This window comes from Hippopotamus amphibius, chromosome 2 (genome assembly GCF_030028045.1).
Source record: "Hippopotamus amphibius kiboko isolate mHipAmp2 chromosome 2, mHipAmp2.hap2, whole genome shotgun sequence".
Lineage (NCBI taxonomy): Eukaryota > Metazoa > Chordata > Mammalia > Artiodactyla > Hippopotamidae > Hippopotamus > Hippopotamus amphibius.
Window position 1 is genome coordinate 51,474,132 of NC_080187.1, and position 288,358 is coordinate 51,762,489.

The window sequence follows — 288,358 nt, forward strand, 5'->3', positions numbered from 1 at the left end:
TCTAAGCTTAAAGACTACTTTATCTAAGATGCATATTATATGTTGTTTTATTGTTTTTAAATACATGGAATGTATTCTCCTTTCTAATTTAAGTCTTTTCTTTTACCTGTATATTGTGAAAAAAAATTTAGTTGTACATAATGTAAAAAAAAATTACACTTTAATAGGACATATTGGTCCATTTACATTTATTATAGTTCTGAAAAGAGTTAGGTTTACGTTTACCATGTTGTTATGTGCTCTTTTTTAAACCTAGCCTATTTTCATTATTTTCTATCTTAACTATCCTGTATTAATAAAAAAAAACCTCCTTTCTACCCCTCCTCTTTGAGGATTATATATGAAGAAGTATATTTTATTTATTAATCTCAAATTTTCAGCTTACATTTAAAAACTAATCACAATGTCAAATATTTAATACCTTTCACTTCCACCTTGAAAAAACAAAGATATTAAAATGCTAATTAATATAATTATCTTCCCTACTCTACATTTTTTACTTCATGTTATGTATAAAAAACAACTAAAAACATGCACAGTTTATAAGAAAATGACAAATTTCAGAAAATTCAGAATCTGAATACACTCTATACATAGCTTCTAGATAAAGACAGAAAATTGCTAGACACTCAGAGGCCCCCTGGTTCCCATTCTAGTGACTCCCCTTAAGGTTTACTATTGTTCTGGTATCTGACAAAAAGATCACTTTACCCGTATTTTGTATTTTATATAAATGATATGACACAGTATAACCACTTCTGGGTTGTGCTTTTTTTAAAAAATAAATTTATTTATTTATTTACTTTATTGGCTGTGTTGGGTCTTTTTTGCTGTGCGCGGGCTTTCTTTAGTTGCGGTGAGTGGGGGCTACTTTTCGTTGTGGTGCGCGGGCTCCTCGTTGTCGTGGCTTCTCTTATTGCGGAGCATGGGCTCTAGCTGCGTGGGCTTCAGTAATTGCAGCACATAGGCTCAATAGTTGTGGCTCACGGGCTCTAAAGTGCAGGCTCAATAGTTGTGGCACACCGGCTTAGTTGCTCCAAAGAAAGTGGGATCTTCCTGGAGCAGGGATCGAACCCGTGTCCCCTGCATTGGCAGGTGGATTCTTAACCACTGCACCACCTAGGAAGCCCTGGGTTGTGCTTTTTTATTCCTTATGTTGCTTGTGAATATACCTATATATTTCCTGTTGCTGTGATCCTGCATTGCCACTGTTGCATATGATTCCATAGTGTAAATATTTAACTATTAATTAATTTATTGCAATGTGTATTACAATGTGAGTGATTTTCGGTTATATCTATTGAGAATAGCACTGTTTCGTAAATTCCAGAACTTATGCTTTGGGGGTATGTGTATAAATTACTCTTCAGTATGTAGGTAGTAGTAAAATTTTTGAGTCATAGGTTTCATATGTTTATCTTTTTAGATACTTCTAAATATTTTCAAAACATTTGTATGACTTTTCATCCTCAGCAGCAGTGAATGAGATTCAAGGATTATACCCATTCTTGCCAAACCTGATAATACCTGTCATTTTCATTTGAGCTTTCTGGTTGGTGAGTGATAATTCCAGGTATTGGTTTTGTTGCATTTCATTGATTGCTAAGAAGCCAAGCATCTTTTGATATGTTTACTTAACATTCTGTATTCTCTTTTTTGAAATTTGTTTTGGTATATTTTCCCCATTTTTGCTGTTGCATTATCTTCTTATTGAAGGACTTCTTTAGGAGTTTTTTATATATGCTTGATATGAGTTCTTCTCTCTTTCTGTCTCTCCTCTGTCTTTAGATGATTGTCAGCTTTTAATGTTAATAACATTTAATTTGTTATTTCCCTCTTTATTTATTTGCTTTAGTCTTATTCCTATTTATATATGTAGTCTTATTGGTAGCAGAATTCATCATTTATTCTAAACCACAGAGAAGTTTTCTTTTCTTCAATAAATCTTATTATTAAGTTTTAAATTTAAATTAACTTTTCAAACAAAATAAATATGTTGCATCATAGTGAAAATTAATTTTTTCTATGACAGCTGAAAGATTACATTTATTCAGAAAATGTTGTATTCAGTTTTCTTTTCATTTGCTCCTACCTCTCATTGATTCACAGAAGTAAACATCACTTCATCCCTGGATCTGACTTTTCTCTGACGTCTCATGGTCATTCTCACCTATTCTTCTTGCCTTCTGAAATCTTTAGCAATCCCATCCTACCACAAAAGCAAAAACCTTCCTTGGGCCTTTTTCCTCAGGAGATTGATTATTCCCATATTTTAAATGAGAGATTGCAATAGGTTAGGAGAAAATTCCCCAAGGGTCTTTTTTTTTTTTCATATCTTGTATCAGCCTCTGCTTGAACTCTCTGTTCACAGATTTTTGCACAACATATTGATGGAAGATGCCAGTTGTTTCTCTCCTTGGGGCGAAAGACAGATTAGTTACCTGAAAAATAAAATAAAGATGGTATCTTTCTCTGTTCAAATGTTGGATAGGATTGCTTGCATCCTAATTTAAAAGTTTCAAGCGACTGAAGCTTAAGATTCCTAAGCTTTAATCTCTACCTACACCATGCACAGCATCCAACTGGACTACTTTACATCACCCCATGAGACTTTTGTGTTCAAGTGGAACAGAAAAAAATATAAAACTATTGCTGCCTGTTTGTGTCATAAAAATAATTTTTTTGTCTCATTTAAAATATTTTTTTTTTCTAAAATCCAATAACATGTGGGGCTAAAATACTGGAATTTCAAATATGATGAAGTCTAAGACCCTTCAAATATCTTTCCAGTTTGGTGATGATGTGATGCTATGAGAGATATGACTTCATTGAACAGAATAGAGAAGATTCCTTCATAGGCCTGGTTGGGGAGTATGAAAATATTCCCTGGAAAAAGTTGGACATTCTCTGGTTTTCAAGTATTGAGTAAGATGGTAGTAAGGGTCCTTCATTGTCCTATATGTGAATCCAGATAATTGTGAGAGGTGGGGATAAAACAAGCAGCCTAAATATCCTTTATATTTGTTTGTTGTACTGCTAGTAGAAAGAGGAAGGGTCAACCTGTCACCATGGTTGATATAGCCAATAAGCTGCTTGAAACTACACAGAAATACACCTGCTTGTATTTTCTGGGCAGTTACTCTCTCTTTCGGTGTACCCTGATACCTCACTCAACTTATATACCAACTCCTGCAATATTAAGCAGAAATGCAAAGAACTCTATTCTTTGGAATTATGAGGAGGGGAAGAGTTGAAAATTTATAGCATGTTTTATACAGATATACACGTCACCATCCTTTTCTATGTGATGTCATTCATGGAGGGTCAGTGGGTTCAGCGGATTCTGGAAGCACCAAGGTCTGTGGGGTTAATCATGGCTGCATTCATGGGCAGAAAAAGAGAAGGGCCTTATCTTGGTCACTTTCTCGATGCTTGTAGCTACAAAAAAGAAGGCAGCAGAGATCTTAGAGAGACGAGCCAACATTAAATGAAATGTTCTAATTATTCTAGGCAACCTCTCATGATAACCTCCCATAGTTCCTTGAATCGCCACATACTTGCACTAGGGATAGTATAATATTACCAGAGCATGTGACTCTTTCAGATTAACATTATTGTTGTTGGAAAAAATAAAAACAGGTTCAAGTGATAGGGTTTGAAAAGGGTTCACAGTGGGAGGGAAATTATTGGAACAATGTCGACAGAACCCTTTGGATGGATTCATCATGTTGGGTTTTTTTTTGCTGTTTCAGAATCTGTAGTAGAGAGTGGTGTGCTCCATGATGTAGGCTCATGTCTTATAAGTTTGAGGTGGAGTACCCCATCAGGAAGAAGTGCACATAAGGAAGATTAGTGAGTCAAACTCCCCTGCCCTCCATCAGCAGTGGGTGCAAAAGGATTTAGCCCAAGTACCTTCATCGTTTGATGTCCTAAAGTTTTCACTATATGAATGATGTTTTGTTTGTTTGCAGGTCAGGAGCCTTGGTCTCAATATCCCTGTTTAAAAAGTGTTATCACATGTCTGCCAGAAAGAATAGCTGACAATACTGGAAAAAAGTGAGAGTTATCCTTAACAATTAAGGGATTTGCAGCAACATAGATGGACCTATGTCTCAGACCCATAGATGGACTGAGTGCAGTAAGTCAGACACAGAATGACAAATACCATATGATATTACTTATATGTGGAATCTGAAAAAAAAAGTACAAATGAACTTATTTACAAAAGAGAAGTAGAGTCATGGATGTAGAAAACAAACACGTTTACCAGGGGCTAAGTGGGGGAGGGATGAATTGGGAGATTGGGACTGACAAATACACACTGCTATATGTAATATAGGTAACTGTTGATGATAAGGACCTGCTGTATGGCACAGGGAACAGTACTCAATGCTCTGTAATGGCCTATATGGGAAAAGAATCTTAAAAAAAACAATTAAGGAATTGGGCATTATATAATAAATATGTATGTGCCAAACCTTTAACATCAAAGGAAAAATCTATTAACTCTGTGGTCCCTGTTATGGTGTAAACATTTTGTACTCAAACTTTCAAACTTTGAAACCCCTCTCTCATGTTGATGGTATTAGGAGGTGCGGCGTTTGGGAGGCGATTAGGTCATGAGGCTAGAGACCTCAAACATGGGATTAGTGACCTAATAAATGTAGCCCACAGACGCTCTTATGCCCAGTCCATCATTTTATTGCAGAGCCAGAAGACCTACATTATGAACTAGAAACTTGTCCCTCACCAGACACTAAGTCAGCTAGTAACTTGTTCTTGAACTTTTCAGCCTCAGCCATTATGAGAAAAAAAATTCTGTTCTGTATAAAATACCACCTCTCTCATATTTTGTTCTAGCAGCCAAAGAGCTGACTGAGGAGAAATATCAGTGAGCTCGAAGACATATCAAGAGAAACCTTCAAATCTCAAAAGAAAAGAGAAAATGGGCAGGAAAGAAATCAACAGAACGGAGTAATCAATAATTGTGGAACAACAACAAAAATGCTATAACATATACGTAATGGGTACAGCAGGAGGAGAATAAAGATAACAGAGAACAGAAAATATTTAAAAAATGACTGAGAATTTCCCCAAATGAATGGCTGACACCAAAACCGCAGCATCCAATCTCAGAGGAAAATATGAATAGTAAAGAAAACTACTGACCAATAACTTTCAGGAACATTGATGTAAAAACCCTCAATAAAACATTAACAAATTGAATCCAACAATGTTTTGAGAAAATTTTATATCATAAATGAGAGGGATTAATCCCAGGTATGCACAGCTGGTTCAACATTCTAAGATCAAATAATTATATCCATCGTATCAACAACCTAAAGAAGACAATCATTAGCATATCAATAGATTCAGAAGACCTTTGAAAAAATCCAACACCCATTCTTCATAAAAACTCTCAGTTAAAGAAGTAGACTGGACTTTCTCAAGTTGATAACAAAAATCTACAACAAAGCTTTATCTTACCTCATGATTAACGGTAAAAAACATGAAGCTTTTCCACTAAGTTCAGGTAAAAAGCAAGGATGTCCCCTTTCATCACTCCTTTTCAGTATTTTACTCCAAGTCCTTGCTAAAGCAATAAGGCACAAAAAGAATAAAGTAAATACAGATTGGGTAGAAAAAAAAAAGCAACCTAAACAAAAAGTGGACTAACAAACTTTACGGACACCTCACCAAAGAAAATAGATACTTTGCATGTAAGTATATGGAAGAATAATCCAGATTCCATGCTGCCATTAAAAACCAAATTAAAAATGCACTTATATACCACTGTATAACACTAAGAATGGCCAACATGTGACCAATGACAAGAACAAATGCTGTGGAGGATGTGGAACAAGAGGAAATCTCATTTGATATTGGTGGAAATGAAAACGAATAAAGCTACTTTGGTAGTCAGATTGACACGTGCTATGATATTGAACAGTCTCCTACCATACAATCCCGCAAGTGTTCTCGTGCCTATATAGTGAAAGTAGCTTAAAACATATGTCCAGACAAAAAAACCTGCAAACGGATATTTATAGCAGCTTATTCAATATTGCCAAAATGTGAATGGACCTAAGGTGTCCTCAAATAGATGAATGAAACAACATACGATTAAGAGATTCTGGGGATGGAATAACGTTGAGCACTAAAAAAGTAAGCTATCAGGCCATAAAAACATATGCAAATTCTTTTTTTAAAAATTAATTAATTTATTGGCTGCGTTGGGTCTTCGCTGTTGTGCAGGCAGCAAGCAGGGGCTACTCTTCATTGCAATGTGTGTACTTCTCATTGTGGTGGCTTCTCTTGTCAGGGAGCACAGGCTCTAGGCACACAGGCTTCAGTAGTTGTGGCACGTGGACTCAATAGTTGTAGCTCATGGGCTCTAGAGCACAGGCTCAGTAGTTGTGGCGCACAGGCTTTGTTGCTCCGCAACATGTGAGATCTTCCCAGACCAAGGCTCTAACCCGTGTCCCCTGCATTGGCAGGTAGATTCTTAACCACTGCGCCACCAGGGAAGCCTGGAATTCTTTTTTTACTTTTGAAGTATAGGTGATTTTCTTTATTTTTTAATTTAAATTTTATTGGAGTAGAGTTGATTTACAATGTTGTATTAGTTTCAGATGCAAAGCAAGTGATTCAGTTACATATATGCATATATTCATTCTTTTTCAGATTCTTCTCTCATAAACGTATTCCCAGAGTAGCGATTAGAGTTCCCTGTGCTATGCAGTAGGTCCTTGTTGCTTAGCTATCTTACATATATTACTGTTTGTCTGCTTACCCCTAGCTGCTTATGTATACCTACCACCCAACTTTCCCCTTTGGTAACCATCAGATTGTTCTTTAAGTCTGAGAGTCTGTTTCTGTTTTCTAAGTTAGTTCATTTGAATCACCTTTTAGATTCCACCTATAAGTGATATCATATGATATTTGTCTTCCTCTGTCAGACTAACTTCACTTAGTATGATCATCTCTAGGTCCATCCATGTTACTGCGAATGGCATTATTTTATTCTATTTTATGGCTGAACCATATTTCATTGTATATATGTGCCACATATTCTTTACCCATTCATCTCTCAATGGACATTTTGGTTGCTTCCGTGTCTTGGCTATTGTAAGTAGTGCTGCAGTGAATATTGGGGAAGATGTGTCTTTTGGATTTATGTTTTTCTCCAGAAACGCCCACAAGAGTGAACTTGTTGGATAATCTGGTAGCTCTATATTATTTTATTTCATCCTTTTCATTTATTTCATTTCATTTCAATTTTTTTGGGAGTACAGTTGATTTATAGCATTATACGGTCTTAGACTTTTATGGTGACCATTCTGCCTGTTGCCAGGGGATACCTCTTTGTGGTGTTGATTTGCATTTCCCAGATACTTGGTTGAATAAAAAGGGCATTCCAGTTTTTCCATAAGATATTAGGGCTGCACTAATATCTTATGGAAAAACCCCAGTGCCTTTTTTTGGCCAGCCCAATCATTAGCGATGTCGAGAAGCTTTTCCAGTGCTTTAATGGAGAGTAAAATCTACTTCTTGAAATCAGGTATCTGCATTCTGCATTGTTTTTGAGTGCTTTTTGATCACTTACCCCAAGATATTTTTCCAGGGTAGGTGGCATTTCCAAGCCTGCAGGCTTTGGGAATTGCCGGGCCCCTGAGAGCTGGTTTTCAACTTGCTGTTTTGGGAAGCGGCCACAAGGCAGCAGCATTGCTTCAAGCCCCACTCTGGTTACTGGGGCAACCTGAGCCTCCAGGTAAGTCCTCTGCTTTTGGGGAAGGAGAGTGCCCTCTTCCTGCGCAAAAACACCAGGGATCATGTCTCATTCCTTTCTCCACTTCTTGTTCATCACCCAGAGAATTTCCAAGCCGAGCCAAAATGGCTTTGAGGGAGCTGTCTTCCCCCTGTAAGGAGAATCTAAAAAAAAGAGACTGGAGGGAAGACATATGGTGATTAGGTGACTTTTCCAATCTCTTCCAGCCCAGAGGGTCCACCATCCTTTGGGTGTCCCAGGCATGTTTGAATTGTAGGTTGTCTCCCCTGCACCTGGATATTTGGGACCTACATAGTGAGGATCAGGCAGTCCAACTCTAGGGCCATCCGGGTTGCTGTAACTGGAGTAATTCATTCCTTTCATGGCTGAGTAATATTACATTGGACATACGTAGCTCATCTTCTTTATTGTTTCCTTCAAAGGGCATTTAGGTTGCTTCCAGGTCTAGGCTCTTGTAAACACAGCTGCACCAAACGTTGGGGTGCCTGTGTCTGGTCGACTTATGGTACTGTCAAGATCTCTGCCCAAGAGTGGACGTGCCATATCCTCTGTTGCTCTATCCTTGAGTGTTTCTTAGGAAATCCCTACTGTTCTCCAGAGTGCCTGAGAACTATATATGTTCCGACCATCAGAGTAGCAGGGTTCCCTTTTCTCCAAGCCCTCTACAGCATTTCTTGTTTTGGGACTTTGTGATGATGGCCAGTAGGGTTGGGGGTGACATGATGCCTCCTTGTGATTTGTGTTGCAGACATGTTTGGCTGGCCAAAAAAGACATTCTGGTTTTTCCATACGCCCTTTTTGGCCATACCAGTCGGCATCGTTGAGCAGCTCTTCCTGTGCTTTAGTGGTGAGTCTAGTCTACCTCTTGAAATCTGGTTCCTGCAATTCTGCCTCATTTTCGAGTGCCTTTCGATGACTTACCCCCAAGATATTTTTCAAGGGCAGGTGTCATTTCCAACCCTGCAGGCCTTGAAAATTGCAGTGCCCCTGAGCCCCGGTTCTCAACTTGCTGTTTTGGGAAGTGGCCACAAGGTGGCAGCATTGCTTCGAGCCGCACTCTGGTTACTGGGACGACCTGAGCTTTCAGTTAGTCCTCCAGCTTTTTGGGAAGAAGAGTGGCATTTTCCTGTCCAAACACACCAGGGCTTATGTCTCTTTCCTTCCTCTACTTCCTGTTCATTCCATGGAGAAATTCCAAGCTGTGCAAAACCGGCTTTGAGGGTGCTGTCTTTCGCTTCTGGGGAGACTCTGAAGAAAGAGGCTGGAAGGGGGAGATGCGGAGGCGGGGTGACTTTTCCAAGCTCTTCCTGCCCAGAGTTCCCCCATGTTTTGGGTGTCCCAGGCACCTTTGAGCTGTAAGTGGGCTCCCCTGCACCGGGAGATTTGGGAGCTAGGTATTGGGGATGAGGAAGTCCAACTCTAGGGCCATCCTATTTGCTGCAACTGGCCTGATTTCATTCATTGCACAGCTGGGTAAGATGCCACTGTTCATATACAGCACATCTTTTTGATGTATTTTTTCCCTCCAAGAGCACTGAGTTTGCTGCCTGGTCTAGGCTCTTGTAAACACAGCTGTCCTAAATGTTGCAGTGCCTGTGTATGGTTCTTCCAAGATCTCTGCCCAGGAGTGGACATGCCATATCCTCTGTAGCTTTCTCCTTGAGTCTTTTTTCAGAAATCCCTACTGTTCTCCAGAGTGGCCGTGAACAACGTACATTTTGACCATCAGAGTAGCATGGTTCCATTTTCTCCTGGCCCTCCCCAGCATTTCTTGTTTTTTGACTGTGCCAGTGGCCATTTGGGTTGGGGCGAGGTGGTGCCTCTTTGTTTGTTGATTTGCATTTCAGGCATGTTTGGCTGGTCAAAAAGTGAGTTCAGGTTTTTCCACATACGATTCCTTTACATGTAAGTGGTTGCATCTCACCAGTAATGCTGTTTATCATTTAGTATACTTTTGGGTTTCTCCCCTTTCCCAAATGAATTTGTGATGCTTTATGAATTTGTCTTGGGTAGTACAAGTAATCATTTTGCTATTTATAAGGTGTCTTTCTGGGAACCTCCAAATCAACGCTATTCTTACAGTCTACTTAAAGTTTTCTTACGCACAGATTTTATGTTCTATGTTTACTCTCTCTACTAGATGACTCTCTCATCTCAGCCACAACTAGTGAAACCAGGAGTGGTTACCTAAACCAAATTATGCCTAGATAATAAAATGGCTAACATATACCTTACGGAGATGCAAAACTCTCCACCAGAGCAGACTATTTGGAACGTGAAGGGGTGGACCATTTAAATTCTTGCTTTGGGGGGTTTAAGTAGGGGAACTGCCAAGGAGGTTAGTCATTGGTAATGGTAACTAGGAGACCAAATGAGGAGGTTAGTTTTTGGTCATGGGAGCAGAAGCTGGAAGACACGGTGAAGACATGAGACATGAGAAGTCTGGAGCAGCTATTATACATAGAGAAAAAGCTAGGGGGAGACTCAGTCGTTCTTCATTGGAGCAGCTGAAGTAAAGTAGGAGTACAGTATGTTTGAAACACAGAGCCTTGGAATAAATGAGCCACGGAGAATAGGAAGCACCGTGTGCCTGCCGTGAGGGTGTGACCAGGTACTGACATATTGCCTGTGTTCTGGATGACATCTCAAGGTCTGGGGATACCGGCTTTGCAGGGCTTCCTCCACTATTTAGTCCACTGTACTTATCAATAGCTTCTGTACCAAGTATTCTAAGAGGAGAATTCGTTCATGAACAGGAGTGCTCTCAACCCCATGGAGTTTATATTCCAGCAGCCAAGATTATTTTCATGATTTTCTCCATATCTTGATAATAAAACCTTATCACCTTAATTAATCCAAGTGTGCCTTTTCCTCTTGCAGTCTGAAAGAGTGATAAAAATGTTATCTGTTTCTATTTCATTCTCACATTATTTTAAAGTGTTTTTTATAAATATTAATGCATTAAAATTTCTTGATAATTCTAAAAGTATCTAAATTTTACAGAAGAGGAAATGAAGGGGAAAACAAGGTTTAAAATTTTAGCCTAAAATAGATGGTGCTGGTAGTGCCATCAACTACTAGTAGATACTGCAGCCAAGTTTTTAATCAGGAGGTCAGGTTCCAATGTTCATGATCTTAATCACTTTTCTTTGCTATCTTTTAAAATACTTGTGGTAGCATAGCCTTTGTGTTCTGAGTAATTACATTTATATGGGTATGATCCTTCTCATATAATACCTTGCATCTCCTCATTAATTTTCTTTTTCTGGAGGGCAGGTTTCTATTCAGTCTTTAACATATATCATCACAAGTATCTATAGCTAAGGGACTATAAACATTATGGGAGGATGCAGTGATAATGCTACTAGTCATGTTGGTCACCAGTTATATCAGAAGTTAGTAATTGCTCTTCCCTGAAATCTTCTCAGAACCATCAATCATTATAGAAGCACGTATTAGCACACACAGTAGTATCATGGTGAGTCACAGTAATTTTCAGGGGGATGTGCACATTAGCATATCTTTTATATGCCATTAGCTCTGAGTCACAGGGGTAAACTGACATAACACATCTTGCCTCCAGGTACTATAGTAATTCCTCTGAAAGATGACTTACATTGTTTGTTATATAATACCATACGATTCTCACCTTTGCAATCTCTACTGGCTCAGGTACAATTATTTTTTGCATCTTCTTTGGATTGTTTTATTCTGTGACATTGTGTGAAATGGTTGAAAATATGCAAATGCTTGAAATCCATACACAAAACCAGTTGACCTCACTCTTCCTCCTCAATTTGCAGCAGTGTTGACACAGAACACAGAGTATTATGTTCACACTAAATTACTTACAAACGTATTTTGAATATCATCTATTTTCTCATTTTTCTTTCAACTTATTGAATTTTGATGTAATTCACCACGATACCCAAATCTACCACTGAGGTTTTGGATATATATGTAGGAGCCCCATTGGAGCAACGTCTGTTGAAATTCAAAGTTGAACATATCCCGTTGGAAGTCACTAGTGCAAAAGGATTAAAATGTTTGAAATGCTGCAGGTGGCTTTCAGATTTTTTCCCTGAGATATGAAGCTGTTACCAAGGAAACCTTTTGCAAATGTTAGTAAATGTCTCACAACTTGCTTTTTCACATGTCCCCCTGGACTGTGTATGCCCCAAGTCCATTCTCCTGAGTGCTTCTGACAGGTTCCATCCTGTTATATTTATAAATATATTACAGCCCCCCAAAGAACTATGCAGAATTGTCTGGGAGAAAATTCTCCTGGTTTTATGTTCTGTGAGAAAACAACAAATAGGGGATCACATTGATTAGAAATAGTTTCAATGATTGAAAAAATCTGGAGTGATAGAGTTGGAGGGAATTTGGAGGAAACCAAATAGAAACACAAATTCAGCGATTGTAATGGTAACAATATATAAACTAGATCATACTAAATAATCTGGATAGTTGAAATCTTGATTGTTGATAATTTTGGGAACAGTATGATTAACAGATTAAAGTTTATTATAATAAAGTTGACTTTATTATAATAATATTTTCTGGGACAAATAAAAGAGCATTTTATATTTTAAGTGATCGTCTTAATCACATTGTTTACTATAAAAATTTGTTATTACATTTTGTGATCCAGATTCTCTTTTACTCTCAACTTCTGAAGTTCAAGTTCGTATGAGACCATAAATTCTGAACTCAAGAGATACCTGGCGCACTAAAATGCATTCTTTCATCAGTTTTGAAAAGGTAATTTAACTCTATCTAATACAGAGGGACATAAGCATAGGCAAACTAATATGCCATAGACTGGATTGGTGCTAGTATCTAGTCAGAATATTTATATTTAATTTTTAAAGGAAATTATTAGGGAAGCTAGGCTAGGAGTATTCTGACAATCCATTATATGCCACAATTTCTGCAATAACCAACATTTGGTACTTTGCTATAGTTCATTAATTTATTTATAAAACAATCATATATCGATTTATCACTTACAAGATAAGTGCTTGATGTTGAGGTTACAAAAATAACCTATGGTCCCTACTCTAAAGAATGCAGTTGTAATGGGAACGTGTGAAGAGAGGAGTTACTGTCGTGTGCGACTAGAGGCATGAATTGGGAGAACGTGTGTGTGTTCTGTTGGTCCTGGTCCTCATCAGCAGGCGGTAAAGAACATGAGTCTTGTACACGGGGGACAGCTTGCTTATGGTTTCCTGCACAGAGTGGTACTTACTAGGATTAGGGGAAGGTGTAGGGAAACACACCTAGTACTAGGTAGAAGGCTGTCATTTTCAGCATTTATAACAAAGGCAAATCCACATCGTTCTGGCCTTGAGCACTCTTTTCTCACACCTGTTTTTTTTTTTTTCTCACTAGAGATGACTAGAGAAAATTAATCTGGCCCAGATAAGTGGACTACTGATTGGCCACCCAACAGGTTTAGGTGGCTTTTACGTGGACCAATGATCTCATTAGTGTGGTGCATATTGAGCAGGACCCTGAACCTCCTTACGCTCCCCTAAATTCTAAAACCTGATGCTGACGTAGGCAGGTATAAATTTGGAAGAGGCAGACAACTTATTTATCTTGAAACATTTCAATGAAACTCGACCTGACGTTATTACAGTGGTTTCTAACTTGCCAGAAGGAGTCATATAAAAAATACTTTATTCATTGAAAATTCTTGTGATTCATTTCAACCGTGACTATGGTTTGAATTATGTGCTTGCTTTTCAGGTTTTGAAAATGGCAGTGAAGCAGAGTTTATAAACTGCAGCAATATCTTAAGGAAATTTTTATTAATAAATGTACAGAAAGTGAGAGTAAAATACTTTCAATCTTATACTGACCATTAAACAAGCAATAAAAATGTCATAGATCTATTGATGAACAAATACATACTTAAAGAAAGACATAAGGGTGAATAATAAAAAGCACAGAGGCTCCCAGATTAACTTTTTTTTTTAAAATAAATTTATTTATGTGTGTATGTTTGTATGTATGTATGTATTGGCTGTGTTGGGTCTTCAGTAGTTGTGGCACATGGGCTCAATAGTTGTGGCTCACGGGCTCTAGAGTGCAGGCTCAGTAGCTGTGGCACATGGGCTTAGTTGTTCCGAGGCATGTGGGATCTTCCTGGAGCAGGGATTGAACCCATGTCCCCTGCATTGGCAGGTGAATTCTTAACCACTGCGCCACCTAGGAAGCCCCCAGATTAACTTTAAAACACTAGTTCAATTTAAATAATTTCATGTTTGCTTTTTCCCCCTAATGCATGCTTCTATATATTAATATTACAGTTTTAGCAGACTTAGCATGGTATTTCAAGGCTGCTATCAATTCCTATGTTTTCAAATTATTCTGAAGTTGAAGTAGATTATCTGTAGTTTTTTTCCTTAAATTATAACTTTACCATGTACAATAGTGGTTGATTTACAATAGATTTTATTTTTCTTTGGGATGTCATAGAGCAGAGGTGAATAAAGAGACTTTATCTAAATGCTTTTCAAACCCAGGGATTCGTGCATGAGATGAACATTTTTATAGTCTAATTAAAATAGTTCTCCTTTATTATTAGATAGAAATTGAAATTAGACATGAAATTTATCCATATATTGAAAGCCAGAAAGAAACAGTAAAAGGAAACATCTAAATTAAGAAAGTTTTGTTTTTGTGGTTTAAGGAACATGATTAGGACACTATTGCTATTTTGAAAGTACAGATTTTAAATCATACATTGAATGAAGCAAATAACATGATCAATGGTTGGACTAAAACTTGGTCATCTCAGCAACATTTTAATTTCCCATCAATCGTTTCTTTTAAGTATTCGACATGTGGAGCTACATCTTCTACAGTATGAGTGGCCAGTTCACTCAGTCAAAGAAATTAAGCCAATCACACCAGTGTTTTAAGATGGAGGTTGTTCGTGTCCTGGAATGAAGGAGAGACTAAGAATCTTTGTCTTCTCTCCTTTCCTTTTTTGTCTCCACATGTAGCATCTCCAGCCTTTCGGCATCCAGTCAACTGTGGAAGAGTAAGTTGACAGGAAACGAAGCACAGAGAAGCGGAACGTGAATGTTGTGATGTAAATGATGATGATGACACCCCTGCGTAAGTTTTCTTACTTTCAGAATTAGTATATATCCTCAGCAGTGCCAGCTCTGTATTTATACTTCTTAAATTAGCTCAGGAGTGACTGCACAGCTCCCAGCAAGAATCCCTGATGAAACTGGAACGGAATTGGAAAAGAAAATGGGTACCAGGGCAGGTCTCCCTCTATAACACTGACATTTATCTTCTTTTTCTCTTTTCCTATTTGATACTCAATTTAACTTTATACTTCTTTCATGATATAGTTCTCTCAAACTTGACAGTGAAATTGTCTCTCCAGAAAGATGTTACTATTTATCTTGGAACTTCTGATCCCAGCAAACCAGGGCCCTCATCTCAATGTGAAGATCAAGAACAAGGGCCAAATGAGAGGGTAGCCCTGGCTTCAGTAGTCACTGGAATCCGAAACACAGGGCAAAATTGCCTGTCTTTAGGCTCCATTTCAGCACTTGTAACAGGAGGGTTTTGAGTAGGTTATCCCTCAAAACTCTGTTTAATAAAGTTGTTAAAGAACAGGCTTATACTGACTTGTGTAATTTATTTTCACTTTAATACACTCTTGTATGCCAAAATATTGCCCTAAATCATCACTGACATGACACTTAAAATTCCCAAACCGATGGGAGGGAGCCATCTCGTGGTTTAGGCCCAGTGCGGCTTACATTTAGAAGAGAAAAGAATGTGTAACCTTTGAAAATATAATAAATAACAAATATAATATTATATATAATATAGTAAATATAATAACAATATAATAAATAATAGATACTTTATGAATGTGATCTAAAGTATTAATTTATAGGTAATTAAAAATTCATTTCTGGGTATATAGCACATAGGATGTTGTGATTTATTTTCTTATTGAGTGTAGATGTTTCAGTAGGTACTGAGTTAGTAGTTGTAATGCTTACTGAAGATGTCAAAGGGGTTTGGGCCATCTCACTTAGGAAATAATGCAAAAAACAGAATAATGATATTAAAACAGACAATTGTATATTGCCTTTATATTCTATAATTACATTTCTGAGTCATAAGAATCAAACATGTTGATCAGTTAGAGAGTTAAACATGCTGATAATGGCACGTGAGCTCATCATATTTTGTTGCTTAAGAATACAATGTATAACATACTAAAAGGTATGCATGTTTAGCATAAATAACACCAATGTTAACAGTTAAAATATGCTAATAATATTAAATACTATCACATCAATATTACTATTTAAAGTTTTCTTTTAGAAACTAAGTTGTATTGTCTGTTTAGGTGAATACCTCATATGAACATATTTTCCCTTGGTGTATTTCTTTATATAAATAAAATAACATCTTTTTTCATTTACCCCAATATTTTCATTGTTAACTCTCACAGACAGTATGAAAAAAGATATTTCGAACGTAACCAATTCAGCATCAGTAAATGGGTTGTGATTTTTTTAGATTCAAAGTAAACTATAGAGAATATATTATTTCCATTTATTTCTCATTCTTCCTCTTTCTCATTCAACATGGAAAAAAACTGAATCAATAACCTGAATTGGAGAAATATTTTAATTTACTATATGCAACACATCAATTTAAATTCCATAATGTTAGAAAAAGTTGTCTTGCGTAGAGATTAATGATTGCTCAGAAATGTACTAACATAAAGTGTGCATGAAATAAGGCTCTTGTCGACGACACACGGTTCTTGCAGATATTTTCTTCCTTGCTTTGCTTCTGAACGTGTAGGAAGCTTTCTTGTTTGCCGCCCCTTGAGGTTTCTGTGGCCTAATCAGGAGGGACTTGAAAAGATTTGTTGATGGTCATGATGGGAACAAAAGAAGTGCCCAGAGATCATATTATTGCCAGGTAGACTTCAGGGGCCTATTCTGATATTTATTAAATACAATGTAATAGATTAAAACTATATTTCTTTCAAGGGATTTAATAATCCATCATACACCTTCTGTCAGCAACTTTCTGGTAACTAAAAAAAATATACCTATTCTTTTGGATTTTCTACTCTGTTTCAAATAATTTGGAAATTTGAACAAATGCACTTTGTTTCCTATTTATATTTCATTCCATATTTTTTTGGTTCGTCACTTAGCAACTGCAAGGGTAGACTTTGAATGACCTTGCATACAGCAAGTATTTCAAGCTAGGTCCATCCGTATGAAATTACTTTTTTGCAGAAAATTAACTGTTTCAAAAAAGACCCCATAAGTCTATGAAGACAACTATTTCTGTAACTAGTTATTTAGAAGTCTTTTATTTATTTATTTATTTATTTATTTATTTATTTATTTATTTATTTATTCCAAAGAAAACTGAATCTGACATCATCTCAAAAGATTGAAAGAATGATTTTTTATGGATGACTAAAGCACAGAGACCCATTTGGAAGACCAGGAGCCATTAGGCTACACAAGCGGATGTTGTCATTTGATTTCTAACTAGGATTCATTGTTTGGAGAACAAGTCTTTAGACCTTCATGCCTCATGTCGCAGCAGGGATGGTGACTGAGCCCAACCTGCAGTTCCCAGTGTCCTGAGTGGGCTTTTTAGAGCAGCACACTGTTGGGTAAAGACCACCTACTGAGATAACTTGATAAGACAACACATGGGGTCAAATATAAGGAAACAGAAAAGCAAAATAGCTACATGTTTATTGTATACCATAGTTCAGTAACTATGGTCTCATTCCAATTTAAGTTTTCCACCAATGGGTAATTAACAATGTAAATTGTATAAAATTACAAACAAGGAATATATATGGAAAATAAGTTTATCAAGGGAAAAAGCAACTGTCAGCAAGAGTAAGTTGGGATAAAATACCTAGAGAAAAATAATTAATTTAGCGATACTGAAGATGGTGAATAGAACGAGAATAATGAAAATATTTAAAACCATAAAAATACACATTGATTTTTTAAAATTATAGCTTACCAATAAGCTATGCACTTTATGCTTATTCACATACATTTCAGTTAAGCATCTTTCACCTATTGATACCTCTAGTGCTTGCACTTGTAAATGACCTTGCTTGAATCTAGGGCAGCATTTCAGTCTAGAGTTTCCACTGACATTACGGTATGAACCATTCAAGTGCAACTCAAAAAGTTAGTGAAGGCCAGCTCATCAACGAAAACACAATGACAACTTCGCAAGGAATTTCCGATCTATCAGTTTTCCTTATCCCTGTGCAGCCAATAAATACATAAAGACATATAAATTATAAATACTCCAAAAATGAGAGTCAAGTTATCATAGACCATACTGCAGTAGTTTCTTAAATTTCCTATACATTAATTTTTCTCTTATTTCTTTATCAACTATTATACTATCACTAAACTCCAGCCTAATTGTGTAAAGAAAAAAAGTGCCTAAATTCTAAAAAAAGAAAAAAAAAGACCAATATTCCATTTTGAAGTGGTCTCTACATGAAAGTTAAGTAAAAGTGGTTTATTCAATAAACAGATTTTAAGGAAAAGTCTTTCAAACAAAAATTATAAATACAATAATGTCAAATCATTTTTCTAGATAGTAACACATCTTCTCTCATTCTATTCTGAGTTGAAAAGTTCCATTCACCAGCCTCCTTACTGCACTTTTCCTATAATAAAATGCGTATATTAAGGCTTCTCTGAATGATATATCACTGGGTTTGTAATCTCGACATAATAACTCCCATCAGAACAGAAATGTATCACCTTTGTCAGGAAAACAACATGACCCCCTGATAAAATTTGATAAAATGGGACAAAAGAATTATCCATATTCTTGAAAAGTGTTAATTTTTATTGTTTTTGATCAAATTATCTAGTTACATGATAAATACCATATACTGTACATGAGTTACTGACTCTGATTCGAGAATTTGTTACTTGCAGAACTGAACTAAAGATAATACAAAGAGAAACCAGTTGATAAAACCATGCATACAATTTTAAATATATTTTCAGCATAGTTTCCTGAAAAATATGACATCATCTGGACCGGAAGACGGACATCAGACTCAGGAAGATATGTTTTAAATCTACAGAAAAATAATTAACACCATAGAATAGCAATACTTTTTTTGGTAGTCTTTTAAACACCTTGGCTCACTGATAAAAATCACTATATATGACATTACAATAGTACATTGAAAATATATGGCACATTTTCTTTTCATTTTGTTTTCCACAGCAGGTTATATAATATTCATAGAAGGGCAGCCTACTTCACTCTCTTTTCCCCCAGTATCATCATCGCTCATACATTAAAATATAAATTTAAGGAAAAGCCATTGCATAATTCATAGAGATGAAAGTGAAGGAGTGCAAAATTATTCAAACATGTTCAATACAGTCTCATGCCCGAATCCTTTCCTGGCTTTTGACCCACAGCTCCTTACTCTTTGTTTACATTACAAGCCAGGCTGGAGACAGAATATGTAGAGGGGTTGCCAGAAGACACCTTGGCTAAAACCACCCCAGAGAAAAATCAACTATTAAAATAAAGCAACTTCATTCATTATATTTTTATTATAGCTTTACTTTACAAATATGTTTGGCTGATAGTTTTTTTTAATCCATATTATTTTGCAGGGCTTTTAATAATAGCTTCATATCATGAAATACATTGTTAAATACTTAACTTAAAATTATTGCATCATTATAGAAAGACGTTTAAACTTACTGCAAATGATTTACATAGACATTTTTATCGTTTCTACTTATTGGCATAGGCAATTTTATATTTCATTATTTTATGAACCTGGAATGTAGCAGGAGTGGTGAAGATTCTGACATTGGGAGGGAAGCCGAACTGAAACAGCTGAAAGGTTTATTTTTAATTTTAAGAACATAAATGAGAAATAGCTAAAATGACTTTGAAGAAAGAAAAAATTATAAAGCTTTCAGTGTTAAATCGAGTATTAGAAGAATAGGTTTGTGTATGTTCATGTCAAATGTTCTCACTTGTGGAACTCTGTCAATAGCAGCATTGACGTGTATACACGACCAAATGTAAAATGGATGGCTCGTGGGAATCTGCCGCACAGCACAGGGAGATCAACTCGAGGCTTGGTGATGACCTAGAGGGGTGGGATAGGGAGAGTGGGAGGGAGGCTCAAGAGGGAGGGGTATGGGGATATATGTATACATATAGCCGATTCCCTTTGTTGTACAGTAGAAACTAACACAACATTGTAAAGTAATAAAGATCTGAAAAAAAAAATCAAGCCAAAAAAACAAAACAAAAAATCAAGAATGTCATGCTTACTCTAAACATACTGAATTCAGCACCCAGAACAGTGCCAGGTACCTGAAAGGTGCTTGAGGAATATTTGTTGAATCAATGATTGAATTATAATCTCTTATGCTGAACACCAGCATGTATACATGTTTAAAAACATGTGTAAGGAGTTCTGATGTACAGCGAAGAATCAGAATCACTATTTTTAAAAATAATACTTTACCATCTTTAAAATCCTCTTATTTTGTTTATGTGTGAACCATAAAAAATACTGAGAAAACTGCCGGTTAAGACACCATGAAATCACCCAGTAGTACTAGTTATTACTGATTGTCTTTTTGAAGAACTGTTTTAGTCATTCTTCAAAGACAGTCCGAGCAGTGTCTTAGAATTCTATCATTAATAGTTGGAGAAAAATTTGATCCATAGAGCTTTGTTCATGTGTTGTTGAGGCAAAGTATTCTGGTCTCATACACAAGAAATGGCCAAATCAAATGACTGCACCGCTCATACTTCCCACCAGGAATCACTGATGTTGCAAAACACATCACAGAATTGTGGACATTTGCCCAGAAAAGTTGACTTCCTTTGCATTTCCAATTTGAAGAAATTTACCCCATGAACACCATATAATGATAAGTGTGTGTGCGTGTGTGTGTATGCCTACGTATGGGTGTGTGCGTGTGTGTATGTGTGTGTGTTTAAGAGAGGGAAAAGGAAAGAGATGAGGGCAACATAAAATGGTAGAAGAAAAATATAAGTAAGAGGATCCTGGCAACTGGCTCAGGACTCTGTCTTTTGGGTTGATTTCTGGTAGAAGCTTCTCCATAATACTTTCCCTGCCCTGGTCATTTTCCAAGCTTAGGCGGCTATACTTTACGCATGGGCTTTAAGCATCCTGGTTATCAAAGAATATGCATCACTCTACTTTTTAAGTAATTAGAACAACAATTAAAGTTAATTAAATTAACACGATTCCTATTGTGTGCTACTTGTTTATTCGCAAAGAATTTATATAGCAGTGAGAATAAAATGGGATTGCTATATTTTATCACTCTTTGTAGTACATGAACCAGAGAATAAAAACCAATGCATCTGCTGAGGAAGATTGCTATGGTATTATGAGTGTTTTATTTGTATTCAATCAAGAGGGAACCTGTGTTCATATACGCTGTATTTTCTAAAATGTTTAATGGAAAAGCACCCACAAACTGTAATTCTTCTTATCATTTTTAGCATCCCTTTAAAATGTTAAAGAGATGATAAATTTTAATGTCTAAAATATGTCATGGAAACTAGAGATGGTGACTGCTTAGTTAAAGGTTATTATTCAGTGATCATTGGAATGGACATGATTAGATACAGTAAGTAATTATGGAGGCATTGTGGTTGCCATTGTATTCAAAATTTCAGTCTTTTATAGAATTCTAGTCTTCATGGTCTTACCTACCCACTGTATGTTGTTCAGATAGATTCAGCTAAGGAAAGAGGTCTTGTCAAAAATATTGGAAAAACTACACCAGAAAGTCCTTTAATTTTGTTTAATCGTTAGACAATTCTGCATACAGTTTTAGGAAATCTTGAAATTTGTCACTTTAAAAAATTGTGCAATTTTTGCAACTAAATTCTTCTCTGACCTGCACATGATGCCAGAGAGTTTTCATAATCTGTCAGAGCTGATGGTGCTAAAAGTTCCAATACTCCTGTAATAGCATGTAACTCAGTCCAAAAACCAAGGACAGGCAATAAAATTATCTAGTTCAAAACCTGAATACCCAAATGAACAAGCAAAATGTTGTTATCATAATTGTGCTTAATAGATAAGTATAATTCAAAACAAGCTTGCAATTATAAAGGTACAAAAACTATTCTGTCACTAAGACAATTTCCAACTAATCCCCTCAGTGAACTAAGATAATTATTAGTGCATAGACTATATTTCCATTGATGATATTTGCCTTGGATAGACTGTTAAAATTAAAATGCCTTGAGGTGAAAACTATACTTATTCTCCTAATGTGTTTCAATCAAGTTCATTACTTTGCAGTCTTCACCTTATCAGCATTAATGAATACGGATGGACTATATAAAAGTTAGTGCTATGTCCTTGGAGTGGTTTGCTTTTCTTTCCTAGGTCAGCATCAACTAGATGAGAAATACAGATGGTATATGCTTGTAAATTTTGAAAGCTTTTGCTATTATCTATGTGGCCAGGTCTGTGAAATCTATTTTAGAATCGGATACATGACCTCAAAGATTGTTAATGACTGATTGGTCTAAGAACTGTGGCTTATATTCCGTCTGAGTTTCATTCTGAGAGGCCTCTAAGTGGTTGTCAGGGCACACCTGAAAATGTCAGTATTGCCAACTTCCTACTTTTAATATTGAGAGTATTTTCTACATTTACTATTGGCAAGTCCCATATTTCCTCAAGTCCATTTCATGGAATGTGTACTTTACAGATGAAAGAAAAATTTAGCCAATGTAACATTCAGTCTTCCAAAGTGACTAGCAGGTTGAGGTATATCATGTTAAGAGTAGAAAAGTATAGTTTTTTAAATGGGATGAAACACATTCAGAAAAGGGAATGTATAATATGGAGAATACATGTATTTTTCTTTTAAAATCATAACCACTTAAGTTGCACAGAGTGCTGAAGTAGTTAACAACTTGCTCTCTTCTGTCAAACATGTGGGCTTATTTTTTCACAGTTTTTCCCTAAAATTTCCATTATCTTCCTTAAGATCCTGGGAATTTATAAACCCAGTGTATGTATCCATATTTTAGGGACATACAGATTTAAAGCATTTATAATTCAAAATTAAAGTAAAAGTTGTTAGAATATACCCATAGACTAGGAATTGACTATAGGATAAGATAAATAGTCCTAACAGTCCCCTAAATACAGCAACTGGGAGTTGGATGGGCTCTTCAGGTGAGTAACTTATGGAGAAACATTCAGGAAGTATGGAGCACTTTTAAAGACTTGGCTTTTTTGCTTCTGCAGTAATTTTCTGGAATCTATTTTAAATAGCAAAGAAAGTTCTAGGTCCTTACTATAGTTGAACTCCAATTCTAATAGTTGGGAAAGAAAAAGAAGGATGGCACGTATATACTGAGGTACAAGGTTTCCTAAAAATTCATATGGAACCGTAGATATCAATGGTTGAGATACATAATTGTGAAAAAGTGAAGTAAATGGCATGTAGAAAAGTTACAAACTTTCTAATGTGACTATTTCAAAATGCTTCAGAATATCCACATTAGAATTCCAACTTATGTGTGGTTACTCAGGGTATATGCACACATTTTAATTTTCTTACCATTAATAGATTTCTGGTTGGTTTAATTTGAAATATTAGGGTTTGACACAGGGCTTATTTAGGCAAATACCACCTTGGGATGTTAATTACAATGTAGTTTTCCCATTTTAAAGGGTCCATAAGAGTTCATTAGAGGGAGTAGATTCCTTTAAACATTTTGGATTCAGCTATATTTGTGATGTCACTGTTGGCCATATGAGTGAAATGTCAGAGTATTTTCTTAGTGTAGTGAGACAACGGTAAGTATATATACCTAAGCAAAGTGTCATCATTTTGAGATAGAGAGATTTCTACCATACCAATGCCCCTGCTGAAAAAGTTGTTCCGTAGCTAGTATTTTACATTCCAAGTTCCAGGCTTAAAAAAGAGACATTTTTAATATTCTCAAATATAAAAACAAGTGATGGCCATAAATTTCTTTGGGGGCATAGGTTCATTGTATTTCTGATTGCTTTTGGCAGAATTCACTTAACTTAAGCAATGATGAAGAACTTTAAAAATAAGATGTGTGAAGTATAGAAAAATGTATTCAAGTATTTCAGAGACACATTGAGACAATGCAGTTTATCATTAATTCAAACCAACTAGTTTATCCTCAGAGAACACCAACAACATATCTCGCTCTAATCTATCTTTAATACAAGAATATATTTCCATGGTTTTGGTTCATACAACCCCCAGTGAAGAAGGACATGTTTAACTTTGGGGTGCAGAGTCCTCAAAACAAGCAAAGTACATAGTAATAACTTCTTTCAGTTGTGGCATTTGCATTTAATGCCAAACATTTTTCTTTCCTAATAGTGTTTTAAATTAATTATAAAGGCGGGGAATTTGGTCTTTTACTAACAAAAATTGCTAAACACACATTATTTTTTAAATTTTTTTTTTAAAACTACAATTAGATAGACCAAAGTTCAATAACATTGAGACATTTTAGCTTTAAATGGCAGTTCTTGCTTTTAGTTTGATAATGGTTAAAGGTCAGAAAATAGTACTGTTTGTTTCAAGAACTGGCTTATTTTTCCCTCTTAAATCTGAGTTAATCATTTTCTTAATGGTTAAACCTTTCTCTGTCAGTAATTTGGTACGAGTTTCCGTCTAGCGAATCTAAACAGTAATTAAACATTTCTAAAAAACTACTAGAGCTTTTTAAAAATACAACATTAATGATAAAAATAATGCAAAAATAGCAAAACTGGAAAAGAAGCAGAGTCTGGTCCAATTTAATCTAGAACTCTATCATATATTTGCACTTAATTACGCTGCACAAAATGAGTTAATGCCCCATTGTAGTTGAAATAATTCCATGGGGTTGCTGATAAATTTTAAGTAAAAATTTTATTTAGAATTATTCACATATAGTGGATGGCTTATATATTGAAATAATCAATTCAGAAATACAAAATAATCAATCCTCACTTTGTAGAAATGACTTATTTATATAATTTAGAATTAAAATCTTCCCTCTTTACACTTGGAGCTAGGAGTTGGAATCCATAGAACTTTGATGGGAAATTTGTTCTCATTAAAAAAATCTTTCTAAACCCATTTTTGTTTTCAGGAAATTCATTTGTATGAAAATGTAAATACTTTAATCCCATTGAATTTTAAAGTCTCCTTCTGAGCTGAAATATAAAATTCTTACTGAACTTTGTTCGATTATATCAAAACAGTAAACATAATTACTTACAGACAAGCAACTATTAAAATCTAACAAAACAAAGATGCTGGCTTGAATTTTTCAGTGTTTGGCAATAATTAAAAATACATAGCTATAACACTTTTCAAAAACAATAATGTTTTCAGTATATCTACGTTCATTCATAGAGATATAAAGTCATGAAAAGTAGATTTTGTATATAATATGATCGCTTAGGCCATTAAAAAAATTTCCCAAGAGGGAAATTTAATATTTAAATAATTAAATTTAGTATCTAAATAGTAAAAGTTTTAAATTTCAATCTTCTACTTGAATTTTTAATTACCTAAGTTGGTTCTATAGTATTTGTATGTAAAATCTTCTATCACTCTTGAGTTTCACTCTGAATTATCTGATCATTTTCCTATTTTGTAACTACAGTATAAGAAAATATTTTAAAGCCTCAAGCTATTGATTTTTTATCTTCAACATTTCCCCTTTCTCCTTTTCCAAAGTTTTCTGTGCAAATTTTACTTTTGTGATATTTAATATTGAATTAAAAATCAAAGAATTCCAAAGTAGTTTTCACATGTACTATTATGTGATGTCATATTACATACAAACACATTGACAGTAATACTTCCACTTGCACGATTTACTGTGAAAGAACAGATAAATCTTTAATATGAAATAGAATCCCTATAATGTATATACATGTATATATTTTGTATCTATTAAAATAATCTTAACTGCCTCATGACTTTGCATAGCAAATCATAATAATACCTTTCCATATGCCACTTGCACACAATGGTCATCATTTGTGCACCATACACACACACACACACACACAGCAAAAAACCTTCCTTCTGAGTTGACAGTTTGCACACTTGCACACCCCCAGAGACTTAATCTTGTTGCTGATGAATATCCTCATGCCTAAGAATTTTATAGATAACCCAGTAGAAAATATTAAAAATCAAAAAGGCTAATGGGAAGCAGGCTCGGGAGATGGTGTCAATCTTCTTGGCCCGGTCGATAAAGACCTTCCTCATTTCATCTGGGCTCTTCGGCATTACCTGGACAGGATGGTTTGGGCCCTTTGGGGTCACACCATCTTTTGTTTGCAGACAGGGTCCCATTCCATAGGCTGTGAAGCTGAATCGGCTTTCTCTTACCTCATCATCCTGTCATAAGAAAAACATAAGAAAGCACTTAAGTCATAGAACAGGGCATGTACAACAGGCATTTCAGAACTGTAACTTAAGTTTTATCATAACAAGTAACATTATTACAATGAAAGGATAAAGCATATAAACGTGAGTTGCTTTTCTTTCCTATTCAAGTTTTATTGATTTATCTTGCTGTGTCATACAGATATGTCCATTCATTGAAACTCTCAAGTGTTATGTTTTAATGGAAAAACAATATTCTGGTATTGTCTACATATTGCTAGAATATCTCAATAAATTAAGCAAGAAAAGAATCTATTTGGATATTGTTATATATGTTCATGTACTAGATTTTTTTCACATCATGTGTTTAAATTGGTACATATATAATGTCAAAGGGAAAATACCAGGATCATGGACTGAATTTTTCTCTTCATGGAGACAAATATTTTAATGCTTGTTTCCTACAATTCCATGTTACTTCATTGTGAATACAGTTTAGATTGACAACACTGCTTGGTCATTGCTGTTCTCACTTGACGTTTTATACTAACCCATTTGGAAGACTATCAGATGGTCAGATATTCTAGGTTCATATACTATTACTTTTTAGGTATATTGGTTTAGTTGAAATTATGAAGGAAACGTGGCAGAAGTTTCATGTTAAAGAAAATTATAACTTATCATGTTCTAAAAAGTATTGTTATTTTTCTCTAAAATGTTGCAAACTGAAGAGAATTCTCCACATATGTGTATGAAAAAAACCCCAAAATTTAAAGGAAAAATTACTTAATAAAAATATGATAATGAAATGTGTTTGATAGGAAAATATGGTATTTAATCCTTTATAATGAAATTCATTAATGAATAATTTAATTTAATGTATTTGTTTAGAATGTAACAGTAGATAACTGCCGATTAACTGGATTTTTTTTGCTACTAAAATTGAATATTTAAAAGATGGCATCTTAAAAAGTTGTTCCATGTCAATTCTTATGAAAGTACTTTGTGATGGTAACCTAAGAGTTAAAGGTAACTAATTGGCTCAAACTCTTCCAAATTTATTTTAGGTCTGTGATAGTACAGGCCTAATGAACAGTATATTACAAAATATGAAAGTGAAAAATAGAAATTTAAATGGATTCTAAACTTGAGAAGATGATCAAAGTTGATGTAATAATGTATGAAATAGTTTTTTTGGGAATTATGAAGTAAGGCAATTCCACCTGAAAAACAGAAACATAGAATTATTGGCACAATCTCAACTGTAAAATGTATAAGCAATTGAATTTTGAGGAAACAAGTCTAAAATTAAAACTGATAATCCAAATTACATGTAAACGTTGCAATCTTATAAAAATTGGAAATTGATTTTCTAGTGGTCTTTAATAAGGATGTTCATTTATACTGCCAATGTTTTTAGCTTCTATGGAAATGTTAAGGCTCAATAACTGTTTCCTTTGAATCTTCTTTATCTTTATGGGGGAGAAATTGACACATCACTGTATAAGTTCAAGATACACAGCATGATGGTTTGAGTTACACATATTGTGAAATGATTACCACAATAGGTTTAGTGAACATCTATCATCTCATATAGATACAATAAAAAGAAAAAAATTATCTTTGTGATGAGAGCTCTCAGGATCCACTCTCTTGACAATTTTCCTCTCTATCAAACATGATATATCTTACAGCAGTGCTAACAGTCATTGTATTGTACATTATGTCCCTACAAGTTATTTATTTGTAACTAGAAGTTTGTATCTTTTAGCCATCTTCCTCCACTGACCATCTTCTCTTCCAGAGAACCGAATATTTTCAAACCTTTAGCGAGTCCCCCACATACACACATCTCAAAACAGAGAAAAGCCCCTGACAATTTAACATATGTCATGAACAACTCTCTTTTTCTCAACTGTATCTTTCCAGTGAACTGTGAGTAAAGGGTTAACACCAGGCCTGGCTGCTGAGGACTGCAGAGAAAGACCTGGTTCTTCCAGCATCATTTCCTTGAAAACAATGGCCTTAAGTTAACAGGAATGTGGAGTTTTCTCCCTGTACTGTGGTACCTGTCCTGGGGGAGCTGTTCAGTGGCCTGAAGCTTGGGGCAGGGGGAGCAGGGGTGAGGGGTGGGGGGGTGGGAAAAGATGCTCTTGAGTGGCTGGCGGGCCTCCACAGGAGATGAAGATGCTGTGTCTGGCATGTTGCCTGCCTCACATGCTCCTAGAGGGCCAAGTAAATGCAAAATTAGGTTAAGGCCTATTGTGTGTGGAGGGCCTGATTGATAGTTTGAACCCAAAACCTCAGTGGTGGTGACAGAAGGTGATGTGGCTTTTAGATTCTTTTAGACTCAATGTGTCTGAAGTTTTTGGGAGAGTGTTCTGATGAGAATGTGATCCTGATCCTCCCAGGGTTTGAGGTAGCAAAAGCTCCACTGAAAATACTGGAGATAAATCATACTGTTGGGATATGGATGACACAGACATATGCCCTGTTGAACTGACAGATGGATGATGAGTGAGATAAAACTGAAGGGAAACAGGGTCATAAGACTGAGGGGAAAGTGGCTCAAGATACAATTAATTCCTTATCTCCTATTAATTGATTATCTTTGTTTAACTGAAACCACTTGGGGGAAAGAGAAACCAGAGCAAGTACATCAAGCCCCTTGCCAGCCTGTGCTCACGATGAAAGCACAAGTCCAGTGGGGACTTGGAGGGACACTGCATTTTGTCTTGATGTCACTCCTCTGTCACCCCAGGCAAATGACACTGGAAACTAGTGACTGCAGTGCAGCCCTGTCCAACAGAAATGTAATGTGAGTCACAGACGACAGCCATGTGTGTAATTTTAAATTTAAGCTTTACATTAGCTACATTTAAAAGAAAGAAGCAAAGTTAACTTTAGTAGTACATTTTCCTTAACTCACTGAGACCTACATATTATTCAAACATTGACTAAAGTAAAAATTTTAGGGGAAATTTTGCATTCTTTATTTCCTATTAAGTCCTTGAAATCAGTGTGCATTTTACATTTATAACATCTCTCAATTCAGACTCCATATGTCTAGAGCTCAACAGCCACATGGGGCTAGTAGCTACCATATGGGACAAAGTAATTAGAGTGTAAAGAAGCTGGGCCACTTTGCTGAGAAGGACCAGCAGATATCTGGGCGTTTCATGCTTTTCAGGATCTTTAGGTTAATTGACATAAGAGCTGATATTTTTTCTGCATGCAGCTGAAAAGTAATGTTTGATGTGAACGCGAACTCCTAACTTGCTGCAGTGTTGCTGTTCAGGAAATTGCTGGCAGGTGTATAATCAAGCGCCCTTTTGGAGTGGGTGAAGCCTGGGGTGGTGTGACTCTATGCTGAGAAGGAAAGCAAACTGTTCTCCCTCTACTGTGCAGTGGCTCTGCCCTGTAGAAGATGCAGCTCCCTTAAAGGATGTATCAAACCAAACAGAAATTAATAATAATAATAATAAAAATAAATGAGCCTCCCCAAACCATATGCTCTGACCTAAACTCTGGTAGACACAGTGGTCTGGGGAGTCCCCCAGGCCTGGGTTCCCGGGTGGCTCTCTTTTGGGGAAGGCAGGAGGGTATATACAATTCATGGACCTGTTTACTCTTGCAGCTGACATGCTGGGTTTCACTGAAGTAAAAACAAAATCTGGGCCATTCAGAAGAAAGAACTTGGCCAGAGGAGACTCTATCAGCTCTCTTTAGGTGGCTTTTAAGACACAGAGTGAAAAGAGTGAAAATTGACAGGATTCCTAAGAAAGACTTCCTGACACGCTGTCGCCAGCTAGGAGGAAGGAAATCTGTTGTAGTTGCAGCAGCTGCTTCCCTTAAGGAACCCTGTTAAATCTGCCGCTTTCATCTCAGAAGTTAATCTGGTGGTGCCAATGGGAATGCAAACAAAAGGCTCTGAAGTGGTGGCTGAACTTACTCCACCTGCAAAGACACAAAGAAGCCTGCCCCCGAAGGCCAGTGTCTCCTTGCCAAGTGCTGAGTGGGGTCCCAGGCTGTGCCATGGTTAACGTATTAATAGAATGGCCGGGGGTGGTGAACACAGCTCTCTGGGATTGTGGAAGCCAGTGAACCATCAGCAGTAAGACAAACGAGAAGGCAATATTAAGAAGCTGATGGGGCAGAGGAGGCGGCACAGTGATGCTGTGTTCACAGGTGTCATGATCATAGGGAAAACTTCAGATAGGAAAATAAGGGACTAAGAGATATCCAGTAGGTGGTATCACCTTTGGCTAAATGTATAACTGGAAAGGATGTAACACATGGATGAAGGACCTTGCCATTTCTGGCTTGAGCCTAATCTTGGGCTGCTGTTCCTTAGCCCAGTTGTAGTTGGATGTCCGAAAATGGGAGCCCTTAGAGTTGCCTAAACCTTCCTCTGTAGTAACTATGAAACAGCACAAGATTCCAGGGAGGTAAACAAAACTCAGCTGTGATTAAGGACATGGTGGCAGCAGGGGTGCTGGCCCCTTATTATCTCTGGAATAGTCCTGATTGGACTATGATAAAAAATAAGTGGGTCCTGCAGGCTGACGGCTGACTACTTGGGTTCACTAAGGAAGTACGCCCAACAGCCTCTACCAGGGTGGACGTGGTAAAAACTGTTTAGGAGTTTCAGGACAAAGGAGGCTGGTGCTGAGCTTTGATCCACTTGGCTACATCTTTCCTTTCAATCCCAATCTAAAAATAAACATCAAGCACAGTGTGTCTTCATGTCAGGTAGACCCAATTGTCACCTTACTGTTGTCCCTTAGGGAGATCTGAATTCTCCAACATGTTGTCATAACCTGGTTGAAAACAGTTTGGTCCAGATCATTGTCAAAGTAAGTTGGCTAATGATAAATGAGAATTTTCCTCTTAGAGGAGAAAGTCAGGCAAAGTTTGGAAAGTGTAGTAGCACATGTGACTAGGTAAAGCTTACGATTCAGACTAGATCCAGCCAAGAGTCAGAGCCCAGTGCCATCCATGAAGTTTCTCAAATATCTTGGATAAACCACTAGAGACAAGTCACAAACAATAAAGGGTGCACTGCTGTCTCTCCTGGATCCCGCTGAGAGGAGAACAGCTTGCAGCACTATTTGAAATTTGGCAGATACATTTCGGGTTTCTGTTGGTCACAGTGCGCAGAGTGACAGAAAGAGTGAATTTTTTTTAAAGATTTTTTTTATATGATGTGGACCATTTTTAAAGTCTTTATTGAATGTTTTACAATATTGCTTCTGTTTTATGTTTTGTTTTTTTTGGCTGTGAGGTATGTGGGATCTTACCTCCCCGACCAGGGATCGAACTTGTATCCCTGCACTGGAAGGCAAAGTCTTAACCACTGGACTGCCAGGGAAGTCCCAAGACAGACTGAATTTGAAAGGGGAACAAAGGCCAACTGTGAGACATCGGAGGCAGGCAATAACCAAAGCTGCCTCTCTGAGACCGTAAAAGTCATTGACTGTAGAGGCATCTGCTACTAAAACATGCAGACTGGAGTTTCTGGGAAAAGTTCAATAATAGCACTCTAAGGTGCCTGCTAGGGTTCTACACCAGAAAACTCTCTGATGCTGTGAGCAGAATAATCTATTTGAATGACAGCTCTGGTAGAAACAGTCCCCAGACTGAAGGAATCTGAAGGGCATCAGACTCTATTTAGGTCTAAGATAACTACCATGTCATGTGTGATGTCCAAAAGGCATTCCCATCCAACTTCCTTGATAAAAATGAAAATGGCATATTCAGGAACAAGCTAAGGGGAGTAATTTGGGTGAAGTACATCATATAAAAAGGTAGCCTTTTGGCAATGGACCAGTGATGGAATCTACCCAGAGTGGTACGAACCTCATTTTTCTCTTCCCACTGAGGAAAAACAGGCCCCTTGATTCACCAGTGGAAACTCTCACATGGATGGTCAGGACTCAAAGCATTCCGGCAGTGGAATCAGTAGATAAGTCTACACAATGGGCTGATTTGAGAAGCAGTGAATGTGGCAGCATCACAAGAACCGGTTTCTGATCTCAAAGCTATAGCTGGCTATTCAAAGACCCCTGGGTCCTGGCCAGTGGCCTTGCCTTATGGTCAGGAAAATGGGCCCTTGTTAAATGGGCAATTAAGAACATTCCAAGGTGGCAGATGCAATTCCTTATAGAAATTCCAGGGTAGAATTAAATTAGGTCATGTAGTCCCCATCTAGTTGCTGGCTCAGAAGGGAACTCCAGTGCCAAGGCAGATGTCTTGGATTGGCCTTTGATGTAGTCATGGTGGTGTCCAGGACATGTAGCAATGAACAGAACATGTCCCTCTGTGGCCAAATGAAGCCACTGATGTGGTCAGAGCTTGTCTGGAATATTAACAAGATAAAAAACTGCTTGAAAATTGCCTTTGGGTTGAATCTCCTGAGGACAAGAGCTAACACATAGCTGGCAGATGGGATACTTAGAGTCTTTGCCCAAGGTTCTTGGAGGATTCAATGGATTTTAGCAGAAATAGACAGTCCATATTGGGCTTTATGTACACTGTAAAAGCTGAAAATACTATTAATGACTTGGAACAAGCACTTTTATATCAGTCTGAGCCCTTGGAGAACGTCTTTGGATAAAAGAACACATTTACAAATGGCTAGTGTATACAATGGCCCAAGAGTACAACATAGTAAGGGCATGTCATAACCTATCAACTCACAGAGCAGTGGTTTAAACAGAAATTGGAATAAGCAATTAAAACATTACTACTAAAGACAGGGTGGCCAGGACAGGAAGGGCTGGTTGGTTCACTGGATGAGTGCACAGACCATGTGGGCATGAGTGACAGTAAGGGGAACACCTGTAGAAAGGTTCCAGTTTCTGGTGGTGGAAATGTGGGAGAGTGGGGAGCAAGGCTGTGACTTAACTCTGTCTTTCCCACCACACAGGTGTTTCTTTTGTATTACCTGATATCATGGTTTGGGGTCCACGATTGCATTTGTATTTTCTAGTTGAAGGCATCATTGCTACTTATGATACTGTATCTTTTTCTTTAGACTAGAAAGCCATTCAGGCCCCCTGTGGGTGAGGGAGCTGAAAGTCCTGTGTGCCTGAGTAGCTGTAAGCCCTCCCACTTAGATGAAGACACGTTACCTGCTGTCTCTCCTGCTTTTTATCCTACTGTAAGGCAGAGCAAATGACATATGAGATTAAAACTTATTTCTGTCTTGCAAGTATAACTGCCTCCTCAAACCTGTAATCAGAGCCATGGAGCTGCACTGACAAAACCACTTTACTCTGGATATTGTTTTTGATAGAAAATGACGTCTTTGAACAATTTAAACTTCCTCATCTTCATACAGTATCAGTCCATCAAAAAAGCTGGCAACAACTTGTAAAATGTGCCTGCAGTAATGCCGGTCCAGACGAGGACGGTATTTCTCACACTGTGGTCCACGTTAACAGCTGTCTCAGAATCACTGGGAGGGATGGCTGAGAGCCAGTCTTCCGAATCTCAATCGCAGAGGCTTGTACTCATTAACATTTAGGTTGTCGCAGGAATCTGCCTTTCCCAGCTGTCTAGGTGATCATAATACACAATTTGTAGAAATGGAAACTTCCAAGAGGCACAACACAGCTGTCCTAGTTAGCTTGAATTCATGGTGATGTAACATTTTTTGAATTTCTCTAACACCTTCTAATTTAAATTTTAAGTGGTAGTTTGTGAAAACATGCTCTGTCATGACTTTTGTGGTAGTATTGAGGTATCATTTTATTTTTTTAATAATTCCTGTTTTTAAGTAAGTCTATTCCTAGGAGAGGCTATATGTAAGGCTATTTATATGACCTGTATCTTTATTCATTTTAAAATTTATGGCACACCTAGGAATATTTTAGGAATAGACTTTGGACAACTACATTAGATAATGTGATTTGGTGCAGTATTGTTTTCAAAAGCATGTGGAATGCTATTTCACTAAGAAATATATCACCAGTGGCTTTCCTATTAATTTTGGAGGTGAAGAAATAGAAACTTTCAACTTCAGTAAAAATATTTCCCTTATTAAAATGTCTCATTTAAATATTTTTTTTCTTGGAAATGGTCATAGAAAGCAAGATGTTGAAGGACACTTGTTCTAAAAAATGAAAATAAATTGGGTATCTGCATTATTTTAAGAAAGTATGTGCTATAGGAAATAGTTTTCAAATATTTTATATAGTCACACAAATATATTTTGTGGTCCAATTTAAAATCTGTCTCAAGATTGACATTCACAATGCAAATATTTTATCACAGTTAAGCAATTCCATGGCCTCATCATTTATTTCCAGGAGTCTGGGTGGTCTTAATTAATTAATTAATTCTCAGATTCTTGGTTTCTTATTCTAGGAAAAGAAGACTATAGCACTACATAACAGGTATTTTTACAGCGAGAAAAATACAAACAACCCCTGATAAGGTACTCAAACTGTTGCTATTGTTTCATTAATATTTTGTTTGTTGTAATTGTATTGTCTGCACATCTCATAATACACAATGTGAAAGAAAAATACTATAACAGCTTGAACAATTTTACCATTAGGTGTTGTAAATCCACAGAAACTAAACAAGCACTAAAGGTCTGTGTAAAATAGACCTACCAGTTGCTGACTCCCTAGATGGCCTCGCACTTGTATATGTTTCACTAAAAATCAACCGACAGCAAAAAACTAGGAAGATCACTTGGCCGCCTCACTGTCTTACTGTTGCAATGGATCGGCTTTGCTATTCAACTGCTGGGATTCTTGCAAATCTAATTCCTGCAATCAAGGAGGCTTTAGTGTTATAAGTATGTTCCGTGAAACAGCACAAATATTTGGTGTGAACCCATGAGATGAGGCAGGTGGAGTCATCTCATTTCTTCAGCAATAGGATCTCAGCTCTACTGGACCAGACTCCAGTCTGTACTCCAGGTAGTCAGAGGATGAGTGAAGCAAGGACCCTTGGACTCCAAAAAAGATCTTATGATTTTTTTTAAATGACTGGACTTTGGGGATCTTTTTGAAGGGCTGCATTTAAAATAATAATTTTAAGCATGAAGGGCTGTATAATATTATATGATTCAAACTTTATGACATTTTGATAAAGGCAAAACTATGGCAATAATAAAAAAAATAAGTGGTTGCCAGAGGTTTGGAGGAAGGGAGGGAAGAACAGATAAAAAGAAAAACAGAGGATTTTTAGGGCAGTGAAACTACTCTGTATGATACCATAATGGTGGGCACATATCATTATACATTTGTCCAAACCACAGAATTTATAACATCAAGAATGAACCCGAATGTAACCGGTAGGTCCATCAATTGTAATAAATGTACCACTCTGGGGGGATTTGATAATGGTAGAGGCTACGCATATGTGGGAACAGGGAGCTTATGAAAAATCTTTGTACTTTATGCTCAGTTCTGCTGTGAATCTAAAACTGCCCTAAAAAACAAAGTCTATTTTTGAAAAAGAAAAAAAATATGATTTTAAGCATGAATGAAGTTTTTCTATTATCTTGCCATCAATAATAGATTGCTATACTAGAAGGCGCTTTAAATTATTTTATGACTCAACTAATTTCTCTGCTTTGTAAAACTCGGTCATAAAATTATCCTGTGTTGAGAAGTGCAGTGATATTCTTTATTCCAATTAGCATTCACATATTTTTTTGAGATAATTCAATTTTCTGGTATTATCTTTAGCTTAGGTTTCTAATGGACAAAAGGCCACACAAGCGATGTTTAAACAAACATCTAAAACTTTTGACTCAGACACTGTGGATTAGCCAGTTTAACGTTCATAAAATTTAGCCACTTCACAACTCAAAATATAAACAATAACGAAGATTAAATAGAATGAATTAAAAATGAACTAAAGCACATGGCTGATTAAAAAAGTAAAATTGGAACTTTCATGGTGGCGCAGTGGTTAAGAATCTGCCTGCCAATGAAGGGGACATGGGTTCAATCCCTGGTCCGGGAAGATCCCACATGCCGTGGAGCAACTAAGCCCATGTGCCACAACTACTGAGCCCGCATGCTGCAACTACTGAAAGCTCATGTGCCTAGAGCCCGTGCTCTACAACAAAAGAAGCCGCTGCAATGGGAAGTCCATGCACTGCAAGGAAGAGTAGCCCCCACTCCCACAACTAGAGAAAGCCTGTGAGCAGCATCAAAGACCCAACCCAGCCAAAAATAAATAAATAAGTAATAAATAAACCTTAAAAAAATAAAAAAGTAAAATTGAAGAAATAGCTTAATTTACCCACAAGTCAATCCTCTTAACATGCTTCAAGCAAGTTAGAAGGGTAGGCAATAAAAAATATAAAAAGCCATTTCATTAGTGTATAACTCTTTCTATAGGAGGACCTGTTTTCACTACATATGGAAATGAGAAAAATGTTTGAGTAATTAAGCAACACTACCCTATTGTGAAACATTATAAGGGCTTTTTCACTTTATGTAAAGAATTATGCCAAAGACTGACTCACATAACATGCATATTATAACTAGAATTATTACAAATAGAAAATCCAAGGGTAAATACAGTCATTCAGTTGAATCGCTTCATCTTTATCATTAAACATACGATACTAACATATATATGAGATGAGTTAATTTCCTATCCTCTTCTTAGTTTTCAAAAATAGTAATAACAAAAAAATCTTATATGTTTGCGGGCATGGTGACGGCATGAAGATTGCTAGTGAGTGGTTAAAAATTAATCAGATAAGACAGCATGAGTGATGATAATTATGGGAATTGCTGTGAGATACAACAGCACTAATTATATTATTTTCATCCTAACGTTTTTCGCCTGGTGGATACCTTTGAGATGTTCTCTATACAATCAAGATGATAAGTAAATTATCCCAAAGGTTTTTTTGTTTAAATAATTTTCTGTAATTTTTCATTGCCAAGTAGGTAAATGACAGAGGAAGGAAAGGTGAATTACTATTAATTCCCATTTATATGATTTCAAAGTGTGTAGATTTTGAAAAAACTACTAAAAAAAAACAAAACAATGGCTTGGTTTTGTTGAGAAAAAACTAACATCACTTAGAAAATTCTGAGGTAAGAGGAAGTATGTGGATGAATTAAAAGTTATTTTTCTAAAATAAGTATCAGCCTAAAATATAGCGTCAGTTTAATACATCTATATTCATTTCTATATCACTTAAAAATGGAAGGCTCAAAAAATACAACTATGCATGAGGTTAAAAATACTTTAGACTTACAAGTCAACTGCCAGTATAAAATTCCTTGAAATCTAGCTCCTGGGGGAACCTTGCATTTATCATAGATGACACATGAATTACTTATGAATTAGCCAAGTTTATGCTTGGCATATTGAATTTAGATTCAGAAACAGTGTGGAGATTATTGGATGGTAAAATGTAAGTTTAAAAGGATGAATACTTTAGATGAAATATTACAAAAATATAATACATACATTTTGGAGAATTGAGAAGTCAATGAAATGATATTTTTAAAAAAATCTGTTTATTTCTAACTTAATGTGCTAGATTCTTTCAGTGCCAACTCATAATTATGGGGTGACATAAGATAATATTTTACAGTAGACAGCATATATATAAAAAGTAGTGTATCTATTTTAGTTAACTTTGAGATGGAAGTCACTGTAATTAGTGTGAAATTAGATTAAGTAGAGATTATATTACTTTATTGAATATTATCTTCCTAAACAGATAGTTCAGAGGGGACATAGTTCTAAGAAGTAGTTGTGTTTAACATAAACTCAAAATATTTGCTGGCAGCAAATAATTAAATTTTTACAATTTTTGTTTTACTTGAGAAGATTAAAATTCTAGTTCCTGTGTATCAGAGTCATTCAAATAGAATTTAGTTTGAAATTATTGAGAAACTACTTTTTTCTCTGGTATGTATCAAAGAAATTTGTAGGAAGTACTTACCTACTGAAAGAATATCTTCTACTCTAAAATATTGCATAAACTTACCTCAAATGGAAACTTTATTGACTAATTTAGTGTTTATGGATACCACATTGTCTTCAACCATGGAACCTCATCCCTTCAACCAAAATAGTACACATATATATTTGCATTTCTCCTGACTCTAGAGCTGACAAAATGTACAAGGCAGAAAATCAATGATTTGTTATTCTTAAAAGTAACCTTGAGTTATTTTTGAAGTAAGACAGGATATAAATACAAAAATAAAAGTTTTTGTACAAATTGTCAAAATGCAGTCAATTTTTTTAAAAAGATAACTATCGTGCCTAACAAAATATAAACTTGGTAACTATTTTTTGAATCTAGAACTAGTGGTCCATTCTTATTTCATTTATGTACACAAATAATAATTAATGTACAATAATAAGTAAGAAGATAGATAGAGATACTAGAACACTGTGTGTGTGTGTTTTCGCTCAGCAAACTGTTGCATTACTACATTGCAATGCAGAAGCTGCATGAAATGCATTAAAGCAATCCCATATCATCCATAATTCTCAACAAATAACATACGTTCAGAAATATTTTGGCATGTCTTTATAACCCTCCAGGACTAAAGTAATAATCTCATATGTGGGAAGAGCAACTTCTAACAAAAATACTTTGGTATCATGCATACACCCACACATACACAGCCCGGGGATAAGCATTCATGACAAGCTGCAGTGGTGGGTGATTAGCACACAGCAGGCTATGACAGTGTGGGGTGGGGAAATTTGGATACAAGAGTGAAAATGTATTCTTTCACAGTATATAAAAGGTTCCCTCGTACCTTCCATAGAGGACAAAGTAAGGTGTAAAAGATTGTATGCAATGCCTAAGCCAATGCTGAAACAAGGTAGAACTTTCCTTGGAAAGACATGTACATCAGTGTAAGGCCCTCTTTTGTGACAAGCTTTCTATAATGGGGTGGTTTTATTTATTGCCTTTTCTGCCAAATTAAAGAACTAAGAAAAACATTTAAATCAGTACTCATGAAAAGAAAGTGCGTGGGGTCAACCTTTACACTCATTTTCATTATGTTGATTTAAAAATTTAGATTGCTCAGACTGTTTCTAATCAAAGTACATAGTTTTTTTTTTTAACTGATGAATTTGTTCAGCCCAGAGAGCTATTAGGTTAAGAAAAATCATTTTTAAAAGTGAGAAGATGATCAACCCAAAATCTGCATGATGATTAGAATACTATAAAAATAAATGGGAGGCATATATTTATAATCAATGTATTTGCATTTATTGTGTTTGTAGAATGTATCACATTTTCTTAAACAATATGGTTAATAAACCATACTTTCTTTTTAAAAAAATAATTTATTGACTGTTAGTGAAGGAAATCTGATTTTTTAATCATGGTTCTTTTTGCATTGTTTTGTAAAGCAATATTTAATTAAATATATATATTTTATACTAACGTTCCTATATGTATTAACTGTTTAGTTACTGAAAATTTAAGAAGCCTCCCAAAGAGGCTACTATGTATTACTATGCAAATTCAAGGCAATTAATTTTTTTGTAATTACACTTAGGACAATCAAGTAAAAGTAACTGGGTCATGTGAACTTTTTTCCCCTGGGGGTGAAAATTGAAGAAGTAGCTAGCTATATTGGGAACAACTACACAATTTTAGTAGAAAAGAAAAATAGTTGAGTGATTATTTATTGTAACATAGGAAAACAATAACAGCTTTAAAATAATACTTGGTCTAGATATCTGTTATGAAATTAAGATTACTTCAGTATGCATCTAACAGTATGTCTCTTGTCTGTTCACCTAAAGTTATGTCTATTCTTAACTAAGACGTACAGTAGAATCATCTGGGGAGGTAATTTTAAATACACCTTATCCTAGAAATTTTAGTTTACTAGACTGGATGGTTTGTATACGACTTCTCAAGCTAAATTCTTGGCTTTTGGTAAGTTTACAAGTTAATCACTGAGTGCTATATTATGGATCTTCAAGTCAAGCTACTGCTACGCTCTACTGTAGATGACATTTCTAAATACTTAAGCCATTATAATTGGACAGGGGTCCTGGTGATCTCTTTTGTAATCAAACATTTCCAAAGATGCTGCTATCAAGACAAAATCATTCATTTACTCTAAAGAATCTCAACGTATCAACATTAAGAATGGATTCTAAAGATACATAGGTTGAACAAGCATTTTATTTTTGCCTTATTTTTAGGTCTCTATTTTCTGACAAGAGGGGCTGTTTTTCGAACTTATTTATATTAAAAAATTTCCCACTTATTTTTGAGCTAATTTTGTCAAGGCATGTGATTACTTCTTCTATGGAGACTATTATAAGATATATGTGATACTTCTGTTTAATATACATTAAAAAATCATTTTGACCAAACAAATAGCTTGGTTAATAGATGAAAGATAATATTTCAATATCTTTTTATTGAGTGAGGGAAAACAAAGGGAACTGCTAGAAAAAGAAAGTATCCTTAGCTGAAGAGTACTGGTGGTTGTTCAGCTTTAAGTGTGCAAGGGGCTGTGTTTCCCCACCAAACACTGCCTGAGTGCAGAGTATGCTGTCTGCTTTTTTTTTTTACCGATGACCACATTCCCCTACTTAGAGTTAAGAAAGTGAATTTACCGTGTCTGAGAAACGGTAAAACTTCTCCAATGCAAAAGCTTCTGTCTGTGGGAAGGTAAAGCGGACCAAGAAGGATTGAGAAACCAGAGAATCAAGTCATAGATGATTAAATATAATTGCACAATTGGTTTTAATTGCATAGATCATCATAACATACATATGTATCAATTAATAGATTTTCACATATGCAAGGTATCCACCCCCCAAAGTATGAAGTGAACTAAAAAGAAAATGATTTTTTTCCTGCACTAAATCTTAATTACAATATTTGCTCCCTGAGTGTTTCAAATAGTGATTAGAAAATAATCACGTTACTATTTTTGCATTTCAACAATTTCCTAGAGTGCCAATCACTAAAAAAATTAATCTCACTCTCTTTCTGTGAGCTGAAGAATAAGAGGTGTCAAATATTTTTATCCTGATACACTTCCAGGTGGTAAAACTGGATAAAGAGCTGCTTGGTAAGGATTTTTTTTTTTAAGGAGGAACCAGAATTGAGCATCTAAACTTGTAGTCTATTATGTTATGCATTGGCTACTCTGACTGCTGGATGTTTGGTGGGTGCAGAAAATGTCTGAGCTCTCAGAGCCCCCTTTGGATACCACATGTGTACGACTTCTCATTTCTGGTGTTTGCAGCACGTGGTTGATACATCCTACACTGTAAGAAGGAGAAGAAAGGTAGTGAAATGAAAAACAAATGTAAAAAAGTGAACCAAAATGAGAGGGGGAAATAAGTATTGCTTTACTTCTGATTCATGATGTTAGAAGGAGAAAACTGTCTTGATCACTCATTCATGGGAAAAAAGACAAGGGCTTCACTCCCTGAGACAGAATGCTTTGTCCCGTTACAATGTTTCAGCCTGTACAAGGTGTCATGAGAGGGAGGAGCAAACAGGCAGTAAGGGAGGGAGAAAGAAGGGGAGGAAAGGCAGAGAGGGAGGGTGGGGCAGAAAGAGAAAAGTATCAGGAAAGCAGCAGCCGGGGAGAGGTTGGGGGCAGGAGATAAAAGTTAATCTCTCCACGAAAATACATGTTAATATATGAATGATGCGCTTTAATCTTTATAAAAATTTGATCAAATGCAAGCTCTGGTTGTTTTTCTGACTACTGTGTTACCTAGGGTATTGCAATGCTGAAATTCCTTCCGTGTTACAGTGAATTGGGGTATTTATTGGAGCAGGTGATGATTCTGGGGATTCAATTAGACACGATTGGATAAGTTATTACTTTAGAATATGTTTAATACTGAACAGGCTTAGCACTGGGACATCATGGCTTAGAGCTGTTTAAAAAAGTTTTATAAATATGTAAATCACAGTCAGTCATTCAGAAACCATAAGAAATTCCTTAAAAAATTAAACCCTTAAAAATGCACACTATATATAAACCAGACTATTAATTTTAAGATTTGAGAATGCTTTGACTTAAATATTTCAGTATATTGGATTCTGGCCAATAGACTGTTTCTCCTCTAATATACAACTTTGATATTTCTCTATTGCTTGAGTCCATTTGCTTTTAAAATGTCAGCTGGCACATTTACATTAAAAGTAAACTCAAAGATATGCTGGTTGATAGAAACGCTCCCTTTCAGAAAAGGAAAGCGGTTGATTGAAATTATGTGCATATAAAGAGAGATGGCATTATAAGTCTTAATGGAGAGGAACACGCCATGCTGTACCTCCAAATCCAATTAGGAGATCACGTCTACAATTTCATGTGGTCTCCCAATGATATTCTAGATAAAATTTCTTCTGGGTTTGACTTATCAGTTGATAGCAAGGCAAAAATACACCTTATAGTGTTCCACATGGGGATTCAGAAGAAATGTCTTAAAAACATAAAAGTATGCATAAAAAGGAGACCACGTAGTTTTACATCAACATCATAGTATTAATAAGTAGGTAATATTTGATGGAAACAATTAAAGTAATTAGTTTAAAAAAAGGAACAACTTTAATAGCTATATTTGATGACATGTGAAATAAAACCATCAGAAACACTACAACATTGCAAATAAGGAATGATAGATTTTGTTATTTGAAGCAAAAAGTGGTGTTGTTCCAGGACATAGATTAGAAAGAAGCTGATAAAATTCTCCTGTCACCAGATCTGCTGTGTAAAGTATAGTTCGATGTTAGCATTTTCTCCCCGAGGCTGTTTTTGACACTGTAAGTTTCAGTTGGCCAAAACCAAAGGGACATCATCTCATTTAGTCCCTATCTCCATTTCCTCTCTGTACACCCCTATTAAATGTAACAAATTCACTTTCCAGGGAGAACTGTATCCCAGAGAACTTAATGCATTTAATCGCTTACCTTATTCTTTCTCTTTCGACGAAATCTCAGAAGTTCTTTGTGTTGTCTTGATACAAAATTTACAGCTGCATATTCCAGAAGTGCTGAAAACACAAACAGGAGGCACACTGCCATCCAAATGTCAATAGCTTTGACATACGAAACCTAGCCAGGAAAGGAAGAGAGAGTGAGAGAAAATTGACTTGTTACTTCCATTGAGAACAAGAATGGACGTCTGATTCTAAATTATACCATTTATATACCAGCTTGGAAAAAAAAAAGCAATGACAGCAACAATTTTTTTTTACTTAAAAATTTTTTAGAAATTAATTTTGCAAGTTTTATGTTTTAGTCATATATTAAAATGTGTATTTTTGCTAACAAATTTTTCCAAATGAAGCGCTAGACCAAATTATGATGAAAGAAAATAAGATGAAACGTAATTTTACCTTCAGGATAGGATAGTATCATGCTTGAAAAGTGTGCAGTAACATTGGCATATACCTTCAAGGTAGCAAAATGCTTGAAAAAGTATGAAGTAATGTTGAAATATAGATAATGCTGTTGAACTTGTAGCTCCGTATTTTCTTCACTAAAAAAGTTTTTTTATTTTGAAATAATTTTAACCCTACAGACATGTTGCCAGAACAGTAAAAAGAACTCCCAAGTTCCACAGTTTAGTTACATTTCTCTCCCTTCTTCCTCTCTCTCTCTCATCTCCATCTTTATGTTTTTCTCCCTGAATGTTTTTGTTTGAGCGTAATATGCAGACATGATGCCCTGATACTTGTGTGTTTTTTCTAAAAAAAAAAAAGACATTCTCCTACATACACCCCGTTGACACTTCAGGTCTCAGGCTAGACGTTGCCCAAATCTGGTTCAGAATCCCATGATACCTGTGCTTACCTGAACACGTTGCACTGTAATTGATTGTTCCTTGTTCTCTTTCTGTTTACGGTGTGAAGTCTTTGAGGACAGAGGGCATCTGTTTTGTTCACCACAGTAGTGTTTGACCCATGTGTGCACATTTGCTGAGTGGATGAGCAGATAAATGAGGGCGTAAAATGCTGAAACACTAGGGAAGTGTTGATGATTCATATGGAAATCCACTTTCTGGAGTGACGCTCTGTTAATACCTCGGGTCAAATTGATTTTCTTTTAAAAAGAGGTGTCAACTTACACCACGTCCAATGACGTCAACTTACATGTGAAATATGCCAACAAAGGGACCCTCTGCATCTCCTCCAATGTTTTAAGTGTGACTTCTGCTGATCAGAATGACCTCTACTGAGCAAAGAAATGTGTGCCCTCAATTTACTCCACTGCTAAGTGTCCAGCTGTTTGTAAAGCGTAGGTTTAAATCTCATGAGTTCTGCAATTATGTCAGCAATTTCTGGCTGCTCTCAAATACATACAGTCCTGGAAGACGTAATACAGCTTTTAAAGGCACTGTCTGAAGCTACACCACTCCTGGAAGAATGTAACTTATAACATGTGTGTGCATTTTTTAACAACCTGGATCCATAATGACATGAACCAAAGAGATGAAATTAGAAATTTAAATTCCAAATGAATCTGATGACTGTTTTCAATGACAACAGACCTATGCAAATATCATCTGTGCTGCCAGCATTTCTGCTCCCTGTGATTGGTACCTGAGCCTTGAGCCTGAAAAGTCTACTTTCCTCGTCCTTTCCTCTGACTTCCATCACCAACGTCAATTCTCTTTCTCCTCCATCCTCGCTGCCCCTCTGAGGACAGCAAGCACAGGCCCTGGGAAGTTTGGGACTCTAGGGCTAATAACGTTAAAATAAAGCCACAGTTCCTACGGCAACTCATTTACAACATATTCACGACATACAACACACTCCCTCTGTTATTAAGAATATCATCTTCTTTCCACCTCCTACTGCCTCTGTCCTTTGGGGCAGCTTCATTCTAATGCAACCCATCTCTCTGGACCACCTTGCCATAGACCCATCGTCCACTGTGCTGTTGGAAATTTGATTCTATTTTAAACAACCATCTCTCCTTGGTATGACTCCTTGGATACAGGAGTATGAGAAAATAAAACCTAAATGTTTGATAATTAGATGCACTGGGCAGGAGGACCGTTGTCTTGGAAACCAATCCAAAGCCATGTGTGGAAGACTGCTTCCTTCTGGAAGCATGCTCTTCCCATAGCTCCTTTGAAGAGGAAAGTTAGAAACTTACACTCAGCTAAAAATAACTCCATGCTTGTTTTGCTTTTGTGAAATATGCTTGCTGTGCTAAGAAAAACAGAAAAACAGGATGACCTAACAATCCAATGTAACTTTAAGATGTTTTGCTAAAAAATGGAATGTTCTGCATCTGCTCTTGTAAGTTTCTGTTTGGAAACTTCCATGCTCTGTGAACATGTGCACTATAAAAGTAAAGCTCACCCTGAGCTCAGTGCCCAGAACTTTGGAGCATTAGCTTGTCTGGGGCCGCTGGCTTAATAAACCTGAGTTCTCCAACCCTCCGAGTGTGGTGCTTGGTTTTTCGATGGACCGATTTCTGCAATCCTTGACCCACGTTCTCCGGGTTTCCTCCCTCCACCCCACCCCACTCAGCTCTGCGGGCCTTTCCGCCCTGAGATGCTCAGAGACATGGCCTGTGTCCCTTCTCTTCTCACACTGAAACTTCTCACTTCTAGCCCTCATCTGTTTCCATGGATTCAATTCCTCCTCTGTGCTGAAGACTCCCCAGTCTCCATTTCCTGACTAAACCCCTCTCTAGCCAGGTTCTTACTTGGTAGTACCTTTTGGATGTCACACGCACCTCAGACTTAATCTGACTAAAAAAGAAGCTATGACTCTCTACCAGACCCAAATGAACAGCAAACACACACAACTGCCTCTTCCTCCTGGTTCAAAGGCAGTACTCTGTGGTGGTTCACCTCCAAATCTAGGATTCTCTCCTGTCAAAGACCCAAGCCTGGAAACCCTATCTTTTTGCTATTTCTCAAATGTGTCATTTTCTCTCCTCTCTTACTGCCATTGCATTGATCTCAACCACAATAATTTGTTTCTCAGCTCCTCCTAGTGCTGAAGCTACAGAGATGAGGAAGACAGAAACGACACATCTTTAATGGAACCTGCATTCAAGTGGGGAAAACATTCAATAAAAAATAATCACCTAAATAAAGATAATTTAAGAGAATAGCAATAATGAAACTACCATAGGGTAATGGGAAGAGAGGGACAGTGCGAAGGGGGCTGTGTTCGTTGGGGACGGTCAGTGAAGGCCTCTCTGAGGATGTGACAATTACCATCTCAGGCCACTTTCTTGCTGGCTTCTTGTGCTCTACTTTCCTTCCTCTGGTTCCTGGCACCTGAAAGCGATTGACAAGCTCCATCCTGCCTCAGCAGCTTTGAACTCCCTGTTAATTTCTGTTCGGAACCATCCTTCTTTTGTGTGACTGCTGTTTAATCCTTCAGGTCTCAGCTCAAAAGCTACATTCTCAGGGAAACGGTCTCCAAAGTCCCAGAACAGTACAGCCCTTCCTGCCTTCTTGCCTCCATGTTCCTCCTAGAACCCTTTTCTCAGATCACTCGTTTAGTTGTGCCGATGTTTATCCATGGGTAATGGCCCCCCTTCAGCTAATGACTCTGTTCCGCAATCCCTAAGGGCTATTTTCCCAACAACTTTGGTTAGAGAGATGCAAAAATGAGCGTTCTTGAGGATTTCAAGGTGAAATATCTATACTGGTATTTTAGCAAACCGTGTTGATAGCAAACACCAAATAACTCATCTCATTATGGACCCTGCCCCACTGTACCAACGTTATCATTTATGTATTTCTCCTTTCAGGCTAGTACATCTTGTGAGCTGAAACGAGGACCAGGTCTTATTCACCTTCATATTTCTAGGACTTAACACAGTGCTTATTATACTACAGGCTCTCAGATAACGTTCAATTGATTGAACCATGTGGACTGATTTGCAATCACTGGCCATTTATTATTAGAGAAATAATTATAATAACTGACATGCCAGGAATGTTTTTAGTAGTGTCCATAGAACTACTGAGGGTCTTAGTAGTTGTCCAAAAGTAACACTTTTAACTCCCACAGTGACTGAGGATACTATTCCCATTTTAAAGATGAAGAGACTGAGATGTGTAAGATATAGCTACTGCTAGAGACTGCACATGCCCCTTCAAAATCCCAATTTGAACTATAACCCCCAAGGTGATGGTATTAGGAGGTGGAAGCTCTGGGGAGTGATTAGGTCATGAGGGCCCTCATGAATTGGATTAGGACCCTTCTAAAAAGGACTCCAGAGAACTCCCTGCCCCTTCCACCATGAAAGAACACAGCTAGTAGATCACCATCTATGAACCAGGAAGCAGGCTCTCACCAGACACTGAATCTGCTAGCACCTGGATCTTGAACTTCCCAGCCTTCAGAACTGTGAGGAATAATTTTCTGTTGTCTGTAAACCAGCCCATCTATGGCATTCTGTTATAGCAGCCTGAACAGACTAAGGCAGCTACCAAGTTGCAAACCTAGGATTTGAAGACAGCTAATCTGGCTAAAGAACCCATAAACTCACCTGATTTTTAGGCTGCTTCTATTTAAGCTACCACTGTAAGCTAACAACTGTGAACACACTAAGTAGAAATAACTCTCTATATCTTAGTATTCAGCCTCTTCAACTTTTATCCAATAGTTAAGAGTGAAGTCAGTACATAAAATACATACTGTAAGGTCCTGTATATTTGCTGGTTCTGATCCTAAAATCTGACAATCAGCTTCCTAGTAGACAATGTAGAAAAGGAGTTATGAGCACTGTAATCACCAAATGAAAACAAAATGGTTGCTCTGCCAAAGCAAAACCGAATCAGGGAAACATTCTATCCTCCGAAATACAATGAAAATCTCCCCAATAACATTCTCACATTAATTATACTGAAGCGTTTTTATGAGCTGGGAGACCACTGACTACGTGCCATGGGATAATCTGGGAAGAGATCAGCTTGATAAATTATCATTTGAATGTGCAGCGCTGGGCTACGGCAAGGCTTTGTCTTTTTCATTCTAAAAAAAATAAGTTTTATAACTTAGGGAAAGGAATATGAGCATCATCGGTTCTGTAGACTTCTTATATTATGTGATTTTTTTTCCAGAAAAATTCTGCATTTATTCTACTTTGCAGTGTTATCACTAGAAAACAGAGGATGTCTGCTTCTGGTGTCCCGAATATATGTATATTGGATTTTATCATGATGAATTATCCTGGTTAGAAAGATTGGAAGCCAGTCCCCTTGGCTCTGGGAAGCAGTCGTGTTCGGGGAACTTGCCTAAGCATCACTTTATTCACAAGGAAGTGGGCATGAGGAGGTTTCAAGCTACGATTTGGTAAAGTAACGAACGATCCCTAAACCTCAGTGGCTTGAAACAACAAAGGTCACCCCAGGTCCACTCAAAGTTGAATGGTGACTCAGGACAAGTGTTGTCATTGCCATCCTCACGGTGACTCCAGCTATGGGGTGGTCAGTATCTGGAACACTGATGGTGACCACAGCGGAGGAAGACCAGGGCACAGAGGGGTTTCATACTTGGTTGTAAATACCTCAGGCTAGACGTGGCACAGATCATGTGCTCAAAACTCACTAGCCAGAACTCTTTACAGTCAGCCCAGCAATAACAGACGTGGGAGGCACAGCCCCATCCCGGGCCAGGAAGGGAGAGAAAGCCAGCAGGAGGGGCAGAGGGAGTAGGGATGGGGAAGGGTCTACCCTTTGTGCTTCTGAAACAAAAACAAGAATCCGTACAAGCCCAGGACTGATGACAAGGGTGGATTCTGATCTGATCACTGTGACGTCTTGAAGAGAGAACTAAAGCAGCTTTGTTAAAGCGGAGAACTCACTGCTTTATAGAGAGAGGCTGTTAATTAATGCTAGAGTGACAAAGAAAAAGAAACCGCTACTGATCTTCAACCCCAAATTTGTTCAGACCGTGTCAGGTCAGAGTTCAGTAAATTCAGTTGTAAGCAGGACAGGTAATAGATTATTATTATTATTTTTAAATTTTATTTATTTATTTATTATTTTTTTGGGGGTACACCAAGTTCAATCATCTGTTTTTATACACATATCCCCGTATTCCCTCCCTTCCTTGACTCCCCACCCCCCTCGAGTCCCCCCCACCCTCCCCGCCCCAGTCCTCTAAGGCATCTTCCATCCTTGAGTTGGACTCCCTTTGTTATACAACAACTTCCCACTGACTATCTATTTTACAGTTGGTAGTATATATATGTCTGTGCTACTCTCTCGCTTCGTCTCAGCTTCCCCTTCACCCCCTGCCCCCTCCCAAACCTCGAGTTCTCCAGTCCATTCTATGTATCTGCGTCCTTGTTCTTGTCACTGAGTTCATCAGTACCATTTTTAGATTCCGTATAGCATACAATATTTGTCTTTCTCTTTCTGACTTACTTCACTCTGTATGACAGACTGTAGTTCTATCCACCTCATTACATATAGCTCCATCTCATCCCTTTTTATAGCTGAGTAATATTCCATTGTATATATATGCCACATCTTCTTTATCCACTCATTTGTTGATGGGTAATAGATTATTTAGATTATAAAGATAGGTAGGCCGTTTGCTTGCCTGGGAATGGGTTTGATTGTACCGCACAGGGTCTCAGAAAAGAAAAAGATTGTTCTTCCAAGCATGGACTACACCTTACCTGTTACTACTCATTCCGTCCCTTATTAGTTCCACTAGACCCGACTTTGTTCACTCACTTGTGCATAAGTCCTCTGAAGTCGTTTGATTTTGTGCTCTCTGATTCAGAGAAATAGATGGCTTGCATGTATCTTAGGCAATTCTTCATACATCAATTTAATTTTATGCTAGTTTTTGGTAAGATAATTGAGTAGCAACAATTTTAGATTATATTCCTTTACAAGGTCATTGGGTGAGCTCTACTGTAAGTATGGCACTATTTGCTGCAGTTGAGAGGCTTGTCAAGATACATACCTTTATCTTACTCTATGCAGAGGTGGTCAAAAGGACTGCCTTAGGACGAATACTGTCCTAAACTGCAGCTGGTAGATGACAATGCACTAATGGGTAAATATTTATTAGATTATAACCCAGACTACTAAATTATAGTAAATTACACTTACTGAATTATGTTATAACCCAGACTACTACTACTACTAAGAATTTCTAGAAATAGAAATGTATAATGCATTTATAAGCATTATAAATGTCTCTGACTTTTGCTTCAGTTGTGGGAGTTTTACCGTGGTCTTTTCTATAGGACATGATTCTTGTGTTTTAACACCTAGATGAATGTGTAAAATCTAGATGTCACTGGAAACACTCAGATGCACACTGTTAGTTACCGGCATTTCTTAATACAATATATTATTATTTTTTGACCCACTCAAAGAAAGGTGAATTACAGTTGTGACTTCCCTCTTCTCTGTATTTTTGCACTGGAGGCTTTGTATTGCTGTAAGACCATCTTTATTATACTCATGTATCTTCCCAGTCCCTTTTTTTTTCCAAGATCTGAGACTTCTACTTATAACTTCAAACAGGAATCAGAAAGACAGATAAAGCCTGTAAGGTGTTTCCAGTACTGACTTTGGGACCTAATTCTTTATTCCCCTGGCAAAGGGGGAATTTACATCTGATTTTATCTGTCAGGAGGTTCATGGTATGATTCTAGGATTTATGTGGATATGGTAAAGGGAGTTTAAGACATTAAGTAGGTAAAATTGCTCGAAGTTGCATATACATCTTTTGTTTTTAAATTTAGTTTGATTCCAAAGCCATCGTACTATGTCATTTCAAAAAATTTTAAACTTTGTGATTTGATCATATACTTTCTCCGAATTATGCCATCAGATTTAAGAATTTATGCAGCGGCTCTGTCTCTATGTTAACTATGGAGAACATGCTTGATAATTGTTAAAATCAGCTTAATGAGATTTGGTAAGCCTATTAATCGTAGGCACTAAGATCAAATGTAGAACCAGCGATATCTATCAATTTGTATTATTATAGGGTCCACCCATGTTTAGGAATTATCTATTAATTGGAGACAGAAAAAACACTGATAAAATTGAATAATATTCATATGTACTATATCTTTTGATTTTAAAAGAAAGGGTAAGAATAAATGATTTTTTCATTTCTGTGCCTTTTTTCTTTTTCCCTCTTCTCCCTAAGTGAATATAATACAGAACAAAGTTATTAACAAATTCAGTGAAAATTCTTTTAAAATAAATTAAATATATTATATCAAATATTGCATTATAAAGTTAAATATACTTATTAACTATTTTGTCACATTAATGAATTAAAAATAAGCCCACCTGCATCAGACTTGTACTGAACTCAGTTGAAATATTTTTAGTTAACTGTACTTTGATTAGATATTAGAATCTTGTATTCAAACAGGGAGGATCAAAACCTTATGGACGGTAAAATTATCAATAGGAAAACCTGATTACTATGCAACCCCCTCACCCCATTTAATTACTGCTATTTACAGCTTACTCTCCTTTAACGGGGTTTTTCTTTGTTTGTTTTGTTTTGTTTTAGTTTTTGAGAAGAGTGAGAGCTAATTAGAGAACACAACAGTGAATGCAAATACTTCATTTTCCTTCCCATCCCCTGTCTTTTCAGTGTGATGTCACATAGATCTTTGTGTGCCCACACAAACATGGTATCCAGATATAAATATAGCAGTTAGGTTTGTATTTTCTAACTGCTGTAGTCACTTCCATAGTTGGTGTCTTTGTGAAGAATAAAAACTTAATATGAAAGCTGTTGTTGCTAAGTTTTCTAAGAATCAATGTTTTTATTATACTGTACAGTATATACATGTAATATTTAAATTCTTTTTCATTAATTTGGTGATTCTCAAGGGAATATATGATTCTACACAAGTAAAGAGTAATTAAATTGCATTTTTACATTCCCTTTGAGAGAGATGAAAAAAATGGCATATTCTTGCTTTTCAAGTTAACTACTAAGTAAAGTTTAAAAGCTCTCATTGTCTTTAAATATCTGCATGACATTTACTCAATAGATCCATATTATGTACTGATTTAGGCTCTGAAGAAAAAAATACATAAAAGACAGTTTGTCTTGGACTTTCCTGGTGGCGCAGTGGTTAAGAATCTGCTCGCCAATGCCGAGGGCATGAATTTGATCCCTGGTCCAGGAAGATACCACTTGACTCAGAGCAACTAAGCCCATGTGCCACAAACTACAGAGTCTGTGCTCTAGGGGGCGCGAACCACAACTACTGAGCCCATGTGCTACAACTACTGAAGCACGTGCACCTAGAGCCTGTGCTCCACAACAAGAGAAGGCACTGCAATGAAGAGTAGCTTCCGTTCGCCACAACTAGAGAAAGTCGATGCATAGCAACAAAGACCCAATGCAGCCAAGAAAAAAAAATAGTTTGTATTCTCAAAAAAGCTACTTCTGGTGAGTTTCACAGACAAACTGAATGGGGGAATATATTGCTGTATACCCAGATCTTCCCAGAGTTCCCTAAAGCAATTCTTTCTCGAATCATAGTTTACATATTGAAATTATATTTTGTCCTTCCTATGATTTTCTCTATTCCTACCCATCCTTACACTTAATAAAAAATATAATTCCCCTCAGGGCCAAGATCTTAACTATGTATTAGTGTAAATCAAGTATATACTCAAAAATAGTTCAACAACTAATACTAACCCTGATTAAAATCAAATTCTCCCAAGGAAGATTGCTTTTCCACATCTAAAAAAATCACAAAATGTTGGGAATCTCAAAGTGTTTGGGAGAAAAGTTTTGGGGTGAGGCGAGTAGGCTTAGCCTTTAACTAAGCTGTCTAAGCTATTCTGGGTGTGGGGGAGAGATGGCCCTATAGGAAGAAAAGAGAGAAGAGACTTTGCATATGCAGGTCCATTTCCAACTGGAGGAGGAAGGCCAACCACAAAAACATCTTCTTTCTCCCTCTTTCTGGACTTTCTTTTACTCTTAGAAGAATCATCTCTGGTCAGCTTCTGTACCCATCTGTAGTTTACTCCTTGAAGTCTGAGGCCTAGGCGTCCCTGGTCAGAACTTTGGAAGTTCTGACTTTTTGACAATTCCATGTGGCTGTCATAAACATCTCAGAGTTAACATGCTCAAACATAGAACTGTTACCTCCCCTAACTTTCCCCAAGAGTAATTATTACCACTAAGTGCCCAGGTACTCACCCATAGGCTGCTTTTGACGCCTGTCCTTCCCTTAATCCTCAAAGTACAGTTCATAAGCAAATCCTGTCTATTTCACTTCCAAACACATTTGCTCAAAAAGAAAAATCTACCCTTTTCCAAATCCATCTGCTACTCTCCATCTCTGCTGCTCCAATCAAGCCAGACCATTCTCTGCTCCGAACTATAATTTTCTTGGTAGTATCTGTTTCCATTTTTACCTTCTGTTATTAAGATCCTTCCAAAAATCCATCCAAAATAAACTTAATCCTTAGCAACTTCTATAAAACCCTCCATGATATGGCTTTGTGATCACCGCCATTTTTTCTCACTCACTCTCCTCCAAATACACAATGTTAGGAAGTGTGCCTGAGTTTTACAACTTTGAAAAATTGCTGGCAACAGGATGCACTGTCACCCTCTCCTGGCCACCTAATGCAGGCACTGTGGAAATGCCAGATCGCTCCAAGTTTCAAGAAATGAATCACAGGAGTCTTCTTGCTTTGAGTTATTACATGCCTGATTTATGGCACTGCAGGGGCCAGTGCAACAGGAAATATCAGAGAGGAATCTCAGGTCCGTAGCTCATAAGGCGCTGGCTCAAGTACATTCTCTGAGATTTTCTACTTTGAGTCTTACTTGACCAATTTCCAAGCTCCTTCTTATCTACAGGAGATGTATTGGCACAGAGCCTGGACAAAACACTAAGAGATTATCATAAATTAGTAATTTACTGTTTCTTCCTCCTGTGTCTGATAATCCCCTATTGTTTTCCTGAATTTAATTTTGCTTTCTCCCTTCCTAGATTTTGTCAGTAGGAGAATGGTGGATGTTTCTGAAGCAAGATTTTCAGGTATCTGAGGGTTCTTTTGTGAGGTTGAGAATAGCAGATCTTAAGGTGCGTGGTTTCAGACTTCTGCTCCTAAATGCATGTGTGAGCCCGCTTCCCTTGCCTTTCCAAATTGCAAAATCAGGATTGCATTTTTCAAGAGATTTTCTGCTCTTTTGAATGATCTCATCCAATAGGATAACTTCTTTATTCTGGGACTTCAGCGTCTGCCATCCTGAATTCTAATGTACATAACTGCTGTACATAACCCATTCCTTAACTATTACAAAGCCTAAGATGATAAAATCTCCACTCTTCAGATATCTGTTTGCCAATCAGTTCTTTAAATCTGCTATCACATTTCCAGTGTCTCTATGATCTGAGAGACAGAGAGGCTTTATATACATCTATGTGTGTAATTAAGCTCATGATTGGAAAAATTTATTCCTTCCCTGAGATCATGGTGAAATTAATACCTTTAAAAAAATTTCTTGAGAAGAAGTATGAAGTCGTCTCAGACCTTTCTTTCTTTAAAAAAAAAACAAAAAAACAAAAAAACCCCACCAAAACTTGTGTCTCTGCTCTGCTGTTTTAGTTTATTGCTTTCTTTATTTCTGCTTCCTCGGCCCAAATCTTTATGCTCTCCCAATTCTGCCTTAATCTCTGTATCCAGACGCCTTTATGCTGTGCCTCATAGAAGCTGTAGTTTCCTTAAATGAATCATTAAGTGCCCTGCTTTCTGAATAACAACTTGCGGAATGAATGAGCTTTCATTTCTGTTTGGCTCATGGAGAAAAATCAATGAGTAAACTGGCAATTTCACTTACAAATTGACTGTGGAAATTCAACTATTACTCAGAACCCTAGAGACATTTATATATATATAAATAAGCACTTAATCTTATAAGCAGATTTACAATTTCCACTTGGATAATATTTTATAAAACACTAGTTGATACGGATCACTTTGAAAATACAATTATGTGTTAATGAAAGTAAACCTTATTTTGAAAGACAACCATTAAATCTTAGCAAGGTAGAGTGAGCATTGTTAAATATCAAGTTCTTCTAATATTAAGTAACATTTTTAATGATAAAATATCCTGCCATCAACTTTTATTTATTTAGACATTTTAATTGAATAAACTGAGTCAGAGAATGCAATTCATAGTAAGGGGTAAGGGAGCTGTGACAGCAGATTTATAATTTACTTGGTGTGGCAGGGAGATAGCATTAAATGCACCAGAAAAGTTAATATGATTTTATTACATTAATGTACATCATTGTAATGAAAAGAATAGTGAAGTATGCTGGAGGTCAGACAGGATTACTTAATTTAGACATTAGAAATTTCTTTCTTAGAAGTCATTTAGAAAAAGAAAATAATTTTCTATTGCTATGATACTAAATGGATAAAAAGGGCTTCCTATGTTTTATTTCAGCACATCTTTAAAAAAAGAAATATTGGGTCTTTGACAAACCTCATAGAGGGAATAGTTTTATTTTAATTCTGGCAGCTCAGCACAGACTAAAATATTACATAAGTACTAGATAAGCTTTTCTTTTTATTGACCTATGGTTACTCAAAAACCAAAGGAAACACACATGCACAAATAATAAATACTGTATTTGGCCCAGGGTGTAAGACTATGGGCATTTTCACACAATACTTGTGGGAGTATAATTGCTATAAATTTTTCTGGAGAGAAATTTGGCAATACAGATCAATGTGTGCAGCTATCAATGCAACAATTCCAGTTCTAAGAGTTTATACTAAGAAAATAATACAAAATGTATGTAGAGCTATATATGTGGGTATGTATATGTGTGTATATACACACACATGCACACATATATGCATGTATATAACAGTCATTATATAAATGTTCATTATTGTGTTAGTTCTAATAGTGAGTGAGTAGATTATTATGACACATCTATACAATGGAGTAATGTGCTGCCCTTTAAAGCTACCCTATAGATTCAAATTACATGCATGTTTGATATACTTCTAAATGTTTAACAATCTATAGATAGTAAATTCTATAGTGCATAAGAGTATTATTGATATTTAATTAATGGGCTCATGACACAAATTGCAAATAAAATATATCATTGTTTCATAGAATTTTTTTCCTTCACCTATTTCTCTGTTTTATAAGTTTTTTCTGCCTTGGTTATATATTACTTTAAAAATTGGCAGTGAATACAGATCTTCCTCAATTTACGATGGCATTACATCCAGATAAACCCATCGTCAGTTGAAAATATCTTGTCAAAAATGCATTTAATACACCTAACCTATGAACATCATAGCTTAGTCCAGCCTACTTTACACGTGCTCAGAACACTTACATGAGCCTACAGTTAGGCAAAATCATCTAACGTAAAGCCTGTTTTATAATAAAGTGTTGACTATCTCATGCAATTTATTGAATACTGTACTGACAGTGGAAAACAGAATGGTTGTCTGGGTACAGAAGGGTTGTGATTGCATCGGCTGTTTACCCTCCCGATGACGTAGCTGACAGGAGCTGCAGCTGCCACGGTCCAGCATCCTGAGAGCAGATACCACACATTGCTGGCCCAGGAAAAGATCAAAATTCAAAATTTGAAGTGTGGTTTCTACTGAATGCCTATCACTGTCACACTATATAGAAGTAAAAAAAAAAAAAAAAAGGTAAGTTGAACCATCGTAAATCAGGGACCGACTGTAAATACCACCAAAAAAGATGTGGCAAAAATGGAAAATGACATATATGCAGATTTGTGCAAATATGTGTGTATGCCCATTTAGTGCACTTACCTTTGGTAAGGAAGCTCGTGATCCTGAACTCTGTGTGGTCATAGTCAGCACGGTGGTTATTCCCAAGGCTACCCTGGCTGGAGCAGCATCCATATTGATCCAGAATGAAACCCAGGAGAGAATAACGATCAGGAGACTGGGAATGTACATCTGGATCAGGTAGTAGCCCATTTGTCGTTCAAGATGGAATCGCACTTCTATACACGTAAACTTTCCTAATTGGTTGCGAAATAAATGCAACAATTGGTAAAAATAGGTCATTGTTATCACATCAAATGTCACAATTTTGTTTTCATAATAATTTTGCCCTAAACATTTCTGTTATGACGAAATGGGATCCTAAATCATAGATGCACACTGGTTTCTGAAAAATAGTTTTCTTCTTTTTCTGTTAGCATCTATAAGTGATGTATAGAGCAGTGTGCTATTTCAGGAAATAATATATAATCTTATTACTTCCCATTTGATTAGCACTTCACACTTGTCAAAGTAATAAAAGGTCTATTACCTCACTTAATTCATGTCTGCTTTTGCACCTTCTTTTAGACACTGTACCTTGAGGTTCTAGCCAGGAAATTAGGCAAACAATTATATAAAAGCATTTAGACTGAAAAGAAAGTAGTAAAACTATCTCTATAAGCAGAAGCCATTACCTTGAATTTAGAAAATCCTAAAGAATTCACTAAAAATCTACTGAGCTGAAGAGTTCAGCACGGTTACAGAATACACTATTAGTATACAAAAAGCAATTGTGTTTCTGTACACTAGCAATGAACAATCCAAAAATTAAATTGATAAAACAATTCCATTTACAAGAACCAAATAAAATAAAATATTTAGAAATAAGTTTAACAAAAAAGTGTAGTAAAAAATATAAAACACAGCTGAACAAAATTAAAGAATTTCAAAATAAACAGAAAGTCATTTTGTAGTCATTAATCAGAAGACTTAATATGGTTAAGATTGCAATACTTCCGATAGTGATCTACAAATTTATTGCAATTTCTATAAAAATCCCAACTGGTTTTTATGCAGAAATTGACAGGCTGACCTTAAAATTAGCATGAAAATGCAAGGGACCTACAATAGTCAAAACAGCCTTGAGGGAAAAAAAGAACAAATTTGGTGAACTCACACTTTCCAATTTCAAGACTTGCTACAAATCTACAATAATCACAAAGTGTAGTACTGTCATAAGTAAATATATACAGATCAATGAAATAGAACTGAAAGTCAAGAACTGATCATTTACTGTCAATTGACTTTAGACAAAGGACTAAGACTATTCAGCAGGGAAAGCATGGTCTCTTTAACAAATTGTATAGGAAGAACTTTGCTTTTTGGAACTTTCTTGGAATTATTTTTTTCGAATATGTTCAGTCCCCAGTTGGTTGAATCTTTGGATGTGACCCCATGGATATGGAGGGTTGACTGTATAGTGAAAAGTCAGGTCACAGTTCTGGAAATGCTGAACGGAAGAGGAATCATAGTTACTGTAAGGAAATAATAAGAGCAACTGCTGATGCTAGTGGGAGGCCGCACACTCACCACGTTGGAGCAATGCCTCAACTGTGGGCAGCTTAAGGGAACTTGTAGGAGTAGATTAGGCAGTTAGAAGGGATATTATGGGAATAGCCAGTGCCAGTTGAGAGAAGTGAAGAGATAATGTACAAGTCTTGCAGTCTTTTATGTTGATGACTCTTATCTGATGTTTATTCTTATAAGGTAAAAGGTTACTGTGTCAATGTGAGTAGTAGGTGCTTAGTAACAATATCTTAAAATGTATGACATTGTGGCCAAACTAAAAATTTAGGCAAGTGAAGCTCAAAAAAAAGCAATCTCTTTCATTTTGTTAGCAAACACAAGGTTTATAGCCCAAGGAGAGTTAAATACACATTTTATTGCTCACACAGAAATTAAAGGAACTTTTTGGAAACAGCATTACTATGTAACTATAGGCGTTTCTCAAAAAAAAAAAAAAAGAAATTGCTTAAATATAATTAAACACTAAGCATTTCTTTTGTTCGATACAAACCAATTATATAACAAAATGCAATGAGTCAAAGCTTCTATAAATTTCAAAGATATCCATTCTCTGTTCTATGACTATAAAAAAAATTCAGCTATGAATTGTTAAAATAATTAACCCAGCACTATAATTAAGAAACATCTGAATATTATAAAACCACAAGTCATGAGAGTAATGAAGAAAACTCAACCCCTACCTGTGTTGTAATGTTTAGTGCAGTATCGTAAATCTTTCTCTTCTTTCAACAGAAACTGGGGCAAAGTGAGTCCTTCTGCCACTTGTACAGGCGCCTCATCTTGCCATTCAAAAATGAGATCGTTCATCGTGTACCCAACTAGGCAAAACATAATAAAAATATTTAGAGCATAAAAGGGCTTTCAAAGAAGTGAAATTTTAAAAAATCACTTGTACAGTTCTCATAGGATGGGAAGACCAAACAATGTCATCTTAACTCTACTGATTGAGCTGTGCACTGCACAATTCCAGTCTACTGAAGTCTATTCATATGGAATATTTATCAAATAATGTAAGAAAATGTAGTAGGCTAATGATAAGTATGGCATGGCATGTAGAAACCTTAAAGAATATGCATATACATTCTTTCCTTGGGATGGGCAGCTACTGCATTAACTTAACAATTCATTTTGGTTCCACTCCATTAGACCTCCCCTCACCTTTTCTCAAAATTATTTAGGACCCTTTCAATAAAAACCGAAATTGTCACTGGTTAGGAAATGAACTAAACTATAACATCCATGGAAAGAACGTGCCAGAGCTGATACCTTTCTTGGTTTAATCATTAACTATTTTAGTTTATGGCATCTGCTTCTAGGTCCCGAGTCCCAAAGTGGGCAAAAGTATATTTTAGATAGAAATGTCTGCTATTCAGGGAAAGTCAGTATACAAAGAAAACCCACATGTTTGTGGAGGGATAAACTCTTGCACATAGCATGAGTGTATTCAGAACAGAATTGACTAATGTATTTTATAATAAGATAGCATCTTTTAGTGAAATAAAATGTCATCTATCTAAGGAAAGGAGTGGTATCTACGAAAAGGAATGGTATAGGAGTGGTATCTAAGAAAAGCAGAATTTTATCTTTTCCTTCCCTCTGAGTGAGAAGCTGTTGAAACGCATACTTGAAGGCTGTTGCAGAGAAGGAGTCAATGTGAATGTAACCTGTGGGGGTAGATTGTTGTCAGAATTCATAACTGCCATTATTGTCAGAATTCACAACTGCCCTGGATGTAGGAAGAGAAGAAGCACAGTCTGGCCTCTGAACTAAGTCAAGGGGTCAGATAAAGGAAGCAGAAACTCTAGGTGCATGGAGCGGCAAACGAGAAACTGTCCCAAACAAATTCTCTGGTAGCTAATATTGTCGACAAGAGGCTGTGTGCGTGATTAGAAACATAGGGCGTGGGGCAGGTTAGGCTTAACAGAGCGATGTGTCTGGAAGGGAACTGATCACCCTTCCCCCTCCCATGACACCGGGAAAAGGACATCGCCAGAAGAGCTGAATCTGATCCAGCGGTGGTGGTAGTGACTGGAGCCAGATGCCCACCCCACCCACCTGCCCCGTGGGCACACCTTGCAGCATCCACTCCACTGGCAATGGGGATGGTGGTTTTAGCAGCAGCAGCATCCGGGTGATGGCTCATTGTGGAGCAAGCACTATTTGGCAGAGGTTGTAAAGGCCTCCAGACTGAAGGGAACATGCCTGAATTCTGGTTCCAGAACAGATAAGAAAACCTGCAGGACTGTCCTCTAGACCATTGGACTTAGCACAGCAAGGACTTATGCTTGACATGCTTACACTGGAATCTATTTCATTGAACCCTCCAATTAATGATTTGGTGGTTAATAATAAAAGGCTTTCACTTTTATTTGTAAGTCTTTCGATATATCCATTGTCCATACCATGATTTTACCTAGAGGGAAAATTGATGCACATTTCTCAAGGATCAAAAGACAGTAAAATAGGGACTGATTCTTATTTACTTCCAGGTAAGACAGGTACCTTCTTCTTCCATACATGCAATCCCTGAAGACAAAATATGTGAGATATTTCCCAATTTTGACAGATAAATGGAGAAATGTTCTAAATTTTGTTTTTATCTTCTAAATTTTTCTTAGGGTCTTCTGTGAAAAGAAAGGAGCTCTCTGAAATTCCCTCAAAGATAAGCCTTAGTTAGTCTCTGGAGCAATTTACAGACAGCATACTCAGCTTGATCTTGTGTCAACTAATCAACCACACTAAGTAATTTAGGCGTGGGCATTTCCTAATCAAACTATGCTATTTCCTTAAGGTCCACAAAATATTTAAGTTTGAAACCAGAAGGAAAACAGTGAGATGACAAGTTTAGGAGGTAATGCTTTTATTCCAAGTAACTTATCGGATGTTCAAGGAAAATAACCAAATGGTAATTTTGCCTCAATAAGCCTTCATACATAACTTAAAAAAAATCAATACTTTTCTACACAGTTCACAGTGTTCAGCATCCTTATGCTTTTGGTTGGCAGAACTTTACGTAATTCTGAGAATTGCCAAGGTGAACAGACTGGCTAACAAGATTGAGGCTGTGAGCTGAATTGCCTTGTACCGTAATGAGTTTCACAACAAGGAATACTTCATTGAGGGAACAAAGGCATTAACCCTACCTTCAGCCAACAATCTCATAGGGTGGCTGCAGCGAAACGTGTAAACAAATGGCTCAACCCAACCAAACACTTGTTTCTTCAACAAGTATTTCTAGGGTACTGACTGTAAAGCATCCTACTGGGTTTCAGGGGTGTGAGGTGTTATTACCAGGCACAACACAGTTGGTATGGGGGAGGTTCAAAGGGCTACGTGCATTCAGAGGAGGGATCCGTAATGTCCACTTAAGCCTCATTTGAGCTGGACCTTGAAGAAAGGCAAGACCTGCATACCGAGAAGGTGAGAGAGAGTGAGGCACTCAGGCAAAGGAAATAGTATGACTGGTTGAAAGAAACCGTAAACTCCCAAGGTTTATGATAGGAATAGCAATAACTTTATTTGTCTAGAGCCAGTGTGCATGAAGAAGCATATGGAATGAAAAGATAAATGAATGTAAGATTATGTAAAATTTAAACCCCAGGTTGAAAAGTTTGATTTTTAAAAATTCCCTGTGGGCAATTGGAATATTTTGAGCAGGGGTGTGACGTGACAAAAATTGTGCTTTAGAAACATTAGTAAAATCCTTCCATGGGATTCACAAAATCCAAACTGCTTTCATATTCATAAGACATTATCTGCCTTTTTCATTGTGTTGACATTTGCCCAGATGGTGAAAAAATAATAAGTAAAACTTCCAGTGCTTTAGCATAATTAAGAGCAGTGACACCGAACTGTGCTAGTGGTTATTGTATTCTTTACTGCCATATCTTGCAGTATAAACAATGCCATTTTTATTTAAGAATGTTCTCGATCCTTGATGAAACAGTAACAATTATAATCTTATTAAATTTTGGCCCTTATATAAATAGTCTTTTAATATTCTGTGTATCAAAATGGGAAATACGGATAAAGCACTTCAGCTGCATATGGTAACATGATTGTTCTTTTAAGGAAAAGCACTGATGTGATTGATTTGAAAGTAAGCCAGCTGGGTTTTCCCGACACACCATTTTTACTTGAAAAAGAAATGACTGGCAAGTGGTGGTTATTACGATTAGGGATATGGCCATTTTCTTGAAAATAAAGGAAGTGAGTGAACCTCTCTTGTTGAGGGAAACAACTGATGGCACTTGTTGTCAATGGTAGATTTTGAGCTTTGTATTCAAGATTTGAATTTTGGAAAAATTGTTTTCCCAATACTTAAAGATTCTTTTATGAGCTCAGTGGTGATGTTAACAGATGTGACTTTTCAATATTGGATAATGCCGTGTGTCAATGTTCGGAATATCTGAATAATTCATTAAGCTAATGCTTTCCAATGATCAAATGTTAAAAATCATGCCTAGGGAAAAGATCCAGGTAATGTTCAAGACAGACAAATAGATTTTAATTTACAAGAGTATGAAGAGTTCTTTACAAAATATACAGCAAAGTGATGCAGTTATACATACATTTTTTTTTCAGATTATTTTGCTGCGCTTTACTGTACACCTGAAACTACCACAATATTGTAAATCAACCATACTTCAACAACAAAACAGAAGAGTTCATTGCTAGGTTTCCAATTTCACACTGCAACCAAGCTTTAAGAAACTGCCACCTTCAGAAACTAAGGGATTTCCCCCCCATATTACAGAATTCCCTTCTTTTTAAAGGCTGAATAGAACCCCATTGTATGTATATACTACTTTTTTTTTTGTCCATTCATCTGTCAATGGATATGTAGATTGTTTCCACATGTTGGCTACTGTGAACAGTGCTGCAATGAACACAGTAGTGCTAATACTTCTTCAAGATCTTGATTTCAATCCTGATGATAAATATCCAGAATGGGATTACTGGATCACATGGTAGTCTTATTTTTAATTTTTGCAACACCATGGATGAAGCTTGACGATACTGTGCCACATGAAATAAGCCAGTCACAGAAAGACAAATATTGTATGCTAACTCACATATACGGAATCTAAAAATGGTACTGATGAACTCAGTGACAAGAACAAGGATGCAGGTGCAGAGAATGGACTGGAGAACTCGAGGTTTGGGAGGGGGCAGGGGGTGAAGGGGAAGCTGAGACGAAGCGAGAGAGTAGCACAGACATATATATACTACCAACTGTAAAATAGCCAGTGGGAAGTTGTTGTATAACAAAGGGAGTCCAACTCGAGGATGGAAGATGCCTTAGAGGACTGGGGCAGGGAGGGTGGGGGGGACTCGAGGGAGGGTGGGGGGGAGTCAAGAGAGGGAGGGAATATGAGGATATGTGTATAAAAACAGATGATTAAACTTGGTGTACCCCCCCCAAAATAATAAATAAATAAATAAAATTAAAAAAAAAGAAAAAAAAAGATAATATATAAAGGAAGAAAAAAAGCTATAAGAAGAATCTTAGAGAATGCCTTGGAAAGAGAAAGGTGAAGACAGAAAAAAACAAAATAGTAAGTTCAAGAAGGCACATTTCAGCTAAATACATATAAGTGAGAATGTTCTAAAAGAATTTGACAGTGGAATTGGTAAGGTAATGTTTTCCTCAAGCAGAGTCTGGGAAATGATCTGTCAGGAATGTCATAAGAGACCCTTAATCACCGTGTGAGTTAAAATAGATGAACTCCAAAGCCTTTTCCAGCCCTCTGATTTTATGATATAATTGAATATAGCTTTATAAATCTATCTAATTAAAATGCAGTATAAAAAAAGAATAGGAAAGCGTTAGAATTAGTAAAGGATTAGGATTACTCTTATAGAAACAGAAAGGCTGATCAAGGGAATCAAAGATAAAGTTTAGAAAGATAGTTAAGCATGTATAAACATTAAAAAGTTGTGCCAATTGCATGCAGCACTGTAATTGGTGGTGTGGGGGGATGTAGAACATCAAGTGGACCATAGATGTGTGAATATCTGTGAAAAGGGAAAACTGAGACATAGGTGTAATCTTGAGATGCAGAAAAAGCTTCTGGAGCCTGAACTTCTTGAGTGGTACCTCTAGGGCTAATTGAGAGTGGGCAAAACCAGAATACTACCCAATGTTCAGCATTTGGTAATGACATTGATACCCATAAAGAGAAGCAGCAGCACGGCAATAATAGCCTGATAGACTTTGGTTCAAGACTCCCATAGACCCAGACACTGTTTTCTAACACTATGAAGGAGAGGGTGTCCTGAAGAATTTATGATATTGGACTTTTCATCAACTTTGGTGAGTGGAGAGCTTGCAATGGATTTATTTAGAATTTTAAAAAATACATATAATTTCAGGCATACAAATATCTTAGAAAATACATTCCTGATATATATTTAAATAATTAATCATGTTTGAAGCACAAAAAATGGGTTAAATAGATATGCAATTAATATGCTGTGGAAGTTTGCAATATTTGAAAGAATTGTAATTTTTCCTTGAGATCTTTTCCAGCCCTCTGAAAAAAAAGCATGAAAATTCCCAATTTCTCTGACAGATAAGAAAATAGTTTTTATTTTAAACTCTAATTAAACATAAGAAATAGTATGGGGTTTGTATAAGATATCAGGAGATATAAATTTATAATCTTTAAAAAAATTCTTATATGTCATCAGAGAATTTCATATTAAAACAACAAGAAACCAACACACCTATTAGAATGATCAAAATCCAGAATATTAACAATACCAAATACTAATGAGGATGTGGAGCAACAAGAGCCCTTGTTCATTGCTTGTGGAAATGAAAAAATGGTACAGCCACTTCGGAAGTTTGGTCAATCCTTATAAAATTAAACATATGCTTACCATACAATCTAGCAATCACACTCTGGGTATTCACCCAAGTGAATTGAAAGCACGTCTACACAAAAGCCTGCACATAGATATTTATGGCAGCTTTGTACGTACCAAAACTTGGAAGCTACCAAGATACTCTTCAGTAGGTAAATGGATATGTAAACTGTGGTACATCCAGACAATGGAATAGTATTCAGTGCTAAAAAAGAAATGAGCTATCAAACCATGAAAAGACATGGAGGAAACAAATGCATCTTACTAACTGGAAGAAGTCAATCAATCTGAAAAGGTTACATGCTGTACAATTCCAACTCCATGACATTCTAGAAAGGGCAAAACTACGGAGGCAGTAAAAAGATCAGTGGTAACCACGGGTTTGCGGGGAGGGAGGAGTGAATAGGCAGAGCACAGAGGATATTTAGGGCAGTGAAACTATTCTGTATGACACTACAATGGAACATATATCATTATATGTTTGTCAAAACTAAGAGAATGCACACCACCAAGAGTGAACCCTAATGTAGGTTTATAGATTGTAACAAGTGTACCTACCATTCTGGTGTGGGGTGTTGATACTAGCAGAGGATGTGCACGTGTTGGGTAGGGGGCAGAGAAGTATATGGGAAATTGTAATTTTTGCTCAATTTTGTTGTGAACCTAAAACCACTCTAAAAATCTATTTTTTTAAAAATCTCATCTATAAAAATATTCAGATATTACCAACAAGAAAAAAATCATATTACTGAAATGTTGCCCAGGAATTAATTTAACTAGTTCATTAATTTAATAAACAATTGTTGAGTTCCTACCCTATATCAGTACCAGGTAAGCTGATGGAACTACAAAATGACCTGACTCCAGTCAATATGCTCATAGAATAGTGGCAGCTGACAATAAAACAGATTAACAGATTGTGAAGGTCTTACAGAAAATAAGCAGAGTTCTATGTGAGTGCAGGAAGGGGTCTAAACAAAGCAGCAGAACAGGAGCAGAAGGAGAATCAGATAAAGTCTTCCAGAGGAATGACTGTAACAGTTATTCAGGTGAAGCAGGGTTAATTATATGTTTACTATATAGATTAAATGTTTACTATATTTAGATGTGATAAATAGAGGGGCATTTGTTTTCAGTTATTTACAACTGTTTGTATCTTAATATGATGGCTCCATTCCATCTGATTAGGGTGAACTTGAGAGAAAGCAACTCGAATAACCTATTAAAGATGATTCAGTCTTTTTCTGAGAGCTTAGTGTCTTAAGAGGAAAAATATTAAATCTTCCAAGATTTCCCTTTTTCTTCCTTTCTCCTAGTTGAGGAGTCACGTGGTTATAAGAATTCTAACCATACATTTTGGTTTGCCAAGACAGCCCTTGATTACTTTTTTTTTTTCACCCTTATATCCTCTCTGACAACACTTGTTCTAGATTCTTCATTTTTATATTAGGTATCATTATTAATCATTGTTTTAAAGTACATCACTATTGGTTTGGTATATCTTCAATTTTACTTCTAGATTCTCCCATCATATAATAGAGTATGAAACTGTTTTAACATTTTACTATAGGTTAAACCTGTAAAACAGCCCGCTTCAGCAATGGTCTATCTATCTTTACCAGACCTCTTCAGTAACAAACTAACATTTCATGGGCAGCTAAATCCTGATTGGAGCAGTGGCAGAAGTTTTCACCTTTGTTTCCCCAGCTGGACACTTGGCGTACAAACCTGAGACATCTGTGAAGTGTCACGGAAAATTATGTTAGTTGTAAGTGAAAGCTAAGTACTGCTTAGTATTGAAAGCTTAACACTGCTCAAGATTATATAGGAAGAAATCTGAATACTTGAAACCCAGGACTTTCCTTGTGGCACAGTAGTTAAGAATCTGCCTGCCAATGCAGGGGACATGAATTCAATCCCTGTTCCAGGAAAATCTAACACATGCCATGGAGCAACTAGGCCCATGTGCCACAACTACTGAGCCTGTACTCTAGAGCCTGCTAGCCACAACTACTGAAGCCTGTGTGCCTAGAGCCCATGCTCTACAACAAGAGAAGCCACCACAATGAGGAGCCCGAGCATCACAACAAAGAATAGCCCCCGCTCACCGCAACAAAGAAAGCCCACTCACAGCAACAAAGACCCAACACAGCCAGTATATAAATAAATAAATAAATTTACACTCTTATGAATACTTGAAAACCTACAAACATTTATTTTATTATTTAGCAACACTGATATTTTGTAATAAACTCTCCTAGCAGCAATGGCTAAAATAAATGAAAGCTCAAAATTTATTGAAAAAGCAAGGATGCAATTTCCATTTCACACAAAAAGTTGATGGTGAAGGTGCAACTTGAACAAAATGTTGTTTATATTTAACATTTACAATAGCAGCTACAAGGATATAACTGTCCACACAAAAGCCATAAGATACGAATGAGCTGAAAACATACCAGTATTTATTTCAAAAGATACAGTCCTTTTCGGAATACTGCCCAAAGATGATCATTTGATAAGTGTGTTTGCAGAGGGAGCATTTACATATCACTCTATGAAAAATGAGTTTTTATTTAGATCAGATGATTGCTTTTCTTTATTAATTTCACTCATTTTTGACTTCAGGTTTTCTTGGAAAAGTGCATAATAGGAGATTTGCAAGCAATTAAATGATGGCAGGTTTGTTTCAGTATCATTTCCTGCTTCAAAGAGAAAATTCGTTAAACTAATTTTAAATGTTTCAGTTTTAAATCCAATTCTATAATCAAAGGAAGGCTTTTGGAATTACATTTGTTGAGGAAGAAATACATGATGTCGTTGTAAATTCTATTGTAAAGTCTGTTAATTTCATTTAAGAAGTTCAACATTGAAAATAAATGTCACTTTGTGATGGACCTGAATAAAATATTTGTTGGGACTCATCACCGTGTTAAAAATTACATTCTTACTAAATTAAAAAATCTATGGAGATGTAGTATTCTTGAAATTAGTAGTGATGCATATATGATTTATTTTACATCCATAAGTTCTGTTCCATTCCATCAATTGAAGAGAAGTTATAGTTGTTAAACTTTACATTTTTACATGAACACTAAGTTAACTGAACTATAATTATGTGTGTATGATAAAGCCGATGCTGAATTAAAAATTGTATCTCATTCTGGCATAACGTGTCTCTATTTACTCCTCGTCATCAGTTACATTTTTTGAAAATGTGAACATTTGAAGAAGTACTTTACAAATCAACATATATATTCTGCAATGGTATTGAACTCTGAGTAAATAGGTTCTCTAAATTTTGGTTGCATTTGTTCAAAATCAGTTGGAAATATTTAATCAGATTATTTTACGAATGGAGCACTAAAATTTTAGAGTCTGAAGCTTTTTATCGAATAGAAATTATAAATATGATGTTTCTAAATAGGAACATATTGAGATTAATACCTACAATAGAAAGGGAGAAACAATGAGGTCTAAATGATGTAGAATATTTATTTATTTATTTATGTATTTAATAACTGTGCTTTGGAATATCTTAACTTATGAGAAGATTATATTGATGGACTGCTTGTTGTTAATTGGATAACTTATATTTAAAATTCAATGGAATCCAGAAGGCATATTTTCCAGCATGTGAGTTAGGTGAAGCATTTTTAAAGATTCCTAAATAAAAGCAACTAATTTGACTGAGTTTTGTCCTATTAAAAACGTTTTTTGATAAAAGATACTCTTTTTCAACACAAAGACAATATCTGTAAAAATATATGGGCTGAACTAGTTACCTATTTCAATACAAAGAAAAGTAAAATTAAGCTCTAAAATTATCAAGTTCTTTAGCTATCTCAACTACACAGAGATTATTTTCTCAAAAAAACCATTGTAGTCTATATAGCAGGGTCCACTAAAGGTGTCAAATTTAGTACCAAAATGGCAGCTTTAAAGATGATCCCAAATTATTGTGATTAGCTTTAATATACATACATATATTTCTTTAGGAAGGATTATATTTAAAAAACTAGAACTACTCTCTCACTTTGTCCCAGCTTCCCCTTCGACCCCGGCCCCCCCCCAATCCCATGTCCTCCAGTCTATTCTCTGCATCTGCATCCTTATTCTTGCCCTGTCACTGGGTTCATCAGTACTATTTTTTTTTTAGATTCCGTATATATGAGTTAGCATACAGTATTTGTTTTTCTCTTTCTGGCTTACTTCACTCTGTATGACAGACTCTAGGTCTATCCACCTCATTACACATAGCTCCATTTCATTCCTTTTTATGGCTGAGTAATAGTCCATTATATATATATGCCACATCTTCTTTATCCATTCATCTGTTGATGGGCATTTAGGTTGCTCCCATGTCCTGGCTATTGTAAATAGTGCTGCAATGAGCATTATGGTACATGTTTCTTTTTGGATTATGGTTTTCTCTGGGTATAGGCCCAGTGGTGGGATTACTGGATCATACGGTAGTTCTATTTTTAGTTTTTTAAGGAACCTCCAAACTGTTTTCCATCGTGGCTGTACCAGCTTACATTCCCACCAGCAGTGCAGGAGAGTTTCCTTTTCTCCACACCCTCTCCAACATTTATTGTTTCTAGAGTTTTTGATGATGGCCATTCTGACTGGTGTGTGGCGATTACCTCACTGTGGCTTTGACTCAATGCTAATATTTTTGATACAAAATATTACTTTTAAACTTTCTATATTTTTATGTTTGAAATGTCTTTTATACTTTTAATCATCCATATAGTTACATATTTAATTATACATATACACACACATATGGATGTATAGTACATATACATAAAAACATACATATACATAATCTCTCTGTTTCACACACACACACACACACACACACACACACACACGTAAAGGAAAAAGGGTCATGAGACAAACTCCAAAAGGGTTAACACGAGTGAGGACAGTTGTGAGTTGAGGCTGAAGCATGTTCCTTTTTGTTTTTCAATAGAAAAACAAATTTTCAGTAGAAATTTGCTGATTTTGAAGACATCATTCAAATGTATTCCATTATCATTTTAAAAAATTGTCACCTTTGGTCATTTAAAAAAATAGGTTAAAAGAAGCAAAATAATAGGTTATTATTTAATACTTTATACCATGAGGAATACATAAAAGTAATACTTATTCAAAGAGAGAATGTGGGCTGAGCATACATTTAAGCTCAAAATGAGTTTTGTGATTTATGAAGAAATTACAGATTCACATTTAGTTTTTTGTTTTTAATAAATTTATTTATTTATTTTTGGCTGCATTGGGTCTTCGTTGCTGTGCACGGGCTTTCTCTGGTTGCGACGAGTGGGGGCTACTCTTCATTGCAGTGTGTGGGCTACTCATTGTGGTGGCTTCTTTTGTTGCAGAGCATGGGCTCTAGGCACTTGGGCTTCAGTAGTTGTGGCGCATGGGCTTAGTTGCTCCGAGGCATGTGGGATCTTCCCATACCAGGGCTCAAACCCGTGTCCCCTGCATTGGCAGGCAGATTCATAACCACTGTGCCACCAGGGAAGTCCCTCACATTTAGTTTTAAAAGTGAACTTGAATCATATTTGGCCCAGCTTCCTCAATTGAAAGAGAGAGAAAGAGACTGGGATTTCTGGGTTTGACCCAGCTTGCAAATCTTGTGTTCTTAAGGAACAGCTGGAATTTTACAAACAAAAGGAAGAAAATGCTCACACTTGGTGGGTACTGGCTGTCTACCGCCAGGAGAGATATTACTCCAGTAAATTTTATTGACCTGACAAGGAACAACTGCCATGTCAAAATGTATTTAGCTAAAACATTGTAATTTACAATTTGTGCATTTAATTTAAATAATCTTACCATAAACCAGGTTCTTACATGTGGTTTCATTTAAGTTCATAGTCCTGCTAAATTATATTTATACTTTCTCTAAAACTCTCTGGTATAACTAACCCATCATCATTATTCTACTAGTACTTTGGTTACATTTCTCTTTGAAGACCTGAAAGACTTTAACATAGACCATCAATGTAACCTTTCTCCCTCTCTCTCTTAGGATAATGGTGGAAATAAAATTCGTGACTCCTAATTGGTCTTCTCAAATGACAATCATGCTGATAATTTTGTTCACATTTTTCAAAATTTCACAAAATTACTACTCATTGCATGCACGGTGTTTTAAGGTTCTTATGAGAAATCTCAACTAAAATCAGAAAAGGATCTTGAGCCCATTTTAATGAGCAGAATGTGTATAACTGGTTCTGCCCTGGGAGAGGTATAGGAGGGCCCTGCCTGGATACCTCTTTGGAATAAACTTCTGGTTGTGAAAAAACATTCTGTGTCTGCTTATCAGAGGGTTGGAGGTTCAAATCTGCTCAAATTTATGAACTAATCAGTTTATTTCATAGACCCAAACTATTCAAACAGACGCTGTGAGCCAAGATCAGTTTTGTAACACCTAAAGGTTGTATAATGTTTTGACTAGAGACTAGAAAGAAAGGCATTATAATAATCTTTTGATTGGTCCAAGGGTTTTTTGACACCTGATATTTCAGTATAACTAATTCTTTATAAGAACCAAACACTAGGTTAATCCTAGAGAAGGAAGTCCTCCGTATTAACAAGAAAACCCAATTCGGATTCTTATTTCCTGAAGCATTCGAAGAGTGTCATTACAAAATAGCAGAAATTTTAACATGACTGGATCAACACGAGAATAAAATCATAAATTTTTTAGTTCAATTTCTCTTCAAGGTGAAATATTATAAAATATCTATCACTACAACACACTCATTGAAGCACTCAAGAGAGTATAATTAGCATTATGGTAATGAACAGATTTCAAATATTGAAATTCACATTTTGTACACAGAGCAACAAAAACGGGATGGTAAAAATCCAGATGTTACTATAAATTATTTACTTATTTTACAATTTTCCGTATATATAAATCACATTGTTTCTCTCAGGTCTTGCAGCATTTATATGCTTTTTCTATCATTAAGTACCTTTTTACTTGTTTTTAAAACGTTAAACAAAGAAGAATATTGCCAACTGAGTCAAAAGATAGCTGATGTTTTATGTGCAATAAAAAGCCTGTTTGTGAAAGGATTTCAATCTAAAATGAAATGAAATGAAACGAGGATATGAAATGGAGAATCTCTCTCATGCACCCTCAGGAAGGAGCTTAAGAACTGAGAGACTGATTTTGCCTAAATGCCTGATTTACAGAGATGGAGACTTATCTCCTGACCAAGGAACATCCACCAAGGATGTCTCGCCATCCTCAAGCCAATGAACTTCCTGCTAGGACTCTGGCTGGACTTGCCCCTCTTTGCACTCCTTGCCCATAAATAGAGTCCACCCCAAACCTTCAACGTATGTGCCGGTAGCTTGCTACAACATGGATTTCTTGAATTGCACTTCCTCTGCTATTTCAGAATAAACTCAATTTCTGGTCATTTGAGCTTCCCTCCATTTACCTCTTTATTTAGGTTGACATCTATAAAGTCAAATATACCTAAGATGAAAGTAGTATTTGTGCAGAAAATCTCTGAATAATGGAAAGCAAACAACTTTATATTATTGTTTCACCCCAAATAAATTACACAGCAAAATCAGCATTGACTCACAAAAGGTAGATTTATAGGAACCTTAACATACTGTTGTGAGAACTTGCAATAATAAAATTTCACCGGTTAGTATGTTTCCAAATGGGATGTCCTTCTGATGGACTCATTATATCAAGAAGTGTTGAGGGCTTTACTGTTTGAAGTTGTGTGTGTCTTAAATTGCTCACCACAAATGAACCAGAAGTTTAAAGCTCTACTCAATTGGCATTATCTCTATATTATTTTAGACAATTAATATTTGTTATAAATTTAACAAAAAATTTTTGTTAAATTATTCAATTTAATGTAATCCACGCTACTGGGATATTTTTGTGCTCTAAGTCACTTGTTAACTAAATGCTGATTATTTTGGATAAATGTGAAAAACTAACTCCAAGAACAGAGAGTCTTTGCATCCAAAGGATTCTATCATGGCTATTTTCTAATGGAGATGACAAAAACAGTCATCATTATAGGCTGATGGTGAAGATTTGATCACAAATGGGAATGTTAGCGACATCCAGGGCAATTTTTAGCAGGGTCTGTGTCCAGACTACTCACAGATGTCAGTTTCAAAAGAGCAGTGTTGGAAAAATTTATGAGACTATTGTTAACTTAGGGGCAAAAAAGTCACTATTCCTAGAAAATACTGTAACTTCTATCGATGGCATATTTGTATCATGTTAATATATAAAGGGTACATTGCAGAAACCCCTCACATTTATGAATTCATTATAATGATTGTAATTATTATTTTAAATCAACAGTTCTCCAGCAGGCCTGAAGTGGTACGAATCCTCCTTACTCCTGACAAGTGCTAACAATTCGATAGTGGGTTTTTTGTATTTCCTTTTGCTTTCCAGATTTGCATCTGGACTTTCCTTTCCACTCTGATGCAGAACACAGAGAAATCAACACGGTGCTAAGAACCAGCGACTACAGGTGGGGTATTTTATGAAGAAACACAAGGTCACTTGGGATTTCAGAGATCCCAGAAACATGACTAAGCATTCTATAAATGCTGTAAGGGACTTTAAAATCTCCTGGAATGTAAGCAGGATACTTAACGACACAAGCAAGAGTCCACTCACAGTGATGTATGACCACAGCTGCCCCAGGAGAAGTGTAAATTCATCAGTCACCGCCATTGCCTTCACCACTCACAGTTCCTGGGTTTTGACCTCAGTCTTGTATTAAAATATTTCTAAAGTCCATCTCACCAATTTATTAGTGCAAACGTTTTAATCACACTCTTGTGTTCCCTTAAAAAAATGGATTATTTTCTCCAAAGTTTCACTGTATATTTTTTCCTTCTTTCATATTTTCATTTTCTTGTGTTTAGTTTGGTTTGTTTTTCTCTTGATTTTCATTACAGATGATTCATGATGTTATTTTTGTTTATTGTTTGTTTTTTCCCTCGATCCTTTCTGTAGCTACCCCAAGGTGTCTAGACGCTATGTTTGTAATGTTACATGTCAGATTTATAGTCTTGTACATTTTAAAAATTTATGGAATCTTAGAGTTGAGGGAATCTTTGTTGTCATCTAATGGAACTCACTTATCTTACAAAAGAGAAAACTGAGTCTCTGAAAAAATAATAGATCTACATAGTTTATACAGTTTCTTAATGAAAGACTTAAAGTTATAATGTATTTCCCTGAATTTGTTCTCTTATACAGGTGGCATCAATGCATTGCATAGATTGAGGAATTATTGAGACTGGACACAGGGCAGCCTCTGGCATAAGGGTCTACCCACATTTTGAAAGAGCATACTCTGGAAAGATCATTTGGAGAGAAGATCAACATGAGGGTTGAAGAAACTGTGGTTATTTGGGGGAATTAATTAAGGAAGAAAGAAAATTGTGACAGCTCTGAGAAGTATATACCAAATGGTAGGATCCCAGAAAAATGACATAATGCTTGAAGTTACAGCTGATCTTGGGTGTTCTAAAAGGACTACTGGCACTCACACCCATTGGGATGGCTACAACCAAAAAATGTGCATAATAACAATGTTGGTGAGGATGGGAGAAATTAGAACCCTTGTGCATTGTTGGTGAGAATATAAAATGGTGCAGCCACTATGGAATATAGGATGGCAGTTCCTCAAAAAGTTAAAAATAGAATTAGCCTGTGATCCAGAAATTCCACTTCTAGATATAGAGCCAAAAGAATTAAAAGCAGGGTCTTGAAGAGATATTTGTACTCCCATGGTCATAGCAGCACTATTTGCAACTGCCAAAAGGTGGAAGCAACCCAAGTATCCACCAACGGATGAATGAATTGCATGTACATCCCATGTAAAACGTGGCATACAATGGAATATTATTCAGGCTTAAAAAAGAAGGAAACTCTTATGTATGCTCCAACATGGATGAACCATGAGGGTATTATGCTAAATGAAATAATGCAGTCACAAAAAGACAATTACTTTATGATTCACTTTCATGAAGCATCTAGAGTAGTCAAATCCATAGAAATAGAAAACAGAATGGTGGTTCTCAGGGGCTGCAAAGAGGGGGAAATATGGAGTTGTTTAACTGGTATAGAGTTTGTTTATAAGATGAGAAAGTTCTAGAGATTTGTTGCACAGCAATGGGAATATGAATACTTAACACTACTGAACTGCACATTTGAAAATGGTTAAGATGGTGAATTTTATGTATGTGTATTTTACTACAATTAAAATTAAAAGTTCAAAAAGAAAAACTACTGAAATTCTGGGGGAGAAGAAGAATGAAGAAAGCATAGCTTACAGAAGACCTTAGTGGTATGGCATGAGTTGAAAGTAGAGCCTGGAAAAATACGATGAGTTAGCCTCAAGGCATCTTCCCAGTTACTGTGGGTAAAGAGGGCACTTGTTCCATGGAGCTAACTGACAATGTGTTTAAAGAATCCATGGTTTAGGAACTTCCCTGGTGGTCCACTGGTAAAGAATCTGCCTTACATGCAGAGGATGCGGGTTCAGTCTCTGGTCAGGGAACTGAGATCCCACATGCCGCGGGGCAATTAAGCCCGCAAGCCACAACTACTAAGCTTGCGGGCCTCAACTAGAGAGCCCGCATGCTGCAAACCACAGAGCCCACGTGCCCTGGAGCCTGAGCGCCACAACTAGAGAGAGAAAACCCACACGCCACAAATAAAGAGAAGCCCGAGCGCCACAATGGAAGATCCTACATGCCTCAGTGAAGATCCTGAGTGCCACAACTAAGACACAGTGCAGCCAAAAATAAATAAATAATAAATAAATCTTAAAAAAAAAAAGAATCCATGGTTTAAATATGACTACAGTGGGCCACATTAACTGCTCTATGTAAGACATGCACACATTGACTGTAGTTAAGAGAAAGAAAGAAGATTATCTTAATTTTCACCTTGACTTCTGCAGAAAATAAATCGTAAACAAGAGAGACAATTTCTCTGTCCTTCAAGGAGCTTGGATGCAGTGGGTGGGGGTGGGGTACACAATAAAAAACATAAACAGAGAACATTTTAAAGTCTTTTCAGGTAGTGATATGTATTATTAAGGAAATATAAAAATATATTTGGATAGGAAGCAACTGGGGAGCAGACAGGCAACTGAGAAAAGGTCGTCAAAGTAGCCTGAAGATTTGCAAAGCTGTCAAGTGATTAAAGCTGAGAATATTTTCAAGTTTATTAACAGGTAGACTCTGTGCATTAAAGATGAAGGAGCTTAACACCAAATCCACACAATTCTAGGGTAGTTAAAATTTAGTCTGTGAGCAGGTAAGTTAGGAAGTCGTGGTCGGTAGAAGCCCCCAATAGGGTCATAAGGGAAAAGCCACGCTTATTAATATCATGTCATGATCTTATGACCAAGTATGCTGCAATTTTAAGGTAAATTAAACATAGATATTGGATGAATTCTCCTGCTATCCTTATGAACAAGGATTTCAAAATACTGTTACTGATAATACGCTTGAGTGATTTATAACTGATTTAAAGAGCAATTGTTAATTTTTTTTTCACTAGTACTCAATCTAGTGGAATACCTAGATTGTTGAATTGTTGAAGAATTTTCTCAGAGCTGCCCTTTGGGGATTATATAATGGTATGTTGCTCAATTCTCTGCACAATTAACTAGGAAAGATACAGATCATCAAGTTAGAATTCTGGACTGAATCTCACATGACGATGTTTAACTGGGGCAAAGGCAAACTTGCATTTGTCAAGTGAACCAATTGGGTAGATATGGAACAGGGTACACAGAACTTAGTTGTGGTACCTAGCTGACTGTAGATGTGGTCTAAGTCAAGAGTGTTTTGCAGCTACCTGTGATCTTAGACTGCAAGTCATAGAATGCTTGGCACTGTCAACCCTGGGGTGGGTGTGGGGGGCACCCTAGTCTGCACATCTTGGTTCAGGGGAATTTTAATGCAAAGGAGGAAATTCAGGGGAGAAGAAATAGGCAGAGGAGGGAATTCTAAGTCTTTTCATCCAAGAAAGCAAGTAAAATTACTGGGTATATTTAACTGCAGAGCTAATTTAAGTATACTATAGTCACATGTTATAAATATTTTGAAATTGTCAGATGGATTTAAAAATGGCTGAATGATGCTTGGTGTAAGTTGGTGGGCTATTAATTCACAGGCGTTTGCTTTGTCCACTTCATAATTGTGTGACTTTGGGAAAGTCTCTTAGCCTTTGTAAGCCTTAATTTGCTAATATTTAAAATGGGGAAGCTGAGACGAAGTGAGAGAGTAGCACAGACATATATATACTACCAACTGTAAAATAGATAGCCAGTGGGAAGTTGTTGTATAACAAAGGGTGTTCAACTCGAGGATGGAAGATGCCTTAGAGGACTGGGAGGGGGAGGATGGGGGGGACTTGAGGGAGGGTGGGGGGGGAGTCGAGGGAGGGAGGGAATACAGGGATATGTATATAAAAACAGATGATTGAACTTGGTGTACCCCCCCCCAAAAAATAAATTAATTAAAAAAAATGGAAATAAAACCTATCTCATTAAGTTGTGATTAGGATTAAATCAGATAATATAAGTAATGAATAGAAAACTAGTGTGGCACCCTTCTGTAAGACTTATAACTACATTGTGTTTTTATTACATTGTTGTATGTTCAGAATATCTGATAATTAGCAAAAATTCAACCTACAAATATGTGGGCAGATTGAGAGAGAATGGTCATGGTGATAAATAGGATGGACTATTTAATGTTTAAGTGGGAATCGATTGTCTAAGTAGCTAGTTAGTTCATTAGTGAATATTTTTGTCTTGGGAAAACTTGCTTTCTAACCAACATTGTAACTGCAGAGGTTTAAGTAATAAATAAGAACCATTTGTATCTCTGACTAGCCAGAAAAAAGGCATAGTATTATTTTGAATAGTACTATGAAAGAACTTGAATAATAGTAGAGATTATTAGGAAATAATTGTGAAAAATCATTGCCCAATTCTTCCTTTTGCCATAACTAGTCTTAGCATAAATTCCAGAATAACCAGTCTGAGTCATATCAGATGTGGTTTTGCAATGAATCTGAAAAATTAAACAGCAAAAACCTCCCATCAATTTTTAGATATTTCTATTCAAAAACCTCATGAAGACATATTTCAAAAGTTTCTTAAAATTTCAGTCAGTAATTTTTGTTCAAGTTAACCCTTAAAAATATCTTGCACTGCAATTTTAGGGATTTAAGCTGTTCTTTGTGAAAAAAAACCTTTCATCAATGGATTGTTCCCTTGTGTTTTCTTTTCCAACTTGAATAATTAAAATTTCTTTAACTTTCTCCAATTGGTGACCTTTTCCTCTTTTGTTACCTACTTTCCTCTTTAGATATGAAATACAGAATTAAACTCTTTATGGATAGAGTGATGGTTTATGTATCCTATGTCTTCACTGTCTTTTAATAAACAACAAACTTTATTATGACTCTAAGAAATTACTATCCAATATTTTTCCAAGATTAAAAATATCTTCCATTTCTTTTTTTACCTGGGGGAAAATGTTCCATTTAGAAAGTTTCTTTATGGCATAATTGAAAGGCTGAAAATTAAATCTTTATTTTTTCCTTACCCCTGTTTCTGCACATTGATTTGCACTATAAATTCCTTCGGAGTGCAGTGTAAGTCATAACATAGCTGTGTTTCCTTCCCTAATAGATTTAGCTATTTATGAAGGAAACAAACAAGATGCATTTATAAATAAAACTGTGATATCAATGAAAATTTGTTTTTTTAAAAGATAGCCCTATGTTTTACTTCATACAGCCAATTTTAAAAAAAAGGATCATGTATTGAATCCTGAACTTCGGTAAACTAGTACATCTAACCCTGAGAAGTAAGGTTAGTTATCACTTTTTTTTTAGTTATCACTTTAATGTTCAGCTCATCTTCACTAGAAATGCCACTCGGTTTTATATATTACCAGCAACAAATGGACACAAAAATTGGGGTGCAAATTACATACTATTTTTAACATTGGATAAAACTCTTAATGAAAAGTAGGGCTTCATTGTAGAATACTCTCTGTAGCATATATGATTTATTATTTTATTAAGTTTCTATTGATGTAAATTTTGGAAATGCAAATTGTCATGGTAATTAGCCTGTATTGTCTGGCTGGACTTTGAGAGTGAAAAATGAGTACTAGAAATAAAGAGAAATAAGCACAATTTCTTTACACCCCAAAGCAAACATTCACAGTATTTATTTCAGAATTCTCTTGTGGGGTTGAATGAAGGATATTCTAGACCAGAGGAATAAATGGTATATTGAACTTCTGGATTTTGTAAAAGGAGTGAGGTGAAACTATGTTGAGATTTGAGGAATAAGTAGACTGTGGGACTGGCCTTCAGATTTGGTAAGGAAAACATCTGAACTTGCGCCATATAAATGGGACCACATTCCTTCCTTTGGCTTCAATAGAATTCTCAGTGATGGATTTAGCATTCCAGGTTAATCTAAGGGTAAAGTTTCAATTTTACTGTGGTTACTTCATTTTGATTTTAAATGGAAGCAGAAAGAATCATTATGATAAACACCATTTGAATTGCAGCAAATACATTTTTATTTATACTTACATATTGAATAAAAAGTAACGTTGGTTTTCTAATATTTCTGAAGTTCAGTGAAAGTGCTGTATGAATCTATACTCTATGAGAACACTAATCATATTTGCCAAATAATCTTTCAGAAACATATTGTTAAAATGTCAGAAAGAGTTCTTCACTGTCTTTCTCTGTTTTACTTTTTCCTTCTCTTCCCCAATTTTTCTTAAGCTCAATGACGCCGTCTTTCTTTTGCTGCCGTTTGATCTTCACTTTTAATACTATCTTCAGAGATCTCACTTATCTTCCTGTCTCCAAGAAACATTTCTAACCTTATTTCTCTGTATTTCCACAACCATTCCTAATTCAGGCTTTATTGCAAAATGTCCCATAACCTAAAATAAATTTCAAATTGAGTATGTTTCACAAGAAACACAGCACATTTAAGCAAAAGTCAGCTTCTGCAGTACTTTTTCCATGAATCACCTGCTCTTTTCTAATTTGTGTAAATGAGACAGGATCCAGTCCTCATGAGTGAGAGAAAATTTGGGAGAATCATCTTTATGTTTCATTCTTATGCAAGTCATTGACAAAGTCTGCAAAAAGATCTCTGTTTTTCCTATTATTGTCCCAGCTTTTTGAACTTCTCATTAATTTATGATGAAATTAGCTATCCATATGGATTTCTTTTCATTCTCTTTTTTCAAATAAAGCTTTTGCTTGAGGTTCTTTTCTGATGCCAGATCAGTAGACCTGACTGGAAAAGACAGAGTAGATCAGGATTTTCCCAAAGTTTTGATGCAGACACAGTGTCATTTAATACCAAGTTTTTCTTTATTTCTTCTTTAAACAGAGTCATTTAGTACATGTGGCTGGTTTCCAGATATATAACTGCATAGTAGTGTATAATAATTTGTTCATCCATAATAATTTATGGTAATTTTATATTGTTATTGATTTTATTGCATTTCAGTCAGAGATTACATTCCATCAATGCACTGATTTCTGGGAATTTTTCAAAGCTTCCTTTGTAGCTTACCACATAATTTTTGTAAATGTTCTTGTATACTAAAAACAAACAGAACTATGAGTTTTCTCTCTACAAATTATTTAATGGTTTTGTTCATATATTTGTACTTGTATCTTCAAATAAATTATTGATAGATCTAGTTTTTCTTTTTTTTATTGGAGTATAACTGCTTTACAGTGTTGTGTTAATTTCTGCTGTGCAACAAAGTGAATCGGATAGATCTATTTTTAAAAATTGTAGTTCTGTCTGCTTTTGCTTTTTTGTTTGGAAGTTATATGGAAGACATTTTCATAATCACTATAGTTCAGTTTCTTTACCAACATGTTATCCAAGTGTTTGTATCTTGTGATTTTTTTCCTATAACTTTTTTTTTCTGATACTGAACTTACTACCCTGGATTTTTTAATTTTTATTTTATTTTTTGGCTGCATTGGGTCTTTGTTGCTGCGCAGTGCTTTCTCTGGCTGTGGCGAGCGGGGGCTACACTTCATTGCGGTGTGCGGGCTTCTCATTGCAGTGGCTTCTCTTGTTGCAGAGCACAGGCTCTAGGCACACGGGCTTCACTAGTTACAGCACATGGGCTCAGTAGTTGTGGTGCATGGGCTTAGTTGCTCCGTGGCATGTGGGATCTTCCCAAACCAGGGCTCGAACCTGTGTCCCCTGCATTAGCAGGCAGATTCTTAACCATTGTGCCACCAGGGATGCCCTACTACCCTGGATTTTTTAGACACATCTCTGATATGCATTTTTCTCTCTTCTCCAATTTTTTGCATGTTGTTTAAAAAAATTATTTAGTTGACAACATATTGTCACGTTTAATATTTGTTAACATCTAGCTTGGGAATCTATTTTGCTCTATGGATTTAAACCTTTGCATTGATTTTAATTATAGTAATATTGAGATCTATCTTTGCTCTCTTTCTGTGCTTCATATATACTACACACTATTTTTATTTCTTATTTTTCTCCTTTCCCACATTTCACTTGGTGAAACAGTAATTTTTAGTTATGTTTTGAAAGTTATTTATTCTGTTTTTATTCTTTGATGTTATCCTTAGCTCATAGTTATTTTTGTTTTTCTCATTAATTTCTATTGGAAGATTTCTCTTTCCCTGGATTTTCCCTGCATGTCTCTTTCTGGAAACATTCTTTTCCATACACTAGGACTTTTGTATCATTAAGGTTTTAAGTCTAAGTCATGCATGTACACTTTTAGGGGTGTGGGGTCATTGCTAGTTTAGAAAAAATATACTTTCCTAAGTTATTCACTCAATACTGTTCTTCCCTTAGTCATTTTCTCTTTTGTGCTAAGGGTAAGCTATTAACATACGCTTATCACTTTCAGCAGAATTACCATATTTGCATAGCTAAGTCCTCAACTAGTCCTTGAAGTCCTTCCAAACAGGGACATTTTTGTATTACCAACATATCATGTGGAATACATTAAGTACTTGATAGATATTTTTCAATTAGTGCTTAAATGAATGAACACTCCCCAGGCCATTTAGAACAGTCCTGACAAGTGATAAACTTATTAAACATTTATTGAATTTAAGAAAGTTGGATCATCACAGGCCATTAAGACCTTTGCCTTTGGCTTCCCTGGTGACGCAGTGGTTAAGAATCCGCCTGCCAGTGCAGGGGACACAGGTTCAAGCCATGGTCCAGGAAGATCTAACACATGCAGAGGAGCAACTAAGCCCATCTGCCACAACAACTGAGGCTGTGCTCTAGAGCCCTCGAGCCACAACTACTGAGCCCATTTGCCACAACTACTGAAGCCCCTGCGCCTAGAGCCCATGCTCTGCCACTGGAGAAGCCACTACAATAAGAAGCCTGTGCAATGCAACGAAGAGTAGCCCCCATCCCCTCGCAACTACAGAAAGCCCCACATGCAGCAACAAAGACCCAATGCAGCCAATAAATAAAAAATAAATAAGTAAATAAATTTATTTAAAAAAAAAGACCTTTGCCTTTAAATTATATTTCTTTTTGTTTGTTTTCTATGCCTCTAAATCCAATTTGTCTTCTTTTTCCCCTTTGCTGTCAGAATTTATTCAACATTAGATACTAAGTTTCTTACAGCATTTCCTTTCCAGTAGGTTGAACTCTCAAATCTTTCGTCATTTTAAGCCACTATTTAAAAACAAAAAAGATGTGAGTACCAGCTCTAAAAGAGTTTAAGAAAAACACCTTGAAGAATTGACTTCAGTAGCTTCTACCTTGACAGTTTTTTCTTAGCATCTGCTAGAAGAGTTTAACAAACAATATCTCTATTGTGAGCTAAATTAATTTCTAATAAGAGGACAGGAAGTCTTTAATGACTCAAATATGAAAGGGATACGTGAGGCAGTCTACTCACTCCTGATAAAGGAACTAAGAAACAAGGCAGAGGTAGCAAGAGGCTTTGCGTTCCCACGTTGAGTTTTTGATTGATTTGGAAATGTTCTGGGAAAGGCAAGAACAAGAAAGGTCTTGTTACATGAGCATTTGGATCTGTGAAATAGCCCAGGATGCTTTCCTTATTCTACAGAAGTCCAGTGACTCAGCTATCCTTAAGCACTGTGCTCTCTCCTCTGTAATAACTAACATTCAGGGAATTAAGGATTTCACTTGCTGCTACCGCTTGCTCATCATGTTCCCCCTTTTTAAAAACACTGTTTGGGATCCAGCTTTGACCCTCATAATTCTAATCACATTTGTCTTTGTCATCAATAAAAATGACTTTTTTCCCAACTACTTAAAAAAAAACCCCACACACTTCATGGCATTTGATGTTATTAAACAGGTCTCCTCAGCTGCCCCTTCTCTTTTGAGATTGCATGATTGCAATTTTAATTTGCTATCAATGACAACCCCTTGCCTGGAATTCCTTCCAACAATCTCTAAGTGGAGGACTTTCTTAAGGGTTGGTTCTTCTTTGTGTGTTTGTTTTCATCTCTGCACTTTCTCTTTCAGAAATTTCATCTTATTGTTGAACCACTCTGTAGATGGCTGTTAATAGCACATCTTCAGTTCTAACTCCTCCCTTTGGCTTTATAACTAAATTTCCCTAACCTCAAATATATTAAGATTGGATTTAGCAACATTCCCTTCAACATTTACTTCTGATTCTATGTTTTCTTTCTCTGTCAGTATTTCCAAAACGATTCTACCTATCCAAGCTCTTTAGCTCTGACTCATCAGCGCCCAGAGCCTTTGCATCCGCTTTGTATTGAAGTGAATGAGAAATGGTGGAATATGCACCCTCAAAATACTCCACTTTAGCACAAGGGTTATTTTGAGTTAAAGGCACCCAAAAAACAGCAGATATAAGAAGAATATTCTAATCTCCCCTTTTCTTCCTGAAAACTGTAGATAAAAACTCCCATGTGAAAGATGTGCTGCCCGTACTAGGAAAAAAGAAATATTCTTCAACAGGGGATCAAGGCCGAGAGAATTCTGTACAAACAGACCTTGCTAAAATAATTCTCATCTTCCTTTAGCTTCCCCACACAGTCTAGTTACTTTTCCACAATTGCTTCTCTTTGTTCAACCTGGTATAAAAGCATTTAGGTTTTGCCACTTCCTTGACTATTCTTTTCCTTATGACGGATCCCACATCTCATATAAAACTTACATTAAATACATTTGTATTTTTCTCCTGTTACTCTGTCTTATTTCTGTTTAGTTTTCAGGCCCAGCCTGAAGAGCCTAAGAAGATAAAGATAACATTTTTGCCTCCTCTACAGCATCAGCCTGTACTGTTCCTTCCTTCCACACTGTTCCTCTTTGTCCCTAGTTTTATTCTTTCTGTTGGAATATTACGAAACCTTTTTAAATAACCTTGGTTCACCTGGCTGAGAGAATCTTTAAGAGCATGATATTGACCAACTCATTTTCTTGCTCCTACATCTTGAACAGTTCCTCACTGTTAGATAGCATCCAGCATCCTTGGTTTAGCAATTAGGGAACCAGTCTGACTTAGGCTAATTTTCACACGATTTTTTTTCTAGAGACTTTCTCGTGTACCTAATTTTGCAACCAAGATACCTGTCCTCCAAATGCCTTCCTGTTAGAAATCACAGCTGGGAATCTTGTATCACTCCCCACCGCCTCCCCCCCATTTTTATTGATAAATAGCTCCCCCAAATAAAACTAGATTTTTATTTTCCTTTCATGTAATTTAGTAATTTGTCCATGGGTATGATCAATATTTAAGAACTACTTACAAAAGTAATGTACTTAAATTTAACAAGCAAGTGATATTATTAGAGAAAAATGTATTTCCACTTCCTTACTTTAAGAGAAACCCAATGTGGAGAGTGGGCTACATCCCCCCACGAAGTAGGCACGCCATCTAGTGGCAGCTATGCCGCGCTAGACACCTGGCCGCTGAGGCCTGAAAGTCTGAAGATCCACCTGTAAATTTTTCTCAAGGAATGTGTCAAACAGACATTTTTTATTCTTGATATAACACAGTATCACGAGAAAAATATTGCATAACGCTTACTTTTTGTATGGCATTAAACACTGAAAACCAATTGTTTGGGCTGATTGTATAAATAAGTTCAGAGAAACAGGAGGATCTGAAAATTTTTGTGTATTAACATTCAATCCATGATGCACACGGATCCACTTTGAAAGAAGAAATTTAAAGAAATGCCTATAAGCTTGGATAAATCGCTGATAAAGTGTGAGAAATGTCTTTTCTCCTGAGATAACACATAACACAGCCAGCAATGTACTCTGAATAAATACTGAGGGGGCGGCAAAACGGTTCAGAGTAAACAAAGCCTTTGAAGTCAGATGTTTTGCTGTTATCACCTCCATAAATTGGGGCAAAATCACTCAAAGTGACCATTTTCATATGTGGAAACATGGGAAGAACAACATCTTTGTTGTGAGTTTGAGAAATAATATATTCAAAATGCTTGGACTACAGCAGGCACTCAATAAAAAAGGTAGTTTGTCTTTAATGTTTATCATCCTTTTTATCTTTGATTTGTATAAAGTGAATAGCTGTTTTTCAAGCTTAAAAACTCTTATTTCTAGTCCTGAATTTCTTTATCACAGTATAGAGTGCATGTGTTGATAGACATCATTCCTTTCCATACCAGCTAGAAGATAACACACCTATTTAGTAAATGTCAGACAAAAACAATGACAAAATAAGTTATCTATATGATCCATTAAATATACATCTACTCTATTTTTGTAAAGTATTTAGAAAAGGGAAGTTTTTCCTACTTACAACTTTCCAGTTGCATTATACATGTTTGTACATCCATTGGAAAATTCTTGAGATCCATTGGACAGGAGAGTGTTAATGTCAATCTGAAAGAATTCAAAGTAACCATTTTAAAAGGAAATTTATAATATCATATTAATATTCTATTGTTCAGGGTACAACTGGGAAACAATGTTGCTTGGTGGTGACTAACATCTTCTCAAATAAAATTTGCTCCAGCTTGGGTATGTTATTTACTGCAAAACAACTGTATCCTTTTACATAAATCTTGTTTGGGGGGAAAGAAAAGCTGTATATATAAACATGCAATCATGTTTATTTACTTACCTATTTATGTTTTCCTTTAGAGAGAGCTATAGATGTCTAAGAGACCCTTAAAAAAGATATTTCAGGGTGAGTTTTATAACATTAATACCAAAGGCCAAAAGGCACACTTTCCCCAAATCACAGGGACAGCATACTTGAGGCAGCAAGTAGATCCAGGGTTTGGAGTATGAATGTGAAAAGGCTGGGTGCAGGGAAGCAATTTTGTTTAACAACTTTCATCATCTTTGTAACTACAATGAAGAACTTCTCAGTGAACATCCAGAGGAAAAAACTCTGAATCTGGAGGACTCTAAAATTCTCGGTATTAGAGAGGGCTTCCCTGTCGTGGAACTAGAGCATATCACCAGATCTTATCAGGCCTACGAAATAGCCCTCTCGAATATGTGTGATACAATTCCATGCTCACCAGACAAATTTCTGATGTGGCTTCCCACAAAAGTGAGATGACCTGATGGTGGACCTCGGCATTCCACCTACTTTTTCCCGTTCCAAAAAGTATTAGTATGTCAGCATTCCAGATAATCCACTACTCTAGAATGTTTTTTTTCTTCAAAGAGTATATTACTGAGATATCTTCAGGGATTACCAAGAATTTGTAGTTTCCCAATGTGAGCAAAAGAGGGCCAGATTCAAATAAACCCAAATTTATTCAAACGAAGTTCTTTTCTGAGAACGCTCTAGCCAGCCCCTTTTATTGAAAGTTTTCCCACTGAAATGCAGTATGGTAGTGGGCATCTAGGCTGAGTCATTCACATAAACTTTATAACCAGAGAGTTTATGGTCTCAGATCACTTCATTTCATTCTGTTTCAGTTTTCCCATCTCCAAAAGGAAGATAATAATAGTACCTACTCTGGAGACATGCTGTGAGCAACACATGAGTTAACGCATGTAAAACGCTCAGTCGAGTGCTTCACACGTGGGAAACACGCAATCAACACTAGTTATGAAGGATTACTAGTACATTCTCCCAACCCCAGGCTTCCCCATCTCCTCCTCCCCCAAATTACACAGGATGCACACAAAGATGGCTGAATTAAATCACTTACATAAAAAAAAACTACTTAAGTTTGAACAAAAAATAGCCATCAGCTCTACTAAATGCAACCACATTCTCCAAAGTGGCATTTTTATGTGGCCCATAGACACAAAGTTATAATGATGTATGTTTTACAGTGAATACTCTTGGTGGGGTCCCAGTGACATCATGTGAGAGACATAAACAGACAGATGTGAAGCTGCTCAGTTTTTAAGAATCCCAGGGGATCATTTGACAATTCATTCAAGTCAGAGTCCATAGCACACTAAAAGAATTTGCACCTCAAGAGCAGTTTTCTCCCAGCTCAGCTAGGTTAAGTGATCCTGTAAGTGTGATCTTGTCCATTTGCAAAGTTCTCTCTTCAAAAGGCAATCGTAAAATCAGCTGGACACAGTGTTCTATGTCTTGTGAAAGGATTTATTAGAAGTGTATGCACAAGTACATTTTGAACATACACCAATTAATTTTCCAAATATCCAAGGCTCTCTGGCCAGCCAGTTTCAAATGTGGGCTTAGAGAATTAATTCTGTGGCCTTTTGCATGGGAGTAAATAGCATTCTCAAAATCTTTTCCAGGTCTCACCCTGCATGTGAGGTCAAATTCATACCCTAGCTGTTTTTCTGGCATAAAAAAAAAAAGACATTACATAATTCTTAAAAAAAAAAAGACCATTGGAAGAAATTATTTGGCAAAGGAAAACACTGTTTTTAGAACTTCTGTCATAAATCATATCTTGAAAAAAAATCTATTTATTGATTTTCTTTTTGTTTAAGGTATAATACAATTGCTTCTTTAACAGCACAGGGATGAAAAAAATGTGTCACCCTCGTGAATGCGATTCTGAATTTCTTTATCAAAACATTACATATAAATTAAAGATTTGTCCTGACCACATCAAAAGAAAACTAAATCAAGAGGCAATTAATCGCATTCTACTGTTTTGGAAATATCTTCTTATGTAAGAGAGGACAGAGTTCTCTTTTCTGAGATAAGACATAAACAGGATGTGCGTTTTTTAAATTTTCCCCTTAAAAAGTCTGGGCTTAGTGAAGTAGTAATGTTAAAAAAAGATGATTATAATCTATGAAAAACAATTCACCTCATTAAAATCAAGGTATTACCCATTTGCAAACAACCATTGCCCAGAATATGCTATCTCAACCATTAATTGAAGTATTAAAAAAAAAAAAAAGAAAAAGAAAGGCTTTCTGATTCCACTTTAGGCTCCTTATGCAAATGATAAGTATTTCATTAGTTTTTAATATTTCTAAATTTAGTGTTATGAGAACATTGGCCTTTTAACTATCAGCTTTGAAATATTATCTGTAATATCACTGTAGGTAATATACCTTTTGCTTTCTATGTGGTAGGCACTATTTTAAATACTTTATATCTGTCTCAACTCATTTATTTCTTAATATGAATTTATAAGACAGGTAAGCTGCATTACCTTTATTTAGTGATGAGGAGATTAAGAGGTTAACTCACTTGATATTACAAAGCAGAAGTTGATAGAGCTGAATTAGCAGCTCTGGGTGTCTAGCTGTCCATTCTATGCTCCTAACCTTTAAGTCTACTGCCTTTCAAAGGCATCAGAACATTTTTCATGAAAATGAGTTATCTAATTAATGACTTTTAAAATATGTATTTCTATAACATGAAAAATGATGTTTCATACATTATTAGTTATTAAATTGAAAGTAAAACATACATACATGATTCTTCAAAAAAAATCAGTAATTAAACCTTAGAGACTATAAGGAATACGCCCATGGATTTTACATATTTACTTGAGTGATTTGATATTTTGTCATGAATGATTCTATAAAGTGTAAATAACTCTCAGAAGAGGTTAGATTGTGGAACACTAGGAGGAAGACTGGAACTAGCATTCTCATTGGAGTTTTTGTTGTCATCTGATTATAGAGATGATCGTAAAGCTTATTAACCCACCACAGTGCAATCTCAGTATTGTTGATGGTCCCTTCAGGAAACTGATATAAGCCATGGATCTCTTCAGAAAAATATACATAATCACACACATGCAAAATTTTCCTTACAACCTATATTTTATGGCATTGTAAATCAATTTCCCTTGAATAAACAGCATCTTAAAAAGCATCTATTAAGGGACTTCCTAGGTGGCGCAGTGTTTAAGAATCTGCCTGCCAATGCAGGGGACACAGGTTCGATCCCTGCCCCTGGAAGATCCCACATGCCGCGGAGCAACTAAGCCTGTGTGCCACAACTACTGAGCCTGTGCTCTAGAGCCTGTGAGCCACAACTATTGAGCCCATGTGCTGCAATTACTGAAGCCCACACACCTAGAGCCCATGCTCCACAACAAGAGAAGCCACCACGAGAAGCCCGCGCACCGCAATGAAGAGTAGCCCCCACTCAGCAACTAGAGAAAGCCCGTGTGCAGCAATGAAGACCCAACACAGCCAATAAAAAAAAAAAAAAAATCCAATAAATAAATAAATTAAAAAAAGGCATCTATTAAAATAAGTTTGCCTTGTCTATTTAAAAATTAATGTCTGTCGGAGTTCAAAAAATAAGTACATATTGTACAAGGAATCTTCAATTCTTTTCACAACCGAATTTCAAAGAAGGTGATTATATTTAGCTTAAGTAAAAGTTGAAATTGTGTTGTGATCTTTGACAAGTTGCTGTGCATGGTATTTTTGATGTAAAGTTTCTTCCTGGTGTTTGATGGTTAATGCAACAAAGCTTCTGCACTATAAGCAGTAGGGTTGGCTGTCCTGGTACATATTAGTAGTATCAGTAAACAAAGCAGTAGATAATATTTAACTGCCCATGATGTGTTTCCATTATTTTGTGGTGAGGATGTTACCATCCCCATTTCACAACTGATAAAACTGAGGCTTTGATAGATTGAAAATTTGCAAGAGTCCATAAATTTGCTAATTTATGGATTCTGGAAAAGACTTAAGCTTTTTTGGACTTTGTTTTCTCTTTGAAAAGATAAAAGTAAAAACTTGAGTGCTAATTGTATGCCTGGCACTATCTTAAGTGTTTTACATAGATTATTTCAAGCTCAAGGTAATTAGTATTTTCACCATTATGCATGTAAGAAAAACGAGCCTTTCACAGGTAAAGAGACCTGTCCCAAATCACAGCTAGCAAATCACAGATTTACCTCTTGCTGGGTTTACCAAGACTGTAGGGACCTGATGATACTTTCACCTGAGCCATTTCTCAGGGCTGTTTGTGTAGCTGCTAATTTTGAACAATGAGATAACAGTCCCTGGACAAAGAGAAGGCTTGCTTACAGTTTGCTATAAAAACAGTGGAGTCCCCAAACTTAGTGTTCCACAGCTGTGAGGCAGACCTGCGGTTGTGTTGTGTCCATCTGTGCCTGATGTATTGTTCGCATGAGACCTGAGGATGATGAGGAAGTTGGGCAAAGACGCTGAGGCTCCTTTGTCTCTGACCCTGGAGTCCTGTGTCTGTAGTCATCACTCATGAAATATTGGGTTTGCCAAAAAATTTGTTTGGGTTCTTCCACAAGATGTTACACATACATACACACAATACATAATAGGCTAACTTTATAAGTAGAATAAAATCAAATCCCAAACTTGACAATCTGGAGTCATGTGTCTTGCCCCAACACCCTCACTTGAAGAGCACTTCATTAAAAAATTATTAATATAATTCATGGATCTCATTTAGAAGTTCAGACAATTATAGAAAACATATCAAAATAAGCTGTACCTTTGCCCTACCCAGCCCTACCCCCAGTTCATTTCTAGCTCCTCAGAGGCAGCTTTCTTTAGATATTTGTCTGTGACTTACATTCATATATTTAAACTGCTATATTACACTTGATTTTTAAAATTTGTGAAGTCGTCTATTAATTTGCTACAAAGGAAAGTAAGAATTTACTTCCCTTATACCACACTCTGTGTACACTGAACTCTCCAACAGAATTAAAAATTTAGTTATGTAAACATTGAGTTAAATTAATTTGCATGTTTATGTGTTGTGAATATGTAATTATTATTCATGGTTAAGCTTAGCTGTTTGCTATAATTACAGCACTTGGTTAGCATTTTGTTTTCCCTAGTGTTAACAATTGTCTCATTTTAATAACCTCTTCAGTTTCTAGTCCCTACTATTGTTTCAAACTCAACAAACTCCCTGTCAGAACCAAATCCCTCTCAGTGATTAAACAGAGCAGGCAATGGATCAGTTCCTTGTTCTTCATGGAAATCTCTTTCTTTTTCTCACCTTTTTTTCTATTCAGATACTGAACCTCTATATTGATACTCTGATTTTCATATCCTTTCTTTCCTATTTTCTGTTTCTTAATATCTTGATTCTACTTCTTGGCAGATTTCTTCACTTCTTATTTCAAATACCCTACTGATTTTCTTTTGACTTTGGTTTACTATTTGCTCTTGCTAGGCTCTGAATGACTTCATTTCTCCTTTCCTAAAAGTCTCTTATTTAATTTCTGTCCAGAGATTTTTTTTTTTTAATGCAGGGTCTCTTCTGCTCCGTGAATTTTTTCTTCAGCCATTTCTTTCCTTTTTGTTTCTTTAATTTTCTTCTCTTTGCTCCTTATTCCCTCTGCATGTGTACTCTGGCCTCTGCTTCTTTTTTGACTATTGTTCCTCTTGTAGAATGTCCTCCAATGTCTGTTTACATTGAAGAATGAGTTAACAGTAAAAACCATATGGAGTTCAATTAGCAGCAGACGGTTCATTAAGCAATGGTCTTCACCGTACAGTGATTGCCCAGATCTTTCACTGGTGGTTCCCCAACTTCTAGATCTTCCCTTTTGGGCATTTTAGGGAGAACAAGGGTGTCACCACACAGTGTGCAGACTTCACAGAATCCTCATTTTCTTCATGTGAAACTTCACCACAGATGCAAGTTGTGCCTGGAGTCCCTACCAGAAGCTCTTGGCACAACTCATGGAGGTTTTCTGTCCTCCTGCTTTCTGCCCAGTTCAGAAGGCAAAAAGTTAGACCCTAGTCTGAGGAACACAGGCAAGAAAATCAGGAGAAAGGGCTCAGTGCAATTTCTGTGAAATTTATATCAACTCTTTATCTCCTTTCTAGCTCCATTTTCTTATTTATTTATTTAGGCTGCACCAGGTCTTCGTTGTGGCATGCGAGATCTTTAGTTGCAGCATGAGGGCTTCTTAGTTGCGGAATGCATGCAGGATCTAGTTCCCCGACCAGGGATTGAACCCAGGCCCCCTGCATTGGGAGCTTAGGGTCTTACCCACTGGACCACCATGGAAGTCCCTTAGTCCCCATTTTCTGAAGTTCTACCTGTCTCAAACTTGTAAAAGTTTGAGGATATTATTTTCTTCCTTTTGGGTTCCCCCACTTTGGCTTAGGTTTTGGTTATCTCTGTGAAGTCAGTTTTCACAAGTGCATTCATTTTTAAGTTTTCTAAAATATCTTGTCATCACTCATCTGTCACTATTTTCTTTCCCATTACTTTCATCTTCCTGTGTGTTAATGTCATTTCACTCCTTATTCAGTTCATTTCTTTGTTTTAGTGGCTTTAAGGAAGAAGTACAGAGAAATGGATAAGTTCAATAGGTCAGGTTTGCCAGGACATTCTGCTTCTTTCTTTGAACAAGCAGGAAAGCAGATCTCTCATGAAACATCACAGATGCTCCATTTGTAAATTGAACAAGATTTCTTTTTCCTAGCACAACTTTTGTTAACAAAGAAACTGTTTGCCATTTGAAAATTTCAAAGTCTTGTGAGATTTCCAAAAACAACTCACAAAAAAATGAATTTAGTCTTTGATCATGTGAGCCAGGATAGAGCAAACAAAAACTAGGAGCTGAGAGACATCATCTGTTCCGTCTGAACTCATACTGAAAGATGAAAGATGCAGTTCTGAATTATTCCATAATTTTTCTCAAAATATTAGAAGAAATGTGGGCAATTCATAATGGATGACACCATTTTCAAAGTCCAATAAGACTTGATGTAAACAGCCAAATAGCCATAATCATATAGGATACAATAGGATACACATATACACACACACACACAGACACACATGCATACACATTGTATTTCAATTCTATCAGTGGAAATCTTCTAGACATTATAATTTTGCAAAATGATTATTCTGTGCTACTTAGTGATATATTCTCACAACCTATGACACCCAAAATCTGTCTGAAATGAAACACTATCTTATAATTAAAAAATAAATTATACCTTTCACAAAGTCAAATTTTAAATTAGCAGGAAAAGAAGTAAACTTGCTTTATATATATTTGCACCCTGTCATGGATCCCCTGATAGCCATCACAAATCCACATCACAGAGGCGTCAAGGATCATGACTTCAGGTTAAAATCCTCTGTCACTTAAAGTATATGTATTTAATTCATAAGTAATACATAACTCTTACTGAAAAATTCAAACAACATAGACTTACATATAGTGACATCTACAGTTCACCTTTATTTCTACCCAAATTCTATGGCTCATTTCTGTAATTGGTATTCTTAACCATTGTGAGCATCCTTCTGCACTTCCTGTATGGAATTAGATGTATGTGTATCTATACATACACTGTTATGCTTAAATATATAGGATGTTTTAAACAAAAATAAACATGAAACATTTTTAACCTTAGAGATATTTTGGAGGCTTCTTGTGAATACATTTAGGTTTATCTCATGCAGAGTACGTCACAATATTGGGCTATCATTGTGTTCTGCCTTGTTCTTACTAGTGAATAGATAGGGTCTTTACTTTTGTTGCTATTTCAGTGGCGCAGTGGGCATCTTTGTAAATGTGTCTTGTGTACATGTGAACTCATAAGTAATGTAAATTCCTAGAAGCAGAATTGTTGAGTTAAAGGATCAGTGTATTTTATATTTTTATATATACTAACAGATCAATTGGCATATGTCTTGATATTAACTGTTTGGGAAGATGATCTGTTAGTATATATAAAAAGTCAATACAAAGGGTATTAGACAACACTGAATATTACATCTTGTTAAGTTCTGCCAATGTGTTTATGAAAAATGTTTTCTTATTTGTTACTTTTCATTTTCTCTTACATCAATGTTATAATTTTTGCTTCAACTGTCAAATATAATTTAGAAAACTCAAGAGGAGAAGAAAAGTATTATATTTGCTCATATTTCTGATGACAGTTTCCTTTCTGCCTTCTTGATGTTCCAACTTTTCTTCTTTTATTATTTCCTTTCTATTTATAAAACTTTCTTTTAGCTATACTTTCAGGAGAGGTCTACTTGTGACAAATTCTCTTAGTTTTCCATTATCCAAGAAGGTCTCAATTTCCCTTTCATTCCTGAAGGATATTTTCACTGGCTAGAAGATTCTAGGATGACAGTTCCTTTCTTTCAGCGCTTGAAAAATATGTCACTTCTTTCTGGTTTTTATGACTTCTGATGAGAAATTTGTTATCATTTCTATTGTTTTTCCCCTACAGATAAAGTGTTGTTATTCTCTGGGTGTTTTCAGGATTTTTATTTACTTTTCAGAAGTTTGTGTATGATGTAACTTGGTATGAATATCTTTGAGATTTAATTCAGTATCTTGAATCTGTAGTTTTATGCCTTTTTCAAAATTTATGCAAGTTTCAACCGTTAATTCCTCTAGTATGTTTTGTAGCTCCATACCCTATTCTGCCTCTCCATCTGAGACTCGGATGACACAAATGTTAGATCTTTTGTTATACTGCCACAGATCCCTGAGGCTCTGTCCTCCTCTGGCCCCCAGTCTATCATTTCTCTGTAATAGTGGGTAATTTTTTATTATTCTTAGAGTTCACTGATTCTTTCCTCTGTCCCCTCCATTTCTACTGAGTCCATCCACTAGGTTTTTATTTTAATTATTGTATTTTTTCAGTTCTAAAATTTTCATTTGGTTCCACTTTATATCTTCTATTTCTTTGCTGAGGCTTTCTATATTTTCATTTGTTTCAAGCATATTTGTAAGTGTTCACTGAATCATTTTCATCATGGCCACTTTAAAGTCTGTTGATAATTCTAGCATCCTCATCATCTTGATGTTGGCATCTGTTGATTGTCTTTTTTCATTCAATATGAGAACATTTTGGTTCTTTACATGGTGAATAATATTTGGTTGAAGCCTAGACATTTTTATATTATTTTATATTTTTTTAATTTAAACTTTCTCTTTGCACTGGCTTTTCTGACACTGCTCTGTCTGGGCAAGGGAGTGTGGGTGCTACCTTGTTGCTTCCAGGTAGAGGTGGAAGTCCAGTTCATATCCCAGTCTAAGATTTATAAAGAAAAAAATAATCCCATGAATTCATTTCCATGTTGTTTCTTGGGTTCCAAAGTCCTTACTCAGTCAATCTTCTTATGTCTACCATTGGGAGTCTCCCCAAGTTTGTGATATATATTGTCTCTAGGGCTTTTAGTTGTACTTGGCAGAAGAAATAGGGAAAAATACATCTGCTCTATCTTCTCACTATCTTTTAGAAAAGTTTATTTTGTGCTTATTTTTCTAAAGCATCACAAAATTATTACACATCCAAAGTCTTCAATGGTAGAATATTTAATATTCTAAAGGAGAGGCCTTTAAAGAAAACTGCTGTACATTACGATACTGCAAGTCTAATGGATTCATACAGTAGCAGGACCTAGATGAAAGGGGACATTACAGAAACTGTCTCTTACCATATGGAGAGGTGATCCATTCTGAACGTTTATGGTTTCTCCCCTTCTTGTAGCTAATACAATTCTCAATTGCCACCCCATATGTCCACCCACCCCCTCTTCTGCTGTAAAGTGAAAACTCTAAGTCTTCAAGGAGTAAAAATATATTAAATGTCCCACCTTGCTGATACCTATTTGTGAAATACCACACAACTCACTATCTTTTGATACTTATGCTTTTTAGTGATTTTCCAAAAAGGTTCCAAATTCTTTTGCTTAGATCTGGGATTCACCATTAAGCTATTCATTCATATGGGAGCACAGGGCTTAATTAGTGAATGAAATCTGAAATCTTCCTTTACGTATTATGTAGCAATTAATAGTTCAGGATTATATTAACACATATTAGCTAGTTTTCAGAAATCTGATGAAAGTGGCAGTTCACAATAGAGTGATGTCACCTTGTCATTCTTAGGAAATGATAAATGTATTGAAAAGAAATTTGTTCACATGAAATAAAAAATATGAAAAACAGATATAATAGACGAGGATAAAGAGATTAGCATTATTTATAAAACCACTTTGTGGAAAAAAGTTTTCAAAATTACTAAGCTACTAAGATTAAATTTTCATTCCTGTTATTTCTATTTTATACTACTACCTGGCAAAAATAGCAACTATCCCTGATATTGCGGAGATGAACTCAAAATCAAATACACCCATTCCTGATAAGAAGAAAAGTCAACAAAAGGGAAAATAGGGAGGTCAAATCTAAGGAATTAATATTCAGGCTACAGTTCCAATATTAAGTTATCTTGATACCTTTAAAACAGTTACTGGTGATAACAAATATTTCTGAAGTGGTTGTCTATTGCTAGAAATAGAGCATAATGTCTCTTCTAAGAAATGTGACATGAATTCTGGTCCTAACTTCCTGTTTCTTTTTTTTTTTAATTGAACTGTGATAAAAATAATCATGGAAAATTTAAGATAACCATTTTATTTTAGAATATTTAGAATAGTTTTCAGGTGGGATACAAATCAAGTAGATTAGTGTAGCTGTTTACTGAATTTATACCTGTTTGATATTAAATGAACAGCCAAAGTTGAATGAATTTTAAAAGTTCAACTGTCAAGAAATATTATTGTCAGTGTTTATATTTTGGTATTATTGTTATGTTTTGGTATTAGCTTTAAAAAGTTACATGGTCTTCGGAGTAATGTATGATAAATAACTAAAATTTAGGTAAGATCTTTTTCTAAAGAATCCACAGAAACTCAAGGGCATCTTAAAAAATACATACACCTGATAAATAATTTATGGGAAATGGATCTCAGACAAGCAAACCTAAATATTTCTTCACATATAAATATTTAAAGGAAGTATGAATACATAAAAATACAATCACAGCATATGATTCAAGCTATGTTCAATTTGCCTTTAAACCACCTGCCAACTTGCCTTATGTAAGGACCTGGGCCATTTGTTAAAAAAGTGGATTTCCAAGAATTACACATAGTTTCTGGATTTGGAACTTGGTGTCTTATTGTTGATTAAATATATTTAGGACATGGTATATTAGAGGAACTTAAGTGGAACAATGAAAGCACTTAACCTAAAAATTTCAAACACTTACTAAAAACTAAAAAAAAAAAAACCCGGTTACTCTGTTTCACTGAAATCAGGGATTTAAGCCTATGGCTCACCTTATTGAATAAAGAACATTCCCATTCTTGAAAATTCTTAACAATTTGTTGTCTGTAGTCACTTCATGAAAGTTGGCTCCCTTTTCATTGGCAAAGAACAAATCAGGTTTCCAAATGGAGTCCAACATGGAAGGGTCTAGGTCTAAGGAGTCATCAGGATATTCACTATAGGCAAGACGAGGATCGTTCCATTTCTGACGAAGAAAGATATTCACTCTGTAATCCTGTGACAAAAGAAAGAAAGGGGGGAAAAAGCCTGCTTTAAAAAGTTTATAATTGTATGTGTTGGTCTTTGGGCTTCTCTGAATTACGGCAAAAGCCACTGACATCCTTGTGAGCTTTCCATATTCCTCAATCCTCACTCGTTACCACCAAGAGTCATTTCTAGTTCTGAGGCTTTGCGCATGTTTTTCATGATATATACCTCCAAAGAAAAGGCCACAGAACAGCCCAATTTTCTCATGCTTGTATTTTGCTGTTCCATTAAAATTTTACTCTCCTGGCTTGTCAGAATAAAATATTGGATTGCTATTAGACACTGGAATAAAATATTTTGAGCTTTGCATCTATTTTTTAGAACCATTTCTTTTGGTATGTAACCATTAGCATCCAGAATGCACTTAGTGAAATTTTCTTGAAAGCTGTGTAGTTTGTAGAAATGAATGTATGTACTTCTTTACAATAAAGACACATTTTCTCATACCTAATATAACATAAGCTCTATGAAACTGGTGATTTGGTAAAAATAAGAGGTGGTTTTGGAATAATAAAGGAACGTTATTGCCAGTGATCCTTTAAGATTCGACTTATGAGATTTCCCAATTAGACTCTTCACAGTTAAGCTCAAAGAAGAGTCAATGATTCCAATCAAATTCTTGCTCACAATTTCCAGACTAATGTATAAAGTGACAAAGATTGACAGCCATCTGTATGTGTGGTATTTGTACACAGTATATGAGTAAAAGCACTGTCTCTGACTTTAGAAATACAATTTTCCCCTTAGACTTTTGAAATGAGCAAATAACACTCAAACTTCATTACAAGCATAAGTGAACATTTTAAGAAAGCTTCATTTCCATGGAAAATAGCCAAGGCTGGAGATATTCAGAAAAACTGAATAACAGTTTTCATCTACTTTTACATCCCTTGAACACCAAATTACCAGTCATCAGAACAGAGTAACCAAGCAATTACAAAGAACACTTCCATAATATCAGACCCATAGATTGGTTATCTTGCAAATGGGTCAAATTCAGTGTGTAGTGAATGCTACAAATGTATATGTTCTCTTGATCATTATTTGTGCACTGAGACCCCTATCTTCTAACTGTAACTGAGGTTATATACCAGATAGTATTTTTTTTCTGCCTGCTATGTGCCCCATGTGTTTCCCAAAGTGACAATGGAGCAGAGGTCACTTCAGCTTTCTACCACAAAGCTCACGATAATGTGGAAATCTCACCAGCCACAAGGATCTGCAGAACAGGTAAATGGGGATACATGAACAAGCTTCTACCAGCCAAGGACCGGGTCATCCTCTCCTAGACTAGGGTCCAGAGCCCCAAGAAGCACAGCTCTGTGGCTGATGGCCAGTTCCTGCATCCCTTGCTGTCTTGGAATCTGTGCATCCTTCCTAACTACCACCAAACGCATCAGTGATTGGACTAAAGTCAGTTTCTCTCAGCCTGACCTCTAGGGGAAGAGTAAAGCAAGACAAGTTATAATGATACCTGCCAGGAAAAATAACTGACTAGTATAGAATTTCCTTTTGAACTGATTCTTAAGACATATTTTTAAAAATGAAGTATTTTTATGCTGTAATTAATTTATTGATCAAGAACACTCTGTGAGGCTAAAATAAAAGAACTTTTAAGCTTCAGTATATGTGATAAAATTTGGTTGGCTCGCCTCATCTTTATGTGATTGGTTTAGTGATAAACTTTATAGATACAGTCTCGGGTCTTCCAGGAACACTTTTTGCTCCAAAAATGAGCTGAAAAAAGACATCAAGTGGCCTTCAGTTTCTGTTTCTAAATCACACAAGAAAAACATCGACTGTCACCTGGCCAAATGTTATCCTGTATCCATTGTGCTCGTCTGTGAATAACCAGAACTATCTTTGTTTACTAATGTGTTTCAGTCTTTGGTTTAGGGCCAGGGTCCAAAGGAAAACTGAATTATGACCCTTCCCTGAAAACCCAGAAACTTAGATTTTAACAGTCCTCACAATTTGGGTTTTGACTTGCCTGCAAATGAACGTTGAGAAGTTTCCCTATCAAACAATCAAATTCAACTTTTCGAAAATAAACTTTCAAGCCTAAGGCCTCATAGCTGGTGTATCCCATTTATGCTCAGGAACCGATTAATTAGTTTTGAATCCTGATCATACGTGAAAATGTGCAAAGAAAAGGGCATAACACAAGATAGTTAAATAATACCACTCTAAAAGAAGTCCTTGTAACTCAATATGAAATAGCTTGTTTATAATAAAAGACCATGGACCAAAGAAGGAAACAGTTTGCAAAATGGAGACTAATAGATGTGTATGCAGCATATGAAAAAAAATGTTAAATGGACTTACTAAAGCCAGTTTAAAAAATTCAGTCATTCCTTGGATATACTTAAAAGGCTAAGTGGGTTTTTTTGTTTTTTGTTTTTGTTTATTTATTTATTTTTATTAACAATGTTGTGTTAGTTTCAGGTGTGTTTTACTAACAGAATTGTCCCTGTTCGTCTGGGCTACGCTTCTATAAGGGTGAAAATGTAGAAAGGTTATATGTGAGTAAAAAAAAGAAAGACAATAATAAATATGAGATAATACATCATGAGAATGAAATCAATATTTGTATCTCACATTTCTAAAATCTACCCATGTATTGAATTCATTCATAAGTCTTATAAAGCAGCTGAATTGACATTTGTAGATATAAAATCATAATATTTTAGGACAGGGACATTAATGATTCTTTTTATCTACAAACTTCTTTTGTAGCAATACACATTTTTGCAAATCTTTCAGAAGTTAATTTTATTTTTTCATCATTTTTACGTTACATAATTAATGAGTTACTTTTAAATGTTTTATCAGTGTATTATTAATACTGTACACCAGTGATAGAAATTTAATCATTATTTCATAATATAGAAAGACTAATTTTGACATTTTGGAAGTCAAAATTTATTATTATTATTATTATTATTAAAATAGAGTGTATCACACTATTCTAACTACTTCAAACTAATTGTGTAGGAAAATATTCTGTTGAACAAGTAAAATATATATCATGTTTTGATTTGAAAATAAGTATGCATTAAAAAGTGGTTTAAATTCCATCTGCATATCACATAGTAAATAATAGAACCACACTACATTTTCTGACCTAGTACTTAAAATTCTTACATTATGAAGTACAAATAAATAATAATTCTATTAGGTGAATATTATAATGATTAATATACCAGGCTCAGACGTAAGTCTCCTTGGGATCAAATGTCAGCTCTCCCAATGAATAGCTTTCTAATCTCCCTGCACCCTGTTTGTTCAACTGCGAAATAGGGATGATTATAACAGCACATCCTCTGATAGGATTCTTGTGAGCATTGGATTGATCCACATAAGTACTTAGAACCAAACTCATTAAATGTTAGACCCTCAAAATTAGAAGCCATATTAAATAGAAATTTGCTTGTATTTTCTATTTCTAAATTAGTTTTGAAGTACTAGAGGCATATTTATTTAAATTTTTAGGATAATTAAATTTGCCATAGAAGAATATGGGACAGAAAATTGTAATGTTGAAATCTGGTGGGTAATATCTTTGAAAATTTCCAGAACTATTATGAAAAGCTTATCCCTGACTTCTGTATTTCAGCATTTCTCCATTTTTATATTTTCTGTCTTCATTCAATTGCCCGTCCTCCCTCTTTATGTATAGACATACCTACCTATATGTATTTTCTTTGAGGATATAAGGCCCTTTTCCATCATAGTAAATACAGCTGTTCACATTTTACTTTGTGCCAGATTATACTAGGTGCTTCATAGATTACTTCTACAATCCTCATGACAAATCTGTGAGGTAGGTGTGATTATTAGGTGTGCTTAGCTTCACAGAAGTGGAGAATGGGACACAGGTACATTATGTAACTTCACCGGGATTACAGAGCTAATAAGTGACAGAGCTATAATCCAGACCCACAAATTCTGATTTCAGAGTTTTAACAATACACTGACAATGTGATACACGACAACTCATGATTGCCCTGTATGCAAACCAAACATTTTATAAACTAACACAGATTCTGTTTATGTGGTTTATGGTGGGGTTTTTTTTTGGTAAGGAATTTGGGGATTTACTGATCAACTTGCTCCCTGATGGGAAATTACAAGCACTAAACTGAAGTGTTCCCAGATTAAATCTAACAGTTGCCAAGTTGTCATTTCTCTGTAACAGGTACCCTGGTGGGAAACCAAATTTAGTAGAAAGTACAACCCTATGTATGAGCTAAAATGACATATAGAATATTATTTTCATCTTTTGGTTTACAGGGACACATAGGATTGTTAGAAACTAACTGAAATGATCAAGTCAAAAAAAAGTAGAGAGAAATAATCACCTAAAGTTAACAAAGAAAGTTAAGTGCTTCTCTTCTCTTTGGTCCATAATTCAGTTAATTTTTAAATTCCCTAGTGCTTTCAGGCAATTTCTAATCCAGTAGCTAAACCTACGGCGAACCTCTACCCCCTTCCTTTTCTCCCTGCCTTCTCACTCCCACATTTCTGCCCTTTCCTCTCTTCCTTGTCTATTCTTCTCTCTTTCCTTGTCTCTGCCTCCCTTTCTCCCCCTCCCCTCCCCTCCCCCCACACATGTGCATGGCACACCCATCTGCACTGCCTCTTTAAAACCTGCTGCCAAATTATTATTTTGTTGTTGTGTGCAGGTGTTTTTACATTGTATTGTCACAGATCAAAGAAAATAGATATCTACAGTGCTATCACTGTTGATAGCTTGACACCTTTGTTTTCTCTTTTCTTTTTCCTACACATTTTCACAGAGTTGAAATTCTATCATACCTGTGATTTTGCATCTTTCTTTCATTTCACTTAATGTATTTTATGAATTTCCTGGTATTCTTCTTAATCACCACTCCAGTGGCTATATGTTACATTTTTCTTACACAAATATTTTTTCATATGATTGAATAGGGTCTAGTGCATATGGAATTATGCAATTTGTGAAAAACTTAAATGTGTTCATTTCTTTTCAATAACCAAATATATTTTTGCTTTATGTCTCAATAAGTCTGAGCAAGAATTAGGAGTATAAAGTATTTCTAAAAAAGAATATGCCAGGCATATAATCAAAGGTAATATATCTAAAACAAGACTCTTTGAAAATGGTACTGTAAAAATAATCATCACAAAATAGCACAACAATAAACACCAAGTAGAGTATTTTTCCTGGACCACTTGGATGCTTTCCAACTGATTGTATAAATTTTCATCTAAAATGGGGTTTGTAGTGGCAATTATCATGTCTTTCTTATTTATAATTTTATTTAATGACAATGATTTTACAAATTCAACATTCAGTATACTAATTAATCTTTTGAAAAGGATGCTCTTTCCCAGGTTAAAGAATTCAGTTTCCACCCCTATTTTTAAAGTTGTTGATGATGCTGTTGAAGCTGGTGTTAGGAAATGTTTCTTAACCTTATTAAATTATTGGAAATTTATTTAAGTCATGTGATTTTTAACTTGATATGAATTTTGCCCCAGTATATCATTATTCAGTTACTTTCTGTAAAAAGTAAGCTGTGAATACCTAATGGTACATGCATGTATTGGAGCACGTGTAAATTTAAAAGTTGAGACAGATTATATTTATTTTAGCTAAAAACTCAACAGAATTTATTCAAATTAAAAATATTAAAAGATCAATGTTGTTATTTCATAATTAAACAATTTTTAAAACAAACAAACAAAAAGATCAATGTTATTCTCAAAGTTATTTAGCGTTATGCAGCAAATGTTTACTTATCATATATTGCCAACCTGGAATTTATTTAGTGTTGCTAATACAATATTGAAAGATAATCTCTGCTCTCCAATTGCTCACTATATTTTAGAAGATAATTTGTAAACAGACAAATTTTTTTTTTTTGCTTTACACTCTTGTACCAGTTTTTGAGGTACACCAAAGTCAATCAGCTGTGACAATTTTTTTTTACACTGTAAGTGCTATGTTGGAAGCATGTACAGCAAGCTATGGAAACACAAAGGAAGGGTAGCTAATAGGGACCAAAGTGGAGAGGTTGCGGAAGACTTCCTGAGGAAAATCTAATTGGGCTTGATCTTCAAAACAACAACAAAAATTTAGCTGGGCAAACATTGGGGCCATAACAAAATGTGTCCTATAAAATATTGGACAGAAAAACCGCAACAACTGTATTTTTGTATGATTAATACAGGAATTTGGCTGAACTTTAATATTATAATTTATTATTTATTTCATTTGCTATTTATTGAGCACCTTCTGTGTAGCAGGCAGTGTTCTGAGGGTTATAAAGTTGAATTATGCATTGTGTCTGCCACCTGGAAGCAAACAGTCTGAATGAGAAAAGGGGATGGAACACAGCATGAATAAAAGCAGCACATGTGGAAGGAAGATACTGTGAAAATAAGAGCTTTGCTGATTTTCACCTGGTGTTAATCTTCTTTTGGTAAAAAATAAAAAAAGAGTGTGAGAAAACAATTCTTAAAGACTCAATGTGTGTTGGATAGATGACAGATAGATAGATAGATGATGATAGATAGATAGATAATAGATAGATATCTGAGGTGCCCTACAACTGCAAATTATTTTCTGGATAAAGGTACAAAAAATATATATATTTTAAAAGCATTGCTGTCTTAAAAGAATAGAAGAGAATTCTTCAAAGACAAAAACAGTAACAAAAATAAGAGTAAGAGAAAGCCAAAGGGATGATAAACAAATACAAATGCCAGAACCAGGAGACTGAGCCTTGGGCTACCACAAGATGGAAAAACTCAACTTGTGGCTGAGGATTAATTAATTAGACCCACAAGATTATCCTAAAGTTCAACAAAATGTGAGCTCACAACAATGGCAATATTTTACTAAAGACAAAAGAAAGCAGACATGAGCAGACATGGACTTCAATGGAAATACCAGATCAAGAATAGGAAATAAACATGTAAAATGTGTTTAAAGAAATAAAAGATAAAGTCGATAATAGGAAGCTATAATACCAGAGATATTTTTAAAATAATCAAATAAAATAATAAATGAAATAAAATATAATTGTTGAAATCAAAGGTTTAATGAATATGTAAAAGCATATAAGAATCAGTTGAAAAGAGAATTTGAATAGAATGTACAACTAAAGAAATATCCCAGATTAAAACAATGGGAGAAATGGAGAAAGAAAAAATTTTTAAAGATTAAGAGTCTTTCAGGATAACATGGAAAAGCCTAAAGTAATCTACATCTAATTGGGATTCCAGAAGGATGAATTAGAATAGAGGAAGCCAAGAGTCAGAGAAAATCACAAGAATTTTCCAGAACAAACAAAAGAAACTACTGCTCAGATACAGAGAACTCAAAACATACCAATACAGGTGTATAAAAATAAGCTTATATGAAGACATTATATGAAGACTGCAGAAAAGCAAAGGAAAAGAAAATATCTTTTTTAAAAATCACCTTTCTATTGCCAAATAATATTTCATTGTGTGGAATACCACTTTTGATTTATTCATTCATCAAAAAGGAATGGAGTACTGATACATGATACGACATGCATGAATCTTGAAAATATAATGCTAAAGAGGCCAGTTACAAAAGACCATGCAGTTTATGGTTCCATTTATAGAAAATGTCCACATTAGACAAACCTATGGAGACAGAAAGTATATTCCTAGTTGAGGGGAAGTGGGGAGTGATGTAGATTTTAGGAAGTAATAAATGTCCAAAAATATTTGTGGTGATGGTTGCACAACTGTGTGAATATTCTAAAAATCATTTAATTATAGACTTTAGCTAGAGTAATTGTATGGTATGTGTACAGTAAGTAGTTATCTCCTATACTGGAAAATACTTAGATTGGCAGCAGACTTCTCAACATCAGTAATGAAATTCACAATATAACGGGTCAATTTACTCAAAATACTAAGAGAAAATTGTAGTTAACTTTGAATAGTGCACTCAGTAATACAATCTTTCAAAACTGAAGGTGAAAGAAAGTCATTAAAGAAAAATACACAGTTTAATCTTAAACATTTACAAAATGGACTTCTAATTAATTCACTTCAGAAAGACAGGAAGAAAAGCAACTGCCATGGAATTCTGTTCTGAAATGCAAAAAGAAATGATGAATGAAAAACTAGTCAAAGTGGATATAAATTTGACTAGTCTTCCTCTATATAAAAATATTGTTATGAATGGGGTTTAAATGAAGTGAAAAGTAGAAAAGACAATAACATATACTGACTAAAATCACAAGTAGAAATACGTATAAAATACATTAAACACTTTTACACAGACCATTTTATAATTTCTTGACAATATAAGTACTTAAATAAATGGAGATAAATGCTATGATTATATAAAAAAGATTAAATATTATGAAAGGCGCAATTCTTTCCAAATTAGTTGTTAGATTTAGTGCAATTTTTATCAAAGTCCATCAAATTTTTTAAGGAAATTGACAAATCTTATAACATGTATGATTATAAATTATAAGATCCAGGAATAGCCAAAGCTGTTACATATGAAGGACATGCTTAGAAATTAAGAACAAAAGTGCAGAGACTTCCTGTAATAGATAAAAATGACCAAAATGCTGTAAGATATTATGATATTGGTGCAAAGATAAAATGACCAATGGGACAAAATGAAGACTCTGAAAACAACCCTTATTTGATAAAGAAGTAGTGTGCAGATTAATGGTGGGTGCTTAATAAATGATTCTGCATATGACAAAAAGGTCGCATTCTATCCCAACATGATACCACCCAAGAAAACAAGTTTGGGTAGATTAAAAGTTCAAGTATAATAGTAAAATTTTTAAAAATAGGAGATATAGCACAGTATTCTATGCACTTGAGATAGGATAGATTCTTTAATAAATTCTATGATGTCAAAATTAAGAAATTCTATTCATCAACAGGCCACTTAAGGATAATGAAAAAACAAATTACAATGAAAAAAAAAATTTACCACACAGGTATAACTGACAATTGGCCATTACCAGACTATAAAAAAATCTCATACCAATGGATGATAAAAAAACAAATAACTGAGTGGAATATAGTCAAAAGAAGAAGATGCATTTCACTGGGCAGAGATTACAGATGTCCAACAAATATGTGAAAAAAATGTTAAAACACTTTGGTAAACAAAGGTGTGCTAATTAAGATATTGAGATACCATTTTATACCCACAGGTTATTAAAAATAAGAAGTTTGATGATACTGAATTTGGCAAGGATATGGAGCAAAATGATAGCTTACATACTGCAGCTGAAAATAGAAAAAGTGGGAAAAATAGACATTATATTGTAAATTTGATCTGTGAATACTCAAGATACAAAAATTTTAGTTCTAAGTATAAATCTTGAAGAAACTCTTTCACATGTGCTTCAGGCAACATATACAAAATATTTATAGCAGCACTGTTAGTAATAGTGAAAAACAAAAGCAAAACAAAACAAAAACTGGAACCAATCCAAATATTCACTGGCAGGAAAATGTATAATAAAATAAAATACGTCAACAAAATCAGATACCATATAGCTGTGAATATGAATTTAACATTACTATTTGCAACGAAGATAAATCTCAGAAATGTTAAATTTAGTAAAAAAAAAACAGTCAATGATATGTTATAGCACCATTTTTGTAAAATTCAAAACCAAGCAATCTCTCTCTCTCTCATCTATCATCTATCTATGTATCTATCTCTCTTTTCCTCTCTCATGATAAAATTTTGAGGGCAAAAGAATTATAGCAAGATGGCGGAGTAGAAGGTCATGCGCTCACTCCCTCTTGCAAGAGCACCAGAATCACAACTAACTGCTGAACAATCATTGACAGGAAGAATTGGAACTCACCAAAAAAGACACTCCACATCTAGAGACAAAGAAGTCACAATGAGATGGTAGGAGGGGTGCAATCGTGATAAAATCAAATCCTATAACCACTGCGTGGACAACTCACAAACTGGAGAGCAGTTATACCACAGAAGTCCACCCACTGGAGTGAGGGTTCTGAGCCCCACATCAGGCTTCCCACCCTGGGGGTCCAGCAATGGGAGGAGGAATCCCCAGAGAATCAGACTTTGAAGGCCCATGGGATTTGATTGCAGGACTTCCACAGGACTGGGGTAAACAGAGACTCCACTCTTGGAGGGCACACAAAAAAGTAGTGTGTACACCAGGAGCTGGGGGGAAGGAGCAGTGACCCCATAGGAGACTGAACCAGACCTACCTGCAGGTGTTGGAGTGTGGCCTGCAGAAGTTGGGTCATCTGTGGCTCACCGTGGGGATGGGGACCCTGGCAATGGGGGTTCCAGGAAGTGCTCATTGGTGTGAGCCCTCCCAGAGTCCATCATTAGCCAAAGATCCTGTAAGCCTCAGTGCTGGGTCACTTCAGGCCAAACAACATCAGGGTGGGAACACAGCCCCACCCACTGGCAGACAAGTGGATTAAAGTTTTACTGAGCTCAGCCCACCAAGGCAACACCCAGCCCTACTCACCACCAGTCCCTCCTATCAGGAAGCAACACAAGCCTCTTAGCCTCCTCCACAAAAGGGCAGACAGCAGTATCAAGCAGTATCAGCAGTATTTCATCTTGTGGAACTGAAAACCACAGCCCCAGAAAGACAGAGAAAATGAAAAGGCAGAGGACTTTGTACCAGATGAAGGAACAAGATAAAACCTCAGAAAAACAACTAAATGAAGTGGAGATAGGCACCCTTCCAGAAAAAGAATTCAGAATAATGATAGTGAAGATGATCCAGGATTTTGAAAAAAGACTGGATGCAAAGATCAAAAAGAGGCAAGAAAAGTTTACCAAAGACCTAGAAGAATTAAAAAACAAACAGAGATAAGCAATACAATGACTGAGATGAAAAATACACTAGAAGGAACCAACAGCAGAACAACTGAGGCAGAAGAACAGTTAAGTGACCTGGAAGACAGAATGGTGAAAATCACTGATGCAGAAAAGAATAAAGAAAAAAGAATGAAAAGAAATGAAGACAGCCTAGGAGACCTTTGGGACAACATTAAATGCACCAACATTCGCGTTATAATGGTCCTAGAAGGAGACGAGAGAGAAAGGACCCAAGAAAATATTGGAAGAGATTATAGTGGAAAATTTGCCTAACATGGGAAAGGAAATAACCACCCAAGTCCAGGAAGCACAGAGAGTCCCAGGCAGGATAAACCCAAGGAGAAACATGCCAAGACACATAGTAGTCAAATTGACAAAAATTAAAGACAAAGACAAATTATTAAAAGCAACAAGGGGAAAATGACAAATAACATACGAGGAAACTCTCATAAGGTTAACAGCTAATTTCTCAGCAGAAACTCTGCAAGCCAGAAGGGAGTAGCATGATATATTTAAAGTGATGAAAGGGAAGAACCTGCAATCAAGAATACTCTTACCCAGTAAGGATCTCATTCAGATTAGACAAAGAAATCAAAAGTTTTACAGACAAGCAAAAGCTAAGAGAATGCAACACCACCAAACCAGCCCTACAGCAAATGCTAAAGGAACTTTTCTAAGTGGGAAACACAAGAGAAGAAAAGTAGCTACAAAAACAAACCAAAACTGTTAAGAAAATGGCAATAGGAATATACATATCAATAATTGCCTTGAAGGTAAATGGACTAAATGTTCCAACCAAAAGACACAGACTGGCTGAATGGATAAAAGACAAGACCCATACGTATGCTGTCTACAAGAGACCCACTTCAGACCTAGGGACACATACAGAGTGAAAGTGAGGGGATCTAAAAAGGTATTCCATGCAAATGGAAATCAAAAGACTGTTGGAGTAGCGATACTCATATCAGATAAAATAGACTTTAAAATAAAAAATATTGCAAGAGACAAGAAAGGACACTACATAATGATCAAGGAATCCATCCAAGAAGAGGATATAACAATTATAAATATATATGCACCCAATATAGGAGCACCTCAATACATAAGGCAAATGCTAACAAGTATAAAAGATGAAATCAACAGTAACACAGTAATAGCAAGGGATTTTAACACCTCACTTACACCAATGGACAGATCATCCAGACAGAAAATTTAATAAGGAAACACAAGCTTTAAATGACACAATAGACAAGGTAGGTTTAATTGATATTTATAGGCTATTCCATCCAAAACAGTATATTACACTTTCTTCTCAAGTGCACATGGAACATTCTCGAGAATAGGTCACATTTTGGGTCACAAATAAAACCTTGGTAAAAGAATATTGAAATCATATCAAGCATCTTTTCTGACCACAACACTATGAGATTAGAAATCAATTACAGGAAAAAAACTGTAAAAAACACAAATACATGGATGCTAAACAATGTGCTACTAAATAACCAAGAGATCATTGAAGAAATCAAAGAGGGAATCAAAAAATACCTAGAAACCATTGACAATGAAAACACAACAATCCAAAACCTATAGGATGCAGCAAAAGCAGTTCTAAGAGGGAAGTTTATAGCAGTACATTCCTACCTCAAGAAACAAGAAAAATCCCAAATAAACAATCTAACCTTACACCTAAGGAAATTAGAGAAAGAAGAACAAACAGAACCCAAAGTTAGTAGAAGGAGAGAAATCATAATTATCAGAGCAGAAATAAATGAAATAGAAACAAAGAAAATAATAGCAAAGATCAATAAAACTAAAAGCTGGTTCTTTGAGAAGATAAAATTGATAAACCTTTAGCAAGACTCATCAAGAAAAAGAGGGAGAGAACTCAAATCAATAAAATTAGAAATGAAACAGAAGTTACAATGGATACTGCAGAAATAAAAAGCATCATAAAAGACTACTACAAGCAACTATATGCCAATAAAATGGACAACCTGGAAGAAATGGACATATTCTTAGAAAGGTATAACCTTCCAAGACTGAATCAGGAAGAAATAGAAAATATGAACAGATCAATCACAAGTAATGAAATTGAAACTGTGATTAAAAATCTCCCAACAAACTAAAGTCCAGGACCAGATAGCTTCACAGGTGAATTCTATCAAACATTTAGAGAAGAGCTAACACCCATCCTTCTCAAACTCTTCCAAAAAATTGCAGAGGAAGGAACACTCCCAAACTCATTTTATGAGGTCACCATCACTCTGATACCAAAACCAGACAAAGATACTACAAAAAAAAGAAAATCACAGACCAATATCACTGATGAATTTAGATGCAAAAATCCTCAACAAAATACTAGCCAACAGAATCCAACAACACATTATAAGGATCATACACCATGGTCAAGTGGGGTTTATCCCTGGAATGCAAGGATACTTCAATATATCCAAATCAATCAATGTGATACACCATGTTAACAAATTGAAGGATAAAAACCACATGATCATCTCAATAGATGCAGAAAAAGCTTTTAACAAAATTCAGGACCTATTTATGATAAAAAAAAAAACTCTCCAGAAGTGGGCATAGAAGGAACCTACCTCAACATAGTAAAGGCCATATATGACAAACCCACAGCAAACATCATTCGCAATGGTGAAAAACTGAAAGCATTCACTTTTCAGTTTAAGACCATTCAGTTTAAGCATTCAGTTTAAGATCAGGAACAAGGCAAGGATGTCCACTCTCTCCACTACTATTCAATATAGTTTTGGAAGTCCTTGCCACAGCAATCAGAGAAGAAAAAGAAATAAAAGGAATACAAATTGGAAAAGAAGTAAAACTGTCACTGTTTGCAGATGACATGATACTATACACAGAAAATCCTAAAGATGCCACCAGAAAACTACTTGAGCTAATCAATGAATTCGGTAAAGTTGCAGGATACAAAATTAACACACAGAAATCTCTTGCTTTTCTATACACTAACAATGAAAGTTCAGAAAGAGAAATTAAAGAAACAATCCCATTCACCATTGCAACAAAAAGAATAAAATACCTAGGAATAAATGTAACCAAGGAGGTAAAAGACCTGTACTCAGAAAACTATAAGACACTAATGAAAGAAATCAAAGATGACACAAACAGATGGAGAGATATACCATGTTCTTGGATTGGAAGAATCAACATTGTGAAAATGACTATCCTACCCAAAGCAATTTACAGATTCAATGCAATCCCTATCAAATTACCAATGGCATTTTTTGCAGAACTAGAACAAAAAATCCTAAAATTTGTATGGAGACACAAAAGACCCCGAATAGCCAAAGCAACCTGGAGGGAAAAAACTGAGCTGTAGGAATCAGATTCCCTGACTTCAGACTATAACACAAAGCTAGAGTAATCAAGACAATATGGTACTGGCACAAAACCAGAAATATAGATCAATGGAACAGGATAGAAAGCCCAGAGATAAACTATAGTCAACTAATCTATGACAAAGGAGGCAAGGATATACAATGGAGAAAAGACAGCCTCTTTAATAAGTGGTGCTGGGAAACCTGGACAGCTACTTGTAAAAGAATGAAATTAGAATACTCCCTAACACCATACACAAAAATAAACTCAAAATGGATTAAAGAGCTAAATGTAAGGCCAGATGCTATAAAACTCTTAGAGGAAAATATAGGACGAATACTCTTTGACATAAATCACAACAAGATCTTTTTTGACCCACCTCCTAGAGTAACGGAAATCAAAACAAAAATAAATAAGTGGGACCTAATGAAACTTAAAAGCTTTTGCACAGCAAAGGAAACTATAAGCAAGACGAAAAGACAACCCTCAGAATTGGGAGAAAATATTTGCAAATGAATCAACAGACAAAGGATTAATCTCCAAAATATATAAACAGTTCATGCAGCTCAATATCAAAAAAACAATCCAATCAAAAAATGGACAGAAGACCTGAATAGGCATTTCTCAAAGAAGACATATGGATGGCCAAGAGGCACATGAGAAGCTGCTCAACATCACTAATTATTAGAGAAATGCAAATCAAAACTACAATGAGGTATCACCTCACATGGGTTAGAATGGGCATTATCAGAAAATCTACAAACAGTAAATGCTGGAGAGGATATGGAGAAAAGGGAACCCTCTTGCACTGTTGGTGGGAATGTGAATTGATACAGCCACTATGGAGAACAGTATGGAGGTTTCTTGAAATCTAAAAATAGAGTTACCATATGACCCAGCAATCTCACTGCTGGGCATATACCCAGAGAACACCATAATTCAAAAAGACACATGCACCCCAATGTTCATTGCAGCACTATTTATAAGAGCCAGATCATGGAAGCAACCTAAACGTCCATCAACAGATGAATGGATAAAGAAGATGTAGTACATATATACAGTGGAATATTAGCCGTGAAAAGGAATGAAACTGGGACATTTGTAGAGACATGGATGGACCTAGAGACTGTCATACAGAGTGAAGTAAGTCAGAAAGAGAAAAACAAATATCGTATATTAATGCATATATGCAGAATATAGAAAAATGGTACAGATAAACTGGTTTGCAATGCAGAAATAGAGATACAGATGTAGAGAACAAACATATGGACACCAAGTGGGGAAAGTGGGGGGGGGTGCAGGAGGGGGGTGGAGTGGGGTTGGGGTGGGATGAATTGGAAGGTTGGGATTACTATGTATACGTTTCTAATAAGAAAAAATATCAAATTATACACTTTAAATACTGTACATGCAGTTTATTATATGTCAATTATATCTCAATAAAATTACTTAAAAAAAAAGAATTATAAACACAAAATAGTAAATAGTTGACAGCGGTTACCTAGGGAGATATTAGGAGAATCTGATTTGATGGCTTATACAGGTATGTTTAATATTGGTAATATTTTAGTTTTGAAAGGTGGTGGTTTCAGCAATGTGTTATTAAATTATATTTTGTCACTTACATATATTATTTATGTAATTATATACCAAAATATCAATATCTGAATATGAAATTAATCACTGGAAATGCTCATTGGAACTACCTTATTCATTCACGGAACTACCCTGCCCTTTGTAGTGTTTTGCAGTTTATATACTTTGTCCAATATATTTTATGATTTATAACACATATTTTTATTATAATCTTTCTATGCACATCTTATATAATGCTGTAGTGGGTCGAGTTGTGGCCCAAAGGTATTCAGATTTCAATCCTCAGAACCTGTGAATATGTTAACCTTATGTGGCAAAAGAGTTTTTGCAGATGTGAGTAAGAACCTAGAGATGGGGTTATCCAGGGAGGCCCAATGTAATCATAAGAGTCAGTGTCAGAGTGACACAATGTGGGACTGGTTTGGGTTAAGATCGGGGAACAGGGCCATGAGCCAATTGCGGGCAGCCTCCAGAAGTTGTAGAAAGTGTAGAAGGTAAGGAGATGAATTCACTCCCAGAGCCTCCAAAAGGAACATAGCCCTGTAGATGGTTTGAGTTTAGCCTAGTAAAAACCATTTTGGACTTCTGACCTCCAGAATTATAAGAAAATATATTTTTGTTGTTGTAAGCCACTAAGTGTGTCGCAATTTATTACAACAGCAATAGGAGATGGATACATATATCTTTTAAAATTGATTTGCATACATTCTCATTCTTATTTGTTGAAGAAGGTTCTAGAACAATAGTTTTTTGTTTTTTGTTTTTGCTAGTCATTCAAGAGGGTAGAACATTTAAGGCAAAATCACTGGATTTACAGCCAAGTGGAAAAAATAACTCAGAATGCTTCCTGTTTGTAGGAGTCCTAATCAGAGATCCTGACTAATTTCAAAATGATCAGAAAATAACTTTCCTTTGCCAAAGAAACAAGGATAAAGTGCAAATTTCCTAACAAATGTCTCACTGGTTTAGTGTTATAAGATTTTCTAATTCAGAAGTATTGCACGACATAGGTTACCGTGCTTCACAAAGTGCAGAACACAATAGTCAATGGTGGAGTAATTACTGCTAATGTCAGCTCTTGTTGCTGATACCATCTGCTCTACGAATCCCACCACAAGCAGGGCGGTCGTCTGGGGCCACTGATTCTGAAATAATGGCCCGTTGGGAAAATGCCTTTCAGTTCTCACTTGCTACAACAACAGGGAAGAAAGCAGTTTTATAAGAACAATTTAGAGGTTCGGAAAGGTTATTTCAGATCTCCCCTTGATGTATTCATTATCCATATGTTTAATTATTCTCTAGGAAAGGACAGAATTATTTTAAAATTAAAATTTTTAAGGAAACCTAATTATATACCAAACCTGTAAAACATAAAGTTAAGAATTCCCAAGAATTGAAGTCAACTTTCAAAGATATATAGAAAATGAAACATAAAATCAATCCCTATTTTTCAAAAGTTGAGAAGCTTTTTCTTATAAAAATGGTATTTAAAGGAAATAGTTATATAAATTCATATGATCTATCAGGATTGATCAGAACTTGTGTGTTGAGTTAGTAAACTAACACTCTGTTATTCATTCAGTAACCTCTGTTTAGATGTAAGATTTGTCTTGGTCTGTTCAGGCTGCTATAAGAAAATACCACAGACTGGGTGGGTTACAAATAACAAAAATTTATTTCTCACAGATCTGAAGGCTGGAAGTCTGAGCTTAGGGTGCCAGCATCAGGGTGAGGGCCCTCTTTCTGGTTGCAGACTTCTCGTTGCATCCTCACATGGCAGAAAGGGCTATGGGAGTCTAGGGGAATCTCTTTATAAAGGCATTAATCCCATTCATAAGTGTTCCACCCAAAGGTCCTACCTACTAATACCATCATCTTGGGGCTTCAATGTATGAATTTGTGGGGGGGACACAAACATTCTGACAATAGCAAGACTGAAAACCAAACCACTGGCAAAACCAATAAAAGGCTACATTCATTTAGAACACTGCCCAGTGCTTACACTCCAAGGGTAGAAATTCTGGAGAGGGAAGCTTACTTAGTCCATAGGACCATTCTTCCGAAGTTGATGGAGATTTATTCCAACTTAGTTCATCCAGTTTGGGCATGCCTGGCTTTAGCGATAAAGACTGCACAAAGCCAGTACTTCCAGTAGCTGCTTCCTTTCAATGAAAACCAGTAATGTATATTGCTCTTTGGTTGTAAGGTAACAGGTGATCCTCTGCCTTAATGTGCACATAGCTCCACAAGGCTCCACTGATCCAGTGATGCCCTCTGCCTCCAGTGCTCACTTGCCTCCTACTCTATTCCCCTGTGTCTGGAAATTGGATAACATGCCCAATGCTCAGGCTTCCCACAAACTTGGCTAGACAGTCAGGTGGAATCTTTTCTCTCCTTCCCAGCAAGTTGGGCCAACAATCCTACAGGTAGGGGGAAGATGGCACCATTTCCTGCCTCATCTTTCTGCCCAAGTCATTTCCTAAACGTCTGTTCACTTCATTTCACATTATACCAAGTAGGAAGAGGAAGTTTATATGTTTCTCCTGGTTGAAGCAACATAGACATGGAAATTCTGTCACTACCACTTCCATTCATGACCCAAAATTCATATCAAAATGTATGCCCAACATTGAATGTGCTCAGTTGTTCACTGTTTTTCTACTTCATGTTAATCACACAACTGACATGTTAAAATGAACTTAACCCTTTACACATAGCACTTATTAATTTTCAATTTGTATATTGAATGACATGTGGGCAGTGATCTGCTTATTACTTATTGTTTGAACTTCCAGTAAGTAATTGATCCATTATTGGAATATATGACTTGGATCATAAAAAGCTCAAATTCTCTCAGAAAATGAACTATTATTTGGTCTTCAGAACATCCTATTGTCAATCAAAACTATAAGAGCTCCTCAAATCAAGCAAGAAATTCTAAGGATCCACTAATAGGAAGAAAACTTTTCTAAGGATAGTTGAGAGACACTTCACAGTTTAAAAGATGGATAAGAGCACCACACAGTAATAATTTTTTGAAGATCTTCCAGCTAGTGTTTCATCGAATGTCTGATGTGAACCACATTATGTTGTGTCTTTTTCTTTCATTTACGTTGTGGTCAAATACATATAACATTTACCATCAGTGACATTTAGTACATTCACGATATTGTGTAACCATCACCCTTTCTGGTTCCAGATCATTTTCAACACTTCAAAAGGAAACCCTCTGTGCATTAAATGGTCACTTTTTATTCCCCCTTTCCTCCAGCTCCTGGTGACCACTAATCTGCTTTCCATCTCTAAATATCTGTCTACTCTGAGTATTTCATATTAATGGAAGTATACAATATGGCTTTTGTGTCTGGCTTCTTTCACTTAGCATAATATAATATTTCCAAGGTTTATTATATGGGTGTTTTTAAAGTGTATTTAAAAATGCATAGCGATCATCTGCTTAATTTACAGAAACTTGAAGGGTCTCATTGAGATAATTATATATGTAAAGTGATATAATTTTAAAGATATAAAAGTGTTTTGGGAAGCGAATGCCATATATATATATATATATAATCAAAATCCACAATCAATATAAAAGATGAAAACATTGTTAATTGAGAACTATTGTTAATTGAATTATTACTAACTTTCAGGCTTGAAACTAGGTACCTTAAATAAGATTTGTATGTGAAAAGATACTGATTAAAATCTGCCTTGCATATAAGTTTTCAGGAACATATTTAATATTGTAAAGGACTAACAGTCTCACCTTGCATTATGAGTGTTTTTCATGTTAGTGGAGTCTGACGCTGTTGCTTCCCACCAATCAGGTCTTATTTTACTACCATCTGTAATTTGGGACTAATGTTACAGAACAGACTAACAAAGGAAGGAATATTTATTCTGAACATCAAACATTACCAAAGTAAATAAATTATGCAAGTCCTTCCTTTAACTTAACGTATTCCCAGCTTAAATATATTTAGATTTTTAGTTATATACAACATAATTTTTAAATTTAACCTATTATTTTTCAGTAATGTTCACGCTTCCCTTCATAATTTTAATGAACTTGTAACACTTACTAGCTTGGATTTGAGAAATGACGTGGTTTAATAAATAAAAACAAAGGAATAGATATTACTGGCAAAGGATTTTTATTTTGTGTGTTTTTACATTTGTTCTCAGTAGAAAAACTGGTCATGTAAACAAATTATTCCAATAAGTATTCAGTATTTTTGAATTGTTCTTAGCACTGGGGCTTAAAATATAACACTTATATTTTAATCAATATTTAAATTTTCAGCGGTTTTTCTGAAAAAACTCCTTATGACCTTTGGGAATCTTTTGATTCATGAGGACTTGTATATTATTACTATGAAATGTTAGAGGTTGAATATTCAAAGAAAAAAGTTTCATTTTGGAAAAGTTTTAGTGAGCTAAATATTAAATTATATCTAGAAGGATGTTTTCCTTCTGAGCAATCCAGATAACTCTTGACTAGCTGTTTGTTGATTTGGAGATTGGCCAAGAAGCTGTGTGGAGGCTATTAACTGCACTTTAAAGCTATAGAGGAATTAACTTCTTTTATAAATGATTACTGACTATTACAGCCTCATTTAGGATAGTTCTTGAGAGTAACAGATGAAACGTTTGCTTCTTCTGCATCAAATGAAACAACCCCTTAAAAAACCCACAATTTACTCTTAAGGCAATTACCTAAATAATACATATGCAGCCCACCGAATTCAGAATTAGAAGGAAAATGTAATCAATCACTAGGTATTTTGTTTCTTGGGTAGAAAACACTACACATTTTTATATCTCTATATTTACAGACATTAAAGATGATGCTTACATTTTTTAAAGTATTCAGGGGTAGAGTACCAACATAAGCAAAATATAAGTTGCCAAGTTTCAATGTGTTTTCACTTCGATAAAATATTTGGCAACTTGAGGGTATGCTCTTCTATTTGAATTTGTAAACTCGAGGCCATACATTCTTCATTAAAGGCAAATTCTACAGTGGGTCTAGCACAATTCAGATGCTAAAACTGCTAGAAATACTTAAATATTACTGTCTCACTTCCAAATCTAGTTTTTCCTGGCTCATTTCTAAATCTACTGATACATTATTTACCCTGTAAATTACCTTGCTATTGATACTTGAATACTTTTATAACAGGAAAACTATTTCAACTGATGAGAAGGCATGGAGTAAATTGTGTCTTCACCAATGTCATTTTACAGGATAAGAACAAAAACTGAGATCTCCCTGGTTTTCATTCAGGCCTTGAGCCCTCATTGAATGATTCTCAATATACTGCTTACTGCAAATGATACCATATTAAAGTCAAGGTCCCTTTTATGGTGGCTGATTATTTTCTCCTAAGTACCATGTCCATCCACCAACTTCATCCCACTGACTGAATTCTGTTGAAACCATGTGTAAAAGGCCCAGAAGATCTGCCTCAAACTCTGACCTACAAAATTATGAAATGTAATAAAATGTTTGTTTTTATAAGCCGCTAAGTTTGGGGAGAGTTTGTTATGCAGCAATACTTGAAATGGAGTTGGGTAACTAGAAATGGGTGCTCCAGTGAGAAAAACCTTAAAACACATGCAGTTGACTTTGGAACCAGTAGCAGGCAGAAGTTTTAAGGGCTTTGGAGACTTACATGATGGCTGAAAGGATGAGAAGGAAATTATTATTAAAGGATGAAAAAAAAACCAAAACAACCCACCTTTGTTTTGTAGTGGCAGAATGTTTGGCAATGCTGTCATCTCAGCAACGCGGGAAACAGAAAATGCAACTAATGAACTGTTGTATTTGGCTAAGGAGATTTCTGGCCAAAATCTTAAAAATGTCACTACTTTTTTTATAGGCTCAGGGGAACAACTTCTAAGGGTGTAGCTGTGAAACCCTGGTTTATATTTCAGCAGATTGAGAAGTTGCCTTATAAAGTCTCTCAACCAGGGACTTCCCTGGGGGTCCAGTGGTTAACAGTCTGTGCTCCCAATGCCAGGGGCCCAGGTTCCAACCCTGGTCATGGAACTAAATCCTGCAGGTCACAACTAAGAGCCTGTATGCTGCAACTAAAGATCCTGCATGCTGCAACTAAGACCCGGCCCAGCCAAATAAATAAATATTTTTTAAAAAATTCTCTCAACCAGATTAAAAGGTTTCTAAGAATCTTGAGAGCAGTATCCACAGATTTCTGACTTTCAGCCCAAGATAGAGAGAAATAGGAAGCCCACAAAAATAGCAAGAGAATTCAACTGAGAGAAGCACCATCAGCTTCTATTAAAGTGGACAAGGGCAGTTCAAAATGCAAACAGCTTGTTAGGTTCTCAAATTTCTATGGGCAGGAAGTAGAATGAAAAGCTACTCAGCAGCAAACATGGTACATTTTTCATAGAAAAGTAAAGACAACTTAGAAGGCAGAAGCAAAAGCCCCAATGGTGAAGTCAGATCCATGAAGAATCATTTGCAGGGAGCATGACTGGGCCCTGATGGTGTAGCTGGAGAGATATATTTGCCTAAACCTTAGAGTTGCCAGAACCAGAGACTACCATGAACTCCTGACACTCTCCACTTTTGAACGGGGGTGTCTATCGCAGTTTTCTTATTCTTGCATCACCTTGCATGCTGACTGTGTGTGAGATAGATAATTGCAGCTTGAAGCCACAGACCCTTTGATCAAGAGGGAGCATAATTAAGATCTGCCCTTCAAGAGCCTGATTTGTACTTGGACCTGATTCCTATGGCAAGATCCTAGATTTTAAGACAATGCCATAATGGAATAAGGAAGCTGGGATCTTTAGGAAGGGGCACTTGTATTTTGCACTTTGGAAGAATGTGAATAACTTGTCACTAGAGAAGACTGTGTCTAACCAAAGACAGCCGAGAAGTCTTGCAGCTCTCCTCCTGTCTCCTAAAACACTCTGGGGCAAGCTGGTTATCAAGCCAAGTGGAAGGACAGCTGGAGGTGCTCTGGTCAAAAACCCCAGCTGAGTTCAGATTACCAGCCATCCCCACTTGAAACACCAGACGTTAATGAAGCCATTTTGAACCCTTCAGACAAACTGACCCTCCTGCAGAGTAACACTGAACGGTTGTGTCAATGACAGTGCAGTGAAAACTCACCTTGCTAATAATCCCTGTCCAAATTCCTGATTCACATAATTGTGAGATGTCATGAAATGGTTGTTTTTTAAGCCATTATATTGTGTTTTTTTTTTTACATTATATTACTTTGTTTTTAATTCAGAGAAAGTTTGCATATGCAGGTCTAAGAAATGCATAGAAGTGTGTAATTAGTACCATAATCAAGACACAGAACAGACTCCTCATCCCCAAATATTCCTTATGGTAAACCGTCTCCACACCTATTCCTTAAAAACCAGCAATCTAGTCTTCTAGTTATAGTTTTGCCTTTTCTAGAATGTCATATCAATGGAAGCATACAACATTTAAACTTTTGTGTCTCCTCTTTAAGTTATCAGTTTATGCCTTCCAATTGCTGAGTAACATTCCATTGTATGGATGTACCACAGTGTTGTTTACTCACCCCGCTGATGGACTTTTGGTATATTTTCAGTATTTTTTGATTATAGGTAACGCTACTGTACACAGGTTTTTGGGTACAGGTTTTTATGTGAACTCAAGTTTTCATTTCTCTTAAATCCCACCTAGGAGTGGGATTACTGGGTCATATGCTCAATGTATGTTTACAGCTAGAAGAAAATGACAAGCTGTTTTCCAGATTCGCTGTACAATTCGCATTCCCACTAACAATGTGTGAAACTTACAGTTGTTCTGCATCCTTACCAGTACTTGGTATTCTCAAAAATCTTTTTTAAATTTAATTTCAGCTTTTCTAGTATGTGTTTAGTGGTCTTAATTGTGTGTGTGTGTGTGTGTGTGTTTTGCCTGAATGTACACATATATAGGTATACATTATTTTAATTTTTTATAAAGAATTTTATTTCATTAATGGAAATAGGTTTAAAGGGAAATATTTTGTAGATTCACAATATAATAAAACTAATTTGTCAGTCAAAAAATATTTTCAAAAGTGACATTTCATTATTTTAGTTTCTCCTTTTATTCTCAAATTTTCTCTAATTGGAGGATAGATTATATGGTTACCCTAACCTGAAGCGCAGTCGCAAGCCTATTGTATTGTAATGACTCTTACAAAGCCGGCAGCTCAAATACCTGTAGGATCCATTGTAATTTATAGGTAGCCTGTAATCTATAGGTAGCCCATATCTAGTCTCTATTCTAAATGTAAAAGCAGTGCAAATAACTGTATTTAGAGTTCCAATATTGAATCAATTCTCTTTTGCTATATAGAAAACCACCCAAATCTTAGTGGCATAAAATAATTTTATCTGTTCACAATTCTGTGGATCTGCAAAATGGACAAAGATCCACTGGGGGATCTTCTGTTGCAAGAAGATCTCTTCTCTAGTCATTTGGCTGCAGCTGGGGCTGGTTGGTCTAAGATGCCTCAGTCACATGTCTAATAGTTGCTGACTGTTGACTTAAGCATCTTGGTTCTGTATCACATGGTTTCTTATTGCTTACTGAGCTAGAAAAGTTTTTATACAGCAGTCTTCAGGTTCTAGGAGGGAGAAAGCAGAAGCTGCAGTGCCTCTTGAGTTTTGGGGTCAGCAAATTGCAGTGTCACTTTTGCCATATTCTTTTTGATTAAAGCAAGTAACAAAATCAGTTGAGGTTCAAAGAGAAGGAAAATAAAATTTATTCTACCTTTTGATGAAAAGAGTAGGAAATTCACATTTCAAAGAGGTGTGCAAAGTGGTACGGAAAGTTATGGCAGTAATCTTTGCAAATAATCCACCATAAGGCATCGAGGCAATGGCTGGAAAATCATTATGATGAAAAGACCATGAAAGGTCACGGGTTGATACATGAGGAAAGCTGGCCTGTAAATTTCTCCAACATGCATATCTCATAGAGATATCACTGCTTTAAGTCATGTAGTAAAATACTTTTTAAATATCATTAAAGAAAATTTATAAATTAATCAGACATACTCTTAAAAACAGAAGGTTGACTTCTTTTTTCTGATTAGACAACTTTCTCATGAGTAGAAGTATCATATAAAGTATTTTTAAAAAACAGAGACTTCTTACTCCATTCATATCCTAAAAACCACAAATACTTCATAATTAAAGAATATAGAAAAAAAACCTAAGGTGGGCTGTATAACTAAGGCATTCTGTATTTTGAATTTAAGAAAGTATTACTTTTAAAACTACAGCAATGATATCTTTTTATGATTCAGAACCTAGGTAGAGTGGATCTAAAAGTGCATGAGGTAAGAGATTATTTGTTCACCTCTGAGTTTTATTCAGCCTTGATTCAAATAAATAAATTTTTTCTTTTTTTCAGTACACATCATAATTCGCATTATCCAGCAATTTCATAACATGTTTTTTGCAAGACTAAAATTTTTTTAAAAGTATGACAAAACATAATATAGCTCAACAAATGTGTTTTTAAAAGAGAAAAATGGGAAGAAAATATTTTAAAATTTGAAGAAATATTTTTCATTGGGACTGACAAGTCAAAATTGTGTCAGTGTTTCAACATTTGTATTCATATTGACCAGGGGCGTATATATGTCATTTGGGGCCAAGAGACTGTCTTGTTCAGTGTTTTTAATTTATATGAGATATTTTGAGAAATATGATTTGAAGAGTAAGAGCCATAAAGCTTGCTTCAGGTATTGAGTTGGCCATAATGAATGAAATTTTATAACATATTCCACAATAATTGTAGCACTAAAAACTCTCAAGGGCAAACAATTAAGCCCTAATAAGTAATAAGAAATAGAAGCCTCAGAAAAGAAAGAGGATTACAGAAATATATTGCATTTCAAACCTAATAGCCACTGGGCTTTTACAAGGTAAGATACTGCTTCAACTGATGCAGAAATTTAAAAAGGTAAAATATCTCCCTCTTTTGTTTGAAATATTTGCTTTTTCCTCTCTGCTTCAGGAGTTAAAAAAAAAAAAAGGTAGAAATTCCGACTTGCAATATAAGGCCTTTGCCAGTCGTAAAGGTGTTGTGATCACAGCAGACAAATGACAGCGCTTACAGCCATTTCATCACCTTTCCCAGAAGAGAATTGCTGTGAATACATTGTTCCTCTTCTTACGACACCTTGGTCCTTATGAAACCCAAACTTCATCCTAAGGAGCAGAGGTGATGGGAAGGGATGATGCCATAGAAGGGAGATGGCAGATGATTGAAGGCCCATGCTGTGGCTCTTTTGTTTTACCTTGCCCTTCTCATGTCACAGCAGCAAGAAAGAACAACCTGTTTGATTGTACGAACCTCCACATATGCTGTGGAATAAAAGCATTTCCTTGGGAAATACAGAAATAAGGTATTTCCTCCATTCTAATTTTAGACTTATTGACCTACACAAATAGTAGACAGTTCCTGTATCCTCTTTACCCAGCTTTTCCTAATGTTAATATCTTATATACAATAGTATAGTGCTCGGAACCAGAAAATTAACATTGATATAAACTATCAACTTACCCAGAAACCTATTTTAAATTTCATGAGTTTTCCCTTTAATGTCTTTTTATTTCCCCCTTGGCCTAGGATCCAATGCAAGATCTCACATTGCATTTAGCTGTCCACTTAGCTCCTGCTTGTGAGAGTCTCTCAGTCTTTTTTTGTCTTTCATATCCTTGACACTTTTGAAGAATATTGGCCAGTGATTTTACAGAATGTCTCTCCATTTGAGTTTGTCTGATGTTGTCTCACAATTAGATTGGTATTGTTCATTTGTAACAAGAATATTGCTGAAAGGATACTGTTTTCTTCTAAGTGTGTCCCATCGGGGCAGTCGATGTGACATACCTCATTATTGGTGATGTAAGCTTAATTACTTAGTTAAGGTGTCTGCCAGGTTTATCCACAGTAAAGCTACAGAGAAGTTTATTTGCTACAGTTTGCATTGTATTTGGCATCTTCCCACCCAAAATTCTGGCTGATTTCAATTATTTGTTTATTTTTGCTGAGGTAAAACATTACAACATAGTTCTATAAGTCAGAGCTATACAAAATTATTCCCATACATCATAAGGGCATTTTAAAGACATTTTGTTATTTCTGAAATTTGGATGTTTCATAAAATAGGTGTTTACACTTGTCAGTATTTCTATAATTTTTAAGTTGAAAAAACTCTTATTCAAACAATGGTGTATTTTAAAAGTAACAGCACCTTAGAATGACAGGTGAATTCACAGGAATAATGGAGCCTTAAGGTTGAAAAACTTAGGTCTATCTCAGTTACCTTCAGAATCTATATTTTACATACTTATAACAAAACTACACATGCTATAGATCCTATTGAAATATGTTCTATTATTAGCCACCCAATATTCTCACTTTTCTCTTTGCGGCTCTTTCTTTGAAGAGGAATTATATATCCCTGCCTTCTGAACTCAGGAGTGGCCATGTGACCTAAGAGGTAAATATGAGAAAATTAGACAGTGAGGAGGTAGGGGTAGCAGTAAAGGGAAGAATAGTTGAGGAAGGACCAGAAATGCAAAGAAAGAGAGGCAAGATAAAATATGGCCCCTGGAAAAGGTGAAAGTTCCATGGTTTATCCAGAATGCAGAGTGGGTTAGGAGTTGGTATGGAGAGAGAGAGGTGAGGTGAGACAGATAATATAGGCTATAGTAAGTCAAGGGAATTTGAATTTTTCTCTAAGAGCAAATAATTCGGAACCAATGAAGGAGCAGAAAAATGATGGGATCTTATCTGAATTTTAGAACCATCCCCGTAGCTTCAGGGTAGAGGCTGGGCTGGCAGTATAGCAGGAGCCAAGTTAGATTCTGTGGCTGTTCCTGTCCTGGCAGTGACAGAAAATCTCTAGAGTGGTGGAAAAGCAACAGATTTGAAGAAATATTGGGGAAATGGGGTGTTGGGACTTTGTAATTCATTAGATTTGGGGGTACGAGAGGAAGAAATGGGTCCTCAATTTTCTGGCCAACTCAACGAGATAGCCAGCTCAGCAGACAAAGCAGATTTGGACACAGTAAGCTGCAGGGCTTTGTGCAACCGAGGAAGATAATCAGTTTAGATATTTGAGAAAAACTTATTAACTAAAGTGCAACATCCTGTACAAATGATTCACTTAATCTCTGCTATCGCATACATGGTAGTTCAAATACTCTATTCCAAAGTTGTTTACATTTGTTCTTTGCTTTCCCATCCCTTTCATGTGGAGACAGTTAGGCTACAGCTACTGAGATAAAAATTACCATGACATGTGTGGATGGCAATAAAACCAAGGGAGAGATGAACTCACATAGAGAAGATGAACCTAGCAAGGAAAGGGCTGGTGATTGAAGCCCGAGAATGACCAGCATTTAGGAAATAGAAGGAAGAAAAGAAGACAAATTCATTTGGGAAGGAGTGGTCGGAGTCAGAGAAGCAGGAAACCAAAGAGAGAGAGTTCCCAAGAAGAACAGCATTATCAATAGTGGCTGGGTTGCAAAGAGGTCAACAAAGTTAAGGATTAAGCAATTTATTGTGGTTATTGAATGCACTGGAAACAGCAGTTTTAGTGAAGTGATTGGTGAGAAGCCAGCTTAAGGAAAGAATACTAGATAAGGAATCGGAGAATGGAATCTTGTACAACCACTTGAAGTAATTCAGCTGGGAAAGGAAGGGGAGAAATATGGGAACAGCTAGAAGTGGACATGTCCAGGGAAAGGTTTAACTTTAGGAAGACAATTAGCAAATTGAAATGTTTAAGGGAGGACACAAGGAAGGCAAGACAATAATGCATTGATGAGACACTGAGAGTGGCCCTGGAATAAAAATGACTTCAGGATTTGATCCAGAAAAACTGGAAGTCAGTCATATCTGAAAGGAGGGAAATATGCTTCATATTATCAGGAATGTTGGTGTGGATGCAGGCTAGCTCTTAGGTTTTGTGGCAGGTAGATAAAGGGGTTTTGTGTGCTGGTTTCTACTTTTTCTGTGAAGACAGAGGTAAGGTCATCTGTTCAGAATCCAAGGACAGGGTTGGAAGTTTGACCACAGTTGTGATCTGTGTGGAAGACCCACACTCAAACTCCTTTGACCCTTCCTCTAATGCATCTTCCTGTACTGCAGACACCAGAAAGATAGAACATTAAAGCGAGGGATCTTTAGACAGATAGATATTAACAAAAGTTGTGTGTATTTAATATGTATAACATGATGAGCAACATGTACATACATACACATAGAGAAATGATTACTAGAGTCAAGCTAATTAACATATCTCCTCACAGAAGTTATACGCAGATGTTACCCTTTTGTGTGACGAAAGTACCTGAAATCTACCCTCTTAGCATCTTTCAAGTGTTCGACACTGTATTATTAACTATAGTCATCGTGCTGTACAAGAGACCTCTAGACTTATTCATCCTATACAGATGCAATTCACACCCTTTGATCAATATCTCCCCATTTCCCCCACCTGCCTGCTCCTGGTAATCAGCATTTCACTCTCTGCTTTTATGAGTTAAGCTTTTTTTTTTTTTTAAGATTCTACATAAAAGTGTGATCACACAGTATTTCATACAGTATTTGTCTTTCTATGTCTGACTTATTTCATTTAAAATTAGCAATCTTGGGAATTCCCTGGCAGTCTAGTAGTTAGGACTCTATACTTTCCCTGAGAGGGCCTGGGTTCAATCCCTGGTCAGGGAACTAAGATACTGCAAGAAGCTGCATGGTGCAGCCAAAAAATAAAAATAAAAAAATAAAATTTGCGATCTTGATGTCATTTCTGTATCACCATTCAGGTGCACTTCTTGGTTTGGCCACAACCTGCTCATTCTGAGTTTCTGAGGTTGTGGTAGCATTGACTTCTTCTGCAGCAGTGTCAGTGGAGTCCCCATTTTTTGTTGCTAGTTTCACATTTGTTGAATTGGGTCAACAGTGCTTATCTAGTAGTTCCTGGTGGCTTGGTTGCCATGATTTTGTAAGATTTTGCAGACCAAATGCTAAAGGCTATAGCAAAACATAAGGCCACAGGCATGAAGGATTCAAGGAAAGGGAAGTGGGCTGCTTGCTTCTAACTGTACTGGGAGTTTAAAGAAAAAAAAAATCCAGTTCAGGAATTTAAATTCTTAGATGAAGGCATGGCTGGAGAGCCAGGGATTTCTCATGATTTTCTTCACAGGGTGTCTTATCTTCTGTAGCTCACCAGTGAGGACTGTATGGCTGAAAACTAGATGAAAGGATGAACCTGTGGGTTACTAAACCAGAATGCACGTTCGATTTGCTTCCTTGCAGGGTCACATATGTGAAAGCTGGGGCCTTGATTGAGAAGGGGGGAAAATTTAAGTATTAGAATGGTGAACTTTGGGAGGATTTGGAAACCTCCAAGTATCCTGAGCAACAAAACTCCACTGCTCCTGTGTTTGAAAGAGCTTCTTCTTCTAGCCAGTGTGATGAGGGGTATGCCTATTCTCACCATACTCTACTTCTACCAACCATCATTGCCACCAGACTAATAACAAGGATTAGATCTCGGAAGGCAGCCAGCGAGCCAACTACAGTCAATCCCAGGAGGAGAAGTTTCACACCCAAAGTATTGCTAGATGTTCCTAATTTATATGTGCATAAATATTTATATGTGGAATGGATTCTGAGAGTATTAGACCATGAAGTGTGAAATGAAATTTTAGAATTGGTTAAATTTATTGATTCGGGTGCATTTACTGAGATTCTGGATTTAGTGTGTTAGCTCAGGGAGCTAGGAGTGGTTCCAATTGCTTGCTGATTTGGTTAACTAAAAGCTGAAACCAGCAGGGACCTGTGTGGGATGAGGTTGGTATACTCTACATTTGTTAGTCAATCATAGACAATATCCAAAGACGTAGGGAATAAGAGACATAAAAAGGATTTAAAATGTGTGACCAATTTATTCACTCCCCCCAGCTCAGTACTCTGAGAGGGCTCATTTACCAAGGCTTTTAAAAATACATCGGTGAGTGACAGACAGCATCTTTAAAAAAGCACTGTGAAAAATAATAAATAATAAATAAATAAATAAATTGAAAAAAAAAAGGGCTGTGATGGTTGTCCTCTGAAAGCTATTGCCATCGTAAGATATTGCCACTGAAATGTGCTCCTAGATTTTAGTGGTGAGATAGTTGCCAGAGTGACAAGTATCATTTAGCATTACTTACTTAATCCCAGAGGTAAGATAGATACAGTTCCCATAACTGGAGCAGAGTTGGAGTGTCTATGCAGAACATGTGAATCACAGTGATCTCTGGTGGTAGATGGTTGATCATTGGGTCAATAAGCTTGAAATATATGGGTAATTCATTAAGGAAGATCCTACTTGTTCTGAATAATCAAAAGAATTCTAGGGCAGACAAATAGAATTTACTCGAGTTACCAAGAGAGACACAAACTTCATTTAATTAGAAGACATAAGTGAATTCACAGGGTTAAGCTCCTTTGGAGAAGGACCCTTTGGTACATCACAAACACATGCTATGTTTCTCCCTACAGCACTCAGAAGCAGTGTATTATGACTGTATGCTGAGAAGCAGGAACTACGAAGATCAATACTTCTGAAAATGTTGGACCACAGATCTTAGTTAAACCCAGTCCCTGGACATAAAAATTACTACTATTGTCAACTGGCCAGAGTGGCAGGTTATGGGAGAATCATATAGTAGTTAAATTTTGATGAGAACTTATCTCACGTTAGTTTCAATGATTCTGTGAATCCATTCTGTTTTATGTTTTCATTTCCTAAAGGAATGACTGGAGAGTTTATATACATAAAACCCTACCAACTGCAGAATCCTCACGTAATCTCTTTGACCTGTGAAGTAAGAAATATTAAGATGGGAAGACTCACATGGAATTCTCTGAAGCCCTTCTCTTCTCAATATAGCTAAGGAAGAGTAGCATTGAATTCCTGGGGGAACCAAAGAAATGTGTGACTCCTTCAAAGACTTGTATGATGATGGGGTACTGATTCCATCCATGGGTACTGATTCCCTCCATATAACTTTCCTTTCATTCAGAAGACACTTGCATTTTGAAAAATGATAATGGACTCTCTTAACTTCATTCAGCTATTACTTCAATTATAGCTGTTGTTCCATGTGTAATCTCTTTATTGGAGCAAACTATTGTACAGTCACTGGCACCTGTTTTATGACTAATGCATTAAATGTATTTTTCTACATCCTAAAGCAGAGAACACCAGAAGCATAAGCTTTCATCTGGTAGAGATATCTCTGCTACTTTGCAAAGAAGGAATAGATCCAGTTCTGCAGCCTAGTGTCATAATTAAGTCTATGAGAACATTGATCATCCAGCTTCACAAGACATCCCACTGGTCTGCTATACTGCAGATATCATGCTGCTAGAATAGGTGAGTAGAAAATAGCAGATGTCTTTAGAAGAGCTAGAGAATAGGAGATAAGCCCCAGGAGACTTCTGCAATGTTTTAGGGCACAGTAACTTTAAAAGTGAAGGACAAGCTGTTTCCTTTCCACTAAGAAAGAGAAACAATACTGACTGGGCCTTTTTGAATTATGGCAGCAACATATACCACATTTGAGTGTGATGTTTTGCCCCATTCATCAGGTAATCATGAGACTGCTGGTTTTGAGTGATGATCAACCTAGAGCTGCCTCTACCAACCCTTCCAACACTTATATAAGCATCTTCATCTTTGCACTGTATCATTTCCACATGAAATAACTAGAGTGTCTTTGTTTTTATGCAACTCAGTGCAGAAAGACAGGATACAGGAAGAGATTTGAAATTAACAGCAAAGGTTAAAATGTTTGAATTTGTTCAAACTTTGGAGGAGATTTCATGTTTTGATCAAGTCCTGGGTATCCAGAGAGGTGGGTGGTGGAAGTTAAGTGAAAGAGATGTTTATTGAAGGTGAAGGTTGGGGGGATGGAGGTGTTGGATGCTGCACCCATTTAGAACTAAGGCCGACCTGGAAACAGAGGACCAGCAGCCAAAGTCTTAGATGCATGAGTAGAGCGACCACAGCCTTGGTGTGTGACAAGCCTATGCAGGGAAGGAGTGTGGATAGTCAAAGATAGTAGCTTCAAGGCCAAATTGAAGAGGAAGGATTTGGAAGAGGAATAAAGAAGTAAGGAGGGCACTGCAATATTCCCTGACCCGATGAAGGCTGAATGGCCTGGTCTTCACGTGTCTATTAAAACTACATATTAATAGTTTTGCAAACAGCTAGCAGTATAAAAATGTATCCTTTCCCCCTCAGAATCCCCAGTGTTTCTGCCCCATTTTCTCCTGCTATTCCATGATCCATCAAGCAACTAGGAGAAGTAATGGAAAGAGCCCTCTTAGGGATAGGGAGGGTGGAAGGGAGGCTCAAGAGGGAAGGGATATCGGGATATATGTGTAAATACAGCTGATTCACTTTGTTGTACAGAGGAAATTGCCACAACAGTGTAAAGCAATTATACTCCAATAAAGATCTGGAAAAAAAAAAAGAAAAGAAAATGCAGATACTGTTCATCAACAAGGGTGTTTTTGGGTGGGGGGGGGTGGGAGGGCAGCAAGAGAGAGGCAGGTAGGAGTTGGAAGAGGGAAGTTGTTAACCAGGAAACAGGGATTGTAGAGGGGACAGTGGGCACATTAAGGGGGGAGAAAAGACGTGGGAGGGGGGTCATAGGTGAGGCTGAAAGTAACAGTTTAGGTCAAGTGCTGTGAATGAAAATATGTGGAATGTGAAACATGGTATCTGGGACTAGCATCAAGTTGTTGACAAGATTATCCCCAAGCCCCATTTTGGTTAGTGGGAGTGGAGGGTGGAAGGAAGAATGGGACAGAGGTCTGTAACTGGGCCCTGGGCATCTCTTTGCTGAGGATTTACTAATAAGTGTGTTGATCTTCAAGTTATTGAGGAAGTTTTCAGGCCATTCTTAAAAGTGACTCATGAAGCACTTTCCTCTCCGTGACTCTATTTCTGTTTTGTAAAGAAGTTCATTTGTATCATTTTTTTTTTTAGATTCCACATATAAGTGATATCATATATTTGTCTTTCTCTGTCTGACTTACTTCATTTAGTAGACAATCTCTAGGTCCATCCATGTTGCTGCAAATGGCATTATTTCATTCTTTTTGTGGCTCAGTAATATTCCATTGTATATATGTACCACACCTTATTTACAAAACAGAAAGAGAGTCACAGATATAAAAAAACAAACATGGTTACCAGGGGAGCAAGGAGGGGAGGGATAAATTAGGAGATTGATATATACACACTACTATATATAAAATAGAGAACTAATAAGGACCTACTTTATAGCTCAGGAAACTCTACTCAATACTCTGTAATGGCCTATATGGGAAAAGAATCTAAAAAAGAGTGGATATATGTATATATATAACTGATTCACTTTGCTGTACAGCAGAAACTAATACAACATTGTAAATCATCTATACTGCAATAAAAAAACTAATAAAAAAAGAACTTTACCCTCAGAGATCTACTAAGGTACAGTTTCTTCCTAGTAAAAATTAGTCTTATACCACCTTAACAAGGAAAAAGAGAAGCTTATCTACGTATCTATCTATCTATCATCTATCTCTATCTATCTATCTATCTATCTATCTATCTATCTATCTATCTATCATCATCTATCTATCAATTTATTTTTGAGTAAATCACACTTGTCTAGGACTTTCTTCTGGCTAAGCCATAGTAGTAACATTATATGTTATATGTACTATGTGTATTTCACAAAGATTTGCTGTCACTGGAGCAGGCATGAGGAATGCACTCCATGGGAAATATTTTAAGAACGATTTCATCAAATAGTGAAAGGTATGATGCAACGATGGTTGTATGAGTGAAACCAAAACACAAACATCATCACAGAAGCAGAAAAGGAAACAAGTTGGGCCCTTGTGTAAGACACAGAAAGTAAATCTGAAACAAATCTGAACGTATTTACAATCTGTGTAGGGGTGTGTGTGTGCAGGCACACATGTCATGTTTGAAAAATAACCTCCAAAAAAGAAGAAGTTCATACATTAATAAAAGGGAGACTATAGTTTAGCATCCAGTACATATGTATTAATAGTTTTGCAAACAGCTAGTGGCATAAAAATGTATCCTTTCCCCCTCAGAATCCTCAGTGTTTCTGCCCCATTTTCTCCTGCTATTCCATAATCCACCAAGCAACTAGGAGAGAAATATTGCCTTGGGCAGTGCACTCATGGGCACCCCTGTAAATATGTACTTTAGAGAACACATTCTCAACAAGGGCAGTATTGTTCCTAAGGGGACAAAAAGTGGTTCTTAGTGGGTGAAAAAAAATCTTACTCTTTTTATGTATAATCCAGAGATATATACAAAGTATATAAACAGATATACAGTATATATGAATTATTAAAATTTCCTGGGGAGGGAAAGTAGGAAAAAGATGTCTAAAAAGGCTCTTAAGGGGGCATAGTGAGAAAAAAAGGTTGAGAAACACTGCCTTAGAAAAAACTAAAGATAAAAAGCGATTTGGAACATGTGCATTTCTTTTCGTGTCTGCTGTCGAAGATTGATTAATCATATTTAATTTTATAGTGCATGGGTGAGGAACAGTAATTATCTTTATAGCTCATTAAAATATGATAAGAGTAAAATATATTCAGAATCTGAATTTTTAGCCTTTTTAGTAGCTGCTTCTTGGGATGTGTATGTAACAAGCAGTTAATACAGCGTATGTCAGAATGGCCAATGATTATTGAAAGATGGGGTGAGCAGAAACCATGGAAACACCTGATGCAGATAAGAAATAGCTCTGGAAAAGAGAAAAACCAATGAAAGAACAACCTAAAGCAAACAAAATAACTTCCACCAGAGAAAGGGGTTAAATTTCATCTCATCAGCCTGGAGAGGGATCTGGCTGCTCCCTTATTACCTCTGGGGCAGAGTCATGTGCCCGGACAAAGCCTTCCTGGAAGTCTGGAAGTGAAACAACACCACTGCCTAACACCATTAAAGAGATGGAGGCAAGTCCAGCAGAGAGACAGGGAGATAAGAGCTCAGCAGGTTAAAGTAGGGGGGAATTCTTCACTAATTCCAAGAAAAGAAGAGTAGAAAGAAAAGTCCCAGTTGGGCCAAGAGACTTAAAGAGGAAGCAAGCACTCCCAGATGTATTCCCTATCCTAAGATGAAAAACAAGACTTTATTATCATCTACAGAAAAATTGAACGGGTTTTGCAGATGATGGTGGCCCAGGACTGACTGTGAATATTTGCATTTTATCTTCTTAATGTTCATATATGTTATAAACTCATTTTTGTTAATTAAACCTCTTAATATACCTTTGTGGCAAGATTATTTATTTTATGCTTTAGCTGGTCTCTGAAGTGTTGGCAACATTCCAAGAAACTACTAAGGAGATTTTCTAAACGATGGTACAGATTATAGTAATACATATGTTACTCAATCGTTGTTTCTTCTCCCGTAGGACAAATAGTCTGTTTATCAAGCCTCCTTGATGTGATTGAGAGCAAATGATTTCCCTTATATTTTAAAAACCTAATCTTGAAGTACTAAACTCATTTGGGGGATCTATACACATCATTGTTGAGTAGGAATTTTCCATTTTCTAATTGACTTCCCAGCAGCATGAGCTGCCTGACTTTGCTGCCTGATCTGTTGTATTTGATGGGACACATGTGGCACGGCCCCAGGTCCCTGTCAATCTGGACTGTTTGAAGCCCATCTGAAGCATAGTTAGTTGGCTTGTTGTTTTTTTAGATTAGGCTATTAGTTTCATTCCAGCAACAGAAATGTGTTGTCTAACTGGTCTAGAGAATTCCAGTGTTAACCTTAACACCTTAACTCATTCATCCGGAGCCTCAGCATCACAGCTGAAGAGCTATTTGCAATTTAAATTGATTGCCAAGTACTTAACATTAATTTACATGCTAAATCCATGACTAAGTAACACATTATGACTAGTGCCAATCATCTTAGAGAACACAATTCTCCATCTCACTGCCCATTTTATCTTTAGAGGTTGAGATGTATTTTGGGGTGTATTCTTTCAGAAAATCAAATTCTCCTAGAAAAAGGTTCATGAAGATAAATGCCATCAAGAGGAACACCATTGCCCTGAACCGTTCATGGACTCAGATCATTTCTATGTCTTGTTAGGAGGCCAACAAAAGTGCTGAATTGATCTGGTAACAGTGAATTCTACAAAATGTCTTCCTCTAGAGAGGACCACATGCAAATAAGAGTCGCTTCCATTACAAATTAGTCTACAGTAAGGCAGAGATAGCACTTAAAAAGTGACATATATTTTTGATACTACATTTACTCCTATAATCTTCATTTTTCTCCAACCCAAATATTTCAAATTGCCTAAACAAAATACAATTAGCCTTCTAATCTACTCAGCCCGCGTAAAAGGAAGCTCTACAAAGCTATATGTTCAAATAAAGGAGAGACGTTGCAGAAATATGTGATATGTGGCCGACAAATCCCCTCCTACTGCCCCTATACAGTTTTCTTACTGTGTTCTTGGCTTCAGTTTCTCTTTGGCACTTCCCCCCCAAAGAATTGGGAAATGTGCTTTCAAACTTTGTGTTTGTTTTAACAACATTGTAGCACAACTAGACAGTTGTATTCTTTGTGATATTCTTTATAAGAAAATTTACCTGGGTGAACAAGACCTGCAGACTGTCTCTTTTTGAGACACGGTGATTATAAGGATGGTTTTGTGGATGACTGCACCAAGCAGAGATTTATTCCTGTTTCTGATGGGGTCACCAGGATGTGTAACCTTCATGCGTACCTATCTTTCTGCAACCTCTCCCATAAATATGCCTTGATTCTGATTCACGCTTATAAATGCAAGCTCAGAACACATTCATGCTGCCATCACTGGTTACTCATGCTTGAAATTAAAAACCTTCCAGACCAATGCCACTGTTATACTTGGTGAGGCTTTACCTATTACTCAAAGTAAGAAAAATAAGACAGAGAGGATAAGATGTTAACAGATATAATGTGAAAAAGATAGCAGCATGCTTTCAGGTTATTCTGAAAGTAAGTGAAATAGCATCTATCTAATCATATGTCATATTGATATTATTAAATTTAGAAATATGAATTAGAACTAGTCACTGAATACTATTATGGCACTCATAAAGTATGTTATTTTATGAGAACTGAGTTGTTTGGTAATAGACACAAAGGACCAATGACTCATTTGGGGGAAAGGACAAGAGGACAGAAAAAAAATGGACTTTTCAAATCACACACACTTCTTTCCAATTGTCACGAAGAAAACATTACTGTGAAACCTAGGTGATACCTGAAATAATTGCATCTTAACACTTTGATTTTTAAATATTATTCTTCAATTACCATAAGACTATGAAATAGCTCTAATTTCTTACCATAGAGAACTACCCACACAAAATTACAGCATTCTTAATTAATTTATATCTCCATCAATACAGCTGAAAAAACACTTTTTTGAGGAAAGATTATAAAATTCCACGGGAACCTCTGAATTAAAAAGCCAAGTTCATTTGCACAATATGAGCTGCCATTAACTTGTATACAATGGTAATTTAGCTCCTATTTTAGCCACTGTAGCACCAATTTAAGAAGGTGACCAGGCTCCACTGCAAAAACAGATCATACTGCAAAGCAGTAAAAATAACAGTTTATACACTTGTGTCAAGTACACAATAGTAAAGTTTTCTTTGTAGAAAAAATACTTTTGGTTTGCCAATATATATACAGGCTAACAAAAATATACGTGTGTGTGTGTGTGTGTGTGTGTGTGTGTGTGTGTGTATGTGTGTATTCAACAATATATATTTAAGAGCTGCTTTGTGCTAAGATTATCCTAGCTATTAATGATATAATGATGAATTTATCAGAGTGGACTGCTGCCCCATGGAGCCTATTATAAAAAAATTTAAATAAATGCCCATAAATTTAAACAAAATATTAAAAAGGAAAAGATAAATAGAACTTAAAAGTAAAGGATGTCAATGAGGTTTATTTGATACCAGTACAAGGAGTTAAATGCCTTCCTAACAGGACCAAAGTAGCATAAAAAAATCATCATAATATGTGAATGAATGGTCTTTATGTAAGTTGTTGAGTTATTTGCACTGAAGGAATCTCTAATGGATTCATACGAATCACAGCTTATTTGGGACTCATATGAATTCCCTATAACTTATTTATTAATGACAATTCTTAAATACAGGGCATATACAGCAGAGAAATATAAAGAGATAGAAACTCTGATAGAGGGAATGAGGTACAGAATATTCAGCGTAATAGGTTTCACAGAGAGAACAAATGGAAAATAAAAGTTAAGTACTACTATTCTTAGAAGAAGATTAACATTAATCATTAATTCAGAAAGCAGTTAAAATCCCTTGCAGAATAAAAATCCATATGTGAGCTGATGAAGAAAAAAGGAGCTAAAACCAAATTACCAACAAGAGGAATGAAATGGAGTCATTACAAATACCCCTCAGATGAAAGGATGAGGTACTGTAAATGTTTATGTCTATAATTTGAAGATTTTAAGGAAATGGACAAATTCCTTGAAAAACAAAACTTTTGCAAGAATGTATACAATAGAAAAACTGAATAGTCCTATATTTGTTCAGAGAATGAGGTCGCTCATTTAAAACCTTTCAACAAGTAAAATGACTGACCCAGAAAGCATTATTGATAAGTTTTACCAAATACTTATAGAAGATATAACACTGGTTTTACACAAACTATTTTAGAGAGTAGAGGAAGAAGGAACACTTCCTAATTTTTTGAAACTATTATAAGATTTTTACCACACTCTGCTCTTAACATTGTAGAAAAATAAAATTATAGCTCAATATTCAAAGTGAACATAGCAGCAAAAGTCTTAAACCAAATATTAGAAAATTAAATCCAGCAATATATAAAAAGGGTAATCAGTTGTAATCAAATGGGGTTTATCCAAAGAATGCAAGATAGTTTACTATTTGAAAATCAATCTGTAATTTAATCTATTTGTATATAGTCCACAATATTAACAGAATGAAGGAGAGTAGTCAATCATTTCAATAAGTCCTGAGATAGTACTGAATAAAATTCAATGTGTCTTCATGATTAAAAAACAAAACAAAACAAAACTAATACAACATTGTAAAGCAACTATACTCCAATATAAATTAATTAAAAAAACTCAGCACCCAATTAATGGAAGAAAACTTCCTCAACCTAATAAAAACCATATAGGAGAAACCTAAAGGTAATACTATTCTTTTTTTTTTTAATAAATTTATTTATTTATTTTTATTTATTGGCTGTGCTGGGTCTTCGTTGCTGCACACAGGCTTTCTCTAGTTGCTGAGAGCCGGGGCTACTCTTCATTGTGGTGCTCAGGCTCCTCATTATAGTGGCTTCTCTTGCTGTGGAGCACAGGCCCTAGGTGCGTGGGCTTCAATAGTTGCGGCACATGGGCTCAGTAGTTGTGGCTCACAGGCTTAGTTGCTCTGTGGCATGTGGAATCTTCCCAGGGCAGGGCTCGAACCCGTGTCCCCTGCATTAGCAGGTGGATTCTTTACCACTGCGCCACCTAGGAAGTCCAAGGTAATACTATTCTTAATTGTGAAATATTGCGTGCTTCCTAACTGATATCAGAAAAAAGACAAAGGTGCCATTCTCCATCCATTTTTTTTTTAGCATTGTACAGGAGTTGTGAACTAGAACAGTAAAATAAGAGGGAAAATGGAGAGAGGACGAGGAGAAAAAGGAGAAGGACAGGGAAAGGAAGAGAGATTTAAAGCATAAAGATTGGAAAGGAAGATGTACGGCTGTCAACAGTTTGCATGAACATATTCATAGAAAATGCAAAGAAACTGACAAACTACTACAGCTACTTGTTACCAAGTTCTTAGAATATATGACAATATTCCAAAATATATTATCTGTCTATAGATTCATAGAAACAATTGGAAAATAAAATTTAAATTATAACATTTACATACACACACACACACACACACACACACACACATTTCAGAGCTCTGTCTGCTGAAAGGGCCTAGAAGCAATGACACTTCAGCATCAATGAGCACACCTAGCACCAAGATCTGGGTTTCTAATACCATTCTCTGATAAAAGGAACTGAGGATCCTTGGAGAAATTGCTGATTCTAGGGCAGGAAATATACAAGATGAGCCTGGAACATCTTATAGTGGCAGAATCTGAGGAAGCACACAAAAACCAAAATGATGCAGATATGTCAAAGGGACACAGGAGCCAACCAAATAAGCCAACCCAATGGCCAAAACTAGAAAAATTTTTACAACAAAATGTATAAATACCATTGAATTATAACCCAAAGTATATACTAATATAAATAAATTATTGAACAAATAAATGGGAAGGAATAAATAAATGTCCTTTATCAAAGAATCCCAAATAATACATAGATATGACTCCCTAAAGGAGGCGGAGTGTAACTCTCCCCTACCCTTAAGTGTGGAGATATTCATAGTGACTTCTTTCCAAAGAGTACAGTATGGAGAAGATGAAAAAAAGGAGTAAATTTACAGTGGAGGAATCTGACAAACACCTGCCTCAACCATGTGATCAAGCTTAACACGCTATCCTAATTGACAGTACAAGGCTTTAATATGAAGTGATGAGAATGGCCCTTTACCCCTCTGGTCCTGCTTCAAAATCTCATGATCCCAGTCTAGTTAAAAATGTTCAACAAATGTAGAATGGATAAGCACATTATGGAATACTTACTCAAATGAAAGTGAATATAATAGTATAAACCTATAAGCAAAATTGTCTCAAAAAATATACATTTGAACTAAAAAATCAAGTTATATGTGACTACTACAGTGTGGCAATTCTGTTTATATTTTTACTCATGCAGAATGAAATTTTATGTCTTTATATTAAATTCAGGAACAAAACTTCCTTTGAGAAGGTACAGGAATGTGCTTTGGGCAAGAGTTCATGGTCAAGTCCAATTTATTTATTTGTAATGTTTAATATTGTAAGATGGTGACAGGTACATGAGTGCTACTTATATTATTACCTATGCAAAAAGTGCATAACTCTATTCGATTAACAAAAGCTTTATTTGATAAAAAATATACTTAGAAAAAAAGAATGTGTAGGAGTTTAAAGATTCCATTAAGAATATGCAAATGAACACTGTCAATTTTTTATGCCATATTAGCTTAGATTTCTCTGGAGAATCTAATGACCCAGTAATTCAAAGTAACATCTGCATGTGCATGATTATTATTGCAACTAGGATGTGAACCTATAATCTGTGTGGAAGATGGAAAAACTATACAATTTGACCATTCTGTGAGATCATAGCAGACCTTCAGACACTCTCATCCAGCCCCACCATACATCTCTGTATACAGGCATCTGAAAAAGCAGTACACAAAAACATCTCACCCTTTTTTGTTTTTATTTTGTAAAAATAATTTACTCTATGGGCTCTGGTGAAAAGTCATGGTTCAATGGGTAAATATTGACTTCAGGCACACAGTGGAACAATTCTCTCTCCAGCATATGTGTAACAAGATGGAGAACCATCTGTTTGCTGAAGATAGAAGGTTATGCCAATACATCCACTTTGAAATATTGCTCCATATACACACCGAAACTGCTACATAGGTACATATGAGTTAAACAAACAAACAAAAACTCAACTTACAAATGCTGTCATCCTGGCATATAATTCTTATCCACAACTCACCACAGGTTTGCAGGAGTACTCTTACTAAGAGTCACTTCATGTGGAGATATTAAGCTTCATCTCATTGTAACAATAAAAACAATTATGAGTTCCTCCTGTCACCACCATTTTAAAAGACAGGATAGACGCACCTCTCTCACTAAGGCCGTGTTGCAAAAACGGAAGAGTGACTAATGATGGTAAACCAGTTTTTTAATTTAATCTTTTTAAGAACTGTGGTTTTCAACAGTTGTAAGTCATTATCTGCTGAAGAAGAATGTGAATTTGGGGTAATGGAGGCTGAACGGATACTTAAAGAATCTCATTATATATAATGACATATAACTCAAATGTGAGGGAAATGGGGAAGTTTAGCGTTTCTGTAACATAGATAGAAAAATTTCGATGACTATACGTCAAGAGTAATAAAATCATACTTAAATGAGAAGGGTTGGCACTATGTTAATTAGATAAAGATTTGCGAAAAGATGAGTTTAACAGTTAGAAATTTGAGCTTATGCTATTGGGAAAAAATGCACATAAATATTAAGAAAAACACAGCTGGTGCAAGAAGATGCAAGATATGTTAAAGATCTGAATTAACTTAATTTTCAAAAAATGGCTAAAGAAGTAGACTATCTGCTAGAGAAATTTTCTCAAGAATCAAATAATTACTTCAAATGGGACTAAAGCTTATTTTAAAATGGAGAGAGATACAATAGGTCAGAGACTAGACCAGTAGAGGGAGCTTAATACAGTTGATCAGTAAAGACACTGAGCATGGTTAAGATCTTTGTTAAGCAAAGATATAAAGATTGGGAGAATTATTTAGTTTTATTTTAGATATGAATTCTCAGATGTAAAGATATCCCATTAATGATTACAGGTAATTTGAAATTCTATCCTCTCAATTTAATACATTGTCTCAGTTGAATTCAGTTATTTGTATTGTAAGAACAAAAGTAAAGTATATTCATATAAAAATGTGAACGTTAAAAAAACTATATGAACAATTTTGTAAAAATAAATTAACTTAATATTATGGCAAGTAAAACGTGGGATAAAGATTACTTGCATAGCTGTGATGGTAGAAATTATAAATAAAATACATCAAAGTAATCAAGTGGTAGCAAAATATTTTGATTGTTAGGATAAAAAATATAGATTCTAATTTTCTCTATGCCTATGTAGATGGATACCATATTGCAGCTGTTCTTTCTGATACCACTAAATTTTTTCTTATAAATATTGAATCTGATTATGTGAAAAGAAATAATGTCACATGTTTAGGAGTTTGGAAGGTTAAAAGGAAAGATATCAAGGTTGACTTAGTTAATTTTATAATACTTTACCTCTGGGGTGTTTGATTAATGTTCATTGATGCTGCTTGAAACTCTGAAGAGGAAAGTGATAGATGCTGAAAATGATTTCAAAAGGATACATTATGACGGAAGATGAAGGAATGGAAAGGATTTCTATGCTGGAAAAGGGAAATAAAACTGAGTGAGGGTCCCTGGGAAGGTGTATTTGCAATATTCTGTAAGCTTTTGGCATAATATTATTCTGCAAAGGAAGTCTGTCTAAAATTATTAAAGGGAAGAAATTCAGCATCCTATGCAGTGTGTGTTATAAACACTCAGTGGTAGACTGATAAAATTACATCATAAAGAGCAGAGACCTTCAGGAACCTGACAATCTGTGAGGTTTTAATGAGGAAATCTGGCCCTGTCTTCTCTCTTTTCCAAATCCCTTCCTCCAGCCCACAAAGACAAGTCAGGCTAGAAACCTTTCCAATTATTGATGTTGAAACTGTTTCACTGAAGCTATCTTGCAAAAGATTAAGTATAAACATATGTCCAGGTTTTCAAGATGATACAGTGTTGTATAGTAGCAATTAAAATGAGAAAGTTGCCAGGGCTAGAAATATAATTTGGGAAGTCTAGGTAGGAAAAATACAGTACAGGTTCCTTTATCTATAAATGTGATTTGACAAGCACTGAGATTGACTCTGTGATTAAAAATCTCCCAACAAACAAAAGCCCAGGGCCAGATGGCTTCACAGGAGAATTCTATCAAACATCTAGAGAAGAGCTAACACCTATCCTTCTCAAACTCTTCCAAAATATAGCAGAGGGAGGAACACTCCCAAACTCATTCTATTAGGTCACCATCATCCTGATACCAAAACCAGAAAATGATGTCACAAAAAAGGAAATTACAGGCCAATATCACTGATGACTATAGATGCAAAAATCCTCAACAAAATACTAGCAAACAGAATCCAACAGCACATTAAAAAGATCATACATGATCAAGTGACAATTTTACTTCTTAGTAAAATCCTCAAATGCAAGGATTCTTCAATATTCACAAATCAATCAATGTGGTACAGCATATTAACAAATTGAAGGATAAAAACCATATGATCATCTCAATAGATGCAGAAAAAGCTTCTGACAAAATTCAACATCCATTTATGATAAAAACTCTCAAGAAAGTGGGCATAGAAGGAAGTTACTTCAACATGATAAAAGCCATATATGACAAACCAACAACTAACATCATTCTAAATGGTGAAAAACTGAAAGCATTCCCTCTAAGAACAGGAAAAAGACAAGGGTGCCCACTCTCCCCACTATTATTCAACATAGTTTTGGAAGTTTTAGCCACAGCAGTCAGAGAAGAAAATGAAATAAAAGCAATCCAAATTGGAAAAGAAGAAGTAAAACTGTCACTCTTTGCAGATGGCATGATACATAGAAAACCCTAAAGATCCTACCAGAAAACAGCTAGCACTAATCAATGATTTTAGTAAAGTAGTAGGATACAAAATTAATGCACAGAAATCTCCTGCATTCCTATACACTAACAATGAAAAAGCACAAAGAGAAATTAAGGAAACTCTCCCATTTACCATTGCAAGGAAAGGAATAAAATACCTAGGAATAAACCTGCCCAAAGAGGCAAAAGAACTGTACGCAGAAAACTATAAGACACTGATGAAAGAAATCAAAGATGATACAAACAGACAGAGGGACATACCATGTTCTTGGATTGGAAGAATCAATATTGTGAAAATGACTATACTACCCCAAACAATTTACAGATTCAATGCAATCCCTATCAAATTACCAATGGCATTTTTCACACAACTAGAACAAGAAATTTTATAATTTGTGTGGAAACGCAAAAGACTCTGAATAGCCAAAGCAATCTTGAGAAAGAAAGACAGAGTTGGTGGAATCAGGCTCCCTGACTTCAAACTATACTTCAAGGCTACACTGATCAAGACAGTAAGGTACTGGCACAAAAACAGAAATATAGATCAATGGAACACAATAGAGGGCCCAGATAAATCCACGCACATATGGGCACCTTATCTTTGATAAAGGAGGCAAGAATATACAATGGAAAAAAGACAACCTCTTCAATAAGTGGTGCTGGCAAAATTGGACAGCTACATGTCAAAGAAAGAAATTAGAACACTTCCTAACACCACACACAAAAATAAACTCAAAATGGATTAAAGAGCTAAATGTAAGGCCAGACACTATAAAACTCTTAGAGGAAAACATAGCCAGAACATTCTATGACATAAATCAAAGCAAGATCCTCTTTGACCCTCCACCTAGAATCATGGAAATAAAATCAAGAATAAACAAATGGGACCTAATGAAACTTAAAAGCTTTTGCACAGGAAAATAAACCATAAACAAGACAAGAAGACAACCCTCAGAATGGGAGAAAATACTTGCCAGTGAAGCAACTGACAAAGGATTAATCTCCAAAGTATACAAGCAGCTCACACAGCTTAATACCAAAAAAGCAAATATCCCAATCCAAAATGGGTGGAAGACCTAAATAGACATTTCTCCAAAGAAGACATGCAGATGGCTAACAAACACATGAAAAGATGCTCAACATCACTAATCATTAGAGACATGCAAGTCAGAGCCACAATGAGGTATCACCTCATACCACTCAGAATGGCCATCATCAAACAATCTAGAAACAATAAATGTTGGAGACGATGTGGAGAAAAGGGAACTCTCCTGCACTGATGGTGGGAATGTAAATTGGTACAACCACTATGGAAAACAGTTTGGAGCTTCCTTAAAAAACTAAAAATGGAACTATCATATGACCCAGCAATCCCACTACTGGGCATATATCCTGAGAAAACCATAATCCAAAAAGAAGCATGTACCATAATGCTCATTGCAGCACTATTTACAATAGCCAGGACATGGAAGCAACCTAAATGCCCATCAACAGATGAATGGATAAAGAAGATGTGGCACATATATACAATGGAATATTACTCAGCCATATAAAAGAATGAAATTGAGTTATTTATAATGAGGTGGATAAACTTAGAGTCTGTCATACAGAGTGAAGTAAGCCAGAAAGAAAAAAACAAATACCATATGCTAACTCATATATATGGAATGTAAAAAAAAATGGTACTGATGAACCTAGTGACAGGGCAAGAATAAAGATGCAGATGTAGAGAATGGACTTGTGGACACAGGGTGGGTGGGGGGCAAAGGAGAAGCTTGGACGAAGTGAGAGAGTAGCATTGACATATATACACTACCAAATGTAAAATTGATAGCTTGTGGGAAGTTCCTGCATAACAAAGGGAGATAAACTCAATGATGGGTGATGACTTAAAGGGCCAGGATAGGGAGGGTGGCAGGGAGTCACGGGAGGGAGGAGATATATGTATAAATATAGCTGATTCACTTTGGTGTACCTCAAAAACTGACACAATAGTGTAAAGCAATTATATTCCAATAAAGTGCTTTAAAAAATGATTTGAATTGAGTATGTATAAATACAGGGTATAAATCAGGACCAGAAAAAATAAGTAAAAGTCATATGAGGGTCCTAAAAAAAAAATCAGGACCAAATATTCAACCAGAATCCAGACTATGTCAACTTCTGAAACAGGATTATAGTCATTTCAGGGTCAAAATTGCACCAGAATCACACTGTGCTTATGCTAGCAAATTATGTCATTTGCTCTGTGTTTACACACAGGTACACACATTAGTGTTAATTTACATACTGCAATGAAGAGAATTCTATATAATGCCCCCAAAATGATTTCAGTTCTTCTCCACTGATGCTTTTATTGTAGTTATAGTATATTGAGTTTGAATAGAATCACAGAGATGCCGCTAAATATTGCATACATGAGGAAAACAGCATTTTTAAAAACTGATGCCTGAAAAAAGCCTCTTCCTGTTGAGAAAGATCCTCTATATGCATATATATACACACACACAACTCTACACAGCCCCTCCACATAATACTTTAAATATTAGATTATTTTTCTTTAGAAAATTTGCTATCAAGTCATTCTGATATATGTAAAATAAGAATAATTCTCTTTCTTAATAATGTTTTTAGAAGCTAATAAATCTTAAGAGTTTTCATATCCTATTTTAGCTAAAATCAGCTTTGAAAGTTAGTGCAGATTATACTTGCCAAATTTAGGAATAGAGTATAATTCTAGGTGATTTAAGAACCACAATTCATAGCTGCAATTAAAAAAAGTTCCTGCTAGACAATCTTACAGATATATAGTGGTTCATGTGTCTATCTCTGCGCTTTATTTTAACTATAATGTACACTGAAAACTATAGGGCAAAGAAAAGATACAACATAATCTTTGGAGAAAGTTAAAAAATTCAAAACAATAAATTTGGTATGGAGTGATAAGTTTTTTGGCCTTAATAACTTGATTATGTAAAATGTCCTCAATTACACAGTAATGAAGTCTCAGTTCAGTGAGTTTAGTTAAATTAAAGCATATACCACAATTTGCAAAATATTTATGATATTTGAGCAAATACTATATTCATTTGGCAAGGTAATCAAAATACTTAAAATAACATTATAAACACACTTATAAGAATAATTAAACATGACATTATCTACTCCTATGCTTATGTCTGCTTACTAAAGAGCATTAAAAATAAATAAATAATTCATATGGTAAAATTTTCAGTTTTAATTCGAGATCTAATATTTAGTTACTTAAATGGGAAAAATCAATCTTGTTTTCACTTACATTTACTCTCTAATATACCATCTCTAACTGAAACATTATTACCTGCAGTTGATTGTAATTTAGTTATACTATTAATTTTTATCTTTTAAAATCTCATTATATGAATTTTGGCTTTTAATTACATACCATTGGCAGAAAAGTTGCCAAGAACATGATTATAAATTACCCCAGTGTGAAATTCATTACAAAGTCAACATGCCTACCTACCATGGTTGTCTCGGCAATAGAACCAAAGCTGTTTATAAATATGTTGCACGTGACATTAACTGGAGGGCCTGAAAAAGAGATTAAAACAGAAGGGCTGATTAGATATTTATCTAAAATATTTTCAAATAACTCCATGCCTCTAATTTGTGGTTTGAAAAAAAAAGAATTCAAAGCATTTCATTATCTGGATACAAGCTTTGTTATTAGACTTGATAGCTATATAAATAAAAAACACTGAAATATTGTGCAGTAGAGGTTACAATAACTCAGTTAATCTCTGCCTAAGCTAGTCAGATAAAATCACACACAAAAACTGATATCTAAGTCTAATTTATTTTGTTTGTTTGTGTTTGTTTTTTACATGAACATAATTGAGTCACTTAACTTTACAAGGTTTGCTACAAAAAAAGATAGCAGCCCCTTGCCCTATATGCCCATTTAACTCCTCACTGGAGATAATCACTTCAACTCATTTAAAAGACTCTTTGGGTGTTTACAATAAGTTTATTTTACTCCTTTAGACGTTTTCTTTTTAGACATATGTTCTGACAGTCACAGCAGAAGGTAAGGATTTCACTTTCTTTCACATGCTATGCCCACCCCTGCTGACATACACCTTTTTTCAGTCTTCCCATTACCCAAATGGCTAAATTGTCACTGTTGTTAGATCAGTATTCAGTTTTTACAGTATTATGACAAGGTAACTATTACCTCCAAATAACCATACTAACATAACTATGTCACTGTTCTTTTCCTGCAGAACATGTTCCTGAGGTTGATAATTGTTTTATGTATTTCACATAGTTTCCTTCTTATGTATCGTTAACATACCCACAAGTTCTGAAATGTCTAAATTGTGTTTCCATACCCGGCTCATCAGATGTTCTATTAACTTTATTTTCCTTCAGGCTTACTCCATTCCAGATTTTTTTGTCCTGGAGCATAGTGGTCATTTTATGCTCTCCAGTAGTGCAAGTCTACGGTGCTGAACTCTAAAATATATACACAGGCTGACTGGATTCTTGAAAAACTAAGTAATCTTTGACACTTTCTAGGCTATTCTCTTCTTTTTCTTGAGCCTAAAATTCTGCTATTTTCCTTTGCTGGTAACCACAATATGAATCTGGGGAATATCCTTTCACTTAAGATGAATTCTGTTGTGCTTTATTGACTCAAATCCAGTGGAAGAGGGAAAACACAAAAGTTTTAGTATTGGGTTAATTCATCTTCCAATAAAATGCAGCTGCAGGTACATCCATGTCGGGGAAACATAGCCCTATACAAAGCTGATGCTACAGAACTGCCAGCTCCACCTGACTGTGATCTCTTTGGCTGAAATAAGAATAAATAAAACAGTGGGGAGATGCTTTTCTTATTTTAATTTAACAAAGGGCAGAGTCTTTATTTTTCAGTCTTGTCTTCTGAATTTAATTATTATGCATAGAATTATAGATAATATTGGTGAAAAATAGGATGAAGCTGAAAATTCAGCATAGGCTTCAGTGACCTGAAATTAATAACGTCCGTTCTGATGCATTTCAGGGTCCCTTGAAAGCAGGTGCTGTACAGCACATCCCAATGATTCCAGAAAGTTTCTCAAAGGAGCAGTATGAAGTACCGTGTCAGGAGGAGGAGGACTCCAATGCATTTGTTTTCTCCCTATGATATCATGTTTCCATAGAAGACCGATGGTCACAAGAGAGGTGGCTACTTTAGGCTTTCACTAACAGTTGCGGACGTGATGCCTCACATTTTATGAACCAGACTCCAGCCCTTGCTTCTCCATCACACCTCCCATCAGACCGAGGAAACTCTTCCTAAGGGCAAAAAGTCAGCCTGGCCTCAAAATCTCAATTTCATGTGGTGGTAAAGGAAATCACAGTGCTCTCAAGTCTAAGCTTTATGGTCTAATCCATCAGTTATCAGATGTGTTCCTCACCTGGTTACTAGGATATACAGAAGTGCTATTTGGTTTCCATTTTACTACTTATTTGTGTATGTATTCTCTTCTTCTGCAGAAAGAAAGGTGAATGGATTCAGGCACCAAACTTTAATTTCAAATTTGAAAACAGAGCACTCACTTGAAAGATATACATATACGATATACACTCACATGATATATGTATATATATATATACACACACACATATAGAATTTATTTTATTTTGTAAAAGATTTAAAAATATATTAAGGTATGAAGCAATTTGGAAATAAAGACCATTGTTTTTAAAGATAGTCTTGAGTTAGATCATAGAATCTCTTCAATGTAATGTGAAGGTATTTGGGATTAACTTCACGAACATGAAGGAGTTATTATAGATTCTTGATCACAAGAGTGTAGCAAACCAGCATAATGTGGTGAATGGCTGAATGGATGGCAAAAGCTTAGAGACAGAGGAAACAGGAATTTATTGTAAGTATCCAGATGGGAAACAGAATGGCCTGGACCAAGGACAGTGACAGTGGAGACAGATTACAAGGAATGAAATGGATACAGTACCATAATGTTTATAAAGCAGTATATTCTACACTTTTAGCTTCTGGTCCATGTCAGATCAGGGCAGCAGTCTTGGAGTAGTCTTTCTATCCTCACTATTAATATATACTATATATTCAAAAATATTGTAGAGAACGAAACACAGAGAAGACTGTAAATCTTCTATTGCCATTACAGAGAGCACCTGTTTAGCGGTCTTTGGTCAATTTGGTACTTCTCTGTGCCAAAGCAAAAGCTGTTATATCTCCCACTATGTTTAGCAACAGAGCAGATAACTGCTATAGCATCCATATGGCAAATTGTGCTTCAAAATTGTTCACTGCATTAGCCATCGTTGGTCTGAAAAGCAAATGACCGTAGTTGCAGATGTTTTCAGCAGCATGTTTTCTTTTAGATGTCTCTTAAAGAAATAGAACATGGTTTTTAAGCTCAGAGATGGACCAAGGCAAAATGGCAAAGTACAATGCAAAGCCTTGGCAGTTATATTATTGTTATTCATGTTGGGGAAAAATTGTTCACCATTCAGATCTAGAGCAAACAAAAAGACAAACAAAAAAATAACTTGTGTTCATGAAAATGACTCAAAAACTTTTCTAATGTAATGTTGCATTAGAGCCTCACCCTTTCTAAGGCACAGGGAGCTCAGCTCGGTGCTCTGTGATGACCTAGATGGTGGGATTGGGTGGGGGGGGGGTGGCATGGGAAGGAGGTCCACGAGGGAGGGGATATATGTATACATATAGCTGATTCACTTCATTGTACAGCAGAAACTAACACAACATTGTAAAGCAACTATACTCCAATTTTAAAAAAAAGAATGCAGTTAAAAGATTAAATTTCAAAAAAATTTGCTTTTATCTAAAAAATTTTTAGATAAAATTTATTTATGTAGTCATGTCTTGAGGAAAGATAACGTATTATTTTATTTTTTAATTGACAAAAGCATATTTGATGACTTCAGATCCATATTTCAAATTATTTTTTAGACACTTGAAAAAAAAGTTGGAAAATTATGGCATAAAAATAGGATCCAGTTTATTTTCCCCCTTTTCTTCCCCTTCCCCTCCCTTTCCTTCATGAAAGCGTAGCCGAAAGCCATTCATTCAGGCAGTGCAAGATAGGCTTCTGTGCTGGGGACGGCAGCGGGGAGTGTGGGCAACTAGAGCAGGGTGAGGAGGACATCGGTGCGGAAGGATTTCCTAGCAAGGGATGTCTGGAGCCTGGGTGAGTGGCGCAGCCTGGCCTAGGGCATTAGAACCAGAGAAGGGTAAGGAGCTTGTCCACAGGGGGGCAGGCTGGCATGAGGAGTGAGAGTCTGAACAGGACCCTGGGGCATTTGTGCAGGAGAGAAAGTGGCAGCAGATGAGGGAGATTCATTATGTATTGATCAAATATGTAATTATATTAAAGGTAATGGGAGCCTTACTGTTACATGAGGGAGTTAAATATGGAAACTCAGAAGATAGAATAAACCATGGTAGTAGAGATATCAGGGACAACTTGTGGTTTTCAATAGATAGAGAACTAAATACACAGATGTAAATTAATATATGTGTGTATGTGTATGTATACTTACGTATATATGTGTATGTATATAGATACATTCTGGAAAGCACCAGCTTAGCCAGTTAATCAAAGTGAACATCATCAGTTATGGTAAAAATTAACATGGTCCACAATCCAATAAGATGCAATTAGAATATAGCATCACTTCTGTGATAGTCCTATCAAGATGCATTACCTAAATTGAATCGTGAGGAAATATGAGACTAATGCAAATCGAGGAACATTCTGTTAAGTAAAGGAATACTAGGACTTCCTAGGTGGCGCAGTGGATAAGAATCTGCCTGCCAATGCAGAGGATATGAGTTCAATCCCTGCCCCAGGGAGATACCACATGCCTCAGAGCAACTAAGCCTGTGCACCACAACTACTGAGCCTGTGCTCTAGAGCCCATGAGCCGCAATTACTGAGCCCACGTGCCACAACTACTGAAGCCCACATGCCTAGAGCCTGTGCTCCACAACAAAAAGAAGCCACCACAATGAGAAGCCTGCATACCACAAGGAAGAGTAGCCCCCGCTCGCTGCAACTAAAGAAAGCCCACTCTCAGCAATGGAGACCCAATGAAGCCAATAAATAAATAAATAAATAAATAAATAAAATTTTGGACTTCCTAGGTGGCGCAGTGGTAAAGAATCCGCCTGCCAATGCAGGGGACACGGGTTCGAGCCCTGCCCTGGGAAGATTCCACATGCCATGGAGCAACTAAGCCCATGTGCCACAACTATAAAAAAAAAAAAAAAAAAAAAAGGAATACTAATATTTTTTAAATGCCAAGATCATGACAGTCAGAGGAAGGATGAGGTTCTATTCTGACTGAAGGAGACAATGAGAAATGACCTACAAAATATAAGACATAATTCTTTTGTATGAAGATTTTGTAAACCAGATTCTTTTGCTATGAAGCCATTACTTAGATAATTTGATAAAATTTGAACGGGGGCCTGAAGATTAGATGGCAGCAATATATCCATGTTAATTTGCTTGTTTCAGTGATTAGACTGTGTATATTTAAGAGAATGTTCTTATTTGTATGATACACCCAAGTATTTGGGCATCGGGTCAAAAATTTACTTTCAAGTGGTTTGGGGGGAAAAATAGTTTGTGCTATACATGCAAATCTTCTGTTAGTTTGAGAATGTTTTAAAATAAAAATGAGAAATAAGTACTACAGAGAGAATATTTTAAAAAATAATCAAACAAAATCTAAAAATACAGGGTGAGGAATTTAAATCTGTGAACATTTGAGGTGTTCATCTACAGTTTTAGAAAGGCTTATTATTAAAGAGATTTTTCTTGTTAAAATGACCTTGTACTACATAAAAAGCAAATAGAAAATATAGCTTTTTCAAAAAATAACTGAATTTTATTCAAGAAGAGTAGTGTCTGGATACATAGGAATAATTAAAATAGATAAAGAAGATTCTAATGCTTTCCCTGAAAAAAAAATATGGGGAGAAATGAGTATTAGGTACACATACTATTCTGGGGATAGAATGTGTTATAGCAGAAGAAACTATATGAAAATTGTATTTGTGATGTAGAAGAAAAGGATTAATAAGAGAAATATTAGAGATGAAAAGACAGAAACCACAAAGACATAGTGAAGGCAAACCATGTTATTTCTAGTTAAAGAGAATGGTCATTGGAGACAGAATGAAAAAAACCTCACAAAAATGTAATAAATATATAGAAAGAATACACAGGCGATTGCTGACAGAGTACTTTCTGCCTGGGTCCAAGTTAGATTTAAGGTGATCAAAGGCCAACTGAAGGCCTAAACAATAGAGTCAAAGGAAAGAAACAAAATCTAGAAAAAGCTGGTAAAATAGTCTAGTGAAATAATATTTTATTGTCTATGGACGTACTTTTATTTGCTATTCAATTGCTTTCTCTCTGTTAAACTGGCATCTAGTTTCAAATGACTCCTTGAAGCTTCTATTTCAAGATGGAGAATTGAGCATAGTTTTCTTTCTTTCTGAGGACATAAAAATGATATTATTGAATAAAAATGAGACTAGACATATCACACCAAAGACAATGAGAGGAAAGTCAGAATTGGTTTAATGACATAAAATATAGAAGGCAGAAGAAATATGGTTGACAGATAAAACAGAGCAAAGCCTGAAATCAATGATGATTAGAAATGCTTGGAGGAAGAAAGATGGCAGCAAAGTAGAAGGACATGGAATGCATCCCTCTCCACAGGTGCATCAGGAATACACCAAAAGATGCAATAATTCCCATAGAGAACCAGCTGAACACCATCAAATGACCACAGACACCAGAAAGGACTGCAAAGATCCTGACATAACTGGGTAGGACAGAGGGGAAAAAAAAAGGGAGAAAAAGGAGGAGAAGAAAGGAAAGGGATGGGTCCCACACCCTAGGGCAGGGGGATCTGAAACAGAGGGGAGGTTACTGAATTCAGGGGAACATCCCTTATCTGATGGAGAAACCCCTTCTCCAATGGGAATTTCCCTGGGTCAGAAGGGAGGCATTTGGGACTGTTCAAAGAGGGTGAAGCAGCTGAGCTATGGCAGATGGGAAAGAGTGAGAAACATGGAGGGTCTGCACCATGGCTCAGCATGTCTGGACTGAGACACTGGCTCACAGCTGAACCGGGGGTCTGGGAGCTGGAACGTGGGAACTGGAGAACTGGTTCAGGGTGAGAAACATTGTTGGCAGTGGGGAGATGGACTGAGAGGACAGGAGGGAAGAAATCCACAGCAGAGAATGCCTACCACGGAAAGCTGCATGGCCGTGGCGTCGGCTCAATACTGCTGACTCACAAGTGGGGGGAGGAGCTGCGGGTGTAGCCTCTCTCTCGGTGTAGCCTCTCTCTCAGTGCCTGCGATGGACAAAGGAAGGACCCCTCTGGGGCTGGCTAACACACTCAGGGATAACAAAGGCCCCTGGGCAGGGGCTTGCCTAGAGTGCCTGCAGCTGAGAGCCAAAAGTCCACAGAATAGCCCAGCTCTAGAGACATTCTGTTTACACCTGAGCCACCAGCGTCCCTCTGCAACAGGTACCACCACAGCCGACTGAACTGCTGTGACCCAGGCAGGGCGCCCCTGGCAGAGTCGTAGCAGGGGGGCGGAGCTGCAGTTGGAGTTGCTCTCTTGGCCTGAGCTGCCCAAGCCATGTGACCCAGGCAGGGCACCACTGCTCACTCACTCCCAGGGGAAGGAGCCACTATTGTACCCTCTCTCTCTCACACACTGGCACTTACAGATGAACAATAAAGGAAGCTCTGCTGATTGCAGAGTAACACAAAGAGCCCAAGGCGGGTAGAAGGACACTTACAGCTAAGACCCCAAGGAAACAGAAATATTACCATTAATTCTATTGATCTGGTCCATTCTGGGGTCAGTTCTAGTTTTTTTTTTAATTTTTTAATTTTTAAAAAAATTTTATTAATTACGATCTTAGTCCTAAGGGATCTACACATTTTATAACATATCTTTTTATTTTATTTTTTATTTTATTTTTGTTTTTAGCCTTTTTATATATTTCTATTTCTAGCTAAGTTTTTTGTACTGCTGACTGTATCTCTCCTACCTTCTTTTCATCTCTATCTTTTATACATTTCTATTTCTCTCTTTTTCTTTTCGTATTTCCAGTTACACTATGCTCTTCTGTTGCCCTGTCTTCTACCCTTTTTTAGTTTATTTTATCTTAATATACTTATAAGCAATATTATCAGTCTGCTCTATTTCCTTGCTTTATTCTCCAGATGACACACTGCTTTGGTTTTTATTATTAGGTTTTGTCTTTATCTTAGTTCTAAGTATAACTGTCTGATTTCGTTCTGAGAATCTTCAGTCTCTCTGGTGGTACTCTTGCTCTTTATTATATTTGATCCTAGCTGTCAAAATCTCCCTGGATTTGTGTTTGTGTGTGTGTGGTTTTTTGTTTTTTTTTTTTTTGGTTTTGAATTTCTGTGGTTTTCTCTTTGACAGTCTGATGGCATACTGGGGTTCTTCTGTCAGGTCTTTCTAGTGCCTTATGTTCTATTGGATTCAGTATTTGTGTGTCTTATACATGTATGTGTTTCCTTGACTTAGTATATGTTTGACTCAACAATCTGCCATTAGTCTGGGGCTTGGACAGTCTTTTTAAAACCCCTTTATTGCTGGGACAAGCAACCTCTGAAGTCTGGACTACTCCATCAGATGTCAAGTAGGAAGCTCTGGGGAGGGAGTACTGAATCCAGGTTGCTAGACAAAAAGGGAGTCCTCAGACACAGGGAAGATTCTCTGCAGAGAACTCTCACAGAGCCCTGTATCAGAGTCTAAGACTCAGCTTCATCCAACTGTCTGCAACTGCCAGTGCTGGACACCTCACACCAAACTACAAACAAGACAGGAACACAAACCCACCCATCAGCACACAGACTACCTGAAGCCATATTAACCTCACAGATACCCTAAAACACACCACCTGACATGGCCCTGCTCATCAGAGAGAAAAGACACAGAGCCACACACTGGAAAGCAGACACAAGACCCCCCCCCCCCCGCCCCACCAGGAAGCCTACTCAAGACACTGGACAAACCCCACCACAGGGCAGAGGGCAGAAACAAGAGGAATTACTACAAGGCAGCATAGGGAAAGGAGACAGAAAATCCTATAAATTAGACAAAACGAGAAAACAAAGAAACACCATGCAGGCAAAGGAGCAGGAAAAAACCCCACAAGACCAAATAAATGAAGAGGAAATAGGAAAATTGCCTGAAAAAGAATTCAGAGTAATGATAGTAAAGATGATCCAAAATCTCGATAACAAAATATAGAAAATACAAGAAACAGTTAATAAGGACTCAGAAGAACTACAGAGCAAACAAACAGTAATAGATAACAAAATAAGCAAAATTAAAAATACTCTAGATGGTATAAACAGCACAATAACTGAGGCAGAAGAATGAATAAGTGAGTTGGAAGATAGAATGGAGAAAATAACTGCCACAGAGCAGGAAAGAGAAAAAAGAATAAAAAGAAAGGAAGACAGTCACAGAGACCTTGGTGACAACATTCAGCGCACCAACATTCGAATCATAGGCATCCCAGAAGAAGAAGAAGAAAAGAAAGGGTCTGAGAAAATATTTCAAGAGGTTATAGTGGAGAACTTCCCCAACATGGAAAAGGAAATAATTAATCAAGTTCAAGAAGCACAGAGAGTCCCATACAGAATAAACCCAAGGAGAAATACACCAAGGCACATATTAATCAAACTAATGAAAACTAAACACAAAGAAAAAATATTAAAAGCAGCAAGAGAAAAGCAACAAATAACATATAAGGGAAAACCCATAAGGATAACAGCAGATCTTTCTGCAGAAACTCTTCAGGCCAGAAGACAATGGCAGGATATACTGAAAGTCCTGAGAGAGAAAAACCTACAGCCAAGAATACTCTACCCAGCAACAATCTCATTCAGATTCGATGGAGAAATCAAAAGCTTTACAGGAAGCAACCTAAATGCCCATCAACAAATGAATGGATACAGAAGATGTGGCATATATATACAATGGAATATTACTCAGCTATAAAAAGGGATGATATGGAGCTATATGTAATGAGGTGGATAGACCTAGAGTCTGTCATACATAGTGAAGTAAGTCAGAAAGAGAAGGACAAATATTGTATGCTAACTCACATATACAGAATCTAAAAATGGTACTGAAGAACTCAGTGACAAGAACAAGGACGCAGATGCAGAGAATGGACTGGAGAACTTGAGGTTTGGGCGGGGCGGGGGGTGAAGGGGAAGCTGAGATGAAGCAAGAGAGTAGCACAGACATATATATACTACCAACTGTAAAATAGATAGTCAGTGGGAAGTTGTTGTATAACAAAGGGAGTTCAACTTGAAGATGTAAGATGCCTTAGAGGACTGGAATGGGGAGGGTGGGGGTGGGGGGCTCAAGGGAGGGTGGGCGGGAGTTGAGGGAGTGAGCGAATATGGGGATATGTGTATAAAAACAGATGATTGAACTTGGTGTACCCCGCAAAAAATAATAAATAAATAAATTAAAAAAAAAAAAGCTTTACAGACAAGCAAAAGTTAAGAGAATTCAGCACCACCAAACCAGCCTTACAATTGCTAAAGGAATTTCTCTAAGTAGGAAACACAAGAGAATTAAAAGACCTACAAAACAAACCCAAAACAATTAAGAAAATGGTAATAGAAACACACGTCAATAATCACCTTAAATGTAAATGGATTAAATGCTCCAACCAAAAGACATAGACTGGCTGAATGGATACAAAAACAAGACCCTTACATATGCTGCCTGCAAGAAATGCACTTCAGACCAAGGGACACATATAGACTGAAAGTAAAGGGATGGAAAAAGATATCCCATGCAAACGGAAGTCAAAAGAAAGCTGGAGTAGCAATACTCATATCAGACAAATTAGACTTTAAAGTGAAGACTATTACAAGAGACAAGGAAGGACACTACATAATGATCAAGGGATGAATCCAAGAAGAAGATAAAACAAGTGTAAATATCTATGCCCCCAACATAGGAGCACCTCAATACATAAGGCAAATGCTAACAGCCATAAAAGGGGACATCAACAGTAACACAATAATAGTGGGAGACTTGAACACCCCACTTACATCAATGGACAGATCATCCAAACTGAAAATAAATAAGGACACACAAGCTCTAAATAACACATTAGACCATCTCAACTTAATTGATATTTACAGGACTTTCCATTCAAAAACTACAGAATACACTTTCTTCCCAACTGCCCATGGAACATTTTCCAGGATAGATCACATCCTAGGTCAAAATCAAGCCTCAGTAAATTCAAGAAAATTGAAATCATATCAAGCGTCTTCTCCAACCACAACACCATGAGACTAGATATCAATTACAGGAAAAAACTATAAAAAATATAACCACATGGAGGCTAAACAATATGCTATTAAACAACCAAGAAATAACTAAAGAAATCAAAGAGGAAATAAAAAAATATCTAGAAACAAATGACAATGAAAACACAATGACCCAAAACCTATGGGATGCAGTAAAAGCAGTTCTAAGAGGGAAGTTTATAGCAATACAATCCTACCTCAAGAAACAAGAAAAATCTCGAATAAACAACCTAACCTTACACCTAAAACAATTAGAGAAAGAAGAACAAAGAAACTCCAAAGTGAGCAGAAGGAAAGAGATCATAAAGATCAGATCAGGAATAAATGATAAAGAAATGAAGGATACAATAGCAAAGATCAATGAAACTAAAAGCTGGTTCTTTGAGAAGATAAACAAAATTGATAAACCATTAGCCAGACTCATCAGGAAAAAAAGGGAGAAAACGCAAATCAACAGAATTAGAAATGAAAAAGGGGAAGTAATAACGGATACCACAGAAATACAAAAGATCATGAGAGACTACTATAAACAACTCTATGCCAATAAATTGAATAACCTGGAAGAAATGGATAAGTTCTTAGAAAAGTACAATCTTGCAAGACTGAACCAGGAAGGAAATAGAAAATATGAACAGACCAATCACAAGAATGGAAATTGAGACTGTGATGAAAAACCTACCAACAAACAAAAGCCCAGGGCCAGATGGATTCACAGGCAAATTCTATCAAACATTTAGAGAAGAGTTAACACCTATCCTTCTCCAACTCTTCCAAAATATAGCAGAAGGAGAATACTCCCACATTCATTCTATGAGGCTACCATCACCCTGATACCAAAACCAGGCAAAGATGTCACAAAAAAAGGAAATTACAGGCCAACATCACCCTGAATATAGATGCAAAACTCCTCAACAAAATACTAGCTAACAGAATCCAACAGCACATTAAAAAGATCATACACCATGATCAAGTGGGGTTTAGCCCTGCAATGCAAGGATTCTTCAATATATGCAAATCAATCAATGTGATACATCATATCAACAAACTGAAGGATAAAAACCATATGATCATCTCAATAGATGCAGAAAAAGCTTTTGACAAAATGCAACATCCATTTATGATAAACACCCTCCAAAAAATGGGCATTGAAGGAAATTACCTCAACATAATAAAAGCGATATATGACAAACCAAAAGCCAACATCGTTCTAAATGGTGAAAAACTGAAAGCATTCCCTCTAAGAACAGGAACAAGACAAAGGTGCCCACTCTCACCACTATTATTCAACATAGTTATGGAAGTTTTAGCCACAGCAGTGAGACAAGAAAATGAAATAAAAGGAATCCAAATTGGAAAAGAAGTAAAATTGTCACTCTTCACAGATGACATGATATTATACATAGAAAACTCTAAAGATGCTACCAGAAAACTGCTAGCACTAACTGATGATTTTAGTAAAGTAGCAGGATACAAAATTAATGCGCAGAAATCTCCTGCATTCCTATACACTAACAACGAAATGGCAGAAAGAGAAATTAAGGAAACCCTCCCATTTCCCATTGCAAGCAAAAGAATAAAATACCTAGGAATAAACCTGCCTGAGGAGGCAAAAGACTTGTATGCAGAAAACTATAAGACAGTGATGAAAGAAATCAAAGACGACACAATCAGATGGAGGGACATACCATGTTCTTGGATTGGAAGAATCAATATTGTGAAAATGACTGTACTGCCCAAAACAATTTACAGATTCAACAGAATCCCTATCAAATTATCAATGGCATTTTTCACAGAACTAGAACAAGAAATCTTACAGTTTGTATGGAAATGCCAAAGACCCCGAATAGCCAAAGCAATCTTGAGAAGGAAAGATGGAGCTGGTCGAATTAGACTTCCTGACTTCAAACTATACTACAAGGCCACAGTGATCAAGACAGTATGGTACTGGCACAAAAATAGAAAGGAAGATCAATGGAACAGAACAGAGAACTCAGAGGTAAACCCAAGCACACATGGGCACTTTATCTTTGACAAAGGAGGAAAGGACATACAATGGAAAAAAGACAGCCTCTTCAATAAGTGGTGCTGGGAAAATTGGACAGCAACATGTAAAAGAATGAAATTAGAACACTTCCTAACACCACACACAAAAATAAACTCAAAATGGATTAAAGACCTAAATCTAAGGCCAGACACTTTAAAGCTCTTAGAGGAAAACACAGCCAGAACATTCTATGACATAAATGAAAGCAAGATCCTCTTTGACCTACCTCCTAGAATAAAGGAAATAAAATCAAGAATAAACAAATGGAACCCAATGAAACTTAAAAGCTTTTGCACAGTGAAAGAAACTGTAAAGAAGACAAGAAGACAACCCTCAGAATGGGAGAAAATACTTGCCAGTGAAGCAACTGACAAAGGATTAATCTCCAAAATATATAAGCAGCTCATGCAGCTTAATACCAAAAAAGCAAATAACCCAATCCACAAATGGGCGGAAGACCTAAATAGACATTTCTCCAAAGAAGACATGCAGATGGCTAACAAACACATGAAAAGATGCTCAACATCACTAATCATTAGAGAAATGCAAGTCAAAGCCACAATGAGGTATCACCTCACACCAATCAGAATGGCCATCATCAAATAATCTAGAAACAATAAATGTTGGAGAGGGTGTGGAGAAAAGGGAACTCTCCTGCACTGATGGTGGGAATGTAAGTTGGTACAGCCACTATGGAAAACAGTTTGGAGGTGCCTTCAAAAACTAAAAATAGAACTACCGTATGATCCAGTAATCCCACTACTGGGCATATACGCAGAGAAAACCATAATCCAAAAAGAAGCATGTACCATAATGCTCATTGCAGCACTATTTACAATAGCCAGGACATGGGAGCAACCTAAATGCCCACTGACAGATGAATGGATAAAGAAGATGTGACACATATACACAATGGAATATTACTCAGCCATAAAAAGGAATGAAATGGAGCTATATGTAATGAGGTGGATAGACTTAGAGTCTGTCATACAGAGTGAAGTAAGCCAGAAAGAGAAAAACAAATACTGTATGCTAACTCATATATATGGAATCTAAAAAAAAAAAGAAAATGGTACTGATGAACCCGATGACAGGGCAATAATAAGGATGTAGATGCAGAGAATGAACTGGAGGACATAGGGTTGGGGGGCGGGGGGCGGGGGGCAAAGGCGAAGCTGGGACGAAATGAGGGAGTAACATAGACATATATACACTACCAACTGTAAAATAGGTAGCTAGTGCGAAGTTGCCGTATAACAAAGGGAGATCAACTCGATGATGGGTGATGCCTTAGAGGGCCAGGACAGGGAGGGTGGGCGGGAGTCCTGGGAGGGAGGGGATATGGAGATATATGTATAAATACAGCTGATTCACTTTGGCGTACCTCAAAAGCTGGTACAAGAGTGTAATGCAACTATATTCCAATAAAGAGCTTAAAAAAACAAAGAAAAAGAAATGCATGGAGAAGGAAGCTAACGTGCCAAGAGGCAGCAAGTTCAGGGTCATCATCCACAGGAAAGGAGGCCTGTGTCCGGAAGCTCCCTGCTCCCCATTCATAGTCCCTTAGAGCTGGGGGCGGGTGTGGCTAGAGTTTCCATGGGTTTGAAGGGTGCACATAACTTTTTTTTTCCTTTTGCAAACATAGCTTATTAAGGTGATTGGAAATAATATGATTCTGTAAGCAATGCTGTCTTTTTAAGTGTTTTCTTTTTCCAGGTTTGCGAAGATATAATTGACATACAACATTGTATAAACTTAAGATGTACAATGTGTTGATTTGATACACTTATATACTGCAATAAGATTATGACCTTAGCATTAGCTAACACCTCCATCATCTAAAAAAACTAAAGTCATCTAAACAAAAGTCATCTCTATTCTGGCATTTGGAGAACCCCAGACCAAAGGCAGTGCCATGTCTGTCGGATTTCCTTTCCCAGAGAGAGAGAAACAGCAGAAAACCACCTCCCTCCACACACACAGCAGCCAAAACATGTATCAGCACCCAGGCAAATCAACTCAGTCCTTCCTCAACCACAGTGCATTTCTATCACACGCAGGAAAACCAATGGTTTAAAGAGAGTGAACCAGATGAATAAACATAATTGTTCTTGCAGGAGAGAAGAGAAATCACTGGGCAGAAAAGAAATACAGAAGAGGTGGAATGCAAGAATGGAGGCATCCAATTAGCAGTCTAGTTAGTGCAAAGAAATCTCATGACACCTTCTTTGTAAAAGGCCTAGAAAGCCATCAAAGAAATTAAACAGATGCTCACGGGAAGTAACCAATTTTCCTTTTGGAGTGTTTGCCTCAAAGAATTGTGCGTAAGGTCTGTTGAGGCTATTCATCACAAATATTTTTGGACAAATTAATTTTTACCAAGTTCAGGTACACAATTTTTCCTATTGTCATAAAAATTCAAACAGATAAACATGCAAAATAGCACCTGTCTAGCAATGTGCAACACAACCTTCCTGTAGTTTGTGTGGCTTATGCCTGGTACCACAGAGTTTTCTCTCACTGTGTCCCTTCCATTCTGCTTTTTCCTAAATAGGAACTGTTCTAAAGGAAACAGATTTCAAAATCCAGGGAAGAAAGAGTAGCATCTACCTATTATTTTTGTTTTTCAATATGGAAATAACTGTTTCTATACACACCATTTCTCTTCCATAAGACCAAATTTTTGAAATAATGATTTGTGCAAAACTCTAATTTCTTTTGAATGATTAACTAATTTAGTGACATATGGAGCCTTAGTTGCTAATTCTTTTTTAGCAGACGCCCAAATTATTTCTAAACCCAATTATACTTCTAAATGCATTCTTTACAATAGTTCAAAATCATTATATTTAAATGGGACTAAGATATAACAGAGATTTCATACTTAAATTATTCTAAAGGCACAGAGTCTTTCTTGGAGAAACCTGTTTCTCAGAAAGGTTTAAGATGAATTATGGCTATTCTGGAGGGGAAGAGAACGGTTGATTAACCAGTGAAAAAGAAAGATAATTTTAGTGTTAGGCACCTAAAGGTTTTAATTTCTTTCAATATTTATTTTTATAAACAGCTAACATTTATATTTAATTAATTTCTAAGATAATTTTCAAAGGTGTTCAGGACCAATTTAAAGTAATTTAAGAGAATTATTTATTCCTACTTTTGTGTGGTGCATTTTAGTAACATTTAAAATATTTAATCTCAAATCGGATTTTTAAAAGGTGTACACTTTTTAGAGAAATGACACAAAATAGTACAAATAAGTATCATAATTTTGTTTAAAGAAAAACATTTACATCTAGAGTTTTTTTAAAAAATTAGCAGTATGTAAAAGAGCAAATAGAAAGTTACATTTTAATAGTCATTTTATAGTTTTTTAATAATTGTTCTTCACTATGGCCTGCAACATAAATTTTGTTTTAATGTAAATGTACTTGTGAAAATAATCACAATTTTGAAATCAGTGTTCCAGAAATAAATTTTATAATAATGTATTTGAGATTAAAATAATTATCAATAATATTATTGTTAAATGTTGATAATTTGGAAGGTGAAAATTCTATCATATTATTATAATTTGCACTTCATTGATTGTTAATTAGGTTGATCTTATTTATTTTCTGCAAATTGTCTGAGAATATCTCTGCTAAGATTTTTTTGTTTTCCTCTTACAAAATTTATAAATTCCTGAAAGGGCAAACATACAGGTTTTTCCCAATAATTTTATATTTTAAAAACATTTTCCTATTCTTTTCTCGGTTATCTAGGTATTTTCTAGGGTTTTTTTTTTTTCATTAAGATTTTAATTCATGTCCAGTGGTCAGGACGCCACGCTTCACTGCAGGGGCATGGGTTCTATCCCTGGTCGGGGAACTAAGGCCCTCCATGCCACACAGTGCAGAAAAAAAAATTTAATCCATGAAGAAATGAAGACTGAATCATTTACGTTATTGTAATATATTGTCACATCTGTTTGGCAAATTTCTGTTCCTATTCTTTATATATATATGTATATATATAGTTAATTTTGCTCATTTATTTTTTCAAAAAAACTTAGATTGATGGAATATCACATTATTGATAGTCATGCCCCTGAAGTCTCACAGTGTTAATTCCTGGTCTTTGACAAATTGGAAGGGAAAGCTTATATAATATCCACTTTAAATTAGTTCATTTGATTCAGTAGGCAAATTTCTTAAAAGAAAAAAAAATAGACAAGGGAATAGAGGGGAAGAGGGTAGGAAGGTGATCGAAATAGGTGAAGGAGATGGAAAGGGATGAACTTCCAGTTATAAAGTAAATAAGTCAGTGGGGATATAATGTACAGCACAGGGAACATAGTCAACAGCATTGTAGCAACTTTGTATGGTGACACGTGGTACCTAGGCTGGTTGTGATCATCATTTCATAATATGTAAAAGTGTCAAATCATGAGGCTGTACACCTGAAACTAACATAATGTTGCATGGTCCAAAAAAGACAAATTGTGATAGCTATTAACATGAGAATATATTTCTTCTTTCAAGATGTATCTTTGACCAATATATTGCTTGGAGGATTATTGGAAATCAGCTTTAGAATTTGGGGGGAAATCAATTTGAAAATTTATCTTGTTGAATCATACTTAAAACACATTTCATTTGTTGTAGTAAGCAAAACAATTACCTTTAAAATTGGGTCTGATTCTTGCATCATACCCTGACGTCCTCCCCATTAATTTATCCAGAAAGTCAGAAGGCGACATTGAGGTACTTCGAGATCTTGCACTATCTGTTTCCTTTGTTGCAACCAAACTGCAAATGAGAAAAAAAAAATACAGATTTTACCAAAAAGAAGTCTTCCTAACAGTTGTTACCTAGAAGTATAAAATAAAAATGCTAAGCAAAACTACCTTTGAAAACATAAAAACAACAAAAAAAAGGGTTTATATACTGTACAGTGAATATTATCATAATGGCAGATATTTATAGATTTATGGTCAGAATTTATAATTTTTCACATGTATTCAGGGATGACAATATTTGTGTTGTCTGGAAACAAAGCCACTCCAAATTATTAGGTTTTCAAAATTTATATTTACCCAAATTTGATTTCTGATCGCAATTTTCAGCTAAAATTATCCTAAGTGGTTCAGGCATAAGAAAATATGAAAGTCCAGCTGTGGAATACAATTCTTACTGCTTTCATAGAGAAAAAAAAATCACCTTTCAGGCTCTGAGAATTTTTCTTAACAGTAATAAAACTTCTGTCCTATAGATTAAACAACGTTTTTTCTTCAATTAGAGTGAGTGCTTCCTATATTAGTAACATACTCAGTTAAATTCATTCTGCTTTCACTGTGTGTCATTCATCTACAGTACATTTTGTTCAGACCTAAAATTTGTGCGTGGAGTTTGAGAAATTACCATAAATGTGGTCTGTGCACTTGGCTATTATCAGATGAGGTGCTGTGTCCAGGAAAGGTAAAGGATTATTGTATTTTTTTAATTCAAACATTTTCCTTTTTCTGCAGCTGCTCATCCTAGAAGCCCGCAAATGACTGCACCCCTGACCAGCTCCTCATTTACCTAGGTTTGTCCCCAGAATGTCTAGGCCTACTTGCTAATATCAAATGATCCTTTTTATTCACAGAGTTTGCTCAGAAAAGTGAAGCAGACTTTCTGAACACACATGTGTTTGAAATATTTATATTCAACCTGATGTTACTTCCTGGAGATTGTCAGTCATCATGTCCTCCCAGCTCTGTCACTCAACTTAGAGCATCACCAAACCCTGAACCTTTGTGGTCATTCTCAGCAGTATCAAGTTATTAAATTCTGCCTCCCAGAATTGTTAATAAGAAGTGAAAATAAGCCTTAAAGCCATCACCATTAAATCGTCTACCACACACATATATTCAGTAGTTCATAATCACAACGGTAAAATCCAAAATCAATGATAATGTGAGAACAGTATTTCTGAAAGTATAGTATCACAGCTAACAGCACCTATTAACTGTTGCCCTGTTCTAGAGGATTTATCTAGTTCTGGACATTCTAAATCACTTATCTTCTCAATAACCTTCATTCTGTCTTTCTTGCTTTCTCTCTGAACAGAAGCTTCTTCTCTCCCTATTTTGCTGGTTCCATATTACTTTGTAAGCCTTTATCTCTGATTATTCCTGGTCAGTTGAACTCTGTGCCATGGTGATCTCTGGGAAGTTTATTCTAATATCATCATCATCATGAAAAATAGAAAAAGAAAAAAAAAAAACCCCTACTCTCTTCTCAATAACTCCACAACTTTCTCCTAACATCTGGTTTTAAGTAGCTTTTGCCTGTCCTCTTAAGCAGCAGTTGCTCATCTTCCACGGCCCAAGAACAATGGGCAGAAGAAGGCATTGTCAGAGCTCTTCTAGCTACATATTGCTGCTTCTAAACCGTTCCCTGCATTTCCTTTGCAAAATCCTTCCTTTCAGTTGTCAGAAAATAAACGTCTACGTTCTTTTACCAACAAATAAACTAACTTACCTGGATATGAACCAGTAATACTCTGTCTCTCAACTTTAAAAAAAATAATAGATAACTATGTACGTTGAACTGGCAATCCCTCACATTTTCCACTGGATGGGGAAGATTATCATAGGTTTTCCAGGTCAGCCGTATATGCAGTGACATGTATCCTTAGAAAAGAGATGCAGGAGTATATTTGATTATAGGCAGAAGAGGGAAGGCAATGTAACCATAGAGGCAGAGATTAGAGTGATGTGTCCATAGCCAAGGAATGCCAGTGGTCAACAGAGGCTGGAAGAGGAAGTGACAGAGTCTCCCCTAGAACCTCTAAGGGAGTGTGATCCTACTCACATCTTGTTTTGGGCCCAGTGAACAGATTTCAGACTTCTGACCTCCAGAACTGTGAGAAAAAAAAATTGTTACAACAGTCATAGGAAACTCATAGAAGCCTTCTGGTGAATTTTTTTGTTTTAGTTACTCAACTTTTCAACTCCAGAATTACTCTTCTGTTCTTTCTGTAATTCCTATCTCTCTGTCAGTATTTTGTATTTGGTGAGATATTATTGTCATACTTACTTTCCAGTTCTTAGAAAATGGTTTCCTTTAGCTCTTCAAATGTATTTAAAATAGCTGATTTAAAGTCTTTGCCTAGTAATTGACTTTTCTGAACTAATTCTGTAAAGTCTACATTCTTTATCATATATGACTATGGGAATATCTGTTCAGTTAGCTTAGAGACCAGCTAATAATTAGACAGGGATTTTTTAAAATTCCCAGCACCAGAAAAGTCTCCCAGTATTTTCTGGGGGCCTTGAGTTCATGGAGTCAGGCTTCAACACTGAGTCAGGAAGTTGACAAATTTGTCTTAGCCTTTACTTCCTGTTTGCACAGGGCCCAAAGGCAACCAGAGTTGAGAACTCAGGGTATCCTTGGCTTTTCTTGAGCACGCATGCAGCCCTGGATATATTCATTTGCCAGGGCTCTCTTAACAAAGTACCACTGACTGGATGGTTTAAACAACAAAAATTAATTTTCTAACAATTCTGGAGGCTAGGAATCCAAGATCAAGGTGTTGGCAGAGCTAGTTTCTTCTCAGGGCCTCCCTCCTTTGCTTGGAGATGGCCGTCTTCTCTCTGTGTCTTCACGTGGTCCTTCCTCTCTGTGTATCTGTGTCCTAATCTCTTCCAAGAAGGACACCAGTCATATTAGATTAGGGTCCACCAATATGGCCTCATTCTACCTTAATTATCTACAAAGAAAGTCATGTTCTGAGGTATTGGGAGTTAGAACTTCAATGTGTGGATTTTGGAAGGATGCAGTTCAACCCACTATACTGGATGCTCACACCCTTGTACATAATGTGTGGACTTCTAGATGCCCAAGAATATGTGGAGCTTTTCCAAACCCCTATGAACATACCATTCTGCTGCTTTTCCTTAAGCTTTATGTTAATCTATCACTTGCACCCCACTGTTCTCTATGGCCTCAGGTACCGTGAAGTTAAAAAATTGACAAACATCTCCAGGAAAAAGCCTTTTCAAGTTGGGTGAGCGCCAAGTTAGATCAAATGAAAGTCTTGCAAGTGGGGTCTCCCAGAAAACCTTCGGAAAGGTCAAATAATGACAATTTTCCAAGAATATGGTTTCAAAGAAATTCAAACTCCATTCTGTCTCTTCTGGTGGCTGCCAGGCTTCTGTTTTTACTGTTATTGCAGGCTATTGGCTTACAATGCTACGATGGAGCTCCAGAAAGGGGGATGGGAATAGAGTGAGGTACAAACCAGAAGTCCCACTGTTCTTACTAAGATTCAGATGTTTTTCTTGATTTAACTACTTCATGGATTACTGCAAGTCTCTGATTAATTACCAGAGTTCTGAAAAAGCTGATTGTCACATTTTCTTTGGACAGTTTTCTCCCTGCTTTTATGGAGGAGGGAACTTACAGAGGTCAGTATTCCACTAATTTTGCTATCACCGATCTGACAACGTCTTCCTAGGTTTCTTTTTGTATTCGTCTTATTGTAGTTGTGTTTTAAAGAACCACACTCCTCACAGCTCCATCCATCTTTCTCTCTAGATAATTATATTTGCTCCCATGGTAACAGCTAACTCCCATAATACTATTTTGTGGGACTCTAAAAAAATTTCTTTTCTCATAAGTAATGTAAGCTTTGCTTTTAAAAGAAAAGATACAGAGTTTATCTTTTGGGTTTCCCCATAATGAATAGTCAACACTTGTAATTGACTGAATATCTGTAAATATTCTATTAATAGGAGAGAGGGAACGATAAAGAAAGAAAGAAAGAAAGAAAGAAAGAAAGAAAGAAAGAAAGTTAAATATCAACATAAGTGTTAATTGAGCATTTTCAAGATTTGGCTACATATATTTTTCAGATATATTAAGTAGTAGATAGCACAATAAAGGAACAAAATTATTAGGGGCTGCAAATGGAATTGAGTTATACTGCATGCCTACAATTTTAACAAAATAAAAGTAATTTGATTTTTTTTTAGGCAGATAAATGCTAGATTCTAAGGATAATAATTCCTTGCATTCATACAGTACCTACCTTCCAAAAAAAGTCTGTCTTTTCCTAATAGCTTTTATTAACCTACTTGTAAAATAATTTTTTTTCATACATTACATCTAACATTAATCTTAAAATGGAATAAGAACATTTAAAAAAATACCTTTTCATCTCCTATCAAGCAATCATTTATTCATTGTAATGGGCTATTATAAAAGTTTGATATTTGAACTAATGTGAGGAATAAGATTTTGAATATTTTCCAGTAGTGGCATTAGAGATATCCACTGTATATTCTTTTCTTTAATTATTGCCTCACACTCAAGCAGTGGTCAGCACTGGTATGCTAATGGCATGCGATGTTGTATTTTCTGTAGTATGTCATCACAGTACTTAAGAACCCCTGGAATTCTGGATACCTATAGGAAGATAACAGCGTTAGACAATCAACACATAAGATTTTCTGTGGTTAACGTATGATTCTACTAATGAATAGTTCTGCACTTGACCTTTAACCTCATGGAGATAGAGTAGCAATGGTGTGCTGGGTTCTACCTGCTTCCTTTGTGTATGTATCTGAATGGAAGCAGCATGATTCATCATCTTACCAGATCATTAGGGAGCCTCTTCCACAAAGCACACACACACATTATACTTGCGTTATACCAAATTCCAGGTTGAATATTTCAAACTCTATTACCAAGAACCATCTGCTCTGAACATGTCAAATTATTTGAATAATCAAACAATAAAGCCAAGATTATTATTGTTTCTATAGCACGAAATGATTTTTGATTCTTTTAAGGTTAATAAATTATTGTTTGAATTTTTTTAATCTTAATTCCTTCTGACATATTCAAAATACACTAATTGGGCTATTACAATAATCATATCACCATGTCCTCCTGAAGTTTGATCTGACATTAGTTCTTTTAAAATGTATAGATACATAATACATATATTATGTATTTTTTATATATATACATATAAATAAATAATATATTCTCTTAGAAACTATTCAGGAATGATGCCAGGCTCTTTGGAAGACATTAATCATAGTTGTTAAATAAATGAGTAAGCTTCACTATTTAACCATTTATATATTTATATTACATGTATATAACATCCTCAGTATTTAACCATTTTAAAGGTTAAATAAACTTCTTTTTAAAAATTTATTTATTTATATATTTACTTATTTACTTATTGGCTGTGTTGGGTCTTCGTTGCTGCACGTGAGCTTTCCCTAGTTGTGGCGAGTGGGGGCTACTCTTTGTTGTGGCGCGTGGGCTCCTCGTTGCTGTGGCTTCTCTTGTCATGGAGCACAGGCTCTAGGCACGTGGGCTTCAGTAGTTGCAGCACATAGGCTCAATAGTTGTGGCTCACGGGCTTAGTTGCTCCGCAGCATGTAGGATCTTCCTGGAGCAGGGATCGAACCCGTGTCCCCTGCATTGGCAGGTGGATTCTTAACCACTGCGCCACCTAGGAAGCCCCGAAATAAGCTTTTTAAAGGTTATTATAAAACCTTTTTAATGACCAACCCGCTGTTGAAATAGTTTCTATTAAAAATACAAATTTTCATTGCTTATGCAATTAGAAATTAAAATAAGCTGAATAAAAGAAAACACAACACCTCTTAGTGCTGTGTCTAAGACGAAAGGTATATGTCACCATTAATAATCTTAGAAAGGTGAACCATTTCATCTCACATTAGGAAATCTATAAAAATCATCTACTTTCTAAAATAAACATATTTTACAATCAAATATGATAATTTTCTATTTTTAACAGTAAAAATTTAAAAATTACTATAAATTTAAATTAAACAAAATATTACGGGTTTTTTGCTCCTATTTTTTTAATTTCTTTTTTATTTTGTACATATTGGTGTATGTATGTCCATCGCAATCTCCCAATTCATCCCCTTCCCCCCCACTTTCCCTCCTTAATTATGGTTCTTTTAACGTGATACTTAACAATGAATAAAATCACTAATATAATTTGATTAATGACTTTTAAGAAGAATACATGAAATACACATTGGACTGGGATGAAGTAGGTAAGAGATGATAAATTTTTCTTTTGCATTTTTTTGAGCTCTTTATTGGAATATAACTGCTTTACACTGTTGTGCCAGTTTCTGCTGTACAACAAAGTGAATCAGCTGTATTTATACATATATCCCCATATCCCCTCCCTCTTGATCTTCCCTCCCACCCTCCCTGTGCCACCCATTTAGGTCTTCACAAAGTCTTGAGCCTATCTTTCCATGCTCTGTAGCAGCTTCCCACTAGCTAACTATTTTACATTTGGTAGTGTATATATGTCAATGCTACCCTCTCTTTGTCCCAGCTTCCCCTCCCCCACCCAGTGTCCTTAAGTCAGTTCTCTACATCTGCATCTTTATTCTTGTCCTGTCATTGGGTTCATCAGTACCATTTTTTTTTAGATTCCATATACATGAGTTAGCATATGGTATTTGTTTTTCTCTTTCTGGCTTACTTCACTCTGTATGACAGACTCTAGGTCTATCCATCTCACTACAAATAACTCCATTTCATTCTTCTTCATGGCTAATACTCCATTGTATATATGTGCCACATCTTCTTTATCCATTCATCTGTTGATGGGCATTTAGGTTGCTTCCATGTCCTGGCTATTGTAAATAGTGGTGCAATGAACACTGTGGTACATGTTTCTTTTTGGATTATGGTTTTCTCAGGGTATATGCCCAGTAGTGGGAATGTTGGGTCATATGGTACTTCCATTTTTAGTTTTTTAAAGAACCTCCAAACTATTTTCCATAGTAGCTGTACCAATTTACATTCCTACCAACAGTGCAGGAGGGTTCCCTTTTCTCTGCGCCCTCTCTAGCATTTATTGTGTCTAGATTATTTGATGATGGCCATTCTGAGTGGTGTGAGGTGATACCTCATTGTGGCTTTGACTTGCATTTCTCTAATGATTAGTGATGTTGAGCATCTTTTCATGTGTTTGTTAGCCATCTGCATGTCTTCTTTGGAGAAATGTCTATTTAGGTCTTCCGCCCATTTTGGATTGGGTTATTTGCTTTTTTGGTATTAAGCTGTGTGAGCTGCTTGTATATTTCAGAGATTAATCCTTTGTCTGTTGCTTCGCTGGCAAGTATTTTCTCCCATTCTGAGGGTTGTCTTCTTGTCTTGTTTATGGTTTATTTTCCTGTGCAAAAGCTTTTAAGTTTCATTAGGTCCCATTTGTTTATTCTTGATTTTATTTCCTTTATTCTAGGAGGTGGGTCAGAAAGGATCTTGTTTTGATTTATGTCATAGAGTGTACTGCCTATGTTTTCCTCTAAGAGTTTTATAGTGTCTGACCTTACATTTAGCTCTTTAATCCATTTTGAGTGTCTTTTTGTGTATGGTGTTAGGAAGTGTTCTAATTTCTTTCTTTTACATGTAGCTGTCCAAATTTCCCAGAACCACTTATTGAAGAGGCTCTCTTTCTTCCATTGTATATTCTTGCCTCCTTTGTCAAAGATAAGGTGCCCATATGTGCTTGGGTTTACCTCTGAGTTCTCTATTCTGTTCCATTGATCTTCCTTTCTATTTTTGTGCCAGTACCATACTGTCTTGATCACTGTGGCCTTGTAGTAGAGTTTGAAGTCAGGGAGCCTGATTCCACCAACTCTGTCTTTCTTTCTCAAGATTGCTTTGGCTATTGCGTTTCCATACAAATTGTAAAATTTCTTGCTCTAGTTTTGTGAAAAATGCCATTAGTAATTTGATAGGGATTGCATTGAATCTGTAAATTGTTTTGGGTAGTATAATCATTTTCACAATGTTGATTATTCCAGTCCAAGAATGTGGTATGTCCCTCTGTCTGTTTGTATCATCTTTGATTTCTTTCATCAGTGTCTTATAGTTTTCTGCATACAGTTCTTATGCCTCTTTAGGCAGGTTTATTCCTAGATATTTTATTCTTTTGCTTGCAGTGGTAAATGGGAGGGTTTCCTTAATTTCTCTTTGAGCTTTTTCATTGTTAGTGTATAGGAATGCAGGAGATTTCTGTGCATTAATTTTGTATCCTGCTACTTTACTAAAATCATCAATTAGTGTTAGCAGCTTTCTGGTAGAGTCTTTAGAGTTTTCTATGTATAATATCATGTCACCTGCAAAGAGTGACAATTTTACTTCTTCTTTTCCAGTTTGGATTCCTTTTATTTCATTTTCCTCTCTGACTGCTGTGGCTAAAACTTCCAAAACTATGTTGAATAATAGTGGGGAGAGTGGGCACCCTTGTCTTTTTCCTGTTCTTAGAGGGAATGCTTTCAGTTTTTCACCATTTAGAATGATGTTAGCTGTTGGTTTGTCATATATAGCTTTTATTATGTTGAGGTAATTTCCTTCTATGCCCACTTTCTTGAGAGTTTTTATCATAAATGGATGTTGAATTTTGTCAAAAACTTTTTCTACATCTATTGAGATGATCATATGGTTTTTATCCTTCAATTTGTTAATATGATGTACCACATTGAGTGATTTGTGCATATTGAAGAATCCTTGCATTTCTGGGATAAACCCCACTTGATCATGGTGTATGATCCTTGTAATGTGCTGTTGGATGCTATTTGCACTAGCAAACAGAGAATGTTATTGAGAATTTTTCCATCTATATTCGTCAGTGATATTGGCCTGTAATTTTCTTTTTTTTATGTCATCTTTGCCTGATTTTGGTATCAGGGTGATGGTGGCCTCGTAGAATGAGTTTAGCAGTGCTCCTCGCTCTGCTATATTTTGGAAGAATTTGAGAAGGATAGGTGTTAGCTCTTCTCTAAATGTTTGATAGAATTCTCCTGTGAATCCATCTGGCCCTGGGCTTTTGTTTGTTGGGAGATTTTTAATTACAGTCTTGATTTCAGTACCTGTGATTTGTCTGTTCATATTTTCTATTTCCTTCCTGGTACAGTCTTGCAAGATTGTACTTTTCTAAGAATTTATCTGTTTCTTCCAGGTTATTGAATTTATTGGCATATAATTGATTGTAGTAGTCTCTCATGATATTTTGTATCTGTGGTGTCTTTTGTTACTTTCTTTTCACTTCTAATTCTGTTGATTTGCATCTTCTCCTTTTTTTTCCTGATGAGTCTGGCTAATGGTTTATCAATTTTGTTTATCTTCTCAAAGAACCAGCTTTTAGCTTCATTGATCTTTGCTATTGTTTCCTTCATTTCTTTTTCATTTATTCCTGATCTGATCTTTGTGATTTCTTTCCTTCTGCTCACTTTGGGTTTTATTTTTTTGTTCTTCTTTCTCTGTTTTAAGTGTAAGGTTAGGTTGTTTATTCGAGATTTTTCTTGTTTCTTGAGGTAGGATTGTATTGCTAAAAACTTCCCTCTTAGAACTGCTTTTGCTGCATCCCATAGGTTTTGGGTCATTGTGTTTTCATTGTCATTTGTTTCTAGGTATTTTTTATTTCCTCTTTGATTTCTTGAGTGATTTCCTGGTTGTTTAATAGCGTATTGTTTAGCTTCCATGTGTTTGTATTTTTTACAGTTTTTTTTCCTGTAATTGATATATAGTCTTATGGTGTTGTGGTCGGAGAAGATGCTTGATACAATTTCAATTTTCTTGAATTTACTGAGGCTTGATTTGTGACCCAGGATGTGATCTATTCTAGAGAATGTTCCATGTGCACTTGGGAAGAAAGTGTATTCTGTAGTTTTTGAATGGAAAGTCCTGTAAATATCAATTAAGGGGGAGAAAAAGATGGCGGCGAAGTAGAGAGACGTGGAGTGCATCCCTCTCCACAGATGCATTGGGAATGCACGGAAGGACGCAGTCATTCCCACAGAGAACCAGCTGAACACCAGCAGACGGCCTCGGACACCAGAAAGGGCTGCGGGGAGCCCGACATAGCCGGTAGGGAGGCATCTACGAGGGCTCAAAGAGGGTGAAGCGGCAGAGCTGTGGCAGACGGGAGGGAGTGAGAAACATACGGAGGGTCCGCAGCGCAGCTCAGCGTTTCCGGACAGAGACATTGATCCGCGGCTGAACGGAGGGTCCAGGAGCGGGAGCGTGGGAACCGGAGAGCTGGTTCAGGGTGAGAAACATTGTTGCCGGTAGGGTGACCGACCGAGAGGACAGGAGGGAGGAGGTCCGCGGAGAGGAGTGCCAGTCCCTGAGAGCTGCCCGGCCATGATGGCGGCTGGAGGCTGCAGGCTCCCGGGCGGGGGGGAGGAGCCGTGCGCATAGCCTCTCCCTCTCTTTTGGTGCCTCTGCAACAGGCAGTGGAGAGACGCCCTGCGGGCCACCTAAGGCGCTCAGGGATAACAAGCACCCTCAGGCGCTCGGGTGGGGCTAGATTAAAACTCCTTGCAACGCCAGCAGCAGGGAGGCTGCCGAGAGAAAAAAAAACCAGCATCAAAAAGAAAAAACCCCGAGAGAGGCCCAAATCTAAGACTTTCTGTGTACGCCTGAGCCACCAGCACCCTCTGCAACAGGCACATCCAAGCCTGACTGAAACAACAGTGCGCCACTGCTCACTCACTCCCAGGAGAAGGAGCCACTATTGTACCCTCTCCCTCCCCACACACCGAGGCTTACAGACGAACAATAAAGGAACCTCTGCTGGTCACAGAATAACGTAAAAAAAAAAAAAACCCAAGGCAAGGAGAAGGACACTTACAGCTGAGACGCTAAGGAAACAGAAATAGTAGTATCAATACCTATTGAACTGGTCCATTCGGGGATCAGTTCTGGATTTTTTTTTTTTCTCTCTCTCTCTCTTTTTTTTTTTTAATTTTATTTTTATTTTTTTTTGATTTATTAAATATGATCTTAGCCCTAAGGGATCTACAAGTTTTAAAACATAATTTTTTAAGGATTTTTTTATTTTTTATTTTTTATTTTTTGCCTTTTTATATACTTCTATATCTAGCTAAGTTTTTGGTAGTATGGACAAAATATCTTTCATACTTTCCTTTCATCCCTTTCTTTTATACACTTCTATTCCTTTCTTTTTCTTTGCATATTTCCAACCACATTACACTCTTCTGTTCCCCTTTCTTCCAGCCATTTTAAGTGTATTTTATCTTAACATACTTATAAGCAACACTATCGGTCTGCTCAGACTCCTTGCTCTATTCTCCAGATGATGCACTGCTTTGGTATTAATATTAGGCTTTTGTCTTTATCTTAGTTCTTAGTACAGTTGTCTAATTACATTCTGAGAATCTCCATTCTCTCTGATGGTACTCCAGCTCATTTCTATATTTGATCCTAGCTTACAAAATCTCCCTGGATTGATGTTTGTATGTGTAGGGTGTTATTTGTTGTTTATTTGCTTTTGCTTTTGTCTCTGATTTGTTCTGTTTCAGTTGTCAATTTCTGCTGGGTTTCTCTTTGAATATCTGATAGCACACTGGGGTTCTGTCAGGTCTTTCTAGAGCCTTATGTCCTAACGGATTCAATAATTGTGTGTCTTATACATGTATGTGTTTCCTAGACTTAATATTCGTTTAATCCAATACTTGGATATTAGTCTGAGGCGTGGACAGTCTTCTATAAACACCTCTATCACCAGGACAAGCAATCCCAAAAGCTTGGACAACCATGAGGAAACAAAGAAACACCATGCAGGCAAAGGAGCAGGAGAAAAACCCACAAGACCAAATAAATGAGGAGGAAATAGGAAAAATGCCTGGAAAAGAATTTAGAGTAATGATAGTAAAAATGATACAAAATCTCGATAACAAAATAGAGAAAGTACAAGAAACAGTTCATAAGAACTCAGAAAAACAAACAGCAATGGATAACAAAATAACTGAAATTAAAAATACTCTAGATGCTATAACCAGCAGAATGACTGAGGCAGAAGAACGAATAAGTGAGTTGGAAGATAGAATGGGAGAAATAAACGCCACAGAGCAGGAAAAAGAAAAAAAAATAAAAAGACTAGAAGACAGCCTCAGAGACCTCAGTGATAACCTTAAACGTACCAACATTCGAATGATAGGCATCCCAGAAGAAGAAGAAAACAAGAAAGGGTCTGAGAAAATATTTGAAGAGGTTCTAGTGGAAAACTTCCCCAACATGGGAAAGGAAATAATTCACCAAGTCCAAGAAGCACAGAGAGTCCCATACAGAATAAACCCAAGGAGAAATACACCAAGACACATATTAATCAAACTAATGACAATTAAACACAAAGAAAAAATATTAAAAGCAGCAAGAGAAAAGCAACAAACAACATATAAGGGAAAACCCATCAGGATAACAGCTGACCTTTCTACAGAAACTCTGCAGGCCAGAAGGGAATGGCAGGATATACTGAAAGTCCTGAAAGAGACAAACATACAGCCAAGAATACTCTACCCAGCAAGAATCTCATTCAGATTCAATGGAGAAATCAAAAGCTTTCCAGACAAGCAAAAGTTAAGAGAATTCAGCACCACCAAACCAGCCTTACAACAAGTGCTAAAGGAACTTCTCTAAGTAGGACACACAAGAAAAGGAAAACACCTACAAATACAAACCCAAAACAATTCAGAAAATGGTAATTGGAACACACATGTCAATAATCACTTTAAATGTAAATGGATTAAAGGCTCCAACCAAAAGACACAGACTGGCTGAATGGATACAAAAACAAGACCCTTCTATATGCTGCCTACAAGAAACCCACTTCAGACCAAGGGATACATATAGACTGAAAGTGAAGGGATGGGAAAAGATATTCCATGCAAATGGAAGTCAAAAGAAAGCTGGAGTAGCAATACTCATATCAGACAAATTAGACTTGAAAGCAAAGACTATTAAAAGAGACAAGGAAGGGCACTACATAATGATCAAGGGATCCATCCAAGAAGAACATATCACATTGGTAAATATCTATGCCCCCAATATAGGAGCACCTCAATACATAAGGCAAATGCTAACAGCCATAAAAGGGGACATCAACAGTAACACAATAATAGTGGGAGACTTGAACACCCCACTTACATCAATGGACAGATCATCCAAACAGAAAATAAATAAAGACACACAAGCTTTAAATGACACATTAGACCATCTCGACTTAATCGATATTTATAGGACATTCCATCCAAAAACGACAGACTACACTTTCTTCTCAAGTGCACACGGAACATTTTCCAGGATAGATCACATCTTGGGTCACAAATCAAACCTCGGCAAATTCAAGAAAATTGAAATCATATCAAGCATCTTCTCAGACCACAACGCCATGAGACTAGATATCAATTACAGGAAAAAAACCGCAAAAAATACAAACACATGGAGGCTAAACAATTCACTCTTAAACAACCAAGGAATCACTACAGAAATCAAAGAGGAAATAAAAAAATATCTAGAAACAAATGACAACGAAAACACAACAACCCAAAACCTATGGGACGCAGCAAAAGCAGTTCTAAGAGGGAAGTTTATAGCAATACAGTCCTACCTTAAGAAACAAGAAAATGATCGAATAAACAACCTAACCTTACACCTCAAACAACTAGAGAAAGAAGAACAAAGAAACCCCAAAGTGAGCATAAGGAAAGAAATCATAAAGATCAGAGCAGAAATAAATGAAAAAGAAAGGAAAGAAACCATAAGAAAAATAAATGAAACTAAAAGCTGGTTCTTTGAGAAGATTAACAAAATTGATAAACCATTAGCCAGACTCATCAAGAAAAAAAGGGAGAAGATGCAAATCAACAGAATTAGAAATGAAAAAGGAGAAGTCACAGCGGACACCTCAGAAATACAAAACATCATGAGAGACTACTACAAGCAACTATATGCCAATCAATTGGATAACCTGGAAGAAATGGATACATTCTTAGAAAAATACAATCTTCCAAGACTGAACCAGGAAGAAATAGAAACCATGAACAGACCAATCACAAGTACAGAAATTGAGGCAGTGATTAAAAATCTCCCAACACACAAAAGCCCAGGACCAGATGGATTCACAGGCGAATTCTATCAAACATTTCGAGAAGAGTTAACACCTATCCTTCTCAAACTCTTCCAAAATATTGCAGAAGGCGGAACACTCCCAAACTCATTCTACGAGGCTACCATCACCCTGATACCAAAACCAGGCAAAGATGTCACAAAAAAAGAAAACTACAGACCAATATCACTGATGAATATAGATGCAAAAATCCTCAACAAAATACTAGCTAACAGACTGCAACAGCACATTAAAAAAATCATACACCACGATCAAGTGGGGTTTATCCCTGGGATGCAAGGATTCTTCAATATACGCAAATCAATCAACGTGATACATCATATCAACAAATTGAAGGATAAAAACCATATGATCATTTCAATAGATGCAGAAAAAGCTTTTGACAAAGTTCAACATCCATTTATGATAAAAGCTCTCCAGAAAATGGGCATACAAGGAAATTACCTCAACATAATCAAAGCCATATATGACAAACCAAAAGCCAACATTGTTCTCAATGGAGAAAAACTGGAAGAATTCCCTCTAAGAACAGGAACAAGACAAGGGTGTCCACTCTCACCACTGTTATTCAACATAGTTTTGGAAGTGTCAGCCACAGCAATCAGAGAAGAAAAAGAAATCAAAGGAATCCAAATTGGAAAAGAAGAAGTAAAATTGTCACTCTTTGCAGATGACATGATATTATATATAGAAAACCCTAAAGACTCTACCAGAAAACTGCTAGCACTCATTGATGAGTTTAGTAAAGTAGCAGGATACAAAATTAATGCACAGAAATCTCTTGCATTCCTATACACTAACAACAGAAGAGCAGAAAGAGAAATTAAGGAAACTCTCCCATTCACCATTGCAACCAAAAGAATCAAATACCTAGGAATAAACCTGCCTAAGGAGGCAAAAGATTTGTATGCAGAAAACTTTAAGACATTGATGAAAGAAATCAAAGATGACACAAACAGCTGGAGGGACATACCATGTTCCTGGATTGGAAGAATCAACATCGTGAAAATGACTGTACTACCCAAAGCAATTTACAGATTCAATGCAATCCCGATCAAATTACCAATGGCATTTTTCACAGAACTAGAGCAAGAAATCTTACGATTTGTATGGAAACGCAAAAGACCCCGAATAGCCAAAGCAATCTTGAGAAGGAAAAATGGAGTTGGTGGAATCAGGCTTTCTGACTTCAAACTATACTACAAGGCCATAGTGATCAAGACAGTATGGTACTGGCACAAAAATAGAAAGGACGATCAATGGAATAGAATAGAGAACTCAGAAGTAAGCCCAAACACATATGGGCACCTTATCTTTGACAAAGGAGGCACGAGTATACAATGGAAAAAAGACAGCCTCTTCAATAAGTGGTGCTGGGAAAATTGGACAGCAACATGTAAAAGAATGAAAATAGAACACTTCCTAACACCATACACAAAAATAAACTCCAAATGGATGAAAGACCTACATGTAAGGCCAGACACTATAAAACTCCTAGAGGAAAACATAGGCAGAACACTCTTTGACATCCATCAAAGCAACATCCTTTTTGACCCACCTCCTAGAATCATGGAAATAAAATCAAGAATAAACGAATGGGACCTCATGAAACTTAAAAGCTTTTGCACAGCAAAAGAAACCATAAACAAGACTAAAAGGCAACCCTCAGAATGGGAATAAATAATTGCCTATGAAACAACGGACAAAGGATTAACCTCCAAAATATACAAGCAGCTCATGCAGCTTCATACCAAAAAAGCAAATAACCCAATCCACAAATGGGCAGAAGACCTAAATAGACATTTCTCCAAAGAAGACATACAGATGGCCAACACACACATGAAAAGATGCTCAACATCACTCATCATCAGAGAAATGCAAGTCAAAGCCACAATGAGGTATCACCTCACACCAATCAGAATGGCCATCATCACAAAGTCTGGAAACAACAAATGTTGGAGAGGGTGTGGAGAAAAGGGAACTCTCCTGCACTGTTGGTGGGACTGTAAGTTGGTACAGCCACTATGGAAAACAATTTGGAGGTTCCTTAAAAAACTACAAATAGAACTACCATATGATCCAGTCATCCCACTCCTGGGCATATACCCAAAGAAAACCATAATCCCAAAAGAAACTTGTACCATAATGTTTATTGCAGCACTATTTACAATAGCCAGGACATGGAAGCAACCTAAATGCCCATCAACAAATGAATGGATACAGAAGATGTGGCATATATATACAATGGAATATTACTCAGCTATAAAAAGGGATGAGATGGAGCTATATGTAATGGGGTGGATAGAACTACAATCTGTCATACAGAGTGAAGTAAGTCAGAAAGAGAAGGACAAATATTGTATGCTAACTCACATATACGGAATCTAAAAATGGTACTGATGAACTCAGTGACAAGAACAAGGAAGCAGATACAGAGAATGGACTGGAGAACTCGAGGTATGGGAGGGGGCGGGGGGTGAAGGGGAAGCTGAGATGAAGCGAGAGAGTAGCACAGACATATATATACTACCAACTGTAAAATAGTCAGTGGGAAGTTGATGTATAACAAAGGGAGTCCAACTCGAGGATGGAAGATGCCTTGGAGGACTGGGGCAGGGAGGGTGGGGGGGACTCGAGGTGGGGCATCAAGGAGGGGAGGGAATACGGGGATATGTGTATAAAAACAGATGATTGAACCTGGTGTACCCCCCCAAAAAAATTAAAAAAAAAATGGGTTAAATTGTAAGTGTTGATATATACTGCCAAAAGCTTCACTTACAATTATAACCAAAATTGTATAAATAAATTACAATTCTCTCATTAGAAAAAAAAAATATCAATTAAGTTGAGATGGTCTAATATGTTATTTAAAGCTTGTGTTTCCTTATTTATTTTCAGTTTGGTTGACCTGTCCATTGGTGTAAATGGGGTGTTTAAGTCTCCTACTATTATTGTGTTACTGTTGATTTCCCCTTTTATGCCTGTTAGCATTTGCCTTATGTATTGAGGTGCTCCTATGTTGGGGGCATAGATATTTACACTTGTTTTATCTTCTTCTTGAATTGATCCCTTGATCATTATGTAGTGTCCTTCCTTGTCCCTTGTAATAGTCTTTAAAGTCTAAACTGTCTGGTATGAGTATTGCTACTCTGGCTTTCTTTTGACTTCCATTTGCATGGAATATCTTTTTCCATCCCCTTACTTTCTGTTTGTATGTGTCCCCTAGATCTGAAGTGGATTTCTTGTAGGCAGCATACGTAAGGGTCTTGTTTTTGTATCCATTCAGCCAGTCTGTGTCTTTTGGTTAGAGCATTTAATCCATTTACATTTAAAGTGATTATTGACATGTATGTTCCTAGTACCATATTCTTAATTGTTTGGGGTTTGTTTCAGTAGGTCTTTTCCTTCTCTTGTGTTTCCTGCCTAGAGAAGTTCCTTTAGCAATTGTTGTAAGGCTGGTTTGGTGGTGCTGAATTCTCTTAACTTTTGCTTGTCTGCAAAGCTTTTGATTTCTCCACTGAATTTGAATGAGATTCTTGCTGGGTAGAGTATTCTTGGCTGTAGGTTTTTCTCTTTTAAGACTTGAAGTATATCCTGCCACTCCCTTCTGGCCTGAAGAGTTTCTGCAGAAAGATCTGCTGTTATCCTTATGGGGTTTCCCTTATCTGTTATCTGTTGCTTTTCTCTTGCTGCTTTTAGTATTTTTTCTTTGTGTTTAATTTTCATTAATTTTATGAATACGTGCCTCAGTGTGTTTCTCCGTGGGTTTATTCTGTATGAGACTCTCTCTGCTTCTTCGACTTGACTGACTATTTCCTTTCCCATGTTGGGGAAGTTTTCCACTATAATCTCTTCAGATATTTTCTCAGACCCTTTCTTTTTTCCTTCTTCTTCTGGGATGTCTATGACTTGGATGTTGGAATGCTTAATGTTGTCCCCTAGGTCTCTGAGATTGTCTTCCATTCTTTTTATTCTTTTTTCTCTTTCCTGCTCTGTGGCAGTTATTTCCACCATTCTATCTCCCAACTCACTTGCTCACTGTTCTGCCTCAGTTATTGTGCTGTTTATACCATCTACAGTGTTTTTTTTAAAATAAATTTATTTATTTATTTATTGGTTGTGTTGGGTCTTTGTTGCTGCACATGGGTTTTCTCTAATTGTGATGAGCATGGGCTACTCTTCATTGCAGCACGTGGCTTCTCATTGCCGTGGCTTCTTTTGTTGCGGAGCACAGACTCTAGGCCCATGGGCTTCAGTAGTTGTGGCATTCGGGCTCAACAGTTGAGGCTCATGTGCTCTAGAGTGCAAGCTCCATAGTTGTGGTGCATGGGCTTAGTTGCTCCGAAGCATGTGGGATCTTTGCAGTCCAGGGACTCAACCTGTGTCCCCTGCATTGGCAGGCGTGTTCTTAACCACTGTACCACCAGGGAATTCCCCCATTTAGCATGTTTTTAATTTCCGTTATTGTGTTGTTCATTACTGTTTGTTTGCTCTTTAGTTTTTCTAGGTCCTTATTAAATGTTTCTTGTATTTTCTCTATTTTGTTTTCGAGATTTTAGATCATCTTTACTATCATTACTCTGAATTCTTCTTCAGGCAATTTTCCTATTTCCTCTTCATTTATTTGGTCTTGTGGGCTTTTATCTTGCTTCTTTGCCTTCAAGGTGTTTCTTTGTTTTCTTATTTTGTCTAATTTATAGGATTTGCTGTCTCCTTTCTCTATGCTGCTTAGTAATAATTCTTCTTGTTTCTGTTCTCTTCTCCCTGTGGTGGGGTTGGTCCAGTGTCTTGAATAGGCTTCCTTGTGAGAGGGTCTGGTCCCTGCTTTCTGGTGTGTGGATCTGAGTCTTTTCCCTCTGATGAGCAGGACCATGTCAGGTGGTGTGTTTTAGGGTATCTGTGAGCTTAATATGTCTTTAGGTAGTCTGTGTGCTGATGGGTGGGTTTGTGTTCTGTTTTGTAGTTTGGTATGAGGTATCCAGCACTGGCAGTTGCAGACAGTTGGGTGAAGCCGGGTCTTAGACCCTGATAGAGGCCTCCATGAGAGTTCTTGGCAGTTAATCTTCCCTGTGGCTGAGGACTCTCTAGTGGTCTAGTGTCCTAGACTTGTTGCTCCCCACCCAGAGCCTCTGACTTGACTTCTGGTTGACTGCAGAGATCACCCATCCCAGTTATGTTGGGATCTTTGCACTCCTTTCTCGTATCCAAGGTCTTCTGATAGTGTTCAGCCAGTTTTTTGCTGAATCTGGATCTGGGAGAGCAGACAGAGGCTTCTCTCAGTATATATTGTTCATTCTTCCATTCCTTCATTAATTCACATGTCCTCTTCACAAATTCTCGTTGAGCATGGTGAGAAGTTGTGTGCTGGGTGTTGAGCCAAACATGAGTTGTGCAAGGAGCATTTTGGGAAGGGATTCTCCTGCTTCTCTTTTCCATGAAAGGTAAAGTGATTGACTACTTGCTGGTTCAAACCTCAGTTCCTAAGGGGTTCCCAGCATGCAATTTGAAACTGGCCCCTTTATGCAGAGGGCAAGCAAAGAACAAATTATTTTTAAAATACAATATGTAAACTTTTATAAGCCTTTTATAGGCTGAGAGATTTACTAAGAATAAAATTATAGCAATTTTTAACAATGCAATTGTAAACGTATCTTTTCTCATGCCAAAATGCATTTAAATATCTGTTAAATGTTGAAACAATGAATTTTGAGTTCTCATATAATTTATTAGGTGCAAAGCACTCTGTTAGGAATGGTAAAGTACGTATAACACAAATTTGAATCTGTAGTGTTCACAGTTCAATAGATTACTATGTCTGGGCCCATCTGGGATCTATAGAAAATCCTTGGGAAGGATTAGAGCACAGAAGCTGGGAAGTGAGACTATAGTGAGGAGAATGATAGGCTGGCTCCTTTGTTCCTACCACTTCAAGCAAAACCTTCACGTTTTATAACAGGGATTCACAACCATGCCCTGCAGAATAATGCCTATTAAAAGATGAGAAAATTTTGAGCAGAAAAATATTCCAAATTTCTTTACTAGTCATGTTTCTTTCAGTGACACAGAGCCATTCAATGACTTATGGACAATTGAATTTATTTCTAAAGATTCACAATTTTGACTCAAAAGGAATTATCATCAACAAAATTACATTGAGAATTTGGCTAAAAAGCATTTCTACACAGGCTATCCCTTCGCTTCTGAAAGTGGTGGAGGCTGTGCATATGGGGAGGCTTCCAATCACCTGCAACTCTTACTCTGGTATATTTCTCCTAGAACTTTCTTCCTATTATGGTAATATCTGAAACTAGCACCATAAGAACAACGGTAGACTGTCTTTAGAGAACTGTAATCATTTAAGTGAGCTTATGGTAATAAACACATACATACATAGAATGAGGCTCCATGTGACTAATCTGGGATCTTACTCTAAGTTTCAAATAGTCAATATCATCTATACAATACATATTCAAAAACATTTTTCTTAAGTTGTTAAAACTCAGGGTAAGGGGACCTACCATATGATCCAGTAATCCCACTCCTGGGCATATATCTAGACAAAACCATGGTTTGAAAAGATACTTGCACCCCAGTGTTGACTGCAGTGCTGTTTACAATAGCCAAGACATGGAAGCAACCTAAATGTCCATCAACAGATGAATGGATAAAGAAGATGTGGTACATATATACAATGGAATATTACTCAGCCATTAAAAATAATGAAATAATGCCTTCTGCAGCAAGATGGATAGACCTGGAGATTATAATATTAAGTGAAGCAAGTCAGAAAAAGACAAATATTATATGATATCACATATGTGGAATATTACAAGAAGATACAAAATAACTTATTTACAAAATCAAAACAGACTCATAGACTTAGAAATCAGGAGCTGGGGATGAACATACACACACTACAATATATAAGATAGATAACCAACAAGGACCTACTGTGTAACACAGGGAACTCTACTCAATATTCTGTAATAACATAAATGGGAAAGAATTAGAGAAAGAATAGACACATGTATATGCATAACTGAATCACTTTGCTTGTACACCTGAAACTAACACAACATTGTAAATCAACTATACTCTAATATAAAACAAAAATTTTTAAAAAAGAAAGAAAAAAAACTCAGGGTAAGGGGAGGCAGTAAGAAGAAATCTAAGGTGCATTTAGAATGGGTTTTGGTTTTCTTTTTTTAAAAAAAATTTTTTTTGATGTAGACCATTTTTAAAGTCTTTATCAAATTTGTTACAATATGGTTTCTGCTTTATGTTTTAGGTTTTTGGCCCTGAGGCATGTGGGATCTTAGCTCCCCAGCTAAGATCAAACCTGCACTGCCTGCATTAGAAGGTGAAGTCTTAACCACTGGACTGTCAGGGAAGTCCTTAGAATGGATTTTGGATAAGAAAGTTTATTATCAAGCCTATTTTTTTTGGTCTAAATCTCCTACTTTCAACAAAACTGTTATATTTATAGCAAGTTACTAAGTTGTTAGCAAATGACTCATGATCAGTACTTTTGAAGGAAGCATCTTTGGATATTTTAGAAGTCTTTTATTTATAAAAATCTCAAAAAAATCTTTGCGCTAATTTGCCTACCTCCCACACTTGGCTTGTCTTTTCTATGGTGTACCAAGTACTGAATTTACTACTAATTTTCTTGGAAACTCTATGTGGGCTCATACACATTCCCATCAATGAACACTTTTTTCACTTAAGAATCTTATATATTCTTATTTTTATAATGACATGCCACTTTAAAGTTCAGAGACTTCAATTTCTGAGAGACTGGCAGAGGCCTATTTTTTAAAGCATTAAAATCAAATATCAAAATTCATCAGAAAAAGTCCCTGCTCCTCCCCTTCTATCCCCTCCCTTCCTCTTTAACAAGACTAGAAAGTAAAATATATCCACTTTTGGAGGGCAGAAATAACCACTAAAGATAGAGGCTTTGAAGATAGATTTAATATAATTGCCCATACTTATTTAACTGCTAAATGCACCTTAAAATTGAGAGAAAATATGAAAGTTGTAGCTAGGAAATGTAATGTGAGCTTGTGATGAGTCTTGACACATGGGCCATAAACCTCTGTGCATCTATTTTCATGAGCTGATTTGCACAGAAGGAACAATGACCTGTGGGGTATAAATCAGTGTTCAGACTCCCAAGGTAGAGAAGGTTTGGGATATGAGGGAGAAAGACAGTTGACTATGTATTCTCTAGTTTTATAAACCAATTCTTTGTGAAAAAAAATTGCCACAGTTATTATTATTTGGAACTTTCTGAGTTGTAGAAACAAGCAGTTGATAGTTCAAATTCCACTTTGAAAAATAAAATGCAGAATGGAAGAGATGAGTATTCTTCCCAATTCTTTATGGCTTTATTTTCTTTATGGGAGAACTAAAGAGAAACTGAGACATCTGAGAATACATGACATTTTGAGCATTTTAAACTAAAGCATCCTGCTTTGGAAGAAGAAGAATTGTCGTGATGACATAGGCAGTAAAGCAGGCTTTAAGTTGATTGTTTGATATTAATTATTTTAAAAAGAAGCCAATGTAGAAGAATATAAAAGGACCATTTTAGAATACACTTGGAGATCAGAGAAATAACTAAAAATTAAAATGATACTGGGATTTGATTCTTGCCACTGTGAGCAATGTGCCAGTGAGATATGATTATCATTTTAAAGAGATCTCATTTCTCCCTGCAGATTGATGAGACCTGGGCTACTTTAATTAACCTAACAATAAAAATGGTAGTTGCTTCCTGATCTCTCAGGCACAGGATTCATGTATATATATGATATCATTTTATTCTCATAACTTTTCTAGTTAGATATTATTACCTATGTACTACGGATGAAGAAACTAAGATAAGACAGGTTTCTTCCCCAGGTCACTCAGATATTAAATTTATAAGCCAGTATTTTAAATCAAATTAAACTTTCCACTGAAAACACTAGACAAGGTTAAAAACAAAACAAAACTATGCATCAGAGAGCTAAAAACACAGTGAAAAATTACATGGCTAAGATCTAAGACAAAGGAAGCTCACAGAAGTGAGCCAGGTATTTAGAGCTGCGTTTCCCTTAGGGATGGCAATAAACTTCAGAGTACCAGCTGAGTGGTTAACAATCTGTGTACAAGTTTTGAAAGCTTTATGGATTTTAGGGGGACAAAAAGGCATGAACTCCTGTGAGCTGGTTTGAGATCGCAAAAAATTATAACTGTTGAGTAAGAATGAATCAGAAATACAGAAATCTTAACAGGAAGCTAAGCATAGCTTGGAATCGTCTCGATTTCTGAAACTAGAATAAAATAATCACAGATTGCTAGCAACCTAGCTCTCTAATAAAAGCAAATATAAATCAAAGTCCTACTCCTCCCACACAAATTTGTTTCTTTTCCATTCTTTTCAAACTTGCTTAATGGCAACTCACCTTTACATTTCTCAGGAGGAAAATCTTTGATAACTCTTGACTCTTCTTGTATGTCACATATCATATCCATCCAGTTGGCCCTACCTTCTAATTTTATCCATAATCCAACCACATCTCACCGTATCCTCTTTAGCTTCTCTGGTACAGCCTACCACTAGCCATTACCTTTGTCTGGAATACTCATTGGCCTTCTATTCATTTAATTAAGTTCTACTTATCTTTATGATATTGGTTTAAGCATCATTTCCTCAGGAAGCCTTACCTATTCTCTCTCATTTTGCAAAATCCTGTTATAATATTTCTCAAATTTGTATTTCATTAACAGCGCTTGTTACAACTTTAATTGTATTTTAAACAGGGTTAATCAATCAATGTCTATCTCCTACTTTATAGGATATACTATTTAAGCAAAAATCATGACTGTTCCACGTGTTTTAATAATCCCAGAAGTAACCCAGAGCATTCGCAGTAACTAACTGGATAAATAGTTTTGAAATGATTTAACTAAATATAGTGATGGAGAGGTGGAACATTAGAATATGACCTTCCAAATCTAGCAGTAATAATGCTTAGAATATACGTTTATACACCAGAGAAGGTCCAACATTTTCATCCTTCTGTCCTTCTACCCAAGTTGGGGGTGATGCTAATAAATAATCAGGGAAGAACCTAGAAGAAATATTTAGAAACAGGAAAAAATCAAGATATAGAAATCTGAAAGAGAAACATAAAGCAAAGTTATATGTCTGAAAATCATCATTTAATGGTGGAACTGAAGAGTTGTCAATTAGAATGTGATGGGTGCTTTTTTAACCAGACCCAATTGCAGTGGTGTCTACATTCAGTGTTTACATAAATTAGGACTTCTTAGGGGTGTCTATGTTCAATGCTTGCTATTTGTCAGTGATAAATTACATACTGTTTGTGTGTTTGTATATGAAGAGTTAATATAGGCTTATTGGTGAGGGATAGGAGGTGCAGGGATGGGATAGGTAGAGAACGAGGACTCCATTCAATAGTAAAAGTAGATGTCAGGCTTAGGTAGTGTAGCCATCTGAGGTTTCTTAACTCTAATCTTTATGCAAGTTTGTTCATTTTAGCTACAAAATTTATTTTTTATCATGAAGTCACCCATTTTTACTAAATGCCTTCAAAATGCTGTGCTCAAAACTCATGCTAATTGTTATAACCTATTATAACTTCTAGGAAACTGTCTTCTCATGGGTAATAGTTTACTTCTTTATATTTTTGGCATCAGCTTACTTCAACTGAAAGAACTAAAAGGCCATAACACAGCTAATTAATGCACTGATTTGGAGCTTCTTAATGATATTTATTTCTAAAGAAAGCTAATTAAGCATTTCAGAAACATTGAAAACTACTTAGAATAGACTTAATAGTTCCTTTTATGTGTCAGAGTGCCCAAGATAATTAAGTGAAAGTCATCATGGTACAATGGTTGAAGCTCCAGATGGACAGCCAGGAGGCTTATATTTTGTTCTAGTTATGTCATTAACTAGTTGTTTTGCCTTGGGCATGCCAGATATTCTTTAAACAGTATAAAAGTGGAGACTTAAAAGTGGCACACGTTTTTCACAGGAAATTTCTGGAATACAAATGACATATTCTACACATATGTTTCAAAAAATGACAAATTCTTATGCCAAGTTTAAATTTTGCCTTTGATAGCGTGACTCTTTTGGTGAGGGATATTTTTAATTGAAATAAAGAGAAATTCACTCAAGCCAATTAATGTAAAAGGGCCCTGAATGGTATAGCAGTAACTCATGAAATCCAAGTGTAGAAAATACCAATACACTCAGCAAATACTGAGCACCACAAAGAAAAAATCTGATGGACCCATCCTAGCTTATGGCTTCAACTCATGGTTGAAGTCACTTTAGTAAGAGGAGTTCAAAGTTATATTGCAAATCCACAATTATAGGGGTCTTTAATGAAACATCTGTTTACTACTCTTCCTTAAATAACTTCTTATTCAGGACATTCAATTTTCAGAAATCAACTATTGAATGAATATTTAAAACAATTCTGGTTTTATATTGTCTTTAGTTCAATAGTTTGATTTCATTTCTGGTATTCTAGCAAGATTTTAATAATCAAAAGAAGTCTATTAATTTGTGTAAATTCAGTGAACATTTCTAGGAGGAGGGGCTGCTGATACAGTAGTGCAGAATTTCAGGCAGAAAAAGACTGATTGGACAGATACAAGAGAAAATATCTTAGAACCTGCGGTGTCATGGGAAGGACAGAGACTAAAGGAATGTTAGAGTGTCTGGAATAGAGACAGAGAGTGTCAACATAATAACAAATGAGGCTGGAGACTGCGGTAGGTACCAGATCATGCAGTGCCTCATGGATCACATTATGGATTTTTGTCTTTACATCTCCCATTTGGAAACAATTCCAGTGGTTGAAGTGAGAAATGAGGATAGTTTGACTAATTTTGATCGCAGTGGCGTTGGAAAAGAGTAGAATAATCTAAGAGATTATATAGCTAATAAAATCCACAAAATTTAGTGATGGTTTGGTACTGGTTGAGAATGACAAAAATGTTTCAAGCATGACTGCAATGATTTTAAAAATGCTTACTCGAAATTTTTGATACACGTCCATTCAAAGGGTGGAGCCTAATTTTCCTCCTCTTGAGTGTTGCCTGTACAAAGTAACTTCTTGATGATGTGAATTCTATAGTTTGCTCAAAAAATGCGTTGCTACTTCCACCCAGCTCCCTTCTGGGTCATTCACTCTTCCTTCAGCCACTTGAGTAGCTACATGGAAGAAAATGAGGGCTTTTACCAGTTGGATTCATCAACTTGCCAGTCATTTGACTGAACCACCTTGAAATCAGATTCTCTTCACCAGTAAAGCCTTCACGTGGCTGCAACCATGGCTGACATCTTGACAGTAACCTGATGAAAGATTCTGAGCTAGGACATGTACTTAAGATGTTCCTGAATTTCTGACCCATGGAATAAACATTCATTGTTATTTTAACCCACTAAATTTCAGGATAATGTGTTATGCAGCAGCAGTTAAGTGATATCGACTCTTAGCTTTCTGGCTTGAGCAACTGTATGGAGGGAAATATTATTCACTGATATAGGACAGCATGAAAGGAGGGACCAGCTTTGAGAGTTATGATAATGGGTTCAATTTTGGACTTGTTGAATTAAAGCATAGTTTTAAAACATCTAAAGAGAAACATATCCAATATCATAGGTTATATATATTAAGAAACAAAAATTTGCAATTATATTTTACTGGATGGTTTCTTTGAAAAATTTTAATAAGTATTCTGGGACCTAATAGCCATCACATTTGCCACCCCTTCTGCCTGGAACAGTCTTCACTAGATCCCACTGTATTGCTCCCTCTTCACCTTTAAGTCTTCACTCAAAGGTCTCCTTGAAAATGTCTTCCCTTCTGCATATACACACTACTGCATATAAAATAGAAAACTAATAAGAACCTACTGTACAGCACAGGGAACTTACTCAATACTCTGTCATGACCTATATGGGAAAAGAATCTAAAAAAGAGTGGATATAAGTATAGGTATAACTGACTCGCTCTGATGTACAGCAGAAACTAACACAACATTGTAAGTCAACTATACTTCAATAAAAATTAATTAAAAGAAAAAAGAAAATGTCTTCCTTTCTCATATTTTCTATCTTCCCTATCTGTTTCTGCTTTAGTTTTCTCCATAAAACTTATCGTTAGCTAAAACTCTATTTATTCACTTATTTATTTTGATGGTTTCCTCTACTAGAAGATAACTTCATAAGAGCAGGGTTTTTTTTGCTTATTTACTACTGTATTCCCAAATCCTGGAACACTGATTGGCAAATAGGAGATATTATATAAATATTTTTGGAATAAATAGTACTTGAAATATGTCATGAGATGGGTAAACAATATATTTTTTAAACCAAGAAGATTTGGAACTCAGTAAACTTCAATAAATGATATAATTTGTTGTTGTTCTTTTCATAGAAGTTAGGTCTTCAAGAGCGTAGTCCAGGTAAGGATATGTTTCCCCAATGATGCTATCTGACAAAGTCAGTGATTCAACTCTTTCAACTTTAGTGTAACTCCAGAGAGCAATAAAAGCACCCTTTATTTGATTTAGAATATCACTGTCTCTTTGGGAAGTAGAGCACATAGAGTCTTTGTCTGGATGCTACTTTATATTTTCTCTCAGAGAAAAAAATATCTCCCTTGAAAAGATCAAGTGCAAGCTGTAGCAAAGACTTCTGAAGTTTATAGTTCATACTCTTAATCCATTTAAACATTTAAATCATTTTTTTAATCTAAGAAGTTCAAAGTTGTTAATCAAGCATTTACAATAATTAGGTTTAAAATTGTATACTTAAATCTGTAGCTTTATACACATATACCATTATATGAATAGCTGTATGCATAAGTGTTTCAGTAAAACTATGTTTAATTCCCCAAAACAATAATGAAAGCAAGTTTTTAAAAATCTAGGAATAAACCAACCAAAAAATTTCAAAATTCTTATGGAAGAGAAAAATGAGCAGATTGCCAAGATAAGACAAAGAGTATTTACTCTATATTTTATTTAATATATAACATATATATGTATGTATGTATAATATATATGTACACAGATATGTGTACATATATTATTTATATGTGTATCTATATAATGAATATACACATATTTATATAGATTTATACACTCGTATATCGATACACATATACATACAAATCACATATTTCTGTGTTCATCCAGTTGTATATACATGCTAAAAAACAGTTACTGAAGACTCTAGATGCAGTAGAGAAAAATACCAATCAATTATCTGTGGCCAAGGAATGTACATTACAGTAGCAGAAACAGACAATAAACAAACACACAAGTAATCAAGATAATTAGAAATTAATCCATGTTCTCACGAGAAAATAGCCAGGATGACAAAACAAAATAAATGAGAGAGACAATGTTGGATGGGATGGTTGGTGAAGACTTTCTAGGGAATTGAAATGTGAGCTGAGTGGGAGCAGTGGGAAGGATGTCAGGCAGAGGGAACAGCTACTTCAGACTAGGGGTGCTGGGACAACCAACACTCTATTGGCAAAAATAATACAAACTTGATTTATTTCATAGCATGAATGTAAATGAATTTCAGATGATTAAAGCTCTAAATATAAATATGTAAAAAATTAAATGATATGTTTAAAAATAGTTCAAGAGCAAGCATGTGTATTTATTTCCTCTTTCTTGCAAGTTCATTAAAATAATACCAAATGATAAAAGAGGTATGAACTTTAATTAAAAGACAACAGGAAGGAGATGTCAGCAAGTAGAGATTCTAACAAGTTCTGGAAGATTAGAAGAGAGGAAAGAATGAGAGATAGAGAGAAGGGTGGGGGAGAATTTTCAGAAATGGTTAAAAACACATTTTCAAAGTGAATGAGCCCACTGAGTTGAAACACAGAATTATGTCTAAATCTATTATTGCAAAATTGCCAAACATTAAGATTTAAGAGAAGATCCTAAAGCATTTTTAAGGAAAAAGGAAAACAAAAGAATGAGACCAGATTGGCTTTAGGCAAATGGGCATTTTAGCAAGCTATAAGACAACAAGAAAAAAACCATCAAAGTTCTCAGTGAAAATTGTTGTTATCCCATATTTTCAATCCAGTGTTCCAGCCAATCTATGAATCAAAGGAGAAGTAATTAAGCAGCCCCAAATTCAAGGAATGGAATAGTCTACCTGCATAAATGCTTTCTTGGGAAAATCATGGAGAATATACTGTAGCAAAATGAGGAAGTAAACCAAGCAATAGAATCCTGGAAGGAGCTGATACAAATTAGAAAGTAGTAATGGGATTTCCTCAGATGAGATCTATGTGAAAATCCTCAGAAAACAAACAATATTGTTTTGATCAGAAGAAGAGAGAAATCTAGTAAGGTCATTTTGCTGTAGAGGGCCATGAAGTTTCGAATATATTGCATAGATAAAATGGTAGGATTAAGAGTGTAAGGGAAAAAAATGAGTCTTTGAAAAGGCATTTGATGTAAGTAAAGACTAAGGAAGATAATTAGAAAATTAAAATAAAACAAAATGTAAAACAATAATAATATAAGAATGTTATTCAGGTGTATGGAAAAGACCATCAGATAAGAAAAACATGCAATCATTTAACAATGGTTGCTCTTAGGAAGGACAGCTAAGTTCAAGGAAGATGGAACTGAGAAGTGCTAAGTACAATGTTAAAGCTCTATACCATTTGATATTTTTAATCCACATGCAATTATACTTTGAAAAAAGATTACAGCCAAGGATTAAAAACATACAAGAATTTGTTTAAAACTTGTCATAGACAAGGCAAGACAAAAGGAAAGGCTGATTTATTTAGTACCTTTTTTAGTACCTTACTCTTTTACTTTGTTAAATATTGAAAATGTACAATATGCCTATCATTGTTATGGGGGCTTTGAATTCAGCAACGAACAAAACAGACCAAAATCCTTCATCTCCATGAGTTTACACTCTAGCATAATGGAATATAATTAACAAGAAACATAACAAATTAGTAAATTATATACTAGTTTGAAGGAAGGAAAATTCAGAGCAAAGCAAAGGATAATCAGAAGTGATAGGATGTTGGGGTTAACATTTTAAGTAGAGTAGTTAAGGTAAACTTCATTGAGAAAGGGATACTTCATTCAGTTGTTGAAGGAAGTCAGGGAGTTGGCCACCTGAGCATCTGAAGGAAGAGAATTTATTCTGGGTAGAGAGAGCGACCAATGCAAAGGTCTAAGCCAGGAGCGTGCTTGATGTACTCACAGAATCAAAAGGGACTAGAGCTGAGTTAGCAGGGGGGTGATAATAGTGAGAAATCAGATCAAAGGATTGAATGGAACAACAAATAATGTGTGGACATAAAAGTCTTTATAAGGAATTAGCTTTTACTCTGAGTGAAATGGAAGTTTTTAAGGTATTGAGTAGACACATCGAGTAGATTTCCTCTCATTTGTAAAGAATTACCATGAATCATCTGTTAAATACAGACTAGGGTGTGGCTGGGAAGGTTGGCAGAGACCAGTTAGATTACTGTCATAGTCCAAGTGATGGTTGCTCAGACCAAGTTGTCACATTGAAAGTGATGGGAATTGGTCATATTTTGGATATATTTTAAATCTTGAGACAAGATGATTTCTTGACCGATGAGAAGGAGAAGGCCATGTTTTTTGCCTAAATAACCGGAAGGATAGATGTGATTAACCCAAATGGGGAAAACTATAAGTGGAGTAGGTCTGGGGCAAGAATCTGGAGACTGGTTTTGGGTGTGTGCAGTTTGAGATGTCCACTTGATATTCTAGATACTGAGTATTCAGGTAGTTCTATGGGTCTCAGGAAAGAAATTTTTTTTTTCTTTATTGTTTAAGGCACAAATTTGGAAAGTGCTATAGACATGTAGATGGTATTTAAAGCCTTGAGACTGGAGGAGGTCACCAAGGGAGAAGGTACAGATAGAAAACAAAAGAGATGGAGGAGGAGAGAAGAAAAAAGCAAAGCATAGTGGGAAGAAGAGCCAATGAAGCAGGAGGAAACCCACCAGAGTGTCATGTCCTGGAAACCAGTTAGAGTAAGTACATCAAGGAGGAGGGAGTGATTAACCTTAAATGCTGCTGACTGGTTGATTACAATGAGGACTGAGAATTAACCATTTCATTTTGCCAGGTAGATGACGACTGTGACTCTTACAAGTGCAGTTTTAGGGGACTGGCGAAAGTGAACCCCTAATTAGAATGGGTCCAAGAGAGAATTAGAAAGAAATTGTGGCAGTGAGAATGGCTCTAATGTGCAGATATTTGAAATAATGCATCAATATTAAAAACTTATACACAACAGGAAGCACCATAGTAAACTGAACAAGCAAATTAAATAGTAGATAGCTAACAAACATTAAAATCTGAATTGTGTAAAGGACTCCAGTAAATCATTTAGAAAAAGGTAATCCAATGGAAGAACGAACAAAGGATATGAATAAGCAATTCATCGAAAAAGAAATAGAATGCATATTTAGTATAAAATAGTTTGCTCAGACTCAGTTCTAATCAAGAAATGCTCATTAAAATAGACTAGATATGATAACAATTGGCAAAATTTGAAAGTTTAGTAATACCAAGAACTGATGAGTATATGGATAAAAGTTACAATTTATACACTGAAGGTCAGCATATATAACCATTTTAAGGGGGCATTTCATGGTCTATATTTAAATTATTAAGACATCTTCCTTATGACCCAGCACTATTTGATGTACAATTGTTGGTATTAATAAAAATAGAAAATCACCTAAATAGCTATCAATGTGTTTTTTAAAATCTCTAATATAATCCTACTTTTAGATTTGTGTGGCAGTAAACAAAATAAGGTTATTCTATGCATTCTGAAGTAGAAAATACTTAAAGAGCAACTTCCCTGATGGTCCAGTGGTTAAGACTCTGCATTACCATTGCAGGAGGCATAGGTTCTTCCCCTGGTGGGGCAACTAAGATCCCGCATGCCACGTGGCAAAAAAAAAAAAATGTACTTAAAAGAATATCATTGAGTGAAAAAAACAGCAAATGGAAAATAATATTTTAAGTGTACTCTTGGAATCCAAGGGGCTTCAAACTAGCATCCTTTCCTCCGCTCCCCAAAATATGAAACAACTCAAGAAATTTTTTCAAAAGGGTAAATGATTTGGGATCATAACATCATTTTATAACTGACATTATAAAGCTGATTTTGGGGGAAAGTATCTCATATCTGAGGACACACTGACTTCCTAATGCTGAATTGAGAATGATGTATACGTGCTCCTCCTCATTCAAAGATCCAAGTAGAAAGGAAAAAGAAAGGCACTAGGCTACACTTGCCCAGATATTCCTTCCAAATCCCTCAGATAGAAGACTCACTTCTCTCTTCTAGGGTAGAGTGAGTAAGAGGATGGAGAGAAGCCAGAACAAATTCTCAATGGACCTCTCTCCCCTTGAAAGAAAACACATGAAATGGGTAAGCTGTTTAACTCCTCTAATTAAAAGATTTTTCTTTAAAAAATACAAAAAAAAATACAAAAAAACCTCTCTGTGTTTCTTTAGGTCCACATATATTTATATAAATATATGGAATATAATCTGGAAAAAATCACATCAAATGATTTCAGTCATTAATCTAAGGAGAGAACTAAGACAGCGGTAGTGACCAAGGGGAAGTTTCGATTTATCTGAAATATTTGAATTTTTATACTGAAAACACAATCATGTATTACCTAAGTAATTATAAATAAGTAAAATTAATTTACATAAATACTTGGAAATTGATTTTGAGTGCCTATGATGATTAAATTCAAAATTATAAATACAGATTTGTGAGTTTTAAACATCAATTGTTATAGCAGTTGCATACATAAGCTTTTCAAAAAGTGCTAGTTACATTCTGAATCCCAGTAGCAACGTTCAATGGAAAACATGTTATCAATATCACCTTTTCTTTGTCAAATCAGTGAAATAGCACTTGGTTTCTTCAAGTAAATCATGAACTATAAAACGTTTCTCATAAATACTGTCGACCCTCTCTTCCTTCTGGGAACAGATATTCTTCCTTTTTTCTCTTATCCAAAAAAGGCTTCCTCCTTTAATCTGATTCTAGATCATAATCTCTACAGATGATCTTCTGAAACCCTCTTATTTGAGTGGTGTCCACTTCTCTCTCTCTCCCTTTCTCTCTCTTTCTCTCTCACACACACACACACCCAGGAGACATAAAGTACTTGACCACCCCTAAACAGTTTTCTTTCCAATTGAAAAATGATCAGGGAATTTTATGTGACTCTGGAGTACAGTGTGCCCTTGGACAATAAAGTAATAAAAACATTGAGTCATTGGCAAGATCAAAATTAGAAAGGTAAAATCTTCTTGGAAGAGAAGACTTTACTTTTCTTCAGTGAGGAAAGGCTCAGGGCACTGTAGGAGTCACAGTGGTGATCCTTCAAAACCCAGAATGTGCTCTAATTACATGCTTGTCTTAAAGACTTTTATTAATTCTTTTGCTTAAATGCCATGTCCTCCACATTGCCTTTATTTATTTATCTGGGCGGGAAATGATCTCTCCTCCACTGAATTCTTGTAGGCCATTTGGTTCTATCAATCACTGATTTCCATTGTTGACATATGAAAGTTACATGCCATGATCTCCTCTGCTAGCTGGAAACTTCAGGGCTGAGGCAGAGGCTGTGTCCTGTCACTCATCTCATTGGAATTAAATAAAAAAATAGCACTAATATACTACTTCGCTATAATTTTTAGTCTTTCTGGAGTTCAATTTGATAAAGTGTGAATAACCTGAAATTCAATTCAAGAGCACATTGTTACTTATATTCCTAACACACATTAACGAGTTTAACTTGTTCAGAGATCACTGAGTGTGGTTTCGGAACTCTTTTTCTAGTGATAATTAGGAAGTGACTACATCAAACCAATAAGGGGAATGTTGATTAAGAATTGTGTGTCTCTTCTGAATCTTATTTGACAAAACACCTCTTAGACCTTTAAGATATGCATGAAGCTTGTTTAAAAACACATTCTCTAAATTCCATTTTAATCTATGTGCATTATACCAAAATTTTCATTAAAAAAATATAGTAAAAATAAGCGGGGTGGCGGGGGGGAAGCACTGTAATCCCACCAGACAAAAATGAATGATACAGAAATCATCCTTTTACTTGAGATGTTTAACTGAGTTACATTTACAAAAGAAACAATACAGCAGAAGTAGCACTACTTTATTTTGATCTAATTGTGCTTTCATCAATGCTCACTAATAAAATACATTTTTATGAATCCCCAAATCAATAAGATTGTGGGCATAAAAGCATGATATTTTCCAAGCACCAATCTCAGAGTCTCTGAATCTGAAAAGAGATGTACACAGAATATTAAAGTGGAGCCATACTAAGGTTTTTTCCCGTAATAATATTGAACCAGCAGAGCGCTGACATTCAGATTATGGTAGATATTCCCTTTTGTGTGACTACAAATGTTTATGTTAATGTCACCTTTCAAAGGAATGTGTTCTAACTTAAGCATATTTGAGTTACGGGACATTTTTCTTCCTGTGGTGCAGGAAGCCCTACATTTGCCTGATCATTACATTTCTTTAAGGAGAAAGAAATGGCACAGAAAGAAGAAGGGAAACAAGCAATAAAACAAAAAGGAGTTTATAATGGGCAGTGGTATGGAAAGGTAAATATAGCAGTGAGTATGGTGTTATTCAATTTCCCTCTAGTGAAAATTAGACTATACATCAAGGTTTGTACTGGATTATATTCTTTTTAAAAATTAAGAGCGAGAAGAGCTTAACAAGATGCAATCAGTGACTGTATTATCATACTTAAAGCTAATAGTCAGCTGAGGTTAGATACACGCTTCTCCCCCTACCCTACCTCCATTCTTTCTTCCCCTTTCCACATTCCTTATACTTATGTGCCTAAACTATTTTGGGCAACACACTTACAGTTTCCCAGGAAACAAAAGGATTGTAAAAGCTTCTGGATTATAGAAGTTACCTCCTCTTCCTGTAAGAACATATGTTCTCCTTTAACCAAGCATAACAGAATCCCTGGAGATAATACCGCACAGGAAAAGACTACCTATTTTCAAGATGCAAAAGGAAAGGGTCAGGGATATGAGTGTACATGCCTACACTGCCAAACGTGGTGTCCATGTACAGAACTCTGGAAAAGCAAAAAGTGTGAAAGTGGGTCTTATACTTTTTGATGAAACTATTAACAAAAAAAATCTTACTGTGATTCCAATTGAATGAGCCACATTTCACCTTTTAAAGAATGATGTGATCATTTCTTTTTCTACTGTAGAAAAGCCTAAATTACTATGCTCTTTTGGAAAAATAAGCAGTTAATCTGAATTAGAGGATGTGGGTTCTACCTCCGGTTTTGCTATCTAAATGAGCGAGGCCTGAAAAAAGATCATGTCCTAGGCTTCATCCCACTCCTCGGCAGAGTGATGGGGGCTTCTGCTATTATGGGGCTAGACCGACTCTTCTAAGTGAGCTGGGAGCACAGCCTGCCCTGGTACTAGAGGTAATGTAGACTCGGCTTTATTCTGTGTTTTGTAAGCATTTAAATCAGCCTAAACCTGTGTGCTTCCTTGTTTATCTTTATCTCGACTAATGACCTTGTCTCCTACTTCAAAGAGATAACTGAGCACTCAACTGCCGAATTACAAAATCACAATTCCTGTCTCTACCGCTGCCGCATTCTGCACCTAGTCTCAGAGAAAGACTTATTGAGACTCTTCTGGTTCAGAAACTATGCTTCAACTACTGCTCTTAAAACTCTTCCTTTTCACCTCATCAGTGACTTTGCCCCTTCTCTTCTGAACCTCTTGTGTCTTCTTAAGCATTTCCTAATCTACTGACTTCTTTCTTCCAGGAGGTAAGCAAGCTCAAATCTCCTTTCATTGTAAAAACAAAACTAAACAAACAAATCAAGAACTGCCTATCTCAGCTGTGTTCACTGTTACTTCCTCTTGTGGTAGCCTCTTTTAAAAAAGATAATCTATATTTATCTTTTCCTTTAACTCACCATTCAGTGTTATAACATATTTGTACATGTATTTTTGTACCAAAAGTGAGAAGGCTACCAATAATCTTTCACATTTCTTTTTGTTTTTATGGCATTTGATATTATTGTATTATTGATCATTCATTCCCAGAACTTTTCTGTTTGGTTGTATGACACATTCAGTGTTAGTTCTCCTTTCTCTCTTATAATCCCTATCTTTTTGTGTGTGTGTGTGCCACTACTTCTCCTTCTGCTCATCCCTTAGAAGCTGGTGTTTTTAAGACAGTACTTTTCAAATCTGAATGTGCTTTATGACTCATCTGCAGGGCTGGATGAAATACAGATTCGGATTCAGTAAGTCTGTAGTGGGATTCAGAGTCTGCAGTTTGAACAACCTCTTGGGTGATGGTTATTCTGCTGGTTAAAGGACCACACTTTGAGCAGCAGCAACCTAAGGAAGGACTAGGCAGGGAAGGACTTTTTTTTTTAAGCCCTTTATTGGAATGTAATTGCTTTACACTGTTGTGCCAGTTTTTGCTGTACAACAAAGTGAATCAGCTATATTTATACATGTATCCCCATATCCCTTCCTTCCCGTGACTCCCTCCCACCCTCCCTATCCCAGCCCTCTAAGTCATCACCCATCATCAAGTTGATCTCCCTGTGTTATGCAGCAGCTTCCCACTAGCTATCTATTTTACATTTGGTAGTGTATATGTGTAAATGCTACTCTCTCACTTCGTTCCAGGCTCCCTTCGCCCTCCACTCTGTGTTCTCAAGAGGGAAGGACCTTTTGAAATCTGCAAGCCCCAGTGGATTACAGGTGTGCTATGTTAGCCACAGCTCAGCGAGCACTGTATGAGATGGGGCAGCTAGATCCAGGCTTGAAGACTGTGAGTCACCAGATTTATTTGTTTATGCAGTGAGATGAAACATCCATGTGTGCTCAAGTATTAAAAATGTAGGGGGGCACAAAAAAATGTAGGGGGGCAAAGGGGAAGCTGGGACAAAGTGACAGAGTAGCATTGACATATATACACTACCAAATGTAAAATAGACAGCTAGAGGGAAGTTGCCACATAACACAGGGAGATCAACTCGATGATGGGTGATGACTTAGAGGGCTGGGATAGGGAGGGTGGGAGGGAGTTGTGGGAGGGAGGGCATATGGGGATATATGTATAAATACATCTGATTCACTTTGGTGTACAGAAAAAAACTGGCACAACAGTGTAAAGCAATTATATTCCAATAAAGAGCTTAAAAAAAAAATGAATAAATACAAGAAAAAAAAATGTAGGAAAACCTTGCCCCAGAATTCTAGCCATTCAGACTCATGTAGTCCCAGGTCTTGTGTTCTCACCTCTATGCTGAAGTTTTCCATTAACTGGATATCTCACAGGCATTACGTTCACCATACATGTCTAGAACTGAACTTATGATACTTTTCGGCATGGCTATTCCTCTTTTTTTATGCCCTATTCTTGTCATGGGACTATTGTTCACCTAGTTACTAAAGGTATAAATCTGAGGATTATCCTAGATCATTCTCTCTTGACCCTCCACATCCAACTATATCACGAGTCTTTTTTTTTTTTTTTTATCATTTCTCATATTGCTCCTTTCTCTCCATTTTTGGAATGTCCTATTGCACTGACCATGCCTTACTCTCGCTGAGGCCAGTTTTTCTCCTCCCTGCTGTCAACATATTGAATACTTTCTACTAAGTTCTCCATATTACTTCATTTTTTGGATAACAGTTATACTTTATTGCTATACTGGAATATTTATTCTTATCATAAACATTCCACCACTCTGCTTGAATATAAGCAGCATAATGTGCTGTAGAAAAATAATAAACTCCCCCCTTCCTCTTGAGAAAAATCAAGGTATGGTTCCAAGTTATTTATTTTGCTCTAAATGTTAGGATTGAAAAAATAAGCAAAAGTGGGTAAAAATAAAAATAATGCTAAACACTGGAAATTAGAAGGGTCAACCATGATGTCTACTATTTAGAATAGGCTCATGTTTAGAAGCATTTGGAAAAGTCTTGGAGATTTTCAGCTTTCTTGGAGTTCTTAAGTTTTCTTCAGTGTTTGCCCTAACTTGAACTAACGTGCAAAATTATCAAAGTGTCCCCTTTTTTCTGTATAATAATTTGGAAGTGATTCATATTATGAAAAAGAAAGATATATAACCCCCATTTAAAAAATTAATATCTAAAAGACAATTAATTTTAGCAAAAAGAAAAAGATAGTATAACTGAAACATTTGAGGAACATTTTTTTTTTAATTACCATGTTTAGTGATTTAATAAAAGACACACGCATTATCATACAGTTGGAGAGGTCAGAGGTCTACAATGGGTGGCTGGGCTGTTTTCCTTCTGAAGGTTCTGGAGGGGAATCCATTTCCTTGCCTTTTCCAGCTCCCAGAGGTGTCCACACTGCTTGACAGAGGGCCCTGCATTTCTCTGACCTCTGCTTCTAACATCACTCTCCTTCTCCTACTGCCCTGCCATCATCTTTTACTTATAAGAATCTTTGTGATTTCATGGGCTCTGCTTGGAAAATCCAAGATAAGGTGCCATCTCAAGATGCTTAACTTGATCACTACTGATCACCCCTTTTGACATGTATGGTAATACATGCACAGATCTGAGGATTATGTGCTTATGCTTTTAAGTCAAGTGTACATTGAAAGCCCTTCCTATTGCTCTGCGCACTGCACTGCAGGACACTTTTCCAATATTTTCAAAGCTTAGGGAAATGTAACACTGGTGATGGTATTTACAAATAACTCTAGATTCCTGTCTTATCTGCCTTGTCTCTTTCTCCTGCAATTTCCTGGTGGCTGGTTGAGGATGGGATTGCAGCCTAGTGAGAGATTATGCACTAGGATTTGCTGAATATTACTTGTCTCAGAATTATTTTTACCTCTGGCATTTTTACAGGACAAGGCAGGCCGGGAATAGAGTGAGTGAGAATGAATGACCTTTATACCCTGATTTCTCCCTCTAGCTTGAGCCCAGGACAGGATGTAGGTCAAAGCCTCATATTGCTGACAGGCCCAGATGGCCTCAGATGGAGTAAAATGAAAACTTCTTGGGACTTCCCTGGCAGTCCAGTGGTTAGGACTCGGTGCTTTCACTGCTGTGGCCCCAGGTTCAATCCCTGGTTGGGGAACTAAGATCATGCAAGCTGCATGGTGTGGCAAATAAAATAAAATAAAATAAAATAGAAACTTTCCTTTATTCTGGAAAATTATATAAAAAATATGGCTTATATCCTCCTCTCCAGCCTTGTCTTTCACCCCATGCCTGACACATAATGTAGCTTCCAGCCACATTGAATCAGTTGTGTTTCCTACATTTTCATGCTGGTTTGTGCATATGTCTTTGCCCTGGCCATTGATTCTGCCCAGACCTTTGTTTCTCACCTTTGCTTCTCACTGTGACAATTCAATTCAAGGACTGCATCTTTTGAAAAGTTGTCCCCCCTCACCCCCCACTAACAGTTATGTGCCATCTTATGCACTTAGTGAATCCTGTATTCTCATTACAGCAGTTCTTTCTCTCACACACATACACACTGTATTATTACTTTCCTGTGTATCTCTCCTCTAGACAAGTGCTCTCCAGACTTCTACTCCGAAACTTTAAAACTATCCAAGCATGCACTTCCAATAAATGTATATATTATTAAGTATATGCTTGCATATATACATATTGATAAATATATTCCTTGACAATATTTCAGTTATGTGCGTAGTACTAGTAATTCCTATATCAAATTCACCTGAGGCTTATTTTATTTTTTCAATTTTTATTTTACAGATTACACTTCATTTGTAGTTATTATAAAATATTGGCTCTATTCCCTGTGCTGTATATTACATCCTTGTATCTTATCCATATTACTTCTTTAGTGATATTTCTGAAGCACAATCTGATCATGCTCCTTTCCTACTTGTAATTATTCCCTTTGCCACACTTAAAAGACTGAGTTCCATCGAGGCAAATGCAAAATATGAGCTGGAGCCTCTGGACCTCCTTTTACATGCACTTCCAAAAAGCCAAATGTGCCACTTCCATTTGCAACTTAGTGGCCACAACTTGGCCACGTGGATGCACAAAGCTGCCAGGGAAATGGAGAAATCTTTAATTTCTTGGAAATGCCTTTAAAGATAAACCTCTTTCTCTTTTCTGATAGCTGGAAAGGAGCTATGATTTCTGGAATCAGAGCATCTATCTTGGAGCTCAAGGAAGAAACCCCACGTTAGGAATGACAAAACAAGAAAACAGAAAGATCAGTAAACTCTCATTCCAGATGTGGTCTGGTCGCTTCCATGGTTTTTCTTTTTCCCCTTTTTTTTTTTTTAAAGAAAGACAAATTTTTCTTAAACTAGTATTATTGTGCACTTTTTGTCAGTCACAAATGAACCTAATCTGAACTAACACAGCTATAAAGGGCTAGTCTGTTTATCCCTTGTTTATTTTCCTGCCATTCAACACCTCTCACATCTACCACTATAATGGATTTTAGAAAAAAAAAAAGTTTTTGGAATAAAGGCTACTGATATTAATTGAAGTGAGAAATTATAGCTGTAATGTTTAGTACATATTTTCTGTTAAGAGATTAGCACATTTCTAACTATGTTAGTTTTTTAAAAAATGTACACTGTAGATGGATACAGCTTTACCCAGTAAATTTTTAAAGCGGCATGTTAAATGCAATCACTCAGTGTATAGAAAAGCCTCCCAGCCCTTCAAAGACAGAACTGAGCTCTGACCCTGAGTCTTCTTTCCCCAGATTCCTTCTTGTTTTCATGTGCACACAAACGCAGGCACAGAGAAGATGGGGGCAAGAAAAGTTAATTGAGAAAACATCTAAAACAAACTACCTCTTTTCTGTAGAGGTATAAATCTCATCTTTTTACTACTATATTTTTGAGCTTGAATTTTCATATGCTCTAGGAATTTGAATTTTCTTTGCACCAATTAAGCTTTTCCAATGCCATTTTTGCTGTAAGTTGACATATATGATAACTGTACAAAGATGCACAGAGAATGTCATACACTTTGGCCTTTTGATGTAGAGCAAAATTTTAAGTTTATATATTATTATTCGGGGGAAATAGGCTACACATAAAACCTAATTCTCTATATGATCTCAGGAGGCACCAACTGAGGTCTACAACAAATTCAGTCTTTGGTGATACATATCCCATTTAAGATATGTAGGAAGAAAGAGATACTCCCAATTTCAGGGATTTAAAGGAAAAAAAGGATTTCATAATCTTTTAAAGGGTTTTAAGGTTGTTAGAAAGAAACAACATAAGGCAGAAGGGAGATTTCTAATAGTTTTATCCATATATTCCCCTGCTACCTCTATTCTTCCCAATAAATAAAACAAGAGGCAAGAGAAAAACACAGAAGGCTCATTTATTCTTACTAGGCAGTACTATACAAAGTTGGGTTCCTTAGTGTTTTAATAGACTAAACGTAATTCTTTTCTTAAATTAGAGCAGTTTAAGAACTGGTGGAAAATATCATTTAATGTATTATTAAAGTGTTTTATTATTTTATAATAAGAAAGGTCTTTACAGAGATAGATTGTTTTAAAGTTTTTCATTAAGATTTTATTATGTGTCTTTCTTTCCCTTGTCCAGAATGTAATTGTTTGTTTATAAAACTATGAAAAGTCATAAATCTCTTCTTTTCTTGGATTTTTGTTTTATTTGATCTACTAATAATTGTTTCAGCCCTCAGACTTAGGATGCACATTTAAATGATACAAATTAACAAAAATATATCTATAGTGACATCAACAGAACTAGTGAATACAAAGTAGCTTATCTGAGTATTTTCTTCCCTCATAAGCAAGTGATAATAAAATATTTTGTTTAGAAATAGAGAAACCTATTATCGGAATAAACATTTGCTGATGTTTTCTAACACCCTGCAACAGTCATATAGATTTTCTCCAGGAAGTTAGTTCTAAAACAACATAAAGCGTGAATTTATTAGACAGGAAAACTGGGGGGGGGGGGGGGGGGGAGGGGAGGCGGCCATAGTGGAGATGTTACTATGAAGTTTGCCATATTCTCCATTTCACGTGGAGACTGGCCCACTGTCTTTGCTAAGGATGCTTTTCCTGCCTGAAACAATCTTCCCTCTTTCCTGTCCACTCACATTCCATCAACTGTTTACAGTCCATTTAAATTCCCTGCCTCTTAATAAAAATTTTATACTCCTTTCCATTCCAAAAAAGATAGTTTCTTTTCCCAATATGTTTGGTAGTTATTCATGATTACATTTTCAATAATTGCCAGCAAAAAAGAAATCATCATTCAACCATACTTTATATTATATAGAATCTCTTGGGCCTACAACATTAAATATATGTGAGTAAAGATTAAAGACAAAAACAAAAATTCTGTGATATCAGTGGTTCTCAGTTTACCTAGGGAATTGGAAACGTGTCAGTGATTCTGATCCCAGAACTGTGATAGGTGCCATAACAGAAAGTTACACATTATTCCCTGAGAATATGCATTATTTATTTGATTATTATTTAGAATGGTCATTTAATTATGTCTTCTCTTTTCAGTGCAGAGATCTTACAAAAAGTAGATAATTAAAATTTATACGTTGCTTTAAAATATATTTATATATATTTTATATATGTATATATATTTATATATACATGAAATAGTTATTTGCTACAACTATTTTTATATTAAGTGCTATTCTCTTTTCCAGTGTTTAAAAGAAGCAGCTATCATGACATGGAAGCTCAGTACTGCTTCATTTTGTGGAGGTGGGGATAGATCCCAGATAGGAACAAGTGAGACATAGGTAAGTAGTGAGGAAATGGAAAAATGTAGAAGAAATTTTTTCTGAAAATTTTTCTGTGAAAGAAAAGAGAGATAAATATATTACCACAGACAAATAAAATTGGGAATAAAGAAAAAAACAAAGCACCAAATCTCTCACTAAATTTCCTCCTAAATGCTAGACCCACAGAAAGACAGCATAGTATTTTTATTTATGTCTAGAGAATTATTTATTTGAAATTGTCAGTCTGCTTTGGGGGGAAAGAGTTTTTCATTTCAGAAATGAGTGAACCCTGTCAGTGTGCTAGACACTCTTTTAAGCCCTGGAGATAGAACTGGAAATATGTTACCATCCCTGCCCTCCAGGATTTCACAGTTTAAAATTAGAGGCAGTATTCAGGCAATTACCACAGCCCTGAGACAAAGGCAATAATAAGGCACTGATTCTGGAAGCACAGAGGAGGTATCCTCACCTAGACTTGGGGGAGCTCAGAGAGGGATTCTTCAAGAAGTGAGTTGAATAGAAACTAGCCACATAGCTGGAATGCATATGGTCCTCCCAGTCATTTGATGAATGGTATTTAAGCGGTTGTCTCATTAAGGTTCACATCACTTATCTTCCCCCAAGTCCCCACCTTAAGTACTGTATGGCCAATATAAACCAAACCAATCCAAAGTCAAGCGTAAGGTAAACATTGTTTTCTGATGATTTGCTCACACCCTACTGAGCATTAATAATCATTCCTACTTTCTTTTCTGTTAGTAGCATTTTACTTGTTACTACAATTTTCTGCCAATCAGTTTTTATTTTTAGTAGTAACATTACTCTCAGCTTTTTGTACATGTTCCTGAACTCCTGAATTCGAGAATATCCAGACAAAACATAAATACTAACTTTTGAGATCCTTTATATAACAACTGTAACTTTAACTTTAAAAAGGAATTTGAACTTTTTCACTTATCTTACATTGAAAACAAAAGAAAGTCAATAGAGCCTAAATCACAGAAAAATAAAATTGTAAATGAGATCTCCAATTTTTTTTAAAAAAGATAGTTTCATGAAATTATAAACATCATTGAACAATGATGTTTGTAGGGGCAGCTGTGATTTGAAATTTACCGATGGAAGCCTAGTGGTGGCTTCTTGGAACCTTATGTATTTATAGAAAAAGATGTCGCTAAAGTTTCCTAATGCTTTTAAGATTAAATTATCTTAAAGGGTGTCAATAGATAAATGTCAACATTTGTTTACTTCACAAAGCTGCAAAGCCCTAATAAAATCCAAAACAAGTAAATACTTTCTTTATTGCTTTATTTCTAAGTCATGACTCCAAATGGTGAATCTATACAACTATAGTCTAAGTATCATGAAAAGTAGCAACCTATACACCATGCATTCTCAAGAGGGATGATATCACTCCAAGGAGGGTAGGCAAGAGTTTTGTCTTGGGGGTGAAAAATCTTATTCTTCTTCATGTCAAGCACAGATCTATCTCTAGCTCTATCTCTACGTATCTATATGCTGCACATGAGCAAATATACAATATTCTGTGATGTTACAATTTCATGCAGGCAATTAGGAAAAAAAAGTCTAAAAATATCTTTAAAAGCCTCCTTGGGGGGCAACAATAGAAAAAAAGGATTGAGAAATAATGCATTATACAATAGAAATTTCAGTTTCTCATGGTGATAAGGAGAAGTAAATCCATCACTTTTCCACTGGGTGCTGCCAACTTATGTTTGTTTTACAACTTTTTCTCTCAAAGCAGGTAACATCTTCTGAGGCAATTTATTTGATTTTATATACTTTATGATGTCTTGAACACAAGATTCCCTTTCACTCCAAATAATAACACAGATTTAAACAAAATTCAAATCTAATGTTATAGATAGATAAACAGAGATGACATAGATAGGTGTCATCTCAGTGCTTATTTGTTGTTTATTGAGCATCTACTCCACACAAGACATTGAATTAAATATTATGGTGGTGAAACAAGCTTGGAAACAATCCTAACCTCATGGGAGTTACAATTAAGAGGGTGAGACAAGGGACTTCCCTGGTGGTCCAGTGGTTAAGACTCCAGCCTCCTAATGCAGAGGGTAGAGGCTCGATCCCTGGTTGGGGAACTAAGATCCCACATGCTGCAGTGCTTGGCCAGGAAAAAAAGAAAAGAAAAGAAAAAAGAGGACGAGACAAGACTTGCATGAAAACCTAAAACACTTTGAAGGTGATGTCACATGTCCCCCCTCAACAGTGATGTATTATTGAAAGTTGTTTCTCCAGCACTTTGCACACTGCCTGGAATCCCGGAATGTAGTCATCGCTCCATAGACTTTTATAAAGTTACAAAGAGATTCAGTGCTACAGGCACTCTGGACATGGAGCATTCAAGCTTCATGCATGGAGCAACCACATGGAAAAGATTATCAATTCAAACCGTGTCTCAATAAAACCACACTATCCACAAACAGGAGGGTCATTTTAAGTGGAGAGGCAAGCATAAAAAACAGGAAAAAATATATAGGAACAAATATTTGGGGGGGGGGGGTGGCAGGGGCACAGGAACCAAAAGGAAGTTTCCTATGGCCAGGAGAAAATAGAATGACATTTTGCTTTTTATTCAGTAAAATTGTTTGATAATATTTTCCTTTTCAGGTAAAGAGGTCCTTTTCAGTGGAAATTTTAATGTTTACAGGATGACTATCTGTTATAGATATTTTTGAGAGATTTTCAAATTTAGGTAGGATATTGGGTGGACTAGTTACCTGTAATGTTAGCCCAACTATCCTATATTGGCGATGTTTGTTAAACAGTATCAGAAATATCTCAGAGTTTATAATTCCTAATTGGTTATCTTTGTCTGTATGCAAATTTTGCATGCATTCCTAGAGAATTCATCATTTGCATGGAAGTTATTTCATGCAATAAACTATTTCAGAGGATGTTAATAACTTTTCCATTTTATGCTATTCTTAATTGTACCACTGAGGTTACTGCTTCTGTGCATTCAATTGTCTGAGAGGTGCTGGTAATACTTCCTCCTAATAACATCTCTAGTGTGGACATTCTGAAAGAATTTCAGAAATGCACTATAATGGAGCTGCTTTTTTTTTTTTTTTAAACTATTGTTTCCTCTTCTGACAACATCTGAGGATTTCAAACTCTGTTTCCTAAAATGCGTGTGGTTGCCACGCAGCTGTTAGAATAGCTTCATTTTCTGTGGCTGAACAGCTTATTCCGTTCACACACTTTCTGTTTGTTACTAAACAGTTGGTCCTGTCTTAGCATGCCTGCTTTCACTTCAGAACCAGTTCTCGAAGGTGACTCACTTGTCTCTCTTCTTGATGCATTTTTCCAACAAGACAAAGCTACAGCTTTCTTCTAGTGGAGAAAGACAAACCACCCATGTTTCAACATGGACATTTACATACACATGAGTTCATTTTCAATAAGTACAGTTAATTCAAGTATAAGGATAATCATTTGGCGAAGGGTTTAAGAGACAGGTTTGGTGGGAAAACCAAGGAGGATCCACCCTATGTATATGCTTCATAAAGTAAGGAAAAGTTGAAGATGCAACTTCCCCAAAAGAATTCCAAAACAGTTCCTTAAAAATCTCCTGAGAAAACTTAAGTGGGTAAAATATATCATCCGTGATTGTGGGCTAATTTACGAGATTAATCGAAATTAAAGCATTTGAAGGCTCTATAGAAAAGTGATAGATATATGCTATTGATAAGAGCAAGTCCTTGGGATCTACAGTATAAAATTACGATAAATCTCTGACTTTGTCACTTGTTTATGATCAGTCCTACCTCTGCAGTTTAGCTCAGGGCTCTCTGAGCTAAAGTGCTTCTCTGTGCCCTGCTCTAAATGTTCTACCTTCTTTTCATGTAAATATTGTCTCTGTTTTTTCTTCTTTGCACACAGTGTCATCACCTTTGTAACTGTTCAGTCTACAGTTCAAGCATTGTCCCTGCATTCTCAGCTGACAGTAGGATACCCAGATCTACTACTAGCATCTTCAACTCAAAACACCCAAAACCAAGTTCACTGTCCCCTTTTCTTCCAACAATCCAAATCCTCTACCTGATCTTCTTTCTTTAAAGAGATCATATTTTGATGAAAAATTCCAACATGATCTCCAAACTCTAAAACAAGCAGATTGTCCTTTTCTTCTAGTAGTGTTGTCATTGTTGTCTGTTTATGTAATTTTTACCATTACTGATGATTATTAGCAATCTTATGATTAATTGTAATTGTGAGGTAAACTCTACCTCTGAAAGAGAGGGATTTATAGAGCTATTTTGAGCCAAGTTATCAGACCATTCTTATAATGATAATTATCCAGTTATAATTGAATTATTTGCTTCTAAATTTTATCCATATTACATCGTGAAAGGAAGCTGCACCTCCTTCATATTTCGGCAGGTTTATTATTGTAGTCAGCTCAATAGCTGTTGCTAGCAGAATATGATTTTAAACTATAAATTGGAACTCTTTCAACTGAATTTGACCCTCAGCATTCCCTCAGGATACGATAGGTTTGTACCATTCCTATTGCGTAGAATATTTTCTTTATATCTCATTTCTGCCCATTGAACAAGCATTTTTTAAGGTCCCGCGCAAGTACCAACTTCCTCATTTCACATTCCCTAAGACATTGCCGTTTCTCTTTTCCTTTTGTCACGTGGCCCTTTGTATTTTCCTTCGTGCTAGACTCTAAGTTCCATGATGAGAAAGGTGATAATTTCCCAGTTATCCATAGCCAAACTATACTTAGCACAAACATGTGTGCACAGAATGTGGTGAAGAAATCTTGGTGAATTGCTTAACATTACACATTAAGCACATATTTGGTGATCGACTTGCCTTAGTACATAGTTATGTGATCAAGGAGAGAAAAATTATATACAAGAGGAAATATTTTACAAGCTGTTTCCTGAATCTGCAGGGCAAGCTGCTTGAGGCATTGACTAGAGAACTGGGCCACGACCCTTCTGTACGTAGGAAAATGAATGGTTATTTATAGATACAAAGGGAAGATGCATATATTATGTGTAGCATAATGCAAAAACACTATATAGAATCCTGCTACCATACATACATACAAGAAATCATCATAACAGTAAGTTTATTCCCTGAAGTACATTTTTCTTCAAAATCTTACATAAGAAAATAGACCCAACATTAAAAAGAATTTTTCTCACCCTCTAAAATGTACCAAAAGCAAAAAACAAGAAATTCTATGCCCAGATGTTTTTCTTAGGCTTTGAAGTAAATCAAGAAAACATTTTATTTGTTATTACCATAAAGTCTGAAATTCATACATTCAGTTTTTGACACAATGTACCATAATTTATTCAAATAGCAAGTCTGTGTTGGTATCAAACTATAAAGATGAAAAACAAAATTGTGTGTTGTCAAAATAATTAATTTAGATGAAATATTTTTGGCAGTTCTCCTGCTTTTGGAATTTGTCCTGCAAGCTCTTCATAATCATCACTTATTTACATTTCAAAGAAAGCTGAACACTGGTCTTTTGTTCTTTATTTTATTAGTATGAGAACTAGAATCCAAAAGTCATAGAAAAATTTTTTCAAAAAACTGCAATATCTGAGCAAAGTGTGAAAAATTTAAAAACTTCACTACTAGGAAATTTAGATTTCTTATGTCTGTTTCTGACTTGTATTTGTTAAAAGAATTAGCCTCTTTAATAAGTCCCCTTTAAATATTACATTTCTAGCACCTGATATATTCTGATAATGAATACTCCTAATCATATTACAGTAGTAAATATTTTTGTTCTGCCGTTTTTGCCTTAATAAAACTCATTTACTAAAATGTAGAAATTATGTCAAGATAAAAACTAAAATATCATCTGTGGGCTTGCAATAATAGTCTATGAAACTGCTACAAATTTTTATAATAATACTGCACTGATCAAATTTTGTACTAGTAATAGCAATGGGAACGCTTATGTATTACTGATAGGAGTGTAACTAGGTACAGCTATGTTAGAAAACTTGCAGTATCTACTAAAGCTAAACATACCACCCTATATTCCAGCAATTCTTTGCCTTAGTGAAACTCCTGGATCCAATTTTTATAGTCTCCAAAATGCACATATTCACCTGTATTCACACGAAAAAGGCATGTTCAAGGAGGTTCATAGCAGCACTAACCAAAACCTAAAAAAATACCCAAATATTCTTCAGTAGGACAATGGATAAATTGTCATATCTTCATATAATGGAATACCATACAGCAATGAGAATAAACAAGCTATTGCTATGTGCAGCAACATGGAAAAATCACATAATTTTCATTAAAATATAGCAAACTCAAATAAGTATGTATAAAAAGTTCAAAGGCAGGAAAAATTTTATTGTTGCATAAATCAGGATAGTAATTATCTTTGGCCACAGCAGTGCTTGGGAAAGGATATGGTGGTAAGAGGAGGCAGGGTGAATACTTCTGTGATACTGATAATTCTACTTTTTGATCCATGGTCTCTTGACATGGGTGTGTTACCTTTGTGCCACTTTATATGGAACTTTGTTATTTGTGAACTTTTCTGTGTGTATTTTATATCTCAGCAAAAAGTTTTTTAAACTTTCAACCTATGGGAAAAAACCACTTCTGCTAGTATGTTATTTAACTATAACTATCTATGTTTTCTGGTTGTTGTTCTTACTAGCAAATTTCTCTGGAAATAATATTTTTAAATTGAAAAGATTTATTTAAGATAACAAAATAGTTTTTTGACTTTATTTTTTCCTTTACATGTTTCCTTTTTTGCTCAATACCTCACGAATAGGCTTAGTGAACAAAGAATAGTTTCCATAAGGAAACTGTATTTTACAAGATATTTCCAGTAGAGGGAGCTTCACTTTCTAAAGGAAATTTCTATAGGAAATTTTCCTTCAGGGACCATCACTGAAAATAAAAATATTTAATTTTTTTTATGTATGATTAAAGTTCTTCATAGAGTGATGAGCTACTCTCATCTAAGACTAGTCTAAAATAGAGAAAAATTTTATTCGATTTGTAAAAGAAAAAAGAAAAATGATGAAGAATATATATATCGCACAAACTTCTATATCGGTCAGGTCTTTTTCAAGTGATTACATTTTTGGACGATTCACAAAAAGCATTTTAAACTAAATTATTTAATATTAATGAAGATAAGTTCTAAGACTATATTATAACAAATATGGTGATTTGCCATTAAACAAATTTGACCTCATCGATCAAAATACTTTAGTTATTAATGTTTTACTTCCTAAATCTAAGTATTTATCAACTAAGCTCCTCTGATTGCTTTGAAAAAATAAATATGTGTATTATCATCTAAGATACTAAGAAATAATCAACTTATCTTATGGCATGAATTTTGTACTCCTTTCCATAAAATTTACATAAATGTAAAAGCTCTACTTTTGCTTTGATCACTACATATGAAATTTGTAACAACTGTAAAATTACAAAAATTTACTGTCATATTAAAGTATTTTTCACTGAAAATATTCTGATTTACAATGGTTCAACTCTATACTTCAGAAAAAATAGATAATTTCAGAAATATAATAACCTTCACTACTAGTTCTTGTTACTAAAGGTAGCTTTTATAAGGTATGCTATACTTTATAAGGTGCCTAAAGATGAAAAATTGACATAGCAACCCAGAAAAGAATATTTACATACTTCAAATGGAAATCATTATACACATAACTTAGTTACTCTAATTATTTGATTTCAATCTTCTTGAAAAGCTTGTGAGCCATAAAATGGAAATTTTAAGGTAATTATAATAGTATAATAAAAGTTATACTAGTGATTCAAAAACCCATATGAGCAGTATCTTGCTTATATATTGTTTGATTAAGAATGGGGGTTAAATTATCTGATCTGTGCTTAATCTCTGTTCTCTTTTAATTAAAAAGAAAGAAAGACTACCAAATATGACTGGACATGATAAGAAAATGACACACCATGGAACAATTTTACTTATTACTTTCTCCAAAATGATTATTCTTGGAATAGAACATATCTAGTGATTTTTTTATTATTTTGCCCCCATGGTATCAGCTCTTTAGAAAGTAGTGCTTGCAAGGCCTTTGTTATTTTATTCATTTAAACTTAACCTCTGGATATATTAACAATGTTAACAATTTCTCTGATCACTAAATGCTTATGTTCTATATTTTTTTGTCTTCTAAAAAGTAAGCAATGTTCCATTTCTAATTACTAAATGTGTTGTAATTTCAAAAAGAGAGTAACACCCAGAATTTATAATTCACTTAGAAAAAAGAAACTCTTAAATCAATTTGAGAAGGAAAACCTAAGCTTTGGAAATATTTTTTACTAGGGTAATCTCAGCTGCAAATAATATAAGATGCCAGTTACTAAAATACATTAATTAGTGAAAACAGAGCAAAGTTACATGTTTTAGAGGTCTCAAGAGATAGGCTGCTAGATACCTTTAGAAAGAAAGCAATACGATTTAAGGGACACTTTCAACAAGTCAACTTCGAGTTGCTTTCTTGGTTTCATCAATGACAAGTGGTCGCAAGGCTTGAGTGAGTTCTCCAACTGTTAAATACAAGTGGACTCACCTGAGTAGCAGTGCTGCTTCCCAGAAGTAAAATCCCGAAACTAATGTCCGAAAGTGTCTCACGTAGGCCATGATACGGAGGGATAGATTCACGACTCTGCAATGAGTCTTATCCAAGGCATGGGGAAGGAGAAAGCCGGGAATGAGAGTGTGCAGCCTAACTCCGTGTGATGTTGGTGGAGACCAACGCCTGGAAAGCTTCAGCACCTGAGACAGCTCCCCGCGGTCCGCGGAGACCCTCTCTTTCATACACTTGACATTCCCTTTCGATCCCTTCTCTGAGCATTGAGCTGAAGCGAGATTCACCAGATTACAAATGTGCAGGTGATTTATACAGTGACAGCGGAATAATGGATGAGATGAAATGTCTGAGGTGCCTAGGGTCTGGGCAGCAGTTCGCTGGAGCTCTAGCGGCCAAGGAAGAATGCTAGTCCTTTCCTGACTCAGACGCACGACTGGGGAAAGAAGAGCAACAGCCGGGACAGAAATGCGTCTGCACCTGCTCCAAGCGCCGCCCGCCCGAATCCCACTTTCCACCTTTGGGTAAACCCCGGGCCACTAGCGCGGCAAAGGGAAGCGGGGGTGGGGCCAGACGACACCGTCTTACCAGCCAATCACAACCGCACAGCGGGGCAGAGTGACAGGCCACTCACGACGGTAGGCGGTGCTTAGCTCTCCAGGCTTTAAAAAAAAAGCATTGAGTTGGTGCAGAGCCTAAACCGCGACTGGAGGGAATTGGGGGAGGGAATCCTCAGCTCTAAGAACTGGAGGAGTCAGCGGCATTTACGGATCAGGTAGCAGAATCGCGCTAGAGGGACCCTCAATTTAATGATTAAAGGTCTTTTTTTCTGATGTGATCCTGTCTCTTTGACCTTACACCAAAATGCAAGAGTCAACAGTAGACCCAGATCTTTGGAAAGGGCTAGGGAAGAGCAGAGAATGTGGTGCTGAGAACTAGCGGAACAGGAGAATCCTCTCCCAAACCTGGCCAGCTTCTGGCCACGAAACGGTGTTGACTAGAGTCAGCTGCGTTTCCTTCAGTCACAAGACGGGTTCTAAAAAGATGAAGGTGGGAAATCGAAAGAAATGGCTTCTAGAGGGGACAACGATACACACTATTTTTTCTTAGGCGCTTTCCATATCTTAAGTTCAGATGAGAAGGACAACTACGTCATATGGTACACCTTTCCTTCTGTCGTCCATCTCTCTCCCTCCCTCCCCCTTCCACCCCCCATGACCACGTATATAGGGACTTGGATTGGAAGACTGGAAAGGGAAAGTGTGTGTGTGTGTGTGTGTGTGTGTGTGTGTGTGCTCGCGCGCGCGCAAGCGTACACATTACTCTCCTTGTTCATGCATCTCAAAATGATGGAATTTTTAATAATTAAAACACGCTATTAGATCTTTAAGTGGCTTTTATTTACTATCAACTAGGATCAAAGGGTCAAAGTAGTCACTCCTTGAATCTTAGCTTTTTCCCCAGACTCCCTCAGGTATTTATTCTGAAAGCCCTACTTTAATCTCTTACCTTTCTCAATGACCAAAGTACACGCCAAGAATGTTTTTTCTTTCTTCTTAATTAAATCCAACAGCAATTGACATATCAATTATCCCATAATTCTCCATTTAACTGGAAATGTATGTCACTAATTTTTAAACCTCTCAAATGAGGGCACAGTGAAAAAAAAAAGTCTTTTTCTTTACTCTTTAGTAGACAAGCTTCTTTATATTCAGTGTAAATAAGGAAATTTTGGATTTATTTCCATACATTATTACTAAACCTGTCTCTTTCACATTTGGTTTTCTGATGTAAATCACAAACTTCCAGAAGCCTCTTAAAGAATATCACTGATTTCGCCCATGAATGTTTCCATCTTGAGAAATTTCATAAAATTTTAACTAACTCGGTTTTTCAGTGAATCTTTTGAAAGCTCTCTAAGTGCAAATGCTTTTTAGTTGGTCATTCTTTGAATAGCAGTAATTGTTTTAAAAACCAAACATTAACAAAAAACAAAACTTACTATATTTCAAGAAGGCCTGGGTTCCTTGCCTTGCTTCATCACTAGCTGAGTATCTTTGGGAAAGTAATATATTTTTAAAAATATCTTTACTTAATATATCTTCAAAAAATATATTTATTGTGGGAATTGAATGAAATGACCTCTGCAATTTATTCTCTGGCCCAAAGGAGACAGCCAATGAATGTTTAAGTGAGCAAATTAATGGATAATCTTTACAATTCTGTGTTTACATTAATCTGGATGGTTATGCTACATGATAGCTTAAAAAGCAGGATAAGTTTAGCTGTTTCATCTCATCATTAACATGAAAACACAGGAATGTTATACTTTATATAGTCAATCAGTTTATTGAATATAATGTCATGTAAGAGGATGGCTGGAATCCCCATATTATTTGTTTTTCTTTCCTTCTTTCTTTCTTTCCCTTTCTTTCTTTCTTTTTTTGGCTGTGACCCATGGCATGCAGGATCTTAGATCCCCAACCACAGAACGAACCCGTGCCCCCTGCAGTGGAAGCGTGGAGTCCTAACCACTGGACCACCAGATAATTCCCCCCATTTTACTTGTTTTTCATAGCACCATGATTATTTCCTTCAAATTACTTATGGCAAGCTACCATTCCCCTCACTTATTTGTTTGACTTTTCCACCGGCATGAAATAATGGCGGTAATTTAGCATAGCAACTAGCATATAGTACTCAATATTTGTTGAATGCATCAATGATCATATTAGAAATATGATTATTTTAAAATTAGTAAACAAATGAACTTGTTACAGTGCATTGGGTACTAGATTAACTTTGATTAAATAATTAGAATGAATCAAAGTGCATTGTAATGCCTTGTTTCTTTTAACATTTGTTGATTAATGTCTCAGTGCTTCTTGTGTATGGATTTTTTATATTGTTTGTTCTTAACTTCTATAAAGTCAAAATAAATTTTATGTAACTACATTTGTGGTAGCCATTTTTGTAAATTTTACTCTTTTGAGAGTAATAGCCCTGATTGTATGGGTAGGTGAATGAATGTGTTTTTGGAAAAAAAGACCATTTTATGGCTGATGAGTAACTGACTAGCTCATTCATGTGAAATTAAGCTGGATTCTGATATGGCCAAATCTCTGCTCTTTTCCTTCAGGCCTTCATTATTTGCTTCTTGCACTAATAGATTATATTTCACATTGGACAAGACATCAGATTTCTGAGCCAAGTGAGATATTAATCTTCCTCATATTTAATATTTTCCTTTTATGAGGAAGTCACTGTAGCCCAAAGCAGTTAAGTGATGGTTACTAACCTTCGTATTCAGCAAGTTGAAGATATCAAACTTGAATTTGGTGCTTCTGGCTCATTGTCCATACTTTGTATACTACCATAGAGCTGTCTTTAATGGTGTATTTTTACTTTTGTCTCCAGATATATATATGCATATTACCTAAGCTACTGAAAAGTAGATCAATTTCAATGTAAAGATAAAGCTTTTTTCATATGCTCAATTGTTACTACCAATGAGTTAAAACATATATAATATTTTGTACATATTGCTAAAATGATTTGTTATTTTGTGAAAAATTTATTTACTTTTTTGAAGTTAATGTAGTATTGGGTTAATAACAGTTTACAGAGAGTTGATCAAATTCAGTAGCATTGCGTCATTCTAGCCATCTCATCAAAAGCTTGTGTATGAGTCAAAATGTCACTTTTAAAACAGAAAGTGCAATGCCACTTTTTGAATAATTAGAATAGTCACATCTTTGCATTGACCCTCTCTGGGAAGATTAAAAAAAAGCTTTAATTTAAAAATCCATCAGAAAGTCACTTGTTTAATACAAACTGGGTAGAGGAGAATTGATCCTATGGCCATGATAGATATGATCACCAACTATGTGCGTCTAGTGAATTTATCTTTTCCATAGGGATCTACCTACTGAACAGACTACAATAATTGTGACATATTAGCTGATCAGGTGACCCTCTGTTTTTGAAATAGTAGCAGAAATATACAATGATTTATCTCCTTTTTTCGTTTTTGTTTTGGTTTTTGTCCAGGCCACAGAGTTTCTCATGTGAATCTCAGCAAAAGCCTCCTAATTTTTTCTCTTGCTTGCTCTCTTATTCCCCTTGATTAACCCTCCATTGTGAATATTAAGGGGTTTTTGTTTGTTCTTTGTTAGTTTTTGAAAATCAAACAATGTCACTTCTGTTCTTAAGACCATTCAATGCCTTTGCATTCCAACAGACTGAAATCCACATTTCTCTTCACAGTTGCCTCTAAATAATTTTCCATTGACAATCTTCTCAGCCTCATTTTTTACTAGTGTCCTTTTCCCCCATAATGCACCAGTCACATGAGCTGTTTCTTATGATTTCTCTACTTCAAACTTTTTTCCTCTGGGCTTCCTATGTCTAGTCTCTTCCTAGCCATTAACTCACAGTATAAATCTCTCTCTTTCTCTCTCTCTCTTTCTTTCAACAAAACTTCCCCTTTCACCTTCATATCAGGGTTTATTTCCTTCATAGATGAAATTATAATTTGTTTGTTTACTCCTGGAAGGCAGGCGAAATGTGCATTTTTAAGCCTGGCACATGTCTGACAGTAAGTGATCAAGAAATAGTTCTTGAGTGAATGAACAAATGCAGAAACTTTCTCTGCTCCTTAGTTCTCTCTCTTCTAGATTCCATTCTTACTAATCTCTTTTAACCTATTCTTCATAAAATTATTTAGGTTATAGTGTTCTTTCCAGGCCAGACATATTCCTTGGCCATCTAAAAGTAACCTTTGTGTTTATGTGTGTCCTCAGTTCACTCGGAGAGTGCCGTATTTATAAAGTTAACATAATCCACTCTATTATGACATTTATTTTTTTAACTTGCAGACTGTCACCTTTTCTCCAAATTGTAGTGGTAATTTGCCATAATTCCCTAAATGACTTCAAATAGTGGCATTTTTGAAGTGCTTAATTGACTGGATATTTTAATATTTCTCTTAAGGTTTGGACCCAAAGAGGCACAATTTGTAAAAATACTTCTAAATTATTTCCTTAAACAGTTTCTTCTCCAACAGCTACAAGGTTTATAATATGCACCATCTTAAGAGCTTCCTGAGATACATGTGAATGGGAAACAGACCTTGTCCTAGAGGAACCATAATCCCCAAAGTGTGTAAGGTGTACATGAATATTCATAGTATCTCATAGGATGTAAGTATTGAAGGAAGCAAAGAGAAATGTTATGGGAATTCAAAAACATTACTTCAAAATAGAACAGGGAGATTAGAAAATGTTGATGGGGGGGCATATTCAACAATGCTTCGAAACCAGTTCCCTTTTCATTTTTAGAATTTGAATGTGTGGGAACTATAGTGGAAAAACTTTGTAGGAGGGTAAAAAAAAATCTTCAAAAGCATAGAAGCAGAAAAAAAGTGGGGTGAATAGGATTTGAGTAATAATATTTGTGTAGTTAACTACTGTATTAGATACTTTACATCTTAATTTCTGCTCTCTAGATTCTAAGGTACACATAATACTATCCATGTTTTAATAATGAGGAAGCTGAGTTCCCATGATTTTAAGAAGCTTTTCCAATATTACACTACTATTATTTTAAGGCAGAAATAACCTCAAAATTTTGTCTAACTTCTAAACTATTTATATTATTGGTAAAAAAAAAAAGGGGTGACTGAAGGAAAGTAGTGGGAATGAGTTTGAGGCATACCATGGAGGACTGTCAATATTGGGTCAAATAATGAACAAATTTAAAGATTGTTGCCGGGCTTTCCTGGTGGTGTAGTGGTTAAGAATCCTCCCGCCAATGCAGGGAACATGGGTTCGAGCCCTGGTCCAGGAAGATACCACATGCCACGGAGCAACTAAGCCCGTGCGCCACAACTATTGAGCCTGCGCTCTAGAGCCCTCGTGCCACGACTATTGAGCCTGCGCTCTAGAGCCTGCTAGCCACAACTACTGAAGCCCGCTCGCCTAGAGCCCATGCTCTGCAACAAGAGAAGTCACTGCAATGAGAAGCCCGTGCACCGCAGAGAAGAGTAGCCCCTGCTCGCCACAACTAGAGAAACCCCATGCACGGCAACGAATATGCAATGCAGCAAAAAAGTTAAATAAATAAATAAATTTATTTTGAAAAAAATTTTTTGCTAAGTTTTCTGATTAGTTGACAGCATATAAATGTGGTTGTAATGTCAGGAGATACCTTCAACCACTTTTTAATACATCAACGAGTAAAACCTCCATTTCAAAATATTTACACTCCTGGGGATGTTGTTCCATCATATAGATTTTTTTCATCACAGGCCTTTTATATAAATATAAGAAATATAAAAAACTTTAAAACAAACAAAACCCCAAATAACACAACCTTAACTGGTGTTCCTTTCATTTTTCACCCAAGGTATATTATGAGTATGATACTCGTTGTCAGTAACATATGTGTGTCATCATATGCTAAATTGATTATGGCAGTCAACGGCAGATTGGAATATATTGCAATACGTTATTTTCAAAATGAGTAACAACACTACTTCCATACAAATTCAATAGAATATTTTCTCCAAAACTCTGACTTAATTTGAAAATGAAGAATACTTATATATATTGTTAAATTTCCAGGCTAGAAAAGAACTGAAAATTTCAGCAGTCCTTTAGCCTTATCATGCTTTGTATATTCATATTCAATATCACTAAAATAATACTATTTTCTTCATTCACAGGTTAGCCACAGGACACGTACTACTACTAAATTTTAATTACTGGGCAGTAGCTAACCACTAGTGATTTGAAGGCTAAATATTGCAATTCTATTATTGTTGGATAATACATTAATAATGCAAAAATCCATCTCCGCAGCTTTTGTCAGAAACAAAGAAGAAACATCAAGAACTTATCTATTATAACATATTAACCAGATAACAATTAGGGTGCACATACAATCAGCAGAATATGTAATGATATGCTATAAAAATTTATAATTTACCTCTATAGAAACAATTATAATCCATGAATTTATACAGCTAATAAATATTCTATGATTTTGACTATTAGTTTCCAATTTCTGAAAATGATCAAATTTATACATATTTTACAGGAAAACTATCACTCTCAACTTTCTCCAAAATTTCTTTAAGATTTTCTTAATGATTTAGTTTTAGTATTTTTCAGCAACTAAAAAAAAAAGGCCCATCCCCCAAATACCTAAAGTTCGAAGAAAACATTTGCTTAAAAAACCTGAATGATAAGCTGAGATTGCATAGAAACCAGAGGCTCAAACTGATGAAAAAACAGGAAGATAAAAAAGCAAGTGAGAACTAAAGTTGAAAAAATTCCAGTAGTAATCAGCTGACCCCCCTTGGACTACAGTTTCAGTGTTTACCAGATCCCCACTGAATTGGAGGCAAGAACTAGAGCTCAAACACCTAAAAAACTTATGTCTTTTAAACCAGAAATCCCAGGAACTGATAACCACAAGAAGCAACTGAGAAAAACTAGCCACATCCCAAAGGATTCTGAGAAGGAAACTTGTGAGTCCCAGCTTTAGCGCTGAATGGAGGCCAAAAAATCTCATTGAAGAGTTATTTGCCAAAAACCAACTCACACACAGTTTTGAGCCAGAATTAACACCACCTGTGGCCACATAAATGCTAAGTTACATATATGTATTTAACTGGTGCTATCAATGTAATGTCCTTGGAAAACTGGCAGAAAAAACTATAGTTACTTCCCAGAGGTATATATCTTAAGACTAAGTCTGAAAGAATATCCTTAAAGTTCTAAAGAACATATATTCAATATCAAAAACCAAAACATATGAATAGACAAGCACCATGAATTAGTCAACAAAGCAGTTAAAACAGAATTATAAGTTCAAACCAGGGAACTCCACTCAATGCTCTGTGGTAACCTAAATGGGAAGGAAATCCAAAAAAGAGGGAATCTGTGTACATATATAGCTGATTAACTTTGCTGTATAGTAGAAACTAACACAACACTGTAAAGCAACTATACTCCAATAAAAACTTGAAAATCAATCAATCAATCAAATGTAATTTTAAAAAGAATTACAAGTACAAAGACTGTAGGTATTAGAATAAATGGCTACAGAATATAAAATAAGTATGTTTAATATGTGAAAAGAACAAAAATATGACTAGGACTATAAAATTTGCCAAGTAGGTGTGAAAGATAGCCAAGAGAGTACCTAGAAGTAAAAATTATAATAGCTGAAATTAAAAAAGCATTTGATAGTTGAAATAGTATCAATAGATTTAATATGATGAAAGATAATTAGCAGATTAGAAGATAGATCTAAAAAATTACACCATATGAAGCATACAGAGTAAAAGGTGTTTAAAACAGGTTTAAAGACATGGAGAAGAAGTTCATAATTTGTAGCAATCATCAGATTTGTGTTCCCCCAAAAGAAAGAAGTGCAAATTAAATGGAGGTTAAGTAAAATAGGAAGAAATAACAACTGGAAATTTTATCAGAATGATTAAAGACATGGATTCTCACAATATAGAAGTGCAAAGTGTCCTAGTAGGACAGGTGGAGAGAAAAGTACAACTAGAGTCATTTTAACAATGTTTTATTTTTTAAGCTCTTTATTGGAATATGATTGCTTTACACTGTTGTGCCAGTTTTTGCTGTACACCAAAGTGAATCAGCTGTATTTACATATATCCCCATAGCCCCTCCCTCCAGCAACTCCCTCCTACCCTCCCTATCCCAGCCCTCTAAGTCATCACCCATCACCCAGTTGATCTCCTTATGTTATTCAGCAACTTCCCACGAGCAATCTATTTTACATTTGGTAGTGTATATATGTCAATGCAACTCTCTCACTTCGTCCCAGCTTCCCTTTTGCCACCCCCCACTCCCCAACCTATGTCCTCAGATCCGTTCTCTACATCTGCATCTGTATTCTTGCCCTGTCACTGGGTTCATCAGTACCATTTTCTTTTTTACATTCCATATATATGACTTAGTATACGGTATTTGCTTTTCACTTTCTGGCTTACTTCGCTCTGTATGCCAATCTCTAGGTCCATCCACTCACTACAAACAACTCAATTTCATTCCTTTTTATGGCTGAGTAATATTCCATTGTATATATGTGCCACACCATCTGTTGATGGACATTTAGGTTGCTTCCATGTCCTGGCTATTGTAAATAGTGGTGCAATGAACATTGTGGTACATGTTTCTTTTTGGATGATGTTTTTCTCTGGGTATATTCCTAGTAGTGAGATTGCTGAGTCATATAGTAGTTCTATTTTTAGTTTTTTAAGGAAACTCCATACTGTTTTCCATAGTGGCTGTACCAATTTATAGTCCTACCAGCAGTCCAGGAGGGTTCCCTTTTCTCTGCACCCTCTCTAGCATTTATTGTTACTAGATTTTTTGGTGATGGCCATTCTGACCTGTGTGAGGTGATACCTCATTGTAGCTTTGACTTGCGTTTCTCTAATGATTAGTGATGTTAAGCATCCTTTCATGTGTTTGTTAGCCACCTGCATGTCTTCTTTGGAGAAATGTCTATCTAGGTTTTCTGCCCATTTGTGGATTGGGTTATTTGCTTTTTTGGTATTAAGCTGCATGAGCTGCTTGTATATTTTGGAGATGAATCCTTTGTTGCTTCATTGGCAAATACTTTCTACGATTCTGAGGGTTGTCTTCTTGTCTTGTTTATGGTTTCTTTTGCTGTGCAAAGATTTCAAGTTTCATTAGATCCCATTTGTTTATTTTTTATTTTATTTCCATTATTCTAGGAGGCGGGTCAAAAAGGATCTTGCTCTGATATATGTCATAGAGTATTCTGCCTATGTTTTCCTCTGAGTTTTATAGTGTCTGGCCTTACATTTAGGTCTTTAATCCATTTTGAGTTTCTTTTTTTGTGTATGGTGTTAGGAAGTGTTCTAATTTCATTCTTTTACATGTAGCTGTCCAATTTTCCCAGACTACTTATTAAAGAGACTGTCTTTCTTCCACTGTATATTCTTGCCTCCTTTGTCAAAGGTAAGGTGCCCATATGTGCGTGGGTTTATCTTGGGGCTCTCTATTGTGTTCCATTGATCTATACTTCTGTTTTTGTGCCAGTACCACACTGTCCTCATCACTGTAGCCTTGTAGTATAGTTTGAAGTCAGGGAACCTGATTCCTCCAGCTCCGTCTTTCCTTCTCAAGACTGCTTTGGCTATTCAGGGTCTTTCGCATTTCCATACAAGTTGTAAAATTTCTTGTTCTTGTTCTGTGAAAAATGCCATTGGTAATTTGATAAGGATTGCATTGAATCTGTAAATAGTTTTGGGTAGTATAGTCATTTTCACAATGTTGATTCTTCCAGTCCAAGAACATAGCATGTCCCTCCATCTGTTTGTATCGTCTTTGATTTCTTTCATCACTGTCTTATAGTTTTCTTTATACAGGTCTTTTGCCTCCTTAGGCAGGTTTATTCCTAGGTATTTTACTCTTTTCTTGCAATGGTAAGTGGGAGTGTTTCCTTAATTTCTCTTTCTGCTCTTTCATTGTTAGTGTATAGGAACACAAGAGATTTCTGTGCATTAATTTTGCATCCTTCTACTTTACTAAGATCATCAATTGGTGCTAGCAGTTCTCTGGTATAATCTTTAGGGCTTTCTATATATAATATAATGTCAACTGCAAAGAGTGACAATTTTACTTCTTTTCCAATTTGGATTCCTTTTATTTCATCTTTTCTCTGATTGCTGTGGCTAAAACTTTCAAAACTATGTTGAATAATAATGGTGAAAGTGGGCACCTTTGTCTTGTTCCTGTTCTTAGAAGGAATGCTTTCAGTTTTTTTATCATTTAGAATGATGTTGGCTGTTGGTTTGTCATATATTGCTTTTATTATGTTGAGGTAATTTCCTTCTATGTCCATTTTCTGGAGAGTTTCCATCATAAATGGATGTTGAGTTTCATCAAAACCTTTTTTTTTCATCTATTGAGATGACCATATGGTTTTGATCCTTCAATTTGTTAATATGATGTATCACATTGATTTGCATATATTGAAAAATCATTGCATTGCAGGGATAAACCCCAATTGGTCATGGTGTATGATCTTTTTAATGTGCTGTTAGATTCTGTTTGCTAGTATTTTGTTGAGGATTTTTGCATCTGTATTCATCGGTGATATTGGCCTGTAATTTCCAATTTTGTGACATCCTTGCCTGGTTTTGATATCAGGGGGATGGTGGCCTTGTAGACTGAGTGTGGGAGTGTTCCTCCTTCTGCTATATTTTGGAAGAGTTTGAGAAGGATAGGTGGTAGCTCTTCTCTAAATGTTTGATAGAATTCTCCTGTGAAGCCATCTGGCCCTTGACTTTTGCTTGTTGGGAGATTTTTAATCACAGTCTTGATTTCAGTACTTGTGATTGGTCTGTTCATATTTTCTATTTCTTCCTGGTTCAGTCTTGGAAGATTGTACTTTTCTAAGAATTTATCCATTTCTTCCAGGTTATCCAATCTACTGGCATATAGTTGTTTGTAGTAGTCTCTAATGATCTTTTGTATTTCTGCAGTGTCCGTTGTTACTTCTCCTTTTTCATTTCTAATTCTGTTGATTTGCATCTTCTCCCTTTTTTTCCTGATGAGTCTGGCTAATGGTTTATCGATTTTGTTTATCTTCTCAATGAACCAGCTTTTAGTTTCATTGATATTTGCTATTGTTTCCTTCATTTATTTTTTGTTTATTTCTGATCTTATCTTTATGATTTCTCTCCTCTACTCACTTTGGGTTTTCTTGTTCTCTTTCTCTAATTGTTTTAGGTGTAAGATTAGGTTGTTTATTTGAGATTTTTCTTGTTTCTTGAGGTAGGACTGCATTGCTATAAACTTCCCTCTTAGAACTGCTTTTGCTACATCCCATAGGTTTTGGGTTGTTGTGTTTTAATTGTCATTTGTTTCTAGACATTTTTTGATCTCCTCTTTGATTTCTTCAGTGATTTCTTGGTTGTTTATAGCATATTTATTTAACCTCCATGTGTTTGTATTTTTTTACAGTTTTTTCCTGTAATTGATATCTAGTCTCATGGCATTGTGGTCAGAGAAGATGCTTGATATGACTTCAATTTTCTTGAATTAACCAAGGCTTGATTTGTGACCCAAGACATGATCTATCTTGGAGAATGTTCCATGTGCCCTTGTGAAGAAAGTGTATTCTGCAGTTTTTGGATGGAATGTCCTATAAATATTGATTAAATCAAGATGGTCTAATGTGCCATTTAAAGCTTGTGTTTCCTTACTTATTCTCTGTTCGGATGATCTGTACATTGATGTAAGTGGGGTGTTAAAAGTTACCTAGTATTATTGTGTTACTGTTGATTTCCCCTTTTATGGCTGTTAGCATTTGCCTTATGTATTGAGATGCTCCTATGTTGGGTGCATAGATATTTACAACTGTTATATCTTCTTCTTGGATTCATCCCTTGATCATTAGGTAGTGTCCTTGCTTGTCTCTTGTAATAGTCTTTACTTTAAAGTCTAATTTGTCTGATGTGAGTATTGCTACTCCAGCTTTCTTTTGACTTCCATTTGCAGGGAATATCTTTTTCCATCCCCTTACTTTCAGTCTATATGTATCCCTTGGTGTGAAGTGGGTTTCTTGTAGGCAGCATATAGAAGGGTCTTGTTTTTGTATCCATTCAGCCAGTCTGTGTCTTTTGGTTGGAGCATTTAATCCATGTACATTTAAGGTGATTATTGACATGTGTGTTCCTATTACCATTTTCTGAATTGTTTTGGGTTTGTTTTTGTAGGTGTTTTCCTTCTTTTGTGTTTCCTACTTAGAGAAGTTCCTTTAGCAATTGTTGTAAGGCTGGTTTGGTGGTGCTGAATTCTCTTAATTTTTGCTTGTCTGGAAAGCTTTTGATTTCTCCATTGAAGCTGAATGAGATTCTTGCTGGGTAGAGTATTCTTGGCTGTAGGTTTTTCTTTTTCAGGACTTTCAGTATATCCTGCTATTCCCTTCTGGCCTGCAGAGTTTCTGTAGAAAGGTCAACTGTTATCCTCATGGGTTTTCCCTTATATGTTGTTTGTTGCTTTTCTCTTGCTGCTTTTAATATTTTTTCTTTGTGTCTAATTTTCATTAGTTTGATTAATATGTGCCTCGGTGTATTTCTCCTTGGGTTTATTCTGTATGGGACTCTCTGCACTTCTTGGACTTGATTAATTATTTTCTTTTCCATGTTGGGGAAGTTTTCCACTATAACCTCTTGAAATACTTTCTCAGACCCTTTCTTTTTTTCTTCTTCTTCTCAGATGCCTATGATTCAAATGTTGGTGCATTTAATGTTGTCACCAAGGTCTCTGAGACTGCCTTCCATTCTTTTTATTCTTTTTTCTCTTCTTGCTCTGTGGCAGTTATTTCCCCCATTCTAACTTCCAACTCACTTATTCGTTCTTCTGCCTCAGTTATTCTGCTGTTGATACCATCTAGAGTATTTTTATTTTCAGTTATTTTGTTATCTATTACTGTTTGTTTGCTCTTTAGTTCTTTTGAGTCCTTATTAACTGTTTCTTGTATTTTCTGTATTTTGTTATCCAGATTTTCGATCATCTTTACTATCATTACTATGAATTCTATTTCAGGCAATTTTCCTCTTTCCTCTTCATTCATTTGGTCTTGTGTATTTTTACCTTGTTCCTTCATCTGTGACATAGAAATATAAAAAATGCTAAAAATAATAGTAAAAAATAGAATAAAAAGTATGTTAAAAAACATGAAGATCCTTTAGACTAAGATCATAGTTAAAAAGAAAAAAAAGCTAGAAGTGACTACAGAATGGATCAGATCAACAGAATTAATAATAATAATTCTGTTTCCTTGGGGTCTCAGCTGTAAGTGTCTTTGTACATGCTTGGAGCCTGAGGCCACCTCTGCCTCCCAAGAAGCCTTCTTCTGCCTCTGGGTTCAACTCTGGACCTGCTGTGGTTCCTATGGTTTCCACTTAGGTTCTGATCTGGCCCTATTCCTGTGTATGCTTGCTCCCACAGTCCACAGCTGCCAGAGTTAGACCTTTTTCATTTATGGGAACATTCACTGTCTACTCAGATATTCCAAAGACATACGGTCTACCTAGCTGATCACAGGGATCTAGTCTGCATCACTTATATCTGATGGAAGGATTGTAGAACCTCTTCCTTAGTACCCCTGTCCCTGGTGTTCAGCTTTGGTTTTGTCCCTGCTTCTGCCTGTGGTCTAACCACCAGAGTCTGGTCCTGAGGCTGCCTTGGAGCTCTTTGGGTCTGCCTCAGTGCGGGTTTCTTTTATTGTTCTTCTGCAGATGCAGGTGTTTGGGGAGAGAGAGGCTTTGATAGTGCTCCTCTCCCTGTGTGTGACTCAATAGTAGCACCCTGCTTGGATTGCAGGAGCCCCAGGGGTGATGCCAAATGAGCAGGGTTTCCTGCAGCATGGGTATAGGAAATCTGGCCTTAGTGTCCTTCTTCACCAGCGCCCAGTGCAAGGCACCTGATGGGCAGCCCTCAGGGCCTTTTTTACATTACTCTGCAACCAGCAGAGTTTCCTTTATTGTTCGTCCACAGGCGCTGGTGTGGGGAGAGAGAAAGGGTACAATAGTGGCTCCTTCCCCTGGTGTGAGTGAGCAGTAGTGCCCTGCCTGGGTTGCGGGAGCCCTGGCAGCAGTGGCGGTGTCTATTGCAGAGGGAAGCCAGTGGGCTCAGGTATAAGCAGAATGTCTCCAGAGCTGGGCCACTTTGCAGACTTCTTCTGGCTCTCGGCTGCAGGCACACCAGGCTAGCCCTGTCAGGGGGCTTTTTCTATCCCTTGTTGACTGCAGTAGCCAGGTCCAGGGGTGGGGGGCCTCCCTTTGTTCATCACAGGTGCTGAAAGAGAGGCAACACCAGTGGCTCCTCCCTGCTGCTCGTGAGTCAGCAGTAGTTAGCTGCCACCATGGCCACCCAGTTTTCCGCAGTAGGCATTCTCTGCTGTGGATTTCTTCCATCCTGTCCCCTCAGTCTTTCTCCCCACAGCCAACAATGTTTCTCACCCTGAACCAGTTCTCCGGTTCCCACTTTCCAGCTCCCAGACCGCATCTACAGCTGTGAACCCATGTCTCAGTCCAGGACATGCAGAGCTGTGGTACAGACCCTCTGTGTGTTTCTCACTCTTTCCTGTCTGCCACAGATCGGCTGCTTCACCCTCTTTGGACAGTCCCAAATGCCTCCCTTCTGACCCAATCAAATTCCCCACTGGAGAGGGGTTTTCCCCATCAGATAGGGGAGGTTTCCCTGAATTTGGCAATCTCTCCTCTGTTTCAGCTCCCCCACCCCAGGGTGTAGGACCCGTCCCTTTCCTTTCTTCTCCTCCTCTTTATCCTTTTTTTCTCCCTCTGTCCTACTCAGTTATCTTTGCAGTCCTTTCTGGTGTCCAAGGTCTTCTGCTGGTGTTCAGCCAGTTTTCTGTGGGAATTATAGCATCTTTTGATGTATTCCTGATGCATCTGTGGAGAGGGATGCATTCCACATCCTTCTACTTTGCCACCATATTTTTCCCCCTGTTAATACTGTTAAAGAAAAAGATATTAAATGTCTATTGTTAAAGCACTGTAAGGAAGACTATATTCAAGGAGGGGAGCAGAGGCTATCATGACAGGTATGGGGATCACTGAAATGGAATTTTGCAGTGGGGAAGAGAGATTAGACTCAACTCCAAGTAGAGCATAGGCAAGTGGCAATTTTTAGCCAAGGAGCAGGGTGCGGGGGTCAGTGGATAGGAAATTACTAAGAGGAAACAGGGGTAAGGGGAGATTCTGGCTAAACCAACCTAACAGGATTCTTACTATGGGGCAGGTCAGCCACCTTGGGGCCGCTGGAGGATGAGGAACATGATCAGTTATCAATGGTCATCAGATATTGAAGTGGGGGTGATTCTGATAAAATGATTTAGCAGAATTCTTGCTAAAATTGGACAATGCAGATATGAACACAGAAGTCAAAAGTGTGACCAAGTTGGTAAAGAGTTCAGGGGAGGCTGAGAAAATCTTTGTCAATACAACTATGTATTACTAAAGACAAATAGAAGGTCTCAAAATCCACTACAGAGAAAAGATAATTTTTAAAAAATGAAAATAAAGACTAACAGCTATATATAGTTTATAAGAATCAAGAATAAGCTAAAGGATATCTGGAAGGATAAAAGCAAAAGGAGGGGAAAGTACATCAGGTGACAACAGCAACAAAAAAGCCGGTATAGCCAAACTAGTAGTAGACAAAATTAAAGGAAATTACTTATGTACACACAAAGAGGATCTTTATGTAATGAAAAAAGTTTACCAAATAGATATGAAACTTCTAAATTTGTATGGACTTAATGAATAATATAGCTCCAAAACTGTAGAGCAAAAAAAAGAAAAAATCCACCACTCTAATGGGGCATTTTAATATACTATTCAGTAGCCGTTAGACCAACCTTACAAAAAAATCAGGATGTGAATTTTGATGTTATGTATGATGATTCGAATTTTCTGTGTTATGTATAATATATATGTAATTATCAAATTTGATCTAATGAGTAGTTATACAATGTTACATCCCAACATTTTGTAATAAATATTCTTTTAGACAAGCATTGAACATCTATAAAAACTGAACATAATAATATGAGCTATAGATAAGTTTCAACTAATTTAAAGAAGTGCTATAGTCTCAGAAAATGAACCCATGACTGGAAGTCAGTAAAGTTAAAATGAATAAACATGCATTAAGAAACATGTGGATACAAGCAAGCATATAAATAATAATTAAAATTTAAAGATAATAAAAATACTATATAATAAAAGAAGCTAAACCTGTGAATTATTAGAAATGTATAGCCTTAAATAGTCATAAAATAAAGGGTGGAAATTAATAAGATACAACTTATCATGTTGGAATGAGCAAATGAATGAATCTCATAAATGTAGAAGGAAAGAAGAAAAAATGTAAGAACAAAAATAATTAGATGGAAAACGAATATGAAATAGATGATCACGAAAGCAAAATGTTGTTTTTGAATTTTACATTTGACAAATTTGATAATAATATAACACAGTTAAGTACTGGTAGGCAGACTATTTCTTAAAAAATCAAGAAGAATAAAGACTGATAAACCAACAGAAAACAAATATGGAAAGATTTCATGAACAGGAATTAAAAAAAATAACTAGGTCATTTTTAAAGTAAAGATGTTAAACTTTATTTGTAGTTAAGGAATACAAATTAAATAAGAGAAAATTTTACAGCCAACAGATGGGCAAAGTTAAGGTTAATCACAATACAAATTGTTCCAAGAATATGGATCAATAACTTATATAGTGTTACTGAAAATATATGATATAAAACCAATTCACCTAAAGGTTGTGAACATGTTGTGTATTTTGTTTGCAACAGGAAATCATCTATTCTCTCCTTTTAAATTAAAATTCTCTAAAAAAATCTTTTGAGTGGCATATTTTAGAATATGTTTTTATTGGAGTAGAGTTGATCTACAATGTTGTGTTAGTTTCTGCTGTACAGCAAAGTGAATCAAAGAGTATTTCTTTTTAAAAGTCCATTTAGCTAAGAAGTTAGTAACTATCCTATTTAACAAAAAGTGACATTGTTTAAAATGATTCACTAATTCTTTTACTCTTAAATCTCCAAATAAAAGTTTCTTTTCCTCTCTGTAATTTTCCCTGCCTTTCACTAAACTTAATTGAAATGTAGACTATAGGCTGTTTTACTAGACACTTGACAGTTAAATAAAGTGATTAGATTTAAGTCCTTAAGCCAATTAGTTATTTTTCTACTTTAAAAAAATGTATTGGAAAGGCAATATTTTATACTTTATTTTTCACTCAAGTGAAAATGCAAATAAATTACCCAGAAGGTGGTTTATAGGTAAGAGATTTTGTAGTAACAATAATGCCTTTGAGTGTTTTTATAAATGCTTATTTATTTTTCGGCTGGTAATATGTAGGATGTACATGTGAAATTTTCATTTCTTATGATAATGATCTCTTGGTTCTCATGATCCCCTCAGGTCTTCTGGACTAGAATCCTTCTATCATTCTACCTGCAGAATTTTGTGTTGCAATTTGCCTACCTTAACAGCATCTGAGGTCATCACCAATCTAGAATGTAATTAATACATTCAGTAGAGTATCAGGGATAGACAGTTGACTTAAATATGGATGTTGTGGGTTGAACCATATCCTCTGAAAAAGATACATTTGAAGTCCTAAGCCCCAGTACCTCAAAATGTGACCTTATTAGGAGATGGAGTCTTTAGTTAAAAATGAATCATTAGTTTGGGTTCTAATCCAATATGTCGGGGTCCTTATAGAAAGGAGAAATTCGAACACAGAGATAAACACGCTTAGAGGGAACATGATGTAAAGAGACACAGGGAGAAAATGACCATCTAACAATCCAAGGAAAGAGGCCTGGAACTAGTCCTTCTCTGTCACCTCTCAGAAAGAACCAACTCTGCTAACACCTTGATTTTGGATTCCTACCCTCTAGAAGTGTAAGACAATAAATTTGAGTTGTTTAAGCCATCCCATTTGTGTTATGTTTTTATGGTAGCCCTACCAAACTGAAAGCTCTCTACACCTTTTCTTCAAATTCCTGACTACCTATCTTTTCCAAGATAAATTGCTGTTGAAATTGATCTATATCTGGGAGCAGGTGAAGGTTTAGGCTTGGAGATCTTGATGGAGAAAGCTGGTATAGACTCTTTCTTCCTTGGGATAAAGTTCACCACCATCTTGGAAAAAACTTGCACAGAGATTCTTAGATTCTTAGAGGAAATTTTGACATTGGTGGAAGTTTGTCCAGTGAGTTTGACCTTAGAGACTAGGGAGGAGCTGGACTAGGTCCTCTGCTCCTGAAGTTGAGAATATGCTTGGAGACTTGGGAACAGGGAAGTTTCATTAGCCCCTCTGAGACATGCAACTAGCTCAGTGTTGCAGAAACTTGCCGGACTGCCTCTACTTGTTTACTTCTACCACCAGACCTAAGGGCTACTAAAGAATATAACAAACCATCTAAAGGATCCTAACAGCCAGAGAGAGGAATATCCATTCAGTATAAACACATTTCATGCCAGCAAAGTAGAGTTGCTACAAGAGACAGAAAGCCACTTGAACAAACAAATAACAAAAACCCTGAAGGAAACTCAAATGTATTCCAATCACAAATTCTTTCTGGAACTAAAATAACATGATTTCCTAACTAAATACTTCAGTAGATAAACTGATGGTATTAAGCTTAAATTGCGAACTCATTTACAGATATGAAGTATCTAGTAGAAGAAATGTTTCAAAGCACAAGGGAAATAATGTAAAGAGGTATAAATTATAATGGGAAAAAACCTAAACAAAGAATTCTCCATATTGAGAGTACCTCAAATATAAATAACAACAACAAAAAAATTAGGACTTCCACAAGGAAAAAAAATGACAAGGCTCAAGAGATAATAATAAATATATGAAGAAATCTCTTACCGAGATGAATAAAGAACCAGAGTATCACCAAATTATCACATTGATGAGTCTCACTAAGTTTGAAGCAGGTTTCCAAAGAAAATAAACAAGGCTAGGCATACTCTCAGTAATTAATAAGTTTAAAGTCAAGAAAAAACACTGAGCTTTCAGATAGGTTCTAATGCAAAAATCTAAATAAATATTAGAAAAAAAAGAACCCAGCAATTTATCCAAGAAAAAAGTTCTTTATAACCAAGTGGAGTTTATAAGAAGACAAGGGTCTTTCAATATAAGGAAATATGCCATGATAATCAACTATCAACAAATTTAACAAGTGAAACATAAGATTGCTAATGGAGTTGGGCAAGATTTGGTAAAATTGCTGAATTTAACAAATAAAACATGTATGTATGTAAAATATTTGAATGCAAAAAAATCCTCAAACATGCTTCAGAAAATATTATGCTAAAAGTTAAAGCATTACACCATTTTAATAGTTTGTAAATTAAACCATTATTATTATACAATGATTTGGAGACTTTTGTAAATCTAATACATCATTTGAAGTAATGAAATGCTTATATAAAACTCAAAAGTGGAAGTCAATTACTGAAAAAAACTCAGAAATAAGAATATTTAGTATGGTCTATTTATATAAGATAAGTACATTTAGGTTTAAGTGGGTAGAAGGAATGGCGACTACAAATGGAAAAGAAAAAAAATCTATTTAATGCCTCCCTAATATATCTAACATTATTATCAGATTTATATACTTTTACAAAATAATATATGGTGTGCATACATGTAAAGAAAAAATTTGGCAAGTTTTTCAATAATTATTAGGGATTAGGAACTTTAGTACTTACTAAGTCCTAAGATGGTTTTGAGGAACTATAACTGAATTAAACATTTTTTAGACCAGTTTTCCTGTCAGTTATCAACACAGAGAATTTTTCTCATTTCCTTCAAATTATATAAAAAGTGCTGACATCAGCTAATCAAATTAGTTTTTGCCACATGTTTTGTTCACTCATGTTTATTGGTGTTTGAAAATTTAATACTATGTCACATAAAAATTGCTGTTTGAAAATGCGTTACTTACTGTGTCACATATATAATATTTATGATATGAATTCTATGGCTAAGAAGCAATATGATATTTTATGTGTTTTATGAGTTACCATTAAAAATTTTTATTGTTATCATATATTAACGCATATATGCAGAATTTAGAAAAATGGTACAGATCAACTGGTTTGCAAGGCAGAAATAGAGACAGAGATGAAGAGAACAAACATGGACATTAAGCGGGGAAAGCTGGGGGGGGCGGTTGGGGTGGGATGAATTGGGAGGTTGGGATTGCCATATATACATTACTAATAAGAAAAAAATATCAAACTGTACACTTTAAATACATACAGTTTATTGTATGTCAATTATATCTCAATAAAATTCTTAAAAATTTTTGATTTGCTGATATTGACTTAACCTCATTCTATGTAGTGTTTAGGAAAATGAAGAAGAGAGTTTTAAGAGAATAAAAGTTGTTAATTCCTGTGAGTTGTCCTTATTATTTTTGGAATTAATAAACAGCCATTACATAGTTAACTTTTGTCTCCAATATTTGAATTATTCTCAGACTATCATGCTTTTTGTCTTTATAATATGAATTTAAAACATAGAAATACTCTTATTAAAAGATGTATAAAACATTTATCTTAATATGATTATGTATATTATATACTTCCTTTTTGAAATAATTTTTCCTATTACTATATTATTTATACTTTATTTTAACATTCATATTTTGCTTTTAGGCAAAGCATTTTATCATAATTTCATTACAAAAGATTTTTTCCAGTCAGATTATTATAATTATTTTCCAGTTAATAATTTCTTATTTTCTATCTTACAATTTTTCTAGATGCTTAACTTCTTTAAACGTATTAACTAGTGTATTAGTTGAAAATTACTATAATAGCAGAAAAATTATGATAATTTGCTTTGCAGACCTTCAAATGTGTCCCAAACTCTTAAGTGTTCTGTTTTATACATAATACACGATCTGTTTAAGAGATAATGTGATTTATTACATTTATGCATAATTTTGTGCTCTTACTTGTCTGAAACTATACTGATTTATTTTCCTATGAGTACAGTAGTTATATTGTAGCTGAGGATTGCTTTTTTTTTCTTTTAAATTAGTCACCATGCTGTACACTATATCCCCAGGGTTTATTATTTTATAATTGGAAGTTTGTAACTTTTGAACCCCCCTTCACCCATTTCACCCACCCCCCAACCTCCACCTCTGGCAACCACCAATCTGCTCTCTGTATCTATGAGTTTCATTTTGTTTTGTTTGTTTTTAGATTCCTAGAGAGATCACACAATATTTGTCTTTCTTCTGTCTGACTTATTTCACTTAAAATAATGCCCTCAAGGCTCATCCATGTCATTTCAAATGGCAGAGTGTCCTTTTTTATGGCTGAAAAATATTCCTTTGTATGTATGTGTGTATATGTATTTTATATTGTATATATATTATATATATAAAACATTTTCTTTACTGATTCATCCATCTATGTACAATTAGTTTGCTTCCATATCTTGGCTATGGGAAATAATGCCACTATGAACATGGGGGTTGCAGATATCCCTTTAAAGTAGTGTTTTCATTTTCTTCAGATACTTACCCAGAAGTATAATTGCTGGATCTATTTTTAATTTTTTGAGGAACCTCTATACTGTTTTACATAATGGCTGCACCAATTTCCATTCCCACAAACACTGCATAAGGGTTCCATTTTTCCACATCGTCACTGAAACTGTCTATTTCTTGTCTTTTTGATAATAGAAATTCTAACTAGTGTGAGGTGATATCTCATTGTGGTTTTGATTTGCAAATCCCTGGTTATTAGCGATGTTGAGCACCTTGTCATCTACTGGGGTTTGCTTTTTATTTCAAAACTGGAAGAGTTGCAGCTTTAATAATTGTCCCAAATTTGTTATTTCGTAAAAAGGAATTCTTCTTAATTGAGAAACTTTAACACTCCCATCCATCTACCCACTTAATAGATTTAGATATCTTTCCTCTATACTGTATGCTTATATCAATTACAGAATTTAAGTATTTCAAATTTTTATTTACATGCTTGTTTCTTCAACTGAACTGGGAGTTCTTAAGGATTATATATACAGGTCTACACTATATTTTATAATGATGTAGACCTATAATGTATAAAATATAGGTCTACATCATAGCCTTGAAACTTACTGATGTACCTGGTACAGAATATAGGCTAAACAAACATGCAGAATGAATGAATGAGTAAAATGTGTATTTTTCTTAACAATTGCTGTAGCAGCTTTTTTGGAAAGCTAGGATTTTTAGCCAGAGTGATTGATTTGCCTTCATTTAAATAGTAACAGAACTAATAAATTGTCTACATATCAATTCAGCCTGTTTTCATACCAAAGGATATTTTTCATATTAAACAGATACTATAGAAACGGATGTTCCTCAATTAGGTGCCCAAAACAAATGAAACAGAGCTTTGATGCCACATATAAAAACAAAGGTTTCACAGCTGCAGTTTCAAATCTGTGGTAACGATGCTTAGTATTCATTTGTGTGCAAAAAATTTTCATTAGTCATTTTCTGGACATTTTTGAAATGTTAATTATCTGAAACACTTAATATGCATTTTCCCTGTCTTACACCCTTGAAGAAATTTGTGAGAAGTGTAAATATTTTAAAAGGATTAATTTTTAACACCTTATAGTTTTTTATTATTTGCATTCTAGAAATGTAATTTAATATGAGGAAGGTATTTATTTGCTGAGACACTAGAATTTTAAGGAAACTTCAAGACCAAAACAGATTTTTAGCATTGGATATAACCAGCCTGAATTCAGGTTCCAGCACTGTCACTTAACCTCCTTGTTATCTTGGACACAGTCCTTGTTCTAACTTAGCTTTAGTTACTATTTATAAAATTAAAGCTATAAAAAAACATTTTAATGTTTACAAATATTTCTATCGTATTAACTTTTAAAGTAATAGCTTTATTGAAATATAATTTACATTCATATTATACAAATTCACTCTTTAAAGTTACACACCCTTTCAAATGCACATTCCTCCATGTCCATTTCAGTGGTTTTTAAGTATGCTCATATACAACCATTCCCAGTACCCAATTTTAGAACATTTTAACCACTCAAAACAAAACAAAACAAAATGAAAACCCATACCCATTAATAGTCACTTTCCATTTCCCCGTCTTCTGCCCTTGGGAACCAGGAATCTACTTTTTGTCCCCATAAACTGGCCTAATCTGGACATTTCATATAAATGGAATCATACAAAATGTACACTGTTGTGACTAATTTCTTTCATTAGCACGTTTTTCAGATTTGTTGTAATACATTGACCCTGATATCTTTATTTATTTATTTTATTGGCTGTGTTGGGTCTTCATTGCTGCACATGGGCTTTCTCTAGCTGCGGCGAGTGGGGGCTACTTTTCCTTGTGGTGTGGGGGCTTCGCATTGTGGTGGCCTGTCTTGTTGCAGAGCATGGGCTCCAGTAGTTGTGGCACATGGGCTCAATAGTTGTGGCTCACGGGCTCTAGAGCACAGGCTCAATAGTTGTGGCACACGGGCTTAGTTGCTCTGAGGCATGTGGTATCTTCCTGGGGCAGGGATCGAACCCGTGTCCCCTGCATTGGCAGGCGGATTCTTAACCACTGCGCCACCTAGGAAGTCTGACCCTGATATCTTAAATTAGTTTGATGTTTAGCAAACATAAGTGCTATGGTTCTATTTTGTTTTTATTTAATAGACTTTACTTTTTAAAAAACAGCTTTATGTTCACAGCAAACGTGAGCAGAAGGCACAGAGATTTCCCGTTTGCCCATACACTTGTGTAGTCTCTCCATCACCAACATCCCCAGACTAGTACATTAGTTATAATTGATGAGCCCACATTATCACCAAAAGTCCATAGCTTACATTAAGGTTTACTCTTGGTGTACAATATTCTATGGGTTTGGACAAATGTATAAGGTGACGTATCCACCATTATAGTATTATACAAAACAGCTTTGCTGTCCTAAAAATCCTCTGCGTTCCACCTGTTCATTCCTCCCTTCCTGCTTTCAAACCCCAGGCAATCACTGAACTCCTACTGTCCATAATTTTGCCTTCCGTTCATATGGGTAGAATCATATAGTATGTAGCCTCTTCAGATTGGCTTCTTTCACTTAGTAATATCCACTTAGATTTCCTCCAAGTCTTTTTTTTTTTTAAAAGATTTTTTTGATGTGGCCATTTTTAAAGTCTTCACTGAATTTGTTACAATACTGCTTCTGTTTTTTCATGTTTTGATTTTTTGGCCATAAGGCACGTAGGATCTTAACTCCCCATGCAGGGATCGAACCCTCACTCTCTGCATTGGGAGGTGAAGTCTTAACCATTGGACTGCCAGGAAAGTCCCCCTCCATGTCTTTTAATGGCTTGATAGCTTATTTCTTTTTAGTACTGAATAATATTCCATTGCCTGGATATACCATAGTTTATTTATACATTCACCTATTATTTCAATTCCATTGATTGCTTCTCTAATATTTATTATTGCATTTGTCTTGCTTACTGTGGATTTGCTATTCTTTTTAGTTTGCTAAAGTGGAAGCTTAGAGTATTGATTTTAGATCTTTCTTCTTTTCTAATACAGTCACTCAGTGCCATAACTTTCCCTATAAACACCGCTTTTGCTGTATTCCACGTATTCTGATAAATTGTTTTCATTTTCATTTAGTTCAAAATATTTTTAATTTCTCTTGAGATTTCTTTTTAACCCATGGGCCATTTAGAAGTATGTTGTTTAATCTTCATGTATCTTAGGATTTTCCAGCTATCTTTCTGTTATTGGTTTCTATTTTTATTCCATTGTAATATGAGAAGAGATATTATATGATTTCTATTATTTTATATTTGTTAAGGAGTGTTTTCTGGCCCAGAATGTGGTCTATCTTGGTGATTGCTTCACATGAACTTGAGAAAAATGTGTATTTTGCTGATGTTGGAGGAAGTAGGCTATAGATGTCCATTATATGCAGTTGATTCACGGGGTCGTTAGTTCAATTATGTCCTTATTGTTTTTCTCCCTGATGAATCTATTCATTTGTGATACAGGTATGTTGAAATCTCCAATTCTGATAGTGAATTCAGTTGCAAGAGTGGAACTGGTGTACACAAGGTTTTTTTTTTTTTTTTTGCACAAGATTTTTCATAATGTTGTAGTGAGGTGGGGACACATTCCACAGTCCTATACTTAGTTCTCAGTCTTTTAATAAGCTTATGCCTCTCAGTGGTAAATTTTACCAATGCTTCTCAGTTTTTTCTTTGCTTCACCCTTTTGGTGGTAAAAGATGGCTAGAATGGTCTGGAGTTGGGTATTTCACTTCCCTAAGGTCAATTAGGCTCTGATAAAACCCAAGCAGCTTAAATTGGGCTGTATTTAAACAGTTTCACCTGAGGACAGACCTTGCTAAGAATACTCTGGTATATTTTAAAAAAGTTTCCTCTTCCCATCCCCCTGCTAAAAGCATGAGAGGTCTTTTCTCTGCTTTTCACCCCAAGAACCTGGTAGAGTTCCAAGATATAAAACTCACAGAAATGGGGGACCCCTCCCATGGCTCTGGGTCCTATGGATTTTTTATCTCTCAGACTTACCTACGTGGAGCCTCCAGCAATTCAACATTCAGCAAATTCAGGTTTCCCTTTCCTGGCACTGGTTCCTGTGACGGTTTCTATGAGTGTGTTTCTGCTCTAGTAAGTTGTGATCCTCTGTATTTGCCCATTGGTCTCTTCAATTTGGGGGCATTGGTTTTCCCTGTGACCTTGCTTCTCTCTTATGAGTTTAAGAATAGTTGTTGATTTTTCAGTTTGCAGCTTGTTACTTGTTGTTAGGATGAAGTGGCAACTTCATCAGAAACCCAAAGTTTATTATAGTTTTAAAATATCTTAAAAGCCTAACCTGATCTTAGGTTTTTGGTATTTTCACATCTTTGGGGATTTCTTGGCTTTTTTAATTATGATATATTTTCATCCATAGAGAGGACTTCTCTTGAGACTAAATCATATTCATTTTAAGATGTAGGCATATTTAGGGCATTTCAAGAAAGCAGTAGGGTCTATGTACATGTAGAAGTAAATACTAAGGGGAAAAATTTATTTCAAAATAGAGTCAAGTCATGTAAATTCAATGATAAATTAGCTACATTCCTTAGTATATTTAAATATACTTAGCTCTCTTTCCTAAAGAATTTAAATTTGCTTTTGCCTCTGCATTATTAACTCCTCTTGTCCTTCATGTCTCAAGTTAGGTAATCATCGGGAAAGGCTTCCCTGACTAGCCTATGTAAAGCAGGCACTGTACCTATAACTTTCTATTATATCACCCATTTTATTTACTTCACAGGTAATGATTATTTATTTGTTTGTTTGTTTATTCTGTCTCCTCCTCTAAAGGTCCAAGAGGTAAATACCCTCCTTGACTTCCCACTTGCATTTTCCTGTGTCCTAAGATGCAAGAAAGAGAGAATGAAAAAGAGAGATAGAGAGAAGGGAAATAGGTGTTTTTCTATAATGTGGGATATGAAAATTTGAGAAGTCTGATCAGAGACAAAGTTTATGCTGATTAATGAAGACAAAGGTGAAGGATGGCAAATTCGGGAGTACTCCTGGCCTAAGCTGTAGGTCTTCAACATTATCAGTCATCAGTAGCTGGTGCAGACGTCAGCACCAAGGTCAGCTCCTGGGCAGACATTTGAATCTGTGCAGCAGCAGATGCAGTGCTGTCTCCAGTGGGTACTGGTAGCACAGCTGACATTTGTGGGATAGCAACAACTGAGACATTCAGCGAGCAAAAGAAGAAAGAGAAAGTGCTAAAATACATGCAGTAGTCATGGAGACAACTCACTTGGAGCACTGGGTATGACATTTTCAGGAACCTCTCAAAATTATCTAGGAAGAAACTGAGAGAGGCTGGATTTCCTGAAGAATAAATAAGAACACACAGTGCCAGAGAAATTTTATTTTGCAGACTTGTTTTCAATTTTTTCTTACTGTCAAATGAGGCCTAAGAAATAAAATCTTCCTTCTGTAAATAATCTTATTTATTTGTCCCCTTGAGAAAGAAATGAGGAGACCAAACAAACAAAAAAAACAAACAAACAAAAACAAAACCACCTATCTCTAAGCATTTTCTGTACAGAGAAGAATATAAAAATCTAAAACAAGTAATTGTCCTCTTTTTTTATCCATATAAATTAGGGGAAAAGTAGATATTTAAAATAATTAAATTGCTTTTTTTTGAGTGTCTTGAGTTCAAAGCCAAGTTCTCTGCAACTTAATGTAGAAAAACATCATGAAAAATATTATTAACCCACTTTTCCAAATGTCTTCATATCCCAGTCATGCTATGTAAATTTTTCTCCCAGGGGAAAGCACATACAAACACTTTATTTGAGTGTCTTAGCTTTCCTGTAGCATGAAGTGAAATTTCTAGCAACCCAGTCTTGGCTATGAATGTAGGCACTGCTCTTGTTGTCTCCACCCCTAAACAATGGACCACTGGTGGCTACTTATGTTTCATATACAAATTTTTCACACTTGTGAGAAAAGGATCTAAGTTTAGTCACAGAGTTTCACAAATAAATGTTGAGTAGATCTACCTTGGTCATTGCTCTTGAATTTTTATTCCTTACTTTGTGTAAATACCTGTGATGAGTAACGTTGCAAGTTTTCTTGTGTCTTACACTGATCTATATCATATAGAAGATATTCTTTCTTACAACGACTTTAATATAGTTAGTGTGATCTACTATTTCTCTCTACAGATAATCACTTCAACAGTACATGAAGATCACGCATTACCTTTAAAGCCTAGGATCACATGATATTGAACCATAATTTTTTATCCAAGTCCTATACCCTGTACCTAGGTTGTATTAAAATTGCATATGTTCTTAGAACACCTAGGGTAGGGGCTGACAAAACCTTAAAACAGTTTCAGGTAGAATTATATTTTATGTTTATAGATGAACACTAAAATCAAATCTATTGCTAAATCTTGACATTTATCCAAGAGGAAATTCTATTTAGAAATAGCTAAAGGGCATTTCTTAAGTTAGAGATAAGATTTGAGGGTCAAAAACAAAGAATGATGCCTTTCATTTTTCATTCATTTTCTTTTTCCCAATGTTGCTCTGGGTAAAACAGGTGCATATTATAGTTATTATTGGATCCTCTCCAATTTATGACATTATGTAGTTTATATTCTTGTAAAACTGTCTGCAAGAATAGGGTTTTTATATCTAGAAACTAAGAATGATATTTATAAATTTATAAAGCAGTACCTATAAACTAATTTTTCTTACTCAAAAAGATCTCATAAGTTATATATGTATAGTGGGTACATGAATACTTATTTTCTTTCCTTTCAACTATGCTCACATTAAAATATGAATCTTTTGCCTTCTTTAAATTTTCCTCAAAATCTTTAGTATAAGATATTAATATATAAGTACTTTCAACTTTTAGAGCAAATATAGTAGCATTGTATTATACCTATGAAGACAAGAGAGTATAAATATCAAAGGAAATAAATGAATTACTGTTTATGTGCATAGCCTCATCTTTTAGGACAACAGTCATAATACAAATTTAAATAAGTGACCATGTCTCATATCAGAACTGTTTTAGCCTGAAGATTGTGATGTATTGTCATTTATGGTAACAACTGCTTCCTTAACAAACTGAAAGAAAAGTTATTTTTTTTCTTCCTCAGTCAACAGAAAGTGATGGATCTGAAAAGAAATATACACCACAAACTGGAAGTCATGACTTGTATACCTTGTTCCAAGAGTTGTAAATTTGGACAGATCATATTTTCACAGCAGGAGTGCTCTCTGCCTGAGAGTCCTTGGCTCAAGTGGAGGTTTCAATATACCCAATTCTCAAACTAGTTACAACACTGCATGGCAGCAAGCCATGGTCTCCTTCCTCTTAATGGACCCTTGCTGATAAAATTCTGCCACTCCCAAGATCTGTGTTTGGGATAAATGTAGCCACAAAATGTGTTCACATAAGCACTGGGCTTTAGTTATTGTACCTCAACTACATAGTAGGTGTCCTGCCTGCCTGATGGGCTTTTTGCCTGAACCTCTTGATCTTGGCTACCACTGTCATGTCTTGTTAAAACAACAACCTGATCACAAACTTCAAATCAGTTGAATTTGTCAAACCACTTGAAATGCAGCCCTAACTCATTCATCCCTCTATAACAAATTCAACTAGGTGCTTCCAGACTTTTATCCTACTCCCTTATCCATATCTTTTTCCAGACATGGTTCTTCTGTTTCAGAGAACACTTATTAACAAGAAAAAAATGTTCATGACAATTTATTAAACAGAAAAATGTGAGTTACCAGAGTGTGTGTTTGGACTAAATGTTTCTATTCCTCGCCCCACAACCAAAATTCATATGTGGAAACTCTAGCCCTGCAGTGTGATGGTTTTGGAGGTGGAGTTTGGGAAGGTAATTAGGTTTAGATGAAGTCATGAGGGTGGGGTCCCATGCTGGGATTCGCACCCTTATAAGAAGAGTAAGAAAGATTAGAACTCTCACTTTCCACCATATAAGGACACGGCAAGAAGAAAGCTATGTATCAATACTAGCCAGGAAGAGGGTCCTCACCAGGAACTGAAACTGCCAGCACCTTGATTTTGGACTTCTCAGCCTTCAGAACTGTGAGAAACAAATGTCTGGTTGTTTAAACTACCTAGTCTATGGTATTTTGCTATAGCAGCCTGAGCAGACTCATGTAGTATGCATAGTGTGTTCCAAGGTTCTTCCAGTACCTTTTGCATGAATCTTTATCTAGGATGCTTAGATTAGAACTGATTTGAATGCTAGCTGTTTAATCCACTGATGCCCTGTATAATTGACTTTAAATTTTTTCTCTAGAACATTTTTAAAAATTAAGAAATCTATACTTTTTAGAGTTTATTCCAAAGACACATGAACCTAGCTAATATAAAAATTAGGGCACTTGCATTATAGTGAGAGGCATCATAATCTTAACATGTGCTTGATAAACTATAAAAAAAAGCAAGTACTAATTGTGAGTGTACTATATTTCAGCACTGAGTTAAAATTTCACATACCTCATCTCATGTAATTCTATCAAGAATCCATGAAGGAGTTGCCATTATTATTTCCATAATATAGAAGAAGAAACTGAGACTAGAGATGTTAAAAATAAGACAACAAACCCAAAATGGAGTTGCATATGCTAAACCCTATGTCACCAACTTAAGACTTAACCTAATTACAGTTTCTGCTGTAATGGAATCTTAAACCAGTCAATCAGGAATCACCTGATCAACACTAGTTAGTTAATCTGACTGCTAGACCCCTGCCAACCTCCAAAGGAAAGTAATCTTACAACAACCAAGCTGCTTTTTGCCTAGTGTAACTTCCTTGTTTCTGCTCCACCCTGCCCATAAAAGTCTTTCACTTTGTATAGCTCCTTGGTGCCCCTTTCTATCAGCTAGATTGGATGCTGCTCCACTCATGAATCATTGAATAAAGTCAATAAAATCTTTAAAATTTACTAAGCTGAATTTTGTTTTTTACCAGAGAGATTATGTAACTTGTTTATGGCCAAACAGCAGAGAGCAGATATGACTCAGCCCTATGCCTGTCTGACTCCAAAGGCCACATTCTTACCTACATTACACTGACTTTTGTGTATGGAATGTTAATTAAATCTTATCCACCTCTGAATGGAGAGCTGAGGAAGATGACCTGATTTCTCGTTGCTTTTGACAGGGTATATTGCCTCACCTCTGAATACATTTTAGAGTCATGAAAGGTTTAATTGATTTTTCTGTTTTAAAATCACATTCAATGTTTATGATAGCCTATAGATAGTTAGTTAGGCTATAAGAACTATGCTGCTAATAAATTTTAATTTCGAGTGGGTGTTTTGCTAACCTTGGTTCACCATTCACAGACACATTTAACTGGCTTTAAAGAGCTCTGCGGATTAGTGTGAGTCCATCACCAAAAATAGAAAAAAAAAAAAATAGCAAAAGCTGGTATCCTAGAATATGGTAGTAGTTCAAATGACTTCATGAATCAATTTTCATTTTATTTTAAATAATAAATAATTGAGTTTTAATAATATATAGCTAAACTTATGTTTATCGTTACAAACTTTCAAGATAAATGATAGCACCTCAATATAATCTACATATCGATACATGGACATCATGAAATGTTATCAATAAATTGAGACTATAAAGATAAGAATATTTTCATGATTTTGCAAATGATTTTCCGAACCTAAAAATCAAAGCTAATTGGTTAGAAGTAGAATGTACCATTTCAAGAGACTTGAGAGAATTTCTTTGCATTGGAAAGTCTGGGCTCATAAGAATCTACAGTCACCTCAGATGATTGTGTCCCCAGGATGAAGAATTGTTTTCTTCTTCCTGGCACAGGAGACCCGTTTACAAATGTAAATTTCCTTTACAAAAAGTATGCTCTGTTTTTAGAGCTTTCCTCTTGTCTGCTGTTCCTCAATTGCCTTTAGCTCAAAATAATCCTTATGCCCAAGTGGCATGTTTTAGGTTTGCATACTCTGGTCCCCTTCACTGGTTAACCAGCAGGTAGGGTAAAATCTCAAACTCTTCACAGTTCTTGATGGTTTCGTCTATGGAAAGGGGATGCTGAAAGAGGAAGGACAATGAACTCACATTCTGATATCAGTGATTTGATTACCTGGAATTCAATAGAGAGTGTTGTCACCCAAGTGTTGAATGGGGGGAGGACTAAGGGACAGCAGTGCTGTCTGTTAAAGAAGTTTAGAGGCTGGGTTGTGGGAAATATGATTGAAACAAACTGGTCAGATGGTGCCTTGGCCATTTTCACTCTTATCTGGGCAAGCAGAGGAAGAGGTATTATCAGGAAGATGGGGTGGCCATCTCCACAGCCCCATATGAAAGGTAGTGCAGTTGTGGCTACTGAGCCAAGGAACTCCTAAGCTGAAATAATGTTGGCAATGAGGTCCTTGTTATACAATATGGAACTCTGCATGTACTGAAAGCATTAGAAGTTCATTTGGTTGAGTCCTGATTGATTGATAGCTGAAAGTGAAAATAAATGTGCCACGCTTACTAATGTGAAGCCGTGTTCTCCCTCTTCTCCCACTGGACTCTCACTCCCCTTCTATTCTAATTTTATCTGCTTTAAGGATAAGGAGGATTAGTGGTGGGGCCAAGGTCTCTCTAGTCCCAAGGAGGACCAAAGGCCATGTATACTCTGAACTTTTGGATGGGGAGGGTTTTAAACTTTGACTCTATTGGATCAGGCACTCAAAATTCCAAACTTCTTACTTCCATGGGGAGAGGAGGTGTCCAATATAGCTAACGCAGTTTGGCTAGGGCTCATAGGGGTCACAGTAGGTGAGAGAAGTTTGGACCATCTCAATGTACTTTTTTGATTGCTTCTACATCTAATGTATGGTAGGAATTTGTATATTATACACATATACTTCCCATCCCAATAATGTCAGGGAGATGCTCCCAGGAATTAGTGTAGAAAAGTGCTTCTACCTTTGGGGTACTGCAACCTACATCCTTTGAATTTCAGTGACTGATGATTTTGCTGACTGGAGCCTACTGTGGGTTGAATTGTACCCTCGTAAAAGATATGCTGATGTTCTAACCACTGATACTTGTGAATGTGATCTTATTTGGAAATAAGGTCTTTGCAGATATAATCACATTAAGATGAGACCATAGGGAATTTGGGTGGGCTTAATTAAATGTCTTGTGTCCTTGTAAGAAAAAGTACATTTGGACCTACACATAGGGAGGGGACACCATGTGAAGGTGTAAGACACACAAAGGGAAGAAGACCTTGTGATGATGGAAGCTGAGAGTGGAATGAGTGAGCAGGAACCCAGGGAATGCCAAGTACTTCTGGAAACTTCCAGAAGGTAGGAATGGGCAAGGAAGCACCTTTCTCTAGAGACTTCAGAGGAAACATAGCCCTTCTGGCACCCTGACTTTAGATTTCAGCCTCCAGAGCTGTGAGGCAATGTGAGAAACAAAGCCCACTTGTCCAATTACCAAAGAAAGGACATGGAAGCCCGGAGTGCAGCAAAGTGAGACATTAATAAGGATCTTGCAAGAGTGGGTGTCTGTTGACAGACAGGCAAACACAAGATGATTACAGCAATCCTTTTATTTCCTAGTTTGCAAATCCCTCCCCTGGTTCCTCACTGGCTGAGTACTACAGGGTTCATATGCTTTCCCAAACGTCACCTACCAATGAGGTTAAAATACGTACTTTGTTACTATTTGATTGGAGGGCTTAGACTTCCCTCATGATGACCTGACTGTTACCATGCCTCCCTTTGCTCTGTTACTTTTGGCATGAACTTTTGCCCATTACTTTCTGGTATGAGACTTTGGTCGTGTCAGCAAACTTGACTCCATTCTTTGGAAATGAATAATCAGACATCTGTTATCTCTCACAGGCAATAAATTTCTGTTGTTTTAAGCCACCTAGTTTGTGGTAGGTTCTGGTATCCACCAGTTGGGAGTTGCCAGTTGGGGTTTTGGATTCATCACCTGCCTGATGTGACAATCAGGAATAGATCCTTTGAAAAGCAGCTAATAGCTTGGTGCTGGGCTTTTGTTGAAGCTAAACTCCTGACTTCGCTGTTGTTGACGCACACTGAACGCACAGTTCGTTTCAAACAAACCCAAACGTCAGAGTTTGGAGCAGAGAAGGGTTTATTGCAGGGCTGTGCAAGGAGATGGGTGGCTCATGCTTTTAAAAACAAAACAACAAGAAACAAAAAACAAAACTGAACTCCCCGAAGGGTTTTGGCAAAGCATTTGTCAGTAGGCTCCAAGAAGCCTGGGGCTGCGTGCTCATGGCCATTAAGTAGTTGAAGTTTTCCATTTGGTGGGGGGTTTTCACATCTATAAAACCACTTAGGAAATGTGCCTCAAATATTGTTGTTTAGGTACTTCAGAGAGGAGCTAAAGCAAAGGATATGGGGGAAGGGCCTCTCCTGGGAAGGCCCCATAGAGTCCTGTTCAGTTACACTGTGGATCTCCAGTCTGATATTCCCATTTTGTGGTGGTTCAACTCAATGCTGATGATCAACAAGTTGGGAAGGATCTATCAAGCCTCACTTGTTAAGGAGAAATGGCATAGTCAAGAGTGCAGCCACCTTTATTCCAGTGGAATCTCTGTTTTACCTGAAAAGGTGGCAGCTGTCCCTTTGGGGTAAACATTATATACTATTCTACAGCCTAAAGCAAAATTGCTAGCTCAGTGGCCCACTATTCACAAAAGTTTCTCTGAATGCCTAGTTCTGAATCACTAATGGTATTGATAAACAGAATATTGCCTGTCATATCGACAAAGGATGTCACAGTCATCACTGATTGCAGCCCAAGCCAATGGTGAGCTGGTAAGCCCTGAGGAAACTCAGGAAGGAAAGAATACCTGCCATCTGGCAGCCATCAGACTGCAGCCACTCCCCACAGTAAGCCCTGAGGAAACTCAGGATGTGAAAATAGAGGATACTGGCCCCAGATAGCTGACATGCATATCAAAGGAAGGATTTTACTGATCCCAGACTCTTACATCTTCCCATATATAGAAAAGCACTAAATTCCTTAACTTGACATATCTGGTTTTCTTTAACTAACAATAATCTTTTGATATTCAGACTACCTACCCTTTGCTGCAAAACTCCTATATATCCTGGTTTCCCCTCTTCTCTCAGGGTTACTTGAGATTCTGCCTTCCGGGCTTGAAGTCCTAAAAATTCCTCCGAATAAAACATAAGTCTCAACTTTTAGGTTCTGAATAATTTTTTAGTTGACAGTATCCACTGGGATAGTGACTGTTCAACTTCAGTCCTAACTATGCAGAACCAAAAGCTCTGGTGTCATTCCACTCAGCAGGCAGAAACAAAGCCTATCCTCATATTTCTGGCCAATACCCTCCTTAGTAAATTTTTTTGTATATTTTTTTCTGGATTGTGAACTGTTGCAAGTGACCCAACTGTCAGGCATGCCATTTTAAACACTGCAAGCTGGCAGATTAAGACATCCTTCTTTGGGATTACAGGCTATAGAAACAAATTGCAGTTGCTGTTCAAACTCCTCAGATCACTCCTGTAAATGTTCATGGTAAGGGCCTATTTTCTAATACCAACTACAGTGAACAATGGGCTCATAGGCAAGCTAGAGAGGGTGATGGACTTTTCACACTTCCTACTATCCACAAGCATCTAGTATTACTGAAAACATTGGCATAAACTCTTCAAAAAGTGAGTAAAAAATTTTTCTGAGTCTATATCCTTTACTTCCACATGAACCACATGCTTTAGAAAACCATATTAGTCAGTGAATTAGTCTCCAGAGAGGCATTATTTCCTCTTGGGTGTTTCCTGGGTAATGATCAGGATGAAAGTAATGGCAGTTCTATAGACCTATTTTGAAAATTCAAGATTCCACCCTGATCATTCCTGAGTATGATGCTTCATTTTTTTCCCCTATCAATAACCCCAGTCTGGCCTTGTTCATGTACCCTCTTGGTGGCAGTCAGTGAAAAGAGGACCTAGGGGATTCAAGCTTAGTTCTGATTTAGCCACTTAGGTTATCTTATTGGATTAACATGGTCATAGACTGTAATGAAATGATGACTTGGTTGAGTACACTGTCATGGTCCAAGCACAGGTTGGAAAAGAATTTCCAGACATACAGCATTTCAGAACAGAGTGAGTTTATTGAGAACAAAGAGCAGAGTTTAGTGAGCAGCACTGTAAAGACAGCGGGATGACTTCCTTGCAGACCAGGGAGAGCTGACCCCTTTCATGGGCTTGCAGCCAATTCTTATACCCTCAAAACAATAAGATTTCCTGCTGGAAGGATGGCATTAGGTGAGTGGTCAGTTTGCTACATGCTGAATATTTTACCTATATGGAGTTGGGGGCTCTGTGGCCAACGTCAAGAAAGCCCATGACAACAGTTGCTATTGGACTCAATCCAGGGATTTCTTTTATTCTGTGTCCTTGACATAGGGCTCCACATATACTGCTTCCAAATCCTTCTTTAGTGGCCCCTGTGTGCCCTTTTGGATGATGTGGTGGGTTTCTTTAAGTTACATAAAAATTCCCTTGGGGACTTCCCTGGAAGTCCAGTGGTTAAGACTCCACACTCCCAGCGCAGGGGGCATGAGTTCAATTCCTGGCTGAGGAACTAAGATACCACATGCCTCAATGCACAGCCAAAAATAAATAAGAAAATTGATTAATTAATTAAAATTAAAATTCCCTTGTACTTTGTGTACATGAATTTTCCAGACAAAAGGTTTGGGTGTGAGTAGCAAATAGCTGGGGGGAAAAAAAAGATGCAGTTACAGCTACTGGAAAGGGATTTGTATTGTAGCAGACAGGTATAAGGTGGTTCTCAGGATCCCTACCTCTTTATTATATGGGAGCAGGAAACTTAGCACAGTTGTCTACTGGTGTTAGTGGAAAGCAGAACTTGTAAGTGATGAACTTGTTTGTTTAGCAAAGGAGATTTCCAAGCAAAGTGGTAAATGTGCCACTTGGTTTCTCCCTTATACTGGTAATAAAAATATGAGAGAGAAATTGAGGGTAAACTGTTAAACAAAAAAGAATCCAAAACTTGATGAATTTGGAAATCCTAACATGTTAAGATGGCAAATGATGCTAAAATTCAGCCATCACTTCTGAAATCTCGGCATAGGGAAAAAGCCAAGGATGTGACTACATAAACTTCTGCTAAAACTTCAGAAAAAAAAAAAAAAAAAGTGCCCATTTACACAAAAAAACTTTGAAAAGATTAAGGGTGTGTCTCTTAGATCCTCTTAATCAAACCATGGGCCTCCAGAAGGCTTAAGGGCACTGACCCTTATCCATCTCAGCAGGAAGCTAAAACAGAGAAAGCATTAGTTTGGAAAAATCTGTAGAGATGGATTTTGTCAAATGGAGTTAACTCCATTGAAGTCCAGGGGAGTCCTACAAAGTTTTTAAGAAGTTTATTTAAAAAAAAAAACCCAAACCAAACCAAACCAAAACAAAGAAAAAAAAAAAACAAAAAACAAACAAAAAAAACACTGCTTATTGGACTGAAAGGGGCAGAGAGATTGCAAGATGAAAGGAAGTTATCAGATCTCCAAAATTCTTCTGGTAGAAGGCAGACTGATAAAATTATTCAGCTTGAAAAGTGTGCAACCTTCCATGAGAAAGGAAGAAACCAAGACTGGTGCTGAATGAGGGGAAGGTTAACCCCAGATTTTGAAAGCTAATCAAGAAATGAGGAAACATTTGCCCAACTGTATTTCAGATCTGCTGAACCAGTGACCCCTTTGTACCTCCCACTGTCCCTCCTCCTTTTTGACTATTGAAGGGTAGCAGAATATGTTACCCCAAAACATGCCTCTTTGGCATAAGGATCATTTTGAGCTGACTTGTTTGAAAAACTGCAGACACAGGAGAAACTCTGAAAACAGAGAGGTTATCCTTTACTAAAGGAAATCTACATTTATAAAAAAAAAAGTTACACTAGAAAGGGCGTCTGTACTAGGCATGAAATTGAGCAGGACCCTGTGGGGCTCCTGGGCACAGAAGCCTATCTGTGTCCCCCATTTCATGTTTGTAGGGAATAGACTCCAGCCTCCATGATCTTCCTTGAGTTCCAAAGGGCAGATTTGAACAGTTGCTAATCAAGGAAGGGAAGGGATGCAGAGTCAAAGGAGGGGATGCAGAAACAAGGGAGGAGCAGCCAAGAAATAATAGTGCAGCCTTGGGGAAGGGTCCTGGTTTGCCCCAAGGGATACACACAACAATATCTTTGAGCTCTTCTGCAGAACTAAAACCCCCAACAAATGGAAGATGTTAGCATTCTTCATTCCAGAGATGACCAATTTAAGGCCAGATTAAAAGAACCAGAGAAGCCATCAGGAGATCATCTGAGTCCAGATTAAAGGAGTGCAGGCCCTACACACACACTAATCTTATCAGCAACCCTGCCCTTGAAGCACTGCTATAAAACTCCTCACCAAATCCTTACAGGTTGGGACACAGTTTTTGAGGGTCATGAGCCCTCTGTGTCCTCCTTTTCCTGGCAAAGCAGTAAAGTTACTCTTTTCTACTTCGCCCCAAACTCTGTCTCCAAGATTCTATTTGGCATCTGTGGACAGAGGCTGAGTTTTCGGCATCAGAAAGAGAGCTATTATCAGAGATAACTTTTTCAACTGAGAGACTGTGGTGGGAGCTCCCCCAGAACAAAGTAACACTAGGGCCCGGAGGCTATAACTCAACTAGAAAGGTATGCAGTTGGATCCTGTCATTATCTTTATGTGCCCATTAACTCTGAAGCCCCACTTGTATGGTTCCTGCATAAGTCTGTTGCTACGTAACTCCTGCCCAACTCTGTAACTTAGCAACGGCCCAGAGGCTATAAAAAGGGAAGTACCCAATCAGGTTATATGCTCCTTTGCTTGTTACCTTATTTGGGAGACAAAAAATTCCAATGTATAGGAGTTTAATAAAAGTATATAAGGTGATGCTCCCCTGTGTTCGGGGCTCAGCCTTTGGATATGAATCCCCTGAGCCGGTGCCGGTACAATAAACATTGCTTCCTGCTTATAGCCTTGGTGTCCTGTCTGCTGCTGCTGATTTCTGCTACAAGACTTATCTGCAAGACAGGGCAACCTTTGTTTACCAAACATTTTCTCCATTCATCTTCCCTTGAATTTCCTCTCCCCTCCCCTTTTTCTTTCTTTTGTCTTTAGCTGAAGATGATATTTAAGCTGGTGGCTTGGGCCAACTCAGGGAATTACTCAGTTTTCCTGGGTATCTCCCAGGTATACATGAAGTATACCTGCTAATAAAACTACTTATTTTTTCTCTTGTTAATCTGTCTTTTATTATGTGGGTGGGTGGGATATCTCAGAACTAAAAAGGGTAGAGAAAAAGTTATTTTTTCTCTTTCACACAGTCTTCAGCTCTTATTCTATGTTATTCTTTCCATTTTATATTGGTGTTCTGGATGTTGATGGCTTGTCTCTAGTTCTGCAGGTGCACAGATGGAGAAGAATTACACCCTAGGAACTACCTTACATTACAACAAGGAGTCTCCTCTGCACCTGGACCTTATTTAGATGATGAGATTTTGGACTTTGGGTTTGATGAATGAATGACAACCTTGAGGCATTGAATGTATATTGCACATAAGGAAGGACACAAATCATTGGGTAGCAGAAAACAGACATGTGAGCACAGACTATAGGATGATACTCCATAATTCCTTCCTCCTGGTGTACATTCCCTTATATAATCTTTTTCCATTGATCATGGGCATGACTTATGACAGCAAAGGTGATGTCATCCCATGATTATTTTACAACCCTATATGGCAAAGGTGATGAGATGTCACTCCTGTGATTATATTATGACATTCATGTGTTGCTGACCTTGAAGAAGAAGCAAGCTACTATGTAGCAAGGAACGGTGGTTTCTTCTTCTTCTTCTTTCTTTTTCTTTTGCCATGTCACAGGTTGTGGGATCTTAGTTCCCCAACCAGGAACTGAACCCAGGCCCCCTGCAGTGGAAGCATGGACTCCTAACCACTGGACTGCCAGGGAATTCCCAGGAACAGTTGTTTGAAGAGCTGTGGATAATCTCTAGCTGCTGAGGTAGTCTCCAGTAAGAAACTAAAGTCCTAGTCCTACAGCCACAAAGAAATAAATTCTTCCAATAATTTCAGGGATCTTGGATGCAGACCTACCCCCAGTCAAGACCCAGATAAGACCACAGTCCTACCAACACCTGAACTTCAGCTGATGAAATCCTGAGCAGAGGGTCCAGTTAAGCCATGCCCAGACTCTTGACCTACAGAAATTGTGAAATAATATGTGGCAGTTGTTTTAAGCTGCTAAGTTTGTAAAAATTTGTTATATAGGATAGAAACCTAATACAAGTGTGGTGAAGGTAGGAAAGCCTCAGCGTTTTGGGAAGGAACACCCACAGACCCCAAGAGGAAAGGAGAATAAAGGACATTATTATTATTATTATTTTATCTTTCTGACCACCCAGAGAATCTTTCTTATGAAGAAAAGTGCCCTGATACGCTCTGTGATGGTTAACTGTATGTGTCAACCTGACTGGATCAAGAGATGTTCAGGCAGCTGGTAAGACATTACTCCTGGATGTGTCTGTGAAGGTGTCTCTGGGAGAGATTACCAAGTGAATCAGCAGATTGAACAAAGGAGATGCCCTCACACACTTGGGTGGGCACCATCCAATTGGATGAGAGTCAGAGAAGAACAAAAGGGGGATGAAGGGCAAGTTCACTCTCCCTGCTTGTGCTGAGACACCCATCTTTTCCTCTCCTTGGACATCATTGCTTCTGGTTCTCAGGGTTCAGGCCCTCAGACTTGGACAGAGGCATCACCACTGGTTCCCAGGCCTCCAGGCTTGGACTGGAAGTAAACCCCTGGTTTTCCTGGGCTTCCAGCTTGGTGATGGGAGACTGCGGGACTTTGCAGCCTCCATAATCAGGTAAGCCAATTTCTCATAATGAATCTCTTCTAATATATCTCTATATCCAATGTGTTCTGTTTCTTTGGAGAAACCTAACACTTGTTCTCACAGACTGTTGTTGCTAGCATCTTAAATTTTTTTGACTGCTAGGACTTCCCTGGTGGTCCCAGTGGTTAGGACTCCAAGCTTCCACTGCAGGGGGGGACAGGTTTGACCCCTGGTTGGGGAACTAAGATCCCACATGCAATGCAGCTCAAAACATCTGATTGACTGCTGGGTCTACAAGTCATTACCAGGTGACTTAAACACAATTTGGTCATCAATCTCATTGATACTTCTATTGAAACCACAGAGGATGACTCCAGACCCTTTACTGCTTTGAGGTAATTAATTGACTATCCATCATGTTTGACTCAGGAATCTCATGCCTTCTGTCTGCATCCATGAAGTTGTGGTAGTCTAACCTACTAACTTGCAAGTAGGGAAAACTCTCAGACCTTTCATAGCTCTTGACAAGGTGATATGGGCCACTTCTGGGCCAAGACAGGAGAAAACTATATGCATGTTCTGTGTGCCCACTCCCCTCTTTTTTTTTAACCTCTATCAGCCAGAAGCACACAACGAAATGAACTGTTTCTATGAATCATTTCATGGAAGACAGCCCCTAGCATGATAGGAAAAACTGGTCGTTCTGTTAGATAAGAGAGAAATAATTTTTTAGTATACTAACTCACTGAAATATCAGGATTTATTTGTGATAGTGGTGGGAGATGTGCATTAATTTGACCAAAAAATGACAGATTAACAAATGTGAGTGGCCAGACAGTACACACATGTGGACTTCTGAAATTATTGGAAATCAGCTACTGATGAGTGCTTAAGGCAGTACGTTTTAGTAGGCACCCAAAGGAGTGATCCTGTTTACTCATCTGCCAAGTTATATAAGCTATAGAAATGTCAAGGCCTAAAATTCCCATAGAGTGAAGGGTATGGGGGAGAGGAACCAAGAGAAAAGACAGGGTAGAGAACTATCTCTAAGAAAGAACTTTGGTATGGTTCCTGGTACCCTGAACTGGCTAGAAGCAAAAACCTTCCCAAGTTGTAAGAAATCTTACTGCCAAAGAAACCAAATCCCGGCATAGAAAGACTCTGACATTTGTTCCTTAAAATGCCACCAGATCACAAAACTTGCCTAAGTAGAAAGCAGACTGCCAAAGCTCTACAGCCAGCACGGAGTGCATAGCTACCATCCGCCTTACCTGTGACTATACAGGAAAACGAAGTAGGAAAAACTGTGCAGAACGCAGGCAAGGTTCATAGAGAACAAAGTTCTGGGTCATAAGTTTCTGAGAGCAGTTTCTGCACCTCTGTCAGGGCAGGTCTTTGTGGTGCCTTCCTACAGGATTGCATCTTTGGAGTCTCCCCCGCCCCCACCACCACCCGCATTCGTCCTTTCTCTGAATGTCCAGGTGTTTTTTTTATTACAAGGGTGAGTCAAAAATTATCGGCACTCTGGCTATAGAATTTACAGAAATTTTAATATAACCAGAGTGCCGATAATTTTTGACTCACCCTCATAAAATGGATCTCTTGTCCCTGCTCTGTAACTGTACAATGGATGAGTGAGAGGATAAGGGTGTATGATCATCTTTTAGTTAATAGGACACAGAACCATGACAATGTACCTGACAGCAAGATCCTGGATTTTGAGCTCAGAGCAGAGGTCTTTAAGGCCTTGGGGACTGTCTGAGCCAAAATTTAGAAGCAGTCCGAGCGTCTGAATCATCAAGTAGAAGAGAACAAGAGCCATGTGAATACATTAGTGAGATGTTAAGCCACTGAAATTGGAAATTTATTTCTCACAGGACTAGTGTTACTCTAAGTTAGTGATTCTCAAACTTATATTCATTTTCAGCCCCTAAAAAGCTTTTATTAAAGACCTCTTTTTCTTAATCACAGCCTCTGCATTAAATATTAACACCATAGATATAACTTATATCTGTTTACTTAACTATATATGTAAGTATCTGTGCTTTATAGAGTAAGATTCAACTCCTTCCTAACCCAGAACCAATTTTTGTCCCCATGGGGGCACTGTTGCCCTGGCTGAGAACACATGCCATAAATGATAGTAAAATGTATCTGTCTCCTGTTCATCTCTCTTATCTCAAATTTCCCACCTATTCTTGCATACTAATCATTTATTTTAGCCTTCTTTCAATTCCTTTAACATACCAAGCTCTTCTGAACCTTAAGACCTTTTTTCCTTGCTTCTTTTCTTTTTTCTTGAAAACTCTTAATTTCAGGATGCACTGCTGCCTTCCTCTAATTTTTCATAATATTTCTTAGCATTTTCTTAAATGATACTTTTGCAGAGAAACCTGATTTTAAAGTCATTCTCACATTTTTCTCTTAGTACTCTTGTTTTCTTTAATACCACTTATGACAATTTATAATAATATATTTGACTGTTTTGATACTTAACGTCTGTTTCACTCACTACATGACACTTCATATATACTCAGAACCTGTTGTTGAAATAAATTTCTAAGCCCAGGATGGAGCTGCTCCTACCCAGGGTGCTGTGTCAGAAAACTAAAACTTAGGCAACCTTAGTGTCCCTGTAAATGCTCCGCTTGACTAGAAATGCAGTACGTGTAACCAGGCAGCCAATCCCCAACTTCCAAAAATCTGTAATGATTTCCTGGTTCTAAATAAGCTCAGATATGCAACCCCAGCCAACCAACTTAAACCAAATACTCCCTTCTTTCCTGATTGACCTGCTAGCTTTTAAGGAAATCCCTGACTTCCAACCCATCATGCCCTGTTTCCACGTACTATTTCCAACACTTTACAAAACTCACTCTTCCCAAATATCCGATGACAAATTTAAATTATAGAGGAATGATCACAGTTCAGGTGTACAAAAATAGAGTCGGTCAGCCATTGAGGATCTGGTCTCGGACATGCTTCTGCACTGCTGAGAACCTGAACTTTCCTTGAACTGTACCAGGTCCATGGACATCACCAGCTGTATTCAGAACACCTGCTAGCTGCAATCTTGTGGTCTCAAGGTCTCCCCTTGTAACTGTGGAAGATTTTCGGACCCCAACTAATCCTTACTTAACCAGCATCCCCACTTCTTGCCAGCTCTAATTATAATTCTTGATAAATAACTCATGTAACTAACTGTAATCTTGCAGTTTTTTGCCTCCCCTACTTTGTAGCCCAAGGGAAAACAATTCAAGTGCTTCTTGAATCTGTGCTTCCCACGCACTGCAATCCTAACAAGCCCAAAATAAACACCTTTTCATTTCAATCAGGTCTCTTTCTGAAATTTTGGTTAACACATCCCCTGAAAAGTGCTCCACTGCTTGTGAGGCACTGTACTCACCCAATTCATGACTGTTTTCCCTTGAATAAAGGACATCAAACTCATTATGAAACTGAGCACGACCTTGTGGAGCCTTCCAAGGTACAAGCCCCTCCGTGTCCTCCACTGCTTGTTTGGCTTTCCCCAAGTTCCAAAGGGCAGACTCAAGCACTAAATGATTAGAGGGCTGGAAAAGACAGAAATGAGGGAAAGCAGTCAAGCAAGAGAAGTAATACTAGCTTGAATAATAGTCACAGGACTCCTACTTCCTCCTGAAGGGATATAGATAACAATCTGATGCATCTCTTTGAGTTGTTCTGTGAAACTAAGCCCCTCACCCAGTGGAAGATGGTGACTACATGCAGGCCACATGTAGACCCCAGACTGGTTGGAACCAGAAAGTCAATGATTAAGATTCTCTAAACACCACTCTGTTACCTCATCACCAATCAATTAAAAGAATGTCCACGAGCTGATTACACATGCTGCAACTGTCACTCCAAATGTTACCCTTAAAAACCATTCCCTGAAAGCCACTGGGGAGTTCAGGTCTTTTGAGCATTAACTATCCATTCTCCTTGCTTGGAGCCCTGCAAATAAATGCTGTACTTTCTTTCACCACAGCTGGTGTCAGTAGATTGGCTTTACTGCCCATCAATCGAATGGACCAAGTTCAGTTCTGCAACAATTTCTAATTTTTTGTTGTTGTTATTTGACAATAGCTAATTAATATTGAAGAGTGGATATAAAAAAAGTATAAATGAAGAAATGAAGGCAGGAAGGAAGGAGGGATAGGAGGCAGAAAGGAAATCGACAGCAGGTCAATTTCATTTTTATTTTTATAACCTTCTTATAACCACTTTCTCTTTGCTCTCCAGAGTTCAAAGTTCATATCTTGAGTAAGAGAGGAGAGAAATAATTTTCCCTCTGTGCTTCTGAGTTCTTGGCTGAGACTCCTTGTAGTAAAAGACAGATTAACAAAAGAAAAATGAACAGAAATGTATTAATATGTATAACTCAAGCATACACAGGAAATACTCAGGGAAACTGCCTAAGTCCCTGAGATGGCCCAAGTCACCCCTTTAAATACCATCTTAAACTAAAGGCAAAAGAAAGAAAGGTGTGTGTGTTTGAAGGCAGTTGTGGAAGGATACAAGGAAAAGCAGGGTAAACAAAGCTTTGTTATGCAGTTAAATCATTGCCTTCTCCATTGATAAAGAGTTTCAGGTGAGACAGAGTTATTCTTCTTCCTTGCACAAAGAGGGAGACACCTCTAAAAATGATGTTCTTCATAAACGTAAATTTCCCTTACAAAATGACAACTCCTACTCTCGTTTTCAGAAGTTCCCTTGTGTCTGCATTCTCAAACATGATAATCTAAAAATAATCCTTTTGCCAAAGGGGCATATTTTGGGGTGGCATATTCTGCTACCCTTCACAACTTAATGGTGGTTTGCCACTAATATGGCAAGAACTTATGATGTGATGGGTCTAACAATAATCAATACGTGCTGGACAGTTTCAATCATATAGTCATTTGATGTTTCACAATCAGACACTCAGCCTCCAATAAGGCCCCCAATCTTTTTTTTTTTTTTTAATGGGATCTTCCTGGAGCAGGGATTGAACCATGTCCCCTGCACTTGCAGGCAGATTCTCAACCACTGCACCACCTAGGAAGCCCAAGGCCCCCAATCTTATTGTTACACAAATGTACACAGTTCCCTGCTGAACATGGGAAGGTCAGATTCCACAACTCTCATGGTCTGTGCTGTGACTCTCTTATTAAATTATTCCAAAGATTCTATGCAGTATTCTTTTCTATAGCAGGAGTCAGCATACTCTAGCCCATGGGCCAAATCTCACTCAGGGCCTGTTTTTGTAATTAAAGTTTTATTAGCACACAGCCGTATCATTTATGTATTGTCTATGGCTGCATCTACACTACAACCATGGAGTAAAGTAGTTCTGCTACAATAACAAGGTTGAATAGTTGCACATCAGCAGAGTTTGGTAGTGGCCACAGAGACCCAATGGTCCTCAAAGCCTAAAATATTTATCATCTGCTTGTTTGCAGAAACAGTTTGCTGACTCTTGCTCTATAATGTCATTGAATCTGCTAGATCACATGACCCAGGCGGTAGTGCTCTTGGTACTGTAGCCTACATTTGACACAGTGCCTTTTGCTCTGGACCCTACCTGAAGTTGGCAGCCTTCTAAGTCAGCTGATAAATGAATGAAAGCAATATTCCTAAGTATGGTATATGCTCTTCCAAAAAATCCAAAAATATCTACCAAGCACTGTGACTCTTTCTTAGTGGCAGAGAATTCCAATGTCTTGGCATGTACCAGATCATCGCATCCTTAAAAGGTTTTATGAATGTGGCAGTCCCCTTGCTCTCACAAGCCCTCAACTTAACAAGTCATACAGAGTATTTACAACTTCTTGCTTACTAAGTCCTCAACAAAGAATCAGAGCGATGTCCTACAGAATGTTCAGATAATTGAGACCCCTTCAGACTACACTCTGACAGAATGCGGCAGAGTTAACACCTCTAGAGCAGCATTGTTTTCTTTCCTGATGGGGGATGAAATGAAATGCAGATTATGTAGATGAATAGCTACTGTATTAATTTTCCATCACTGCTGTGACTAATTACCACAAACTTCAGTGGCTTCAAACAACACAAATTGTCATCTGTAGGTCAGAAGTTTGACACAGATGTCAATGAGCTGGGATTAAGACTTCAGGTGGAGGGCACTCCTTTTTGGATGCATTAGAGGAAATTCCTTTACTTTGCCTGTTCCAGTTTCTAGATTCTGCCCCTTTTCTCTGGCATGTGGCTCCTGCCTTCCACATTTTAGATCCAGCAATGTTGGGCCAAGTTCTTTGTACTCTGCCATCTCTGTGATTCTGTCTTCATCTTTACTCTTCTACTTTTAAGAACCCTCGCAATTACATTGGAGCACTCAGATAATCTCCCTATTTTAAGGTGTGCTGTTTAGCAAACTTAACTCTCCTTTGCCAGGTAACCTAACATATTCACAGGTCCTGGGAATCAGAACACAGACATCTTTGTGGGGTCCTTATTGTGCTTCCCACAGCTACAAATCAAGGGCAGAATCTATGTTGCTCTGTTCTAAAAATATACCACAATTGGAACAGCAGCTGTGAGAATGGATCTGTCTCTTGGTTATGCATGTGAAAGTCCACAGTCACCTGCCATGATGTATTTGAATTTTCTTGCATGTGGCTATTAGTGAATTCAATGAGGATATGAATGAGGATCACAAAACTTAATTTTGTAGTCTTTGAGTTTGGCATTCATTTCTACCATTTGACTTGAAATGCAGTTGTGTTTCTGATTAACTATCCTAGCAAGAAGGAAGAGACAGTACCAAAAATTTCTGCTTATTCTTTTTTTTCCATAATGGTCCTCATTCTGGTGCTGAAAGCTCAGCTTCTGTGCACTGGTTCCAAATCAAATCTTGGAGACAGAGTTTCAGGTGAAGTAGAAAAGAATAGACTTCTTGCTTTGCCAGGCAAAGGGGGCCACAGCCAGCAGGCTCCTGCCCTTGAAAACTATGTGTCCCAACCCAGGGAGTATGGTGAGGAATTTTATGGCAATAGTTCAAGGGTGGGGCTGCTGATAAGATTAAGGTGTGTTCAGGGCCTGCATTCTTTTAATCTGGTCTCAGGTAATCTTTTTCTTTCTTTTTTTTCTTTATAAATTTATTTTTTGGCTGCATTGGGTCTTTGTTGCTGCACACGGGCTTTCTCTAGTTGTGGTAAGCGGGGGTTACTCTTCATTGTGGTGCACAGATGTCTTATTGTGGTGGCTTCTCTTGTGGCAGAGCACAGGCTCTAGGCATGTGGGCTTCAGTAGTTGCAGCATTCAGGCTAAGTAGTTGTGGCAGATGGGCTTAGTTGCTCTGTGGCATGTAGGATTTTCCAGGATCAGGACTCAAACCCCTGTCCCCTGCACTGGCAGGCAGACTGCACCACCAGGGAAGTCCCTCAGGTAATTTTCATGATGAGCTTCTCTGGTTCCTTTAGCCTGGCCTCGGGTGGTCTTCTCCAGTATGAAGAATGCTGACATCTTCCATTTGCTGGGTTTTAATTCCATAAAGGGCTTAAAGACATTGTTATATGTATCCCTTGAGGCAGAACTAGGACCCTGCCTCAGGGCTGCACTATTGTTTCTTGGCTGCTCCTCCCTTGTCTCTGCATTGCTTCCCTTTCTGGATTAGCAACTGTTCAAATCTGCCCTTTGGAACACAGGGAAGGTTATGGAAGCTGGATTCTGTTCCCTACAAGAAACTGGGAACATGGAAAGGCTTCCATGCCCAGAAGCCCCATAGGATCCTGCTCCATTTCAATTCCAGACACAGAGCAGGGAACCAATGTGAGGCTTCTGCCAGCTGCTAAGTGTACCTATGTTAGCATACTCAGGGACTGTGAGAATGATCACTGAGGGGGTGGATGGATCTGTTGGATCTACTATGGTAGATGATCCAGGAATGTATCACCTGGCATCTATACCATCAACCCTCTCTATGGGTGAGTTATGATAATGTTTTGTTTTTCTTTGGCTGAACTTATCTTAGACTTTATTCCCAACATCTCTAGGAAGATCTGCAAATTCCTCCTTCTACAATATACAGTTAATTTGCATATTGGATGCAGGCCATTTGGGGAAAGAGTAGGGGATTACCTCCTGTACATACTGTGGTAGCAGGATCCTTCAACCTAAGGACCTGATTTGCATTTCAAACTCCATTAATAAGATTTCTGAAAGGGAGATAAGCCTTTTTTGTCAAGAGTGGTATTTCTCCATACAGACATCAGTGTGGCAGAACACATTATTAACAATAGACAGATGTTGTAGTAGGCAGAATTCCAAGTTGGTCCACAAGACCCCTTCCCCCTGGTGCATGCATTCTTGTATAATTTCCTCCCAGTTGAGTGTGGGAGAACCTGTGAATATGATGGGATTTCACTGTTGTGATCGGGTTATAATCAGTTGACTTTGAGTTAATCTAAAGGGAGATTATCTGGGTGGACTTGATCTGTTCAGGTGAGCCCTTAAAAGGGACTGAGAAGTTCCAGAAGTCAGAGAGACTGGAAGTATGAGTGGGTCTATGGAGGACTTGAGGGCAGCATCTACAAACTAAGAGCAACCCTGGGCTAACAACAAGGAAGAAAAAGGAACCTCAATCCTGCAACTGCAAGGAAATAAATTCTACCAACATCTGAATGAGTTTGTACAAGAACCCCAAGATCTATCTGAGAACCCAGTCCTGGCAAACACCTTGTGGTCAGTCTGTGGAGACTCTGACCAGAGAACACTTAATTTGTGGTAATTTGTTACACAGAAATAGAAAACAAAGAATGCACATGTCATTCAATTAACAAGTATTTATAATAGTCTTGCCAATAAGCTAAACAAAGTGTTGTGAAAGTTTCTGCTTAAATTAACTGAAATGAGTCTGGCACTCTGTGTATTGTTAAGTGTGTGTGTGTGTGTGTGTGTGTGTGTGTGAGAGAGAGAGAGAGAGAGAGAGAGAGAGAGATTTTAATTACTTTTCTATATATGGGAAATCTTTTAAAATTAATATGATTGCTGTAGTCTGAATGTTTGTGTCTCCCTAAAATTCATATGCTGAAATTCCAACCCTCAAAGATGATGTTGTTAGAAGGTGGGGCCTTTGGAAGGTGCTTAAGTTATTAGGGCACAGCCCTCTGGATGGGATTGGCACCTAATAAAAGAGGCTCCAGAGAGGTCCTTAGCCCCTACCACCTATGAGGACACAGCCAGAAGGCATTCACGGTGAATCAGTCAGAGGGTGCTCACCAGAATATGACCATATTGGCTTCTTGGTCTTGGACTTCCAGTCTCCAGAACTGTAAAAATAAATCTCTGTTGTTTAGAAACTTCCCAGTCTATGGTAATTTGCTAGAGCAGCCTGAATGGACCAAGACGATGGTCATAATCAAAACAGCTGGGACATTTCTTTGTGGTGGTCTTTATAAGCATATGAAATACTTGACTTCCATTCGCATACATTTTCCCTTTATTCATATGTATTAAAGCAATAATCTTTGAAGATCTATTTTATTTTAATTGCTAGCATTTTCCTGTTTAATGAGTGCATCTTGTTTGTTTGTTTACTGTTATGCTTAACTATGAGTCTGAGATAAAATGTCTACTTCTTGTTTCAAGGAAAATATTTTGCCTTCTCGTTTGTTATAGACACAGTTCAAAGAAAACCTGGTATTATTTTATTTGTTCTAATTTTGGAAGAAATACATAATATTTTTTTTAACAGACAATAAACAGCATATATTTAGAGTGTACTATTTGGTGTCCCAATCTCCCAATTCATTCCCCCCCAACCCTCCCCACTTTCCCCACTTGGTGTCCATGTGTTTGTTCTCTACACCTGTGTCTCTATTTCTTCCTTGCCTTTCCTCTTTCATAGTTGTTAGCATTTGCCTTATGTATTGAGGTGCTCCTATATTGGGTGCATATATATTTATAATTGTTATCTCCTCTTCTTGGATTGATCCCTTGATCTTTATGTAATGTCCTTTCTTGTCTCTTGTCTCTTTTTATTTTAAAGTCTATTTTATCTGATATGAGTATTGCTACTCCAGCTTTCTTTTGATTTTCATTTGCATGGAATATCTTTTTCCATCCCCTCACTTTCAGTCTGTATGTGTCCCTAGGTGTGAAGTGGCTCTCTTGTAGACAGCATATATGTGGGTCTTGTTTTTGTATCCATTCAGCCAGTCTGTGTCTTCTGGTTGATGCATTTAGTCCATTTACATTCAAGGTAATTATTGATATGTATGTTCCTATTACCATTTTCTTAATTGTTTTGTTTTTGTTTTTGTAGGTCCTTTTCTTCTCTTATGTTTCCCGCTTGGAGAGGTTCCTTTAGCATTTGTTGTAGGGCTGGTTTGGTGGTGCTGAATTCTCTTAGCTGTTGCTTGTCTGTAAAGCTTTGGATTTCTCCATCGAATCTGAATGAGATCCTTGCTGGGTAGAGTATTCTTGGTTGTAGGTTCTTCCCTTTCATCACTTTCTCTGCTGAGAAATCAGCTGTTAACCTTATGGGAGTTCCCTTGTATGTTATTTGTTGTTTTTCCCTTGTTGCTTTTAATAACATTTCTCTGTCTTTAATTTTTGTCAGTTTGACTACTATATGTCTTGGCATGTTTCTCCTTGGATTTATCCTGCCTGGGACTCTCTGCGCTTCCTGGACTTGGGTAGCTATTTCCTTTCCCATGTTAGGGAAGTTTTCAACTATAATCTCTTCCAATATTTTCTCAGGTCCTTTCTCTCTCTCTTCTCCTTCTGGGACCCCTATAATGCGAATGTTGGTGCGTTTAACATTGTCCCAGAGGTCTCTTAGGCTGTCTTCAGTTCTTTTCATTCTTTTTTCTTTATTCTTTTCTGCATCAGTGATGATCACCATTCTGTCTTCTTCCAGGTCACTTATTCGCCCTTCTGCCTCCGTTAATCTGCTATTGGTTCCTTCTAGTGTATTTTTCATTTCCGTTATTGTGTTGCATATCTCTGTTTGTTTGCTCTTTAATTCTTCTAGGTCTTTGGTAAACTTTTCAATCTTTGCATCCAGTCTTTTTTTCAAAGTCCTGGATCATCTTCACTATGGTTATTCTGAATTCTTTTTCTGTAAGGGTGCCTATCTCCTCTTCATTTAATTGTTTTTCTGGGGCTTTATCCTGTCCCTTCATCTGGTACAAAGTCCTCTGCTTTTTCATTTTCCCTATCTTTCTGTGGCTGTGGTTTTCAGTTCCACAAGACGAAATACTGCTGATACTGCTTGATACTGCTGTCTGCCCTGTTGTGGAAGAAGCTATCTAGGAGCCTCCTGTGTGCTTCCTGATGGCAGGGACTGATGGTGGGTAGGGCTGGGTGGGTGGAGCTCAGTAAAGCTTTAATCTGATTTGCTGGGCGGAGCTCAGTAAAACTTTAATCTGCTTGTCTGCTAATGGGTGGGATTGTGTTCACACCTTGTTGGTTGTTTGGCCTGAGGCCACCTAGTGCTGGAGCCCACAGGCTCTTTGGTGGGGCTAATGGCAGGCTCTAGGAGGGCTCACACCAATAATCACTTCCCAAAACCCCTGCTGCCAGTGCCCCTGCCTCCTCGGTGAGCCACAGCTGCCCCCCCACCTCAGCAGGCAACCCTCCAACACCAGCAGGTAGGTCTGGTTCAGTCTCCTATGGGGTCACTGCTTCTTTCCCCTGGGTCCTGGTGAGCACATTTTTTTGTGTGCCCTCCAAGAGTGGAGTCTCTGTTTCCACAAGTCCTCTGGACATCCTGCAATCAAATCCTACTGGTTTTCAAAGTCTGATTCTCTGGGGATTCCTCCTCCCGTTGCTGGACTCCCAGGTTGGGAAGCCTGATGTGGGGCTCAGAACCCTCACTTTAGTGGATGGACTTCTGCAGTATAACTGTTCTCCAGTTTGTGAGTCACCCACCCAGCATTTATGGGATTTGATTTTAACGCGATTGCGCCCCTCCTACCATCTCACTGTGGCTTCTCCTTTGTCTCTGGATGTGGGGTGTTTTTTTTTTGGTGAGTTCCAGTGTCTTTCTGTCGATGATTGTTCAGCATTTAGTTGTAACTCTGGTCCTCTTGCAAGAGGGAGTGAGCACACCCATAATATTTTACGTATATCAACTTAAACATATAATTTCCATTCTGCACTCTTTATATGTTTGTTTTTTTAATTTTGCTTGTTTTTACATAAAAATTTACTTTTAGACTATCTTTTATCTTTAAAGATTCCTATAACCAAGAAGAAGTAAGAAAGGAATACTTAAGGCATCCACTACTCCCTGACTTCCCCCAGTAAATCTGCCTGGAGATGATTGGAGTAATACTGATTCAGGTGACTTGCCAAGGTAACACAGAGAGTCAGTGGGAGAACCAGATTGTCTTAAACATATTTCACTACTTTTGGACCATATCAATGGTTTTTTTAATAGAAATGACACAAATTACAGAGAAAAATTAACTTATCTGTCCCTAAAATTCAGTATGCTACGTAAAATAAACTGTCCTTTGGAAAGTGGGATGCTGATGCAAGACACAGCAAAATAAAACAAAACATAAACAGAATTTTGAGCTTCCAGCTAAAAATTCAATCAGACCACATTCTGTAAAATACCTGAGGTGTCCTGGAAACTCAGAAACATTAAATATTGAATATATGGAGTCTCTCTCATAACTTCTAATTCATTATTCTCTACATACATTAAATGCAAATTTTTCTTACTTCATCGAGGATAATAAAGTAACATGAAACATCACTATCTTTATAAAGTGCTTTATTTGCCATCCTTAAGAGCTGGGCATACTGGAGAGAGGGACTGCTTTTGGAAAGGGATTTCTGATCTCTATCAAATGGAGATGTCAAGGGGAGCTGAGCCCCAGGTGGCAGCGACTCACTGGAAGCAAAGTAGTCAAATCAATGGTGTGATTGGGCAGGCTCATCTTGGCTTGCAAGAGCTGATTATTACATTTTCAGAAATACTGTGAACAGGTTGTTAAACTATATGCGTGTGTGTTTTTATATGACTGTTATAAATATATACATGTATATTATAATGTTTATCTGTGCTATGTATATGTAACATATATATGTTTATACATAGTGTATATATAACAAATAAGTTATATTAAAACAAAGACAATTTGGAAAAGAAATTCTTCCCTCTCTATAACACAACTAGGCAGAAACATAGATATAAGCAAGGATATATATATATATATATATATATACATATATATATATAAAACTTGTTTTGCTGTGTCTCAGATAAGAATTCTTATGGTTGAACTTTTACAGATGCAATGGCAGTCAGTGTAGAATTGAACAGGAAGTGATTGCGAGAGAAGACATTCACAATAGGAAATATATAATTCATGAAGGCACAGATGGGTTTATAAAGTTCAGAGAAAATAAACAGCTTTGTTGACTTCAGTAAGAAAAGAGGAAAAATTGGGAAATAAGAAGAGATGAAATTGTTTAAGTAAAAGTACGAGTGTGAGTCAAAAATTATCCGCACTCTGTAGAATTTATAGAAGTTTTAATATAACCAGAGTGCAGATAATTTTTGACTCACCCTCATATATACTGGAATAGTTTTGATGAAGGGCTTGAATATTTAGGCCATTTAAATATCCTCAAATGAATAAAATGTAAAATCTAACTCTCAGACAAGTAGCTGCAAACTGGAAAGTAGGAAGGGGATAAAAAAAAAAGCTACTAAAAAACCTTTCAAGAAAAACAAAATGTTCCCTCATTGTTTTATTCCAGGTCCCTATCTCAGCTCTTTGTTTTTCACCAGATGATTCAAACCTATACAAGGTAAGTACATCATGGATGGTGGGAATGAGGACTGCAGGTTTGGTGTGACTTTCACATCACGCCCTGAGAGGCAGCACAGCAAACTGCAGGAGGGCAGTTTCTAGAGCCCATCTTCCTGGTTCCTAATATCAGGTTAAGCACCTATTACAGTAAGTCCCCTACATATGAACCTTCAAGTTGCAAACTTTCAAAGATGCAAATGTGCCCAGAGAAAGGACGAAGCGAGACAAGAGGAAGAAGTAACTGAAGAACCGAAAAGATTCACGGCTCAAGAAATGGTAAGGGGATTTTCTTGATTTGAGGAGACACTGTTAATTTTTGAGGCACAGAACCTGAATGCAGAACACTACACAAAGGTTGCAGCAGCCATTCTGAATGCAATCCAGTGCTACTGTGTCATCTATGCTGAGAAAAAAAGAGCTACTACCCAGACATCACTGAATCATTTCTTCAAGAGGGTAGACAGAATTGAATCCAGCAAGGAACCAGAACCTGTGCCGTCAACATCAGGCGTGAGTGAAATTGCAGCTTGTCCTCCTTCTCCTATTACTGACCATCCTTCAGCTCTACCATCTCCCACCTCCTCTCCCTCCTCCAGTCAGTAACTCTTCTTGCCTGTTCACTTGATACCAGCTGTTGTACTGTACCAGCTGTTGTACTGTACTACTGTACTTTTCAAGGCACTGTACTGTAAGATTAAAAATGTATTATCTTTTGTTTTTTTAATATATTATTTGTGTGAAAAGTATTATAAACCTATTACAGTACAGTACTATATAGCCGATTGTGTTAGTTGGGTACCTGGGCTAACTTTGTCGGACTTACGAACAAATTGGACTTACGAACGTGCTCTCAGAACAGAACTCATTCATATGGAGGGGACTTACTTGCAGTGTCTTACCTGGGGAAAATTACTTAACCTCTCTTTCCTCATCTATAAAATGTGGATTGTAGGATCTACCTCACAGGGTTATTGTAAGGATCAAATGAGATAATACCTTTAGTGTAAAAGAGTACCTGGTGCCTATTAAGATCCATATAAAGATGTATTAAGTGAAAATAAATTGATTTGCTCCTTTTACATTTAACAGACTCCATAGGCAATCACCATATCAACTTCCCAGGAAAGAAACAATATGAAATTTTTGGAAATGCCATAGGATTTGAAATAACTCAGTATGAAAGTATGAAATAAATTTGTGAAATGCGTCAGTTATTATGTAGACAATAGTAAATGCTCATTAAGAGAGATAGTATAAAGAAAGGAAACATAATCATACCAAACCTGGTGGTACTAATCCGGTTTACCATTATTTTATACTTTCTCCTAAGTGCTATATATATATATATACACATATAGATGGAGGCAGTGACCTCAATCACAGTAGCTGAACAATTTATAATCACTGTATGCAAGATATAAAATATCCGCAAGAAACAAAAACAATGAGTAAGCTTACCTAGTTGTTTGATCTTCATTATACCAAACATACAAATACTGTTAACATCTTTGTGTATGTCTATAGTTTAAAGTTATCTCACATTTTGACAAAGTATAGAGACAGACATCGAGAGCTCTGAAAAATTACAGGCATTTGGAAGTTAAAATAATTTCCGAAAAGTGTTCCTTTATGTAACAATTATTTAGCATCAATGCTAAATCTTACTCAGTAGAAAACAAAGATTTAATCATAGCTCAATACTGTAATCTTCATTAAAGTTCCACTAATGAGCAATTGTTAAGGCAATATTTCATTCTGAAAATAGGAAAGTTCAGTTTCCAATTTAAATGCGTTTAAATTAGCATTTAAATGTATCTACAAACATGTATCAGGCTGAGTTATTATTCAGTAGGATCCCTGTTGTGGTGATTATTATGTGCCATTTAGTGAACGTGCACTGTGTACTCGGAGCCTTGCTAAATACAGTGTGTTTAATTCTGTGGATTTCGAATGACTTTTTTCCCCATAGGAACACAGAATACATTATAACATCTCCCTTCAAGCATAACACATAGTGTTAAAAGATTAAAGGACTCTGATGTATTTTTTAAATTTTTGTTTCTTAACTGTTTTGTCTATTCATGGGAATTTAAGAACTCAGGAAAATTTAATATTTTAAAATTATATCTAATTGGCTCTTGGCTTGCTATATTTCTTGTGAGTTTTATGGATTGTATCCTGAGACTATATATCTCAGACTATATATCTAGTTATTTGATTAGATTAGTAGTCTCTGTACACAATGCAATTTCTGTTTTTATCTGGTATATATTATTTATATTTTACAATATTATTTCAAATATATTTTAATTAATTTTGAAAAACACTACAATTATTATATAATGTTTCTCTACAAAACGCTATTGAATATCATAACTGGAACATTATTTTGTGTATCCAAAACTGCCTTTTATTTTGATTATATTACAAAATATTTTGGTTGGTGATATCTTTCAGTGCTTTTCTTCAGTTATTTGAATATCAGTGCATTTGTTTAAACAAAACCTCTTTGAAAACCTGAAACAACCACATTCAACCATTTCCCTTGTTCCTGTGAGAGTCTATAAAAAAAACAAAATGAGAAATAAACAGTCATCACAGAATTAATGTCACTGAACACCAAACACTGTTTAACATTAAATATTATAGTTGGAAATATGTTAACTTGGATATTTCTTCAAAGTGAGGAATTTTGCTAACGTCAAATCATTTGATTGGAATCATTATCTTGCAAAGGTTTTGTTTAAAAAAGAAGTCTTTCTAAACCTAGCTGTTGTGAAATCTTCTCAGTGAAACTTGTGATCACATGGTTTATAAATAAAATACTTGTGATATGAGACATTAGGCTAAAAATCCACAAATTCAACAAATAGCAATTCAATAAGATATAGAATTGTGTTAGACTTGGTCATCCTGTAAGTATAAAAATTATTTACCACAATCAAAATGCATTAGGGTGCATTTTTTTATATATTAATGAAAATAAATAACACAAAAGTATAGGAAAAAGTACTATATATTTCTATTAATAGCTGTTTTGCACTTTAATATATGAGTGATTTCCTATTATAAATTCATATTGAATTCCATTCCGAGACAATTTACTGATAGTAAAATAAGTGTTTGCCAAAAGCTTTAGTGTGAATTTAAACATTAATAACTTCAGAAGAGTTTATACTACAATTTACAAAAAAAAGAAAATTATTTATCTTTTATTAACACAATTAGTTTTATAAACTTTGATAATAAATGTTTATTTTTAACAATTGCCAACTTCCATCACGGGAACTGAAAAAATTAAGGTTAAGGGCTTCCCTGGTGGCGCAGTGGTTAAGAATCTGCCTGCCAATGCAAGGGACATGGGTTCAAGCTCTGGTCTGGGAAGATCCCACATGCTGTGGAGAAACTAAGCCCTGTGTACAACTACTGAGCCTGTGCTCTAGAGCCCGTGAGCCACAACTACTGAGCCCGAGTGCTGCAACTACTGAAGCCTATGTGCCTAGAGCCTGTGCTCCGCAATAAGGGAAGCCACTGCAGTAAGAAGCCCAGCGCACTGTGATGAAGAGTAGTCCCTGCTCTCCGCAACTACAGAAAGCCTGCACGCTGCAACGAAGACCCAATGCAGCCAATAAATAAAGAATAAAATTAATAAAAAAAATTAAAGTTAAAAATCTACTCTTCAAAACTTACAAAATTAAATAAGTAAAAGAAAACAAACATACCTAATTAAGTTTTAAATGATTCGTGTGTAATTTGTAGCATTGATACTTCTGAAGACATTAAAGCTGAAGCAACATGAGATTTTGGGAACAGTCTTTACATTTCCTATGTGTGTGTGTGTGTCTATGTATACATATATTTTTTCTGTAAATAGAGCTTCTACCTCAAAGTGGATCAAACTCTATGAAATTGATCATTGTCAGGTACTTCTTAAATATTATCTAGAAAACTTCAATATGCATGTTTAGTTGAAATTTTTGAGATAATGGAAGATTCACATACAGTTGTAGAAAAATAAGTGAGACAATCCCATGTTCACTTTACCAAGTCTCCCCCGCACCCCACCCCCGCACCCCTTCCCCTCCTCCTCCCCAGCTCACGGTAACACTTTCCAGAACTGTAATACAATATCACAACCAGGATGTTGACTTTGATATACCTGCCCATCTTATTCAGACTTCTCCAAGGTTGCTTTTACTCATTTGTGTGTGTGTGTGTGTGTGCACACGCATGCACACGCATGTGTGGATTTAATTCCATGCAACGGTATTACATGTGTAGCTTCTTGTATTCATACCACAGTCAAGATCCTTGACAGTTCCAGCATCACAAGCACCTTTCATGTTGCCCTTTTTTAACTAGACTCACTTCTCGTCCACTCCCACCTACTGTTCCCCAACCCAGCATTTCAAAAATGTTATATAAATGGCGTACATAGTATGTAAAATTTGTGGATTGGCTTTTTTCACTCAGCATAATTCCCTGAAAAGTCATTGGAGTTGCGGCGCTGACACTATTTTTTGCTGAGTAGCATTCCCTGAAATGTGTGTATCAGATTTGTGGGAGGACTATTGAAGGGCAACTGGCTGAATCCAGTTTTTGGCTATTTATATATAACACATATAAAGCTGTGTTAAAAGATTAACTGAGGCATATTGAAAATGTGAAGAGTTTATTTGAGTGAAAATCAATTCAAATTGGGCAGTGCCAAACCAGAAGTGGTTAGGAGCATGCTGCTGACGGGAGCTGGGGAAGAACTTAGAGGAAAATGCAGAAGCAAAGAAATTACTTGATTGGCTCCAGCTTAAATAACCTAGTTGGTTATTTGTGACTGGTTGTCCTTAAATTTTGATTCCATAACCTTGAGGCATTTACAGGCTTAGATTTTGGTTTGCTCACAAAGGCCACCGAGGCATTAGAGCCAGTTTAGTGGCCTCCTTGTTTAATTAATTTAACAATTCTTCCTTTTTGGTCATTTGCTCATACATGAGAGGTTGACCAAAAATTTGGTATTAGTGCCACTCCCAGTCACCATCAGGTTTAAGTTGTTATTGTTTTATCGTGAATACAACACAAATTTCATATTCCTGGAAAGAGTTGTACAAGGATAAAATCAAGACGTCAGCAGGGCTGTTTCCTTCTGGAGGCTCCAGGGCAGTACACTTGTCCTTGCCTCTTCCAGCTTCTAGAGGCCGCTGGTGGCTCCTTCCTCCATTGTCGAGCCAGCTGGGCAGCATTTTCTGTTCTGACCAACTGCCATTTTTTAATAAGGACTCTTATGACTACATTGGACCCACACAGATGATCCAGCTAGTCTCCCCATATCAGGATTCTTAAAAATGCTTGCAATCCTTTTTGCAATATAAAGTAACATTCACAGTTCCCATGGATTAGAATATGGGCAACCTCAGAGAGACATTCTTCACTGTCCTAGTTATAATAGAGCTTCTTTCCTTCATTTACAGAATGTGAAGCAAAATGCCCTAGTAGTACATGAAAAAGCTGCAGACAACCGTTTTTTATTTAGTGTCCTTTAACAAAGGGAAATGGTCTTTCTCCCTGCATATACTGACTTCCAAACAAAATTATTCATTTTTTGAGAAATAAATTACTTCAGGTTTTCATGTTGAACAGTATTAGCTTCCTCTTTGTTCCTAATTTTTGATTAGTAGGTGGTAGCAATGAAACCAGAATGGAGAGAGTGTGTGTGTGTGTGTGTGTGTGTGTGTATGTATAAAGGTCCCTTGCTTTCAGCAACCATAGAGGGTACCTTTGTAGCATAAAATAATCTGTGCTTCTTTATCGATGCCTTCTTCTGTGCCAAGTTGAAGGCATTTAGCAGCTCCAGAGCAATCAATTTTAGGATGTGAGCAGGAAATATACACATATATCTTCAGTGATATATCACAAAAATAATGGTTTTGATATAATTCCTTGTAACTGTGTTCAGACTCTAGAGATGACTACTAGCACCATAGATTTATGAAATTGCAATTTTGTCATTTAGGAGGTGCTACAAACTGAATGTTTGTGTCGCTCTTAAATTCATATATTTAAATCCTAACCCCTAGTGATATGGTGGTAGGGGCTTTGGGAGGTGACTAGGTCATGAGTGTGGAGCCTTCATGAATTGGAATAGGGCCTTATAAAGAGATTCCAGAGAGCTCCTTTGCCCCTCCTGCCATGTGAGGGCACAGAGAGAGGACAGCTGTCTGTGAACCAGGAATTGGATCCTCACAGACACTAAACCTGCCAGCACCTTGACCTTGGAGTTTCCAGCCTCCAGAACTGTGAGAAATAAATCTTCGTCGTTATTTAATAGCAGTCTCAGCTAAGAGAGGACGTGAAAATAATTGGGTGGATTATAGCATGAGATAGCATTGACAATTTCATTACTGTACTGTTTCATCTAATCTCTACTCTGAACAATCTGACATGTATCTCTTATAAATTATTTTTATGTCCCCAAGTATCAAGGTTAAATATCAAATTTAAAGAAAGTGAAAGACTGCATAATCTATCATTCCTACTCCATGTAAAAATATAACAATAGATTTGGTTCTTTTTACATGGCAATCAAATATAAATATATATATATTTTTTCACTTTTTATTTTTTTGGCTGCATTGGGTCTTTATTGCTGCGTGTGGGCTTTCTCTAGCTGCAGCGAGTGGGGGCTACTCTTTGTTGCAGTGTGCGGGCTTCTCATTGTGGTGGCTTCTCTTGTTGCGGAGCACGGGCTCTAGGCACGCGGGCTTCAGAAGTTGCAGCACATGGGCTCAGTAGTTGTGGCTTTGTTGCTCCGTGGCATGTGAGATCTTCCCAGACCAGGGATGGAACCCGTGTCCCCTTCATTGGCAGGTGGATTCTTAACCACTACACCACTAGGGAAGTCCCAATGAAATATATTTTATATACAGTCTTTATTGACAAACCTGAAGAGATCAAATAAATGTTTTCACATTAAAATTTGAAGAATAAAATTATGTTAATGGCTTTCTTTAGAAGCCCTTCTGATTTCAAAATACTTTTGCTCATAAGGTGCTCAGATATTCAGTTCATGGGGTCTCCTTTATGTCAAATGAGTCACCGGTTTTTCTTGCCTCTCTCATGATTCATTTTTCATACTTGGGGTCTTTATTGAAGCTCCCTGTTTTCTGGATCTACTCTGAGGATTCACCATTGTTTTTTTCCCCTACAATTTTCCCACAAAATGCTGTCTGATATTCATTCTTTTTTTTTCAATTTCTGTAACCATACTTTAACCTGTTGAAACTGTTTCTTGACTGTTTTTCCTTCTTTCTGGACCTGGATAAGTTGTGAAGGCCTCCTCTAGCCTGTCATAAGCTTTGATCTCTGTGTATGTAGATTCTCATGGCTACTGTCACATCACATCTGTGACATCATGCCTGAGACTGTCACATCACTTCTGTCAATGTACATGGGAGTGTCACCTGACATCTGTCACACATGGAGTATGATTATCACCTCATTTGTCACATGCCTTACAGAGTGTCACATGATGTTTCTCACTTCACACACTAGTGTCACATCACATCAGTCAGAACACACTTGTGTCACCTCACACCTACGGTAAGCATGTAGATTTAGTTATAGTTCAATATCAGTGGAATTTTTCAAAACCTTGACTAAATATCAAAGGATATAACAACCCATTACTAAGTTGTCTATAGTCTTCACATGTAAATACATAATAATAACGTAATAAGTGAAGTTACAACTTGATGTCTGGGGATTGACTGATGGATATACTGCATTTCTGGTCAAGTGGGGCATGTACAGAGACATGAAAGTTATCTAAGTTTTTGGTTTGCTGACGTGGCACCTCTGGTAGAAGTGGTTCCATCTTGCGCTTAGGAAGTTATTTCAACAGACACAAGCTAAGTGCCACATTAATTATTGAAGGCTGCTTAAGGCACAATTTTGTTATAGTGCTGTGGTTGGTTTATTTTGATTAGCATAGTTGCAAAAATGTAGAATTTATTTTGTAATATTCTCTTATAAACTTGTATGTTGTTATTTTCTCATAAAATATAAGTGGAGAAAATATATTTCCTATTGATGGGAAATTTATTTAGAAGAATTATATAAGACTTTCAAAAACTTAATAGAAAATAAATGCTTTAGGTTAATAATAAGTGTACTTTCTTGACATGATAAAACTCAGCTTATTCAAAGTATGTTTAAGAAATTATTCTTCATTGAAAATTCTTATAGATTAGAAAGCATGACTGTAACATAGAACTCTTTTGAATTAGACCTTACAAATAATTACTAATGGTGACAAAAATAAAATGATAAACCTTGAAATGTTTTATATTTCTCTGAACATTTTGTAAGCTCACTTTACAATTTGAAAGTTTATCTTTGCTTATACACATGAAAATTATTCTAAATAACATGTTATTACTCTGCAATACCTCATAAATTATTGAACAGCTACAATTAATAAATTAAAAGTAAGAAATTTTTAAATAGATTATAACATCAATAGATGCTACTCTTTCATATTATAAATTTATAATTATTTAATTTCATCACAAAAACCTGTAATTAACTTTTATAATTTTATCTCATAAGTACAAGTGAAAAATCCTTCTATAATGACTATTACAGTTTTCATGGTAGCAAAATTTTGATTAATTACTATGTTCATGAAATATTTATGGGGACCCTCTATTATATGGACCAAAATATTTTTGTTACTTCAAGATGTGTTCTTAACTTTATAGTTTGAGACATGAGTATTTTATACACATATATGTACAATAATTGCCAACATGTTAACTTAGTCACAAGTAATAGGTCAGGTTGGTACAGTCAAGTCATTGGGGCTTATTCTTCTATACTCCCACTTATTCTTTGGGATCAAAGCCCTGTTCTCTGTTACCTAGAGGCTATGAGCTTGGATAGCTGAAAAAAGGGAAAGTTGTTGCATTAGATGATCTAAGGTCAATATCCAGAAAGTTGTTCTTAGAAAACCTACACTTGAAGATAAAAAGGAAGAATAACCTCTATAAGGCTGCCCTGCCTGGACACAACAGGACACTCTTTGATTGATCAGAAAAAGTCCACAAGAAATGAGTCTTGGGCACCATGTTCTGATTGATCTTCAACAGTGAACTTACTCAGGTCTGGCAGTTCCCTGACAGTAACCAGGTTTTTCTACTTCTGAGGCCACTTAGGCCAGGCCAGAGCCCTTTATTACTGTTATATGCAACGCCTCCTCTGAGTTCTAATTCCATCCCCTCCTTCTCCACTTGCAGTCTTCTCTTTCAGATGCTCAAAAATGTTTTGAAAGTAAAAACAATCCGGATATTAATTGTTGCTGTAACAATCTTACTTCTCCATAAAGTAGAATCTGAGTTGACCTGTGAGAAATGACCTTGCTAAATATTAAATTATGGATTAGCTGGTGAAAGGAAGAGAGAGAGATAGAAATAGAGAACGTTAAATTGGGTCAAGGGAATTAATTGTTGGAGAGTCTACTGAATAAGAGACGTACCCCTCACTGTAATCCTTGCCATTCTGTTTGTGATGATTCTGGATGTTTATGCTTTTTTTTTTTTTTTGAGGGATTTGAATGTCTTGAATGTTTAGGATGACTTTCAGCTACAAAAAGGAGAGAAGAGTCTTTTTTTTTTCTTTTTTGGTATTTGTCATAATAGCACTAACTGATCACTGAGGCATTAATTGCATTGTGACAGCAAAAATGTATTTTTATGGAGGCTTTTAACTCACTCTTCCTGTAGGACAGACATTGGTGAATTTTTAACAAGAAACAAATCTAGGACCTTTCATCTGGAATTTAAATGAGGATTTGTTAATGTTTAGTTGGGTAACACACCATATGTAGTTAAATAAACTATACTGCTCATTGTACTCAATGTTACTCTGGGTCAAACAAAGAAGGGATTTTCTATAAATCCTGTTTTTTTATATCATAACAGTATTAACTAAAATATTTGGCCTCTTAAACATTCCCCAGAGTCAGAAACCAACACTGCACATAGTTTGATGATTTTTTTCATTGTATTCTTTCTCTTCTGTACAAAATCCAGTTATACTAATTTTTAAGCTCTTTATTGGAATATAATCGCTTTACACTGTTGTGCCAGTTTCTGCTGTACAACAAAGTGAATCAGCCTTATTTATACATATATCCACATATGCCCTCCCTTCTACAACTCCTTCCTACCCACCCGATTGCAGCCCTCTAAGTCACCGCTGATCATCGAGTTGATCTCCCTGTGTTACGCAGCAGCCTCCCACGAGCTATCTATTTTACATACGCCAATGCTACTCTCTCACTTCGTCCCAGCTGCCCCTTCCTCCCCCTCCAAGCCGTGTCCTCAAGTCCGTTCTCTATATCGGCATCTTTATTCTTGGCCTGTCACTGGGTTCATCAGTACCATTTTTTTTTACGTTCCATAGATATGAGTTGGCATATGGTATTTGTTTTTCTCTTTCTAGCTTACTTCGCTCTATATGACACACCCTAGGTCCACCCACCTCACTACAAATAACTCAATTTCATTCCTTTTTATGGCTGAGTAATATCCTATTGTATATATGTGCCACACCTTCTTTATCTATTCATTTGTTGATGGGCATTTAGGTTGCTTTCACATCCTGGCTATTGTAAATAGTGCTGCAATGAACATTGTCATACATGTTTCTATCTGGATTATGGTTTTCTCAAGGTATATGCACAGTAGTGGGATTGCTGGGTCATATGGTAGTTCCATTTTTAGATTTTTAAGGAACCTCCAAATTGTTTTCCATAGTGGCTGTACCAATTTACATTCCTACCAATAGTGCAGGAGGGTTCCCTTTTCTCCGTACCCTCTCCAGCATTTATTGTTTCTAGATTTTTTGATGACGGCCATTCTGAGTGGTGTGAAGTGATACCTCATTGTGGCTTTGATTTGCATTTCTCATGTGAGTGATGTTGAGCATCTTTTCATGTGTTTGTTAGCCAACTGCATATCTTCTTTGGAGAAATGTCTATTTAGGTCTTCCGCCCATTTTTGGATTGGGTTGTTTGCTTTTTTGGTATTAAGCTGTATGAGCTGCTTGTATATTTTGGAGATTAATCCTTTGTCAGCTGCTTATTGGCAAATATTTTCTCCCATTCCGAGGGTTGCCTTCTTGTCTTGTTTATGGTTTATTTTCCTGTGCAAAAGCTTTTGTTTCATTAGGTCCCATTTGTTTATTCTTGATTTTATTTCCATTATTCTAGAAAGTGGGTCAGAAAGGATCTTGTTTTGATTTATGTCATAGAATGTTCTGCCTATGTTTTCCTCTAAGAGTTTTATAGTGCCTGGCCTTACATTAGCTGTTTAACCCATTTTGAGTTTGTTTTTGTGTATGCTGTTAGAAGTGCTCTAATTTCATTCTTTTACACGTAGCTGTCCAATTTTCCCAGCACCACTTACTAAAGAGCCTCTCTTTCTTCCATTGTATATTCTTGCCTCCTTTGTCAAAGATAATATGTCTGTGTGTTTATCTCTGGGCTCTCTATACTGTTCCATTGATCTATATTTGCTTTTGTGCCAGGACCATACTGTCTTCATCACTGTATGCTTGTAGTATAGTTTGAAGTTAGGGAGAGTTTTTATCATAAATGCATTTGAATTTTGTCAAAAGCTTTTTCTGCATCTATTGAGATGATCATATGGTTTTTATCCTTCAATTTGTTGATATGATGTATCACATTGATTGATTTTGCGAATATTGGAGAATCCTTGCATTCTAGGGATAAACCCCACTTGATCATGGTGTAGGATCTTTTTAATGCACTGTTGGATTCTGTTTGCTGGTATTTTGCTGAGGATTTTTCCATCTATATTCATCAGTGATATTGGTCTGTAGTTTTCTTTTTTTGTGACATCTTTGCCTGGTTTTGGTATCAGGGTGATGGTAGCCTCGTAGAATGAGTGTGGGAGTGTTCTTCCTTCTGCTATATTTTGGAAGAGTTTGAGAAGGGTAGGTGTTAGCTCTTCTCTAAATGTTTGATAGAATTCTCCTGTGAAGCCATCTGGCCCTGGGGGGTGGGATGGGGCGGTGGGGAGGGCTTTTGTTTGTTGGGAGATTTTTAATCACAGTCTCAATTTCAGTACTTATGATTGGTCTGTTCATATTTTCTATTTCTTTCTGGTTCAGTCTTGGAGGATTGTACTTTTCTAAGAATTTACCTATTTCTTTCAGGTTACCCAATTTATTGGCATATAAATGCTTGTAGTAGTCTCTCATGATCTTTTATATTTCCACGGCGTAGGTTGTTACTTCTTTTTCATTTCTAATTCTGTTGATTTGCGTCTTCTGCCTTTTTTCCTGATGAGTCTGGCTAATGGTTTATCAATTTTGTTTATCTTCTCAAAGAACCAGCTTTTGGTTTCACTGATCTTTGCTACTGTTTCCTTCATTTCTTTTTCATTTATTTCTGATCTGATCTTTATGATTTCCTTCCTTCTGCTCACTTTGGGGTTTTTTTTGTTGTTGTTCTTCTTCTTTCTCTAATTGTTTTAGGTGTAAGGTTAGGTTGTTTATTCGAGATTTTTCTTGTTTCTTGAGGTAGGACTGTATTGCTATAAAATTCCCTCTTAGAACTGCTTTTGCTGCATCCCATAGGTTTTGGATCATTGTGTTATCATTGTCATTTATTGCTAGGTATTTTTTGATATCATCTTTGATTTCTTCAGTGACATCTTGGTTGTTTAGTGGTGTATTGTTTAAGCTCCATGTGTTTGTATTTTTTACAGTTTTTTTGCATGGAATATCTTTTTCCATTCCCTTAGTTTCAGTCTGTATGGGTCCCTAGGTCTGAAGTGGGTTTCTTATAGACAGCACATAGAAGGGTCTTGCTTTTGTATCCATTCAGCCAGTCCGTGTCTTTTGGTTGGAGCATTTAATTCATTTACATTTTGAGATAATTATTTACATGTATGTTCCTAGTACCATTTTCTTAATTGTTTGGGGTTTGTTTTTTGTAGGTCTTTTCCTTCTCTTGTGTTTCCTGTCTAGAGAATTTCCTTTAGCAATTGTTGTAAGGCTGGTTTGGTGGTGCTGAATTCTCTTAACTTTTGCTTGTCTGTAAAGCTTTTGATTTCTCCATTGAAGCTGAATGAGATTCTTGCTGGGTAGAGTATTCTTGGCTGCAGGTTTTTCTCTGTCCACACTTTAAGTATATCCTGCCACTCCCTTCTATCCTGCAGAGTTCCTGCAGAATGATCAGCTGTTATCCTTATGGGTTTTCCCTTATATGTTGTTTGTTGCTTTTCTCTTGCTGCTTTTAATATTTTTCCTTTGTGTTTAATTTTCCTTAGTTTGATTAATATGTGCCTCAGTGTGTTTCTTCTTGGGTTTATCCTGTATGGGACTCTCTGTGCTTCTTGGACTTGATTAACTACTTCCTTTCCCATGTTGGGGAAGTTTTCCACCATAATCTCTTCAGATATTTTCTGAGAACCTTTCTTTTTTTCTTCTACTTCTGGGATGTCTATGATTCAAATGTTGATGTGCTTAATGTTGTCCTCGAGGTCTCTGAGACCGTCTTCCATTCTTTTTATTCCTTTTTCTTTTTCCTGCTCTGTGGCAGTTATTTCCACCATTCTATCTTCCAACCCACCCACTCGTTTTTCCGCCTCAGTTATTCTGCTGTTGATACCATCTAGAGTATTTTTAATTTCAGTTATTGTGTTGTTCATTACTGTTTGCTCTTTAGTTCTTCTAGGTCCTTATTAAATGTTTCTTGTATGTTTTCTATTTTGTTTTTGAGATTTTGGATCATCTTTACTATCATTACTCTGAATTCTTTCTCAGGCCATTTGCCTATTTCTTCCTCATTTATTTGGTCTTGTGGGTTTTTATCTTGCTCCTTTGCCTGTGAGGTGTTTATTTGTTTTCACTTTTTGTCTAATTTATAGTATTTGGTGTCTCCTTTCCCTATGCTGCCTAGTAGTAATTCCTCTTGTTTCTGTTCTCTGCCCCCTGTGGTCCTGTGTCTTGAATAGGTTTCCTGGTGGGAGCGTCTGGTGCCTGCTTTCTGGTGTGTGGCTCTGTGTCTTTTCCCTCTGATGAGCAGGGCCATGTCAGGTGATGTATTTTCGGGTATCTGTGAGCTTAGTATGGCTTTAGCTTGTCTGTGTGTGGATGGGTGGGTTTGTGTTCCTGTCTTGTTTATAGTTTGGTGTGAGGTATCTAGCACTGGCAGTTGTTGGCAGTTGGGTGAAGCCAGGTCTTAGACTCTAATAGAGGCCTCCGTGAGAGTTCTCTGCGGTTAATCTTCCTGGTGGCTGAAGACTCTCTAGTGGTCTAGTGTCCTGGACTGAGTGCTCACTCCCCAGAGCTTCTGACTTAACTTGTGCTTGATGAATCCAGACTCCAGAGGTCACCAGTTATGTTGGATTTGTGCACTCCTTTCTGGTGTCCAAGATCTTCCTTTAGTGTTCAGGTGGTTTTCTGTGGGAATATTGCATCGTTTGATGTATTCCTGATGCATCTGTGGAGACAGATGCACTCCACATCTTTCTACTTTGCTGCCATCTTCCTCTGACATTTTTATAATAAAGGACAAGTATTTCCCTGGCAGTCCAGTGGTTGAGAATTTGTGATTCCACTGTAGGGGGTGCAGGTTCCATCTCTGGTCAGGGGACTAGGATCCTGCATGCTCCTCCTTCAGCAGCACTACCTCCAGGCAGGTCCTGAGGAGACCAGCTCCCGTCTGCTCTGCATGGACCCAGGTCTCTTTCTTTTCCTTTGTGCTTCATCTATTTTCACTTGCTTACAGGCTGCAACATGCAGAGGCCTTGGACCCGGAGCTTCGGATCAAAGTTCCTCATGCAAAATGTTTGGTCCGATGATTTAATAAAGGTGATCCCTCTCTCTCTCTCTCTCTCTTTCTCTCTCTCTCTCACACTCTCACACACCCACCCACCTTGACTTTTTAGATAAGCTTTGGACTAGTCAAGTTTGATAAATAAAATGACAGAATTTAGTTCCTCTGAGGACTTCTCGCACTTCGAATTTTTTAATAAAAGGGAAATACAAACCTAGTTGAATTACTGTGTTTAACCTGAGAATAACTCATAAAAAGGACCCAGATAGATATGTAGAGATTGACATATAGATCTACAGATATTTATATATTGGTATTAGTGTATTTATAAATAATATCCACTGGTAGAATCAGTGGGAATATATCTCAGTGTCTTGCCAATGATTTTAATCTGAAATGACATTTTCCCCTCTGATATTAACATGCATTATTGAGGTTAGCATTTTAATCAAACTCTGAGTTTCATAGAGTTATTAATTTTAAAAGTTGATTTATTATATGGACTTACAGTGCATATAATAGAGTCATTGTTGGCAAATTACCCACTACCATATATGGAATACAGAATTAATGTATAAAATTATTATTTCTGGCTCCATCTAAACAAATTCATTGCTTTTGAGATTAGTGTTATGAGTCATATAATTAATAAAAAAGCAAGCTAAGTTTTTCATTTATAAGCATTCTGTTCATAAAAACTGATTAATCATGCAAAAATGAAAATAGGATCTTAGAATTTAGCATTATTTCCTAATTTACTTTATTATTTATTATAATCTCCTAACTATTCTACACAGCTAGTGATCTGCTGACTTTCCAAAATGGCTTTCTTTAAGACACAGTACTGAAAATACTTTAGATTCAACTAAAATGGTAGGAAAATTGCATAAAAAACGGTTGCTGGGTTCTGACGTCTTCTCAGAGATGTGGAGAAGTAAATAGTGTTTCCCCCTCCCTTACAATAAAGAAAAACCTTGAAAATGCAAATTAATAATTTTTTTCAATTAGATAATAAAAATTGCAATGGAAAAATTTTAAATAAAATCAGAAATATGAAAAACACTCTCGGGAGAGGCAGGATCCAGCAATTTGCTTACTTGAGATGTTGAGTGGCATATGAGCTGGTAAGAAGAATCAACTGGATTTTAACTGATTGCTAAAGTGTGAGAGTAGGTGAGCCTGAGAGATACAGGCAAATTAAGTTTGCACCCCCCTGCAAGCTTTCCCTTCAGGAACCCCACAGGTACTCACAGGGAAGAGTGGAAAAAATCCTGTTTCCCTCCAGGTGCTGTCTGGGTAGTGGTACAGCAAATACGAATATCAAAATACAAAATGCCTCATGTCCACCTTCTCATCTTTCCTATCTGCCCTATGGAAACAAAGCTTTAATATGCAAGGTCTTCAAAACCTGACACCCAAGGACACGGATGGGAGCCCACTGCAGTTATGAGAAAAACGAGGAGGAAAAAACTCTACCCCTTGTGAAGGGTGAATGCACACTAAGCCCAGCATTACCTCTGGAGGAGGGCCAGGATCACTCATGAAGCCCTCACACCTGGGACTCGCTGCTTATTATACCTGCCTAGGACTGCAGCTTAAGGAGAACTTCAGAGAATGGACCTTCCTGCCCGCCCCCACTCAGTACCCAGCTACCATACTCACAAGATTTGAGTAAAAATAAAAGTGGAATATAGCTGAGAGAGGCAAGAGAGAGGTCCTTTCTGGTGAGCAAAAGTGAAGAATAAAATGTGA

The 288,358-nt window shown here is 36.4% G+C and overlaps 1 protein-coding gene across 2 annotated transcripts; it reads right to left on the bottom strand.

The window, feature by feature from the left end:
• Window positions 1-26,010: 26,010 nt before the first annotated feature.
• LOC130846387 (glycine receptor subunit alpha-3) lies at window positions 26,011-216,896 on the bottom strand. 2 transcript variants are annotated; one of them, XM_057724600.1, is made up of 10 exons: window positions 216,776-216,896; window positions 164,925-165,052; window positions 147,267-147,334; window positions 98,088-98,311; window positions 86,355-86,437; window positions 59,279-59,416; window positions 57,054-57,268; window positions 43,199-43,342; window positions 40,879-40,923; window positions 26,011-26,289 (listed from the first exon to the last, which is right to left on the bottom strand). In XM_057724600.1, exons 1-10 carry the CDS (start codon window positions 216,844-216,846, stop codon window positions 26,011-26,013), a joined length of 1,395 nt encoding a protein of 464 aa, XP_057580583.1. In that variant the 5' UTR covers window positions 216,847-216,896. The 2 variants fall into 2 exon arrangements, with proteins under 2 accessions (XP_057580583.1, XP_057580584.1); XM_057724601.1 differs by lacking the exon at window positions 40,879-40,923 and having other exon boundaries at window positions 216,776-216,846.
• Window positions 216,897-288,358: the final 71,462 nt, after the last annotated feature.

Coding starts and splice junctions, on each gene's coding strand:
- LOC130846387 (XM_057724600.1), bottom strand. CDS start 216,846: ATGGCCTACGTGAGACACTTTCGGACATTAGTTTCGGGATTTTACTTC. Junction 147,335..164,924: donor AATCAGACCCAATTTTAAAG/GTAATTGTTTTG, acceptor TCTCTTTTTCAG/GCCCTCCAGTTAATGTCACG. Junction 98,312..147,266: donor CTATTGCCGAGACAACCATG/GTAGGTAGGCAT, acceptor CTTTTGTCACAG/GATTACAGAGTGAATATCTT.